This window comes from Rutilus rutilus, assembly GCF_951802725.1.
Source record: "Rutilus rutilus genome assembly, chromosome: 18".
Taxonomy (NCBI): domain Eukaryota; kingdom Metazoa; phylum Chordata; class Actinopteri; order Cypriniformes; family Leuciscidae; genus Rutilus; species Rutilus rutilus.
In genome coordinates this window covers 26,129,102-26,337,291 of record NC_140231.1, presented here as the reverse complement: position 1 = coordinate 26,337,291, position 208,190 = coordinate 26,129,102, and the positions used below count along the sequence as shown (strand labels likewise).

At 37.6% G+C, this 208,190-nt stretch overlaps 10 protein-coding genes and 1 long non-coding RNA gene across 65 annotated transcripts; 9 read left to right on the top strand and 2 right to left on the bottom strand.

The window, feature by feature from the left end:
* The first annotated feature begins 2,212 nt into the window (after positions 1-2,212).
* Positions 2,213-24,098, top strand: LOC311276686 (bile salt-activated lipase-like). 2 transcript variants are annotated; one of them, XM_084386525.1, is made up of 11 exons: positions 2,213-2,277; positions 18,378-18,525; positions 18,655-18,774; positions 19,132-19,329; positions 20,329-20,459; positions 20,764-20,871; positions 21,196-21,310; positions 21,626-21,812; positions 22,817-23,020; positions 23,108-23,305; positions 23,833-24,098. In XM_084386525.1, exons 1-11 carry the CDS (start codon positions 2,215-2,217, stop codon positions 24,014-24,016), a joined length of 1,656 nt encoding a protein of 551 aa, XP_084242651.1. In that variant the 5' UTR covers positions 2,213-2,214; the 3' UTR covers positions 24,017-24,098. The 2 variants fall into 2 exon arrangements, with proteins under 2 accessions (XP_084242651.1, XP_084242650.1); XM_084386524.1 differs by lacking the exon at positions 2,213-2,277 and adding an exon at positions 14,435-14,560.
* Positions 24,089-27,869, bottom strand: LOC311276687 (uncharacterized protein). The gene is made up of 4 exons (XM_084386526.1): positions 27,817-27,869; positions 26,939-27,106; positions 26,442-26,820; positions 24,089-26,138 (listed from the first exon to the last, which is right to left on the bottom strand). Exons 2-4 carry the CDS (start codon positions 27,104-27,106, stop codon positions 25,042-25,044), a joined length of 1,644 nt encoding a protein of 547 aa, XP_084242652.1. The 5' UTR covers positions 27,817-27,869; the 3' UTR covers positions 24,089-25,041.
* Positions 27,870-42,197: 14,328 nt separating this feature from the next.
* On the top strand, positions 42,198-59,776 carry LOC311277537 (cholesterol 7-desaturase nvd). The gene is made up of 7 exons (XM_084387857.1): positions 42,198-42,984; positions 48,748-48,936; positions 52,073-52,251; positions 52,334-52,459; positions 53,411-53,530; positions 54,626-54,802; positions 59,391-59,776. The coding sequence occupies exons 1-7, from the start codon at positions 42,555-42,557 to the stop codon at positions 59,550-59,552; spliced, it is 1,383 nt and encodes a 460-aa protein (XP_084243983.1). The 5' UTR covers positions 42,198-42,554; the 3' UTR covers positions 59,553-59,776.
* Positions 59,777-67,705: 7,929 nt separating this feature from the next.
* grin1a (glutamate receptor, ionotropic, N-methyl D-aspartate 1a) lies at positions 67,706-92,711 on the top strand. Of its 6 annotated transcripts, XM_084387562.1 has the most exons (23): positions 67,706-68,373; positions 70,944-71,078; positions 71,849-72,025; positions 74,771-74,833; positions 75,618-75,715; positions 76,809-76,930; positions 78,700-78,874; positions 79,129-79,273; positions 79,481-79,567; positions 79,649-79,784; positions 80,625-80,752; positions 80,857-81,021; positions 81,221-81,339; positions 81,787-81,899; positions 81,992-82,140; positions 82,217-82,374; positions 82,823-82,984; positions 83,234-83,343; positions 83,677-83,822; positions 84,165-84,221; positions 86,368-86,394; positions 86,810-86,920; positions 90,607-92,711. In XM_084387562.1, exons 1-23 carry the CDS (start codon positions 68,125-68,127, stop codon positions 90,673-90,675), a joined length of 2,901 nt encoding a protein of 966 aa, XP_084243688.1. In that variant the 5' UTR covers positions 67,706-68,124; the 3' UTR covers positions 90,676-92,711. The 6 variants fall into 6 exon arrangements, with proteins under 6 accessions (XP_084243688.1, XP_084243683.1, XP_084243685.1 ...); XM_084387557.1 differs by lacking the exon at positions 84,165-84,221 and having other exon boundaries at positions 90,607-92,710; XM_084387559.1 differs by lacking the exons at positions 84,165-84,221; positions 86,810-86,920 and having other exon boundaries at positions 90,607-92,708.
* Positions 92,712-92,804: 93 nt separating this feature from the next.
* On the top strand, positions 92,805-94,691 carry LOC311277291. Its single transcript, XR_014625200.1, has 2 exons — positions 92,805-92,997; positions 93,981-94,691. It is a non-coding gene; the product is annotated as an uncharacterized lncRNA (long non-coding RNA).
* Positions 94,692-95,579: 888 nt separating this feature from the next.
* Positions 95,580-102,413, top strand: entpd2b (ectonucleoside triphosphate diphosphohydrolase 2b). Its single transcript, XM_084386400.1, has 9 exons — positions 95,580-95,739; positions 96,521-96,638; positions 96,873-97,023; positions 98,705-98,864; positions 99,062-99,289; positions 99,435-99,698; positions 99,767-99,886; positions 101,316-101,450; positions 101,638-102,413. The coding sequence occupies exons 1-9, from the start codon at positions 95,623-95,625 to the stop codon at positions 101,845-101,847; spliced, it is 1,503 nt and encodes a 500-aa protein (XP_084242526.1). The 5' UTR covers positions 95,580-95,622; the 3' UTR covers positions 101,848-102,413.
* Positions 102,414-102,876: 463 nt separating this feature from the next.
* On the top strand, positions 102,877-109,680 carry zmat1 (zinc finger matrin-type 1). Its single transcript, XM_084387300.1, has 7 exons — positions 102,877-103,172; positions 104,751-104,857; positions 104,942-105,028; positions 105,128-105,260; positions 105,356-105,616; positions 106,424-106,514; positions 107,060-109,680. The coding sequence occupies exons 1-7, from the start codon at positions 103,043-103,045 to the stop codon at positions 108,033-108,035; spliced, it is 1,785 nt and encodes a 594-aa protein (XP_084243426.1). The 5' UTR covers positions 102,877-103,042; the 3' UTR covers positions 108,036-109,680.
* Positions 109,681-112,772: 3,092 nt separating this feature from the next.
* cd8b (cd8 beta) lies at positions 112,773-117,271 on the top strand. Its single transcript, XM_084387301.1, has 6 exons — positions 112,773-112,930; positions 114,463-114,843; positions 115,413-115,508; positions 115,598-115,684; positions 115,927-115,960; positions 116,313-117,271. Exons 1-6 carry the CDS (start codon positions 112,885-112,887, stop codon positions 116,329-116,331), a joined length of 663 nt encoding a protein of 220 aa, XP_084243427.1. The 5' UTR covers positions 112,773-112,884; the 3' UTR covers positions 116,332-117,271.
* A 4,731-nt stretch (positions 117,272-122,002) lies between these two features.
* Positions 122,003-127,018, top strand: cd8a (CD8a molecule). The gene is made up of 7 exons (XM_084387972.1): positions 122,003-122,154; positions 123,898-124,071; positions 124,579-124,893; positions 125,333-125,434; positions 125,533-125,634; positions 126,050-126,089; positions 126,436-127,018. The coding sequence occupies exons 2-7, from the start codon at positions 123,999-124,001 to the stop codon at positions 126,485-126,487; spliced, it is 684 nt and encodes a 227-aa protein (XP_084244098.1). The 5' UTR covers positions 122,003-122,154; positions 123,898-123,998; the 3' UTR covers positions 126,488-127,018.
* A 2,935-nt stretch (positions 127,019-129,953) lies between these two features.
* cast (calpastatin) lies at positions 129,954-182,114 on the bottom strand. Of its 49 annotated transcripts, none has more exons than XM_084386301.1 (33): positions 182,006-182,114; positions 164,737-164,793; positions 146,973-147,035; positions 145,780-145,938; positions 145,297-145,425; positions 144,802-144,924; positions 143,648-143,692; positions 143,453-143,548; positions 142,694-142,774; positions 141,665-141,715; positions 140,234-140,317; positions 139,547-139,612; positions 139,357-139,470; positions 139,120-139,227; positions 138,636-138,752; positions 138,358-138,456; positions 138,213-138,263; positions 137,865-137,915; positions 137,674-137,724; positions 137,251-137,325; positions 136,501-136,557; positions 136,235-136,321; positions 136,014-136,130; positions 135,766-135,879; positions 135,018-135,134; positions 134,824-134,928; positions 134,236-134,328; positions 134,097-134,150; positions 133,331-133,456; positions 133,153-133,236; positions 132,524-132,556; positions 132,063-132,168; positions 129,954-131,435 (listed from the first exon to the last, which is right to left on the bottom strand). In XM_084386301.1, exons 1-32 carry the CDS (start codon positions 182,069-182,071, stop codon positions 132,070-132,072), a joined length of 2,772 nt encoding a protein of 923 aa, XP_084242427.1. In that variant the 5' UTR covers positions 182,072-182,114; the 3' UTR covers positions 129,954-131,435; positions 132,063-132,069. The 49 variants fall into 49 exon arrangements, with proteins under 49 accessions (XP_084242427.1, XP_084242438.1, XP_084242460.1 ...); XM_084386312.1 differs by lacking the exon at positions 182,006-182,114 and adding an exon at positions 169,152-169,292; XM_084386334.1 differs by lacking the exon at positions 182,006-182,114 and adding an exon at positions 165,424-165,732.
* A 3,339-nt stretch (positions 182,115-185,453) lies between these two features.
* Positions 185,454-203,314, top strand: pcsk1 (proprotein convertase subtilisin/kexin type 1). Its single transcript, XM_084387010.1, has 14 exons — positions 185,454-185,801; positions 186,467-186,571; positions 186,805-186,930; positions 191,628-191,774; positions 193,691-193,767; positions 196,758-196,846; positions 197,143-197,315; positions 197,506-197,718; positions 198,068-198,168; positions 198,590-198,823; positions 200,128-200,285; positions 200,367-200,500; positions 200,598-200,759; positions 201,536-203,314. The coding sequence occupies exons 1-14, from the start codon at positions 185,628-185,630 to the stop codon at positions 201,938-201,940; spliced, it is 2,298 nt and encodes a 765-aa protein (XP_084243136.1). The 5' UTR covers positions 185,454-185,627; the 3' UTR covers positions 201,941-203,314.
* Positions 203,315-208,190: the final 4,876 nt, after the last annotated feature.

Here is a 208,190-nt window from a genome sequence, read left to right as displayed (position 1 = left end):
GTTGTCATAGCCAAGTAAAAAACACATTATATTTATTTTTAGTTGTTATTTTTAACCTTTAATAACTATACCAGCTGACAGGGCTCTCTGTATGTTTATAGCATTAGGTGAGATTTTTTTTTTTTTCTTGAGAAAAATTAATGATCTACTGTATATTTATCCAAATTAATTGATATTGAATCAAGATCGGAATCAAATCACAAGATTTGAATTAAAATTGTGAAATTGGTGTCAAGCAATAATAAAACCAGTAGCCTACCAGTCATTGTACCATGTAAATATTGTAACAAGTTGTCAATAAACTTAACAAAATTCTGTTACCAGTTTATACAAAGCATATGTTGCATCATGCTTAAATGTCCCTGTTTGTCTGGACAGACTGTTCAAAATATCTTATTTTCATGAGCATACAAATGTTCTTATTTATAGTTCCATTTATTTTATACTATTGTACTATTGAGGCAATAACAAGTTTGCAGTAATGCAAAGATGTCATTATGTAATTTAGTAAAAAATATTATTTTAATTTGAAAACACTGTGCATTTAGTTGTTGTCGCTAGTTTGAGTACACATTTCAGCGTTATCAGTAATCTGTGTCTGCATTTTCCGTGAGAACCAAGCAAGCTGACTCATGAAATCGTTTGTTTATCGTAATCACATATCGCAATCGCAATATTGACCTCAATAATCGCAATATGACATTTTCCCCAAATCATGCAGCCCTAAAAGCAAGTGAAACTGATTCGCAATCACTTATGCTTCCTAACTGGACAAATTTAAGTGACTTACTGTGACAATTAAGTGTTCCCTTCATTTTTTGGAGCAGTATATAGCGCTATATAAATAGAGGTTTGAAGCAAAAGCACCAATAAAGTACCATTAATGTAGTCCATGCAACTTGTGTACTATTTTCAAGTCTTTTAAATTCATACAATGGATTTGAATGAGAAACAGACTGAAATTCAAGTTAACTTTTTTTAGGTGAGCTATTCATATAATGTTGTTATGTGCATGGATTATAAATTTGCATGCAAATTTTCCTGCAAAATTGGGGTTCAAAGTGAGGTTCACTTGTAATGGCAATTCCTATGAATCCAAAGTTGAGTTTCATTGTCACGCTTAATATCTCCCTCAATTTACAAGTGTGTCTCTGGATGCAACAAATTTATCCCACATACTCCAGCTTAGGGTTGGCTCTGAATCCAAAGTTGAGTTCATTAAAGGTTTCATTGTCACGCTTAATATCTCCCTCAATTTACAAGTTTGTAAACCCTTGACTCCAGTCTGTGTCCTGAGACAGGGTCATGAACAATGCATACACACACACACGCACACACAAACGTTGGGATTCCATGTTTTATCGGGACTTTCCATAGACATTGGGTGCCTCATTTATTAAATTTACATATGCACAGATTTGATTTGTGTCATGATTTCCACACACATGTTAATCAGCACAAACGTTTTCAACATTAATAATAATAAGAAATGTTTTTTGAGCAGCAAATCTGCATTTTATAATGATTTCTAAAGGGTCATGTGACATTGAAGTAATGATGCTGAAAATTCAGCTTTGTATCACAGCAGTAATTGGCCTTTATAATATAAATATATATATATATATATATATATAAACATTTACATTGTAATAATATTTTACAATATTTATTTTGTAATTTTTGATTAAATAAATGCAGCGTTTTTTTCCAAGAGACTGCTTTCAAACATCAACATTTAAAGAAACATACTGACCCTAAAGGTGTTTTTTTTTTTTTTTTTTGCCAACATTTTAAGGTGCATTTATACAGAAAGTAAATTTAAAAAATAAATCAACGCTGAGAAATGTCCAATATAGAGAAAATTAATGTGACAACTAGCCCGTATTGTATGCAGAAATTTTGGCAGATGGTGAATAGATTGGTTTATTGCTTTGGTTGACAAAAGTCTTTGCCATTATTCTGCAAGGTGGCACAAATGTTTTATCATTCATAAATATTTCTCTATGATGGAAAAAGAAATGTGTTTCCGTGAGAGTTTAACACAACTGCACACATGTTGTCCAGTCACTAGATAGACGGTGTAATCTAGTATATTTTGGGGTAAGATATGGCTTTGGAACAACTGGGAACAGAGATATATTGGCTTTTGAGTTTTGAGTTTATAAAAGCGGACAGAATTCCCTTCAGTGCCACACTTGCAGCCACTATCTGATGATGGCGATGCTGGGAGTTTTCATCTCTGTTGCCCTCATCCTGGGGACAGCAAATGCAGCTTCTGTAAGTTATGATATGCTAAAATCTTATTATGCTCAACAGTTCCTTATGTTTATGTATTTGGTAAGGAATAATTGACGACGAATTGAGGTGGTAATGCGGTTACACCTCGGGTGTGCATTATTTTAGCGGGAAACGCTCTTGTGTGTATAGGACTAATTTCTTACGCATCTGATCTAATCGCAAACCTCCGTTGCTAATTCCAAAACGTCATTTTAGCGCTAGTAACAGAGACTTCAGACACTTGCAGTAATGAGAGAGAGAGAGAGAGAGAGAGAGCGAGAGCGTAGTCTTTTTGAATTACCTGAATCTGCGTCTCAATGTTCGTCAACAGTGTTCGGCAACAGCGTCTCTACTCCCAAGAACAGCTCCGTTAATAGACTAAGTTACATCGCTAGTAATTAAACACCATGTTACTTTTAAGTTGCCGACAGCACGTTTATCCTAAGGCCGTGTGTCCACCAAAGCGTTATTAGCCAGCTGAAAACGCTAGGCGCTCTGCTAAAAACGCTCAGCTGTGGGCGCTTGAGAGCGTTTTGGCAGCGCAGCGTTTTTTCAGTTGAGACCGAGACACTTTGCTTGTTATGATACGGAATATCCGCGAAAGTCTTACTAGTATCTCATTTCACACATATTTTGTTTCTGTGTTGATTCTATATTAAAATGTCAATACAATGTAATGTATTTTATCTGGCTCTTGATTTTATTCCGTTATATGCTTGTTGTTGTCATCTGTTGACGTTGTACAAGCAGAATCATGTGGCGGACGCGGTTGGTCGGTATGGTATTAGTCCCGCCCCTCCTCCACTGTGATTGGACGGTTGGGTAAAAAGTGACAGTGATGAGCGCTGCGTTTTACCAAAAGTTGAACATTCTTCAACTCTCGGCGACCAGTAAAAAACGCCGAACGCTCAGCGCTTCAGCGTGAAAAAGACGCTCATGGCGTTTTAAAAACGCGGCGCTACCATTGAAAACAATTGAAAAAACACGCCAGCCGCGAGTAAAAACGCTTTGGTGGACACACGGCCTAACGAGGCGCTGAGCGTCTTTTTCACGCTGAAGCGCTGAGCGTTCGGCGTTTTTTACTGGTCGCCGAGAGTTGAAGAATGTTCAACTTTTGGTAAAACGCAGCGCTCATCACTGTCACTTTTTACCCAACCGTCCAATCACAGTGGAGGAGGGGCGGGACTAAAACCACACCGACCAACCGCGTCCGCCCGCCACATGATTCTGCTTGTACAACGTCAACAGATGACAACAACAAGCATAATAACGGAACAAAATCAAGAGCCAGATAAAATACATTACATTGTATTGACATTTTAATATAGAATCAACACAGAAACAAAATATGTGTGAAATGAGATACTAGTAAGACTTTCGCGGATATTCCGTATCATAACAAGCAAAGTGTCTCGGTCTCAACCGTCTCAACTGAAAAAACGCTGCGCTGCCAAAACGCTCTCAAGCGCACACAGCTGAGCGTTTTTAGCAGAGCGCCTAGCGTTTTCAGCTGGCTAAAAACGCTTTGGTGGACACGCGGCCTTACTGTATGTGTGCGCTTTTGAGTGGGAGAGAGAGCGGGAGAAAGATAGCAGAGACATTCTCTGAAGATAGTAAGTATGCGCTTCCCATAACGTTGAATAATAATTATAATTTTTTGTTTAAACATGGAAATCATTTTTTGTTTTTTATCCTATTGTTTACTATATTTTTTTGCTTGCTCAGTGTCATTGTGGGATTTGGTTATTTTACTGTTGTAGGCTGCAAGGACCTTTTGAAATAACTGAAATCATTTGGCGAAGTGATTATGGAACTGTAATGCGGTCAAGACCTGCCTGGAACTACTTTAGCCTTGCGTTTCCCTAAAAATTGCACACCTTAGAACAGCCCCGTAGTATAATTTAGTTTAATTATAAAGTTATTATGAAGTATTATATTAATAAAGAAGAAATAATCAAGCCTGTTAATTAAGATTGTATCTATTTTAACTTTAATATGTATAGCCCCATAAGAGGACATGATAAAAAAAAAACGTTTACTTTTCCCAGAGAAATTCTGCATTTGCAATGCAGTTTCGCAAAATATAAAAGAAGAAGAAGAAAAAAGTACAGCTAAAGGAATATACTTTCCAAATAAATAAAAATATATATATTTGGGACCAAAAATGTATGCACCTCTTGATGGAAAGAACATCACAACATTTATTTCCATCAAGAGGAGCATAAATTTTTGGTCAAGATCATGTAATGACAGTGCAAGAGTCCAGCACTCTGTAAAGTCTCATCCAGCACATCCCAAAGACTATCAATAAATGTACGGTCTGGACTCAGAGGTGCCAATTCATGTGTGAAAATGATTCTTCATGCTCCCTCTCAACCAGTCTTTCAAATATTGATCCTGATGAATCTTGACATTGTTATTCTGGAGTATGGCCTTGATGTGTCTTCCTACATTGTTGTTTAAAGGTGCTCTAACCGATGTTGGGTGACGTCACTTCTTGTTGACGTTCGAAGTATTGTCAAACAAAACGGAGGCAAGCTCCTCCTCATCCCATCCCCTCCCCCTCCCTTCCGTGCTTCCTGAAACAAGCTTTTCCGATGTAAATTTGGGACTTCGCGTTCCTTCTCCTTTTCCTTCTTCTTTGCTATTTGTTCATCGGAACGTCATCTCTTTGGTCGTGTGTCGGCCATATAAAAATTCAAGAGAACATAATTCTAATGTTAGTCGTTGTCTAGGACATCTCTCCTCTAGCTAACTTCCCTCTTCATGCTTCTCTCTCCTCCACTCCCCACACCCCCCTTCATGTGCACGCGCACTAACCGCCCAACCCCCACCCCCAAATCCTTCTTGTCGGTTATTGGCTGGAACACTTGTTTGTTGTGTTTCGTGGTGCAGGTTGGCCCAGTTTGTTTTTGTTGCCGTTTGTGGAGCCTGGGCTGTCTACAGAGACCGCGTTTTATTACAGTGTGTTCAGGGGACAGGCAGCTAGCGGATAGTGAGGAGATGTTTGCTGTATGTGACAAAAAATGTTTCAGCCTAAAAAACACGTCACATCGCTTAGAGCACCTTTAAGAAATGAAAAGCTACACACTCCATAATAATCACTGCAATAAAATCCATAGACTCTTAAGCATTTTCCTATTTCAATCTGAACTGCGACTCTTTTTTTTTTTTTTTTTTTTTTGGGCCGGGCTGTATATTATTACAATTTAAAAAAACTGTTTTATATTTTAATATATTTTAAAATGTAATTTATTCCTGTGATGGCAAAGCATCATTTTCAGCATCATTACTCCAGTCTTCAGTGTCACATGATTTGTCAGAGATCATTATAATATTCTTAATTTGCTGCTCAACTTGATACATTTTTTTATTATTATCAGTGTTTTACTGTATGGGAATATACGCATTTAAAAATGTAGTTTTGTTTTCTAAGGCAACTGGCCTTTCAACAAAGGGACAAACCGATGTGTCCTATGCAGAAAAACTGCACCTGTCTAGTCGTGTCATGGGGCTTTTGATAATCCAAACAACGGCATAATAAAATTAAAAAACTGCTTTTGATTTATAACAGGGCAGATGTCAGGGCTCTCTCGATTTCCCTGTCTCAAGCTAGAGGACAAGACGCTGGTGTCGCAACTTATCAGGAGTACACAGTCAATTGGGGTAGTAACCCTAGTGATACGGATATTAAGAAAACAGTTGTGGACATTGAGACGGACTACATCTTCCTGGTGCCAACCCAAGCGGCCCTGTACCTCCACACTGACCATGCCAAGTAAGCTGACTTCATCTTCTTATTTACTGAACTCTAAAGTGTGAACTGAATAGTAGAAACCTTAAAACAACCTTTTTTCTCCATTAGAACTGCACAAACCTACTCCTACCTGTTCACCGAGCCCTCTCGCATGCCCATCTTTCCACTCTGGATGGGTGCCGATCACGCTGACGACCTGCAGTATGTGTTTGGGAAGCCGTTCGAGACTCCTTTGGGCTACTTTCCTCGCCATCGTGACGTCTCCAAATACATGATTGCGTACTGGACCAATTTTGCTCAAACTGGGTAGATAAACATAAAAATACTTACAATATTAAAATACTTCATCTTATTCTACTTTAATGTGTAGAGGCAACTATAATAATTAAATTATATCAGTGCAGTCAATCGATTAAAAAAAATAACTAGATTAATCACACATTCTCTCTGATTAATCATGATTAAAAACACTTAAGTTTTATACGTTTTTAATATATTTTATTATGTAGCCTAGTAAATTCACAGTTAATCTCCAAATTAATGTAGAAATAACAAAGACAGTGTATTTTAAATACTTGTTTAATGGCATCCATTAATGAATGAAGGCCAGTATCACTGATACTAATACTGCTACTGATGTCTCAATGAAATTGACTTGTGGAAACCATGGAAATGAATGAGAAGTGCCTTAAACTGAATCATACCTGTCTCACAATTGTCCGTGACTTCTCTCATAAAACAGCATTTTTTTCAGTGTAAACTCTAAAAATAGATAAATCCAAAACAAATGTTTAAGATCAAACATGTTGAAGATTAGCAGATGAGCTGTCGATTCATTAAATGATATGCTATTTCCTCTCAAGAGTGGTTTATTCAGCGTTGTGAAGCCTCTCCTCCATTGACATCCATTAAAAACAGCCTTGTCTCCTTCCCTCTGTACCGGAGCCTTAGCAGTCGCTTTTCCCGGCTAAAAGGCCTTGCTTAGCTGGTTCAGGTATGTTTAATTATGGTTGGTGCTGAACTCTGCATGATGTGGCCCTCCAGGAAAGGTTTGATACCCTTGCACCACATTAATACAGTTATCTAGCAATATTGTCTGTTCCTCTGGCATGGTCACATAACCCATAACACTGCAATAACACCATTAGATAGAACAAACATTGGTGCTATCTTGAATTAGGCAGGATTTCACAGGAAAACCACAACCAACTGGAACAAAACATGGAGAAAGAATATATACAGTGTATATAATGCATGTATAGGCAGAAAACCTGAGCTGATATTGTTTAACAAGCAGATAATGGAGCTGTAAACCATAAAAGGGTTACAAACGTAAAATGAAATATTCAATTTAAACAATCTTTATTTATATACATTCTATAATTTGTTAAGAACAGAATTATGTCACAACAGTCAATGGACACCAAAATCATCAACACACTGAGGGCTGGATTCAAAATCACACCAAAAATCTATGTAAAAAACGTCTCGGTTACGTATGAGACGTGTCGTCGGGGGAGTTCCCTGACGAATTGGGATGGGCGCTGCGGAAGCCCAGCCTGCCTGAGGAAGGCCTGGAATACACATATGTACTAACCCATTGGGGTAGTAAAACATATGGGAGTCCCTGAGGTAGTCCCAATCCGAGGGAAGTGGGAGCGTACTCAACAGGGACGACAGAACGAGTCTGTCAAGGGGAAGACACGGCTGAACTGCACGTGGCATCATGGGTCACCGTAGAGACCACTGGAAAAAACACCCAGTCTACTAGCAACTCCTACTAGAGGTAGCAGACCTGGCGCCAGGCGGTCCGCCACGCCTGGCACCGGAGGGGTGATGGAGGAACTCACGAGGCTCACCGACGTAGGGCGCCAACGGAGCAAAAGACGCACGTATCCGGCCGAGGCGCGGAGTGGCGTAGCAAGCCGACACAACCTATTCCCTCGCACCACTGGCCATAGCGAGTACTTGAGAGGAAGCAGGTTCTACACGTAGAAAACCTAGCGAACGTGTTAGGTGTCGCCCAGCCCGCAGCTCTACAGATGTCTGTCAGCGAGGCGCCTTGAGCCAAAGCCCAGGAAGCGGCAACACCTCTAGTAGAGTGAGGCTCACCCAGAGACTCATACGCTCGGGTGATAGCATCCACTAACCAGTGGGCTAACCTCTGCTTGGAGACAGCCTTCCCCTTCTGCTGGCCTCCATAACAGACAAAGAGCTGATCTGAAGTTCTGAAGCTTTGCGTTCTGTCAATATAAACCCGCAGAGCGTGGACGGGACAGAGAAAAGCTAGGGCTGGGTCTGCCTCCTCCTGGGGCAGCGCTTGCAGGTTCACTACCTGATCCGCGAAGGGAGTGGTAGGAACCTTGGGCACATATCCGAGCCGGGGTCTCAATACAACATTAGAAAGGCCCGGCCCGAACTCTAGGCACAATTCGTCGACCGAAAAAGCCTGCAGATCCCCGACCCTCTTGAAAGAAGCCAATGCCAACAGGAGCGCTGTCTTAATGGACAGGATATTCAACTCAACTGTTGACAAGGGCTCAAAGGGGAAGAGCTCTAAGAACCAGAGCTAGGTCCCAAGAGGGTACAGAGTGCAAAACACAAGGTGAATTTAACCTCCTAGCACCCTTAAGGAATCTGATGATCAGGTTGTGCTTCCCCAAAGACTTATCTTCTACTGCATCGTGATGCGCTGCTATTGCAGCGACATACACTTTGAGGGTGGAGGGAGACAGCCTTCGCTCCAACCCACCTTGCAGGAAGGAAAGCACGACTCTGATCGGGCAAGTTCGGGGGCCCTCCTGACGGGAGGAACACCATTCGACAAACAGGTTCCACTTCAACGCATAGAGGCGCCTTGTAGAGGTGGCTCTAGCGGAAGTGATGGCGTCTACCACTGCCTGTGGCAGGCCATCTAGAACCTCCGCGTCCCATCCAGGGACCAGACATGGAGTTTCCAGAGGTCTGGACGCGGGTGCCATAGAGTGCCCCGTCTCTGAGAAGGAGGTCCTTCCTCAGAGGAATCGGCCAAGGAGGGGCTGTCGCGAGGAGCATGAGTTCCGTGAACCAAGTCCTGGTGGGCCAATACGGCACCACCAGAAGGACCTGCTCCTCGTCCTCCCTGACCTTGCACAGGGTCTGTGCAAGAAGGCTCACTGGGGGAAACGCATACTTGCGTAGGTCCCGAGGCCAGCTGTGAGCCAGGGCGTCCGTGCCGAGGGTCCCCTCGGTCAGGGAGTAAAACCACTGGCAATTCGTGTCTGGAAAGGAGAACAGGTCTACCTGTGCGACTCCGAAGACCCTCCAAATCAGCTGGACCGTCTGGGGATGGAGATGCCATTCTCCTGGCAGGGGAGGCAACTGTGAGAGCTCGTCTGCCACACGGTTGAGCTCCCCCTGGAACATGAACAGCATGAAGGGACCTCAGTGACCCTAATCACTGTAATGTTGAAGTGACATCCACCGTCGCGTACCCCCCATCAGGTCCCCCACTAGCTGTCAGTGGAAGAGAAACTGTCGTTCCCACACTCAGCGCGCTACGCGGGCATTTAAATTTAAAAATGTCATCATGAAGCGCTCATACCTTTCAGGATTTTCCAAAAGACAGAGAAAGAAAGAAGAAGAGGAAAAACGCCAAAGAGACAGTGGCAAGTAAACCATTATTATCTCCAAATACAACTGTCTGACGTATTTTCACATCTCTGCGAATGAAGGCAAAAGCTAGAGAAGTGTTGTCACGGCTGTCTGCCCGCGGTCACAGTAAAAACTTTGTCAATTCCAAACAAAATGAGCTGGTCCTATGACTCCCATGCAGTTAGGTCCAAACAAAATAATCCATCAAGTCCGGTTACATTTTAGGTGTACGCAGGCTATCAATTTCCGTTGGTGGTGTTTCTATTCCACCTGGAGAAAAATGCCCCTTTCCTTCGCGTTTGTCCTTCTATTCTTCTCCATCAACACTTTGTACCGTACGCAACAGGTAGGCCCTTGCACACTGAGTCCGAAATTCGCAATCCGAAATTTTCGGATAAATACGACCTCACGTTATGTCAATCACGCTTGCACACTGTCTCCGAAACTTTCGTACGTCAAAAAAAAAAAAAAAACCCGGTCTGCGTTTTTCGTGTCCGTAGCAAGCATTTTGAATGGTGTTTTGACAATTTAGAGCCACCGAATCACGAATATTCATGAATACGAAAAAAATGCATGCGAAAATTTCAGACACAGTGTGCAAGGACCTGTAGTTTTGCGTATGACGTTGCTGTTTGTGGCATTATGGGAAGTGAAGTTCTTTTCCTGTAAAGTAAATATCGAATCCTCCACACTTCACTTTCATGATACGCTATGAGAATAACAATAAACGTATGGCTATTCACCAAATGTATTTTTTGTTGTTGTTGTTGTTGTTGTTTTTTGCTTTATTAGGTGCTTTGCTTAAATTTCTGTCTGTGCCAATTGATAATTCATGACTCTTAAAATGCACCAGAATACAAGAAATCCCATCTGAATTTTAAACATTTTCCTGAGGGAGGACTTGGGACCTCACTTCACTCTTTTGCCTAGGGCCCCAAAATATCTTGAAACGGCCCTGCATATGCCCCAGGAGCCTCTGAAATTGTTTCAGTGGAACCGCTGTCCTGCCTCGAAAGGACCTGAGGCAGGTGAGCACTGACTGGACGCGCTCCTCCTTGAGGCGCGCAGTCCAGGCGACCGAGTCCAGTTCTATACCGAGATAAGAGATCCTCTGCACGGGGTAGAGTTTGCTCTTATCCCAGCTGACCTGAAACCCCAACCGACTGAGGTGCCGAAGCACCATGTCCCTGTGATCGCACAACACCTCGCGACAAGATAGTTGAGAATGCGAACGCCTTATTCTCTCCTGGGAACAATGGCCGCCTCCATGACTTTCGTGAAGACACGGGGCGACAGGGCCAGCCGGAAGGGTAGGACTTCGTACTGACATGCTCGACCCTCAAACGCAAACCGTAGAAACGGTCTGTGTCGAGGAAAAATCGAGACGTGAAAGTATGCGTCCTTCAGGTCAATCGCTGCAAACCAATCCTGGGGACGGATGCATTCGAAAATGCGCTTCTGCGTGAGCATTTTGAACGGGAGTTTGTGCAGGGCCCGATTCAAAACTCGCAGTTCCAGGATTGGCTGTAACCCACCGCCTTCCTTGGGTACAATGAAGTAGGGGCTGTAAAACCCAAACCTCATCTCGGCAGGAGGGACCGGCTCGATCGCGTCCTTCGCCAGCAGAACATCGATCTCTTCCCACAAGACAGGGGCCCCCACTGACCACACACGGGTGAAGTGGACGCCCCTGAACTTGGGAGGCCGGCGTGCAAACTGAATTGCATAGCCGAACCGGATGGTGCGGATGAGCCATCGGGACGGACCCAGAAGCGCTAGCCAGACTTCCAGATACCGTCTCAACAAACCCACCCGAACCACCGGCGTACCCACGTAGGGGCAGCGAGGTGGAAGACAGAGTCTTACTGGTCTGCCAGACTCGACCGTGAGGGGAAACGAGGAGCGAGGCCCGGGGGCGTCGAGTCCTGGTTTCCACCTCCTCACCCAGCGAGAGACGAGAGTGACAAGGCCGTAGCCCTCACTGTCATCTGAGCACTGGGGCCCGTGAGTGACTCAGAGGAAGTGGATTGCTCAAACTTTGGGTACCACTGACTGGATGACCAGCGGCGGAACAGAAATTAAATTCTCCACCCGGCCCTCCCCTGGGGGAAGGAGTGGTGATGACACGCACTCCTGAAGAGCAGACATCACATCCTCCGGGTCGCTCCTCTCAGGGTCGTTTCCCTTCCGTTTGCTGGGGGGAAACGAACTCCGAGCGGGCTGGTTTTGAGGCGCTTCTGGACCACTAGTGTGGACATCGTCTGACCGAGGGCCAGCGCTGTGACTAATCACGGTCAGTCACTAAGCGCAGCTCCACCCCGAATCAGAACTACCAACGTGCACTGAATGTGCAGGGGTAGTGAGAGAGGAAAAACTTCTGCAGATTTAGGCATGTTTGGCTTGCCATATTGGCACCATGCTTCCGATGCTCCATAATGTCCCAGAGATGCTCAATTGGATTTAGGTCTGGGGAATGTGACGGCCAGCCAATGGCATCAATGCCTTCGTCATCTAAAAACTGCCTACACACTCTAGCCACATGAGGCCGGGCATTATCATGCACCAGGAGAAACCCAGGGCCCACTGCACCAGCATAAGGTCTGACAATGGCTCTGAGGATTTCATCCCTGTACCTAACAGTGGCAAGGGAGCCATTGGCTAGTACGTGGTCCCCAGACCATTACTGACCCATCGCCAAACCGGTCTCCCGGTATCTCCTCCATGCTCTTGAAACTGTGCTGGGAGACACACCAAACCTCCTTGCGACGGCACATATGGATGTGCAATCCTGGAGGAGCAGGACTGCCTGTGCAACCTGATTGGGTTGAAGGTAATGCCTTATGCTACAGACAGGGACAAGGACCCTAACAAAACTAAAGACAAATCAGTCAGGAAGAATAAGGAGAGAGCAATGGTCTATGGCCACCATCTGTAAAATCATTAACTTTTGAGGGGTTGTCTTGCTGTTGCCTCTCCGGTGCACCTGTTGTCACTTTTCATTTGCACCAAAGCAAGTGAAACTGATTCGCAATCACTTATGCTTCTTAACTGGACAAATTAATATCCCTGAAGTTTAAGTGACTTACTGTGACAATTACGTGTTCCCTTCATTTTTTGGAGCAGTATATAGCGCTACATAAAGAGGTTTGAAGCAAAAGCACCAATAAAGTACCATTAATGTAGTCCATGCAACTTGTGTACTATTTTCAAGTCTTTTAAATTCATACAATGGCTTTTTATGAGAAACAGACTGAAATTCAAGTTAACTTTTTTTAGGTGAGCTATTCGTATAATGTTATGTGGTGCATGGATTATAAATTTGCATGCAAATTTTCCAGCAAAATTGGCGTTCAAAGTGAGGTTCACTTGTAATGGCAATGCCTATGAATCCAAAGTTGAGTTTCATTGTCAGGCTTAATATCTCCCTCAATTTACAAGTGTGTCTCTGGATGCAACAAATTTATCCCACATACTCCAGCTTAGGGTTGGCACAGGTCGATAAACCTTTAAGCTTTGCAGGCTGTTAAAATCATGCTGAGGTTTCAGTCTTTAGAAATGTGTTGCGATTGATCTCTGTGGGACATAAAGACATACAGTCTTTAATCCTTTAGTGTCCTACTACAAACCTCAGAGGGCGTAAACCCTTGACTCCAGTCTGTGTCCTGAGACAGGGTCATGAACAATGCACACACTCATAAGCTTTAACACGCACGCACACACAAACGTTGGGTTTCCATGTATTATCGGGACTTTCCATAGACATGGGGGGCCTCATTTATTAAATGTATGTATGCACAGATTTGATCGTACGCCAAAAGCCACATCAACGTCTTTGATGTGAAAAAGTGCTTAGCACCACGTCAGGGTCTAAGCAGACGTACACACTTTTCCTTGTGGCAGAGAGTCGGAGTACTGCAGGTATTTGGAAATCTGAGCCATTCTTGCCACTCGCCATTCACAAGTAAAGCATTTGGATGTTGACTGGTGCTCTTTTATATGTAAACAAATGCTGTTCTTTTTCATCAAAAAGTTCACAAACATGTTTATCAGCACGACCGTTTTTTCTTTTATCATGATTTCCACAAACATGTTTATCAGCACGACCGTTTTCAACGTTGATAATAATAAGAAATGTTTTTTTGAGCAGCAAATCAGCATATTAGAATGATTTATAAAGGGTCGTTTGACACTGAAGTAATGATGCTGAAAATTCAGCTTTGTATCACAGCAGTAAATGGCCTTTATAATATATATTAACATTTACATTGTAATAATATTTTATAATATTTATTTTTGTAACTTTTGATTACATAAATGCAGCATTTATTCCAAGAGACTGCTTTCAAAAACATTTAAAGAATCATACTGACCCTAAACTGTTTTTTTTTGTAGCCAACATTTTAAGGTGTGTTGAAACAGAAAGTAAATTTCAAAACTAAATCAACCCTGAGAAATGTTCAATATAGAGAAAATGAATGTGACAACCAGCCAGTATTGTATGCAAAAAAATTGGCAGATGGTGAATAGATTTGTTTATTGCTTTGGTTGACAAAAGTATTTGCCATTATTCTTCAATGTGGCACAAATGTTTTATCATTCATAAATATGAATTTCTCTATAATGAAAAAAAAAAAAAAACGTGTTTCCGTGAGAGTTTAACACAACTGCACACATGTTGTCCAGTCACTAAATAGACGGTGTAATCTAGTATATTTTGGGGTAAGATATGGCTTTGGAACACCTGGGAAGAGAGATATGATTTGCGTTTGAGTTTATAAAAGCGGACAGAATTCCCTTCAGTGCCACACTTGCAGCCACTATCTGATGATGATGGCGATGCTGGGAGTTTTCATCTCTGTTGCCCTTATCCTGGGGACAGCAAATGCAGCTTCTGTAAGTTATGATATGCTTAAATCTTATTATGCTTAACAGTTCATTATGCTTATGTATTAGGTAAGGAATAATCGATGATGAATTGAGGTGGTAATGCGGCTACACCTCGGGTGTACAGGGCTGGACTGGGACAAAAAAACTCCTATTCCTTAAACCCACTAATGCCATGTAATGAGTGAGTAGGAATGAGTAAGAGTTAACAGATGAAATAACTACTAATTGTAAAATACAATTGAACTATACTCCACAGTGATGAATCCTAAAACAAGCTATGAGCTGCATTGGCATAGCAATATCAGTGTTTCCCACAGGATTTTTGGTAAATCTGTGGTGAGTGGACCTCTGTCCCTCTAGGGGGGTTTGGGGGCATGCTCCCCCGTAAGTAGATTTTGTGCTTTTTAATGTTAAATTCATCAATCTGGTGCACTTTTATGAGCTCCAACCTATATTCAGTGTGCAAATTGAACAAAGAAAAACTGTCAAAACCATGACAGTAATAGCCATATGTTGTAAAACCAAATGCACTGAAAAATAAAATAAACTTTCATAATTAGATTTGTACTCACTTCTATACTTGAAAGAGATAAACACATGATCTTTTATTTTTGACGGAAACTGCATCGAGCTTTTATTTTGGCGGAAAACATGGTTTACAAACGCGTCTCATTACAATTCTAGTAAAATGCGTAATCGTCAAATATGCAGATGTAGAAATAATGCGTAACTGGGTAATGGGTTCCTACACTCATAGCCTAAGTGTTCTAAAGTAGCCTAGTTCTGCTTACTGCAGTTCTCTACACTCACTCATTTCTCTCCTTATCCTCCTCACTATCCCCAGCAGCCACTTGAAGGGCCTGTTTCCTTGCGTTCCTTTTTTGACTATTTTGACAAATACACACTCGCTCAGAGCCCAGAGGGCGAGGTGCTTAAAGATGTGATTGAACCAGCCCAGTGTTAATCAAGAAAAGAACCAATGGGCCGCTGATCTACGTGTTTCGTATGGGGCGTTTGTTTGCCGTTTGTAAAGCGGCTCATGCTAAAAATAACAGAAACATTTTGTCACATTTAGCTTCAAACAATGTTTAAAAAACTGGTATGAATTTTTCACGGTCACTTTTTAGCACATTTACAACAATATTTGTCAACTTAGAGATATTTTAAATAGTTAAATCTAAATATTAAATGTTACACCTAAATGTTAAATGTTAAATCTAAATGTTAAGTCTAAATATTAAATCTAAATGTTAAATCTAAATCTAAATGTAAAATGTTAAATCTAAATCTAAATCTAAATGTTAAATCTAAATCTAAATGTTGAATCTAAATGTTAAATGTTAAATCTAAATCTAAATCTAAATGTTGAATCTAAATGTTTCGAGTGAAACTAAATATTTAACTAATATGCAAATTCAGAATGCCGGTAACCGGAAGTGCCAAAATAAAAGCTCGAGGAGGTCAGTGTGTGTTTATACGCTGATTTCACGCAGCCGCCATTTTGAAATCGAAAGTGAGGCTCCGGTGGGAAAAACCCCGGAAGTAAAGATAAACAACAATGCCTTTGGACTACCAACCTGAAGCTGCTGCCGCGATTTACACTTTTGGATGTTAATATCCAATATAGGATATGTATATAGTTCATTCCTGCTTCTTTTTTTACTTTCTGAATTATATAAAAAAAATATTTTATTTATAAATGAATTTCACTGTATATAGTCTAAAGTATGAAAGAAATGTATGTACAGTTTTAGAATTGACACAACATCGTTAAACACAACAATACGCCATCGCATTCACGACTCTCCTGTGATTAAAGGCGACACTTCCGGTTTTCTTCCCACCGGAGCCTCGCTTTCGATTTCAAAATAACGGCTGCGTGAAATCAGCGTATAGCATGGTTTATAGTGTCAAAATAATGAATAAAAACCATCTCATCCGAGGAAATGGACTCTTGGACATGGATTATCGTGACAATAACTACCTAAAATAATAATCACGTTTTGAGAAACTGTAGAGTTTCGTGATGACAGAGTGATGACATAACATTCAGTCAAAGTGAGCCCCCTCGTGGCTGGCTATTATGGCTACAGGTCATAAGTCCCGCACTTTTTATAAAAAAAGTGACACTAGCCTAGCCTACTCTTCAAATACAGTTTCCGCATTTTTGTTTTTTTGTTTTTTGCGTATTAGTTAAATAATATAGTTTCACCCGAAACATTTAGATTCAACATTTAGATTCAACATTTAGATTTAGATTTAACATTTAGATTTAACATTTAGATTTAGATTTAGATTTAGCATTTACATTTAGCATTTAGGTGTAACATTTAATATTTAGATTTAACAATTTAAAATATCTCTAAGTTGACAAATATTGTTGTAAATGTGCTAAAAAGTGACCGTCAAAAATTCATACCAGTTTTTTAAACATTGTTTGAAGCTAAATGTGACAAAATGTTGCTTTTATTTTGAGATATCAAACTTTTTTTTCTTTTTTTTTTTCTTAAAGTGCCCGTCCTGCCCGATGGCCAGCCTGGGTGTGCATTATTTTAGCGGGAAACGCTCTCGTGTGTAGTACTAACTTCTTACGCAAATCCCAAACCTCCGTTGCTAATTTCCAAAACGTCATTTTAACGCTAGTAACAGAGACTTCAGACACTTAATAATGCAGTTATGAGAGAGAGAGCGTAGTAGTCTAGTCTTTTTGAATTACCTGAATCTGTGTCACAATGTTCGGCAGCAGAAACACCATGTTGCTTTTAAGTTGTTAAACTATTTTACTGATAAAATCGTCAAAGCAGCGCTGACAACACGTTTATCAGCGAGTGTGTATCCTTACTGTATGTGTGTGCTTTTGAGTGGGAGAGAGAGCGGGAGAAAGATAGTAAGTATGCGCTTCCCGTAACGTTACATAATAAAACGTAATACATTTTTTGTCGCAAAAAAACAAAAACAAAAAAACATGGAAATATTTTTTTTTTATCCTATTGTTTACTATATTTATTTGCTTGGTCAGTGTCATTGTGGGATTTGGTTATTTTGCTGTTGTAGGCTGTAAGGACCTTTTGAAATAACTGAAACCATTTGGCGAAGTGATTATAGAACTGTAATGCGGTCAAGACCTGCCTGGAACTACTTTAGCCTTGCGTTTCCCTAAAAATTGCACATCTTAGAACAGCCCCGTAGTATAATTTACTTTAATTATGAAGTTATTATTTATAAAGTATTATATTAATAAAGAAGAAATAATCAAGTCTGTTAATTAAGATTGTATCTATTTTAACTTTAATATGTAGACATGATAGAAAACGTTTACTTTTCCCAGAGAAATTCTGCATTTGCAATGCAGTTTCGCAAACAAACGCAACAGTTTTAGTAGAGAACAACAAAAAAGCACTGAAATATAATTTTTCCTTCCATCTCATATATTTTCCCCATTATCAATTACAATTAAAATAGATATAATTTTAATTAATTGACTTGATTATTTGTTCTTTAGCAATATACCTTTGCATTATTAATACATTAAGCTTAACGAATAAGCGTACATAAACATAATGAAGCGTAAGCATAATAATATGTTAAACATAAATATAACTCTTAAGCACAATATAATGTAACTCAATATTATTAACAATTAAAAAATATATGATCCTATCACATTTATTTTAACTTGATGTTTTAAATAAAAATCTAAACCTGATACTATAGAAAAGTATTTTGTATTTTATGGTTTTCCTGCAAAAAGAATTACATACAATGGAGCTAAAATGCTCAAAATACTATGCTGCAATTTCTAACCAAATTTAATTGTGAACAGCTGGGATCTGTGTACACGGAGGGAGGGATGGTACAGGGAAAGAGTGCTAGTGTTGGACTCTTCCGATATATGGACGTGTTCAAGGGAATTCCTTTCGCTGCTCCACCTGGCAGATTGGCGAAGCCGGTTCCTCACCCAGGCTGGGATGGTGTGTATCCCTGTCTGTCGTGCAAGCTTGTCTAGACCTTTTTAGGCACTGGTTATTAGGCCTAGCTAGGGTCTAAAATGAGTGAGTGAGTGTATTAACAGTGTACTCTTGCTGACTCTACCTGCACAGGCGTCCTGAAAGCCACTGAGTACGGAAATAGGTGTATGCAGCTCAATATTCTCGGTAAAGAAGTCTTGGGTGCTGAGGACTGTCTCTACCTGAACATCTGGGTCCCTCACGGAAGTTCCGGTAAAGCAAACCTGTTCTAATTCACAAGACAACAAAATTATGTTAAAGGGATTGTTTACCAAAAAAATTAAAATGCTGTGATCATTTACTCACCCTCATGTCATTCCAAACTTGTATGACTTGCCCAAAACATTTTTGTCCATATAAGTCAATGGGGTCCAATGTTGTTTTGACAGTGTTTGATGGGAACATTTTTACAGAATTTAAATTTTTGATGAAGTAGAGAACAACATTTTGACAAATATGTAGTAGTCATATTTGAGTGAACTAGTCGTTTAAGAATAACATTTTAAGTTACAAATATATAGTCAAATGTATAAATTTATCCTGTCTGGCTTGAAACCAAATTTTTTGCAGTGTCTACCAATTTGCCTGTTATGGTGTGGATCTATGGTGGTGGCTTCCTGATGGGTGGTGGGATGGGTGCAAACTTCTTGAACAACTACCTTTATGATGGACAGGAGATTGCAGACAGAGGAAATGTTATCGTGGTGACGTTCAACTACCGTGTCGGAGCCCTCGGATTCCTCAGCAGTGGAGATGCTGACGCACCTGGTAAATTTCATTTGAGTATAAGTCATACAAATATGATACATCACGGTAGGGAAAAAAAAAAGCAGCCTAAAGGGGAACAAATTCCCTAAGGGTAAAAAAAACTATTTCAATGCTTTTGCAAGCGAACGCAAATTTTTTGGGGGAACAAATTATTATTATTTTTACTTTATGCAGGTGCAAACATTTTTTGGAAAGAATGCAAAAGCACTGATATATAATTATATATATATAGGCTATATATATGATCATTTTATCAAGCTTGTATGTTTATGTTCAGTTGTTTCACTTTAATGGCAATGAAAATAACCTATTAATTGTCATTAAAGTGAAATTACTGAACCTAAATATACAAGCTTGATAAAAATGCTCATTTTAGAAGAAAATTTCAGATGGCACTTAGAGGCTTTTACATCTGAAGTCTTCTTCATATATATATATATATATATATATATATATATATATAAACTGATCCAGGATAACAATATATTTTTCCAAGCAGCAAAGGCTAGGATGTCAAATAATCGTCTAGCAAATCTTTTTGGCAAAAGTATATTTGGAAGACCTAAAATCAAAGGCAAGCAGTCCAACTGTAACTCTACTCCAAACATTCGACTCATATATTGAACAATTTTTGACCAGTAAATCCTAATTACAGAACAATCCCAAATGCAATGAATATGGTGTCCCACTTCCACCTTTTTAGACATAATGCAGAATTGCTTGGGTCAGATTTACTTCTAAGGAACGGTGTGATGTGCATTCTATGTGCAATCCTGAGCTGAATAGATCTAGCCCTGTTGCAGAGAGATCTTATTCGCCTGACTCCAGACCTGCTCCCAATCCTCCTCTGTTACAGTCAATTGTAACTCACCCTACCATAATCTTAGGAGGTCTTACGTGTTCGCCACTTCATATAAGCAAAGGCCGTTATAAAAGCAAGAGATCTGCTTACAATTGATTGTGATCTTGATGATGATCTGAGCATGTCCTGGTCGATAGGAAACTATGGCCTGTGGGATCAGCACGCCGCTATCGCTTGGGTACACAGGAACATCAGAGCTTTCGGTGGCAATCCCAACAACATCACTCTCTTTGGCGAGTCAGCAGGTGGAGCCAGCGTAAACTTCCAGGTGCTACATAAAAAAACAAAAAAACTAAAAAACAATATTCTGCTTGCAGGCTTATGTATTACATTTTAATGAGTGTGTGTACATGTGCTGATCTGGCTATGTTTGCTAGGACGAGGTAATTTTACAGAATTTCTTCACAATATTGCAAACTGTTGAAGTAGCCCTCATAAATTGGCTAGATAATGTAATCTAATGGCAACAGATTTGCGTGAGGGCTTGGTTTATTATCGGTATGAAAACCATAATAGGTCCTCGGTAATAAAGGTTGAAGGTTCTAAGGTCTGTTGTGTCCCATCCTGCACAGATTATTTCCCCTAAAAACAAGGGCCTGGTCCGCAGAGCTATCTCACAGAGTGGTGTTGCTCTCTGTCCTTGGGCCGTCAACAGAAATCCACGACAATCTGCTGAGCAGGTGAGCATCGTCTTGAATGATGAATGTCCCACATTGCTGAATACTGTTATAAAACAGACCGAGTGCATTGTGCACAGTACTAGCATTTGATATACAGTGGTCCCAAAATCCTCAGGGGTTTGTATACTCTCATTCCCAACCTTTTGCGAAACATTTTACTGAACACTTGCCTGTCGCCTGTTCTGTTTCACATAAAGACTGGCATTTCAATTGTTTTTGTCAGTTAATAATTAATGAATAGATATCACAACTTGGTTTATTTCTAAAGGTACAATTATTTCTTCAAAATTATATGGGTAAAAAAAATTGTGTGTGAACCTTTAGATCGCAAAGAAGGTAGGATGTCCCACTGATAGTGGGATGGTGGCTTGTCTGAGGATGACAGATCCAAAGATTGTTACTCTTGCTGGGAATGTGGACTTCAGTACATCTGCTAGTGGTAAGAACATTCAGAGTGGCTGCTTGTGTTTTAGCCCTTTACATGCTTTCTATAGCAATAGTTGAACCAAAATTCAAATTCATTCATCTTTTACTCACATGTCGTTCCAAACCTGCACGACTAGTCGTTCTTTTCTATATGATTACAAAGAATGGGAATACCAGTGAACAAGTCAGTGTATAAAAGTCATGCAGGTTTGGAAAGACATGAAGGTGAGTAAATGATGACATAATAACTATCCCTTTAAAATGGTTAAACTGCTGATTAAAACCACAGTAAATGCAACACAAAGTCAAAAGATCAAATCTTTTCCAGATCCCATTGTGCACAAACTGGCTCTGTCCCCCGTCATCGATGGTGACTTCATCCCCGGCGAGCCTGAAACCCTTTTCCAAAATGCTGCTGACATTGACTACATCGCTGGAGTCAATGACATGGACGGCCACATCTTTGCTACCCTTGACGTCCCCTCTATCAACAATGCTCTGGCGTCCACCCCTGTGTAAGTGTGCTACATCAAAGAGTCATCTGGAATCATTTTGAGAATTTTTAAAGACCCCATAAAACCAGAGACAGAGTTTTGTGGCTTTTGTTTATGTATGTTAGCTTTGAGGCCATCTATATGCTAGTGTACTATTTAAAGTTAAAAGTTGGCAAAAGTAAGCTTTAGCAGACCCATACTGCAATTTTTGTGTGCCCCAATATATTTCAAACATATGCTTAATATCTGAAAAAGAAAAAGAAAAAGAAGAAGAAAAAGTGCAGCTTAAGGAGTATACTTTTCAAATTAAAATAAAGAGTCCAGCACTCTGTAAAGTCTCCTCCAGCACATCCCAAAGACTTTCAATAAATTTAAGGTCTGGACTCAGAGGTGCCAATTCATGTGTGAAAATGATTCTTCATGCTCCCTCTCAACCAGTCTTTCACAATTTGATCCTGATGAATCTTGACATTGTTATCCTGGAGTATGGCCATGATGTGTCTTCCTACATGGTTGTTTAAGAAATGAAAAGCTACACACTCCATAATAATCACTGCAATAATGATCCATAGACTCTTAAGCATTTTCCTATTTCAATCCGAACACTGCGATTTTTGTTTTGTTTTTTTGGGCCGGACAGTATATTATTACAATTTAAAATAACTGTTTTATATTTTAATATATTTTAAAATGTAATTTATTCCTGTGATGGCAAAGCACAATTTTCAGCATCATTACTCCAGTCTTCAGTGTCACATGATTTGTCAGAGATCATTCTAATATTCTTAATTTGCTGCTCAAGATAATTTTTTTATTATTATCAGTGTTTTACTGTATAGGAATATATGCATTTAAAAATGTAAATTTTTGTTTTCTGGAAAACAGCAACTGGCCTTTCAACAAAGAGACAAACCGATGTGTCCTATGCAGAAAAACTGCACCTGTCTAGTCGTGTCATGGGGCTTTTGATAATCCAAACAACGGCATAATAAAAAATAAAAAAAACTGCTTTTGATTTATAACAGGGCAGATGTCAGGGCTCTCTCGATTTCCCTGTCTCAAGCTAGAGGACAAGACGCTGGTGTCGCAACTTATCAGGAGTACACAGTCAATTGGGGTAGTAACCCTAGTGATACGGATATTAAGAAAACAGTTGTGGACATTGAGACGGACTACATCTTCCTGGTGCCAACCCAAGCGGCCCTGTACCTCCACACTGACCATGCCAAGTAAGCTGACTTCATCTTCTTATTTACTGAACTCTAAAGTGTGAACTGAATAGTAGAAACCTTAAAACAACCTTTTTTCTCCATTAGAACTGCACGAACCTACTCCTACCTGTTCACCGAGCCCTCTCGCATGCCCATCTTTCCACTCTGGATGGGTGCTGATCACGCTGACGACCTGCAGTATGTGTTTGGGAAGCCGTTCGAGACTCCTTTGGGCTACTTTCCTCGCCATCGTGACGTCTCCAAATACATGATTGCGTACTGGACCAATTTTGCTCAAACTGGGTATATAAACACAAAAATACTTACAATATTAAAATACTTCATGTTATTCCACTTTAATGTGTAGAGGCAACTATAATAATTGAATTATATCAGTGCAGTCAATCGATTAAAAAAAAAAACTAAATTAATCATTTTTTCTGATTAATCATGATTAAAAACACTTAAGTTTTATACGTTTTTAATATATTTTATAATGTAGTAAATTCACAGTTAATCTCCAAATTAATGTAGAAATAACAAAGAAAGTGTATTTTAAATACTTGTTTAATGGCATCCATTAATGAATGAAGGCCAGTCTCACTGATACTAATACTGTTACTGATGTCTCAATGAAATTGATTTGAATTAAGAAATTGAGCTGAAATAAAATGAGTTGTGTGTGTATATATATATATATATATATATATACACAAACTTTTCTTTTTTTTTTATAACAAAAATATTGCTTAATTGTTTTAGTTAAGTATAATAACCCTTGTGCCACATAATGATGTCTCTAAAAATGTCTCTTTCTCTCTCCCTCACAGTGACCCTAACACTGGTGAGTCCAGTGTTCCTGTAGCCTGGCCCGAGTTCGCCGGCACTGGCCACAAGTACATAGTCATCAACAACAGTATGAACAAGAACAGTGTGAAGCAGATGTTGAGAACTCGCATGGTTTACTACTGGACTACCGTCTTTGCCGGATACCCTTCTGTCCAGAAGAGCTGAGCACTGCTAACCTGACTACAGAATCATTTAGCAGTTAATATCATGCTAAGATTCATGCAATAAACAAAATATATGATGATCAAAACCAGTTTTTCTTTATTTATTTGCCATGACATCAAAAGAATGCTGTTTGGTGCTCCAGTTAGAAGAGAGAAAGTTTTCTAAAGACAACATTTTCTTATCAGTTAACATAATTTCCAAGATTCATAGATAACTCTAGAAATGTTCCACTACATCAGATGTGTCATCCACTACTGGATGGCCACTGTCCTGCAGAGTTTAGCTCCAACCAGCTCCAAAACACCTGCCTGGAAGTTTCTAGTAATCCTGAAGACCTTGATTAGCTGCTTCAGGTGTGTTTAATTAGGGTTGAAGCTGAACAGTGGCCCTCCAGGGCTGCGTTCCAGTCCACTTTTAGACATGCACTTGCGAACTTCCCTAAGCACTTCCCCTTGGGGGAATCCCTGCCGCCATTTTGAAGTGTGTTCCACTTTGTGAAGTGGACGAGGGAAGTTTATATGGACAGACCCTAGACTCCTTGATTTTGACAGAGGGAGCGAGTCTACTCAACATGTACACTTCAGGCAGATAGACCACAATACAACATGATTGTGACATCACAGCACAGCAGATCGTGCTTAACTTAGATTCCAAGTTTTCACACAGGCGCAGTGAGGGAATAAACACTTAGTTTAGGGCAACCGGTTCGTAGCTCTGCTTCAACTGTGTGATATAGTCACGAGGAGTGACCAAAATTTCTGACATGCCAGAAATTAATCCGACCATCCGATTGCCGGTCGGGAGAGGTTCATCGGTTAGGTTAATACACTGCCCAACAAACGACTCACGACAAAGCTGAAAATTGGCCCGACCCGAAAAAGAGTCGCACGAGTCAGAATTCGGCTCAAAATCTGACGAAAATCGCACAGTGAAAGCGCAATGTGACGCTGCCTCCTACTGGCTGAATGTACAGTTTCAGGATGAGCTCAATGAGTCCCTTATCCAGATTTACTGATGAAAAGACACTATGATGATTCAGGAGCAGTTTGTTCTTTAGCGTGTTTCTTCTGGTGGGTCTGAAAACTACCTAAATAAGCGAATCTCTCGTCGCAGATGGAGCAGCGGTAAGGCTTCTCTCCTGTATGAACTCGCTCATGAGTCTTCAGGACGTCCGATCGAGCAAACGTCTTGTCACACTGAGAACACTTGAACGGTCTTTCTCCTGTGTGAATCCTCTGATGCATTGCTAACTGAGTGTGTTGTTTGAAACTCTTCCCACAATCGCTACAGTGATACGGTCTTTCTCCAGTGTGAACTCTCAGATGTGCTCTAAAATGAGCCAGACTAAAGAAGCTCTTCCCGCAGTAGGAGCACAGGTACGGTTTCTCTCCGGTGTGAGTCCTCTCATGGCGAATCAAATTCGTTTTTTGACGGAATCTTTTACAGCAGTGTGAACACTGATATGGTTTCCCCTCAGAATGTATATTCTGGTGTGACTTAAGAGAACTTGAGTTTGTGAAGGTTTTCCCACATTCACTGCACTGGTAAGGCCTCTCTTTGGTGTGAATGCGCACATGCCTCTTCAAATGGGATCCACACATGAATCTTCTATCGCAGTGAGGGCACTTGAACGGCCTTTCACCCGTGTGGATTCGCTTATGAACCTTAAGATTTCCTTTGGTGAGGAAAGACTTGTTGCACTCGCTGCAGTGGAAAGTCTTTTCGCCTGTGTGGATTCTCTTATGACTTGAAAGAACTTGTTTGTTGCTGAAATACTTGTTGCACTCACTGCAGTGGAAAGTCTTTTCGCTGTGTGTCTTTATATGAGCTCTCATGCTAGATGGAGTGGTGAAAAAATCCTTCCCGCACTGTTCGCAGTGAAACTCCTTCTTCACGCTGTGCTCTTTTGAATGAAGTCTCTTCTCTTCTAAGGTAGGGAAGCTGATGTTGCATCTCTTACAGGAGAAGCTTTTCTGTTGTGTGTGTGTTCTCTCATGTCTCGCTAAATGTCCCTGTGAGCTCAATGTTTTCCCACAGGTGACGCAGGAAAAACTCTTGACCTTCAGCTGATCTTTTGATGTCGAGGTTGTTTCTTCATCAGTAGATGAACCTCCATTCACATCTGAAAAGAAAAAAAGGTATTAAAATGTCTAACTTTAAATTAACACAAATAGATGTAATGAATCATGCACTTACCATCATGAAATTCTATAATATCTGCCTATATTTTTCTATAACTTCGAGAGCTTAAAAATTAATCAAGATAAATGTGAAACTGTGATGCAGCTCATGATACAGTGTGTTCAACACATCGGTTCACAGTAACTAATGTCTGCACCTGCTGATTTAGGAACACAACTATATTTTTACACACATTCTGACTATGATTTGCCATAACAATAGATAATAAATGGAAGATACATACCTGAAGGAATAAAATCATCATTGTCATCATTTCGATTATCCTCATCCTCATTTTCTTCATCCTCAACATCATTTCCTTCATCATCATCTTCATCATCATCATCCTCCTCCTCATGGCTCTTTTGTTGTTCCTCTGCTGTGGTTTCTTCTCCTCGTTTCTCTATCAGGTTCCTGCAGTCCTCCAGTTTGACAGAGCACATCTTCATCTGCTGTTCTCCAGCGTTACAGTCAGAGGTTTGATCAGCGGCTCCATGATCCCGAGCGTCAGTATAACACAGTAAAGTGAGGCTGAGCTCTGAGTCCTGTGTGTCTCTGGATCTCCAGACTGAATCCTGAGCTTTTGTCCCATCAGTCACACACACTGAAACCATCTCCAGATCCTGACAAACACATCATAGATCAACACAAATAAAGAACAACCTGTTGATATTAGCCTCATTTCTCAGCAGTTATCTCTAGTGGTTATATTGGTTATTTGTTTGCATCCTTTGCTCAAACCTCTCTGTTGGGTTTGTCTCCTCTTTCTCTCAGCTTTGCCTCCAGTGACACCACCTCTTTCTTCAGCTGACAGATTTCAGAGATGAAATCCTCAATATCCAGCATGGACAGATCAGTTCCTACTGATTTACAGCAGGTCACATCCATCTGCGCTCTCATGGTCAACATCTGAAGACAAACACATCATCATTATTACAAGATGCATTTATCCACATTTATATCAATCTAAGTTGTAATGTGGACTCGTGCATTTTCTGTAAAGCTGCTTTGAAACGATGTGTATTGTGATTGTGAAAAGCACAAGTAAATGTGAATTGAATTATAATGAACTTACACTGATTTAAACTCAAAATGATTAATGATTATGAAGGAGAACAGAGCTACACAGAATAAGAAAATTATTGCAATTTCTGAGAATATTAATACACAGGTAGATATTAATTACAGATATAAAATAAACATATGTTTAGGCGTGTTTATGTTTAAATTCACTATTGCAAATATATCATTACAAAACATTACCAATATCTAAAACTTAAATTTAGCTGCTGGATTTATTATATAATTGTACATGATAATGTGATACTTGTACTCGTTTCTAAGCATCGTTTAAGTGTCCAGCATTTAAAATTGATTGAGAATCAAAACTTTGGTTTTATTACAAATATCACAGTTAAAACACACAGCTGCTGTAGTAAGCAACGGTAAATGTGTTTACAACTACAATTATACTATTATTTATTATTACAAATACCCAGGGTAAACTATGGTTACTGTGGTAAAATAATGGCTAAATCGTTTTTTTTTTATGATAAAAAGCTAAGAAGTAGTTCATTTTAAGCACATTAAAACACTACAAACAGTTAAAAACAACATACCTCAGGCAGGTCTCAGCGCGCCAGGCTTCCTCTTCTTCAGTGCTTTTACCGGCAGACTGAAGAAGAGCGTCACAGCGACTCCTACAGGTTTCAGTAAGAAACGCTAGTCAGTAGATATTGTGTTCACAGCAAACTTTCTACATGTTTCTATATCAAAAACCAGCTTGAATTCCTGTGGTGCAAATGAATGAATCATGTTTATGTTTTCTCTATGGTTAAAGTTAGATTGTTCAATTGATGACCACGATGTAGGCCTAAGTAATTTATTTTTGTAGTTGATTTGTCATGTTCGCGGCACCACTTGATTTCCTAACGTTTCCGTATCGTATTGCATTTCTGTGTCTGAATCAGTTCAGCTGTAACATGAACTGTGGTAAATAACGGTATGACATGGTGGCACAAATGCTCTGAGAAAACACATGAAATTGAAAATTAATAACGTTGTGTGAAAGGAAAATCATGTCTCTTTCTTGATTAAATAATATTTAAAATCCCAATGAAAACCATACAACAATGAAAAAAATGGTGCAATTGCCTTACAATCATCCTTGAGCCACTTTCAACACTAAACACGATTATCAGCGTTATGAAATCCAGGAACACATACACTGTAAAAAATGATTTTTTGGTGAAGTAAATACTACTGAAAAAAAAAAACCAATGTAATTTACATGAAAAAGTTAGTTCAGGCAATAATTAAAAAAACGAGGTAAATTCCATATCAGTAGCCTACTTAATTCAAGCGAGTAGAAATGAAAGCGTAAATATCAACTCAATAAAATTAAGTAAAAATTACTCAACTTTTCTGATACTGGGGTTCCCATCATGCACTGGACCTTGAATAATTAATGAGGTTAATTTTTCACTGGTTTCCAGCTGTATTTACACTGTTTTATCATTGCTTTTTGTTAGTAACTTGCCATTTTGTGACATTTCGAGTAAATTTTCTGCTCAAAATGACACATTCAAACACAAAAACGATCCATCAAATGTTACCGTCATTTATTGTCTACCAAGTATTGAGGTCTTTGCATTCACATAATGCTTAACATCTAACATGCTGTAGTATAAATTATACTTAGATAATCTAAGTAACGCACATACTATAAATGACTGGTATAATTCAATATTATTGTTTGAGTGAAATGTAATGCAAAGGAAATTTCAACTAAATTGATATTAATCAACCTTTTACTAGCCAAGTTAAAATTACTTATTTTCTGTGTTACTTTCACTTAACTAGGTTAAGTAAAGTTTACTTAATTCCATATTCCAAGTAAATTTAACTTAAAGATTTCTAATTAAAGCTACTGATAAATATGTTTAGGTTTTTACTTGGCAAATCTTTGTAAATTTACTAGCATTTTCTGAGTGGAAAAAGTTGCCTAGCTTTTTTCAAGTAAATCCTACTCCAATTTTTTTTTCAGTGTAGATACTATTTTGAGGCTTTTTAATAGGTCAAGTTCAATCAATCTATCAAGTTTAAGATACAATCATTGTTCTATTCTGTCCAACACAACTTCATTTACAGCGTTTGGTTCAATCCATCTCTAATCTCTCAATCCACAAACTCAGTGTGACACTGCCTCCTACTGGCAGAAAGAGCTCAAGTGTACAAGTTTCAGGATGAGCTCAATGAGTCTTTTCTAGATTTACTGATGAAAAGACGGTATGGGGCGGTTTTCTGGAGAGAGATAAAGCCTCGTCTTTAGATGAACAGAAATCTGATTTATCTGTCATGGTTTTAAATAGTCCCAGACTCTTGTCCAGAGTTTAAGATCCTAAGTAATACCATTGTTGAGATTCATACGCTGATTGTTGATAATTGTGTCTGTCACTGTAGGTAAAATTTTTGTGTAACTTATGTTTGTTAAAGTCTTCTAACTGATTGTTATAATATTTCTGGATCTCATGCTGCAGTAACACAGGGTTTGTGCATGAACACAATTGTTATATACAAAAGACATCAGTGAATCAATCAAAAAAGACAAATGATGAAATAAGAGTTAAAGGGATAGTTCACCCAAAAATGAAAATTCTGTCATCGTTTACTCACCCTCAAGTTGTTCCAAACCTGTATGAGTTTCTTTGTTCTGCTTAACACAAAGGAAGATATTTGGAAGAATGTTTGTAACCAAACAGATCTCGGTCCCCATTGACTACCATAGTATATTTTTTTCCTACTATGGAAGTCAATGGGGACCGAGATCTGTTTGATTAAAACATTCTTCCAAATATCTTCCTTTGTGTTAAGCAGAACAAAGAAACTCATACAGGTTTGGAACAACTTGAGGGTGAGTAAACGATGACAGAATTTTCATTTTTGGGTGAACTATCCCTTTAAGAGCCAAAATGGAAACAATTATCACTTACAGTGACTTCAAATGAAACACATTAGAGTTAAACCTCTGTTAATTCTCAATAAGAACTTCTGTAGATGGCGTGTGACAGAAATAAAGTCAGTCTGGTTAGTAATAAGTGAAGCTGGTGTTTGTGGAGCTGTTTAATCCTCCTCTGCTGAGATCTTCACAGATTTAAAGTCTTCTTTTCTCTTCAGTTGATTTCATCTTAGACTGTGTCTGAAGTCAGTTTTAATTCTTGTGTTTCTGCTCGTCTCTTTTTTCTGTTCTATTCTTTCCTTCAGTGATTATTTTTGTTAACAGGCTTATTTAAATAAGCATACGTTCCACATACATTCCATCTACCTTTCCTCGTTTTTAATAAACTCCTGTATTTCACACCCATCTCCCGCTCCCGCTCCCCTACCGTTTTGTTGTTTCTTCCGTGAAACTCCCGTGATTTGTATGGCCCAAACGTTGTTAAATGAATAATCACATCAATATTATTACAAGGTTGTCCAGTTACCAGATCTTGTATGAATCCCATCCTACTCGCGCAATCAACACATCATACAAATTTCAACCCATTTGTGAGCTTGTAATAGCAATTTTTTATCTCACTGGGAAAAACAGCATCACAGGGTTAAGGAACACTCAAAAGGCAAAATTGTAATATTGAAGAAAAGGCTTTATTCTTTGAGGAATCTTTTCGCAACCGCAGCCACCCAGATGTGAAACAGAAAGCCTACTGACATAATAAAACTGAGACATTTTATACAGGTTTCTGACATTCTTGACTCCTCCTTTCCCTAGTCTCTGTAAATTTCCTTAAAGACATCTAGTATGGACTGGTTCTTCATTAACATCTCCCCCCTGTTTATCATTCTCTGATAACCAATAAAATAATAAAAATTCATTTCTATTTTCTAAAATCAATCAAACCCATTTTACTATTGAATCCTTAAGAATAGAATTAATTCAAGTCTTAATTCAAGAACAGTTATACCCTTCATGTATATCAATACTAAGCCCTAATTTGATTCAATCAAATAAAATCGCAAAACTTTTCTTCAACCATTAATTGGTCAACATTTTCTCCAGATATGTTGATCATCTCGTTGCCTCATGGACGTTCCATCTTCACCAATATGACACTTTGTGTGCTGTTGAAATGGTCTTTTTCCAACGTTGGCAGGAGAGGTATGTTCTAGCGCATATCCTTGAGTCATTTACTGTCTACTGTCACCTGCGAATGGAGGCCTTAAGTGATTTTGTTAGTGACCGCGTGTCTTGTCGTCTCTTTGGTGTGACCTGTGAAATTTTCAACCTGAAACATATCACCGGATAATTTCTTGCTCATTGAATAGCACTCAGGGTCCTTGTTCCCCTGAAAAACATTCAACCCATGTTGTTCATGTTAACAAAACAATACAGAATCAGTTCTGTTTGGTTCAATCCATCCTGACATCCTGCAAAATGAAAATTTTAAGTTAGGCATTACACAGGGTTAGGCACTGTTTCTTCACTTTGCTCATGCCATGCGCAAAAGTCTGCATCTTCTGTAAAGAAAAACAAATGTTGAGGTTATTGTCACATAGTTTTCTTTTGTCTGCTGTGCTGCCACATCTGCTCCGGCGTTTCCTGTCAAAACAATTCTTGTTATTAGCACACTTAAAATACAAACAATGCACACAATTAAACCCAATGTCCTCCCAACATTTATCTTCCCACCTGTGCGATGGCTTTCAGCAAATGTGAACCCCTTAGTAAACCAGATCTAGCTGGTTAATACAAATAAAGTTCTTCAAATAAACCCCTCCTGGACTTTACTGTCCTCATATACCGATGAGGTCAAAGCTAGATAATCTCTCAGCCTGCTGTGAAGACAATGGGTTTAGCCCTCCCCCCTGGATTTACTGTTTTCCCACCTGTGAGGCCGAAATGTCTTTGTTTGTGGCCTGAATACAAATTATCCATACTAAAAAGTTCAAAGACTCATCTGACCACTTGTTTTACTGTGCGTTCTCTTGCTCCCGCCATGAGCATATTCATCCTCCTCTTGATGCACAACACCCATCTCGTGCATAAATCTAACATAATAAAATTCTCTTACTTTTATCAGACGCTTTTATCCAAAGCGACTTACATTTCAAGGTACACATTTACATTCTTATCAATTCTTGCTTTCCCTCGGAAATTGAACCCATGACTTTGGCGTTACAAGCGCTAACGCTCTACTGTTTGAGCTATAGAAAACTGCAATATTTGTTCATATTTATTTGGTAACATTTGTTTGGATAAAGTTTGCTAACCCAAACGTTGTCCTTAAGCCAAATTTCTTTTAGACATCTTTCTCTGCCTCTGAAATAAAAATATTACTTAAAACCACAATTTCATCTTCTTATCAAATTGTTTTAAGGCAATGGCCCCTAAACCCTATTGTTTGGTCTCTTAATCAGCTGTCATCTACGAACATTCTCCAGGTCATCAATTGGTCAGGTCAGGTCGTGTACACTTTGTCAACGTCACTACACTTCGTCAACGTCAGTCGAATAACAATCTTCCCCTTTTTACAAAACATAACTGTTAAGGGCTCTCTGGATAATCTGATATTTACTTAGCCTACTGTACGTGTTTGTTGCTGTCAAATTTATAACTTTTTCTCAACACATGACTGACGGCTATCTACGACTTCACAATTCTAATTTATTAATACTTAAACCTGTCCAGAAAGTAATTCAAATCTACTGCACATCATGAATGACCAAAATAATAATTAACAGACAGAGCTCGATGATCAATCAACTTAAAGCTCATCCTGTTCTGTGTTGCCTTCTCATCAGATTGACTCACAATCCTCAGCTTACTTTTCAAATTTGTCATTCGCCTTAACCCATCTATAATGCTAAAACACTCTTTCCAGAGGTTAATGACAAATTTATACACACTATTCAGACAGAATAGTTGTCCTAAACTAACACATACTGTACAAAACATGAATTCACACTCACACTCTTCCCTGACTATGAACCGCTCATATTTCTTATTAATATCTTTTATCTAAAAGGATTCAAATTTTAAATGACATTTTAACCTTACATTTTCCTGTATCTTTTATCTAATGTTTTTATGGCCTCTTAACCAGTTTCAAAGCATGTCTGTTCATTATCCATCTGATTTTAGAAAAGTCAGCTGGATTGTTTTGGTTCATTATCTTATTTTGCTCCAGCTTTCTTTGGCTGACTGATAACAGAAGAACAGACAGAGTACCATCCTCTTCCTCCACTCAAGCAGTCTCTTTCTCTCTCATTATAAGCAAATAATCTTTTCAACAGCCTCCTAGGACTGTAACTAAAATAATCATAGTCAATCCTTAATAGTTCACAAATGTCAAAATACAAATGTTTGACTCAAATTAGAACCGTTACAATAATCTAAAATACATTATGCTATGATCTTTTTTCTAAGGTTATTTTTAGTTTAAATACTCAATTCACCTAACCTTCGTTTTTTCAGAAATTTCTCGACTCATCACAAGCTGTTCTCATCTTTAGCCACCACCATGTCTAATGACCTTCAGGAGTTAAAAACTAGTTCAATATCAAACATTTTTCTTTGCCCATAAGGCAACCAACATCATGTTCCTTATGTCACATCTTTGATCTTCTGTTAAAACAGAACGGTCAAATGTTTAAGGTGACAAGCTATTCGAAGTCCCCGTAATCAAGATGGTTGTTGGTTGTGCTCTGTGATTCTATTTACATATTACTGAGATTGGATGTAATTGTCTCTATATGATAATTAAGCTCTTTTAAGTGAAGGAACATTTTGATATATATATATTGGAGTGGAAGTTGTAGGGAACAGACCCCTCTTTGATGCTCTTGGCCCCAAGTAGCATCACAACCACTCCCTTCTTGTAGGTAACACCTCCCGAACCTGGTGGGCAGGTGCCCCAGTGGCGGCAATAATCCCTGCCTTAGGTTGTTCCCATCTATGGCCATCAGAGAATCTTACCCGTCTTTGAGATCTACGCCTCCTGCACACTGAGTTATGGCTCTACTTCACTTGAGCAAAATTATCATAGTTTGTGGTAATGAAATTTTTTTTTTTTTTTTTTTTTTTAATCGAGGTAATCAAGAACCATCATATCCACTTGGAACATTTAATATTGACATTCAGTGTACTGTTACTTCTGTAGCCGGAGCCATCGGCCCTGTTTTATGGTGGAGGCTAAAATCAGACAAAGAAGCGGTCAAAAATGTCATTTCTATCATTTAAGGTCTGCATTATTATTTTAAAGACTTCTTTAAAATCATTCAGTTTTACTTTTAAAACATTTACAAATTGTCCTCTAAATTTGTCAAATCTGATTTGTTTTAGCTTTTCCACATCTATGAATCTTTTCAACTGAAACACTGTGCTTTACACAGCCTCAGACAACGGCTTTCAGCTGATATTGAATGAGAGAGAGACTCTTGAGGCATCAGGACTGGTACACTGCATTCTCATAAACCTTTAACTTCAGACTTTATCTGCCATCTTTTCTTTAACTGTAGCCCATCTTAAGGCATCTTTTCCATAAATTACATGTATTGTAATTTAGACATTACAAATATCCACTCCGAATGAGTCTCTGTTGCACTGAAACTGTGGCAGTTTCAGTTACAGCACATGCCAGATTTAGATAAGCAAACCTGTTTTGGCCAAATCACATTCTTATCTTTTAAAATCAACATTAACAAGCCTTTGTTTAATCAAATGCCTTTTACACATTTTACATTTAGCAACTGTTAATCCTGTAACACTGCTTCTGTTTATTTTATCTTAAAGAAATAATAATTATTCTAGTTCTTAATAACGTTTCAAATTTCATTTCAATTTTATTTTCAATTACCATAATTTAATACCCGACTTCAATGTTTTCTCTAGGAGTTTATCAATCTGCTTCTATGGTTCATACTAACTTTTGAGGCTGCGCTCTCTGCTTGTCATACATTTTATGATTATCACTATAAATCATTCGTTAGATTTGTCTCTCTATATCATCTAAAACCTTATCAAAGCGTTTCATTCAAAACACAATCATCCTTTTAGTGATCGGTACTTTTAAAATATTTTGCAACTCATTTAGCTCATCTGTAATTTTACGTCAACCGGTACTTTTTATAGTTCTTTTCCTTTCAAAAGGAATTCCTTACACTTAATATCTTTCTTAACAACTTTCAAAAGTTCCATCTATCAACTTTCTTTTCTCCTTCATTTACTTTTACAGTCATACAGTGGGCATTTACAGTCACTGAATGACCCAGCTGACTGCAATAAAACACTCTCTGTTATTCTGCCTTTTATCTTTCTAACATCTCCACCCTACTTTACGCCCCTGAAGCAGAGCGTTCCTATTCAGGAAATGCAAACAGAGCCACTGATAAGTTCTCTGCATTTTCCCCCACTGTCCCAGCTGCAAATTCAATTACAACAGCCGAATCACAATCTTCATCATATTAACACTGATCTACTTTCTAACTCATATTAACACAGACTTTTCTTTAAATTTGTGTTATTTTGGCACTTTCTTTGTTTGGAGCCAATTAAGTTATTGTTTATCTTTCCAATCACAATCAAACTTTTACAAAACATCATCTGCAAATCTCTTCAGAGCATGAGCAGAACTGCTTATAGCATTTGCTCTCTATTATCTCACTATTTATCAGGACTGTTCAGTTACTCTTCATACAGTATTAAAACTTTAACGTGTCATTAATTTCATCAACACTGGTTTTAAAAGCTTATTCTTCTATCAAATGGTTAGTTTGCAGATTCAACATAAATCACAAGATTGTATTATAATTATTCAGTCCTACTTATCTCTACTGTTTCACAGAAAACACAAGATTCTCTAAATCTTCTCAGTCTCTAAATTACACAGACAGCTATCTTAGCCACTTGCACCTTCAACTCTTGTTACAAAAATATGGCAATCTATTCTTCAATACCCTTGTTTTCATAACATTAATACAATAAAGCATTCACATCGTCATTATTGGCAGAACATTAATTTTCATAAGCGACACGGAAAATCTAAATATTCTAAACGGGTTTCACAAAGTTTCTGATTAACTTTAGTCACACGTTTCTGGGGAAATTATCTCCAACCCATAATTTCCTTTATAAAACAATATATTTCCTTAAATGGCTTAATATCAACAAAATATCCAATCTCTGGACATTTTCTAATTTGATATTATCATCAACAACACATACAAAACAAGTATACATTTAACATTCAGAAGCTGGTTTGAACAAGCAAGCGCTGTTGCTGTACTCCCAGCATAGCTGGACCCTTTAGGTTCAAAAGACAATCGTTTTACTTAATGAAACATTCCTTATCCTTATATCATGCCAATCCCTGTTAATCATACTCAACGCCCCATTTCCATCTAAAACTCACCTTTCGTACCATTTCAACTTAATTTGACTTAATCAGGCGTTCATAAATAGTTCCATGAACTCTATCGTTCCCTACATGTCAGTTCCTTCTGCATCTGCTCTTTTATCTTTTATCTGCTTCTTTCCCATCCAACAATTCACTGTCCGTTCACAGGTTTACACTCATGAACAAACTTCAACAACCCTTTCTGACTAGTAACGGATAAGTTAGCATTTCAGAAAACCCTGTAGGCTACCTTTGTACAATCTCATATGCTCATCATTCACAACACTGCTCAAATCATCAGTCATAGCTTTGCTCAAAGTTTCATCAGCCACACATAAAGATCCTTTACACACGTTTAACACACACACAACAACCATTCTGTTTTCCCTCGTTCTTTTCTATTGATTCTTTTACAACATTGAGTCTTATCTTACTCAAGGTTCCCGCCTCGGGGAAATACATTTACATTTACCACCATAATTATTTCTCTTTTAACAGAAAATTGGTGTATAAAAATGATCTACTTTACTGTTAGATGACCCCATTTTGGCTGAGTTCCTCTTTTCTGGATTTCACAATTCGACACGTGTCTTACAGAATCTGTCAAACGTCTTCGACAGACCCGATCTTTTACTCCGAGATCGGACGGACCTCTGCTTGTTTACGTTCCACTCAAAGTTTTCTCACGTGCGCTTATTCGCTCGCTCAATTCTTTTTACTTGATTAATTCAACCTGGTCTTGTAATTACGTTCCACTCAAAGTTCCCCCACGTGCGCTTATTCGCTTGACTCAATTCAATGTGGTAAAACTTCGAGTAGAGCACAATCACCCAGAAACTTCTTTTTTACTTGATTAATTCAACCTGGTCTTGTAATTATGCTCCACTCAAAGTTCCCCCACGTGCGCTTATTCGCTTGACTCAATTCAATGTGGTAAAACTTCGAGTAGAGCACAATCACCCAGAAACTTCTTAATCCTGTTTTAAACTTTCTCTAAGGTTTACATAAATTTCGAGTAGAACGTAATCATCTCAGCAGCTGTGATTTCTCTGAATCACCAGTGGATCCCCTGTCCACTAACGAGCTAAGTGAGGCAGAAACTGGTCTGCTCTGTCAGATCAATTTCTCCCCATAAAATTTGTGATTAACTGACTCACCTCTCGTCTCGTACCAAAAAGCAAAACTCAGCCAACATGGTTCACGTTCACTCACAATTATCAAATTACACTCAACTTCAATAAAACAATTTTGCCGTTTCTTACCCAGAGATGCTTTTCTGTTTTTCCCGCAATCGTCGCGGATTTTTTTTTTTTAATCCTGGTGGGAGTTTTTCTTTCACTGGTCCTGAGTGTGGGGTATTTGCCTCTCTCTCTCGTAATCTGTTGAGTTTCTATCTCAAACCGTCGAGGTATAAGACGGCTGCCTAGTGCTGCCGAGGTTGTGCACTTTCCCGTCAAATCCGTTCTCAGGACCAGGAGAAGAAGCGTCCGCACAGGATCCCACTTCTGACACCAGCTGTAATAGCAATTTTTTATCTCACTGGGAAAAACAGCATCACAGGGTTAAGGAACACTCAAAAGGCAAAATTGTAATATTGAAGAAAAGGCTTTATTCTTTGAGGAATCTTTTCGCAACCGCAGCCACCCAGATGTGAAACAGAAAGCCTACTGACATAATAAAACTGAGACATTTTATACAGGTTTCTGACATTCTTGACTCCTCCTTTCCCTAGTCTCTGTAAATTTCCTTAAAGACATCTAGTATGGACTGGTTCTACCCCCCCCCCCCCCCCCCCCCCTGGGCAGGTTATGCTGTTCTTTGTCCCTGAGAAGCCAAAAGGCCTTTATTTACAATCTTTATCCCTGAGAAGCCAAAAGGCCTTCATTTACAATCTAGATGACCTCCTGCTGTTCTTTATCCCCTAAGGGGATGGCATGGGACCCCTTGTTTATTGTTAAACGACCCCTGTATTCTCCTGGCTGGATCCTTTCTTGTGCTCAGGTGTAAGTTTTTATCACCCTGTCTTCCTGTCCCTTCTTCAGCTGTTAGAAAACCCTCACAGAAATATATATGGTCAGATGCTTTTACACACACTCAATTGAAATCAACAAGTTTAAATGAATGGACACAAGAACAATGAATTTTTCATTAACAAGCTCAACCTGGCAACCTAAAACCCAGTTGCGCCGTCAATAGACGCGGGAAGTTGAACAAGCGTCACTGGTAGAAATGGGAAAAGAAGACTCAACTCCGGCGATCCGCAGCCCTCCGGAGCAGATACGCAGAAACATCTGAATAGAAACATGAATAAGTCTTGTTCATGTTTCTTTTAAATTTTTTGAATATTATGTATTTATTTATGTTAATATCTGCACAATTGATGTGTATTTAACCTGCCTCTGTCATGAAATATAGAACAAAGATGAAACAGATTAAATAAACACAGCTTTAAGATTTTCAGGTAGGTCTCACAGTATTCACGTGCAGATATTGAATAATCAAATGTATTCCGGGATGATTTTTTTGGGGGTATAAATATATTCTGAAGCAATATTCTCATCAGTGTTCTATCAGCTTTTACGTACTTAAATCTGCATTTATATAATATATATACATATAAAAGAGGTTCATGTTACTTCACAGTGCATTAACTAATGTTAACAAATACACATTTTTATATATATATAAAATATATATATATATATATATATATATATACATATAAAAGAGGTTTTGGGGCCTTCATTCACATAGCCTAACAGTAACAGAAGTTTCTAGGGAGCCCTCATAACAAGAGCCTTGTTTAAGAGGCCTTGCATATGCTATGAGACATATATTCAAGCATAAATAAACATTTTGATGGGTTTTCTGAACCCACAGCATTAAACCCCAGAGCCCCCCGGGCCTTATAATGAAATTCACTTGATTATTTGAGCATTTCTTTCAGAAAGTGTTAAAATGCATGACTGTGTTAAAAAACGATTTTTAACATTTTTAAATATAGCCTATGCAGTGTACAATTGGCTATTGTAATGTGATTAATTTTGAAGTCTAAATAATATGTTCACACTGACAATATGCTGATTACACAACAATAATATTTGGATGTAATGTTCAGTTTCTGTGAAAACCTGTTCCAGTTAAGGAGTATACACGTGACGTGTTTTATTAAAGAGTATACACGTGACGTCTTACGTCAGCAGCGTCACTGCTGAGTCGTGAACGCGGATTGACAACAGACCCGGAAGAGAATACAATACTGAATAAAGTCGTAGTTTTTGTTATTTTTGGACCAAAATGTATTTTCGATGCTTCAAAAAATTCTAACTAACCCACTGATGTCACATGGACTACTTTGATGATGTCTTTATTACCTTTCTGGACATGGACAGTATACCGTACATACATTTTCAATGGAGGGACAGAAAGCTCTCGGACTAAATCTAAAATATCTTAAACTGTGTTCCGAAGATGAACGGAGGTCTTACGGGCTTGGAACGACATGAGGGTGAGTCATTAATGACATAATTTTCATTTTTGGGTGAACTAACCCTTTAAGGAGTATACACATGTGATGTATAATATTAAGGAGTATACACATGTGATGTGTAGTAATATTCAGTACCAGTTCACTCCACCCGCTGGAACAGTTTCTTACAGTAACTGAATATTACACAACATCACCTGTTCAGTTTTGTAAACTTTACTCACAGATTTGTGGCCTATCCCTTATTTTAGAAATCTGTTTTTCTGATATTGATTTATTGTGTATTGTTAAGATGAATACAACTGTCTTAACTGAATTTTTCTATGATTTGGCGATGGGGTGTGTAATGTCATGTAGCCTATAGATTACCCAGGTCTCCTGTATTTTGGTACCCAAATTTTGACTGGTGCTTCGCACCATACCTGTCAACACTCCCGTTTTCCCCGGGAGTCTCCTGTATTTCACACCCATCTCCCGCCCCCCTCCCGTTTTGTTATTTCTCCCGGGAAATTCCCGTAATTTGTATGGCCCAAACGTCGTTATATGAATAATCACATCAATATATTATTCCAAGGTTGTACAGTTGCCAGATCTTGTATGAAACCCATCCTACTCGTGCAATCAACACATACAAATTTCAACCCATTTGTGAGCTCAACCTGGCAACCTAAAACCCAGTTGCGCCGTCGATATCTGCGCAGGTAGACGCAGGAAGTTAAATAAGCGTCACTGGTAGAAATGGGAAAAGAAAACTCAGTGGTAAATATTTAACGCAGCATCCGTTTTTTTCTGTCATCCTTTGGCTGGCATTACATTATACATTATCTGTGTGTCTGTATGTCTGTTATTCGCATATCTCTCGAACCGTTAGTCCTATGGATTTCAAACTTGACAGGTGTCTTGCTACGGGCATGAGTAAGTGCAGTGCCAAGTTTGAAGTTTTTGGCAGTGCCAAAAGATATCATTAAATATATATCGTAAAAGAAGCACACACTGGCTTTTGCCACTCTAGCCGCTGGCCACTCCCCCTCTCACACTGCACACAGAGTGAGCACAGCCCAGGACCAGAGACAGAGAGGGTCGAAGAAAGCAGCGGAGCTTAAGTAGCGTTTTCTCGGAGTTCACTGTGTAGCCTGCTCCCTGAATCGTGTAGTTCAATTTTCCACATTTATTGTATGTCATAATGTCAGTATCAGTATTTGCGTTCTACCATGCACAAATAAAAATGTCACTGAACTTTTGCTGTGTAATTGTAACAATGAGCACTCAAATACACAAAACCAACAATTACTAAAAACACACACAAAAACTGATTTTGCACGGGCACTTTGCACTGCTCCCTGAATCGACGCACTTATTCATTTGTGGATGTTAACTGAATCTGTAAGTCAGCTATGCTGTTTACTTCTGAATATTATATTTCATTCTGGTGCGCTTAACGTTATTGCTACTGTGTAATAGTAGGCTAGCCTATGCTATTCACCAACTAAACATATCCTATTCAATGCGTTCACAGTCTCTTTCACGGGCATCATTTGTAGTATTCACAAACTGTTTGCTCAAGCATAACGTTTTCTCGGAGTTCACTGTGTGCTTTCTACCATAAAGTTTTATTAAAGGAGATTTTCAAATAATTATTTTGCCACAATGGCGCCCCCTCCCGTCCGGCGCCCCTATGCACTGCATATCCCGTTTTTGCGCCACTGATCACGTGATGACGTGGTGAATCAGGGACTTGCAAAGGCCCTGGGGCCATTTATCTCCAAGGAAAGCGCAATATGTTATAATCAGTGTCCTTATCAAATTGCAAAATGCTACAATTAAATTAAACATGTATGAAGTGCAGACTTTGCTCACATTATCAGCTCAAGATCCAGTGTTTTCAGAGTGGCTCGGATCACAATTTTTACATTTTAAATCATAAGCGCACTAAAACATACTCCATTGCTCTCTCTAGGCCCATTTTGTTGGATCATTTAGAATTTAGGACCACATTTTTTTTCATTTTAAATCATAAGTGCGCTAAAACATAGGCCTACTCAATTGCTCTCTAGGCCCGTTTTTTTTGGATCATTTAGAATTTAGGCAATGTTTTAAAATTTTGTGTTTAACTTATAGAAAATAGTAATGTTTCCAATACCTTTCACATAAAGAAAACCTGTTCCAGTTAAGGAGTAGGCTATACACATGTGATGTGTAATATTCAGTACCAGTAAACTCCACCCGATTTTTCTATGATTTGACGATGGGGTGTGTAAGATGACATGAAACCGCATATGGTTGAAATTAAACCACCGCCCACCCCCACCCACCGTATCCACGGCGCTCTTGGGGACGCTATACGGACATATGCTGTGTGTGACATTTATAAAAAGCATGCATAAACAAACCCTACCGCTTTCTGTCAGCATAAACAAAAATGGGAAGGGGGGATTATCGAGAGCACTGACTGTCAGAGTGTGACATCGCAGGTATCATGGAGAATTCACGGGCATCAATGATGTTCAAGGTGGCCGCGGTGGTCGCGATCGGTCTCACCGCTATTTTCGTCATGCTCGTCCAAGATCCATCAGACACGCTCTTCGGAGGTGGATACCCAGAACTGTGGCGGAGAACCGGACTAGCCGGAGCCCCTACACGCGCGGCAGCCTGCATCTTCGCAGGCGTGTTCCTCCTCGCGATGGGCTGGTTGTACCGACTGTTATTCGCTCCTCTGGAGCTGCTCCGCGGTGTGGATGAGGTGGGGTACATCGCGGAGGACGGGCGCTCTCGTGCCCAGGCTGCCAACGAGGTGCGGCGGCGACGGAAGACTGGAGAATTACCTCCAGTTTATCCAAACGGCTGGTACCGGGTTTTAGACTCTCACATGCTGGAGAGGGGAGATGTGAAGAGTGTGACAGTGCTAGGTAGGTGTATAACAACCGCCAAAGATGGTCAATGAATCGCAGTTGAGGTAAAAACACTTCACTGGAAATGTCCCACAGTTTTATTTCTCTTTTTTGGACCTGTTAAAGTGTCGTGAGATCACAAACAGTCGCACAGAAGCGATATAAAACGTTACTAAATCAGAACGTGGGGGAAGAACATCATTAAACATCACGGGACACGTAAATGTTGAAATGTACGCATGCGTCACAGAAATTCGTTTTTGCGGAGTGCTTTTTAAAAGTTGATCTACATTTCTTAACTAGTAAGAAACACATTTTTTGATACGCTATCTGTAAATACCTTTCCATAGCTTTGGCGCCCTTTTAACATTAAAAAACGTGTAGGATATGAATTGATGATATCAAGAATTGCCTTTGCTACTAGTAAAAATTCCATTTAATGTCTAGCTCATGAAAATTTTATTGGCGATATCAAAACATCTTGTCCTGGGAATGACCACAAGTCAAAATAGCTTGCCATAATATGCAGGAATACATGTTAGACACTTATTAGGCCTAACAGTTAAAAAATTATTAATGAATTATAGACCGCCATGCAGTGTTTCCCTATGATAATCTACACATTTTCATTCATGTGTCTTCCTTCCAGTACTGGGGGACTAGGGCTAAAATAGCTCTCCATTCACTGTTTTGTAGCCAGATATGTTTTCAGGTCACTTCAAGAAAGTCATTTGTATCCTGATTCCTGACATGATCCTTGAAATCAATAATACAGCTATTTTGTCGCAGACAGTATCCCCATGCCATGCTATTGCACAGAGAAAAAAAACTTTTGGCCAGATCTTTTTACTAGATGGATGAGAGGTTGATTTCATTTTTATGCCACTCATGCAGTTCAGCATAGTGCTAGTATCTCCAAAAAGAAATGTTGATCAAATCTGATTACACACATAATGATACCCTCCATGCACTGCAAATTTATAAATACTTAATATATGGGCAGTTGAAGCAGTGTGCCATACTTATACTTCATCTAAAACTTTTTAAACAGCTAATTTTGTATGATTATTAGAAATGTAATTTTTATGATCTCATAAATTGAGAGACTACATGTAGCCTACCATTTGTACCGGTACTTAATAATAATTTGACACACGGCATGCAGGACTATTTAAATGAAGTGTTAAAAAGGGGAAAGCTTGAAGAAATGGTGACAAGCACAGGACCTAAAATATACCTTATATATGCATATAAATATTAACCTAAAAATAAATATTGTAAATGTATAAATATGGCATAATCAACATTCAAAAGTTGAACCTATTTGGGTGATATTTCACAGGCAGGATGTTGTAAACTGTATGTTGAAGCATTAGATATGCAGCTAATTTCATTTTTTTTGTTTATCATTTTCTGATGGAAAATCAGCAAAGTTATTAAGAACCTTCTGAGAGGTGATCAGGGTTCTGGGTTATGAGAGTGCAAAGTTGCCCCTTATTGACTTCAGACAGGGTTGCGGAAGAAGCATCTGTGAAAATAAATTAATGCACCATCATTTTCATTATGCATCACTATGACAGACTATAACCTCACAGGTCATGACCAGAGTTAAACTCTTCTGTACGTCCAGCACTGTCATTGCAAAGTCTTTGTCTTTTGTTACTCAGCTTGGCTTTTTGTTATGTTTAAGTGTCTGTTGCTTAGCTGAGTTGCTGTAGGATATCCTATCATGTTGCAGAGACCTTTGGCTTTTCAGTGAAAACCAAACAAAACACCTTTGTAGTTTTGTCTTTGGGATACAGAGAAACACTGTTGTGCTTTTTGCAACCTAGAGACTGTCAAACCTGTGATGCCCTTTTCTACTCTTGATTACTATTGTAAAAGCTGGACTGTCACCAGCAAAAATCAGATAAAAGATACTGTAAATGAAACTGCATTGTGTGTCAGACCAAATTTGGTTAACTAATCCTCATTTGAACCTCACTGTCTGTGAGGCACTCTGATTGAACTTTTAAGTACATTTTAAATCATTATGTTTTAAAATGTGCACTTGTATTGTACGTCAAGTCTTAAAAGTATTTTTTTTAAACTGTACTTGCTGATAATATAATATTAATGAAATAAAAATCCACTTAAAGAGAGTACACTTTCCTGACTGTTTAACACACTTAAGTGTATACTAAAAAGTGCTTGCAATAATTCCAAATTAATAATTGACTAACATACTAAAACACATGTAATGTACTTAATTATAACTGTAGTTACATTTAAAGGTAATATATGTAATGAAATGAAATTAAAGTATATTTTAGTTTACCATAAATGCTTGCTAGTACATTCGACACTACACTGTAACCATATTTCCAAAGACCAAAGAAGTAATTATGAAATTACATATAAAGATATACTTAAGTGGGTCATAATAGTTTTTAAAAGTATGCTAAAATGAAGGTGATATCTGGATGGCCCATGTTTGCCAAATGTTAAAGACATCTGTGGTTATATGCTTTCTTGATGCTTTCCTTCTATCACAAACCCACAGACTAAAAAGCAGCAGTGACAGCTAAATTTGGTTTTCTTTAGTGATCTCAAAGGGCACAACATTTAATTGCTGCTGCTCAACTGATACAGCATATTGATGTGCATTTGATAAAACTTTAGTTAAATGGCCTATTGGCTAAACCAGTGGTTCCCAATTCCAGTCCTCGTGACCCACTGCTCTGCACATTTTGTATGTCTCCCTTATTTAACACACCTGAACCAGATCATCAGCTCATTGGGTGAGACTCCATGAACTGAACTGAGTGTGTCAGATAAGAGAGACATACAAAATGTGCAGAGCAGTGGGGTCACGAGGACTGGAATTGGGAACCACTGGGCTAAACGTCCCATAGGAATCATATCAGATAACAGACTCAGCTCAAACACACTGCCCTTGCTCTCTATATAATATACTTATTGGCTATAGGTCTCAGATAACTAATATGCTGCCTCAGCTCAAACATACCACCCTCAGTCTATACAATATACATGATTTTAAAGTCTATGACCTCTTCATATTGACTTGGGCTATTTCTTGTTGTTTTTATTTTCTGTGTTGGACTATACAGAGTATTTTCACACACATTATTGTTACCATTTGCTATTACCAGCCATAATGTATGTTGGTTTCCACTGCCTTTTTCTTTTGTGCAGTTTTGTCATCTGAGTGTAGGAGCTTGTTTTCAGGGGCTCTGCATTGCAGGCAAATAAAACCCCTCAGGTCAGCATAACAGAAAGTGAGTTTTTCGATACTGTCGCTGTAGACCTGAGGAGTGAGAATGACTGTGCAAATCAGGGTAGGGTTGCACTAGCAGTTCGTAACGTAAAGTCTTATAACTACTAGCTAGTTTGTAACTAACGCTGTACTTTATTCCGTTGCACCGTTTGTTCTTAAGGCAGAACGTAGCTAGTAAGTCATAAGTAATACGTAGTCGCATAATATGACGTTTACCCTCGATGATCCAATAGCAGCCTTCAAATACGTGCAGACGTTGTGTTGAAATGCCATGGATTTCAGTTTATCATTCATTCTAACTTCTTTTGCGGTAAACGGTAGAGTGTTTGCTCATCTGCAAAACGTCTATAGGACGTTTCCTGTAAGATGTCAAATAGACGTTTCGAAAATGTCTTTAAGTTGTTTATGATTTAGAATGTATGTAAAACTGACATCTTAAAGACGTCAATCAGATGTTAGTAAACAGCAGATGCTTTCCAGATGAAGTGATCTTTAACAGACATCTTGAAGACATACGTGTGCTATCTAATAAGTCTTTTTATATGTAAATAACATTCAGAAACTGTATTTGAAACAAAATAAGTATTATTATACAAAATATTGATTTAAAATGGAGTTTATTGATTTAAAAATGATTGTATTGCTTCCGCTAAAGAAAATAGTCCGCGGTTAGAATCCTGCATCCATAGCAACGCTCTGTTTTTCATGGCAACGGTGTGTTATACTTAGCAGCGGTCTGTTATCAAGAAATAACAGACCACATTCTACATTAGAATTCAACCAAACCATGTAATAAGGATAAATAAATAAGTACTGATACAAAAAACATAAGAAATGACATTTATTGATTATGACTGATTTTATTTGACATGCACAACACGAACCGATGGGACAGATGCACACAGCTCGCGCTGTTAGGACGGGTTCGTGTCGATGAGCCGCAAGTAATCTGCTCACATAATGTTCTTTCTCTTAAAATGTAAGCGAGTGTAAATGTCAGCATTATTTTATATGTCTATAAAGAATTATAAGTCTGTTAGGTAAAAGAGTTTATTGATGCAGTTCAGTCTGCTATTTTATTCCAACCATTAGGCATCCTTAAATATTTAGTTTATACGTAGAGTTACGCATCAACTAAGTTTAATTGTGCAACACAAAAATATTTAGTAGTACGAAAGTTGTAACTTAGTGCCCTTTTATGTCAAATATAGGCTAAAGGTGATGATACACAGGGCAACTTTTTAAGCAATGTTGCTGGGCAATCTTGCCGAGCGATTGTTGCTTGGGCACTTTCCCATTGAAAATGGGCAATACATTTCTATCTGGATAATTTAGATCGGTCGTGGGCCCTGTGTCTCATCTGGTTGCCTGTTGACGGCAACATTGCCCAGCAACATTGCTCCAAAAGTTGCCCTGTGTATCATCACCTTAAGTTGTACTTACTCACAGCTGGTGCAACCGGCCCCTGGATTTTACAATCTTGAATGTTGCTACGCCTACTCCTGGTTATATAAATCTGCAGCTTGGCAGACAAACAGTAGGCCTAATTATTAACTGACACACTTTACTGTTTGTTTTTAATTAATTATTAACTTTTCCATTTAGCTCATGATATAGGCTGAGACGTATTAGCAAAATCCAGACCAGTGTCACACATGTTCATTGATGTGACATGAAATGTCAATTATTCTGGACAGTTATTATTATACTGCAAACCTCCTCCTCGCTCTGTGTTAGGCCTTTTGGGCATAAACAAGCAGGCCAGGCCCTTTCTAAAAGAAAATTCATTCAGAATGACAGTCTGTGGCAGTTGCCAGTTACCCAATTAAAAGTGCAGTATGCGATTTCTGAAAAACGCAGTTGAAAGTGGATCAAACCGATCACCACAAAAACTTGTAGCCAATCAGCAATAGGGGGTGTGTCCACTCATGATGTGTAGGACATAGAGTGAGCTAGAGGGAGATTTGAAGAAAAGCTTTTTGAGAGATAGATGGCTAAAAGACATTACAGAAGAGAAATGGTCAGGGGAATATCACTGGAAAACGAAGGGTTATGATCAGGCTTGAACCTGCGTTAATATTAGAAAAGCTTTCCAGCGCTGGAGAGTCCTAAACGGGAAGGCGTGAAAACAGACGCCGAGGATGCGTTGTTTTTGCTCCATGTGAGTAACATTGGTTTCTGATGACAAGGAAGAACAAAAAATTAACATACAAGCAAGAGTTTGTACAAGCTATGATAAAGAGACATCTGCTCTTGCATTGTGTGTTCGTGCATTTTGGGGGCGGAGCAATGAAGGCAGGGGTGTGTTTGTTATGGTTGATTTTAAATATCAACTGTGTTCAACAATGATTCTCAGAAATCACTTACTGCACCTTTTACCTGAAGAAGTCTCTTCATTCTTTTTGTGAAAGACCAAAACTTCCCCTTCAATTTATCGTAACCAATTGCGTACCATACAATACTATTTTTACTGTTAAATGACATTTAGTTGTATTTTTCTCCAGGACAGCAGGTGGCGGTGTTCCGTGGGCAGGATGGTAAAGCCTATGTGGTGGATGCTTACTGTCCCCACTTAGGTGCCAACCTGGCTGTGGGGGGGCGAGTCGTAGGGGGCTGCATTGAATGCCCCTTCCACGGGTGGCAGTTCCGTGGGGTCGATGGGAAATGTGTCAAGATTCCATATGCAGATAAAGGTAAGAGATCCGAAAAGAAATTAAGACGCGTTTTTTATGTTCGTGATTTGATGACTGTATCGTTTTTTTGTTGCATATAACTTTGTGTATGAGTGCAAATGATACGTACAAGTTGTTCTTCTTTTTTTAAATACAGAAAAAACAGAATTTTTGTGAAATGATATTACAATTTAAAATAAAGTTTTTCTATTTTCTCTATTTTATTCCTGTGATGGCAAAGCTGAATTTTCACATGAGTCACATGATCCTTCAGAAATCATTCTAATATGCTGATTTGCTGTTCACGAAACATTTGATGTTATTATTTTTGTTGAAAACAGTTGTGCTGCTTAATATTTTTGTGGAAACTGAAATACTTTTTTTTCAAGATTCTTTGATGAATAGAAAGTTCAAAAGCTTTTATTTTAAATAAAAAAAAATTGTAACATTATAAATGTCTTTACTGTCACTTTTGATCGATTTAATACAAAGTTCAGTCATGAATCGCGCAGACTGATTGGTCCTTAAAGTCCCCCTGTAGTCAATAAATGTATCCCTTAAAATTGATCTTTGATCACCAAAATGAAGCATATTTAAAAGTTTTTTTCCATTGAAGATTTTTTCTTCATGCCTTAAAATAGCTTGAATGGAACTTTACACCCTTGCTTTATTTAGTATACTCGGGTTCTTGATTATGCAGATAATCCCCGCCTCCACTCACTCTGAGACAGTGGCAAGTGGAAATACTGGTTTAATTTAGCCATATATGTAAGTGGAAGAGTGCATTATACAAGCTTGTCTACAAGTCGATGTATCATAATGCGTTTTATGTATCGCTGTCTACAATGCCAGACACATGACGGTAATTAATATGATTAGCCTTTGGCTCGACTATGTTATCAAACAGCTAATAATGTGTTGCTAATGTTACACAAACCATGTTCCCGTTCGCTCACTTAGAGTCAGACAGCTGCCTTCTGAAAATCAGCATCCTTAGAAACGCTTTGAACATCATAGAAAGGCATATAGTTCATCATAACGTGGTAATATACATCAAATACATAATTCACCCTCTATATAGCTAAATGTACCTGGTTTTTCATATCAACAGAAAAATATACCAGGATAATCTGGCTTCTCTCAAGACTCCCCTGCTTGACACAGCAGTTAATGACATGCTAGAGCCCGGCAGCATATACGCAATTGGTTACAAGGTAGTTTGTGACGCAAGAAGCACAGGCGATTTCAAAATGTGTTTTTGAGACTGTCTTTACTTCACTGCGGTTTTAAGGAGAAAATACTCAATGGTGTTGACTGATGAATTTGCACATGGTTTGTCTTAAAGCATATTAAAAACTCCACATAGACATATAAACAACATAAAAAAAAAACGTTTCACCACTTAAAGGAGCTGTAAGAAATGTATTTCAATTAATCATAAAATGGCCCTGATATGTCACTAGACATTAAGAAATCATGTTCATTTCAAATACTTATATCACTGACAACAGTAGTCCGGCCAGGATACTGTCATTTAAAAAGTGAAGTAGCAGCCCTCAACTGATGTTGATGTTGTCATCTTGTGTTTTGGCCTGAAGCGCCTCCACCTATCTACCAATCACGAAGTCAGTATTGTTTCGGCATCCGGGTTGCCAGCTCAGCTCTAGTTACCACAGCTGCAGCTACAAACGTTCGTGCTGGATCCTGCAGCCTATCTGGCAACCTCGAGTCAGGGGGGAGGGGGAGGGGATACACCGCTCTACAGTAATTTGAAAGTGATTGCAGTACCAGTTTTGGCCACAATCTTACATACGGCTCCTTTAACTCAATCTGCTTGCAATCACGTCATTCTCTATAGACCCTTTTTGCGCCGACGTCACAATTACGTCATAGCGTTAGCTGGAGGCAAAACAAAGGGAAAACTGGAGGCAGCCAATACAAACCAGCACAGATTCGGGATAAATAAGGAGCTTAAAATGTCATCTTGTTGTGTTGTTGGGTGCCAGAATCGACAGAGTACAGACTCCAATTTAAAATTTTGTCGCATAATGTTTTCTAAAGTATTGTGATTATTTGTGAATCATCTATGATTGTATACATTGTTGTGGATTGATTGTGACTAGACTTTTTGAAGAACCTGGTAAGAAACTGTAATCAAATGCATAAAGTAAAAAAAAAATGATTTGCTGTATCTGGAAGTTTTATTTCTAGAAAATAATCACATCATTAAAATTGCACTGTAATATCACTCTTTACATGGTTGTCTTTTGGCCTTGGCACTGGCTAGGCAGAACTTCGGATCGTACCACACAAGTCATGTACGTGACCATTCAATCAGCAAATAGTTATAGGCATCTAAAGATGTACAGTATATGCCCTCAGTTTCTCTTAATGCTCAGTTTCGGGTAGGTAGGTGTAGAAGTCAGGCCACTCAACCGAAGGTAATCCTGTCAGATCGTCCATCCACCGAGTGAGCGTGTACGGGTCAGCCAAACTGGTTCTGTCCATTAAAGTAAACTTTTGCAAATAACAATCGCGGTCCTGGACACCTTACACATTGAGATAAAATCGGATTTTCTCCAGTCATTGTTAAAAAACAAGCTAACAAAACTTGCTAACTAGCGTTAGTGAAGTGGCCAGAGGAATCGTTCAGCCTCCACCTAAGCTCCGCCCACAAAAAAAGTCACCATGTTTACTAACTGAAAAGGGGTCTATAGGGCACAGCTGATTGGTTCCTGCTGTATCAGTAGCCAATAGGCTTGCTGCTCAACCTTAAAATACTAGTTCAGCATTTCAGATCTAGAGGGTTTCATTCAGAAACCCTCCACCTTCCCCAGCTCCCCCTGTATAGATCTGCTACAGTTAATTCATGTATGCTATATCGTACAGCAGCAGCAGCATGTTTTACTTGCTCACAGCAGCGTGTTGTGTATGTATTGGCAGTAGAACTAGCAATAACCAACAGCAGCAACTATTCCGCCAAGACCAAACATATCAACAATGTCATATCAATTACCATGCCAAACACAACGAGAGTTGTCATGACAGAAATGCATCCTTGCTCAATAAAAGTATACATTTATTTAAAAAATAAAATAAAATCATACTGAGCCTAAAAATTTGTAGTGTATTTGACATTTGTTTGGATTGTTTTTAGTGCCCGAGTTTGCGAAGGTGCGGTGTTGGCCCAGCCGTGAGATCAACGGGCTGGTTCTGGTGTGGTTTCACTGTGACGGGCTCGAGCCCAGCTGGAGAGTGCCAGAACAGAGCGAGATCACCCGCGGGGAATGGGTGTACCGCGGTCGTACCGAACACTTCATTAACGCACACATTGAGGTGAGACAGCATAAGTAATCCATCTCGTATGTAAATAGAGTGTTTGTATCTAACAGTCACTTTTGGTTCTGTCTTTTCTCAGGAGATTCCAGAGAACGCTGCGGACATCGCACACTTGGCTCATTTGCACACTCCAGGTATCGTGAGTGGAGCTGATCTGCGCTATACTAACAGCAAGACCTGGGAGTTTATACGGCATGACTGGAAGGTTTGATTCCTCACACAGACATTGTCAGCAGCAGTGTTATTTTAGCATAACTGAAATACTATTATCAGTTTTGTTAATATTTCTAATTAGATCTTCTAATTGTTTTTTAATACAGTTTTATTTTTAGGTATTTTAGTACTTCAAGTTAAACTAAATGAAAATGAGAAATGTTGCTTTGGCAACTTGTTTCAAGTAATTATTTTTTTTATGGTTTTATTTTTTGTTTAGTTTATGATAAAAACCCTGGTCAAAAGTTTTTATGTCATTATGCAATGGAAAACTAGGGTACGTGGTTGAGTTAAAATGGATAACGCTATCGTAAAACCATAAAAATATAGAATATCTTGTAAGCTCCACTCTTCTGTAAAAAAACAAAAAACACTTCACGTCATGTGTGTTGAGTTTGCTACTTGGTTAAAGGAGCCCTATAACGACACTTTTTTTGCATTTTATATTTATTTAATCCTATGTATAATGCTGTTCAAGATGTCTTTTATCAATAACTGTCCAAATTTAATGAACAGTTTTGTCACTGTACCTTTAAGAAAAAATATGTTAATTATGTAAAGATTGGCTTTGCATGTGAAATAAATCTCTGAGTGGACTGGACCATTTTTATTTAAAAAGCCATTTCTAATTTAATCCTGTTTTCCATTTAATCTTAAAGGGATAGTTCACCCATAAATTAAAATTCTGTCATCATTTACTCGCCCTCAAGTTGTTTTTTCTGTTGAACACAAAAGAAGATGTTTTGAAGAATGTCGGTAACTAGCTATTGACTTCCATAGTATGAAAAAAAAAAAATATGGCTACCGTCAACTGTCTGGTTACCCATATTCTTCAAAATATCTTCTTTTGTGTTCAGCAGAAGAAAGAAACTCATACAGGTTTGGAACATCTTGAGGATCATGTTTTTCCAAACCTTTATGACTTGATTCGTGCATTTTCCAGGTGGAGTGGAAAGCCGAGCCCGAGCCGAACGAGCACTGCTCGCAGATGTTGGTGAAACACGCTCTCACTGTGTTCGGTCGCCACTGGCCTCTTCTTGATTTGGACGTCAAGGCCAGACAGGTAATGACTGAATTGTCATCTAGAGGGCGTGTGTGAGCTGTGCAGACTGAGAGAAACGCCTGGAGACTGACTGATTAGAAGAATGGAGAGCAAGTCATGGATGATCTTGAACACAACAGCAGTGTCTTGATCTCTGTGTTCTGAGGGTAGTTCGCTGCATCTTAAGCAGTTAGGCGAGAGCATACAGAGCATGCTTTTATGGAAATTAAATGTGTGTGTGTGCGTGTGCTCGATGCTGTTCATTTCTGTGGGATGTGTCAGATTTACAAATGAGATGCTTTTGTTGTACAGTGCACTCAATGCAGATTATTTTCTTCATGAATCACGTATTATGGGTTAAATAATTCAGATTCTGTACTGCAAAACATACTAAGCTTTTCTGTCATTTCACAAATGTTTTTTCAAATTTAATTCACAAAAACTGTTACACTTATTACGAATTAATTTTTGCATCTAAGGTTAGATATTTATTAAACAGATGTATATTCATTTATTACTTATTTTATTATTTTATTTAAGTTATTAATATATAATTTTTCATCGTTAATATATGTTTGTTCGTATTACATTAGCTAATGGTAATGTAAATTAAATTAACATTAACCAAAGTTAATTAATGCTCTAAATATATTGTTATTGCAAATTTGGTGCATGAACTAATGTTAAAGTATAGAAGCCTATAGTAAAGTGTAATCAGATTTTTTGTTTGTTTTCGTGTCTATGTAGCAGTCCAAGTCTCAATGCCATAATTTTCCTTCATGGTCAGTTGTGCAACATTTTTCTTTTTGCGTTGTCTGAAAAGGAAAGGTCTTGTCGCCATAGTGACGGTGAATAATCCTGATGGCATGTGTGAAAACAGTTGTAATTCAAGGCTGTTCTTGGATCTTCACTTGAGGGTTGAAGTTAAAAAGACTCTGAATCCTTGAGGGTGGAAAGTGCTATAGGCGTGAGAAGCAAAATCTGTCTGTATTAGGGAAGATTTTGTTATGATTTATGAGAATTAATCTATTTGATCTGGTCTTGCGTAGCTGAGTGCAGCATAGATAAGTCATTTTACTCCCTGGTGATATGAATGATATATTTTGATGTTTGCAGGTGGGTCCAGGTGTGGTTTTCCTGCTCTTTGAACACAGTTTCTTTGGTCGGGGTGTGATCATGCACTGCGTTACCCCAGTCGAGCCGTTACTGCAGTGTGTTTCACACACTATCTTCTACCAGAACAGCATCCCTCCCCTGGTACCAAAGTTCATTCTTCGGGCAGAGTGCATCCAGGTAACATAGACATGAAGTGTCAGCAAAGCAATTGACAACATTGTTACATGTTTAATTACACGTTACAAGTTTTTTTTTTTATATATATATAGATATTTTTTTTTTTACTCTTCTTCTCACCAAGGCTGCATTTATTTGTTATACTGTTGAGTAAAAACAGTAATATTATGAAATATTATTGTAATTTAATGTAACTTTTCTATTCTAATGTATTTTGAAATATAATTTATTCCTATGATAAAATTTTCAGCATCATTACTCCAATCTTCAGTGTCACATGATCCTTTAGAAATCATCCTAATATGCTGATTTGTTGCTCAAGAAACATTTCTTATTATTATAAATGTTTAAAACAGTTGTGCTGTCTAATATGTTTGTGAAAACCATCATTTAATTTTCAGGATTCTTTGATCAATATAAAGTTCAAAAGAACAGCATTTATTTGAAATAAATGCTGATCGTATTTGATTTTTGACTTTATATACACACACATATATACACTGCCCGGCCAAAAAAAAAAAGTTGCTATTTGAATTAGGCAAATGCTTAAAGGGGTAATATAATGCCATTTTTGTACAAGCTAATATGATTCTTTAGGGTCTAAATTAAAAGTCTGTAATATACTTTAATTAAAAATTCTTATTAGTATTGTAAGAAAACACTCATTTTACCTGGTCAAAAACAGCTCTGTTTTCAGCACGCCGTTTAAGTGCATGTGTCTTTAAATGATAATGAGCTTTGCTCACCCCGCCCCTCTTTTCTGTGCGTACACCGTTTGTAACACAATAACCATAACGCGTTGTTCATTATAAACGTGGGATTATGAATTTTATTGAGAACGTCGTACATAGAAAACATGCCGTAATGTACCCTGAGTGTAAACCTTAGCTGCATTCATTGTGAAGCATGCTAGCGATTTGCAAAGATTAATATAAATATTAATATAAAGGTTAATAAAACGTTACACTCACTTCTTCTGGAGGTGCAGCAGGAACACGAATAGTTGGTACCGATCCTTTTTTCAGGAGCAGCTTCTTAGCAAAACCAGCTTTATACTGACCCTCGTTTGTAAAGCAGTCTGGTGTCTGAAATGATTCGCGCAAACTTGAAAGCAGTGACGTTGATCGTGGGGAATATTCCCTTCGAAAACAAAACTCAGCCACTGCGTCTTCAGCGGTTCGGATTTAGGAACATCAAAATGACTGCTGTGTTCCTTATTGCACCCAAGATCAGAACACCACAATCGCTTAGACGCCATTCTGCTCATAGACAGTGCTCCAGCGTATCAACAATGTCCGTGCGATTGACAGCTCGCTCACGAGCGAGGGCGGGTCTGTGTTGAAACGCTGCTGTCAATCAACAATCGTGGGAGGGGCGTCGATTTTGTGATGTCACAAAATCGAACGGTTTGATTTGAGAGATTGGAAAATTTTATGATGGTTGTGTACAGGCACCAAGGTTATTATAGTTTTGCTTTTTTAAATTAGTTTTTATTTTAATATTGTTTTCAATTTTGCTTTAAATTTAAGTTTAGTTTTAGTTCGTTTCATTAATGGTTTTGTTCGTTTTAGTTTAGTTTTTATTTTGCAAACACATTTCTATTTAGTTTTTATTTTATTTAGTTTCAGTTTTAGTTTTAGTAATTATAGTTTGGCAGAGCAAACAGAACACTTCCAGGGTAGACCAAAGCGAGACGCATAATTTCAGCAAAGTTTAATGTTTGCCGAGATTACAGTTAACTCTTGTGCAGACATCGTAATAATAAAAATAAAAATAATGTTTTGAGATTGAACAAAGCACCAAATAAATGGAACTTAAAAGTATACAAGAAAAAAAACGATGAAAAAGTCAGACAAACTAATTCATATTAAAGATGAAATCTTGTTAAACATAGTTTACTTTTTTCAGCTGTACATTGTAGCAGAGTGACACTGGTACATAAAACAAAAAAACAGCTCAATTAATCTGACAACCTGCTGTGAAGCCAATGTGATTAAATAATGAAGTATCTATGCAGTGTGTGAGTGTGTGTGAGTGAGTGTGTACATGTTTTTCTATCCCGGTGGGGACTTAAACCTGAATGCACACACACTTACGGGGACTCGTGTCACTGTGGGGACCTAAATTAAATGTGTGTGTGTGTTGTGTGTGATGGGTAGGTTTAGGGGTTGGTTTAATGTGTGTGTGTGTGTGTGTGTGTGGGTAGGTTTAGGGGTCGGTTAAGTGTGTGTTGTGTTTGATGGGTAGGTTTAGGGGTCGGTTTAGTGTGTGTTGTGTGTGATGGGTAGGTTTAGGGGTCGGTTTAGTGTGTGTTGTGTGTGATGGGTAGGTTTAGGGGTCGGTTTAGTGTGTATTGTGTGTGATGGGTAGGTTTAGGGGTCGGTTTAGTGTGTGTTGTGTGTGATGGGTAGGTTTAGGGGTCGGTTTAGTGTGTATTGTGTGTGATGGGTAGGTTTAGGGGTCGGTTTAGTGTGTGTTGTGTGTGATGGGTAGGTTTAGGGGTCGGTTTAGTGTGTGTGGTTGTGTCTTGTGTGTGTGTGTTGTGTGTGATGGATAGGTTTAGGGGTCGGTTTAGTGTAAGGAGACGGTTTAGTGTAAGGAGACAGAATATACAGTTTGTACAGTACAAAACCATTACGTCTATGGAGAGTTGGAGAGTCCCAACAAAGATAGTGGACCAGAGAGTGTGTGTGTGTGTGTGTCTGTGTGTGTCTGTGTGTGTGTGTGTGTGTGTGTGTGGTGTTCACACACATGTCTCCATGTCACACACATGGACATGTCTCCACATTGTTGATAATATTATTAGCAGAAAACCTTTTGTAAAAACAAAGATAACAACAGCACCTTTCAGCCTGTCAACCTTCATGAAACCTGACATCTCAAACATACAGTAGTAGTACATTACAGGTATTTTTGTGCTTGACGTACTTGTTTTGCTGTTGCACCCGCGTCTCGCAAATGAAAGGACATTCTAAAAACGCCGCGCTCAAGTTAAAAGAAGTTCATTACCTTGAGTTATTTCCTATTCCACTGCCACAGACGCATCCTTTATGAACAGCCGCTTAGGACTAGCGATGTGTTCGACGCTACCGCCCTTCATTGAGCGCGACACAGGACAGCGGTAATAATCGCCTCAGCAACTTCACGCGTGTGAAGCGCAATATAGCCTTCAGGCATTTCCCTAAACAGCCACAGGTCAGATTTTCCACCAAAGTAAAGAGCTTATTAAATACGAAAACGATTATTTATTTTTGCTAAATATTATTTTATTTCAGTTAGTTTTTCAGTAACTGTTGTTAGTTTCGTTTAGTTTTAGTTTTTCATTTATTATGAATTTGTAATTTTATTTCAGTTTACGAAAATGTTTTTTTACCAATAGTTTTAGTCTTAGTTTCAGTTTTCGTTTACGAAAATAACCTTGACAGGCACTGCCAACACACATTTCAGTACAATCAACTTGTAAAAGTGCATGTACCATTATATGACCCCTTTAAGAGTTTATGATCGGATCATTATTGCAGTGATTATTATGTTTCTAGCATCTAATATGTTTGGCAACAGTTCTTCTAACCCTAATTGATGGAGTGTGTAGCTTTTCATTTCTTAAACATGCATGTAGTAAGAGATATCATGGCCATATTCTTGGATGACAATGTCAAGATTCATCAGGCTCAGATTGTGAAATAATGGTTGGGAAAAAGCATGAAGAATCATTTTCACACATGAATTGGCACCTCTGAGTCCAGACCTTAAAGGGTTAGTTTACCCAAAAATGAAAATTCTGTCAGTAATTACTCACCCTCATGTTGTTCCAACCCCGTAAGACCTTCGTTCATCTTCGGAACACAAATTAAGATATTTTTGATTAAATCTGAGAGTTTTCTAACTCCTCCATAGGCTTCTAAGGAACCGAAACTTGCTGGCCCAGAAAATGTATTAAAGACATCGTTAATATAGGTGACGTGCAACACAGACGCGCTACGCTTAAACACTACGCAAAAAGACCCGAGGCCCAGAGAGAAGGAAATGAAAAGTGGAATAAAGTCGTTATTTTTGTTTGTTTTTGTGCACAAAAAGTATTCTCGTCGCTTTATAAACTTAAGATTGAGCCACTGGAGTCACTTGGACTATATTAACGATGTCTTTAATACATTTTTTGGGCCAGCAAGTTTCGGTTCCTTAGAAGCCTATGGAGAAGTTAGACAACTTGAAGATTTAATAAAAAATATCTTAATTTGTTTTCCGAAGATGAACGAAGGTCTTACGGGGTTGGAACAACATGAGGGTGAGTAATTACTGACAGAATTTTCATTTTTGGGTGAACTATCCCTTTAAATTCATTGAAAGTATTTGGGATGTGCTGGAGGAGACTTTACAGAGTGCTGGACTCTTGCACTGTCAATACAAGATCTTGACCCAAAATTGACGCACCTCTTTTCACAATATTTATTTCATGACTTTTTTTTTCTTTGAGCCGGGCAGTGTATATATATATATAATATAAAATAATATGCTGTTTTGTATAGTTACAATATACCTAGCAAAGGATGCGTATGAGATGTCTCAACTCATGGTTTTGCTGTTACAGTTCGAACGAGATGTGATGATCTGGAACAACAAGACGTACATCTCCAAACCTATGCTTGTGAAAGAAGACTCTGCTATTCAGAAACACAGACGCTGGTTCAGTCAGTTCTACAGCAAGAACAGCCCTCAACTGCGTTACCAGCACGACACTCTGGACTTCTGAACATGAACTATGCTTCAACCCAAATGGGTTGCTAAAATGCCAATAATACCAATATTTTTTTAACCGAAGCTGACATTTTGTTGATATTTAAAATATAAAATAAAAATCATTATGCAAAAATTATAATGCATTTCTTTTGCAGTTCTTTTTAACAAAACATTGTTTAAACAAACAACATGTGCAAAGACAATAATAAAGTAAAAGCATAATAAAAGTGCACGTGCATTTGGATATTATACTTTTCTTTTTGTATTCCATATCTTAAAAGTATGAGCTTATAAATATCTGTTCAAGTGTGTTGTGTAAAAATAGGTAACTTGTTTTCCATCGAAAGGACCTTTCCTCCTTGTTGAAGTGCCTCAGGCAATCATCTGACAGTAAATAATAGTTGTGTATTTCTATCTACTGTGCTCCTAAACTTCCTGATTGCAGAATTACACACTACAGCTACTGCAGTCTTGGGATTGGATAACCCAGAATTGCCTTTGTCTTTGTCAGGTCTTGTACACAAACCTGTGCACACTTTGAACATGGATGCAAAAGGAAGTTCCCAGAAGTTCTCTTAGATGTACCTTGAATAATGCATGAGTGTTGCTCTGCCCCCAGATACGTAGATACAACTGTTTCATATTAAACTTTGGCACATAACTCGTCCCATAACTGCAGCACACACTTGGAATAAACAGAACAAAATCATCCACTAGTGTAGATGCTAATATAGTTATCATTACAGTTATATTTATAGTTATCGTTCTTGTGAGCGGGCCTTATTCTAAGGAATCATTCTGTAGGAAATAAATATATAATTATAAATATAATTGTGTGTGTGTGTATATATATATATATATATATACACTATAATTATATACATACACATAATTTTTTATAATTTTAATTTTAGAATAACATAAAAATAGAAAGGTTTTTATTGAATGAGCTTACCATTATGTGATCTATATCATATATCATACAGATGATATTCAACGAAAGCTAAATATTTTATTGAGCTTTGATTTGTTTACTGTGACAGGTCTTGGCTGAAAGCCCTTCTTCAGGTTTCAAGTTTCACCGTAATTAGTTGTTTATTCTCCAAGCTTGTTACTAAAGGCGCCTGCCATTATCCAATAGACCAAAACACACTGTGGAAATTAGTGTCTACCAAATAGCTGCCAAGTAGGTAGTGCAATTACCGGACATGTTGCTATCAATTACCATCAATAATGGTTATCCACTCAAAAGGGACATTGCGGCAGTGCAGTTCCAGTGCAGTTCATCTGATTCCATCCACTGTCGGTCTCGTAACACTAAGAGGCATTAATGAATATGTTTGACCACGCTGACAGACAGGATGTGTCTATGACATGCGCCATATGGTCTTGCCCTGTTAATACATTCTGATTGTCATCTAGATGGAGCGATCATCATTCTGGGTTACTGTCCTAAACATATGCTGGTATGCAGATGTTTCGGCCTGGTCAATTAAGCCTTCTGAACAGCTAATCTCCTGTCGTGCCTGCAGTGTCTTGTGGGTCTGTGTTTAAAGAGCATGCATGGCTGTACAGACCGATCGTTTGCTGAGCCTTTCTGTGAAATTCTGGAAAATGATGACAGACCCTGCAGTGACAGCCTCTAGGGAAGATTATTAGACTTATTTCTGAAGGATAATGTGACAGTGATGACTGGAGTAATGGCTGCTGAAAATTCTGGTTAAAATATATTATATAATAATATATATTATACGGCGGCTTCCCCTCGCAACCTACAGCACTTGAAGGATCTGCTGCTAAATTCTTAGTGCCAGAAACCACAGGACACCGTTAAGGTCTTGTAGAGTCCATGCCTCGGCAGGTCGGCGTTGTTTTGGCAGCAGGCGGAAGGGCCGAAGGCATGTTAGGTGGTCATAATGTTTTAGCTCATCTGTGTGTGTGTGTGTGTGTGTGTGTTATGAATTACAGATTTTTATTTTATTTACTAACTATTTTGTTTGCATTGTCAATGCCTTTTAGTTTCTCTTAGCCTGAGATAATGCATATGCAATGATGTTCTTAAATGCAAATGAGTAAATTGCATATTGCATTACATCCGTGTCCGAAATTTAAACTGGCAATTTGGTTTCTCTTTACAATGGAGGAGCCATTGCAAACAGATACAGCATTTAGGCCAGTAAAATGTAAATTAGACATGATATGTGTTTCTGGAGAACTGATTATGCACATTATTTGCATAACTGCATTAGCCTGAGATGTAATATTCATAGATTTTTAAAATACACTGTACAAGACTACGTAGTTTGGTTCTCAGATCTTTTTCATATATATTCATTTGACCTGGACTGCATAGAGGTTTCACATTAAAAAGACCAGCGGTAATAGAATGCCACTTTTTTTGTTTCTTTATAGACTACATGAGGATATTCCAGGTGCATTGCACAACGCAAGAGGTTTTTAACTTCAGGCAGTGTCTGTGCATGTTGCTTCGAATCACATGCACTTTGGAAGTAGGACAAGTTTTTTTAAAGCGCTGACGCACTGAGGCTCTGACCTTGGGACTGCTGATCTGGCAATAAAGAAGCTGGAGGTAACTCACCTGACATCTGATTTTATATCACCTTCTGTAATGGCTCATGTCCAAGCACTGGCAGATGGTCCTGATGGGGATTCTGAAAGAATGACAAAACTATTCTGTTACCTCTAAATAACCTTCACGATAAAGCAAAAGAGTTTAATAGCGAATGTCCAGTGATGTTGAACACAGATGCAACGGTGGTCTGATTTGATCAGATTTCATCTTCTTTTATTGAACATTTCAATGAACAGATTCCACAGGGAATTCCGTGCATCGAGCCAGAACCAATTCCGACAGATGGAACGATCAGCATGACATATAGAAGAATAAGCCAGGAATCTGATAGCTCGAGACCACCATGTGTGGACAGTATGGCCAGCCTGAGCTCCAAATCCACCGACTGCCCAATTTGCAATGAATCGTACAGCTCCGCGGGCGAGCATCGCGTGGAATTCCTGAACTGTGACCATAAAGAGTGCCAAAAGTGCTGCAGACTCTAGCCGTGTTAAATGCCTCCTATGACGCCAGAAAACCCCTCTTTTACTCTGGGAGACCTATAGAGAAAACTTCATAATTCTCATCTGAGACAGTGCGCTTGTTTTGGACTCCCTTGGAGGCTTGTGCAAACTGACGAATGAGATTCAAGAATGCTGGATAATGCAATTTAACACAGCTGCCTCATTCTTGTTTTCCTTGCCATTCTTGCGATAGCCCTGTTGTTTGCTTTTGCAAACTAGCCTCAGGCCGAGAACTCCAACTGTGAACTAATTTATTGAACTTGACAACAGATGCCACTAAAAAAAAAAATTGAAATAAATGTGAGCGGTGCTTGCCCATGCAAAACCCGTTGCCAAAATGCTAGGGTGTTCTCGGTGGTTGCCAGGGTGTTGCTATGCGGTTGCTAAGGTGTTCTGGACCCTGGATATGACTTTGCTCTCTCCTTCAATATCAGTCTATATTAAATTATATTATTAAGCACATATCATTTTAAAATAAGCACAAGTTTTGATACTCAGGGCTACCCTAAATATGATCAATCAATCAATAAATCTGTTTTCTATTTCAGTATAGTTTCAAATGTAATTTATTCCTGTGATGCAAAGCTGAATTTTGAGCATCATTTCAGTCACATTATCCTTCAAATCAAATCATTCTAATATAGCCTAAATAATACATACAATCACTCTGCACAACCTTGAAACACTTTAAAGTCTTCCCTGTTCCCTTTTATCAATAATTAGGACACGCTTGCATATGGTTTAAAAATAATAAAACGTCTCAAATTCACTGACGGAGCCACATATATCATTGTCTAGATCCTCACAGATGCCTTTTGATATGGATTAAAACAGTCAAAAATAGAGCAGCTATATTGTGCCTCGGTTTAAGAACAGACAGTCCTCTTTCTGGTTTTAAATAGCATATTTTTGGTGTAACATTTGGCTGGTTGAAAGTTCTCTTGGTCTGCGTCCTAGTTTTCTGAAGAAGAGATTGGACATCATTTATAACCATAGCAACCCTCTGAGGTTGGTGCAATGCCACAGTACTTCTGTGTGCATACTTTACCCCACGATGTTCGTCGTCTTGTTTTTTACCCAATCTTTCCTGAAAAACGTAAGATTTACAGGTTGTAGGCAGTGGTGATCGTCTGAGCAAGACATTTTTACTGGTTTCCATCTGCACACAGTCTGTAGAATATTTATGTGAGACATTTTTGCATTTAGGCTGCACATACAATTGCAGTACTACTGCAGACCAAGTCACTATTTATGGCGATAGAAGGACAGAGATGAAAGGGTCAGTCATCAATAATAGATTTACATACCACATACATGAGAAACACATCAGCTCAGCTGGCATCTAGGACACACCAGAACAGCAGCGAAAGGTTTCTTCTTAACCGATATGATAAATAATTCTGGGTTTTTGAAGCAATATACTTAAAAAATGCAATACTGTCATTATTAAGTGGGTCATTATGTAAACAGTAATTTTATCCAACACTTAATTTGCGTTCATACGTTATGCATTATGATGCATGTCATCGCCCCTGTGTTTAATAGCCGCATTAGCAAATACTTTATGCACATTTTGATGAAAAAACATAGTAAATATAATATTATGCTCACGAATTTGAGAAGACATTTAGCTGTGGTCTGCTACTGACATTGCACAAATGTATTTCTATATATTTTTGTCAAAAACAAATATGTTTATTTAAAGAAATATACAGTGCTATGCATAAGTTTAGACACCCATACTAAAGTTGACTAAAAAGAGGAATAAAAAATCATCTTTTGGAAACTAAACTTAATGCCTTAATTTAAAAAATTAGGAAAAATCCAACCTTTAAGGACACCAATTTTCTTTGTGAATGAATAATGTATCGTAAATAAATAAATGTTCTTCCTTAAAATACAGGGTGCATAAGTTTGGACACCCCTATGTTAAATTCCCATAGAGGCAGGCAGATTTTTATTTTTAAAGGCCAGTTATGGATCCAGGATACTATGCATCCTGATAAAGTTCCCTTGGCCTTTGGAATTAAAATAGCCCCACATCATCACATAGCCTTCACCATACCTAGAGATTGGCATGGTTTTATTTCAGTTAGCCTAATAGCTAGTTTGATTTGCATTGAGAGATGATCTTATGGAAAGTACCCCATGCCAATCTCTAGGTATGGTGAAGGCTATGTGATGATGTGGGGCTATTTTAATTCCAAAGGCCAAGGGAACTTTATCAGGATGCATAGTATCCTAAAAAAAATGTTTTTAAAAATACTTAAAAATAAAAATCTGCCTGCCTCTATGGGAATTTAACATAGGGGTGTCCAAACTTATGCACCCTGTATTTTAAGGAAGAACTTTTATTTATTTACGATACATTATTCATTCACAAAGAAATTTGGTGTCCTTAAAGGTTGGATTTTTCCTAATTTTTTAAATTAAGGCATTAAGTTCAGTTTCCAAAAGATGATTTTTTATTCCTCTTTTTAGTCAACTTTAGCATGGGTGTCTAAACTTATGCATAGCACTGTATACAATTTACTGAAACACAGATGTTCCATTTAGTTAAATGCTCAGGATATCATTTGACATAATGTTTTTTTTTTCTACAGGACCTGTTGTGACCCCAGGTTATACATCAACCATTTTACCATCACACACACACACACACGCATACGCACACACATTAGAAGTGTGTCATCTTCTAATTAGTCTTGACAATTCTTTGGTAAATGGTCCGTCTCTATATGTGTGTGTTAGCAGGAGCGCGTCATTATATAACGGCTGCAGTGCAGGCTGGCCCAGCTGTATTGATGTGCAGAGATGTGGGAGTGGGGAGAGGAGGGAGGGAGCAGAACACGACCGAGGCCAGTGAGAACCTTGTCGCTTGGTCAGCCTTTTGTGTGACTCCCAGCAAGCGAGAGACATCCAAGTATTCCAACACCTCAGACTGAGAGGTATAGCACGCGCCAATACAAGCGCGTTCACGGCTAAACTCACTCTTAATCCATTTTAAAAACATAAATGGAATACTAAATATATATATATATATATATTTTATTTCTAAAGATTGTTCTCTGTTAAAGACTAAAATGAGACTTTATAATACAAATGCATAGTAAAAAAAAAAAACCGTGCAGCCCCCCACGCCCCCTGAGGCGCGTGATTCATTATTTAAAGTCGGCGGAATAACTAGATCAATTGTGACCTAATTTACGAATCCCCTCTTCATATAAGACTGTGACATTCACATGTAGTTGGATTAGTTCCCACGGATAATCAAATATTAATAAGGTTTCGATTGCAGGTTCTCTAACACGGGGAAATTAAATCAAATCACAATGAGTGGAGCATGACAAAAATCACAAAACAGATGCGTGTACAAGAAAATCTGTATATTAATAAGTCGACGTTATTGTAGGTGTTTCAATGATTCGTAATGCATGCTTATTGCGCGCTACTGTCATTTCATCTCATTAACACCCTGCGTTGCCAGCGCGTTCAAAATGCCTACATGTGAATACTTTGAAACTTCACACTTCAGGAGAGAGGCTTGTTTCCTTGGTAACCGTTTTTTCCCCTTTTGTCCTTATGAGCCTACCAGTGCATAATGCTGCTCGGCACATGCACCTGCATAGAGAGGGCTACCCTTTTTCCCTGCAAGCAAGCATTACACTTTTTTGTCTGGAGGTTTGACATGCATTAAAACATGCATCTCTGAAAATAAAGCAAAAATAAAGTTTCGCACAGATGCCCTTTGAAAACAGACAGCACTTAAAGCCCGGGATGCTCAGGGAAGCTGGAAGACCTCTCAGACCTGCTACTTTATGTAATTACTTTTAAAGTCTAGGTTTGAGAGACTGAGCGAGTGATTTCATGATTGAAAATGTTGAAATATAGATGCCGTGCTTACATAATTGATCATCGGATCTAAAATACATCTCTGAGCATTGGTGGTAACATTTAGCCATCTTAAATCAGTCTTTTTTGGGTGGGAGTCTATGGTAGAATCTAAAAATATAGGAGCCAAAATGTCAAGGCATCTATGTGTGGGTGCTTTAAAGATACTCATAATACAGTTAAAATGCGTTCTTGCTGAGAGGTTTCTTTGCTGAGCCTTGAAGAACTTTCATTTTTATATCTGGGCCTCTCTTCTAAATATAAAGAGTTCAGATGCAAAAGCCTCTAAATGCCATCTGAAATTTTCTTCTAGAATGATAATTTTTATCAAGCTCGTATATTTAAGGTCAGTAATTTCACTTAAATGGCAATGAAGATTACCTATTAATTGTCATTTAAGTGAAATCACTGAACTTAAATATACGAGCTTGATAAAAATGATCATTCTATAAGAAAATTTCAGATGGCACTTAGAGGCTTTTGCATCTGAACTCTTCATATATACTTTTTTTTGTCTTAAACAGTGTTTTGGTAAAGAATATAAGGGGAAAAAATTAATTCCACATGTTCTAAGTGAGCACATGTATTTTACTTCCTGGATAGCCTAATAAAACAAAAATCATTCATGGTCACAGTTATAACAGTTGCTCAATTGCACCCAATTTAAATGTAATTAGTTTAATTCAATGTAATTTGAAATCTCTAAATGTGAAGAAACCAGTGGGCCTCTGGTTTTTCACATATGTGTGACCATGATTTATATGAGAGCAATTTACAATAATACTAGACCCTTTATTGTATGTACCAAATATGATATCTGTATCAATGAGATGTTTTGCGTGCTTCATTTGATCTTTCAGAGGGGCAAAAAAACAATGTTTCAGCGTTCACATTAAATCAACAGTTGACAACTATTTGTAAGATACAGCAGTAACTCTTATTAGATCCATTCAGTTGTAAAGTAAATGGTCAGAAATGCTATCGGTGGGTTATAAATGGTCGACGCGAGACTGTCAAAACCATATGTTTTTTTAAACCCGTTTATGCTGTTATGAAAACACACAATTCGCATTTACTCCAAATGGAAGAACAATTCTCCCTCTTTTTTAATTTCACGCATGGGCTGTTTGTGACATCGAAGCGTTTTAATTTGAGAACAACGCCAACGCGAGGTGCGGGGGCGCGCGTAAAAGTGCGCGCACAGCTGTCAGCACCAAGGACAGCTCCGCTGCAGAACAACAGCAGCCGACGCGCAAAGAGAAGAGAAGGACGATACGATACGCATCACTGAATTCTGCTGCCAGGCTTCATGTAGTATGTGACTTTCTTGCTCTGCCTGTCTGCAGCCTGACTTCAAGGGGGAATTAAGAAAAAGGCTGCAGTGAATGCCGGTCTCTCAGATGCCATCGCCTAAATGAACTGGGCACCATGAACACATCGCCGCAGTGTGTGTGCATTTCGCAACTGGGATTCTAAAAACTGCCACACTGGACATTGCTTTCAATCTCCTCAACCGAATAGCCCCCACACGAGCCTCCGGCAGCGATAACAGGGGAGGATACTGGGGCTCTCCGTGCGCTCTCCTGGCCCTCCACACGATGCGTCTGCTACTGCTGGCTGCGTTGTTCTCCTGCTCCTGCGTGCGGGGCGGCTGCGAGCCCAAGATTGTGAACATCGGAGCCGTTCTGAGCCAGAAGAGATACGAGCAGGTGTTCAAGGATGCGGTCACCCAGGCGAACCAGGTGTACGGAAGGGATAAATTCAAATTGACCGCAATCTCTGTCACTCACAAAGCCAATGCGATTCAGATGGCGCTGTCTGTGTGTGAGGACCTTATTTCCAGTCAGGTGGGATTTTTTAGCAACATCGTTGCACTGTGGAACTTCCATGTGGCAAGATCTAATCTTAAATGACATGACTGTAAATGTTGCCTGAGGGGTAAACATGTACATGCAATATGCACCCTTCAGAGTGAATTAGTTTATTTAGCTTTCATAAGGTCAGTGTTTTGAAATGCGTGGTATTATCCATTACAAGTAGCATTTTTTAGTTATAGAAAAGTGTAGCATTAAATATGAAAATATGTGCATTAGAAAGAGCTTCAAATATACTGGTGCCAGTTAATAATTTCTAAGCAATTACGGCACTGTAAAAAGAGCAATAAATACCTGCAGGAACACATTCTATCATCTGACCCTTAAAAATGATTGATTATTATATAACATAACTTATATAATTATATAACATATATAATTATATAAATCAGTTGATATGTTAAATAATATTTTTGACTTGAATCAATCAAATTAATTGAAATTAAGCGCATTTTTGGGTTCGATGGAAAAAACGTTTTATATATTTTTAGACAAACATTTTTTACAGCATATGTTGAGAGGGGTTTTGTCATTTTAGAAAAAATTGCTGAAAATATCAGTTGATATCATGCATAAGGATCCAATGCTACATATTTTGACCCTTAAAATAGCTAAAATGTCTTAAAATGTAACCTAACGTAGCACCCTTAAGTCATATTCAATAATATTTTTGACTTGAATAAAACCTGTAAATTCGGATGTTACCACATGAAGCACATTTTTCTAGGTTAGTAAACAAAACATTTCTACAGTGTAGGCATTGACCTGTGGAGAATTGCTTGGGCAGTCGAAACTTGTTTTGGATTGTGGCAGTAGATTGAAGCTGCATAACTCGTTTAGATGTCTAAACAGGACAGCCTGCCAGTTGATGATACACACAGGTCAATAGACTCACGGTGGGAGGAAAGGTTAAAGTGCTGTAGCTGACCCCACAGAGCTTTGATGTCAGAAATGAGTGAGATGACCACACTTATCTCCATCCACACTCATCGCCCAGGGCAGCAGCTGCAAAATAAACTAGGTGACGCATGAAAAATCAATGACTGAGTTTCTATTTTCACAGAGTATTACTGTGCTTGATAAAAATAAAGATGGGGGTGGAGGGGTCAACATGGTATCAGTATCTGCAAAGATGTCTTTGAGGAGGATATACAGCTAATGTTCACTATAAATACACTGTATACGTAAGTTAAATATGAATAAACTGTTAAGATTCAAATATTTTTTAGATATACAAAGATGGATGGATGGATGGATGGATGTATAGATACAAATGGATCAGTTTTGAGGGGTTTTTTTTATAGCATGCTATAGCCTGAGAAGTGTAAGAGGAGAAACCTTCAAGTACTGCAGTAGCAATGTCCTACATGAAGTGTAAATGAGAGACTTTTTTCACTACTGAATAACTACTGTCACACTCGTGGGAGTAATTCAGCCTGATGCGCTGTTTCATTAAAAGCCTGCACACGCAAAAATCACATTAAGCGGTTCTGCTTTAAGTGCTCTCTGGGCCGGTGATGTCATTACAAATGTGCTGAGGTAGGAGTCTATCGTCTATCTCAGGGCTGGATACTGCACTGAACAAAAAACGGGGCTGAACATGAATCACTCCCTCCCGTCCTGTTCGCTCTGCCTTGCTCGCTCTCTCGCTAATATTCACACCAACCTCCCCCGGTCAACCCAATGGGTGTTCGGCACTCAATTATGTACATACCTTCAACAAATCTGGGGCCGTAAGGTTGTGCAGCTTGTTAGCAGAATGTCAGGATAATTGCTGAATTAATTTGGTTGTGTGAGATTGTTTCATGCGAAACTGCTGAATCGCTCAGTCTGTATCGCCTTTGGCTCACTGATGTCTTTGCCCACTCTGAAGAAGAGACATTCTATGACAGATGGAGCCAGTGCCGGAGGGTCTCTCTGGAAATACATAATGTTGCCAAACCTTTAATTCTCGTTGTTTTTCCTTCTCAATACATCATATTATTGCAAAACAAAAATAGCAGTTGCTGTATATTATAATTCTTAATTACTGTTGGTTATTGTTATTTATTGCTGGTCTTATGGTTTATGCAGCCGTTATTTGTGCAAAAACAGTGGCCTTTTTTAGCTGTGCAACATGACGCTCATATTCTGCTCCACTTTATGGATTGTTTAGGTGAAATATATGTGATTGATTGATTGATTGTGTGATTTGGAAATGCAGCATACATTAAGCCCAAGACAAATTTCCCTAAGAGGACAATAAAGTATATTGTATTGTATTGTATTGTATGCTGATGAAAACTAATCAAATGAGGTGTATAACTTTAGTACAATTGGAACAAAGCCTCCCTTTGTATATGACAGGCAAATTCCTCTTCGTCTTTCTTGCTCCAAACAAAGATCCTTCAATCAATCAAATTGTCAATCTGCCTGACTGTGAAGTGATTTATAGATTTACTCAGAGAATGAGCCCAGATCCATGAGTCATACCTATCACTCCGCTGTGATCCAGTCTTGACTGTAAGTTTGTATTGAAACCAGTTCTGTGATTCTGTTTGCAGGTGTACGCCATCCTGGTGAGCCATCCACCACAGTCTAATGACCATCTGACGCCCACGCCGGTCTCCTACACCGCAGGGTTCTACCGCATACCTGTAGTAGGGCTCACCACCAGGATGTCCATTTACTCAGACAAGGTGGGCTGCATTGAGAGAGAATTTGGGTGTTAGAAAAACACTTTTCATACTATCACGAGTTTAATTTGACAAAATTGCAGCTTGATTGGAAATGATGTGCGTTTAAAAAATATTCTGTTCACAAGTGATATTTACATGCCATTCTGTAGATCAGTGATGGGGGTTTCAGTGACTCTTTCTGCAGGATCTTACACCAGCAGGTGGCGAAAAGTGACTTTCGTTATGACTTGGTTTCAGATTTGAAAACACTGATTCATTTAAGAACAAAATAATTGGCTGGCTGCATCCGAAATCACAAAATTCCCTACTATACTATCGGCTAAAAACAGAATATGCCAAGAGTAATATATCCGAATTCACAGTACTGATAAAAAAGTAGGCAAAAAGTATCCGGATGACCTACTTCTTCTGGCGAGATTCTTAAGTGTGCATATGATGGACACTTTACTATCCCATGAGGCCGAGGGAGAGGATTTGTGAATGGCAGTGAAGCGACGCAACTGACGCTGGCAGGTCACATGACAATGACAACATGGCGAATGCATTACGTCAGGATTACATACTACACACATTCATCATACTATATAGAAAATATTATTTTTGGCAGTCGCAAAGTAATTAATACATTTTTCTCTAGAGAGTATGCCATAATTAAAAAATTTTTAACAAAGTGAAAAAATGGCTGTAGTTCTGCAAACCCTTTTGTTATTTTACTAAAATAAAAAGAGGTGTCTCCCACCTTTCTTCTTATCTCTTTATCCTTCTTCCAGAGCATCCATCTCTCGTTCCTGCGTACAGTACCACCATATTCCCACCAGGCACATGTGTGGTTTGACATGATGCGGGAGTTCCGCTGGAATCACATCATTCTAATCGTCAGTGACGACCACGAAGGCAGAGCGGCGCAGAAAAGACTAGAAACTCTTCTGGAGGAGAGAGAGACCAAGGTAAGATCCAGTTCCAGTTCCAGGATTCCCAGTGCGTGCTTGTATGCAGACGTGTGTGTATCAATCGCAAAGGTCTTCTATGTACGTAACTGTTTTACTTTTTTGTCATGTGATCACATCTCTCATGCCATGTTGTAAATGTTGGCTAACATTCTAAAACCAAAAGCGTCAGCCATGTCTAATGTGGTCTGATTTGACTAAACGTGCGTTATTTGCTCATTTCATATTGCTTTCGACCATAGTCAAAAACTCCTGTGTCTATCCACAACAGGAGCAAAATGAAAACCATAACCTGGGGCGTTGCAAAGCATCAGTGACTCTTTACATATTTATGCCATTTGTTTATACACTATATAAACTGGTATTTTTGTAGCCTTGAGCCACAGATATAAGTCTATCATCAGTGTCTCATGAGGTGGTTCAAGCTGTGATTGCTTCATGCAGTGGTGCATTGTGGGAATTTTACTCTTGCAGAGGTTCTGCTCAGTTTCCTTGGGGATGAAAGCTAAATCACCATCCCACATCCCCCCTGCTCGGCGCTGAGGTAATTATTGTTGCCCTCATTGCTGCGAGAGATTATTAACAGTGAAACTATTTAGGTATGGTGCGAATTGAGCTACTTTCCCACAGAGACGTTTCTGGTGCTGGAAGACTGTTGAAATACCACATAACTGCTTTATTCGAATTTCTTCTTCTTATTATCAGAGGCATCATGCTTTTTTTTTTTTTCTTCAAGGGGTCACCAGCTTACTCTTTGTCCTATTAGAGAAAAGACATGAAATATGGGCAGAATGCGTCAGCAGTAACATTTATGTAATGACTAAATATTTAATATAAATATAATTATTCATTTTAAAGCAATTGACCTTACCATGTAAATGGGTGATTTCTGCCACAGCTTTTAAACAAATACCTTTAATGTATTGTGCCATTTTCTACAACCTGAAAACATATAAAAATATTATATGTATTAAAAAAAAAAACATATATATATATTAGGAAGATCTATTTTTAAAATATGCTCTTTTCTTATTCATATTTATGTTCGTAAATTATTAAACTTGATTTGTATTTGTCTTTATTTCTCCTCTTCTATAATATGCTAATTTAAAGCGCAGATGTGCTAAATAAATCAATTTGCCTTGTCTTGCCTAGGTTTTTATCACATTTTGTAGCTGAGTCATTAGTAGGAATGACTCATTGCTATTTATCATGCATGAAAAGCTTCTGCTTTTTGATTTACTTCAATGCAAAATTATGTTTGATTAAGGCTTTGAGAAGATAAAATCACAGTAATTCACGTCATATTTTAGTGGGTCCTTTTCATGTGTGCTGCAGTCGTACACACTGGAATGAATTTACATTTTTATAAGACCATTAAAAAGCTCACCAAGTGTTCCCAGGAAAACATTATTCCGGATATTTAAAAAAATGTACATGTTCTTTTATGCTTCTTTTATTTGGCCATTTATGTTATGCTACTGAAATTTGAAATTGCCTTCTGAATCGACTTATATTAACTTATAGAGTTTCTTTAACCTGCAGCCATTTTGTGGTGCTTGTATAATGTGCTTTTCTATCAGGCTCTCTTTTTTTATTAGAGGTGCAACTCCATTTTAGAATTCAGAACATCATTCGCTCTAAACTTTCAGGAAAAAAAATTGTGGTACGACACTTTGTCACTGGGAGAGTACATTAAAAGATACATCTCTGATATTGATATATGCACCCTTTAGGGTTAGATTAAGCACAATGATGTATCATTGATACAAGAAACTAAGCATTTTTCTAACCGTGTATTTTTAATCGTACTTCTGACCTCTTTTCTAATTTATGTGCAAAATTGTAGCTCCAGATATCATTTTTCTTCATGTTTGTAATCATAATCTTTATTGAGAATGCAATAACTTGCTCTGAAATCGTGAAATGTCAGCTATTCCTCTAAAGTTACTTACGCCGCTTGAGTTACTGGATAATAACCAAATAGCTGAAGTTTTAGCAACACCAATTCGCAAAATATTTATACCATAATCACTTTTAATAGTTATAGAGAGACACTGTGTATTCACATTTCTAATTTCCTTTGAGGTGCCATAATGAGCAAATGCCACGACACACATATAGGTCATGCATAATTTCAGGAGCTTGAAAGGCGAATCGCATGAGAGCACATCAGGCCTATCGCGGGATTCGGGCAGTGTTGTGTGTCTATGCAGGGGAGGTTTATTTATATCACTGCAAAATGGCACCGTTTGAGCCAGGGTTTCCCCCCCCGAGACCACTGCCCTCAAAAAAATACAGCAACTCAAGATGGTGCAGGAGAAAAAGGTCATCTTAGTGAGCTTCTGCAATCATACAGCACTCAGAAATATCTACATTATTATTGAGCCATTTGTTAACTTGGCAGCCTGTCACAGTAGTCTGTCATCTTAATTGAATTTAAAGTAACGTCACATGAATAATTCGGTAGGCATTCACACACTGCTGCAAGCAGTTGATCTGGATTGATGGAAACGCACCACTTGGTTCCTTAAGTTTGTAACGTTGTTGCAATTTGCCATTTCTTGGTTTAGGTCTACGATCTTGTCACACGGTATATGATGTTTTTTGCAAGTCCCAGTGTTAGGGATTCAAATTTGGAGCAGAAAAGTGAAAATTTGTTGGTTGCTTTACTGCCCACCATTTTCAACTGTTTATAATATTCTTCTGTGTCTGCATATTTTCTCTGTGCACATTACTCATCAGAATAAAAAAAGGAACTATGAAAACCAAGACCAACTGTCCTATGACAACAAGAGAGGACCTAAGGTATATTTGCATGGTCAATGCACGCCGCCCTCCAAAATCTCTAAACGTAGCTACTAGAAACAGCCCAACCAATCACCGGCCAACCCAGAAATGCCCTTCTCTTGGTAGCACGTGTTTCTTGTTACGTTGAGAAGTTACTTTTCCCTTTTTTATGATTTAAATGAAGAATGGATTTCTTTTGAACGATTATTATTTCCGTTTAAAAAAAATTAAAACGCTCCGCTTCTTTCATTACCATTTTTTCCTTCTTAATAAAGGATGATGCATGACTCAGAAAAAAAAAAGCAAAAAAAAAAAGCAATTCCATTCCTTTGTGGAGATCCGATAGTTTGGGACTCAACACTCTCTCAGATTCTACTTCCTATTGCAGCATCCCCTCGTTGCTCTTTTTTTCTCAACTCTTTTTCTTTGGGGAAATGACGTCCTCTCACCTGTCACTCCCCTTTCCACCTGGTTTTAGTTTCCGGTTGCATCGGTCTCACTCCCCGAAACCTCTAACATGCACGTCCTTTCTCTGAAGCCTTGATAACCCTCAGTTTGCATGCGACAATGCCGAAGTTTTTTTTTTTTTTTTTTTAAGCTTTTTTATTCTTTTATTTTTCATTTTGAAGCAGTTTTCCTGGAACTCTATAATTTCCCCCCTTTTCAGTCCCTCTTCCCAAAAAAAAAAAAAAAAAAAAAAAAACCAGAAACAATCAAACCAACCAAAAGTGCTAAATGAGGCAGCATGGTTCAGTTATGGAAGTAAATAGCCTCTTTGACTGATTGTGTACCCCAATCTCAGGCCGAGAAAGTGCTTCAGTTCAACCAAGAGACTAACTTAACTGCTCTGCTCCTGGAGGCCAAAGAGCTGGAGGCTCGAGTGATCATTCTCTCAGCCAGGTAAGAGGTTTACCGCATGATGTTATCTCAGCAGCCCGCCAAAATCTCTGCAGCTCGCTCTTCACTGTATAAATACCTGCAAAAGAGTAATGAATCAGAATGAGTCATCCACATATTTATTATTCTTTTCACCCTGCTGAATAGACCAGCATATGTTTTGGCTGCTTGTGTTTCTAAAGGGAACGTTCAAGGTTCGATACAAGAAAAGTTAAATCAGTGTACAGAATTTGTGGCTTGATGTTTATTACCACAAAAGTAAGTTCCAATGGTTTCTCCTTTTCTTAACCTCTACCCTTTTTGTGTCAAGTTATATTCAATTTTACAACTTCATTGTATGGTGTTTATAGTTAACTAAAATTATTAAAAACATTTTTGTTCATTGAAATAAAGCTAAAAGAAAAGAAAATATAAATATGAGATGGAAAAACTAAATGAAAATTAGAAATGGCAACTAAACTGAAATAGGTTTAAGTTGAAACACTAAAATTACTAACTGGGAATAAATAAAAAGCTGATTTAAAATTAAATGAAATAAACATGAATATGAAAACTGAAACCAAAAATAAAAGCTAATATGTATATACAGTAAATAATACTAAAATAACACTGCTTTTCTGCTATGAGAATATATTGCCTAAAACCCTAAAATGGCCTACTTATGGCTCAAATAATACAAGATTTAATAGATGAGTTCATGTACAAGTAAGAGCTTTTATAAAATTAGGAGGAGTACTAACAAATTGGCCCATTTACTTCCATTGTCTGTGCCTCACTCTATCTTTGATTTTTTCAAATCAACATGCCACAAATACTTGTACTGAACCTAACTAGCTTAACTAGCAAGACTTTATCAGAAAATCCATGTCGGCGACAGGTTTTGCAGGTGCACAGCTTTGCTATGCTGGCCCACCAGCAAGACCAGCACAAAAACAGTTCTACCCAGCTGGTCTTTTCAGCAGGGTATAGGCCTTCGAAAACTTTGAAATAAATAATACTGAAAAGTCAAAAACAATGGGTTTACAAAGCAATTTCATACTTCAGTGAGCTTCTCATATTTCTGTCAGCGGTTGTAAACCTGTCTATCTGCCTTTAGTGAGGAAGATGCAGCCGCCGTGTACAAAACAGCGCGCTTCCTGAACATGACAGGCTCAGGCTATGTATGGCTGGTCGGGGAGCGTGAGATGTCCGGTAAAGCTTTGAGCGAGGCCCCTGATGGTACGTACTGTACACCCACCTCAGTATAACTGAGACAGAAGCAGAGGAAAAGAAGCCATTTGTCTCAGCTGTTCTTTTAACTTTGACTAGAGAGGTTTTATTGATGAAGCGAGTTGTGAATGTTAGTGTGTGTACGTGTGTTTGTATATAAAGTAACCGTTTAAACATTTAAGCACTTTATGTGTTTAAAGGTTTTAAACGAGTCACTTTAGTTTACACCATAACGGATGCGTTCTCTGGTTCACATGTACTCATGGTGACCTCTAGAGGTTTAATTAAGAAGTTACCAAAAGTATGTTATTGTCATTAAGTGTGTTTTTTGGGGTTTTTTTTTTTGCTGAAATTGAAAATGTGTGGTTTTATCATGTTTATTATATTAATAGTCTGGCTTTCGTGAATTTATAAAGGGTGTTTTTCCAACCCTCCCTTTGACGTGTTTCTGGTATTGGTAAGCTATAAATGGCCTTTTATGTCCCAGGCACTGCACAAGTAATGTTTTTTTAACCCTCTGGTGCTCTTCTGACATTTTTTAGCGGGCATGTTTTTTTATATATATATATCCTTTATCGGAATGGTACGAAACTTGGTAAAGGTTTTGGCATTTGCTAGTGAACACACACACAAAAAAAATCATAGACATGATTCGAAAAGGTTAAATTGTCCTGAAATAAATAGTCACACTTGTACTCCTCGCGATCAAAAATGCCCGAAATGTATGGAAAACGAACAAAACTTCTGGTATTGCGCCCAAACAAAACCTTACTGAAAGCTTATTTTTTGAGATATTAGCTTTTTAGAGTAAATGTGTTTTGAGAAAAGACGTATTTCATATAAAAATGTACAATAGTATTTTTGTGCATTTTTCATAACAATAAATGTAAAATTCTATAACTTTTTTAAGTTCACTTTTTAATACTCTTTTCATTTCAACAATAATCTGCCATGTGTCGTCTTTTCAAAAAAAGACCAAACTTAAGTCTGTGCTCAAAAACATTCAAGATTTATGATTTATGACAGTTTAAGTCGGAATAAAAAGTGAACAAATGGATAATAACTACAGCATAAATAAAACGTAATACCATAAAATTCCCTAAAAATACAAAATAAAAAAACATTATCAAACTAAAACATAGTACATTCATTTAATAAAAAATAAAAAAAAGATCTGTAATTTTTGACCGCCACACGAAGAGCACCAGTTCACACTACTGTCGTTGTTTCTCCCAATACACTTGCTCACCTTTTACCCTGGCAGTGTTTTTCTTGTCTTTGTCCACACTTAAACACTTGTTGAGTCTTCACAGTAAACTTTTGGAGATCTCTTACAGAACTGGATCTTTCAAACCCTGCTCCAACTACAAAAACTCAGCTGAAGTTGGATTTAAATATGAAGTATACCTTAATTCTGATATATTTCATCAATCACTGTGTGTTAGTGTCTCACTAATTGGACAGGACCATTTGGGAGTAGGTGGCGCTAGTGGGCTTAGTTCAGTAAATCCAACCTCAAGGGTCAAAGCTTGCATTTTGGGCAAAATGTCTCAAGTAACATACCTGTGAAGGACAAAACTATTCATTTTACATGCTGACTCTAATTGGCTTAATCTACCAGTGGAAAAAATTTGACAAAACATGATATGACATTTGATTTAAGAGTAATTTACCCATGCTGGCTCAAAGGGCGACCCTATGGGTTTTTTGCATTGGAAAGGGTTCATAAATGTCAAGGGTGAACAGCTCACTGCTTCATTTTTGACGTCAACACATAGGGCTGATTGGCCTCCAGCTCATCAACGGCAAGAATGAGTCGGCACACATCAGCGATGCCGTTGCCGTCGTAGCCCAGTCAATCCAAGAGCTCTTTGAGAAAGAGAACATCACAGAACCTCCAAGGGGCTGCGTGGGCAATACCAACATCTGGAAGACAGGGCCACTCTTTAAAAGGTCAGTTCTACTAAAGATCATGCATGCAGCTGACCTGTTTATTTGATTTTCTAGGATTTGTTATTATTTTCCTCGATGTCCGGCTTGAGGGAGCATCCGCCTCATTCTTTGATGGGTTTTGACAACCACAGGCAGATGTTCAATGTGATCTAATGCGCTGTCACATCACATGATATTTCATCTATGCAATTTTTCATGTATCACATCCATATACAAAAAGTTACTCACATGTCAATTCTGGCTGCACTCCACAGGGTATTGATGTCTTCTAAGTACCCAGAGGGCCTAACAGGACGCGTTGAGTTCAATGACGACGGAGACAGAAAATACGCTCATTACAGCATTCTCAACTACCAGAAGAGCAGACTGATTCAAGTCGGCATTTACAATGGAACACAAGTACAAGTCTTCTTTCACAGTGTTTAATTTATAATTTAATGACATGGGTCCTGAATCATGCATTAGTTCCTGTGAGACATACACAAAACTGTGTGTGGCACTTTTGGAATCTATATATAGGCAAATTATTTTAGATTAGAGGACTGAACAAAGATTATGATTATGACAATAAACCTGTTAATTATCAACTATAACTATCTTCATTAGGTGGTGATGAATAAGCAGAGGAAGATCATTTGGCCTGGAGGTGAAACAGAGAGACCGAGAGGATTCCAGATGTCTACTCGATTAAAGGTACGGAGTTCACTTTGTTTATCAAAAACGTGCAAAAAATCTTTTGGGAAAACTGAACAAAATCGCATCCATCTTTTGCAGATAGTGACCATTCATCAGGAACCCTTTGTGTATGTGAAGCCAACTACGCTGGAAGGGACCTGCAAGGAAGAGTACACACCTAATGGAGTCTTAATTAAAAAGGTGATCTGCACTGGACCAAATGAGACCATCCCAGGTAACCCATCAGGGACGTTTATATTGTCACTGTGCTTTTCTACATCCGCCGTCTGGAGATACATACTGTACATACATACATATATATGCAGCAGGTATTTATATATGTATGAATGTAGCAAGTGTGACTTGACTGTGGGCATGTGAGTTTGTGTGAAAGTCTGTTTTAAAGCCGATTTTGAGTGTGTGTGTGTGTGTGTGTGTGTGTGCGTGCGTGCGTGCGTGTGTGTGTGTGTGTGTGTGTGTGTGTGTGTATTTTACATTGTGAGTGTGTGACTATTTCTGCTTGATGCAAAATGTGTGTGCATGTGCTGGATGTTTGCAAACTATGTTTGTGTGTTGCTTGGGCTTCCATCGTAGCATTCTGCTTTGCGTATAGTGCAAGCTGTGGGTATGCCTTGTGTTGTAGTCTAGATAAGCTACAGGTAAAGTGTGAAAGTCAGTATGGAAGGATTGTACTTCTTTTAGATGCTCCCATCTGGCTATTGAGTCATTCTGACCACAAGAGTTGCGGCTACTTCACTTTAATTCAGCCAGTACCATAGATGAATTGATGAAATTTATTCGCAAAGCTTGTTAATATTTTATTCAGTTATAATTGTAAAACAATCTATGACTGGCTGAGTAGCAGAGCGAAAGCTGTATTTGGAAATGGAATTGATCAGACCTCAATGCTGTCTAACAGTTGAGAGCACTGCTATCTAAAAGAGAAAGACAATCTCTGAATAACTGAGTGCATTCGGGTGAGTGGAGTAAGAGTGGTGGGCTTTCAAAATATAGATTTTCCTCATGTAACTTTGTCAGATGGAATGAAATTTCACTTTCTCTGGTTTGGTTACAGGACGCCCAATTGTTCCCCAATGTTGCTACGGATTTTGCGTCGACCTTCTGATCAAATTGGCAATGACCATGAACTTCACCTATGAAGTACACCTGGTGGCAGATGGAAAATTTGGAACACAGGAAAGAGTAAGTATACTTTCCTATTTTGTCAAGTATAAGCAACCTGATTATCATATGAAAAATTCACACAACAAATAATTTTGCTTTCTATTTATCATTCGGTGGGATAGGTAAATAACAGTAACAAGAAGGAATGGAACGGCATGATGGGTGAGCTCCTGGGTGGCCTTGCTGATATGATTGTTGCTCCCTTGACAATCAACAACGAACGAGCCCAGTACATAGAATTCTCCAAGCCTTTCAAATACCAGGGACTGACTATCCTTGTGAAAAAGGTACGATTAAACTATTCAAACTACCACACTCTAACTGTGTTTTCATTACAGATCGTCAGTATAACACTGTTTAAAATAGCAGCACTGCTAGTCACCACTTGCTAGTCTTGTTACAGTACTGCTGGTACCTACCAGAACAGGTATTGAGTGACTGGAATGTGCTAAATGTATGTAAGTGGCCATGCAATGTGTGTTTCAGGAAATTCCTCGTAGTACACTGGACTCGTTTATGCAGCCATTTCAGAGCACATTGTGGCTACTGGTGGGTCTATCGGTACATGTGGTGGCGGTGATGCTTTACCTACTAGACCGGTTCAGGTACAACAAGACATTGGGTTGAGAGTGTTGCTAGCTGTTCCATGTGTGTTCATAGGGAGTGTTTGTTCTGTCTTTTTAGGTAGTTTGTTTCATTCATTGGGATCATGTAGCACCTTTGTTTCAGGATGTCTCAACAGTACATGAGAGTGCTGAACACGTTTCATTGTTAGTGTCGACCATTGGAGGTGGGGAAGTTTGAGTGGCTGCACTTTGTGAGCCTGTTCTCTTTTCCCTCTCCTTCTGTCTTTTCCTGTCTTCTCTCTGTCTCTTTGCTTTGCTTCCACGGCTCTTATAATTCTCTCAATGGTACTGGCAAGTGCTAAGTGAACCAGAAACCAGAAATTGGTACTCATTAGGATACTGGAAAATTTGGTTCAAGACTACTTATGTGTTTCTTTTACCTATTTTCTTTCTGATCATGTTCACTGTTTCACCTGGTTTTCCCAGCCCATTTGGAAGGTTTAAAGTAAACAGTGAAGAAGAAGAAGAGGATGCCCTCACCTTATCTTCAGCTATGTGGTTTTCCTGGGGTGTCTTGTTGAACTCTGGAATCGGAGAAGGTGTTGTGAAAGTCAAACTTTGCTTCTGGTCATGTGAAATTAAACAAATCAATTTTATTTGACATATGTTTGACTACTTACATGTTGTCCAGGTGCCCCACGAAGCTTTTCAGCAAGAATTTTGGGAATGGTGTGGGCTGGCTTTGCTATGATTATAGTAGCATCTTATACTGCCAACCTGGCTGCCTTCCTGGTGTTGGACCGGCCTGAGGAGCGCATCACCGGCATCAATGACCCAAGGGTATGTTTCTCTAAGCACTTGAAGTACCAAAGTAAAGCTCTCTAAGATGTATACAGTAAGTTTGCATTTTTTCCAGCTAAGGAACCCATCAGACAAGTTCATCTATGCCACAGTAAAGCAGAGTTCGGTGGATATTTACTTCCGGCGACAAGTTGAGCTGAGCACCATGTACCGCCACATGGAGAAGCACAACTATGAGAGCGCCGCTGAAGCCATCCAGGCTGTTCGGGACAAGTGAGTTCCTGCTGGGTAGACACCAGCAGGTCTGGCCTCACAGTCAGTTAATCAGTCACACAGTGTTGAGGGTCCTGGGCCTGTAGGTCTCAGGTATATAAATCAGTGCCAGAACTTGCTGCACTAACCTGTGACCCTGGCCCATATCCCTTCTCACAAGAGGCCCGGCTATGTGCCACACATAACATATATTAACAATAAGCTAAAGAACAACTTTTTCAGGTTTTCAGCAAAAACGTCATTGAGGGAATCCAATGGGGGACAAAGCTCCACTCGTCCGGCATTGGATTTCATTTGCCTATGAGGTTGCAGTCTAGTTTTCTGGTAACACAAGTCGCACAAGAGGGGTGGGTGGGGGCGGGTGCCACGAGTGTGTTGTTTCTCACTGTACTGTTGCACCGTAACCCCCCACCCTTCCCGTCCTCCTCCCTTCCCCCTGCCCCCACAGCAAGCTGCATGCTTTCATCTGGGACTCTGCGGTGCTGGAGTTTGAAGCCTCGCAGAAGTGCGACCTGGTGACCACGGGAGAGCTGTTTTTCCGTTCGGGCTTTGGCATAGGCATGCGCAAGGACAGCCCCTGGAAACAGAATGTGTCCCTGGCTATTCTCAGGTCTGTCCCAGCCGAAGCAGCATATTATATGCTTCTGTATAGTTTTATGTTGTATAAAATCTCATCACTGGACACTTAATCATCTCTCTCTGTGTATTTCCCCTTTTCCATCCCTGCTCTGTATTCTGTGTGCTTGAACATATAAGTGTTTGTTCTAGTGGTTACTTTGTGGGATTTATCGGTACTTTCTCCCAAAAGCAACTTAGTAACTTTAGAACTTCTCTTCCTGCTCTCCACCACCCCTTGCAGTTCCCATGAGAATGGCTTCATGGAGGACCTAGATAAAACCTGGGTGAGATACCAGGAGTGTGACTCAAGGAGCAATGCCCCAGCCACACTCACCTTTGAGAATATGGCAGGTATGGTCCATTTAAGGTACAGAGAAACCTAAAAGAGATTGGACAAAAAAGGTACAGTAGGTAATGTATTGGGGCCTTTTTTTGTCCAATGCTTTTAGTTGTTGTTTTATGCTCACCTATGTTGGTGTTCACATTTGTAACAAACTCATTAACCTTTAACATCCATCCATTTTGCATGGTTTTCAGCAGCAGGCCCTAAGTATATATGGGCAATACATGTAGGATTCCATCACACAGAGGCTCCATCCCCTCCAGCTCCTCTATGGGTTGATTCGAAGAGTACTGTGTCTCTGTTAATCGTCTAACAGTCTCCTTCATCCCTCTCATTCACAGGTGTCTTCATGCTAGTTGCTGGGGGCATTGCAGCAGGGATCTTCCTCATCTTTATCGAAATTGCATACAAGCGCCATAAAGACGCCCGCAGGAAGCAGATGCAGCTAGCCTTTGCGGCCGTCAACGTTTGGAGGAAGAACCTACAGGTAAGGCAACTCTCTCCTACAACACAAGCGGTAAAAAGAAGGGTGAACATGAGGGAATGACCTCCCAACAGACTTTTACATAAGAACAATTTTTTGTACAAGGGCTTTAGTTCTCAAGTTTTTCATACATAACAAATCCTTGGTTGCACTGTTAAACAGATCTATGATGGCACTGTTTGGTGTCGTGACCAAAGGTGGACGATCTTACTTACATTGCGTGTTCCTAGGCTTCTAAAGGGCCAACAAAGAAAAACTTCCCTCTTTCCCATTTTCATGGCTGGTCTAAGATTGTCTAGGCTGCTCTGGTTCAATCAGCCTCCTTCTTCTTATCTGTACCAACAGGACAATAAGGAGAGCTCAGGGAGTCAAGCTGTGGGTGCGGCTGGGACTCCATCTTTAGTATGTAAAACAAGCTGATCCGTCTTGTTGCCACGTCATCCTTGCTAAGCGAATTAGTATATTTAAAATTTGCTGATATGCTTAGTTCATTAAAATATGAAGCTGCTTTCATGGCATGAACCACTTAAATGCTTCAAACCACTTTGCGTATTAAAGTTAGATAAAATAAAAATCCCTGAAGATAATGTAGACTGCAAAATTAATGTGTACAATATTAAAAAGTTAATGTTGATTAAGTAGGCTATCCTATTAGCGTACGTCATCAAGCTATACTAAAGAGAACAGACCGCTATTGAGAAAACAGGACAGAGCACTAATTGTCATCATTAGCAACAGATATCCCAGCCCATACCATTAAATACAGTGCAAGTGTTGACATAAAACATATTATCGAAGCCAATATTTCGAAAGCCTTATCCAGGATAAATCCATGCTATAGTCTAACACAGTCCATTCGAAATGTCTGCTACAAACTCTTGCTCACCTGTGTGTCCTTTGAGGCCAATGTCTTCTAGTGGGAAGTCCTGGGAGGTCTTCCCAGTGAGACTGTGATATTTGGTGAGGGGTGGGCCAGTGAGATGGGGGCTGGGCGGAAGTACATTGAGGCTGTGAGAGCCTCAAGCTGCTTCTTTATTCAGAGTGACAAAAGGTCAGAACTGCTGCAATAGAATAAACAGCAGTGGCAGTGAAAGGTAAGATCACAGTCTCTTGTCTTTGTGAACAGGTCAATTTACTATCAATGTCTGTCATCTGCCTCACACGTATAATCGTCTCTGTATGTACATGCATGTAGGCTCTTATACAGAAAGGTCAAGCGTACATAAACTAGCTAGGACAAACAAAAAAACAAAACATTTTTGGAGCCTAGATGATCTATGCCTGATAAAAGTGAAGGGTTAATATTAAGCTATCACTAAAGTTAGTTTGTATGGATCATTAACAGAGGCGTATTAGAATGGTTTTGTCAGCTAATCCTTTCTGCATAGGAATTTACACAACTTTTTGAAGGAGATATCTTTGAGAGCTTGCGTGTGTAAATGTTATAAATGTTTTGTGTGTGTACTTCAATATGAATGTTCATATCCAAATACCCCATTTGCACTTCTGTGTACTGCACCTTCATACAGGGATCTGCGTGTAACACACACACACTGCACTTCTGAATAACCTGCCCAATTTGCGGTTTTGTCCACTGGGCTGTTCTGTTGTCATCGTAAAAGCACAGAAATTTCAAAAACATGCTGCCCACAATTCAATGGTTAATGGTTGTCTCTTGGAGCAGAGCCCATTCAGAAGTGCACTGCCTTCAGGAAAATGAGAAAACAAAAAGGAAACACTGAAAAAAAAGGACGATATGATACTAAATGAAGCGTGAATGTGCTCTCATGAGATACTATGTCGAGGCTTGCAGCCAGTTATGTGTCTCACTGTGCCGGTGGTCTACATTGGTCCAGCATGCTAATGCACAGACAGTGCTCTGACAACAGCCAAATGGGGCTTTTTGCTGCTTCTTTTTTTTTTCTTAGCGAAAAGCATAAAACTGTTGCAGGAAACACAACAGTGTGTTTCACATTGTTCTTAGACCGCAACGACATAGTGGTAAGTCCCAAAGTGGGAGATTTTTAATTGGTAGCAGGGGTCGAATGATTTTCATTTTAAAGGGCCAAACCAAAGGTGAAGATGATCCTGAGAGTCTTCCATCAGCCAAAGTCAACTGTATGCTTGTCCACATTTTGCTTACTTTACCCATACACTTGCTCCTACCGCCCTCTGCATGAGTCTAAAATGAAATTCACACCGCGCTTCTCCCAACTCTCCGATAACCTGATGCAGTACGTCCCTTATGTGTGGTGTGAATTTCCGTTATACCCTACAAAAAGTATAACGCTAAAAGAGGGTTCTTATAAGTATTCATGTATTGATCTCATATCCTGTGCTCTTTTGCCATTTTATTGGTTGCTGTACTTCCCTATAAGAGTGTTGTTTTGTTGTGTGATATTACAGACTGCTTGGCTTTGATGTCATTATTTCCTCAGCAAGCTCATTTTGCTGCCTTCTGCTTTTGCTTATGGATCTTAAAGTCATATGATCTTTAAAGCAAGTGGATAAATATTTATTTATTTTTCTTTTTTCCTCCCCAATGCAGCCCTCTTCCTCTGTAGAGACTCAGGATGTAAGAATACCTTAATTCGACCTTTTCTTACACAAACACACCCAGTCTTGTGCATTACCTTAGTACCATTTGTAGAGGCCAGAGAGTAGCCGTGTGGGGCACCTTTGTTGGACGGTGGGAGGGAAGGGTCAAAAAGGTCCTAATCTTCTTCTGTGCCTAAAACCATAACCTGTTAACAGCAAGTATTTATGAAACAGCACAAAACAGATGCCAAGGAAGATCATTTGAGAATTTGAAATTCCTGCCACTCTTTGCAACCAAATCTGTTGCATTCTACCAATTCTGACTTCCATTCATATTTATAGATTGTTGGGTTTTTAAGATAGTTTATCAATGGGGAATTAAGGGATCTGGTTTTGGCAGTTGAAAACCAGCCAGAGAACATGAATAATTGTTCTACGTATATTTATTTTAGGATAGGAAAAGTGGTAGAGCAGACAGCGACCCAAAAACGAAACCCTCTTTTAGGTCCATCAGTACCAACCTGGCCTCCAGCATCAAGAGACGTAGGTCCTCCAAAGACACGGTAAGGAGGTTAAGGAATGGCATCTCTTTTTACTCGACCGGTCTCTCTTCCTCTTTCTTCGTCTGTCTTTCTCTCGTCCTATTCTTCCGCTCCTCTCTCTGTATCTACTTTCTTCTGTCTTAAATGACATGTCATGTCTGAAACCAAGAGAGCCGCATTTCTCTCTGGTTATTCCTCCATTCCTGGCGCCACGGCCACGTGTCTGTCAGTCAGTCATCGAGTCACCATCCAGACCCCATCTTTCAGTTAGGATTTAAGAGCATAGCCATCCTTAAGAGTTAAGCTGAAAGGTTTTTAAAACCCAATGATGTCAGAATCAGGAAAAAAGTTCTAACCTAAGAGCTGTTCCAAGAGGAGGGGGCGCTGCACAATTCCTGATGTTTCTGGGCTGCTTCTCTCCCTTTTGCAACCTCTGGATGTGGAAGCGTGTGTTAGTGCGGGTGGACGTGTGTGCCTCTTTTTGGTGGGATGTTGTGCGTATTTGTGTTTCTTGTCCGCAAACCTGCCTGACGTGATTGATATCATGAACAGTCAAATCTTGCAATGTTTGTTTCCCCGACGGCATGCTTTCGTGTTGTGGTGTTTGCTCAGAGCAACCGATGCCATGCGGAATAACGTTTTCATTTTTTTACAGCGGAACTTCCCTTTCAGAGTTTGGAATCATCAATTAACAATTATGATTTTCTTTTGCACAACTGTTTTGTTTAAGGTCCTAACAAAGTTTATTTCAAGGAATGAGAATTTAAAATGAAGATTCTGTCATCATTTACTCACCCTCATGTTTCACCAAATCTGTATGATTTTCTTTCTTCCATGGAACACAAAAGGAGATGTTTAGAGGAATGTCTAAGTTGCTTTTCTCCATTCAATAATAGCAGCTTTAAAAGGGATTAAAAAAACTATTTATGAGCTATATTCCAAGTCTTATAAAATAAGTCACAAGACATGCTAAACTAATGTCGTTTGATATCAATGACATAAAGCCTGGTGTGACGAGCCAAGTTTGAATGTAGGCGTGAATTAAATTTGAGAGCTAGGAAAAACTTTCAGCGAATAATGGCTCAAATTTCAGTCTGATCCTCACACAAGATTTGGAATATAGTGCTAACCACAAAACTATGATAAATGAATCACTACATAATAATTAATATAACTATTTTTTAAATAACTTAAAATAATAAATGAATGTGCTGCCATGGTTAAACCTTTCCAGTTATTGAGACAGTTCTTAACACAATGGATCCTTAAACTATGAATTGGTATTTATACTAAATACTAGACAAAATCTATTTTCTGTTTTTTTTTTTTTTTTTTAGCACTAAATTGCGATTTTTCTCACATTTTGTTTAGGAATTATGTTACATTTTTTTCCCCTTTTGAATGTTTAAGAGAATGGGGAAAGTGGGGTGGGGTGGTGAACGGTGAAGAGAAGGCACAGCAATCCAGGTGAAAAGAGAAAAACAGAGCAACCATCCAGTGTTTAATTCATCCTTTTATTTTTTGATATCAGTGTCGCCTCTCTTATAAGTGGATTTATATGGATTTATAACTGTCGACGTCCCCCACATGATGTACATGCTACACAGCCTCTCTCTTCCTCTGCAAGCATGCAATATATCTGTCGTAGAAGTAGAGACGTGTGTTTTGGTTGCCTTAGTAGAAGTAGTTGCATTTATTTGTGGTAGTGATGATACACACACTTTTTGTCTCTTTTGCTGATTCACTGTCTCTCACCAGGGGGCACTGTGGGCTTGATTTGGAAGTGCCAACAGCAAGCCTTCTGAGTGAACATAACAAGAACTCTCTCATTCTCTCTAAGGCGTGCTAAGGGCATTCTTGATGCAACACCAAGGAAGAAAAAAAAAAAAAATGAAAAAGCCTCCCGGTGTCATCAGAAGTATTGCTGAATACATCTATTCTGCAATACGACAATGATGATTTTGACATTGAGAACCTTTGCCTTAAGATTTAGCTTTTAGAGTTGTTGCATCATATTTTGAGCTTATATGCTTAATTATTGGCAATGCCATAGCAATAAAAAACAGTAAGCTATAAAAGAGGACACATGCTATAATTAGTATGGTACATTTTAAATGCATAATTAATATGCATAACTGTTAATGTAAAAACTTACACCCAAACATTGCATGTGTCCTTGGTTTTTGCAGAACAATTTAGTTGTTTTTTAAAATGTATAGCAATCTGAAAGTCTTCGCTGCTGCTTTTCCATCAATATATGCATTTTTTTTATGTAAATGTATTCCTTAGGTGTGTACATATTATATTTACTTCACATTTAGTCTTGATTAACAGACTGCAAAACGTGTGTCACTTACATCTTAACCAAAAAAAGCTCTCTGTGCCTCAGTTTCACAGTGTGCCACAGCAAGGAACAGAATTAAAAATAAATACGAATTAAATAATACGGTTAGATCAAAACACTTTGCTTAATCAAAATGTCCTTGCAGTTGCAACATGGCAAGCCTCACTGAGAGACATTTTATAGCTTACAAAAATGGAAATTGAAAGCAAAAAATTTTTTGTTGTGGAAATTGCCTTCTGACTGGGCACCTGCATGCCATTGAGTGTTTTGCCAACTCGACACTGCAGATGCCCATGTGAGAAAACAGCTTGTTGCCCTTCTAACACATCTAAGCTTGAGATGAGGAAACAGGAACTGCAACTGAATGAAAATTAAATATATTATAGATAGAAATATACAGTGGCCAAAAAGTATTTAGACATTTAAGCCAAATTTAAATATGTATTAATGTCATTGCACTAGACAACAAAATACTGCATGAAGGCACCTGGTATGTATTCCTGAACAAACTCTTAAGTCAAATATTTCGCTTTTTTAGGTTTTAAATTATAAATGAAACAAATGTAACACTGTTCGAAACAAAGACAAAAAGAATTTGGACAATTTCTGGTTGTCAACAATTGAACCAACTATGTCCAGATAAACTACAACTGTGTTTGTTTACTCCGCTAGGACGTTACTTTGAACGTGAGGGGAACTGATACTATATATCCACTAGAAACCACATTGAGCCAACTGGGTTAAAAGCAATTGTAAAAATAGCTTGGCAAAGGTCATAGGTTGGCATCACTGGTTTGCAGATGTCAGTTGGTTTATATTACAGGTTGTTTATATTATATTTAAATTATGTAATGCAATGCCATTCATATATATTTAACTAGGTATATCGCAAGTGTCCAAATACATTTTGACTTTTGACCTAATACTGCTGATATAAATAAACACAAAGGTTATTAGGTGACCTAAAAACCATCTCACAGCAGAGAACCTGCTTCCTCTTCTTTGAATATTATTCTAAAAACCTCCTAAGGCAGCAGGATAGCTAGAAGAACACTTCTCCCACATTGTTTCAAATTTTTATAAACCTCCTTGGATGGTTATAAAATATTCAAGTGTTGCGTTCAATTGCAAAACATAGCCTTTAAAATGTTTAAAATGGCCTAAAGCCAAAATTTAGCACAATGCATTATGATGGCATCTTAAGCATTCAATAATTGAGTCCTTGTTTCTGATTTGCATGCTACATGCTGCCTTAGGGGTAAAGAAGGAAATATCTTTCTGGGATTTTGGGGAAGATGAAAGGTAACAGTCGCACTAATGCTCTCTATCCTGTGTGTTTTCTACCTTCTCTCTCTTTCTACAGCAATTCCCACCCACAGACATTACGGGCCAACTCAACTTGTCCGACCCGTCTGTCAGCACGGTGGTGTGAGGCAGAGAGAGAGAGGGAGAGTTTAAACATAAAGACATGTTCATTCTTTAGAGAAAGACAAAATGGAACTAGAGAGGAGCGTTGTAGTACCACTCCTCTAGGTTTTGCACAATGGATCCATCACGAACGAGAACTACTGAGCCACTTCACCTTTATGGAGATCCAATGTCGGAACTTGATGGTGGACTGAAAGGAATGGCATGACACTGCAATGCACTGGAACGCTGCCAACACACAGACCATATAAACACATCAACACATTTAGCTTGAAGCTAAACTTAGTATACACTATCATCATCATTCCATCCACCAGAACTTCTTCTCTATAAATTCTTTATGATTATGTAGAAATATTTCTTATTAGTGATTATTCCTATGTTGATTTAGTGGTTTAAGTATTGTACAGTATAATTTAGAGCTAAGAGCAAAACTTTTCATGTCGCAAGGCCGATTCTAAGGCCGCTATTTAATGAATTAACTAGCTGTAGTACGTATAAGATTAATTATATTCATCATATACATATGACTATTTATCTTCTTTAAAACATTTTATTGTTTTACTTGCATTCTGTTCATTGTTTTTTATTCTTTGTCTATATAATCTATAAAGCAAAATGTCAGCCAATCAAGCACATGAACTGTGCTGTTTCAAATATCATTGTCTTTCATTTTAATTCTATCATCCCTTCTGCATGTAATTTGCATGCAAATTTGTCCCTCAAGGATTAGGGACAACAGAAATATTTTGTATACCCCTCCACATATCACAAAAAAGAGATATAATTAACATTTTAGAATGAAGATGTGACTAACTGCACATGCAAACTCTCCTTCAAACTCAACTAGTACAAACAGTTCTTCCTCTTTAAAGTTCTTACGCAGTCGTTCTCAACTTCAGTCTGAAGGGTGCATCAAGGGGCCAAGTTTTTTCATCCAACTAGCACTTGGCATCTCATGCAAAACCATCTCTGTGTGTCATCCCCACCCCACAGACAACCCCAGAGATCTTTTACATGAGAAAACCCCAAGTGTGCCCCTTTATTTTCAACGCTGGTGCTGCAGTTTCGTATACACCTATTGGTTAGATGGCAAAACTGGCCCGTTCCCAAGTTCTGGAGTTGAGAAACATCAACAACAGCTGTACAAATAAGGACAGATTACTGTAAATGTTTACTTATATGACCTATGGAAATTCCCCTGTAAGAGAGATCACTTACCTAGCACTTTAATGTGAATCTGTCAAAAGCTATATGCATATGGAATTATGCAATTTGCCAAATGTTGATTGTAATATTCGTACTTGATATGAAAATGCACATTTGAGAATGTGAAATATGTTATGTGTAACTGTCAGCTGTTTGATTTGAACAAAACACTCATTTTCTAGATTTCATATCAAGAGATTTAGACAGATTTGTTTCTAACTATGTCAAATTCTTCTGGTACATACCGCAGATATCCTCTGTTTACTAACTGCTGACTTTAGGTTTTAGCCTTTTTAAACTGACAGGTGTATGCACAGTATGTTTTTCTCCTTCCTTGGGTCAATGAATGTGGTTTGTTCTCTAGAGGAACAATTATACCTGATTTCAGGGCATGTGAACTTTGAATTCAGCTCATGTTGCCTGGACTGCTAGATTGTCATATGAAAATGTTGATAAGCAAGTGTTTTTATGAGAAACTGTCACACTGTAAATGACACACAACCACAATAAGATAAATTACATCACACATACAACACACACATCCTGTGCATACTTAAATAAATGCTACATATATGTTTCAGTTAATTTTAGATATTTCTTCAAACGAACACATAATGTTTGCATTTTGACAAAAATATTTAGAAATAACATTTCTGTGCCAATAAATTTGTGCCATGTCAGTTTCAGACCACAACTAGCCTAATTGTCTTCTCAATTTTGTGAGCATAATGTGTGTAATATTATATTAACTTTAGAAATATTATCCATTAATGTTTTATATATATCCAGGTATATATATATATATATATATATACATACACGTACGTATACATATATATATAGCCTATGGATGCCATATAGTATTTCAGTAAATAAAGACATATTTCACTATCCATTTCCCAGAAAGTTTAATATTAGCTACTGTCAGTTCTGGAGAGGTGGAGATGCATAAATTAGTCAGACGTCTACGTTATGGGGGTAGTGGTCAAAAAGTGACTTGTTTATCTCGCAATATAAATGTGAAAGTATGATGAAAACGCCCGACAGTCTATTTAAGAGGCGGTATCTATAGCGAGGGGAAGACTGTTCCTCTGCCAAACACTGACGTCTATAACAGGTAAGTTTGCTTTAGTCTTTGCTGTGCACAAATGATAGCTCGATTATTAAAACATGTTCAATCTGTCGAAATGATTTTAAACTGTTTCACACCATCTAGAACACGACGATTTAATTATCATCAACAAAGTGCGCGAGCGTCGTGTCATCTTACCTGTTCTTACGGTGTCTCTTTATTCCACTGACTGAACGTCGGAAGAGATTCTCCTATCCTAAACAAGCCTTTTTCCTCAACTAAAACGGTGTAGGCTCATTCTCTTGCGTAAACAGTGAAAGTGGACAACATAACTGATGGGAAAACAGATAAAAGAATTCCGTTTTAGCTGGTTTAGCGTTGTTTACTTTTTTGTTTTGTTTTTGTTTTTGCTTTCACTCAAGTAACGTTAAAGTTTGCGCCAAATTATGCTGCCAGATACTTCTGTCGTAAAACTACCCCCGCTGTCGTCACTGTCGTAAAATAAGTTAACCGAAAAACAAATTATACAAACAACTTAAAGATTATTAAAGCGTGAACAAAATGCCGTGGTAAATTGTTATGGCTTAAGACTAGATTTATTTCTTAAGAAAATGCGAGTGGCGCTGGTTTGGTTTGTGGAAAACTCTAGTTGCTAGGGGGTTGCCATGGCATTGCTACGTAGTTGCTAAAGGGGTTTGGTATGTTTTAGTGTGTTGCTGTGTAGTTGCTAGGGTGGGTTAGGGGGGCATTTTTTTTTCTGTCCTCATGAGGAAAACGGCTTATAAATCATACCAAGTGATGTTTTTTTTATAATGTAAAAATGCAGGACGTTTTCTGTAATGGGTAGGGTTAGGGTTAGGGCTGAGAAAAATCATGGAAAGTCCCCATAAACATGGAAACCCAAACCGATTACGTCTATAGAATGTCCTCGTAATGATAGGTGTACCAACATGTGTGTGTGGTTGTTATTACTTGCACTATAGGCTGCTTAATTTAACCATATCACTCACTGTATGTTTCTTTTTCAGTCACTGACTGGCAGGTGGTAGTGACAGTTGCTCTGTGGGCAAGAGGCTTTTTCTTTCTGTGATGATGGGTGACAGAGAAGCATGCTTGTTTTTACCTGTTGCTTCCGCTGGGACCTGGATTAAACACTTTCTGTCCACGCCTAAACACTCACTGGAGGAAGCGTCCCACAGTGACCACTGGTCATCGCACCCATTTTACACCAGAAAGAGACTTGTGGTGGTGGCCCTTCTGGTCGTTTTGGCCTTGGTTGTCATGTTGCTGCTTCTACTGCTCAATTATTATTGCATTGTGATCTGGCGCCTGTGTCAAGAGGAGGAGTTTGTTGCCCCAATATTTCAAAACACTACACCAGAGCTGGAAAAGCAGGACTGAGAAGTTACATGTTTTCTTGTTTTAGTATTTGGTGCATTTATGCATTATGTTGCTGTTTTGTTTGTTTGAGCAACTGAAGTAACAGTTTCCAGTGTGAGAATTGTGTGTGCATTAAGGAAATTATTCACACATTCAGGTTACTTAGTTCCTGAATTTTTAGTTTTGTATTTGTTTAAATGGCATCCTAAGGTTTGTCATTACATGGTCTTGAAAATGATGCCTATTAAAATGTGCCAAGTCACTGTATTTATCCATCTTTTTCAAATTGTTAATCTTCATCAAGTGGCGCTTGAAATGTAGTTAAATACTGTACATAAAATGGTTCTTGTTTAAACTTTGTGCCGACTGCTTGTGAATCTTTAAACTTGAATGTTTCATGAGAAATGTTTTCAATTCTCCTTACAAGCTAATGCAAACTCAAATCATAATACCACTCAGTACATGATTTGATTGTATTGTAAACACTAAAGCAAAAACAAAACCTTTGCCATATTTTTTACATCTTGTTCTATTTAAGATCAGGTTGTTTGGGCAGACTTAATTTAGTCATTCTATTTTGTCATGAAATAACATAACTGCTCAAGCATGCTCAAGTGCAAAATATTTCACTAAAATGTAGATGATGTCACACATTTCTTCATCCTCCCTCTTCAACACCAAACAGGAAATTCTTACCACACGTAGAGTAGTACATTGTGGATACAAAGTAGGCTTGTTAATGCAAAGTGCCTCTGCTCTTGGCAGGAATTGTCCTATTCAGAGCATGCTTTCTATGTCCGCTTTTGAATAGAGGCAGTGGGCACTGAATGAAGAGAACCCTTGTAAATAAATCTGTTCTCTGTCACATTAGTCCTACTGCATAATGACTCAGACTCAGGATTCTAGTCAGATGCACCAGTGAACACACCATTAGAAGTCACAAACAGATGATACCAAAGATAATTTAGGAATGTTTGGAACACTCCCTCATTCATTCACAAAAGATATAAAATAAAATAAAAATTTGATTTATTATTAGTGCAGGACATGTTCTGCTTCCACTCAATTTGTTCAATTAATAATTTTACTTAACTTAATTAAGATACAATAATGAATAATAAATATTAATTGTAAATTAAGTATCTATCTAGATTGAAACTGTCACTGACTGTTTCTATTAGTGGGGCTGGTAGAGAAGTTTGTACTTTTTTGAAGGAGCAGGGGTGGGTGGAGGAGTTGCCCTTTCTCCTTCACTATCCGAATTGCACCAGGCAGACCCCAACTTTACTGATGGATAAACTGTTTGTTAAGTTTGTTGCCTCAGGAACGTTCCTTCTGTTTGGAATCGTGTCTATTCTACTCCTAACTGTACCTATACATGAACTGAGAGAGCAGCCGCAGTACATGGTTAGTATAATTACTTATAAATTCTTGACAATTAAAAATGTCTTTCTTTCTTCCTTCTGCTAACTTGCATTTTTATGCAGGTTATCTTGATTAGAGGGAGGCATGATTTTGGCATATGGCACAAAGAGAAATTGTGGTGTTTTTGAAATATTATGTTTTGAGCACACGCTAATATGCTGTTCCAGTTGTATAATGGGTAATTTATCTCTCAAAGTAGTTCTGAGTAGTACTTTACCTGTATATGATTTCACATTCACCCTCGGATACTTAGTAATTCATATCCAATCTCATATAGACAACAACCTGTCTGTAGACAACAACATAAAATCTGAAAGACAGATCCTAAACCACAAGTACAAATCTGAAATTATAACCAGATACTTAGTCAGTTTTGAGGCCATGGGGAGGTCACCTTCACAAGGTAAACGTTGAGAAAAGTCATTTTGTTTCTTGTGAACCCTGGAACAAATAAAGATGCAGACTCAGAACAGTTTGTTATATCAGATTCTTCTGGGAATTGCATCTCCAAGAGTGTGTCATCGGTCACCAGGTGCATGTAAACCCCTGGGAGCTGTGGGTAAATAACTGTGTGTGACAGGTCACAGAAACACATTTTGTACAAATACTTATGTTATTGTACTGGAAAATATGCTGGCTTTCGCAGAATATAGTGGTTTCTGCGAATAAATCACTGTCAGAACATCTGTTATGACAATACATTAATCACGTACTAAAAAGCAAACTTTTTTTTGTCTCTCTCTCTCTCTCTCTCCCATTGCAGTATGGGATTGTGCTGGACGCTGGCTCCTCACATACTGCCTTGTACACCTACAGATGGCCAGCGGACAAGTTAAATGGCACAGGCGTGGTCGCCCAGCACAGCGAGTGTCATGTTAAAGGTCAAAAGACTTACTGAAATTCTTCAAATGTACAGGCAGATAAATGGCGAAGATATATGACATACAGATAAACATCTAAAGCAAAAAAAAACACCTTAAGCATGTTCAGAATCAAAACTAGATTTTCCATATATATTTTAGGGGCATATGAAACTATTTCACTCTGTGAATAGTAATACTAGTTAAATAGTAAGTAAATAAATACTGTATGTGTTTTGTGTTCCTTTGGCGCAGGAGGAGGAATCTCTGCTTATGCTGGTCATTGGGGCGCAGCGGGCCGCAGCCTTGAAGCATGCTTGAAGCAGGCCATGCAGGACATTCCCCCAGATAGACATCACCGCACCCCTGTGTATTTGGGAGCCACTGCTGGTATGAGACTTCTGAGGTGAGTGTGTTTTTCTTCTTACACATGAAGTTTTGAACGTTTTTATGCATACATAAAAAGAAAGATTATTAAAACATAGGCTAACATAGGCCTATTCATACTAAAAGCCAAAAAACTGTTCATAGAGACTTTAAATATGGCACTATTTGAGGGAACAGCCATTTGAGTGTCCAAAACCATTGAGGACGTTATTGAGTGCACTTATTCAATCTCACGTTCAATCCCATTATTGGAACTGTGTTCTAGAAATAAATTTGATATTGATATTTACATTTAGTCATTTTTACATTTAGTCATTTAGCAGACGCTTTTATCCAAAGCGACTTACAAATTAGGACTAAAATTAAGCGAGTCATCATGAAGAGGCAAAAAACAACAACAACGCAAGAAGTGCTCAGAATACGAGGTTCAGGCATTATTCAGAGTAGCATAAGCCCGATAAGTGAGGTTTAAAGGAATATTTTTTTTTTATTATTTTTTTTTATGAAGGTAAGTGTTCACGGAAGGGATGGGTTTTCAGCTGTTTTTTGAATGTTGTCAGGGATTCTGCATTCCGGATGAGGGTGGGGAGAGTGTTCCACCAGCATGGAACTGTGAATGAGAATGTTCTGGAAAGTGATTTTGTGGCTTTCTGTGATGGAACCACGAGACGTCGTTCGTTGATCGATCGTAGGTGTCTGGTAGGGATGATATGAGGGTATGGGGCGATTTCGGACACAACCAATATCTGATTAACGTGAATGTGGTGGCAAACAATTTTCTATTACTGAATAAGAGACAAACATGTATCAATTGTCGGTAACACTTTAGAATACTGTTCCTTCATTAATGAATAATTACACAGGAACAATAGAGTAACGCATTATTAACATTCTAGTAACTACTATTAACTAACAAGAAACTCTGATTAACAAATTAGTAAGTAATAGCGCTCAGATGAATGTAGTAGTTCATTATTAGCTAATCAGAAACTACTATTTTTTTCATACCGCCCAGAGAACTACTATCTACAGGTTCATAATTAACATGAATAATGCATAATTTATAATAAAAGGTAATGGTAACCCACTAGTAATGACTCAAGTATTACAACATCATTCTAAAGGAACTACTAATTATTTGGATCAGTATTCTAAAGTGAAAAACATGATAACTACCTACTATCAAAAACCTTACAAAAGCCTTAAAACTTACAATGACTTTAGTCAATATTAGGTATTTATCATGGTTTTCACTTTAGAATACTGATCCAAATTATTATTAGTTCCTTTATAGTAACACTTGATTAATTACTAATGAGTTACCATTACCTTATTATATATTATGCATTATTAATATTAATTATGAACCTGTATATAGTAGTTCTTAGTAGTCTTCAGTGAGGTATGAAAAATAGTGGTTACTGATTAGCTAATAGTGAACTACCACATTCACTGAACGCTATGACTTACTAATTCGTTAATCAGAGTTTCTTGTTAGTTAATAGTAGTTACTACAATGTTAATAGTGCATTACTCATTTGTTCCTGTGTAGTTATTCATTAATGAAGGAACAGTATTCTAAAGTGTTACCCAATTGTCTTTAAAGATTATTAAATACATTTATTTGTGGTCTGCCAGAATGACTTTTTTTTTTCATCCTCCAGATACATTTAATTTTCACTGTCTTTTACTTTCTCCAGAATTACCAGTCCAGACAAAGCATTTAAGGTTCTTCAAGAAGTCAAAGAGAAAATCAAATCTTTTCCATTTAGCTTTCGAGGAGCAGTCATTTTGAGTGGTCAAGAAGAGGGGGTTTACGGTTGGATCACTGTGAACTACCTCCTTGAAAACTTCATAAAGGTACTTCCATTCTGTTAGAGTATGATCTTTTCTCGTCAGTGAGAGTCAATAATTATACTTAAGCTTTGTTGCTTCTTTTCAAAACAGAGTTCTAAATATTAAGCCAGTGTTTTGATTTTTGGTTACCAGTTTCTCAACTGCTTGGGCCATCTAGTGGCCGTTTTCTGTCTTTGTTTGCTCATTTCCACACTATGTAGTATGGCTATGTGGGCCGGTGGCTTAACCCTGGCAGAAAAACAGTCGGAGCGCTGGATTTAGGTGGGGCGTCCACACAGATCACCTTTGAGACCCCAGAGAAAGTTGAAAACGAAAGAAACCACATGACCTTGCGTCTCTACGGGCAAGAGTATTCCCTCTACACACATAGTTACCTGTGCTATGGTAAAGAAGAGGCTCTGCGCATGATCCTGGCCTACCTGGTTACAGTATGATGCATCACAAATCAAATGATACTGCAATATATGTGTTATGTAGACACTATTTATTTTTATTGGTCATAAACAAACTTCTTTTTGTCCTGTGAGGAAATAACATCACAGTTAACACTCATCTAGTATGTCTTAATTTCAGTCGCAGGGTAGCAACGTGTATCACCCCTGCTACCCGTCTGACTTCACTGATGTCTTCAAGCTGGAGGAAGTGTTTGACTCGCCTTGTGCAGCGTCAAGGAGACCCAAAACTTACGACCCTCATTCGTGGATCAGAGTGCAAGGCACCGGGGACTACCAAAGCTGCCTTGGCAACACTTCTGAAATATTTTCCTTCCACTCCTGCCCCTTTTCTCAGTGTTCCTTTAATGGAGTTTTCCAGCCCAACATCAGTGGGGGCTTCATGGTGAGGGGCCCAGAAATGGTCATATGAGTTTAATAGAATAGCATCTTATGCATTTCTCTTTCTTTCAGGCCTTCTCCGCCTATTTCTTCACTCACCGTTATCTCCAGCAAAGTACAGGGATAAAGATCAGCACCTCTGCTCAGCTAGAGGAGGCTACGCAGGCTGTGTGTAATATGACCATAGAAGAGGTATAATATGTGAGTGTGTGTGCATATGTGTGAGAATAGCACCATTTGCCAATAAATCAAATCAATCTCATGATATGTCCATGTCACCTCAAATTGAAAATGACAATTAAAGGGTTAGTTCACCCAAAAATGAAAATTCTGTCAGTAATTACTCACCCTCATGTTGTTCCAACCGCGTAAGACCTTCGTTCATCTTCGGAACACAAATTAAGATATTTTTGATGAAATCTGAGCCATGTTTCACTCCTCCATAGGCTTCCAGTGTGACCGAAACTTGCTGGCCCAGAAAAGTTATTAAAGAGATCGTTAATATAGTCCAAGTGACTCCAGTGGCTCAATCTTAAGTATATCAAGCGACGAGAATACTTTTTGTGCGCAAAAACAAACAAAAATAACGACTTTATTCCACTATTCATTTCCTTCTCTCTGGACCTCTAGTTGGTTCGCGTAGTGTTTTTGCGCAGCGCGTCTGTGTTACACGTCACCACGTAGGCTCACTATTGGCCGACGCCGGTCATGTGTGTGTTGCGTGATGACGTGCAACACAGACGCGCACCGCAAAAACACTACGAGGCCCAGAGAGAAGGAAATGAAAAGTGGAATAAAGTCGTTATTTTTGTTTGTTTTTGCGCACAAAAAGTATTCTCGTCGCATGATAAACTTAATGTAGTGCCACTGTAGTTACTTGGACTATTTTAACGATGTTTTAATAACTATTCTGGGCCGGTGAGTTTCGGTCACACTGGAAGCCTATGGAGGAGTCAAAATTCTGTCAGATTTCATCAAAAATATCTTAATTTGTGTTCCGAAGATGAACGAAAGACTTACATGGTTGGAACAACATGAGGGTGAGTAATTACTGACAGAATTTTCATTTTTGGGTGAACTAACCCTTTAAGCACATTTTCACCCAAATCAAATTGCATCTGGATATAGTTGGTTAGTTAGATGGTTAGTTGTTTTATAATTTGATGTACAATTTTTTACTAAAAAATACTAATTAAAAATGTAATATCTATCAGCATAAATTAAAACCAGTACAACAAATACTACCATTATGTATGAAACATGATGTACCTTTCCATTTAAATAATATATCATTAGTTTTTCATGCATTGTACAGTAGAAATAAGAATGAGGTTACTGTAATTTGCATTACAGAAAATTACAATAATGGCAATAATGAAAATAATGGCAATGAAAGAGATCTTGATAGGCCTATATATATGAGAAAGAGATTTCAGGGTGAAATATTAAATGGATATTTTCTAGACAGTTTTTATGAATTTGACAAACATATAACTTGCTAGTAGTAAAAAGTTGAGGTACTGCTCATAAAAATGTGTGTCTGCTTGTGAGAAATACACAGCCGCATTGCATATCTGAAGTCCTAAATCTAATTCATATCAATATCTCCTGTTCATTATAGATGACCAAGAAAGCCCCCGACTTGAAAAAATACCTGAAGGATTATTGTGCACTTGCAGTGTATATACAAGTGCTAATGCTTAAGGGTTATAGCTTTGATGAACATTCGTTCCAAAATGTTGCTTTCCAGAAAAAGGTGAGTTTATCAACATGGTGATACAGTATATACGTGTACATAACAGAACCAGTTTAACTTCTGAAGTGGGCAAGACAAACCATTTTTCCAGTTTGCTGCTGATTAAAATGCTAAATTTGACAATTATGTGAATGTGGAGTATGCAAACCCCCCAAACCAAACTTTCAATCTCTACTATATGTTTCAGGCAGGTGAGGCCTCTGTGGGCTGGGCTCTGGGTTATATACTCAGTGTGAGCAGTCTTCTTCCAGAGGAACCTGTGGGGATTAGGAAGGGCTTGTGTCCTGCGGCATGGATCGGTTTGTTGATTCTCCTAACCGTCCTCCTCACTGCCACCGTCTGTTACATGGCTCTCCTAGTGATCCGGAAGAAAAGGAGGAATGGAGGTGTCTCATAGCACACTCTTATGCCATACAGTTATTTTCTGTGTTTCGTTTCTTTGCTTGGACAGACTCGTCTTCAAATACGCTCCACAAAACTTATTTTTACATGAGTAATGCATTCCTATAAACGGTCAGTGACAATATTGCATCTAATTGAACAGAAAGACTTTTTTTTTTTTTTTACTGACAAATGGTTACTGAAAGATATGATTTATGTGCTGCATCAAACCATATGAAAGTAATTTGGAATTCAGTTCATGAGACAAGGAATTAATAATACTAAATGGTATAATATGACAGTCCTTCACTACTATGGTATATCATTTGATACCATCACTGTATTGTACCTTCACAGTTTTATAAGTAACATTGTCACTATTTTAACAGATTTCAGTTGACTTCTTAGTCTTTTTTTTTTCTTGTGTTATACACTAATCAACTTTATTCAAGGAATTATATGTATTTTCTATGAGAACTGTCTCCAGTGTCTTCAGTGATCCAGAACTGTAGTTATTCGTCTCTGTTTTTGCCCAGTTCATATTTGTCTTCAGTTAATGTATTAGAAATGCATGGCATTTCACCTGTTTCTCAGACTGAAGAAATAAATCATAATGTTAATAATTCACCAACCTGAATTCATTTCAGATGCAGGTTTCTGATATGCCAAATAAGTTGTTTTGTTTTTTAAACTATATTTTACTCTTTAGCCTACTATATTTTAACTGTTTACCAGATACTAAGTTAGGCTACAGTTTAACCGGTTAGCCAACACAGAAATAGAAATGAAGCAAAATGATGTTGATTCTGACACTGTTTAAATGAGATCCCATTTTACTGTATTATTATTTTACAGTATAGTAATCATATCTGAATGTTTTTTATTTTAGCAGAAAATACCATTGACTATATTGCATACTTCATATAAGATATAGTACATCATGATATATTTGGTTTATTTAATAATACAAAGGTTATATTTGATGATAGGGAAGCTATTTAATCTCGAATAACATAAAAACACCAGATGGTGGCAGTAAGCATCTGCTCAATTCAATGGCTGGCACGTAAAGAAACGCGATCATGATCATCATTCTGCGCATGCGCATTGCGCACATCATCTCCCTTCATATCCTAGACATTACCATGTAGAGCTCTCTGGCATTTTAGCTAAATTTGCTTCAGTTTTGATTTATTTCCAGGTTTAAAGAAATGTCCGAGCTTGAAGCTAGTGTATCGTGTTCTCCGCAGTGTGCGGAAACTGACAATATCAAAAATACAGACGATATCAATCCAGAAACAGTACAAAACACTAACACCAATATTTCTCAGGTTGAAGAAGGTGAGTCTATCAGTTGAAACCCTTCAAAAACTTAAAAAATGCAGTCATATGGAGTTTATTTGCATCGAATGTTTGTGTTTGAGTTGTTTGAGATGGATTCATGGGTGGTAATAAAGCTTAGCGAGCCAACAAGCTAGGCTAGGCTAAATATTAACACCCATGATTATTCACCTTAAACAACCACCACAAAAATCACTTTTTTTTAACAACAATCTTTTGTGTTTAAGTAGTGCATCGGCTGAAAATACACGATACGACACAAAACGTGGGTTTAATGAAACAAAACATCGTGTAGATCGGTTAATTCGACGATTAAACCACATTCTAGCCAGATAGCTAACGTTAATGTATTTTTAGCCTAAACCATTCCTTATTCTTGAAAATAACAGCTGGTTTGCGCAAATCTAAAACGTTTTAGTGCATTTTCAGCTTTTTTATTATTATTTATATTTCTAACTAATTTGTAATTTTATTTAAATTAAAAAATAGTATTTGTATCAAAAATGCGTCTTTTCTATGAGACAGCAGTACAAACAAATGAACATGAATAAATCCAAATCTATTTTTTTTTTTATTCAATTTTATTACGTGTAACATTTTGTGACTAAATTGTTTGAACTGAGAGTTCAACGACACATTCAGGGAACAAACTGCCCTGTCGAGTGAATTGAAATCACCATTTTATGCAAATAATGGACGTAGAATTCATGTAAGTTTGACATGAACATCACTCTTTCATTTAGAGATATGCATTCATTAAAATATTGGCAAAAGAAATCACAGCATGCCGTAATTGTCTATTTAGTGACGCACAATATAATTTATTATAATTTTTGAAATCAGTGAAATTTTAATAATTTAGTTTTTACATTATAATGTGATGACTAGATTCAGTTTTAACATTTAAAACTATTGGCCTTTAACTGTGTTTGTGTGTTTTTAATAATTTAAAAAAATTATATCGGTCATTTATCAGTCATTAATCAGTCAAGCATAGCATGAAAATAACTATAGGTGCATTCTTAATTCTGTTATTTATTTATTTTTAACATATAGACTAGTTCCACTAGTTTTGCACCACATGAACTGTATATACTATTACTAGTATGTTTTGCTTGCACACATTGGGCCTCATTCATGAAATATGAGCAGAACGAATTTCTCTGTAAATCGTCCATAATACCATTCTTGTGTGAATTGTCACGGTCAGATCAGTCCAACAGTTTATGTGAGCATTAATTCATGAACAGAATTCATTCTGCTCATGCTCGTCATTTGTTTAATCAATTTTGATAAATAATGATAACAAGATATAATTATATTTCTAAGAGACACAGTACAGTACTCTCCATTTCTTGTTGACTAGTATTACTGAATGCCTCACTTTGAATCTAAAATCTATTTCTAATCATAAATGTCATGCCCCATGAAAATCTGATTTGTAAAAATGTGCTAATGAGATCCCGTCTACACAAACCACATCACTCATGCTACCTTGCACAAAAATATTTTCAAGTAATTTCAATCCTTAAAGCCACTCTGTTTAAATATGTACATTATTGTCTGATTTTCCTGCAGGGTCTCAAAGTGACAGTGATCTTCTCAAAGGCCTGTTGACGGATAACTTCTGTCATGTGTGTGAAGCAACCCTGATTCACGAGTCCCAGAGAGTTTCTCATTATGAGGTTTGTGAAATCAAGTTTTTCTGTTTCAAGTTTATCTCAAAAGGGCTGCAGTCATATTTCTAACACTGCTTTCTATGCTACCAGGGGAAAAAGCATGCACAAAGAGTCAGGATGTACCTGAACAACAAAGCTAAAATGAACATGACGAGCCAAGACTCTGGAGGCCTATTGGTATGTAACAGATCATACAGAATATGCATGTATTGCTTTTAAGTGTTGTGTTAGCATGCTTTAGCCTAATTCTTCATATTTTGTTCTTTTTTGTTACAGAGAGGTCTGTCTGCTGAGAAGTTCTGTGAGCTGTGCAGCATGGTGTTCAGCTCCCCCACCGTGGCCAAGTCACATTATGAGGGCAAAGTTCATGCCAAGAACATGAGAAAAACCAATCCCCCACCTCCTGGAGGTGAGTCAAATTCAGACTGGGATCTGTTGAGTTTGGATCTTCACCAATGTGGGCAAAACCTCTCATAAATGCCTTTCAAATGATTCTACTTTCAGTGCCCGTCCTGGAATCCACATCTCCAGTTGCCCTCCCATCAGTGAATGCCGTACAAAACCCGATCAGTCAGGAGCAGAGCGATACTTCTGGTTCGGCCGATCAAGAGGTTGACCTCGATGACCCCAACAAATACTGTGCGCTGTGCAGCGCTTCCTTCAACAACCCTCTGGTTGCCCAGCAGCACTACAGCGGCCGGAAGCATCAGCGGAACCAGGCCCGAATTGAGATGCTGGACCAGATGGGGGAACAGTCAGAACATGGTATACATTAATATACATCTGCATCTACCAAATTAGTTTATTAATATTACAATTATTTAATGTTTTGATTTAAAAATATTTGTAATAGTGTTTTTTAATTATTTAATTTTAAATAAACTTCTTTAAATTAATTAATTAAAATGTATTAAAACTATTTCAATTAAATGCATTTTTAATCCGTCTCTTTTGTCCACTTTCGAACACTTCTGTCCTGATTTCTTCGAGGGGAGGGTAAATTTATGTTGTTTTCATTTATTTCGATCTAATGGACAAAATAAGCTCACAAAATGTACATATGAACATGCAGAAAGACGATGGAAAAACATACGGAGAGAGGCAGCTTTCGTTTCGAGTGCATGTTAGAAATCAGGCATGGTGAGAGAACACTGTGCTTGGTACGTTTTTCGTCTTCAAACCAAACTTGGGTCTCAAGCAGACAAAGTTTAAATCCTGTCTCGCTAGCATGCTTCCCATAATGTTTACACATTAAGTCAGTAGGCGGAGAGAAGCCGGTCTTTTGTGTCTGTTCAAATCCGTTTTCAACTAACTCTGGAAGTTGTCGAAAGTGGGCAAGCTCAGAACATTTTACACCCCTTTTACACCTGTATTTAGTGTTGTACACTTGTGATCTGATTGACCAAAACAGGTCATATTGTATGTAATCCATTAATGTAAACAGAAATGTTGTAGTCAGTTCACTTATTATTAAAGATTCAAGTTTTGAGGATTTACATTTGATATTTGCTTTATTTCCTTGTTATTAAACCTTCTTTCTCATACTTTTATGTTTCCTCTCACACACTACAGTGAGCTCCCTGACTTGCCCGATTTGCTGTCTGGCGCTCAGCTCAATAGAGATGTACCAGGCACACATGCAGGGAAACAAACACTTCACCAAGTGAGTGACGTCACTTTCATTAGTTATTTCATTTGATGCCATATTTTGTTGTAGCCACTAGGGTTTGGATCTTGGTTTAGAAGACTTGAACTTTAGCTTTCATTTGCGAAAGGTCGATATATCGGCTAGGCCAATTAGTCAGCCAATATTTGACATTTTTACGTAATCGATGATATAACCATGGATTCTTCATGAATGAACTTCCAAGTGAACATTGTCTGCTTTCAAATAATTCAATTCATCTTATTTACTTTCTAAAAGTGCCTTCATCGATAAAATGCTGCCATAGATTTTAATGTTCTATTTAAATATGTAGGATTAGTAAAATAAAATGCGTTGCAAATGAACAAATTTCCTGTTGACTTTTTAAAAAAATAGTCACATATATATTGCTATTACTTCTGCATTTTACTTATTTGCGTACGCTATTGGAAAACCCGTATTGGTTGATTAATAGTTTACATGCAAATATTTTAATCCTAATCTGCTTGTTATCAGCCATCTGAATCAGTGGAACTGACTTTGTAATTCATCTTGGTCCTTAGAGAGAAGAAAGTTATGGATCTATGCAAATCTCAGAAGAAAGTGTATGACTCCTTCCAGGATGAGCTGGCTGACTACATCCAGGTGCAGAAGGCCCGGGGACTGGAGCCCAAAGCAGGGCCCGGCACTTTGGGACAAGCAAGCAATGTTCTGGATGAAAGTACAACGGAAGGTCCACTAAAAGGAGAAGAAATGCCTCATCCTGGCCAGTTGATGCCATGTTTTCCACCTCCTGGTTTTCCTCGACCTCACTGGCCCCCACAATTCCAGTCTCAGGGCCCTCAGTTTGGCTTTGGGGTGAGAGGCCCTGTCCCACACTATCGGCCTGGATATATGCCACAATCCCGTCCTCCATTCATACCCGGTCAACTATATAAAAAAGGGAGGAGCCCTGAGTCATTTAGCTCCTCCTCTTTCTCAGGTTCCTCCTCCTATAATAGCAGCAGTAGTGACAGCAGCAGCAGTGACGACAGCAGAGAGAGGAGGAGACGGAAGAGGAAGATGAGAAAGCGAGGGAAGAGCAGAAGAGATCAAGAGGATGGGTCTGATACGGAAAGGAGAGGGAGGGAAGGAGAAGCGGAACGGGGTGAAAGGAAAAAGAGGCTGAAGGGAGACAGGAGAGGAAGTGTAGAAAGAGAAGAGGATAGGAATAAGAAATGGAAGGAGAGAAGAAAAAGAGACAGAAGCTCTAGCGAAGACGAGGAAAGCAGAAGTAAAAGAAGACCAAGCAAGAAAAGTAGGAGGCACGGGGATGGACAGCATGCAAAGAGACAAAAAGAAGAGAACCTCTTGGAGAAACAAGAGGTTGTGGTGCAAAATGAGGAAGCACAGGGAAGAGTGGAGGAAAGGACAGAAACAAAAGACGGCAAACAAAAACACAAAAAAGAGAAGAAAAAAGGAAAAGAGAAGATGAATCAAGAAGACAACAGGACAGAGGAGGAAAGGCTCTGGGATGAAACTATTCTTGGTGTTTTTTAAAGACTGTCCGATGATGGTTTGACAGTATTGTTGTAATAAAACTGCACGGGACCTCAGAAGAGCGCTAAAATCTACTGGACCCATCTCACAATTTATGCTCTCCGAAGAACTCTTAAGGCCTTTCTTTCATACAGAAAATCATCTGCTCTCAATTCCTTTTTAAGGAATCAAAAATAAAAAAATTGTCATTTACTCACCCTCATTTCATTTCAAACCCATATGACTTTGTGTTTTTCTATGGAACACAAAAGTAAATGTTTTGAAGAATGTTCATGCTGCATTTTCCAATGCTATGAATGTGAATGGAAGCTGTCAATCTCTAAAAATATCAAAAATATGTAGTCAATACAACTTAATGCACTGTTTGTGATGTATAGATCAAAATTTATGTTGATATTCACTGAAAATATTGTCGTCTCCAGTTCCACATATTCAAACTGCTATTCATCTTGCTGTGACACTTAAGGACCTTACAACGTTTGTCAAATACAAAGCTATAACATGACACCAAAAGACTTCATATTGCAAAAAATTTTTTGTCATTTGTAGAGCTTGACAGCATCCATCCACTTTCACAGCGTGGAAAAGAGCAGTGTAAACATTATCCTAAACCTCTCCTTTTGAGTTCCACAGAATAAAGGAAGTCATACAAGTTTGGAATGACATGAGGGTGAGAAAATGATCATTCTAGGATGAACTATTCCTTGAAATGCTCAGGACTACAGACTATATAGGATGTCTCTAGAGCTGCACTCTTCTGTTGGAGAAATCAGTAGAAATGGTATACTTTGTGCTGTGATGCAAAAACACACTACATGAGCCATCCACCCGTGTATCCTTCAACTTGCTTCATGCTTTGATCAAATAAACCCCTCCCGCTGTTTATGTCAGCATAGATTTAGTATTTATTGTTTTTTTTCTAAAGATCTCATACATGAAGATATCCTTATGCTCATGACTTAATTGAAGCATTTCCACTTTTAGCCTCAAGGGGGTGCTGATTGCCAGCATGTACACTGGATCTGGAACTGCTAGAAACGCCGTTCAAACCCTGACTCCGTGTTCAAGAAAGACGTCAATAATGAACGGCGAGAATTATATGAAGAGTTATCTGAATAGAGGTCAGATTTGCACATCATAAACATTTCCCTGTATCAGGAGAGCTCAAACTGCAATCCTTTGTTTCATTTCTGTGCGCGTGAAACAGTAAGGTAACATCAGCCTCATTCGATGCAGCAGCATACAGGAATATTTTTTTGTTTGCAGGTCTAACAGGTGCAGGAGTTAAATGAGGACACGATTGCTACTCTGTTGACCTCTTTCTTGCATAGAGCTGCATTTCCCTTTTTGAGAGTTCGAACTATTATCACAATCAAGAAATCATGCGTATCTGATTTCCAATGGTTTCATTAAACAATTCTCAGCTCAATTCTTGGTTTTAGAGAACTTTCTGACTTCTCATGGAACATATTTATTGTGGGGAAAACGATTGTAAATGAGTTCATCACACTCGCATGTGAAATGGGAGGATTCAGTCAAAAATGACAATTCTGTAATTTACTAACCCTCATGTCGTTCAAAATGCGTATGCGAATTGGGATTTGGGCTGGTAAGATCCAAAATTACAATAAAACGCATCATGAAATTATCATAAAAGACTTGTGTGCTATATCCCGTGTCTTTTGAAACTATACAAAATTTTTATTTTTTTGGAGTCATGAACAGACCAAAATTCATAATTCAGTGAAAATGCCTTCTGTCTGCACCTATTCAAAGATTCAACGTGAAATTTGACATTAATGAAAGTAACCAATCATCAATGAGGCCTGCATGACACTTTCTGTTTCCCAATTTTGATAGAGTTTGAATATGCATAAGCACAAATGAGGTCATAAGTGATGTTTAATATAATTTGATTGGTTTCTGAATGATCATGTGACACTGAAGACTGGAGTAATGATGCTGAAAATTCAGCTTTGCCAACATAGGAATAAATTACACTTTAAAACAGTTATTTGAAATTGCGAATATATTTCACAACATTACTGTTTTACTGTTTTTTTTTTTTTTTATCAAATGCACCCTTGGTGAGTAGAAGAGACTTCTTTCAAAAACATACAAAGAATCTTAATTAACCACACTTAAGACTTGTAGTGTACATGGAACGACATGATTGTGAGTTGACAGAATTTTCATTTTTGTGTGAACTATCACTTTAATTTGCATCTAGGATGAATTCTAATGTTTGTAATTCTAATGATCGTGTTTTGATCTTCAAATGCACTTTAATGCATATTAAATTGTGGATCTAACACCTGTTCATTCTCACGCAGTTTTTTGTACTTCAGAACTTTATGAACTTTTTTCCTAAGCCTTTGTAACCACAGAGTTGAAAGCCCTCCGTCGACAGTCGCACTGAAGCGTTCTCTCGAGCCCCCTGAGATCTCCTGTTTTCAAAGAATCGTGCGGTTCGACTCCCTGTGTCTTAGTCGTAGCCTCGACCTCCGAGGCGTGTGCGTCTCCCACATCCTCCCCTCTTCACGACCCCTCCACGGGCCCATGAGCCCCTTCAGCCCTCCTCAAGAGACGAGGGCCAATGAGCGAGATCTCAAAACTCCCACACAAGCCCCCCACTGAGCTTCAGGCTCCAGAGGCCCACACACTCAAAGACTTCATTAGTGCAGTTTATCTAGAACGCGGAGTGGAAAACCAGCATGTTGGCTTGTTCAATGAATTGATAAATGTTGTGCTTCAAAAAGTTGGCGCAAAAGTTTAACTGCGAGCTCGGCCTGCAGTTTTGTTCTTCGGGTTTTTTAGTGTTACTGACGTGAGTGTAAATTTGGTGCGAAATAATCAACAAATTTTGATTTATTTATGAAGTATTATGAACTAAATGCGTATGTCCAACCTAGAGGCCTTGGAATAAACTGTGATCTGCTCTATCGCTATGTATATCGCAATCGCAGTGTAAAAGTTGTTTTACTCTGTGTGAAAAAGCACGCATATTTAATTTGAGCAAGTTTATCAGGGTTTATTTGTTTTGTTAGTTTGACCTAACTATTAATTACAGCCAATATCATTCAATTTAATATTTTCATTACTATACCAGTATTAAAATTTGTATCCATTTAACTCATAAAAGTATTCAAAAAATTATTTAGTTCATCAATACTTTTATCCATTTTCTTGATTTTCTTCAGTAAATAAATTCAAAGTCGTTTAAAAAAGTTTTGGTTATATAAGAAGATATCTCCAAGCCATAACATGATTAACAAAAGTTTATCATAAACAGTTTGCGTGAAGCTATGAAAATGTTTTCTTATTTATTATTTCTTTGAATTATTTTCTGAAAATGTATATCTATTCAAGCTGTGAGGGGAAGATATTTTAGATTTTTTTTAATATGATTTAATTTAAATATATATATATATATATATATATATATATATATAAGTGATTATATAATAATAATTTAATATAAAAATATTTAGAAAGTGTAGAAATTCAGTGTAATTCCTATAACATGTTTGTTAAAATATGGAAAATAATTGTTTAAACAATTAATTAAATGACATTTTTAACAATTAACTTGACTATACATGTAGTTATACAGTTTACAGGCTATATAAGGAATAAAGATATGTCAAACATTTTGGACACATTTCAGTCATCTTTCCCTTATTCCATCTTAGTCCAGGATATATAGTGTCACACACTTTTACTAGTGACACTTTTCCCATACTATCAGAAATGGGAAATGTATGTAGTAGCCTATACTCTATCAACACTTTGCCATGCTGCAATATTGTTGGTTATATGCTTCCATCTGTACTTTTTCAGTTTTAATGTGAACATTGATTCATTCATTAAGAGATTTAATAGGTTGTTTGTTCATTAATCCAGCATTAGCAGTATGTTGAGTTGGATCTGTGATTAATTTCAGGCATGTCTGATATTCATCACAAGAGTTTTTATATATTTTTTTATATTATGTGTTTGTGTTGATTTGATGCGGTTCCAGCTGTGGTGCTCTGCGGACAGATGCAGGTGTTTCTCAGGTCACACACCTGCGTTTGGCTTAAAGATCATTTTAGAGAAGGCTTGTCTGCGCGTTCTGTTTCAGAGAAGAGGATAGCTTATTATTTTAGCATTCACTGGAACTATTTAAGTAATAGAATGACCTGTGGGTTTTATCACATTTTTGTAAATATGTGAGTTTGGAGAAGTTGAAGATCATTTCGATTATGAGTTCATGTAAACTCTTGCATGTTGTTTAGATTTTAACTACGCCAGTTTAAATCCTCGAACTTCTCTAACAACGTGTCTGTTAAAAGTTAGTTGATGCACGAGAGTGAACGATCTAGAACCTCTGAAATCATCTAATTTTTGTCAGGACGCAGTCAAAATAGATGTTATGTCTTCACAATGTGTTGAAATGACATACCATCACATAAATATTAAACTTCACTATATCATATCATAATTGCATCATCATTTATTTTTTTTGCAACAGTGCATTAGCAAAATCAATCTAAGCGCTGGCACGTTGCACACTGACTGAAAGAAAATTTTGTACTTTAGAAAACCGTTTAATGCTTTTGCATTGTGCAATTGTGCAGTAGCTGCTATTGTTAACGAAACTTAAAATATGTGTTTTTCTGAAAAGTCTCCTGAGTTTTCCTTGATGTTTTATGTGTATGTGTGTTTCCTCTGACTCATTCTCTGATAGGCTTTCAGTAATTGGTTCATTGGCCCCACACACTGCAGGCCCTCCTTTCAGTGTGACACATGAAGAACAGAAAGGAAAACACAGACACACAGTTGACAGCTCACACACGAACGCCCAAGGATGACCCTCTCTTGCATGTGCTGTTATGTGTTCGTGTGGATGGCAGGTAAGAACTTTTCTTTGCATTATATTTAAGAGCCGTCAAATTCTATAATGGGACCGGACCTAAAACTTACGTGCTACAGTAATATGAGCTTAGCGTAAAAGCAGAATGCACGAGTCGAAGATATTTTATTTGAAATCTGATTTAGAATTGTTGTGACATTCTGCAAAAGATGGTATTCTTAAAGAATATTTTATAATATCTTTGTGATGACCTCAGTGGTTCGCTTTAGGCCGAAAGGTGTTTTGCAAACGAAGGCAATTTACAAATTTCTTGCGTTTGAAAATATTTGGATTTGATACAAATGTTTCTATGTTTAACTCTTGATTTTGGTTGTCCACTTTAGACATTCATTCTACTAAATATAAGTAACTTTGCAACTACATGTCAACTAACTCTCATTAGAGTATAAGTAGACTGTTAGGGTTAGTAGAATAAGTTGACTAATGTAGTTAGTAAAATGTCTGTTGGAAGAGCATCAAAATAAAGTGTTAGCAGATATTAAGCAGACAATCTACTAATACTAGCGACGTAGTTGCAAAGTTAATTATAGTTAGTAGAATGTCTCAAGTGGACTATGAAAAAAAAAAGTCGGTAGTGTTTTCAAGCCAGATAATCCACTGTAACTCTCAAACACTCAGGTATATGTAGAACACATTGTTCATTTGCATCTAGTATATGTTTAAATGTAGTAATAGTCAGTGTTAACCAATAATTTGAAATCCGATTCACTAAAGACTCTCAACCTATTTTGCTTTTTGTACTAAACTGAATATTGTATATTGCGTGAATGGATTTTTGTTCCATTCTCTGACATAAATTATGATGTTTTTTTTCTGCTGTTACTGTATGAATCTATGCCCACATATGTGCCATTTTCCCTCAGGCACTGATAAGAGAGGAAAACTGTTTTGCAAGAGAATATAGACAACATAAATCGCTTATACACCCAAGAGATCTGTCTATTCAGGTTTCCATTCTTACATAACAAGGAAATTGACTTGTGTTTCTAGTTCTCTAGTCTATCGTAAAAATGTCTTTTCAGCCTTTTGTTTTATTTTTCAGTTTCTAATTCTTCTTTTACTGGTATACTTTCGACACAGAAAATTGTTACATTAAAATATCTGACTTTACGCTACATCATTGACTATCATTGTCCTTTGAATAGGTACCATCTAACATTTCATGAAGCTAAACGCAAAAATCAAAACGTGCATAACGAACAAACCAGGACTTAAGAGCCACAGTAATATGAGCTTAGCATAAGGAAGTCTGCAGAAGTCGAGTAAAAAGTATAACTGCTGTTATATATTTTATTTTGAATACTGAATTTGAAATTTTGTAATGAAAATTTCAGATGGCACTTAGAGGCTTTTGCATCTGAACTCTTCATATATATATATATGTCCTTTGAATAGGTACAAATCCAGACACTTAAAACTGAATGTGGCTAAACTACGTAGTTAAACCTTAAATTCAAAATGTCCATAACGGACAAAGCAGGACTCATGATTTCTCCTTTGTTTCTCCTTAAGCGGTCGTTCTGCCCTCCTTCCAAGCTACTTCGAATGTTTTCTACTCCAAAATCAATGGCACGCAAAGTCTGAACTGTGAATGTCCAGATCATACCTGCCAGGAGGTGTTTTGGTACCGGTACCTTGAGAGTACGAAGACTCTTCAGTTTCTGATGTATGCCAACAGCGCCAACAGTGAGAAACATGGAAAGAACATCGCAGCCTCTAAGTTAAAGAGCACCTCGTTCACCGTAAAGGACGCGTCCACCAGAAGGAACGTGTCCTCCGTGGTCATCTACACCCTGCGCATCATGGATCTACAAGAAGACGACGCCGGCTTCTATTCCTGCATGTTTAAAACTAAGAGTTTTGTTCCTGCTGGATATTACATTATGCCTGGAGGTATGGGCAGTGCTCTCCTTCTCTGTTTTGGTCCCCTACCCTGGTTTTTTCTTGTTGTCGATAGTTCCAGAATGGCAATTTTAGGCTGAAGAAAGTCAAGAAGACCAAAGCAATGAAACTTAGATACTACATTTACAGAGTCATCTTAGTAAAATCACACCAGCATTGAGGTTTCCATCCCTGAAGTGAGGACATCTTCACCTGGCATGAAGGTGGAGATGTTTCCAAATCTTCAGTCTTTATCCTCTTTCATGGTGCTCTAAGAACAGATCATGTAGCTTCAAATAAATGACTGATGTGACTCATGTGAGACGTGGTAGGGGAGATTCAAACAGCCTGAGAATCCCAGAGTTCTGTTCAAGCAGACATGACTTGTCTGGGATCTTCTGGTCTGGAAAGTTCATGACCTGACATGTTGACTTAGTAGTTATCTCTTCATATTCAGAATTATAACTCTCACCCATTTCATTGGGCATTAAAAGGTCAGATTTTTTTCTTCTGAATCAGTGTCCACAATGGAGGCAAAAACTGTTTGTTATGTCTTGATATTCTTTTTTCTTTGTTCTCAGTGAATCCTCCAACAGTTCACCCGCCAACAGCCAAGACCCAGAAACCTGTCAAGGTTAACAAACCCTGTTTTTGCAACAACAAAAACTCACCTAAAGGTGCGGACAAAGGCATGCTGTTAGATGCTGCTGATTTCTTGCTGTTTTATACTGTTTAGTTTGATTGGTTTCTTTGTATTGTGTTGCAGGCTGTTCACATTTGGTGCTTTGGCCGGGAATTGGTGCTCTTTTGCTTTTGGCCATTACACTTGCAGGCACACTTTACTACTTCAGTCGTGAGTACACACACACACACACACACATAGTACTATTTCCATATCCTTTTCCATATGACAAATCTCCCCATGTAGATGTCCATTGAGAAAGTTTCTGAAGCACTTAATGTACTCCACAGTGCTTATAGTTCAGGAACAGTTTAAACAGTTATTGTATTAAAATGTGTAAAGAATTTAATTCAGATTGGGATTTTATATAACATTTGTGTGAATGTCTCTTTTTTTTTACATTGAAACAACAGGTCTACCTAAGAAATGCAGACATCGATTCACCAAGTAAGTTGAGGAGAGATTTCAGTGTGTTTTTTTTATTTAAATCAAACCATTTATTTAATGAATGTTATTTCTAGGATTAAAACATCCCTTAAATTATCTTTTTGTCTTTCAAGCGTGAAAATAAGCAACTAAACAGGAATGTCATAGTTGTGGGTTAACGTTGATTTGCGACACTCGCGCCTCGCATCAGAGTCCTTACATGTGTGTTTGCATTGCCTGTGTCTTGACAGCCTTATTATTAGGCTCATTGAAATTTTGATAAACACTTACAATTTGTTTAACTGTATCTGCCAATATCATGAGCTTTTTAAGCTTTTTTAAAATAACTTTTATCATGTTATTTTCTCCATAGGACAAATCCGTTGCGATGAGAACAGACTCTTCATCTCCAAACAAAAACTATCTACAATTTGATAAAACACATTACATACCTACACTTTATAATAAGGTTTTATTAGTTAATATTACCTAACAAAGACAAACACTTCTAAAGCATTTATTAATCTGAGTGCATGTTAATTTCAACATTCACTAATACATTATGAAAAATCTAAAGTTGTCTGTTAATATTATTTAATTGACCTGAGCTAACATGAACTACTTATGTTAACAAATATGAATAAATACTGTAACAAAATGTATTGCTAATTTTTAGTGCATATTAGTTATTGCATTAACCAATGTTAACTAATAAGACCTTATTGTAAAGTAACCTGTGTATAAAACTAGTGTGTGTGTGTGTGAGAATAAAAATAATTGCTTAAAGGGATAGTTCACCCAAAAATGAATTCTGTCATCATTTACTCACCCTCAAGTTGTTCCAAACCTGTATAAATGTGTTTGTTCTGCTGAACAAAAACGAAGATATTTCCCCACTGTATGGGGAAGTCAACAGGGCCCATCAACTGTTACAACAGTTACAAACATTCTTCAAAATATCTTTGTTTGTGTTCAGCAGAACAAACACATTTATACAGGTTTGGAACAAGTAAATGATGACAGAATTTTAATTTAAGGGTGAACTATCCCTTTAAATTTACTCACAGTTCAGTGTCTCATTGGACATTATTCAACCAACAGTCCACTTCGTGAATTAGATTCATTGTCTGGCTTGACTGAATTAAACCAGAGCTGAACGCACCACCAGGATCACCCTAAACCTGGACTAAACCCACGTTTTTATCAAGCTTTGACAACACAGCATGTTTAATTTGCGATTGAATGTACAGTTTTCTGATTTCTTCATGCTTTAAATGTTATGCTCATTAAATCGTTTGTATTAATTGTTAAATTAAACTCATGTTTTCTCTCAAATGTGGGTGTATTATTGAGTGTTTCTGCAGCTTATTTTTCTGTGATGACACATGTTTGTATGGTGTCCCCCTGTCTTACATATCTGAGGGTGTGTTGGTTTATGTGTTTGGGTGTTATCAAGTTTCCCTCTGAGGGTGTGTGCTCCCTTTATGAAACTATACCGAATGATATTGCCCGGTGTCTGATCGCAGCAAGGATTAGCTTGAAATATTTGTTATGTATCTATAGACTACCTAAGAGTAAATGCACATGTTGATCGTTAATGATGAACTACACTACACCTGTGGTTACTATATAGGACACCTGTGTGAATTTGTGGACTCGTCCACTAAAACTCGCAAAAACACCAGTAAAAAAGCTGGTAAATGACCAACAACAATTCAAATACAAAACAAATTTGGACATGTAACATTTCAAATCAAAAGGACTATTTAAGGAGGAAACGAATACAATCCAAAACTAAATAAAAGGTCTGTGTCAAATAAACAAAATGTGGGTATGAGAGAAGCTGTACTGTCATTCAATTTGAAAATGCAGCTGTTCTTCCTGATACTTTGAGGCAAATGAACAAACCCCTTCCTGTGCAAAAAGACAGAACGTTATCTCTGTCGCATCGCTCGTTCAGCTTTGAGCTCCTCAGCGCTACACTAAAACAAAACCACCACAGAGAGACCACAGACCTTGCCGCATGGAGAGCGTCACAGACTCTCAAACACAAGACCTCCATTACTCTGTTTAGCTCTACAGACTCTGAACTGTTAAAGCAATGTTTATTCATTTTGATAGGCTTTCAATCATTTAGATGAGTGCAAAAATAGAAAAACATGATTTTTTTTTTTTTTTTGTGGGGGAAGGAAACATTTTTCTTCATTTCTTTATTGATTGTAGAAAAAACATGTTAAACCATGTTACATTAAAAATGTTAAAACAATACATATACCTACATCTAGCGTTATTTATTTCAATACAAAAAAGTGCACAAAACTACATTTGGCAAATGATTTATTAGAGTAGGGTCATCTTAAGTGTACAGTTCTTTAAAGCAAAAAAAAAAAAAAAAAAAAAAGCACATTACTCGCAGAAAATATCAGGTATAAGCTGTAAAAATACATTTAATATCAATAAAGTGGGTATTCGAAAATGAATAAAATACATGTCATACTTGAGGGGTAGCTTTCCTTAAACTTCTAATGTTCTGAAAAAAGAACTGAAGTTCTTATCCTTTGTTGCGTCTTGATACGTTTCTTTGTGATCTTTGTCTTTACCGATGAGCATCTGCACACATGAACATGAAATAAAACCATTTGTATTTAAAGCCTTTTGAAAAATTACCCAATTACCCATTGTAGATCTTTATGTTACACTGTGTGCAAAATCTACCATTTTTAATTACCATGTGCGTTCATCTTTGTTCTGTGTCTCAAGACGAAACCATTGAAAGGGACGCAAGACCAGTTCATTGAAATGACAGCATATAATGAATTACATACATAGAATATCACATTCTTAACCCTCAATGACAAGTGAATATATCATTTAAAAATATTAAATCTAAACACAATACTAGATTCATTAACATCTAAAATACAATTCCATCGCTTTGTATTTGAGATTTCATTGCATTCATTTCAATTGTAATTTAAACTATAAATATAATACTTTTATAAATTGTATTATATATATTTTAACAGAATAAATGTATGTATGTCAATGTCACTTTATTTATAAAGCACTATTTAAAACAACAACTGTTTACCAATGTGCTGTACATAGCATAGACATAAACACAATAAAAACAATTAACTGACAATAAAACAGATAACATGACACTGTATCATCGATTAAAAGCTATTTCAAACAAATAAGCCTTCAGTTTAAAATTTCCTACAGTTTATATGTGTACATATATATACTGTATATATACGCTAAAACAGTAAAACAGAACAGATGCATGCTTACAAGCTTATATTATTTTATCAGCATGTGCTATAATATTAGTAAAATACAATCACACAAAAAAATGTTTAGCCTATAGTAATCTGTCACTTTATGAATGTTAAGAGAAACGAGATAATAATGGACATTGAAAAACCCTGTCATGAATGCAATTGCGAATGTGTATAGATTCATTAAAAATGTTCTAATCTACAATTACATCACTTTGTATTTGAGATTTCATTGCATTAATTTCAATGGTAATATTGCATATACTATACATATAATACTTTCATAAATTGTATTTATATATCATTTATGAAAGTATTATACTTTATATATATATATACACACACACACACACACATACATATACAGTATATATATATATATATATATATATATATATATATATATATATATATATATATATATATATATATATATACATACACATACATACATATACATATATATACATATATAACTACAATTACATCACTTTGTATTTGGGATTTCATTGCATTAATTTCAATGGTAATATTGCATATACTATACATATAATACTTTCATAAATTGTATTTATATATAATTTATGAAAGTATTATATATATATGAAGAGTTCAGATGCAAAAGCCTCTAAGTGCCATCTGAAATTTTCTTCTAGAATGACCATTTTTATCAAGCTCGTATATTTAAGTTCAGTAATTTCACTCAGATGGCAATGAAGATTACCTATTAATTGTCATTAAAGTGAAAATACTGAACTTAAATATACAAGCTTGATAAAAATGGTCATTCTAGAAGAAAATTTCAGATGGCACTTAGAGGCTTTTGCATCTGAACTCTTCATATATATATATATATATGCTAAAACAGCTTGTTTTATTTTATCAGCCTGTGCAACAAGTAAAATACAATCACACAATCAAATTTTTAGAGAAACAAGAGGTAATAATGGAGGACATTAAAAAATGCATTTGTGAATGTGTATCAAGTGCAGCTGGCGTTCAGAAACTATTATTAGTTACTAATAAATATACTAAATCACCCCATAAAAAGCAACATATAACATTTCTAAAAAAGAAATGCACTTGTACTTTGATATGCTGGATGGGCTTTGATAATATCTGCTAACTGGGTTTTGATTAGATGAGAGGAACATTAAATATAATAATTTTAAAGTTAATTTAGAAATTACTATCATTTAAGCACATTCAGGATTTCTGAGACCCCAATAAAGTCTCAACATGAAGGTATACAACCATCACCAAGAAAGCAGAATTATACTTACACCAGGTTGTGATCTGTAACTGATCCCTCCCTCTGAGCTTCAGATGAATGGATGCAGTGTTTGAATGAAGAGAATCCTAACGCTGTAATTACTGCAGTGACTGAAAGTCTGTTTTTACTGATCACTCTCTAAACTGAGCTGTCTGAGGTGGGCTGCTGTCTAACTGCATGTAATAATTATGTTGTGGTGTGTGTGAGGATGAGTTGGCCCTCTTCCTCCAAGGAATCCCCAGGCAAGCCCCATCCCCCCTCATCCCCACCTCGGTCTCTGAGCTGTGTTTTGGGTCTGAGACCCACGTCTCTGATCTCAGGTTCTTTTGGTGAGTCAGACAGGGATCCCCAGGTAAGAAATCAGTGGATGATGAGAAATTACCCAAACTGAGAGAGTGACTCAAAACTACATGGGGGGGCCATGGAAACTGAGGGTGGACCGCCTGTCAGAAACTGTATCTCTGTCTGACTGGAGGTCTTCCTGAACACCCACCGGCAAGATATGAAAAACAGACGTCCCCTTTATGAAGGATCAACGCTGTATGTGAGATTTACTGTACAGTCATAAGGTCCCTGCATTTGTTTTTGATTAGAGAAGTGTTCAAATGTGTTTTTCTTCATTTTTACAGTAGTAATGTATTATATATAATACACATATTATATATAATATATAATATATATATATATACACATACATATTATATATAATACACATAATATATAATACACACATCATATATATGTGAAATATTATGTGTATATTTCTTCGAGTGCCATCTAAAATTTTCTTCTAGAATGATCATTTTTATCAAGCTTGTATATTTAAGGTCAGTAATTTCACTTAAATGACAATTAATAGGTAATTTTCACTGCCATTTAAGTGAAATTACGGAACTTAAATATATGAGCTTGATAAAAAATATAATTCAAGAAAATTTCAAATGGCACTTAGAGGCTTTTGCATCTGAACTCTATATATATAGCCTACTGTAAGCCTAAAGAAACAATTGCAAAAAATAAATGATAATAATTGTAATATATATATATATATATATAATTATTTTATCATTATATTATTTAAATTATTATCAGGGTTTTTTTGAGCAATTGTTTATAGGTAACTTTCTAATGTTGCAAACACACTAGCTAATGTTAACAACTACAACAACAACAACAACAACAACAGCAATAATAACAATAACAATAATAAGAAGTATTATATACAGTATATAACACTTATATAACACTTAGGCTACATTTGATAAAATAACAATAATTTTGCAACAATTTTTTTTTTATTTTTTTTTTTATAGAATGTGTATACCTAACTGGGTCTTCAACAGATTTGTTTTTGTTGATAATGTCGTAAACTCATATTTCCACTATCCAAGTACATGGCCAATATAAATGTTACGTTAATTTCCAGGACAGGAGACGTAAATGTACCTACATTACGTCAGACCGTGTTGCGACATAAGAAAGAAAGGGGGCGCTGTTGTTAGTGATGTAACCGTGTGTGGGCAGCATCCCCTTCACAATCATATTAGAGACTCTCTGTACGCCTACAGAACAGAGGTGGTCTGAAGCTGTCGTACAAAACAATTTAACATCTTTCCACTCTTCTTGGGAAACGTTATATTCTGATACCGTCATGACGTCAGGTGATATGCAGACCTGTTTTGTTTTTTCCTCACCGAGATAAGATAGCATAAATACACTTTTTTAAGCGAAACATTTCACAAAATGGAGATTTGAAATCACAAAGTGTCTCAAATGAAAACAAAAAGTGTCGTGTTGCGTTCTGGTCCTCAAATGTTAGAGGAACATGTTGATAGTTGACGAACTACACATGTGGTAGGCTAGCACCTGTGTGAACCTGAGGAGAACAGCCTACCTTGACACCCAATTAATTAAAACACTGGTTCAGAAAAGCGGTTGTGGACAGTAACTATAATTGCTTAAATGTCTACATTCTTTCAAGTTGAGTCAGACACACCAGTAGTGGCTAAAAATAAACATGGTTCCTCGATCAGTATAGCCTACTTTTTACCTTTAATAGGCTACTTAGCCTACATTAACAATTAAATAATTTCGTACATCTTAAGTAAAATTGGAAATGAGTAGGCCTGCTTAAATATAGGCTACTGGAGTAATATTTGATTAGGAAAGGCTATATATCTAGGGTAGGCCTATCCTACCTTAGCTCAAGAGTCAAGTACTAGGCCTACTTGATTTGAGTATAGCCTAACGTTACTTCGTCTGCAGAAAAGTGAGGTTAAGATGCATTCTTTTTGGGTTATCCATGCATTAATACCTGTTTAGCTTTTAAATTCTGCATTGGTAGGCTACTGCATTTGTTAAAGTATATCATGACTACGATTAAGACGTGTGTGAGTGAATGAAAGTGAAAGAAATGGAAACTGTCTTTGAAAGTGAGCGTGAGAATATTCCCTTCATTTAATTGTGCATAAATAGATCTTAGAAACGTAAACGAACAAAACATTCCGTGCACATCTGTAATAGCCTTTGTACACCCTAACGACAAATGTTCTAAGCTGGATGAACGTTAGGGGTCCAGAGTTGCAGACAGTACAGCCCCACTCAGAGGAGCGCGTCACATGCGGTTTGACGCGCGATCAAAGAGCTGCGCGCGCCGGTGCATGTGCTCGTGCTGCTGCTAGTGCATAGACCCCCCTTCAGGTGCACGCTGCACCACTGCACTGCACTGACAATACGTCAAGCCACTTAAAAAACAACCACCACCTGTTTTATAGACCAAATTTTAACAATGATCCACATCGATCCAAAAAGAAATGTACATACAAAAAAATTCTACATAAACCATTCTGACAGAATTCGACCTAATCATGTAATGATGAGAGATGTTCATAACTTTAGCCTTACTTGTCCTACATGGTATACTCTTTATTTTTTATTTTTTGCACAATTAAAATTTCAAATATTGCTGTTTCTTGTATTGTTTTATGGTTCCCATAATTGTTTTACAGTTTAAATTGTGATTAATACCTTATAAGGCATTGTGACAACTTACCCCAAAGAGTGTGACAGCATCCCCCAATAGCTGCTGTGTATACAGTATATACAGAAACTAAAAGTAGTGCAATTATTATAAACCTTATCTTTACTACATGGAGTGTACACAGAAATTTGACTGTGCATACTCTACATATTTCTATGCTGTTTACTTACCATTCAGTCATTTTATTTTTGTTTCTGGGACAGTCATTTTACACCTTTAAACGTTATTATATATATATATATATATATATATATATATATATATATATATATATGTGTGTGTGTGTGTGTGTGTGTATGTATATATAATGCCTCAATTTGTAGCAACAAAACAAATAGTAACTTTATTTTCTTTACTTTTGCAGTACAGTTGAAAACCAAGACATTGAGGGTTTGGGAGGGGCGGACGAGGAGATTTTGTTTCATTCTTTCGGTAGTTTTGTTCCTGTCGTTACAGAAGAACTGAATGTCTGTGCTGAGAATTGAAAAAATGTATCAAATATACATTGGATTTTGTGTGAGTTTGTCTCTCTTCTATGGTGAGTTAAACATTTTCTCTTAAATTGCAATTACATTATATGAAATAAGATATAAAAGATATAAAAGTGTACAGGATGGACAGATTGTTTACGATTTTGATTAGACCAAATATAATTTGCCTGTTGTTTTTACGTACAGCCGTTAGACAGTCATTTAAACTGTAAATAATCATTTTTATTTAACATTCAGCCTAACTACCTCAGCACAGAAACAGCATGGAAATGATGATACAACACATAAATGATGATATATATATATATATATATATATATATATATATATATATTTGTATTGGCTTGCTTAAAAGTATAAAAAGCTACATACAAGTTACTTTCAGTTAATTCAATGGTGAAACAAGTTCATTTTATTTTCACACCACTAAATGCAGAGAAATTCAGTTGCACATGACTTTTAATGTGACCATATGAATAAAAAACATTTCTTTTTAAATCAGTTTTAGATGGTATTGTTCACACATGCATCTTAACACATCTCTTTGTCTCCAGGAGTCTCTGCAGAAATCTACAAAGAAGGAGCGCAGGTTCGAGTTAATTGTGACGCTAAACAGTCCGGCACCTTGACATTCTGGTTTCGCATAAACAGTGCAGGTGCAGACTTTTTATTCACTTTTAAAAATACGGACATAAAGGATAAAGCCGTACAAAAGGAAAAATACAATATCGTCCTAGACCAAAGTGGTAAGGCATATTTGGACATTAAATCGTTCGAGAAAAAGACAGACAGTGGTGTTTACACATGTGCAGCCATGAACAGCAATAAACTCTTCTTTGGAGGGCTGACTGAAATTAAAGGAGAACCAGGTGGGTATCTGACTGTTAAACATTAACATTTTCAGGTTAAATCAGAAACACTGATCACATCTGATTTTTCAAAAGGGTCATGCGATATATGAGCACTGCAAAAATAATTTCATTAAAAAAAATCCTGAACATCCTTAAAACAAGATCAAGTTAATTGAGAAGCAAAACTACATATATGAATCATTTGTTTTGAATCAATTGTAATTTGTCTACATTTAATTTTGGTACCTTATTTACAAATTAATTTGTCCTGTTTTTAGCATAGATTTAACAACAACAAAGAGGGATATGCTTAAAATGGGGGGGGGGGGGGGGGGGGGGGGGGGGGGGGGGGGGGGGGGGGGGGGGGGGGGGGGGGGGGGGGACTTGCCAGTGGAAATATAAAATTACATTAAAGAATAATATCATTGGATCATATTTGCTAATATTTCTGTTTCAGATCCAACAACCCAACCTCCAAAACCAGCAAAGCCGACCTTAGTGACTACAACAGAATCTACAACAAAATCTACAACATCACCGTGTTCGTGCCGAAAACCAGGTTTGTTGTGCTATATATATTATATTATGGTAATTGAAAAATAAATCTTTGTATTATAAGACAGCGTTGTAATGATTAGGAGGTGTATTTGTTCACAGGGAAGCCTGGTTTCATCTGTGAGATTTGGATATTGTCTTCTCTCGCCTCTGGCTGTGCTCTTCTCCTCATTCTGCTGATCGTCACAATTTTGTACTGCAACCGTAAGTCAAATCCACACCTTTTAAATTATTCAAAGTGCTGTGGATGATGTTCTTATTTACATATTAGTATTTTTTTTATGGTTATGGATCAAGTTTTGGAACATATAAGTTATCGCACACTTGACTTGAGCACAGACATTTAAAACATATCCACAATTATGCTAATAATACCCTACATGTGTAAGTCCATTTTTCAATGGTGAGAAACAATAACTATGCATGCAAATGATTTTCAAAACTGTAAGGACATGTAAGAACAATTACACTATTCTTAATCTATAAAAACACTACCAAAGATGTATTTACACTTAAAAATAAGTTATATTTTATAATAATATTTTATATTATAAAACATGTTTTCATGATTTTTTGACTGATTAAGTTTTAGCATGTTTTATAATTATTTCTTCTCTAGGTTTAAGAACAAGACGATGTCCCCACCATTACAAAAGACAGTAAGTCACAATGACACAAATGATCATTAAATGGATAGTTCACCCAAAAATCACCCTCGCCCTCAAGTTGTTTTAACCCTGTATGAGTTTCTTTCTTCTGCTGAACACAAAAGAAGATATTTTGAAGAATGTCGGTAGCCAGACAGTTGACGGACCCCACTGACTTCCATTGTCCCATAAGTCAATGGGTGCCGTCAACTGTCTGGTTACTTCAAAATATCTTCTTTTGTGTTCAGCAGAAGAGAGAAACTCATACAGGTTTGGAACAACTTGAGGGCGAGTACTTTTTTTTTTCCCCTTTAATTCAATACAGTTTCTATTCAATATCTCAATTTGTAATTTTCAGACCTCAACCCAGACACGTCGGCCATGCTAAACTGCCCAACAACCACTTCTAGCTCCAGTGAAGAAGCAGGAAAGTTTTCGTTGGTTCGGTTTTCTTCTCATTAAGTACATTTAAATACGGTTTCCTCCTTCATTATTATTCAGTCTCTAGAACGTTAAATCTTAATCTTTCAAAATGAAAATGTTTCTGAAATGAAAATTTCTGTTTCAATGAATTTAGGTGATTTTTATAGTTATGTCTTTGTATCTGTTTCTGTCACTGACAATAATCAGATCTTTTCTTTGTGTGTTTGTTGATAGTCTTAATCTGTTCCTGGTGAAATGTTTATGTTTTGCTTCAATGTAGGCTTGTTAATTTGGGCTTATTATGTGCAAAAGTTGTATAATTGTAACCTGTTTAAAAGAGATTTTGGCAGAGATTTCTGCCATCTGCTGGCTGTAAGTGATATGAATCTCAGATGCAGTCTCGTACATTTTTTACCGAGCAACTCAGCTTTACAGAACAAATTGCTTTCCTACTGATGTCTGTTTCTACATTTAATTTTAAATCAATTGAAAATAAAAAAGGCTCTTGGATGAAGTAATAGGCCTGTATCATGCATTCATCCTAGTGACATGAAGAATTTAAAATGAACAATTTCAGCATAAATAACACAGGAGGTGACAGCACAAACAGTCAGTAGTCACAAGCTGCCCAGAAACTGGTGTCGTTAATCTGTAAATACAGTGCAGGTTTGATCACAACATTATGATTTTAAAGTTTTACTACTTTCTTTGTAAACAACAGACACTCAAAGATAATGTCGGAGTCTGGTAACACTTTAGTTTAGGGTAAAATTCTCACTATTAACTAGTTGCTTATTAACATGCATATTACTAGGATATTGGCTTTTTATTAGTAGGCTTCTTATTAAGCACATATTAATGCCTTATTCTGCATGACCATATTCTACATCAGTTAATCCCAATACCTAAACTTAACAACTTCCTTACTAACCATTAATAAACAGTAATTAGGAGCTATTGAGGCAAAAGTCGTATTAATATAGTTAATAGTGAGAATTGGATCCTAATCTTGTGACCCAGGGTTCTTATTTAGTTCATCTTTACTTGCATGAAGATTTTAAGAACAAAACAAACTAAAAAACGATTGTATTAATAACACAATGACGTCTTTGAACTCTTTAGGAAGGCCTGCCTGGATCCGTTCAACATTTCATGAGCAGAAAGAAACGTTTTTGTTAAACAATGCTTTGTTTAAAGGTCGCATTTCAGTTTCAGTCATGAACTATGGATGCTAGTTAGACATTTGATGTTAAGCAAAACGGTAATTTTGCGGCAGCCCTTAAACCAACACAACTGAGTTAAAGTGAAAGTGAAAGATTCTGACTTTTACCGCATGTAATGCAACACCTGTGATCGTATTAGGGGTTCTGAAAAGTAAGTGTAAAACCTTGAGCTTAAGCTAAACGATTCTCATCTAACTTCATGAATCAAATGGAAAAAAACTTTAACATTGCAACAGGACATTTTCCTAAGTGAATAAGGCCTTAAGGTCCAATGAGCTCCCTTTAATGGTATCATGTTAGTATTTTAGACCATAAGTTTAAAAAAATCTATCTATCTATCTATCTATCTATCTATCTATCTATCTATCTATCTATCTATCTATCTATCTATCTATCGTTGAAGTTTGTTTACTTTTTCTCAGTTGTTCACTGATTTTAGTAAGACTGTCGTCCAGTTGTCGCCACCTATTGGCGTAAATATGCAATATCAATGAATGATTTTTTTCCAGAGTTACTTTGCTAATTCACAATTCCCACCACTAGCATAGCTTGCCAAAAGTAATATTTAGTAAAGGTGTGAGTCTGGAAGCTCAAGGATGCAATTATTAGGCTACTTAACTAAAACAGCATGCAAAACAATTCCCAAATTTGTTTGTTTTTCCCCCCAGTGCTTTATTAGGAAACACAAACCATAGACTAGGCTAATATTAAAAGAAAAACACCATATAAAAACGATTTTTTTTTTTTTACAAGCCTGTACTAGTTTTGCATTGCTGAAAGTGGAGCGTCTCACGTCATGACGAATTTTAGATGAACGCGCTTGATCAATCTATGGTTCTTTTTGATATGTTTTGTAAATCTGACCGTCTCATCAGCATCATTCTCCACAATAACCCGTGGCGACTATTTCGACGATTATTGAGCTGATATCTGTTTAAATAGTTGTGTGGTGGAATCTGAACACAAGAACTCAACATGCCTTGTGTTCATTATAAGTTTCCAAGTAAACTCACCCACGAGTACCAGTAAAATGTATAAAAATGTGGGACCAAAAATTATTCATACACTTTGACCTGACTATGTTTTGCTGAAGTGTTTTTTCTTTAATTGCTAATGTGACCTTTTTACACCACAGACTGAACAAAATTAAGCATTGCTTGGTAATTGGTTGACCTAAATTGGTATTATCTAATTGTGTAATTAAATTTAACAGCGGGCAGATATTCAACCTAATTCATTTGTGAGACAGTCTAACAGAAGAATGGCCAAAACCAGTGAAATATCAACTGATTTGATAACTCTTCTTAAAAAAGATACAAGTTCTTGTCAAATTTTATTACCATTTTCTAAACTATAGCGAATAAACTGTGATAATGTGAGAAATGTTGAAGATTTCTGAATAAATTTTGGTTGGACTATGTTTATATATTGTATATATTTTATAAATGGAATAAAGGTTATAGAAACAATAGCAAATAATGATCGATTTATTAAAGAAGTGTTACCACTGGGATACATGGAGATACTCTGAAGGATAAACTTGACTTTCAGTCTCCATGTTCCAACTGGGCAGTTTCCCTGAGTACCACACACACACACACACACACACACACACATGCATGTTTACTTATCTATCTTTGGGGAGATTGCACTTCTATTGTTTTATATACAGATACTGTAGTTATAAATAGCGTTACATAACCCTTACCCAGTGGCGTCAAATCACTAAAAGTCAAAGTATGGCAAGTTCTGATGACGTCATCCAATCTAACAATGTCACGTAACAATATAAATTCAATTAAATTACATGCAGAACGACAGATGAGAAAAAGACAAAGCTGTAGTAAACATTAACCAACAGCATCATCACATGGCTATGGAAAAAACTATAAAAAAGTCAGCTCTTCCCTTACGATTATACAAAAAAAGTCAAGAAATTACATCTCATATATTGGTGGTCTAAAAATAAGCACTAAAATTCACAGTAGAAAACGTTGATCAGTTGTTTTAAGAAGCTTAAAACACTGCCATACATCGCCATCATTGGTGCACTTTTATCTTTGTAGTTTATTTACTTCTTCACACCTTATTTTCAGTGACCGTTTCTGGCACAGTTTACACAAAAATGAAAATTCAATAGTCTAATTATTTACTCACCTTGATGTTGTTTTAAAGCTTTATTACTCCTACCTTATGTTTTTAGAACACAAATAAATAGATTTAAAAAATGTCTCGCTTGACATTGCCCATTTATTGGCAGAGAATGGTGACTTACATCAAATTTATTTCAAGAGGATGCAAAGGTGTCATAAAATAAACCCATTCAACTCGTTCCGTAGGCTATATTCCAAATGTTCTGAAGGTATACAATGGTTTGAGAAACAAACCAAAAATTGAATGATTGCCCAAAATAGCCCAATGGGTGAGTGACCTTTAACCAGTGGAAAAACCCTGAAAACGTCACATTGTCCTTCTATAGGGTGTAAATACATTGCAGGTTTGATCACAACATACATAAAGATGGACTAAATCAGTTCTAATGAAAGCAAACACCATCAACACACCCAAAAACAATGTATCTGAGCCCCCATCATCATTATATCTTTATGTGCATGAAGACTTTAAGAACAGAACAGAACATTCCAAACTAACAAAACCAACAAAAAGGGCTTATGTTTTTTATTAGTTTTATTTTTTAAGAGTAAAAATCCCTTCTTGAAAATACCATCCTGCCACAATTAATAGTACACAACATCTTTGAACTCTCTAGAAAAACCTGTCTGGATCTGTTGAAGATTGTATGAGCAAAGACACAGTTGGGTTTAAAAGTCATATTTTAGTTTCTACTGTCAGTTATGGAAGCTATTTGAGCATTTTAAAGGGTCAAAAAGCGAGTCTTGATGTTAAGCAAAATGGCAATGTTGTGGTTGCCCTTAAACCAACACAACTGAGTTGAGTGAAAGACTCCGCAACACCTGCGAATTTATTAGTGGCTCTAAAAATACAGTTCTTATTTGACCCCCGATATCAAGCGGAAAAAAACTTTAACAGTGAAACATGAAATTGTCCAAATTATTTCCCAAGGCTTTTGTGATGACAACAGGCCAATGGATCATTTAGTGTTCGCAAAATAATTGTACAGTTATTTTCGAGAGCATCCTTGTAAGTGCACTTGAGGAAACAAACTAGAGAGAAAAAAACACCTCCCACACAAACCTTTTTTAGACTCATCATAATCATAATCTGCAATTCCTCACAGGAATCCCTGTACTGTAAACGATGAATTCATAACCAACTAGCGCCTCAATAGATCCTCAAACAGCAATAGACGGTCATGTCAGTGAACCGGAAGACTGTAGAGACCCCCAGTTAAAGATGGAAAAAATAAAAATTGTATATGGTATAATATTTTTACTGTGGGAAAAATTATATCACAACACCACACCAAAAATAGATGACCGAAAGTAGAACAATACATGCGATTTCTGTACATACATGTTCTATCAGTCACAAGGAGACAAAAGATCATTCGATTTATTTTTGCTTTGCTTTAGGAGAAGAGAGGAGGCTCTAAAAAATACACGTTTAAGTGTCTCTGTGCAGTTATATATTTTTTTCATTTTATTCCGTGTCCACCATAAAATATATTTCTTGTCCGAGCAGCTCCCTTTAATGGTTTCTTGTGTTAGGGATGAGGAGACGCAGCATAAATCTGAGAAATAAATCGCATGAATAAAGTAAAAACAGTTAAAAACAGAAAATAATATAAAAAAATTATGTAATATAATTCAAAAGTGTGGGGTTGGTAAGATGTCAACCAAGGCTGCATTTATTTGATCGAAAATACAGTAAAAAAAACATAATATTGTGAAATATTAACTGTGTTCTTTTTTAATATATTTTAAAACTTAATTTATTCCTGTGATGGAATTATCAGCATCATTACTCCAGTCTTCAGTGTCACATGATCCTTCAGAAATCATTCTAATATGCTAATTTGCTGCTCAAGAAACATTTCTTATTATTATCATAAAACAGTTATATGCGTAATATTATTTGTGGAAACCAAACCGCAATATATATATTTTTCAGGATTCTCTGATGAATTGAAAGTTCAAAAGAACAGCATTTATTTGAAATGGAATCTTTTCTGACATTATAAATGAATTTCCTGTGACGTCTGATCAATTTAATGCACCCTTGCTGAATAAAAATATTAATTTCTCAAAAAAAAAAAAAAAAATCTTACTGACCCCATACAGTAATACCCTTTGAACAGTAGTGTAAATATAATATAAAAACCTTAATTAAATTCAAAGAAGTTTGTAAAGACACTGACCTGCAATCTATCTGTTTCCACCCTTCGTGGAAGATGAAGGCACCACATCTGAGCTCACTTTACCGGGCAGCTGATCCATGGCTGAAGAATCTTCTACTGACTGTTTCTGGGACACAAAATCAGAATTTTAAGTATGCAAACCAAGCATGCAAACATTTCAAGCATATGGTTGGTGGCTTTGTGGCATAACAGCACTACATGTGTGCAAATGAAATAATCAAGTGATCCTCAGCGGTTTGTAAACGCAAAGCCTTTGAGTAGGCCAGCCACAGTGTTCAAACAATGCAAACCTGCCAGATGTTTGGATGAATATGCAAATATACAGCCATGTGATCGCGTTTCAGCTGATGGAATGGTGACCGAATGGGATTTTTAGCTTGTGTTTCTCCATGCTGCCGTTCATGAGCCAAAGCTAATGTATAAGAACTAAATTCATGCATTTCAATTCATAAAGAACCTACCTTTGGCTTAGACTTTGGTTTGACCCCCTTTGCCTGTAATCAGATATAAACTGGCTTGAACCAGTATAAAGGGTCTGGAGGGAAAGCCTGGTGCTCATACAGTATATAGCATGCACAGATTTTTCCTACTTTTAATTTTCTCCCGCTACATATTTTTTCAGAGGAAGATTGGGGAAATCAAACATTATTTTTCTGAAAGAACAGAATGTCCAGAATATGTGAAAAAAGTGATGATCAGCATCCAGATAAAGGACCCTTTTCACATTTCTGGGGTTGTCAGAAGCAGAAGTCATCATAGTTTGAATAAGAGATGACAGCAAATATAATATTTGAATTCCCATGTGCTCCAATAGCAAAAGAAAATATCCATGACTTTTCCAAAAAGAGGGAAAAATATAGAGACTGATCAGAGAAGTCAGAAAAGAGAAAGATGTCAAATTTGCCATCACTGCCTCAGAAACACCCGGCATTCATTTGGGTTTTGTCATTTACTGTCAAGATAATGTGACACAATGTATAGCACTATAAATGTATATTAAATGTTTTAAAAATTAAAATACGTGGAAATGCATCATCACGGTCCGTGAAAAGTGTCCATAATGACAATTGACCTGTGGCCTGATTCTTACCTTTGGTTTGCTGTCTTTGGCTTTGGGGTCGGTCAGGTTGGGAATCAATTTGCCTGCCAGCTGATCCATAACTGGACCTGATGCCTGTAAACAAAGACAATAGAAATAATCAAACATGGTACTTTTGTAAAGAATTTAGAGGGATGTTTAGTTATCTATGCAGGTTTGTTTGTGGTACCTTATGGGTTGGCGGTGTTGGTTCAGGGGTGAAGTGTTGGGCATCAGGTGCAGAGGGCTTTATGGTCGGTACTGTAGAAAAATCACTAGACAGCATGTCAAGGGCCGTTGTGTCATCGATTGATGTCTGAGAGATGGACAGAAAAACATATTGTAGTTACTGTTTATTGAAGTTGTATATATTAGAGATGCATGGTTAATCGTTAAAAGATTGCGATCTCAAATTAAACACCCATGTGATCTTATTCCTAAATGGCAATGATTCGACTATATCTATTAAACCTTTGAAAAGTACGATCACAGTGGAACATTCAAATCTGCATTGGCGCTGCCACTGAGCCAGAGAGAGCAGTTCATGAAACAGCTTCACAAACAAAAAAAGTATTTTCAGCCACACGGTATCATTATTTCTGTCTTACAATAATTATAATTCAAATGATCACTGTACTGGGATAAAAGTTTATAGTTCGGATCAAAAGAGAGCAAATCACCTTTTGAAAGTAACATGACGCTTCAAAAAAGATTGTATCAATTACATTGTTATGCCAGTAGATGGCAACAAGTGACTGTTAAAAAATGTATTTGTTCATTTCATTTAAAAATGCAGATTCATCCAGTAATGAACAAGTGAACCTTCCTGCAAAGCTACCTGAAAAACTATGCGCAAGTGTACCTGGACAAAAGCCGTTTGAAACGCAATTTTAACATGCCTAAGACTTTTGCACAGTACTGTATATATCCTATACACTCAGTGATTCATAAAGTACCTGCTTTGGTTTGACGTCTTTTGGCTTTGCGGCTTCAAATGCCTGTGGAGAAGACTGAAGAACAAGTGGAAAATTTGTCACATTTTAAGTTTTAATACATAATAGTTAGTTTGAAACATAATAGAGAAGCAAAAGTCACCTTGTGGCCTTCCTCTCTGAACCTATGATCTGGTGGAAGGGTGTCGTCTCTCTCACCTTGTTTACTCACTTTCTCCTCCTTTATATCCTTTTCCTGTGGTGGGAAGAGAAAAAGCAATACTGTCATAATATAGTTTACATGATCATTTAAGAAGCCTGTGAAAAGACACACTACTGTTCAAAAGTCAGGGGTCAGTAAGATAATCTTCAGCCAAGTGGGATACTACGGAAGGATATGCAGAGCGGCAGGCACCACACAATGCCAGGAAACACAAGTTTTGGTGTATCATCTTGCATTGATCTCTTTAACAAATAAACATGTTTTTTGGGGGGGAATTGAAGAGGAAGTTGGGGTGCTGTTATGGTTTTGTTTTCATAGTGCATCAAACTCTTATCATCAAAAGATCAAGGATCAAGGTCCTACAATCGGTTGTTGTAGTTTTATGGTGACGGCATTTTTCAATTACAAAAATTAATAGTGCTGGTCATGTAATCACATCTGATTTGGAGTGAGTCGGCCTTGATTCTGCTTGGTGCAGAGTTGTGTGTATGGAAAGTGGAAAGACACAGTTATTAAAAAGTGTGTTACCTTAACGATGTCTTTAGGCGGGACAGGGGCAGGCTCGGGGGCTGCTTTTATGTCTCCCAGAGTGTCTGAGAGGGCATCCAAAGCTGATGAGGTACTTTCTGACAACTGCACCAAAAAGTAGAAGAGAAAATCAGTATAAAAGGAAAGTATAAACATATATAACATGTGAAAATATGGATAAACTAGAAATGTACCTGTCTGTCAGTGTGTGGGGGGCCAGAGACAGCAGACTGAACTTTAGATGCAGAAGAAGGAGCGACAAAATCACCAGCAAGAGCATCTAAAGCAAAATCTGAAGCAGAACCTGAAGGCTAAAGAACAGAATGAGAAGAGAGATGAGAGAGGTTTAAATAAACATTGCTAATGAGATTAAACATACAGTACACTACCATTCAAAAGTTTGGGGTCAGTTAGATTTCTTTCTTTTTTTCTGTTTATAAATTGATACTTTAATTCCGCAAGAATGCATTTAATTGATCAAAAGTGACAGTAAAGACATTTATAATGTTACAAAAGAGTACCGTTTCAAATAAATGCTGTTCTATTCACGGTTGTATTATGGTTTCCACAAAAATATTAAGCAGCACAACTGCTTTCAACATTAATAATCATAATAAGAAATGTTTTTTGAGCAGTAAATCACATTAGAATGATTTCTGAAGGATCATGTGACACTGAAGACTGAAAATTCAGCTTTGCCAACACAGGAATAAAACATTATTTTAAATTGTAATAATATTTCACAATATTACTTTTACTGTATTTTTGATCAAATAAATGCAGCCTTGGTGAGCACAAGACACTTCTTTCAAAAAAAAAGATTAAAAAAATCTTACCAACCCCAGACATTTAATATCATTGCTATGTAGGAGAAACAATTAAGACATCAAATACATCACAGTTGTTTGTTTCCTACTGTATGTGGATGTTCACGAGTCTCACCTTAACAGGAGTCTTAGAGGAAGAACAAACAGGGGTCTTGGCAGCAGATGGGACAGTGGGGGTGGTAAAATCACCAGACAGAATATCCAGAGCTTCAGTAGTGTCTAGAGAAGGCTGGGACGGAAGAAAGCATCCACCAATCAAATCACAAGAACAGTGACCAATCATCACACATCCATGAGACACAACACATATAACAACAATAAGATCAATGTCACTTAATGCTAATAACTGTGACAGCATATTACCTCTTTCGCAGGAGGGGGATATTTATTGAGCTCCTCCTCTGAGAATCTGTAATCTGGTGGGAGTGTGTCTTCTCTCTCCCCGAAACGAACACCCTTCTCGGATGTCACGTCCTTCTCCTGCTCAAAAAACATTCAATTATTGAAAAAGTACAAAGAAATGTAGCAATGATATCTAAATTTGTAAAAGACAATAAAAATCAAAGAAGAGTCGTGACTCTTACATGAACAATGTCCCCAGGTTTGAGTTCGGGATGTTTTTTTGGTGGTTCTGGGGCACCCAGTGTGTCGCCCAGAGCACTGAAAGGGTCCTGCGCATATGAGAGAGCAGGAGAGAAATAGAGAGAGCCACATAAAAATCTACAGGGTCCAGAAAGCTGAATGTCAGTTCTAATATTAAAACAATATATACTACTGATATGACCAATTTAATTTCATATATTTCCATGACTTATGTGAATACATCATAAACGTCAAGGATTTGCAATACCTCGTCTGTCAGTGGTTTTTGCGGAGGGCCTGGAGGGACAGGAGCAGCCGAAGAAACCTACGGCATACAAGAATATAATATAATATAATATAATATAATATAATATAATATAATATAATATAATATAATATAATATAATAAAATAGGGAACAAAACAAATATTTATTATCTTATGAGTGAAAACAAATACTGGAAATACTGGACAGAGCACAATAATAGTTGAGATTTGAATCGAGCATGTTTCCATCCACCAGTATTTTTATGCTAAAAAATCTGGAGGAAAATGCCAAGATGTGCATAAATAAAAAAAATGTGCATAAAAAAAACGTATGTGCTCAATTGAGGCGAATCATTTCTTTTATCCAATAAGACGACATTTACCGAATAAATCCCTCGATGCGCAACTACAGACTCAAGTGTCTTTCCCTCAACAAAGGATGTGATTGGATAACTGGACTAACCAGTGGACCAGTTTCACTGCACAGCATCTCAAATGTTGCTTTGGTCACTGAGTTTGTCACTAAAAAGGTTGGGTATAATGACCACCCAGAACTTACACGAGTGTGTTACCCGATTGCAGCATCTTTCATTTTTTATAACAGATCATTTGAGGCAACTTCCCAGGAAGTTGAGATTTTGTTCTCTTGAACACATGGGATGGAAACGCTGCTTTATTCGCAAATGTTTTAAATGTTTAAAGTTAAATTCACAACTTTGGACAGAAACAAAGCTATTGGCATTTGATGGTACCTTAGAAGCAGACTTTGCAGGAGCCACGAAATCACCAGCCAGAGCATCCAGTGCTGATAATTCATCCACTTTATGCTAAAAGAAGATTAGAAAGACAGAAAGCAAGCAGGTTAATATGCGCAAGACAAACACGAACACTAACTTATTTGCATTATTACAAAGCATCCTGTCATCAAATGTATTTCTATTATGTACGCTGTACTGTACTATTGACCATTTTCCAAATTCTGCCAATTTCATACATAGCTGTGCTAGTATCATGTCTTTCATCTCACTCCTCGGTCACTTCCTTATCCAATAATAAAGCAATTTCAAATCAAATCAATATTTCATGTCAATTTCTTGGGCAAGTAGCAGTGTAAAAAGTGGTATAATGTACAGTCATCATCATATCAAAATAAACACTGACAGTAAAAGGCCTACCTTGGGAACGTCTTTAGTCTTCTCAGGAACCGCAGCAGGCTTCTTTGTTTCCTGATTTTAAAAAAGACCAGTGGTTAAAGAACTATTTGAATGCTTAAACCTATATAATGCAATACTATTTGTTACTGTTATGTTAACATAAAATAATCACACACAAGGAATGAACAAAAGGCTAAAAGCAACTTTCCTACCTTGGGAACGTCTTTACTCTTCTCAGGAACCGCAGCAGGCTTCTTTGTTTCCTGATTCGGAAAATGACCAGTGGTTAAACAACTGTTTGAATGATAACTAATGTTAAGTTTTTATGAACTATCAGCTTTTTTTGAGGAGCAACAGAGGCTTTAACAACACGTGTGGGGATATTGCGTTACTCGTTATTATTTTTTAATAACAAAAATGTATATTTTTGGCAAATGTAAAGGCCCTTTCACACCAAAAGTGAAACGAATAAGCCTCGGGCTGAAGGAAATGCATTACCCCAACACTGCATGTGACTACAAATGTCTTAAAACAACACAGCACAGAAACAGCTTTCCTACCTTGGGAGGATCTTTAGTCTTCTCAGGAACCGCATCAGGTTTCTTCTTTTCCTGATTAAACAAATTAATAATGTTTAACTACTCAAGTGTACATTATAAGCATTACATAATGTAATATTGTACTTAAATGATTATAAATTATTACCTGTGCAGGAGGAACAGAGGCCTTAACAACAGGTGCTGCCGCAGGGGTCGTGAAACCTTCGGAAAGCATGTCTAGTGCATCATCTGTGTTCAGTGAGGGCTAAGAGAGAGATCCACCAATCAGAACACAGCATCCAGTGACAATAGCCAATCACAACACACAATTAATACAACCCATCTCTCCTCACATAAGTAAACATTCTCAATGATGTAGAGTATTAAATAAGAATAAGAGAAGACAGATTCGAAATCTTTTGTAGATTGTATTCAATGTCTGACCTCTTTTATAGGAGGGGGATATTTCTTGAGCTCTTCCTCTGAGAATCTGTAAGCTGGTGGGAGTGAGTCGTCTCTCTCCCCGACACGAACGCCCTTCTCGGATGTCAGTTTCTTCTCCTGCTCAAAAACATGCAGATGATTAAAAAAAATATACAGAAAACGAGTACTTCTATACAGGGTTACTATTGAAGAACTTAAACTAAATGGTGTCTTGGCAATAGACTAAAATAAATTTAAGTTGAAACACAAAAACTATTAACTGGAAATATATAAAACCTAAAACTGAAAAAAAAAAAAATTATGAAAAAAAAAGCACATAATGAAATTAAGCACATAATCTAAAATTAAGATAAAAAAAAATTAATAATATAATAAAAGCTAAACTATAAAACAATTACAAAACAAAAATACTCTATATTAATGCTTTAATAAAAATAATTAAATAATCTAATAAGAATTCTGAAAGAATAAACAGAACTGTTACATCAACTATCTGCCCAGGTTTGAGTTCAGGCAATTTTTTGGGTGGTTCTGGAGCACCCAGTGTGTCGCCCAAAGCGCTGAGAGCGTCCAGCGACATGGAGCTGTCTGACTAAAATAGAAAATGGACACAATTTCAATTTATTTAAAAAAAAAAAATAATACATTGACTTTTTTTCAAATCCTTAAAATATGCAATGAACATTATTTTATTAAAGTATTGGGCTGAACTTGACTTTACCTCATCTGTCTTTGGTTTAGAGGATTGTGTGTGGATATCTAGTTTGGCTTTCTTGTCAGCCGGTGGAGCAGATGACTTGGTTACAGTAGCAGGTTGAGATGTCGCCGGTTGTTTCTGCTCAAGGAGACAGAGACATGCTTAGCTTTTAGACATGCTAATGTTATTGTCGCAGTGTTTTAAATGCTGTTACCTGCTGATAGGGTGGAGGGGGAGCAGAGTTCTTCCAAATTTCGCTTGCTCCTATTGTTTCAGTTTTCTGAAAAACAGCCAATAAATATCAAACAAGTCAAGACTAGTATGCATATACAACTGAATGATCTGATATGACTTAAGCCATGGATTTAATAATATGATTTAATAATATAACAGGCTAATATTCTTAAAAATAATCCTTATTATTATGTTTATTTAGTTATTAAAATAATTAAAATTAATAATATGTTAAAAACAAAAAATAGCAAATATTTTCTATGCGCAACTATTTTCACAATGGTGCTAGTGTACACAGAAAATGATCAAATAAGATATAATTGAGGAAGATATTTTTTATTTTTTTTACTTAATATTAATTTGAACAATTGTTTTAATAATAACTAAATACTAACAATAATAATACAAAATTTTATTATTCATAATATTAAGCTATTATCATAATAATTACAGTTAAGTAGTTACAAATAGAAAATAGCTCATATTTTCCATGTAGTATTTTTTTAAAAATGTCATTTTTAAGACAATAAAAATAAAACTGGCTTTATATTTTAATTGAAATAAAATTCCCTCACAAGGGGATTATCGTAACTGAGGGTCTTGTCTGGCATGAAAAACTTTGAAAACCCATGACATGACTTGAATGTTGTCAAGATAGGCTACTCACCACATCTGTCTTCTTAGGAGCAGGTGGAGCTGAAGACACAAACCCAACTGAGAGGGACTCCAGCGCATCGTCTGTGCTCATAGGCTTTCGGAAAAAACAAGCACACGTAAATGAAAAAAGACAAAACAGAATTGTGCACAAAATGTCAAAAATAATATATTGATAATGTAATTCTAGAAAAGACCATTAGAGGGAGCCCCAAGCTAAATTTCGGGGGAATAACAAACAGCATGTGTCATGACAGGAAAAGTACAGGCACACCCTCTGCATACCAAGAGCTCAACATTAACAACACACTGCGTTCACACACTAACTTATAAAACAACCAGCAGCTGGATAATCTGAGGGAAAAGCTGTACAAAATGGTGAGACGTGATAATTATATTCGGAGAACTGAAGGGTGGGCGATGGGCGTTAACAAAACAACTTGGCATAATGGCATATCTTTATATCATTTTGCCATATGGTATAATAAGTGAAATGCAGCACAGGTTATGTGTGTGTGTGGTAAAGCTGATTGAGCAACAATGTGCTGAAAGTGAATGAGTGATGAATTTGTGTTTGGTTCTGTTTGCTAGCCAACACCCTTAAATCAAGCTAAATATTTGGCACTAAAATACAGACAGAGAAAGAGACAGAGTCAGTGAGATAGAAAGAACAAAGGTAAGACATAGGTGAATATCAGTGGGACAGGGACAATAACAGTGAGACATGTCATAGACAATATGACTGGGTGTAACATGGGCCTCATTCAGTAACCGTGCATATTGCGTCACGTGTATATGTTTTCATGCAGAAATCATGATTATGAAATAAGTTCATTGAAATGATTCAGCTGCACAGCTGAAATGCATATCAAACGATTCTTTGATAATTATATACATTTTAAAAGTAATATATAGTTTTTGTAAAATATAAAGTTTTTGTAAAAATGTAAATGTTTTTACTGTCTCTTTTAATTGATTTCATGCATTCTTTTCTTGCTGAAAAAAAGAAGAAGTATAATTTCCTTAAAAAAAAAAACTTTTTTGAACAGTAGTATATATACATACATATATATACACATGTATAAGCCCCTATATGTACATGGTTTGTGTGTATATTATGCCAATTACTTACTGTCATTTTTAATTTTCCAAATTAATCGGCATTATATTGAAGGTAAGAACACAAAACATATGTTGATGCTAATTTTCTCAATAAAAGGCAACTTGCGCATTTTTTGTGCATTAGGCTCAAAGACAGAAAGAATGGGACAATAACAGTGTGACAGCAATAGCAATAATGTTGTGCTAGGATAGGAAGTAGGCAAGTAAACACTGGAGACTTCAAACCAGTGTTAACTAGAAGAATGGAAGTCACATGATAAGAAAAGAGCTAAAAACAACAGCTTGAACACACTGACAGTTAAAGCCTCCGCAACTCTCCTACCTTGGGAACATCTTTAGGCTTCTCAGGAACTCCAGTAGGTTTTTTCTTTTCCTGAATATATAAATTAACACCGGTTAGACTCAAAACCCACTGAAAAAAGACTGAAAGACATGCTCCTCTAAAAACAAATGCTTTGGATTAGACAGTCAGAAGCATACTAAAAACATACTCTAAACATCAGTGAGATATAATAAAAAAAGCAGGACTGATGGAGGTATTATAAAAAGGGAAACAAATCAGGAATGTGGGGAGAGAGAAGGAATGATTGTTTAAAGGAACAGTTCACTCAAAAAAAACAATCGAATGGCTTAAAAAGATAGTTCACCCAAAGGTGAAAATTCTGTCATCATTCACTCATCCTCATACTCCAAATCCATAAGACTTTGGTTCATCTTCAGAACACAAATGAAGATATTTGTCATAAACAATCGAGCATCCGCAAAAAGAACCAATGAGATTTGGTTCTTGAAGAGTCAAGACATAAATGTTTATTTGATCAATGTTTTTGTGAATAAAAGCCTAAATTAAATCTGTTCATCAGATAAAGCGATCAAGTTTATTCAGAAGACTTGGATTAAATTGCTCAATTCGTTTGGATTTATTTAACAATCTCTTTATAAATGTTTTGTACTGACAGAGTTTCGGGGGAATAGACTTTCAATGGAGGGACAGAAATCTCTTCCAAAGATGAACAAAAAGTCATATTGGTTTGGAACAACATGAGAATGAGTAATTGAGTGAACTATACCTTTAAGAAGATGTGGAATAAGTCTTTCTTTAGGCTACTTTTATTATGCTTTTTGGTGCCTTTCTGTTCATTTTGAAGCTTGAAAGCCTCAGTCCCCATTAATTGTAAGTGTATAAAAAAAAAGGTTTTCAAAATCCTCATTTTGTGTTCAGTGGAAGAAAGAAAATCATCCAGGTTTGAAATAACATTTCATTTTTGGATGAACTATCCCTTTAACTACGGATAAGATGAAAGAAACAGAAAAAGAAAGAGGTTAAGAATATGCATGATCGCCAACTGACCATGTCTTCCTTTCTGTATCCGGGCGGAAGTGTGTCATCTCTCACACCACATAAATCAGCTGTCTCTGGTTTTACACTTAGCTGAGACATGCAACACACTCCATTAGAAAACACACATATAGCAAATATACAGGTTGTTAAACAATCAGCATTCACAAACACGTGCTAAAATAATTGCTTAAAGGGTTAATTCCCCCCAAAATGAAAATTCTGTCATCAATTACTCACCCTATTGTCTTTCTAAACCCATAAGACTTTCGTTTTAATCTTCGGAACACAAATTAAAAAATATTAAATGAAAATCTGAGTGATTTCTGGCCCTCCAGTAAATGTCTACCGGTATTCACCCAAAACTCTGATGCTTGAAAACATTCATAAAGAGATTGTGAAAGAAATCCATATGAATCAAGCAGTTTAATCCAAGTCTTCTGAAGAGACACGATCACTTTATATGTTCATCATATAAAGTGATCGAGTCTCTTCAGAAGCCTTGGATTTAACCACTCGATTCATATGGATTTCTTTTACATTCTCTTTATGAACGTTTTCAAGAGTAAGAATTTTGGGTGAATAGACTTTCACTGGAGGGCCAGAAATTGTTTAGATTTCATTTAAAATATTTTAATTTGTGTTCCGAAGATGAGCAAAGGTCTTATGGGTTTGGAACGACATGAGAGTGAGTAACTGATGACAGAATTGGATAACTTTCCCTTTAAGTTTTAAATAGACATCAGTCAAATATCTACACCCATGCATTACCTCTTTGACCTCTGGTCCAGTGTATGTTGGGACTTTAGGAGCAAGAGGTTCTGATGAAGGTAAAGTGCCAGACAGGGCATCAAACGGATCTACTTCCTACACACACACAAAAAATAAGACACTTTTTTAAGACACAGAATCTCTGATGACCACACAACAAAAAGCCACAAAGATAAACTTAGCATGTATACTAACCTCCGTACTGACTTTAGCTCCTGGAGGACCCACTTCCACTTGCACCTGCAGCCCAAAGCAAAATTATTATTCTCCATACTGACATACCTAGACTGGCTCCAGTACTGAAACATTCCAAGGTATTATTCAATAAATTCCCAAGACATCCATGTAAGATGACCATATGTTTCTCACCAAACTGTTGTATTAAATTGACATGCTGTGGAGTGATATTGTATATTCCATAGTATATATGATCATTTAAAATGGGGAAAAAAGTAGTTATTACATTTTTTATAGAACCTACAGTAAAAGAAATGGTGACCAGTCACAGAAGCTAAAATATACACTTTCTCTACTCGTACCAATTTCAGCCAAAAATCTTGGGGAAAAAAATGCCTAAAATAGAAACACTGAATCATTTTCATAGATGTCTTTCCATTATACAGTTACTGTTAAAAGGTTTGGGGTCAGTAAGATTTTTTTATAAGAAATATTTGTTTTTTAGCAAGGTCACATTAAATTGAAGTTTAAAGTGACAGTAAAGACAGATTTCTATTTCAAATAAATAAACGTTCTATTCACTAAAACGGCATCATAGTTTTCACCAAAATATAAAGCAGCACAACTTTAACCATTGATGAAAATAAATGTTTCTTGAGCAGAAAATCAGCATATTCGAATGATATCTAATATGATTTCTAAATTTTCTTAATGGACTCATTTTAAATTTGAATAATATTCCACAATATTAATGATTTTACGGGATTTTTGATCCAATACAAGCAGCCTCGTTGAGCATAAGAGACTTCTTTCAAAAACAATTCAATTATCTTACTGACCTCAAACTTTTAAATGGTAGTGTACACGTGCTCTATTTCGACCAGCGTGAGTGGCTTTACATCCTGAAGTTATGTTCAGTGATGCTTTGAAATACATTAACATGAGTTTATGCATGGACCTGAACTTAGGTGGTAGTCGTTAATCATTTAAAAAAAATATATAAAAATAATTGATTCCCCTAATAGCCCTTTTAAATTCCATTAAGAAATGCTGGTTGCTTCTTTTCAAGCACAAATCTCTTTGCACTTTTAGCATGAGAATTGGAGGTTAAAATAAGAATGTTGATGTAATTTTGATGCACTCCCGATGATCCTCTGTCATTCCATAAGTACCTTTTGGGCGCTTGTTTGCTTTTGGGCGCTTGTTTGCTTTTGGGCACCAGCAGTGGCTGAGGGCTTCCCAACAGCCGGATCCACTTTAGCAGGTCCCGGTTTGGATGAAGGAACGGTTGTACTCTATCAGAAGAATGCGCGCCACATATTCCGAGTATTAATACCAACTTTCACATGATGATAATAAATTAAATAAAGCAATTGTGCAGCCAAAGCAAATCCAGAGAGGGAAAGAACAGAAAGATAAGACCTCTTGTCATATCTTTTCAGGAGTGCAATGATGCAACTCCTTATACATTTGTGTGAAAGATGAACACCATGGTGATCGGAGAATGAGACATTGCTAAGGAGGGACTATCCATCCAAAGAGAATTCTTGAAGTAAAAGCAGCAATAAATGATGTGCAGAAGAGGAATGGTGTGCAGAAGGCATGTTGATGAAGTCTTGTTTGCAGAAGAATAAGGAGACTCCAATGAATGATGTGCATTGGTGTACCTGGGCCTTGTCTTTCACAGGGTCTGTGGACTTCACTCCTGTTCCACCTGTCGTTCCAGCAGGCCCAGTAGCGGAGCTCGCAGTTGGGACTTTAGCCGAAGACGCAGGTGTGGATTTAGAGACTGTGGCCTGCAATCAGCATGCCGGAGTGAGATACTCATTATGCACTTTTAAATATGAAGATGAGATGATGTTTCTCGAGGCGGCACCCAGAAAGTCATGAATGTGGTCAGCGTTGAGACCCAAAGAACAGACAAAAAGCACCATCTCCATTAGACAGAGACATTTGAGCAACAAATGGTCCTAAAGATGTTTTCCAGAAACAACCCAAAAGTGTGTTAGTATTCACCAAAAATGTTAACCAAGAATGAAAGCAAGATTGATTAGGATAGAAAGGATTAGGTGTTTAAGAAAAAGAGGAAGCGTGAGGAAGGTGTGAACAAGCCCAAAGTCCAATAAATCCAGTAGACGGATGGTGTCTACCTGTGGCGTGACTTGAGAAGTTCCTTTCTGAGTGGCGGTAGAGCCTCCACCGCCTGCAGCTCCCACAGTAGATGGAGCTACTGTAGAAACTGCTGGGGTTGCAGGGCTGGTGCCGGGTTTAACAGCTGCAGATGCAGTAGAGGATTGCAAAGGTCCTTTCTACAATGCAGATGTTAGAATGTCAAACATATATCATGTTTAGGGTGTCACACACACATAACTTTTTGGGTTATTCCACGTTTTATTGACGGAAACTATTCGGGAGAGAGGCATTGGGATCAGGACAGATTCAAACCTATGCCTCCTGCATGAGCACCACAACTCATGCACTAGGTATCAATCAACTAGTCTTGCTAGTAATCTTTGTTTTCAATCTGAGTTTCTTGTTAGCCAGGGGATTTGGGGATGAGCGATACCTATAACAATCTAAAACAACCTATAACAATCACACAAACAGCAGTTCCAAGTAAATTAAAATTAAACTCCAGCTGTAACTAGACTCAGGAAAGTGAGTCATAGGATAGACGCCTCTCATGGGAGACACCATGTCCTGCCACAACCAAATATCCCAAGCAGAAACATGCTCTGTCCAAAGGCAACAAATAACCACAAGAAAAATTAAAACATTTAAAACAACCAAAAAGTCTCAAAATCAACCAACAAAGTTCTCTGTCTAGACAAACAAAGGAGTGTATAAAGACTTCTTCATATTTGTATCTCTATGCAGTGATTATTTTCGGCCCTCTTGTAGCTTTTAATGTTGGCGCTTGTTAAATCAAACACATAGCAACCTAGCAACAGCCACCCACAACACCCTAGTATTGTGGTGGAGACTTTTGTACTTGCAAGTAGCCTTAATTTGTTCATCAGAAAAAGCTTGTTACACAGTGTCTACATTTCAACTGAAAGGAATAGCAATAAACACTTTATCTGAATAGGTGGAAGACTTTTCCCAGCTCTCTATTCAGCAATGACACCACACCTCTTAAAAACACAGTACTGCACTGTCCCTAACAGAACATTACAGATACCTGCATACTTCAAAGGAGTAAAAAGCAGACGACTACCAACATCCAGTGTAGATGCCATGGGTTGATAAAGTTGTAGAGTGGAGTGTAGTCTTTCCATCAGACAAATGAATGAGCTAATGTGAATACATGGAGTAAATGACTGAAAAGGATGAAGATTTTTACCTCATATTGTGCAGGTTTCGCTGAGGAGACCTGAGATGTTGGGGTGGGTGTGACGTGCTGAGACTGCAATGAGAAGAGAGACAGAAAGAGGACAGTTGAGGATCTGAGAAAAGGAAATGCATTTACTTTATTAATGCTGCATGCATAAGTGCACTGCACTATTGATCTCATTACTTGCCCTGACCTCGATACATTAAAAACAGCCAGAATCACATGCAAATCAAGAGTTTAGCGCAAAATATAAGGTCATGCTGAATCAGAGAGAAGAGAAACCCAGTGAACACATTATCAAACACACTTAAATATGTGTGCATTATTTCAAATGCGGGCAAAAAAGTACCAAATGCAAACTGCAAGGTGCATTTCAAATCAGATGCAGCATTATAATCCATCATTATTAGATAAATCAAAAACTCTGAAGCAATAACAATCCTAACTGATCTTTAATGTAAAGTTCAGTAGCTCTACCGGTTCACAGATTGGATCTTGAATAAGGGCTTTTTATACCAAACACGACTATTAACCACCAAACCACCACCCACAGCAATCACTTCTAGCCATTCATTGTATGTGGTCCTCTAAACCTTTAAATTAACCTTTAAACACAGATGTGCCATTTATTTATTACAGTGACAGTTTCTCAAGGGTAAAATGGTAACAGCTGATGGATTGCTTTTCTTTTGGCCTTTACATGTTCTATGTTTACAAACCTTCTAGGAAGAGAAATAAAAGGAGCACCCAACATGCAGATTCACTGCTTCGATGTTCCTTAAAGTCTTCTAACAAGCTCAGCAGGTTTTAGGTTATGTACTGAAAGAGGGTGGCTTGTTGATGATGAAATACAAAGAAAGAACCAGAGATGAGGATACAGTCAAACATCAGTGTTGTTCATGTGATTAAAGCTCTTCCATGTAAATCTGAGGTTTTTGTCCTCAGTGACCTCGGCAAGTGATTAGTGACAGGACATTTCGTCTATCACTAAATTTCTTTTTATAGAATGTTGCACCAAATAATCTTACCCACTGTGAAATCTCATTGGTCCTAAATCAAATTCCACATAACTCTAAATTAAACAGATCTTATGATTGTGTCACATTGTCCTACATGACCTACTTGACTCACATTAAAACATGCTCCATGGTTGTCATGAGGAAGCTTTTAAAAAGATTTTAAAAGATCATTTCTTTCTAACTTTTTAAAGTTCTTTAATTTATTGGATGTATTAGTTAAGGAATAAATACTGTATATATTTTTTTATAATAATAATAATAATAATATAAAATAATAATAATTATTATTATTATTCATGTTGCTAATGCTTAATTAAATCCAATTACTTTTTATATTATTTCAATATCATTATTATTATTCATAATAATAATAATAATAATAATAATAATAATAATGTTCAAATCATTTTAAATAATAATAATAATAATAATAATAAAAGCATCAAGCATTATACAGTCTTACTTTATAAAGTTCAGTTTATGGATTTAATTATCAAACAATAAATAAAAATATATAATTATATTATAATTACAATGCAAAATATTATTATCATTATATAATTATAATAATATGTTCATAATTATTATATTAATTATTATAATAAATTATGTTGTTGTAAATATTTTTTTATTTGACCCTGATATGCAAGATGAAGGACAGAAAATGATGGGAAAAGAGGAGAAATGAATAAGAAAATGAAACGAGCCAGGCACAAACTCTCAACCAGAACAGTACCACATATCAGAGCATATGCGCTAACCACTAGGCCGCCACTTCTACCACATCTTATATGAAAAAAGGGCTCACGGGATTGTCAGGGAGTTTTGAAGCTAAAGTTAGAGCCATTGTGCTGAAATTTGACTGTCAAATATTTGCCCCCAAATAAGATGTCTTTAGTGTACATCAACACTCAGGCTACATTTACATTACATGATTCAAGTGACCCAATTCCAATTTTGTCCTCCCATGTGGCACAGATCGGATATGACCCACGAATGTGTAAGGAGGAAAAAAGCACATGCACAGGCCTCACTCATATGTGGAAATAAATCTAATATGAATCGGATATGTAAGCTTACAGATCGGATATTCCCCAGACAATGCGAGTTGTGCGTAATTTAATCGACCGCGGCGAATGACATCAACTCAGGTGGGCACCAACCAAGATCACATGACTCTTTTGCCCAGTGGCAAAATGGAGGACGAAGGCTCAACCCCATGTTTTGCTGACCTTTAAAGATGTTGTGTAAAGCAAAAGCTTGTTTTAACATTTCATCTGCGTCCATTGCAAATCGCACCGTTTTTTTACTTAGCTTTTCCGGGTCACCACGTCTACCTTTAGTTGTTTCGCCACGTTTATAGTGCAAATGCAGATATCGGGTAAGAGTCGCTTTTTGGGCATCAAGACCTGCAGTGTAAAAGTAGCCTCAGTGTTCTTTCCCTGTGCCACTAAATAAAGATACATGAGCAACAATACGAAAAACCACTAATTCTTATCAGATGGACAAAACTCTTGAAAGCATAGCAGAGCACATTTGGAAATACTTGGCTGATAACCTAATAACCCAACCCATTTAATAACAATACAACAGAAAAAAAGGTGGAAACCCATAAGACAACTATAGTGTGAGTACAGTTTTGAATGAGCATGGGTGTAGAGCTAAACGTTGCGTGCAAGAAACCACCTAGATACGTGGCTTTTAGTCCGGTAAACACTATGCACTCTCAGCAATAAAAAACACAAAAGCATTATGGGTAAACATATGGGTAAACACAGGGGAGGTACTATTTAATAGGACACTGTGTGTGTGCAGAAGAACCAAAATAAATTTGATGCTGACTCACTGCACTTAAAAACAGAACTAAACATTGCACAGATCTTAATATAACCACAACAGATGATTATGACTTTTTCTTTTAAATGCTGTGATAATTCAAATTGTCTGGGGTAGGTTTTGCTGTTGTCATTGTCATAAACACACCCCAAAAAAGCACACATGACTCAGTCCAGTCCAGTTAAATGATGAACTCACATTGTCATCTCAATTTCATGATGGTCAAAATTCCTGATGGACAATCTAACTTTCACACATGGATCCTTCACACAACAATGTGTGTGTGCATCCAGCAGCACAGTCTAAGTCTGATAACTTCTCCCAGAAACCACAGCACATAAGCAAGCATTAGCCAATGTGGCAAAGAAAGCAACACGGGTTAGGTAGAAACTACGCAACGGTTGGTCCTCTCCAACCTGTTTTAGCCTCCGAGCCACTGCCCTCTTCTAACACAATCCTATTGAAGAAGCATATTTGGTGGAGTCGCACATTGAATCTGTAGACACACCCTTATAGCATAACAATTGTTGATTTGTAAATATAAGTAAGCTGCGTTAGCATTTTCTTACGTCCCAATAACTCCCTCAACTGCACTATTGAACAGGAAAAACCTTCAGTCTATAGGTATTTTGCAGTAGTTTCCCCATGGAATGATTCTATCCTTTAACAAAACTCATGATTAATGCATGTCTCCACCCAAATTACCACAATAATACAGTTATATACCCTCTGTGACAACATTTCTGTATTTTGACAACACAACAGTAATGACGATATGTTAGCACTGATTTTTTAAGAATGGGCAGGTTTTACTGGTATAATGAGAGGTTCAGTAGCGCACTGATTAGCATGACAAGTGGGCAGATTGTATTTCAAGACTAACTAGTAAAGTGACTGCAGTCAATTCTGGGACTAAAGAAGTGATTTATACAAATATGATGAATAATGCAAGACTTGTGACGGCTAATGACTAAAATGTTAGCTTTCATATTAGAAATGGCATAGCATAATTATGAGGTGACATCCTAATTTTGGAAAATGTCTTCAAGGGCCAGATTTACTAAGCAGGGCAAATTAGCGTGAGAATGTAATACCCAAAAAAATGGCAATGGGAGTGGAAAGTTCAGCACATGATCTACTGACGACATGCAAATTAAAGCTACACTGTGTAATTTTTTAAGTTGATTCTTAGCAAAAAACACTTTGTTCTTTCAAAATGATATGTGCTTGTTAATGTGTAATTACTTCTACCAACTAATCAAGTATTCTCGTAAGCGTAGAATCTGCCATTTAGAATACATACGAGCGAGTCGCTCGAATGGCGGCAGCCATGTTGCGCCTCCATCTTGAAAATACATTAGCCAAAGAGGGACATTCCTGGAAATTCAAGCTTCGCCTTTCGCGTTTTGACACATGGCTGACGAATGCGAGGGGGAGATTACTCGCGACTGCCGGCAGATTTGAAATAATACGGCCACCGTAGGAGTTAAAAAGCCCTCGGAATGGGAGGGGCTAGAAAGTAATATTCAGTTGGTAGTCATAAACAATTTCACCACTAGATGGGAGAAAATCCTACACAGTGTAGCTTTAAAGAATGCAGACGCGGCCGGATCATTTCCATAATGACCGACGCAATCTACCAAGAGCAGCGCGAATTAGCGTCTGGTTTAAGACATGCTTTTTTGGGGTGTTAAATAATGGCGCAAATACCTGTAAATTGACTAGTGCAAACCTTAGTAAATCACCTTGCATTATTAATTTAAATACTCTCCACATAAATTTTGCATCTGAAAGGGAAACTCCAGCAAATGCATATGAAATAAGGTCAGCCTCATAAATAACCCTGTGTCCATGCCTTTTCAGTGCTAATTTTTCACTGCATGTCTTCAGTAAATCTTGACAGTAGCTTTAACGGCAACTCCAAAAGATGGTTTGCTCTGACGCAAGCTGTTAGTAAATCTGGCCACAAGTTGCTACTTGTAAGCAGTCAAGTATGTACTAAATGGCCAGCAGCAAGGTATAGGCTATACATATTCATGAATGGTATACTATAGCAAAACTGAAGAAAAAGTCAATGCAAATGGTTTGTTTAACCTGTTTTGTAGATGGCGTAACTGTGTTCTTGTGAGCCTGGCCATTGGGCTACTTCTTTTGGGATGACCTGGCAACCCTGACCAGAGTAAACTTAGTAAGTCTATGCTAGATTTGATCTGGCTGTCACCTTTAACCAGAATCTGTAACCAACCAAACAGGGTGTAGCATGCTTGTTGTAGGCCTATTATGAAATGAATTAATTATCCAGCAATGCTTCCAGACATGAAATATTACCTCTTGCCTTGAGCACAAGTCAAAATGGAAGGTTACAAAATATGAAAATGGCATACTGATGTCATAAACATCTCAATGTGACAGATAGGCTGTCGTTCTGACTAGAGCAACTTTGTTTATGACAAACTTAAAGCCTTCTAAACTGTAAACCAACACGGTTAACAAAACCAACGTAACCAACTTAACCAGAGCCTGAAACAAACCAGCTTTTAATACAATTTCCTTCTAGTTTGGATAAAGTAAAATCTGTTCAGATATATAGCAAGAAATAAACCGAGCCCTTTTAAATCTATCAGACGACAATGAAACAAGCGCAGTCACTTTCGTGCCAAACGAATGGTAATAGTTTCCAAGAACTGCAGCGCAGTTGGCACAATCTTCAGCTATAGACAGGTACAGTGGCAGGAAACCACTGACAGAAATGCAAGAGCTGTAGATACGTACCATTTGTAACAAAACCAAGGGTGTCCTGTTTCCTTTTCGTCTGTAATCCAGTCTAAAAGAGAGTTACTTCAAATTCACTCGGTGTGATATATACAAAATATATCCCTCATGCACACATACACGCATATACTAACAGAAACACGCCCCAGCAGTGAATCCAGAAGACTCAAACTCCTCCCACTCCAGCATTTCAACAGCTGAAGCCACCCCGTCTAACTCATATGTTACGCTTTAGAAGCGCTCTGATTGGTCGAGAGAGGAAGAGGTCTGCCTATCTGCACAGCAAGCCAGGAAAATAAACACAAGACTGTTTTCATACAACTAAGGAAGTTGGAGTTGGGGGTGGTGGTTGTGGGTTTCAAAGATAGACCGACTGCAGTGGTCTGAAGGGGTCTGGTTCAGTTTGGACTGATAAGCAGTTTTCTGTAGAGGCCGGTGAAGAAAAAGACACAGTGCAGGGCTGCAGGCACAAACCTCCCAGTCCATGCCTGTCAGGCAGGGTGTGTCTGTCCAGTACACTCACTGCTCTGGAATCTCAACAGCACAACCTACCATCAGCCCAGAGAAAGAGAGAAAAGCATCACATGCACGTCAACCCGCCACACCCGGAACATGAAAGTAGAAGAGAGAGAGAGAGAGAGAAAGAGAGAAAATGAATTGATGCACAGCAGAAAGTCAAAGGCAGAGAACAGAAAACAACTGGGTGAGTCATGAGCCCTGCTTTAAACGGAAGCTCGGACTTGGTGCAGAATTGGTGGCAGTGCTTATGTAAGAGGAACACAGCGTAGTTACGTAGCCACTCCGCGCCCTCAAATGCCCACCTACTGGTAAAACAAAAGGCAATTCTGGTTTGTTTATTCAGACAGGATGCCATTTTGATTACAAAAGCCAAACAGAGCAAAACTCAGTCAACATTTATGGTGTAAGAGCGCCATCTGGTGCACATATTAAACCTCAAAAGTTGATCACTGTGATACTATGAAACAAATTTATTGCTCAGGGCTGAAGTTAAAAAAGCACATAGATTTGACTGAGCAATTAGCAGAAGAGAGAAAGACTTGAAAACAACAAAATAATTGGATGAGTGCAAGTAAACGCACTTACATAAACACACACACACACACACACTTCAATCACTTAATATGCAAATAATTATTCTTGATAAAGCTAATTAAGCTAGAGTAGCCTATGTTGCTTGTTTTGAGGGTAATTTTACTAGACAGGAAGCACAGTAAGAATAATGTAAAATAAAATGTAATAATAATGTATATATTTAAATATATATAATTATATACATATATATAAACTTTTTTCATTTAAATTATTACATTATTATTACATTTATTTTACACTATTCTAACTGTTTACTTATTATTATCAATGTTGAATATTGTTGAGATACTTAATATTTTTGAGGAAATTGTGATAAATATTTTTCAGGATTATTTGATAAACAGAAATGTCAAAAGAGCAGCATTTTTTTTTTTTAAATGGAACTTGTAAATGTCTTTACTTTTACTTTACATCAATGTGTCCTTTCTAAATAAAAGTATTAATTTCTGAACCAAAACTTTTGAATGGTAGTGTATATTGCCTAATATATATATATATACACAAAGTATAATATAATATAATATAATATAATATATACACACAGTATAACATAATATATACAGTATTATATTCTATTATATATATATACATACATACATACATACACACATATATATATACACACATATATATATATATATATATATATATATATATATATATATAGTATACACACACACACACACACACACACACACACACACACACACACACATAGCTACATACATTAAAAAAAAAAAAAAAACCTTAACTTGCTAGATGATACAGTTAGACAGGAAATTGGAGGGAGAGGCCAGAGACGGGACGGTCTTGAAATTGCATTTCCAACGGTACGACAGATGTGCCATGTGCATTTGTATGCAGTACAACAGTCATGCCCAAAAATCACGGTATTACTATGGTATTACCCCTGTATATGATGTACATTTTGTACAACTTGCTTACACAATCTCACAGAAAGCTTTCATCCATGTGAAAAAGCTCACACATCGGTGGCAGCAAAAATCAGTCAGAGTGGGTGCAGCTGGGCGGAGATTTTGAGATGCACATCGCACTTCTCACGAAACACAACACACTCCGAAATACACCAAAATTTCTATATTTGTTGTCATGTGCATGCTGGAATGTAGTTGCATTCCACAGACCCACTTCTGAGGCGAGGGACCTTTGAATGAAGCCAAATAAGGAAAACAGGAAAGAACCACTAGCCAGATACAACAGATACTGCAGTGCTTGAGTTAATATCTACCCCAGACAAAACACCTAAAACAACCAAGTCGGATTTCGTTACCGTCCATCTGATTAAAGTCGACACAAATTGTCATTTCCAACTCATATTACTTCCATAAATGATGATTCCCAAGTGAATGATCTGGAAATATTTTTTTAAGATCATGAAACACATAAAGCAGAACAAGAGAGTGACTAAACAGGAGTGTTGCATAGCAAGTCTTATCCTGAGTTTGTCATCAGAACTGATCACCACCCACATGTAGAGGTCGAGAGGTGACGTGATAATGAATCTCAGAAGGCCAAAGAATGACTCTCAGTGTCTATGTAAATGCAATTCAAGTTCTGCAGACTCAGAACTGACAATCTCTATGGAAAACATTCGAAAACAAACCAGGCTCTGTAAACGCTGTACACAACTCGAGGGCGGTCTAATAAAACACTGCTCTGTTTGTTTGGGCAGTCCTTGAGTTCTAATATACAGCTAAATCTGTAGCTGAAGAAAGTTATCCTTTAGCATTCCCATTCATCTCAATGGAAATTAAAACATTATTTCCATTTTAATTCCTGTGTTTTTATTCAGAGCCAGAAGAACCAAACCAATTATAGATGTTAGAGACCTCATAAAAGTGTGTTTTTCCGTCCTGTGATGACATTTTCAATTGAAACAGGGTGGGAGGCCCATTTCATACCCCTTAAAAATAGCCAATGGTCTTTACTTTACATCAAAAGACAGATTTGTGGTGTATCAGCATAATAGTTAATTTTGTCAAATTCTAAGTGAAAACTAGCAAATAGAAAGCTTCAAACCTTATGGCCCTTGTCTGACAGACTAAAAGCCACACAACTCCCATTTTGATTTCATGAGGTCTTTAAGATACAGGTAATGCATTTCCTTTCACTTAAAGGAGAACTCCGGACAATTTTAACATTGAGCTCATTTTTTTGTACATTTGGAGTGCTGTCAGTACAGAGAACAATGACAAAAATCGGTGTTGCCTACACCGTGTTATCCTCTTTTTAAAATTTGCACCCTGTTGACTTCAATGGGGCAAGTTTTAAACCTGCTTTTAGGCTCTTAACATCCTTGATGTGATGTTTATTCAGCCAGCGCACATACCTGTATTTACATCCTGTTTTCGGTCGAAGTCCACAGTAGTCGATTGTCGAGTTCACGCGCGTGATCCTACGCGCGTGAACTCGACAATCGACTACTGTGGACTTCGACCGAAAACAGGATGTAAATACAGGTATGTGCGCTGGCTGAATAAACATAATTTTTTATATATTTCTTTCACATCTACTGCAGTTAGATTCACCCGCGTTCACCCCGAAGGAATCACTCACATGACCTGTGCACTTGTAATGACACATCAAGGATGTTAAGAGCCTAAAAGCAGGTTTAAAACTTGCCCCATTGAAGTCAACAGGGTGCAAATTTTAAAAAGAGGATAACACGGTGTAGGAAACACCGATTTTTGTCGTTGTTCTCTGAACTGACAGCACTCCAAATGTACAAAAAAATTAGCTCAATGTTAAAATTGACCGGAGTTCTCCTTTAAGACTTTCCATTTGTGGTCCGAGAAAATGTACACAGAGAAGTTTCATGTCATAATCGCAGTAGTTTTTGGACAAACGGCAGCAAAGTAGTCAACAAATTACATCATCTGACAAGCATGCATACACATGCATATAAACACAAGGTGTGGCACTGATGAAGAAATAACCCTCAGGTGCGACATGATAGAGTCAGCATATTATTATACATTGTTTGCCTGTAACAAACAAAATAATCAAATAAAACATAACATTACAAATCTCACTTAGGTAGCCAAATGCCCTGTGAGGGCCACTTTCAGGCGAATATACTCCCCTAAAGTAATTTCAAAACACCAAATCTGACAAATATCGCTGTAGCTGTCTCTTTCAGCTTTTCACACACTCCACTTCTCTAAAAAGTAAGAGTATTACTGACTTTAAAACCAGCTGAAGGAACTCCTGAGTCCTGACGTTGTGTGCTGCAACAGTGTCTATATTTAGTAGTTTGTTCAACGTGGTTTGTTGACTGAGTTTCTGCCCAAGAGTCAGTGGGCATCTTAAGCCAGTTTGCTGTCTGCCTTCATGAATAAAGGCTGTATAGTAACAAAATCTTAAACTCTGTTCCAAAATCTAGTGAGCTGAGCGGCCTTGTTGTCTACGGCCTACATAGGCAGCTGTTACTTAGGAAGCAATGTGCCACACAAATGGTGTAAAGACTGACAGAGATTGAGTTGACATTAGTATGTTACGTATACAAAAAATACACAATTAGAGAAAAAAATTGTCTATTGTACTATATTCTGGAATTTGCTTTGTTAGGGTTTGCTAAATCTCCACAAATGAAACTTTGCCAAAATTAGTTATCTTATAAGGCAGCATAACCCACTCTGACACGCATATGATGCCTTAAAATGTTGCCTAGGGAGGATTTGGTGAAAAGTAAAAAACAGAGCTCTTGTTGCACAAGTGTGCATAACTCATGATGACATCATCTTTGCACAATGATTAGGCAATGAACAGTCGTTTTTTGATTCAGCATCTGATCATGCTCAGAACGTGTGAGATCCCCATGTGGACCCAAGGGCATTCAAACATTGAACCTTCCAGGCATGATGTTAGGTTAACAGCTGACAAATCTGACAGTCCATCTCTGAGACAACCTGGGGTACAAAAATACCATCTCGTGCTTTAAATACCCAATATTAGCTGCTGAGTCTGCAAATAAACCTACATATATGCATGTGTGCACACCCATACATGCAGATATAGGAATAGTTGCGTGCTATTGGAACCACATGCAGTTGGAACACGTTCCTCTAGGCTAGCTGTTCAGATCAATAGTGCACCGCTAACTGAGCGGGAAAACCCCCCCACTGTAGATCAATACACTGTTACAATACACTGAACTCACTTGACAACAGAATTAAATTTGCTTAAAATACCCCAACACAAAAAAGTGTTGCAACTGTATTTTTAGCCCTAAGGTTAGCCTTAATTTGAGATTTTCTATTCACACTAATCATTAAATCACATTTATATTAAAATTCTATATTATTTTGTCAAAATAAATTAAAAATGAAACATTACCAACTATAAATCATTTTAAATGTTACCAGCAAATTTAGGCTAAAGAGATTTGCTATATAACACATCTAACCATGTTATTAAATTATTAGTGTTTTTAGAAATTTAAGTTAAGATGACAAGGTAAAAAAAATTAATGTTAAATGTAAAATGTAAAAATAGGGGAAATGAGCATAACCAATTAAATATTCAATTTCATCATACAGTGTATACATATCCAATAAAAATCTGTAATGTCAGCAACCAAAATGGTTCTGATAATGTGTCTCTAGATAAAACTACATTTGGTAACATGAACTATATGATAAATATACTCATGTGATGAAGCCTTCTTTGATTAATCTGTGAACAAATACCAAGACTTGCTTTGAACCTTTCGAAGGGCTCCAATTCGTGTGACATCGTTCTCAATTGTTTACCAGTATCTCTGTCAAATTCTGAAATTTCAGAATTCGGACCCAAAAAAAAAAAAAAAATCTGAAATTTCAAATTCTGAAATCAAATTTCAGTTGATAAATTATATGTTAGATATTAGCTTATATAAGTCTTTTCAAATAAAATAAATACTTTAAAATTATATTATTATTATCATTATAAGTTGTGAGACATTCAAAATAATGATCAGAAATATGTTCTGGCAATATTCAAAAATCAATCAAAATAAATTCGTTTTATAGTTCATTAAGATCAATCAATATGACAAAATTAGGTTAAAAAAGAATAAACCGGGTAACCTGGTCCCTTTTGAACATTCTGTTGACTATAAGTAACTTTGCAACTACATGTCAACAACTTATTCTAACCATAACCCTACCAGTCTACTAATACTCTCCTAACACTCGAATGAGAGTTAGTAGACATGTAGGTGCAACGTTACTTATAGTCAACAGAATGTGTTAAAGGGACCATCAAAACAAAGTGAAACGCAACTATTTAACTTTTTTTTGTTAAATTTTAAAATATCTGTATGTAAATAAACAATGCACATTCTTCACAGTGAAAGTGAGCGAGTGTCTTCCTTCAGGCCATTAACCTTAGCTGATGCTGAACCAGGCTGGCATGTTGCACTGTGGGAATGTGCAGCACTTGGATACAAGCCTATTGGCCAACATCTATCAGAGAGCTCTGCTCATGCTCAAAACAACACAGCTACCCATGACGTCTGTGTAACACCAGTTTTAGGTTGCAGGAAGCAAACTAGTGACATTAGTGTCATAACTGACATAGAAGGAAAATGAATAGGCTAAAATATCAGATGCAAAAGTCAGAACCAAAGACAGCAATATACCACAGGTATTATGAATTAATTGTAAGACAGTATTATTGCAAATTCTGCAAAAAACATATCACTAATAGTCAAATGAATCACAGTGAAACACACCCAGACAGGCTTTCAATGAACAACTACTGCGCATTGCAACATGGATTTATCGTAATATTGCCAGTAAAACAGATAACAGACACTGAAAAGTCCTAGGTGGAACTGCAGCTTTATTTCAGTGCTAAAAGTCCCTATAGTTACACTTTTTCTAACACATTTCCTGGCATTCCCCACACATTCCAGCACTCCTCCTCCCTCAGAGGGTTGCTGTGGGAACAAACTCAAGACCTCCTCCTGACCAGAGCACGGAACAAAAACTCAGGCAAAGTTTAAAAGCACACGATCAAATCCTCACGATGTCAAGTTTTAGTCAAGTCACTGCACCTCAAAAACACACTTAAGCAAACCCATGCACGCACTGTACTCTCTGAGACCTCAATGTGATTATATCCAGTAAGTTGCACCTGTTGCTCTACAGCGACATCCTGCAGGCCCGGTTCGTCCCGTGTGCCGCGGATCCAGCTGATGATCTGGCCCATGTCTACGTCTCTGTGGCTCTGCTGTGTCTGCTGTGCTGTCTGAGCTACAGCATGTTCCAGGCACAGGGAGCAGGGGGAGGGACTAGGGGGAGTGGTCAGGGTCAAAGGAGGTGTGGCTAGGGCACTTACTGGAGGCAGGCTCAAAAGGAGGGAGGGAAGGAGGAATGGCTAAATATGGAAGCACATGGAATGTGTACCGCCTGACTGAGATGTCAGATACACTTTTAAGGCAAGACACTGAACAGGAATAGGGTAAAAAATTATTCCCCAGTTGACTGATTCCATTAAGAATTGCAGACAGTTTTCTGTATAACAAGCTTTCTGAAATGCAAATATTATAAATAAATGTAAATATGTAAATGATGCATAACCTAATTAAAAATGCACTCATTTGCATACATTCCCAGAACAAAAAAATATGACATTGGATAAAGCCGGGTTCAAATTTCTTTTTTCATTTTGTTGACATATAAGAGTCAAAGGTTTTTTAGAGGGGATTTTTAAATCTCTTTTTGTGACAAAAAAAAAAAACTTTTAAAGAATGAAATGTATACAATCAGAAAAAAAAAAAAAAACTTTAATAAAAACCTCTATAAAAACCTTCAGAATAGAAGTAGGAAAAAAAAACTATAAAGTTTGGCGTGTATAAGTGCTACTGATTTCTGGCCCAGTGCTTGAAAAAAAGGCTTTTAAAGGTATGTATTGTATTTAAAAATCAACAGACGCAAATAGATAAAGTGCATAAAAATGTTGTTTGTCTACTAGTCTGACACGTTAAAAACATGAAAAGCCAAATAGCACAAAATCTCAAAAATGACAAAAAATGTTTTTGCCTGTAGTGACTTGCCTTAAAGCAGGGCGTATGTTTGCATGTTCACACGGTATGATCCAAAGGTAAATGTTTATGGCTATTTTTATGGTGCATTTGAAAGATGTGCATACAGACACTAAATTACCTGAACCAACAAATGAAACAAAGTACAAACTAATTGGAGAGGTCCAAGGTCATCTGACTTATAATAGTGTCAGGGACTATATGTAACAAAAAGTGAGAGTATGAAGGCAAGAGTCAGGGCCAGACTTCCTGTGCTTTAGTCAGTGGGTCTGCTGCCAAGTGAAACTAAGCTAAAGCATGCAAGCCAAACAATTCCCTAAAAATACTCCTAATCAGCATGAGTAACCAGCAAGAAGTCCCATTTCAAGGGAAGGACGTGTGATATCTTTACACTGAGTGTTTAGCAAGAGCTTCCCAATCATCAGTTCACTGAATAATGTTTCAAATGTGCAGAGCTGAAATCAGGGACTTGCACTTACGAAATATTCGCCTCAAGTGCCTAAACACCGTGTGCTGCTAGTATCCACCCCAAATGATGAGAACAAAGCATGCCTGTTCAGTGAAATGGGCCTGGGTGTGAACATCCATAATGTCCAACTGACATCTCAAGCTCAATCAGATATGGATATGCAGGCATGCGTGTTAGACAACTGAAGACAACCAAACTGTGTCAAAGAGCTTTAAAGTTTCTTTATGAGAAATTGGCTTACCTACAAACTTTATTTGGAGTTAATTCATTGCCTGAAAGTCATTAAATAATCTTTCAGAAACTTGTGCAATCAATGTTAAGTATAGCAGAGTAGAATCAGATTTGCCATGTTAAAAAGTGTTATTTTCACTTAATAATTTCAATTGAATTGACTAAAAACAACAAAACTTCATCCTTGTAGCATTACTGAGATTGGGCAGGTGATTTTTTAGTTCCCAGTTGAAAAGAGGACGTCATAAAACAAGGTTTTAATGTTGCTTCAATGAAAGAGGCAATTCTAATCTTCCATTTTATGTGTATTATTATATTATATGATCTGAGAATAATTTCATATCAAGTATGTAATCTTTTCTTTTGCAAATCTTTTCCCCTCCTACCTTATTGCTTAATTTTACGAGAAATCAATCCTCTCAATTCTCACCACCTGACTGCATATGCTGACTTGCATTCCTGGAGGCTTCATTTCAACATATGAACAGCGGCCCACTGAAACGCTTAGCATCAATCCGCAGCATGATGTCCGATTGAGAAAGAAGTCCAAAGGAACCTGATATTATACACTCACATGGCTAATTATTTCCAGAGAGCTTCTTCGAAATACAAAAACGATGCAATAGATAATAGTCCCACAGAGGGCAAAATATACTAAATTCAAATCTAAATTAAGAGGTCAATCTGTTTCAACATGAAACCTAAATCTCTTTCACATTCATAGGTATTGACAGAGCCTGAAATGTAAAGCTTTTAAATATATATATATACAAGTTGTTTTTTTAAAGAAATTAATACTTTTATTCAGCAAGGATGCATTCAATTGATCAAAAGTCACAGTAAGAATCAGTAACATTTATAATGCTTCAAAAGATTTCCATTTATTTCTATTGATAATAATAATAATAATAAGCGAGGTTATCACTACAATCAGCGACCCAACCCAGCAAGCCCATCTCTTCAATACCACCGTACTACCAGCATTACTATATGGGAGTGAGACATGGTCTCTAACTATTTTTTTTACAGAAACTGTAACTGGAAGAGCAATGGAGCGAAGAATGCTAAAAGTCATGCAAAAAGATAAGATCACAAATCAATTTTTGCGGGGGATGTCAAGGTTGAAAGATGTGATCATGGAGGATGGATGATGCATGTCTCGAATAGAGGATGATCGATGGACGCTGAAAGGGACAACGTGGTACCCCTATGAGATAAAGCGACCACTTGGACGCCCGCCAACTCGATGCTCAGATTCCCGAAAGAGTTTTGTCAAAACCTGGATGCGAACAGCCAGAGACAGACGCAGATGGGAGAAATGCTATGACCTGCATCATCCACCGGAGTACAGGCCGAATAAAGAATAACAAATTAAGCATCAAATCAGCATATTAGAATGATTTCTGAAGGATCATGTGACACTGAAAACTGGAGTAATGATTCTGAAAATTCAGCTTTGCCATCACAGGAATAAATTACAATTTAAAATATAGTAAAATAGAAAACAGTTATTTTAAATTGGAATAATATTTCACAACATTATTATTTTCATTGAACATTTTTTTTAAATAAATGCTGCCTTGGTGAGCAGAAAACTTTTGAATGGTAGAAAAAAAAAAAAAAAAAAGAAACTAAAGCAACGACGTCCACACTTGAATAACTCAATACATAAAGGAAAAAGTGGAGTCTCAACCTTTCGCAGAGGAACATCCTGCATTTGTGCACAAACGTGCACACACACACAAACACACGATTTTTGTAAAACAAAAGGTTCGACACACCCACATACCTTCCTGTAACATTCAGAAGCACTTAGGCTCAAGCTTTGTGAGATTGTGAACATTAACTGACATTAACACCTGAAGGCAGAAGACGACTAATTATCATTAATGGTTTAAGCTGTCTCTGAAATCTCTGAACCACAGACATGTTTATGCATGAGATTATCTAGCATCCATAATGTCAGACACTTTGCAGACACACCTGAGCATTTCTTCTGCGGACTAACTGAGCGAGTTAAACCAGCTGTGTTATCTTGAGAAAACTCAGTGATACATGTTTAAGCTTTTTTTTATTTATCCTCCTAAAATCTCCCTGTAATCATAATATACTAGCTTACATTATGCCTTATGAGTTTAGTGGGCCCTGGCGTTGCCATTCCGGTGCCCGGTGTGTGTCACTGTAACTGGAGCTCCTGATGAGTTTTAGGATATATATATAGTAACAAAATGTCCCTGTGAACATTTCACGACACTGTCACTGGACTCTGACACATTGCAGCCCAGCAAACAAGCAAACAAGTGCATTCTAGCTATACAAAATCAATATATTTAATGCACTGCACATTCATAAATGCATTCCACTGTTGTTTCTGTGGGTTCGGCTCTCTGAAGTAGATGGGAGTAATGTGTCATAAAGGAATGCTGTTGTACATTTACTGGGCTGGATGTGCAAACATGGCAGAGCTGGGTTATAAAACATTCATGGCTTTGGAGAATTACAGTTTATATCTGTGACACACAAGCCTGATTGGGAGCAATAACTCAGCTAGACTGCAAGGCTTTGACTCGCAAGGACTATTACAGTCCACAAGAGGGTGTCAATGCTCCACTAGAAGCCAAAGCATGAAAAGTATATACTTGATCAATGAACTATGCCAGTTTCTTAAATGTATAATTCACCCAAAAATGAACAGTCTGTCATTAATTACTCACCCTCATGTCGTTCCAAACACTAAAGACTTTCATTAATCTTCAGAGCACAAAAAAAAAAAACGTTTTGATGAAATCTGAGCGCTTTCTGCACCATCCACACACAGCTACGCAACTACCACTTTAACGCTTCAAAAAGTCATAATGGAAAATCCATATGAATTGTGCAGTTTAGTGCACATTTTCTGGAGAGACTCAATCACTTTATACACTTTTTGGGTGAATTATCCCTTTAAGTACAAAAATTGCGTTAGTATAGCAATTTAAATTGGAATGAATTTCCATGACTTTTCCAGCCATTCATTGTTACTGGATACAGATACAAAGCCAATGAAATATTATACAATGAGAATACCTATTAAACTAATTTTACTGTAGAAATTAACTTGACTTTCTTGATTTTGCTAATTTGCATCACTTTCATTGCCTCGAAAACAGACTTCTAAAAAATCTGATATTTCCAGGTTTTCCATGCCCGTGGGAACCCTGTAGCATATTTGATATTAGCATATTCTAATGTGAATTATAATTTCAAAACAACACATTAAACGTAAAACCGTAAATGATGGCTTACCTGGAATCTTGAGGTCTGAGGAACACAGGCTTGTGTTTGCAAGGAAGTGTCACCTTTCTAGAAAGAAATGAAGACAGACAGAAAGAAAAGTGATTTAGCGCCCTGCCAAAAATTACAATAACCTAAGGGTTTAACATGTCACTACACCCAAAATGATGAATAAACAACCCTACTGAGAAATATAACCCTTCAGAACAGTCAGAAGCATCAACTGCATGAGAAAATATTTTTGGCACACTAGATTTTTTCCATTTCTGTAATTTCTCCTTGAAATTTACATTATATTTAAATACTTATGCTACATTATAACATAAATTACAGTTATAGTTACTTACAGTTAGGTTTATTTTTTCACTGTACGCCATGGCATTCTTTGAGGAACTTTTTACAATTGCAATGCGACTCAACTCCATAACAGGAAACTTTATAATCCATGCAAACACTTTAAAATCGAATTACAGAGGGCTATATCAGACAACGCCCTACTTCTTATAGTAACACATTGTTTTGTTTTTTTGTGTGTTTTTTTTGTAAGTGAGCCTGTGTGTACAAGTACAACGGTCAACCTAATCCTGATGTGTTTACATTTGTCAGCTCTTTTGTCAAACTCCTTTGACTACCCGAGTTGTTTTATATTGGTTTATAAAGTTTTCTTTGCAGTTCAAAGCATGACGCGGATCTACTTACGATGCTCGCCCAATACGCAGCGTACGCCATGGCTCAATTCGCGTCGCTTTAAATGTTAAAAAAGGTCTCCCAATGTCTTCCTCGAGTAACGTCCGCCAGCCTCTTTCATTCAAGTGAGGTGTGCTGCAGTCTCGCTCTCAGATAAAAGCCACTCCCGTGAATGTCTGTGCTGGGTACCAGAACACCACTGATAATTACAGCAAATAATGATCGGGGCGGTTTTTCTTGGTTTCTAGATGTGGCGTAATCTTTTGCATTTCATTTTGCTAAGCTTAATTTGCATTGCGCATTCAAAAATTACAGATAGTCAAAGAACACAAGCATTCTTTTCTATTGCGCAACTCCGGTTACAGACACTTTAATTGCGAGTCTTAAAGTCCCCATGAAATCAAAATTGAAAGTTTTTGGCTTTCAGTATGAATATGTTAGCCTTGCTGTTATCTATAAGCTAGTGTGCTCCAATTTGCATTTAGAAGATATAAGCATCTAAAACTTCATAGTCTCCGCCAATATGGATCAATGATTTTGATGACATCACTCTGCACTCTTCTCATCAGATTTTCTGTCCAATCAAATGCTCTCTAGAATCTAAAGCGCCCTTACATTAAAAATAGCTGTGGCTGAAATCGGTCACTTGTTCAACATTAAAGGGTTAGTTCACCCAAAAATGAAAATGATGTCATTAATGACTCACCCTCATGTTGTTCCAAGCCCGTAAGACCACCGTTCATCTTCAGAACACAGTTTAAGATATTTTAGATTTAGTCCGAGAGCTTTCTGTCCCTCCATTGAAAATGTATACGGTATACTGTCCATGTCCAGAAAGGTAATAAAGACATCATCAAAGTAGTCCATGTGACATCAGTGGGCTAGTTAGAATTTTTTGAAGCATCGAAAATACATTTTGGTCCAAAAATAACAAAAACTACGACTTTATTCAGCATTGTATTCTCTTCCGGGTCTGTTGTCAATCCGCGTTCACGACTCAGCAGTGACGCTGCTGACGTAAGACGCTGCTGACGTGTTATCTGGTGCGCCCGAGCTTCGTTTACAGTCTGAGGGAGACGCACGCTGTATTCAAGCTATTCTACATTGTTTGTATTTTGGTATTGCTATATTTTTTTAAATGGTGCGTAAGTGTGCATGTCAGCAGCGTCACTGCGGAGTCGTGAACGCGGATTGACAACAGACCCGGAAGAGAATACAATGCTGAATAAAGTCGTAGTTTTTGTTATTTTTGGACCAAAATGTATTTTCGATGCTTCAAAAAATTCTTACTAACCCACTGATGTCACATGGACTACTTTGATGATGTCTTTATTACCTTTCTGGACATGGACAGTATACCGTACATACATTTTCAATGGAGGGACAGAAAGCTCTCGGACTAAATCTAAAATATCTTAAACTGTGTTCCGAAGATGAACGGAGGTCTTACGGGCTTGGAACGACATGAGGGTGAGTCATTAATGACATCATTTTCATTTTTGGGTGAACTAACCCTTTTACTATTTTCTACATGGTGAATGGCACATAGTGCACTATATAGGGGATAGGGAACGATTCAGACAGTGTAAATATGCTTTCCATTGGGGCGAATGAAGTCTGGTTTCACATTAGTGTCACGCGAAACGCAGCAGCGCGCACACAGTCTGCTCCGGTCCAGCTACACGATAGAGCATATGCGAGTCGACGCAGACCAGAAAACATATCAGGCTCATTTGAATTCTGCACAGAATACTATTATTTTAAAGCGATATGGAAGAGATTAGAAGGAGAAACGGTTAGGAGGAAACTGCGGCTTTACCGACTTCAATGGCTCTGGCCGAGCTGTGATATAAACTAAACTATTGGCTATTTAAAAAAGGGGAGGAACTGTTTGATATTTCCCGCCCTGTCTTCCTGTTACAGTGGAAATTATGTCAACAGATTGAATAATGCTGCTCATTTCAAGGCACTTCAGTGGGCATTTAAAGGGATACTCCACTTTTTTGGGAAATAGGCTCATTTTACAACTCCCCCAGAGTTAAACAGTTGAGTTTTACCGTTTTCGAATCCATTCAGCCGAACTCTGGGTCTGGCGGTACCACTTTTAGCATAGCTTAGCATAGATCATTGAATCAGACATGACCATTAGCATCTCTCTCAAAAAAATGACCAAAGAGTTTCGATATTTTTCCTATTTAAAACTTGACTCTTCTGTAGTTACATCGTGTAGCCTACTAAGACCGACGGAAAATGAAAGGTTGCGATTTTCTAGGCTGATATGGCTAGGAACTATACTCTAATTCCTGCGTAATAATCAAGAAACTTTGCTGCCGTACCATGAGTCCAGCAGGCGTAATGATATGACGCAGTCAGGACTGCGAACCACTCTTGGTTAATTTCAAATCGGAAATGTTTAATAATTTACTATGGAGCCCCGCACATAACATGCGGTTCGGTGATGTGTTTAGATTCACACTAAAAAGAACCTGATCATAAGAGTCATTAATTTGAGAATCGGAGCGTACAATGATCTCATACTTCCGAAATTGCATAAGTTCCTTCCCTACTATATAATAGGTGAAAAACCAAAAGAAGTATACACAAAATACACTGCACTATACTATCCCATGAGGCCACGGGAGATGATTTGTGAATGGCCATGAAGCGATGCAACTGACACTGGTAGGTCACATAATGACAACATGGCGAAATTTAACATTAGTTCGTCCAGATTAGCCTACAGCGTACTTTTTAGCGGTCGTTAAGTAACTTGACGTTACTTATTCAAAATAAGTACCTACTCAAAAGAGTAGGCCTAACGTTATATGATTTCGGACGCAACCTGACTCGTTGTCTTGCTGGCCTTATCATGGCGCACACGAAGGTAACGTTACCTCACGAAACTGATTTCGGACAGGCTTTTGAGTCAGGATAAGAATGCTCTACAGCAAAAATGTAATGACTACAATAGTAACTTCTCGCTAGAGATTAAATCAAACGTGGAAAAAGTTGGTCAAAAACGTACATTTTTACACACAAACTGACCACCAAACGCAACTTTCATCTTTTTTTTTCTTTTTCTTTTAGCTCAACGAATGGAAAGCACAGGATAGTGGAATATTAAAGGCAGCGAACCGAGCAAAGGATACATCTGCTGCTTTAAAAAAAAAATCGATCAAAATGTATCTCCTCCGGAGGCAGCAGCCTATGTTTTGGTTCACTGAAAGAATCGGCTCATAAGAATCATTCGTTCGGAGTCAGATTACACTGGTTACGCTGAATTAATTGATTCACTAAAGAGAACCGGCTCCTTAAGAGTAAATCGTTCGTCATCCGTTCTGGAAACGGTCTGCGCAGCTCTATTTATTTTTAACGCTGTAGAAAAGTGTAAACAGAATAGCAGAGCAGCATAATCAATGTAAACTTTAGTTCGGTTGTTTGTGAATGCACGCTCGAGAACGATTAATAAACCTAAAATCATTTTTAAAACAAAGTTTAAAGGGAAATCGGTTAAGAAGAAGAGCAGTTCCCAAACCTAAACCATTCCCTTTAACTTCAGGTCAAAAAAAATTATTAATATGTATTTAATATGGCTAAATCAATCTGATTAAATATTAGATTAGGCTACACCAAGAAAGGTACGTTTTAAGAAATAACCCAATGCACAATTTACATTTTAACTTTCTACAAAGTGTTACAGAACACAAGGCAGTGTAAATTGTCTGGGGGAAAAAACATACCTTGTCATTTTTCTTACGACCATGAGTTCTCTTTCTGCGCGGCATGTCTAAGGAATAAGATCACTGACTTTAAAAGCACAACACAGTTTTGTTTTCAACAGAGGTGTACTTGTGGCACAGTGTTTGCTCCTCCTGTGGACTGTTAACGTAGTAATCCGTGCCAGAGGCTTAAAGGAGGAATGAGTTAAATAAATCAGAGTGTTTGTGCAACTTTCAGAGTGTCAGTATGAATTTGCTTTTGTTTTGAGGCTATATTGTGTGGCTTTTGTGTGCATGACTGCTTTTTCTTCAAACAGTATCTGACTTTATTGGAACTATCGACTTATTTTAGATGTTTTTACTATTATTATTTATTTATTTTAATGTACTGCGTATGTTCTATGTTTTGCTGAGGCAAACAGTGCCACGCCCCCTCAAACGCTTCTTCTCTCTCTTGTCCTTCCTTTCTTAAAGGGGACCTATTATGCAAAATTCACTTTAGGTGTTTAAAAACAGATATGTGTCCACAGTGCGTGTAAACAACCAGCCTATAATGGTAGAAATCCACCCACTCCTTCTTTTATAATCCCCAAATCATAAACAGTCTTCAAACTAGAGGTTCCAGAAGCCTCCCCATGACTGGTAATGATATGCTCTATGCATTGACGTCACCTTCCCGCCGGAGCCACGCCCCCTCAGCGAGACTGAGTGGCAAAAGAGCTGCTGCGTGACTGGATTTAATAGGGGAAACTGCGAAAACGCGAGTAAAACAAACGATTATCAGTAAAGGTTGGACTTGATGTTCCTTACATACCAAAGATCCAGTGATACAAGGATATCGACATGCTGCCAGGAATCGTGTTTCCTGACATTTATATGTGCCTGATTTCGATGCTGGGGAAATAGGCTACATAAAGCAAATTTGCCTGTGAACGCTTTATATAAATACAAGGTAGGTAAATATAAAGGTACTATACGGTTATCCGGACCACATGTGATGACCTACCCCAACCCCGCCCCTAAACCTACCCGTCACTGGGGTTACGACCAACCAAGAGCGGATGTGGTCACGTGTGGTCAGGTGTGGTCCGGATAACCGTATAGTACCAATATAAATATAGGTAGGTCTAAATCTGGGTGATCACTTATATCAATGTTATATATAGCCTATCATCATATCGTCCAGCCTTAAAACTTGTATAGTTTTTGTTTGTGTTTATTTAAAAACATCCTATTATGCAGAATATAAGATGGTAAATATTTAACTGATGAATTGTCAAAACAATAACAATGCAATATATAGGGTATGATTCCCCCCCCCCCCCCCCCAAATTCAGCATATTGACAAAAAAAGATTACTGCATTGCAAATCCACATTTCGCTGCCTGGATTCCAGGGGTTTCTGTGAATTGCAGGGATCCATTTGCTTCTCTTTTCTGTAGCTTTCGGCAGTCTTTAAAAATACACCTCAGATTTCTTGTCAAATCTATATGTTGTCCATCTCAAAGCTCTTTCCCATTTTAGGTGTGTTTTGTGTGTTTTTCGTGGAATTCACTCTGAAAATCAATGCTGCCACTCAGTGGGCATAACCGCAGTCAATACGGCCGACTGTGACGTCACGTGCATACCCTCTATGAGCATAGATACCTCCCTGAGTGAACCACAGCAAATTTGTAGCTGTATCTCACAGCTGGAGATGTACAGTGTCTGAGCCACAAATAAAACATTACAAATGTTCTGCTATTGGATGTACCAATGAACATAAGAGTCTCCATAGACTCCCTGCACTGATCCACCGAGAACACTGGGTTGAATTTCATTTCTGAGAGAAATGTGCCAAAGAAAGTTGCTAAAGTGTTATAGGCCTATATTTCCACAAATCTTTTTACACCTGCTGCTTTACAAACGAGGGTCAGTTCAACGCTGGATTTGCACAAAAGCTGTTTCTGAAAGATTTTTAGATTAACAGGTAGTCGATGAGTTGAATCAACTCCACAACAACTAGCCTACATATATTTATCCGCTAACCATTCAGAAACATCCAGATGCATTCTAAAAGTTGTAACCTCTTCATCACTGTCCGACTCCGGTTTGAACATGTAAGGCTGAACACCACTTCTTAAAATTTCTGACATTTTGCCTGCATGTTTTACAGCAGGAGCTGTAAAGGCCCCGCCCCCTTCTGGAAAGCAGCAGCTCATTTGCATTTAAAAGGACACACACAAAAACGACATGTTTTTTGACAAGCTATAATAAATTATATGAGGTATTTTGAGCTGAAACTTCACAGACACATTCTGGGGACACCAGAGAATTATATTACATTTTGTGAAAAGGGGCATAATAGATCCCTTTGAAGGTATAGTTCATCCCACCGTCATCATTTACTCACCCTCAAAAACAATGAGACATTTTTGTCTTTCATGGAATGCAAAGGAGAAATTCTGAAGAACTGCACTCCATGCAAGTAAAATGAATGTGAGCTAAAAACATTTTCTCTATATTCTGATATGAAATAGGCTAATAGCTTTATGTGAGGAACACGGCCCTATATCAAAAGTTTTTGGAATGAAATGTTTTCTCTGTTTGTCTTTCTTCCTGGTTATTGCTTTTCTTAGACACACACAAGAAAAAAGAGAAACCCAGCCACTATCCCCTCCTGTGTGAAAGAGGCTCTGTGTTTCTCACCAGAAAAACAACAGATATTGCAGGAAATGCTCTTGAAAGATCTCCTGCCAGCATTCTTGAGCAGCACCATTTGATGTCGAACACGCCTTATATCTTGCTCGGAGCTGAAAGAAAGCTGCTGGTGACTCACACAGGTGTTTTTCTCTTGTTTTCACTTAAAATAGTTTCCCTGCTTCAGTTCAGTACCTGTGACAAAATGACTGATCTATGCTACAATTTAATCTTCTTTGCCTTTAAGCTTAAGCCCAAAGTGACAGCAATAGATTGTTACTCAAAGCTATCTATCAGTAAACGGCGTGGTGAGGCATATTAAGATCAACAAAGTTTCTGGTACTGCATGACTCGTCATGTCGTGTTCTTTCGCAAGACAGTTTTGTTCATAAACCGCTAGACCACCGAAAGTTACATAGTGTACCTTTTAATTATGATTTGAATGAAAAAAATGTTATTAACTCTTTGTTTATGGTAATTCATTGGCTTAAACAAATTATCATTAGGCTAATAAATAACGTTCTTTATGCAGTTCAGTTCACATGCAGGCTACAGCTGTAGGCCTATTTGGGTTCAATACTACCCTCTGTTGGCGCAGATCATTTTTTAACTGACCCTTATAAAAATGACAGTGGTTATGGTTGATGTACTACAAAATCATAACCATTTAAAATGGAAAGTCCTTCAGGAAGTGAAATAAGATTTCAGAATTTTTCTAATTAGTTATATATTAGTTAATTAGTTAATACAGTTAATTTTGTTTGTTTGACCGGACTGTGATTACCAAAAAAATTCTTAACGGTAATATAATAACTAGCTAATATAAAAAATTAATTATATATATATATATATATATATATATATATATATATATATATATATGTGTGTGTATATATATATATATATATTTACACTGCTCAAAAAAATTAAGGGAACACTTAAACAACACAATGTAACTCCAAGTCAATCACACTTCTGTGAAATTAAACTGTCCACTTAGGAAGCAACACTGATTGACAATCAATTTCACATGCTGTTGTGCGAATGGAATAGACGACCGGTGGAAATTATAGGCAATTAGCAAGACACCCCCAATAAAGGAGTGGTTCTGCAGGTGGTGACCACAGACCACTTCTCAGTTCCTATGCTTTCTGGCTGATGTTTTGGTCACTTTTGAATGCTGGCGGTGCTTTCACTCTAGTGGTAGCATGAGACGGAGTCTACAACCCACACAAGTGGCTCAGGTAGTGCAGCTCATCCAGGATGGCACATCAATGCGAGCTGTGGCAAGAAGGTTTGCTGTGTCTGTCAGCATAGTGTCCAGAGCATGGAGGCGCTACCAGGAGACAGGCCAGTACATCAGGAGACGTGGAGGAGGCCGTAGGAGGGCAACAACCCAGCAGCAGGACCGCTACCTCCGCCTTTTTGCAAGGAGGAGCAGGAGGAACACTGCCAGAGCCCTGCAAAATGACCTCCAGTAGGCCACAAATGTGCATGTGTCTGCTCAAACGGTCAGAAACAGACTCCATGAGGGTGGTATGAGGGCCCGACGTCCACAGGTGGGGGTTGTGCTTACAGCCCAACACCGTGCAGGACGTTTGGCATTTGCCAGAGAACACCAAGATTGGCAAATTCGCCACTGGCATCCTGTGCTCTTCACAGATGAAAGCAGGCAGCAGAACGTTGTCCATGGCGTCTCCAGACTCTGTCACGTCTGTCACATGTGCTCAGTGTGAACCTGCTTTCATCTGTGAAGAGCACAGGGCGCCAGTGGCGAATTTGCCAATCTTGGTGTTCTCTGGCAAATGCCAAACGTCCTGCACGGTGTTGGGCTGTAAGCACAACCCCCACCTGTGGACGTCGGGCCCTCATACCACCCTCATGGAGTCTGTTTCTGACCGTTTGAGCAGACACATGCACATTTGTGGCCTACTGAAGGTCATTTTGCAGGGCTCTGGCAGTGTTCCTCCTGCTCCTCCTTGCAAAAAGGCGGAGGTAGCGGTCCTGCTGCTGGGTTGTTGCCCTCCTACGGCTTCCTCCACGTCTCCTGATGTACTGGCCTGTCTCCTGGTAGCGCCTCCATGCTCTGGACACTATCCTGACAGACACAGCAAACCTTCTTGCCACAGCTCGCATTGATGTGCCATCCTGGATGAGCTGCACTACCTGAGCCACTTGTGTGGGTTGTAGACTCCATCTCATGCTACCACTAGAGTGAAAGCACCGCCAGCATTCAAAAGTGACCAAAACATCAGCCAGAAAGCATAGGAACTGAGAAGTGGTCTGTGGTCACCACCTGCAGAACCACTCCTTTATTGGGGGTGTCTTGCTAATTGCCTATAATTTCCACCGGTCGTCTATTCCATTCGCACAACAGCATGTGAAATTGATTGTCAATCAGTGTTGCTTCCTAAGTGGACAGTTTGATTTCACAGAAGTGTGATTGACTTGGAGTTACATTGTGTTGTTTAAGTGTTCCCTTAATTTTTTTGAGCAGTGTATTTATATATATAATTAATGTTAACGTCCCCCTATAGTCAATCATTTTATCCTTTAAAACTCATCTGGGATCACCAAATTACATTTTACGTTTTTTTCCTTGAAAAAATGTCTTCATGCCTTAAAATAGCTTGAATGTAACTCTACACCCTTGCCTCATTTAGTATACACGGTTCTATGAATATGCAAATTAGCCCCGCCTCCACTCACTCACACCAGCTCAGAGATCCACTCGTTGATGATCACACGTTGATTGACATGTGATTGGTTACAAGGTAGTTTGTGACATCAGAAACACCAGCGATTTCAAACCACGATTTTAAGACTATCTTTGGTTCACTGCAGTTTTAAAGGGCTGGTATAATGCCCCTTTTTGCAAGATATAAAATAAAATAAGAATGTGTATGTGAAGTTTTAGCTCAAAATATCCCATAGATATTTTTATATAGCGTGTTAAAATTGTCCCTTTTTGAGGGTGAGCAAAACCGCGTTGTTTTGTGTGTGTCCCTTTAAATGGAAATGAGCTGCTGCTCCCGGCACAGGGGGCGGAGCTTCAAGAGCTTGTGTGTTAGCAAATCCTATTACCTCTTCTCAACATGGACTCATGCCCTTGCGTATTCCTGGAGGCAGGGTTTATGTAAATTCTAGGGTCAGTGATGTCACTAACCCGATAGGATATTTGTGTAGTCCCTTCCAGCTGTTTGTTGTAGTCCTTAAAAAAAGATTTTTTTAAAAGCAAAAATCTCCCTTTGCTTTGAATTTCGAGCATCGTAACATTACACATTAACTAAAGTTAAAAAAGTGAAATCATAATCAACCACCCCTTTAAGGAGAAAATACTCAGCAATGGTGTTGACTTATGAATTTGCACATGGTTTGTCTTAAAGCATATTAAAAACACCATATAGACATTTAAATGTTTACCACATGGGGACTTTAGGCCACATAATGAACAACAGTTGCCATGAAAATCCAGCAGGTGGCGTGCTTTTTTTACTTCTCAGAGAGTTTTCTACCTTGCAAACTGATGTCATAAAATATATACTACCACTGACATTTACTATTTATAGTGATCAGATCGTTAATTTAATACAAAATCCCCAATAATAATTATAAAATTCAAATAAATAAATAACCAAATGATAAATACTTCAAAATATATATTCAAAAATATATTATAAATATATTATGCATGATTTACACATACACAATTTGTATGGACTGTATTTATATAACAAAATAGTACAATAATTGCGTACAAAAGTATTGTTTACTGGATAAATCATTTCTTTAAAGAGGCCATCTGTCTAATGATTTAAGATTGTGTGCATGAGGCAGGTTGTGTCATGATCAATTATTCTGTCCACTTCTGCCACCTTTTTATTTACATCATCATCCTCTATCGGTTTTCATTTCCCAGCAGTCTATAAAGTAATCAGTAATGGCAGCAGCCAGGAAGGCAGTGTGACTCATTCTACTCTGAACACCCTGAAGTAGAGAAGTGAAGCACATCCACACTCAGATCTGCTATACAGCAAGTGTCCAGAGTGGAGCCATCATGTTTGCAGGAACCTTAAAACGCTAGATAATTACAGGCACCCTGTGACAGTGATAACATTCAACCACACAAAGGCACTAGCGGCCTAACCGCCGTCCGTTTGGATGAGTGTGTGTCTTTATCTGTGTGTGGTTAAAGGTCCTCCACCTCAGATAAGACAGAAGGGACACAATCATTTAAATGGGGCCGCTGGCTCGTCTCTCTTTAAATCGTTCCTTCTCAAGGCACCACTGTAGTATCTATTGACCTCTAGTTCATGAAATCAGCTGTTTGTTTTGTGTCCATGCTAGTGGCTGGGAGTATTGATTTACTAAAGCCAATTAGATGAACAAGTCTTTCATTCTGCAGAATCCTATAGCAGCTTGTCTTTACCAATAACATTTACGTGACTTACATGTACTTAAATGTCTTCACAATCACAACCAGGAAAATGCTGTTTCATTTATTTAAATGACAAGGAACGTTGAGCTATTTTATTATTTGCAATCTGTAATTTACATATCAAATTGACTGACAAATTTGAAGTGTTGTTATTGTTAAAACTAAAAATAATTTTTGTTTGAATATATTTGTAAAAAAAAAAAAAAAAAAAATCTAATAAAAATCTTATATATATATATATATATGAAAGCAACTTTATGAACAACCAAAACAAACTTTAGAAATGCTGCCTTGAAATTTCTAAAATGACAAAACTAAAACTGAAATAAAAATAAAAATAAAATAAAATCATATCATACATAAAGTTACAAAAAAAAAAACCTAATTAAAAATCTTAGTCAATGCTAAATAAATAAAGCTAAAATCCTAGGGTATTTCTCCTGGCATTTTAAGGCAATTACCATGAAGTGTAATGGACATTAAATAATTAATGTCGTGTTTTAGGGGGGTGTATTTAATGCCCACTGGATGTGGCAATAGTCGTCAGGAAGAGTACAAATGATTTAGACTCGTCATTGTGGTGTAAGTGAGTCTTTGTAGTTTTATAGGCATTACAGGAAAAACATTCGCTCATTGTTAAAATCTGCTTGTCATTCTCCAATATTAAAATCGAGAGACCAAATGGTCTTTTCATTCCTGAAAGAATCACAGGTTACAAAGGTTAAAAGTCAAACTAAAGGTCTCCCAAGTTATCATAAAATATTTGATTGACTTTTCAGGTAAAACACAGCAAAACTGTCAAAGTTTCTGTTACAAAAAAATGTGTTTGTACTATAATTTTGCAAAATAGGTTAGTGGAGAGTATATGTAAACATTTTCCCTACTTTTACTCTGTCATGCTCATGGGAAGAGTGTCACTTTCCACTCTCCTTGTTTTGAAAGGTCATGGATGACGTTCTCGGCTGCAGGAGCAATTAGCCTTTAGGTTAACAGACTCGTGTGATGGTTTGAGATATAGAAATATCTCAGATGTTCAGGTGACCTTCTGTCAGCACAGCAGATAAGAAGAGCCCTCACAAAAACTGGAAAAACTAGTCTAGAGCACCATTTCTTTCTGAGAGGAAATGAGATGCTGCCATTTTTTTCTTTAGCAATGCTTGTTTTGACGGTGGCAACATGCCTTTTCCAGCATAATGAGCACCACATTGTTTTAGACGGCCTGTCAGTTAAACAATTCAGTGTCAAAATAAGCAGCTCAATTCTTAAAACAGCAACATTTAGTGCACAGCTCATCCTGCAGTGATAGCAATGTCTTTGTAACAATGCTAGCAACTGCATGTTCTGGAAATGTGGCAGCTACTTATATACAATGTAAAAATGTAAATAAAAACATAAAATATAGATTTTATTTAATTTTAGTTACATTTTTTTAAGTTTTAAAGTCATCATGAAATCAAATAATTTTTATGGAATATTGCCGCATTATTATAAATGATTTATCTGTGATTTATTATTATTATTATTTTTTATTAAGGTACCCTCGTAATGTTTAATCAAAATATCTTCCCCTCCCTCTTGCAGCGACATTTCTTTTCTGATGAGGGACATGATGATGATGATGCAGGACAACCTGTCACTCACATGACATCACAGCAATAGCAAGCCACACCCATCCAATCAATTTGGACAAAAGTCCCGCCCTACATTTTTATCTCATTCGAGAAGCTGTTTCACTTGGAAATATGTCACAAATGGGAAGAATGTAATGTGCATATAAAGTATTATTTAAATAATAATAAAAGAATAAAAATAAAATAAATGTATACAATTTTGTAAAAAGAAATGGTCAACAGCCAGAAAGCCGTAAAATATTTTGTGCCAAATATTGAAGGAATCGATAGATTAAAAAAAATGACTTTGGTGCACAAGCTCATAAACATATCAAAGTTCAACACTGAGAGGAGGACGTTTTGTTTTACGACACTGATGTAAAAAAAAATTGGTTTTGCATTTGGCCTTTCTATGTGTGAGCTCCTTTCCTCGCTCTAAAAATTAATTCAGGGGACCTGTTACCACTATTATTCATTGATTTAATTCAACCTTTTATATTGCAAACATTATTTTGAGTTTTGTTGACGTAGCAATGGTGATCATTGCATTAACTTAATATTGTGTGTAATTTAAACTCAAATTTCTGCATTAATTGTTTTTTGTAAAAATGTAAGGTTTAGTAACTTAATTTTTCTTGATAACTTCGGAAATTGGGCAGTAGATTTCTAGTTCCCAGCATGCTTTGCATAAGGAGAATAAATGTTGAAATTAAGTGTTATTTTGTTTGTTTTTAGGGAAGGGAACGACCTGTTAGTGTTTAATACTGCTATGTTTGACTTTTAAAAGAGTTTCTGTAATGTTAAAGTTTTGGTTACCGTTGTGCTAAAGAGTAGATGACATAAAGGTAATCACTACATTGACTCTTTCAGCATTGACTGTGCTAATGCCAGTGACATAATATTTACATGTTCGTTAAATCCACACGATAACTAAGTCACATTTAGCATGTGCTATGATATGCGTATTTTAACTAAAATAGATCAAATTAATTGTTTCCAGGGCTACAACTCAAATAGTTGGAGTGAGTTAATTTTTTATTTTAATTTTTTTTGAGTAGTCAACTTAAAAATTTGTGTTCATGCTTCAAATTAAGTTCCTTTAACCCTTAAACACATACCTCCGGCCTTTAGTGACCCGGGATGTCATTCACTACCCTCCTTCTCATAATTAATTTTAAGTTAGACATCAATCCTCTTAGTATTCCTCAATCAATTCATTATAAACAATATATAAAAAAAAAAAATCATTTTTAGAATTGCATTTTTTGTAAAAATTGTATAGGGTCACTAATGACCCGAGGTGTGTAACAGTGTAAGTATATTTTTTCTGCACAACAAGAATCGAATCTTTGACTAACTGCAATTCACCTTTATTCCACAAGGTGGCAATGTTTGATGCACAATGATGAAGTGACGTTTCACTTATAGTTACCGCAGGCAGAAAACAAAAGAATAGGAAGTATCATCAGCAGAACTTGAAACGGCTCAGTGATTTGCAGAGCAAGTACTGAACGCAATCAAATTTCACTGTCACTTGATGGTGGATCTGGTGAAGAATCTATCCGCGATCAAAATCTAGATTTTTTTTAAAGATGTTGAAACTGATAGTTTTGAGAATATGTCTGAGATCGTAAATATGAGCCAGATGCTGAATGTACTGAAATGAGCTCTGATGACGACAGTGATGATGAACATCTGCTCAAACCGAACCCTCCCAAGCTCCAAAAGGTAACAAAATATGATTTATTTTATTCTTCTGTAATTGTTACTCTAATATCAGAAGAGTTTTATATCATCGCGACAGGTAGAGATCCATCCGTGTTAGAAATAGATCCGTGTCGCTAAAGACCCGAATATGTAATAATGATTGACGAAACATTCATGCATTTAAGGGTTAACTCAATGTAGTTTGTTGGTTGAACACAATTTCATTAGAAGTTGTCATAACTACAAAAAATGGATGCAAACTGTTCAACACTAATTTGTCAGTTTTCTCTGGTCTTTTTAATTTTTTCTCATATTCTGTCTATGCATTCACATAAACATTGCATGTTTCTTTTAATTGGCTACTTTGGTCATTATTTGCCATAGAAACGAGCAGTTTATACTCAACCTTAGGGAGCCTTGTGAGCTGCTGCCTCTCTCTCTCTCCCTCTCTCTAGAAACTCCCAGGCTACTAAACAGAAACACAATTACCGGCGCAGGACACACCAGGCTATTACAGATATATCAACAATGGGGGATGTTGTGAAACACTGTTTTTCAGGATGTTGAATCACTGCACTTTATAGCAAAAAAACATCAGTACACTCATGTACAGACAATAAAGTGTGAAGTCCATATCGGCAAGTGACACGTTGATAATTTGTCCCAAGCTGTGGGCTTCACAGGTAAATTGTGCAGTTTTTCTCCTTCATGTTTTATGCAAAATAGATATCCAATGCTGTCATCGTGTGCGATAAACCCGGCTGCAGCTGGCCATATGATCAGATTAATTTCCTTCAATATTTGTGTCACTGATATGACACTGAGCACTGACAGCAAGATAGCGAAGAGAGATGGCGAAGAAGGAGAGAAAGGTTTCCATGACAACTACACATCCTAGACAAATGACACAGTTTGAGGACAAGAGTAGGCGATAAGAAAAGAATCTGTGCATGCATGTGAGGAGGAAGAAAAAGAAAGAGAGAGCGAAGATTAGAATACATGGTCTGAGTCAGAAAATCATTGACTGCTGGCAAGAACTGCTGTTTTATGAACCGTTTTATATGGTTAGTCATTACATCAAAGTAAAATAGTAATTATTAAAGGGATAGTTCACCCAAAAATGAAAATTCTGTCGTCATTTACTCACCCTCAATTGTATGAATTTCTTTCTTCTGTCAAATATCTGAAGATAATATCTGAACTATTCCTTTAAAAAGAAACCAAAAATTGATGCTCCTCTTGATGGAAAGAACATCACAACATTTATTTCAATCAAGAGGTGTATCAGTTTTTGGTCAAGATCTTGTATTGACAATGCACTCTGTAAAGTCTCCTCCAGCACATCCCAAAGACTTTCAATGAATTTAAGATGTGGACTCAGGGGTGCCAATTCATGTTTGAAAATGATTCTTCATGCTATTTCCATTATTTCACAATCTGAGCCTGATGAATCTTGACATTGTCATCCTGGAATATGGCCATGATTTGTCTTCCTACATGGTTGTTTAAGAAATGAAAAGCTACACACTCCATCATTTAGGGTTAGAAGAACTGTTGCCCAACATATAACATGCTAGAAACATAATAATCACTGCAATAATGATCTAATCATAGACCCATAAGCATTTGCCTATTTACTTAAAATTTTAAGTTTCATTTCCTATAGAAACAAGGACCAAAGCCACCTTTTTTTCCGCATCAAAAATACACGGCCAGTCCGTTAAAGTGTTACACATTTAAAACACAAAAAAACGCAAAAATCCTTGAAATTCTTTCGGCCAATACTTCCAAACAGCGCTCAAGTATGGCTCCAATACCTTTGGAATCTTACATGTCTTAAAACCGTATAAGATATTCCTTAGATTTCGATTTAGACAATTTCCTCATTTTTAACAGCCAGACGGTAAGATACTGTTTCTCCTTCTCCTCCTTCCTATCCTGAATCCCTCTAGCTAAAACAGCACTTGTATGAACATATAAGGATGAGTGGCTTTAAAGCTAACATCAAGTAAATTATACAAAGAAAACTTCAAGGAAAATACACAAGGACAACTTCGAGTAAATGCAGTACAGTAAACTCTATACAGGATAACTTCAAGTATAATATACTACACTGCACATAAAACAGAAATAAGCTGAGAATAATAATAATACAAATTGACAGCATGTTGAATTTGCTCTTACATTTCCCATGTAGCTTTTACTATACTTTACTGTTTTTATAGTTTGTAGTACAGTTTGTAGAACCCTATAGCTACATTTTTTGTGGTGGTTTTCGTCACTGGTTTTCCTTTCTGTGGTGATTAAGGCTTATTGACGTAAAACTTTCCAATCAAAAGATGATTACCGATAGGTCAAGCGGACTGCACAATCCATCCCTCTTTCGCGCTTTCATCAATTAATTTTACACATAATTCATCTGCAGCAGTTTAAACACTCACACACACACTGTTTACACAGCCATCATGGCCTCCATGACGTCTTCTGGTCTGATTCAGAGTGTCCATTGCTCCATCAGACCTTTCATTTCCTGTTGTTTCACCCCATCCCCCTCCGCAGATCTTGGTTTTACCCCGCTATATGCTTATTGTTCATCCACCATTTGACGTACCGCGTCTCTTAATGACAAACTCCCAGCTGTTACGGTGCAGCTTAGATGAGGTGGCAGTAATCAGACGCGAGAGATTATCTCAATTGGCTGATCTGGTTTTTCCACATTTGACGTGTTAGTGTGCATGTTTGATCAGTGAAGCCTTTTAATTACACAGTAAATTAACAGGAAAAAGGAGCGTTTCGCGTGACTGAGTACTTTCGACACTAAGAAAATCTTTTGAGTTCCCGCCAAAGTTGATGCAGTAAAGACAGATGGCGTAGTGGCCAATAGTCTTACGTGAGGTCTCTATTTTCTGTCCAACTTTCCAAACGCTTTTTTAAAGAATATAAACATGCATGTCACTCATGAACCTTTCTATACTCTTCCTCATCTATTTCCAGGTGCAAAGTCTAACGTGTTTGGTGTTTAATGCAAACAGGTGTTGCTAGGTGGACGTGGATGAGTGAAGCTGCCTCAGCAAATGGACTGTTTGCTCAATTGCGCATCTGATAGGCATACTCTGAGAACAGACCTGCTGATTTATTTTCATACAATTTCTGGCTCTTTGTTAGCATTCCCATTCATCTCAGTGACAGTTGCTTGGTTGTTGCATGACACTACAAGAACACGCACAGTCCCAAGCCTCAATAGACCAAAAGGAAAAAAAAGATGAAAATGAAACCCATTTATTGGGAGATGTTTGACAAGATGTTACAGATTTTAGAAGTATGTGTTCCATGAGAATCACAAACCCCAAACCCATAATATTAACATACTGTACAACATTCATATTTAACTATACCACACACATAATAACTGTTTATGCAAAACAAAGAGATTTTTGTTTCCACTCTCCAAACAAAGAAGTTTTATGGAATAGTATTTTGATTATAGGTAAGTTAATAGGCTAACACAAATTAAATGTTAAAGTTGCTCCATAGGCCTATTTCTAAAGCTGCTGAAAAAAAGGAATCCCTTCTTTGCCGCCATGTTGCACATCAACAGGCTCCTTCCAGCGTCACAAATCTGTGTTTTGGGCATCACCAACAACTTGAAAACACTTCTTAGTCATTCGTGCGCTCGGAACGCATAAATATTTGACTTCACTTGAGGCCGCATAAACCATGGAGCCAAGTAATGTTAAATTTACCCGGAAATGCTTTAGTAGCCTGGACTCGGGTAGGCAAACCGGTAAAAAGCTGAGGAATAAGGATTATGTTAGTGTACACCAACTCTCTGTCTGCCTTTTATAAAGTGAAACGTTCTTAATAATGGCTATTTTTAAAGTTATAAGTTAATATAAAGTCATATTTTAAAGTTGCCTTGTCCTGTTTGTTTATTTCGAATTCACAGGCAATTCTACAGAAGTCAAGGAAACTAAATACAGCTGTCACCGATATACACCTGGATAACACAATCTATTCAGAGATACTAAGAGCAAAAGTGTAGGCGGGAGCACTCTAGTGACATGCACAGCTTCATAAACTACGTACAACAAATGGACATGTGGCATAAAACAAAAGATGTTGAGATCAATAGAGACCGTTGTCTGTCTCAACATGCTCAAAGTGCACGGTTCCAGCCTCTCTCTCTTTAATACAAGCACTTATCTTAGCATGACACTGCGCCTCGTGTTCATCTACTGGACTGAGCTTCGACAGATCACTCTGTCTGGGTCATTGTGACATTGAATAAATCTGTGAGATTATTCATGAGGGCTTGTTGCCTTCTTCTTCACGGTCTTCTTGGTATTCATACACAGGGCTTTTAAAATTCTATTTGTGAAAATCTAGAGCCTGAATTCCTAACAGCAGCCATGTTCATATGTGCATGACATTTCATAACAATTTCTGTTGATATGTCATATACTGTCCATAATGCTTAAAATATTTATATTTTCATGTTTACAACATCTTATGTTACCCCCCCCCCCCCCCCCCATAAGAAATGTATATTTCTTACCTGTTATTATTGATGTTTTTCAGTTAAGTGACTTCTAGTATTTCGATGATGTCATTGAGTTTATTTCACATTATATTTCTTCAGTATTTATTTTAAAATATTAATATTTGGAAAGTAGCCTATTAGTCTGCCAAAGCAAGATCAGTGGGAAACCAACATGAAGGAAGCCATTTTGTTGTCACGTGAGAAGAAAACCTTAGAGGACCAAATATAACAGTCTCAATGTCAGTAAGTGTTTTAGAAATATTACATATTTGGAATTTTTTTCTGAAAAAGCATTGTTCAGGTCAAACGAGTAACTCTTGATAATCATTATTTAATTATCATTGTTTTAATCCTGTTAAGGTGTGTAAACTCGTCAAAATATAATGTCATAAGTTTTTTTTTTTTTTTTTTGAAAATGGTATAAATGCTTTTGAAAAATCTTATTATTTTTTATGCATTAATTGCATATGTGTTTCATTGCTTTATTTTAAACCAAACTAGTAATTTTACTTTCCTTTTTTATTTTTTCTATTTTCTGAGAAGCTTTTAAAAGATTTCTTGAAAGGTCCTGTCTTTGATGCATCTATCTATCTGTCTGTCTATCTATCTATCTATGTGTCGATAGATAGATAGATAGATAGATAGATAGATAGATAGATAGATAGATAGATAGATAGATAGATAGATAGACAGGGGTGTGTGAGTGTGTGACAGCCTACCTTAAATATATACAAATGTATTTACAAAACATGTGTTTAACATGTTGCCAGATGTCTGTATGGGAATGCATATCATTGGTGTTTAATATGGATATATGTTTTGCACACGCAGCTCGTGTAGTGGAGCTGTTCAGCGCTGCGGTGCTGAAACGTCCTCATGACGCAGACGGTTACGTCAACTATTTAACAATTAGCCTACTGAACAGCCGTTCCCTTCTTATTTATCATTATAAGTTATATCCTTAAATTAGGATATATCTTCTAGTCTATTAGGCTACTGAGATATTAATTTGAACAGATGTAAACTATTCAACGAGATCTAGCCCAGAACCTCCTACATGAGGGTTTCGCGAACATATGAGAGCAGTATTGCCCGTGTAATTATTTTAACAAAAGCTTCAATTCCTGCTCAATTTCTAAGCGTAATAAGCGTCGTCGGCTATTTATAGAGAAGCATTCCCCTCTGCTTCCATGCGCAATTCACCCCCGCCCGACTCCCCCCGGGACCGGAGCATCCTACCCCAGGTAGAAATTGACGTCAGAGCGGTTCGTAATTTGACGTGTAAACATCCCTTCCCCTTCTACGACTCTCTCATTGGTGGCTTTCCATGCGCGTTCAATTACTCGCTCACACTGCATCAGAATTAAGAAGAGAATCTAGCGTTATCCAAGGAAGGCTTTTGTAGCTGGGCTGATATTTCTTGTTTACATAGTCTGTATTTATTTGTTAACTTATTTCTATTTAATAGTTTTGCATTCGTCGTGATCACCCAGATCATTTATAAGTGTTGTAATTGATTTGAAATGGAAGAAAGATGTCGTCCAATGTTGCTGTGCAGTGTTCTTGCTCTGTTCTGTGCGCTGGTGTCCTCCGCTGTGGACAGACAGTATCTGAACGAATGGGCGGTGGAGATTCCAGGAGGAGCCCACAATGCGCGATCCATCGCCGACGAGCTCGGATACAAATTAGTCCGACAGGTAAGTCACACCAAACACTGTGTTTTCCAGGGTAAAACACTTGCCTCACACACATCTGTACCTGTATCAGTGTGGCATGCAATTGTATATTCCCAATATGTTGTGTAATGCATTTATTCATAGCAACACTGTTGCTTTGCCGGATCATATTTGATCTGTTATGTCGATATGAATGTGCATTAGAAAAACGTGTTTAATCAGTTGCCAGAACATTTGCTTAACCATTAAACACTGAAGCATCTGCTGGGTGATGGTTGAATGTGCTTTGCAACTAGGATGCTTATTATTTTTGTATAATCTCCATATCTGAATTGATCTTGATTGTTTTTCGTTAAGCATTTAATGCAACAATGCAAATTGTAGATAGCAATACAATATTTCATGCAATTTCTACATTTGCTATAATTCAGACATGCCACAGTGTCAGCCTATATAATTAAAAATTCACCTGTTGTGTCAGTAGTTCTCTTTGAAGGAGGTTTTATACATGAAAAGAAACCCAAGTAAGCTGCATTTTTAGACCTATTAATAATTCTATTTTTTGTGAAGTAGCTTCAGGCCGACTAGACCAGACAGATGGGAACTGCGTCATTATGACCAGGCTTAATTTAGCTCTAAATATTAACCGTTCTCTTCAGTCAATTCTCTCTTTTGTTTGTCTGCAGATTGGGGCGCTGGAAAACCATTATTTATTCAAGCGGCACAGTCACCCTAGCAGGACCAAAAGAAGTGCGGATCATATCACCAAACGTCTGTCGGAAGATGACAGGGTATGAGACTTTTCGAAAGCCCTTGCACTGTTTCTTTCTATGCACAGTACATGATAAGATAAACTCATCTGAGATATCAATAAAAATGAAGTACGGAGGCTTATGTCATGTATTATATTCACAAAGAACAAATCAGTCCTATTCATAACAGTTTGAATGTGCTTTTGATGTAGGAGATGAAAAATAAATGTTTTGGACTTGGTTCTGAATGGCACCTGTGGCTTCTCCTTTAGGTGTCTTGGGCCGAACAGCAGTATGAGAAACGAAGGGCCAAACGTGCCCCGCTGGGGACAGAATGTAAGGACTGTTCGGTGGACAAACTCTTCGACGACCCCATGTGGAACCAACAGTGGTATCTGGTGAGTCTCGCCATCTTCATTTTCCTTTGTCAAAAGCGCTGTTTGAATTTCTTTTGCTCTGCAACATTTTCAGGCAATGATTCCAGAGCTATTTTTCTCATTCATTTTCCTCATTTTAAAGTTCTAAACCTTGATGTACGTCACTAAAATTATTTGGTGTAGGATTTATTCCAAAGATGTACAAAAAATGGCAAATATCCATTGAATTAAACATCATTTAGTATTTTCTTGTAAAACGGACTGTAATCTTTCATTTACAACTTGGAAAAAGCATTTTTTTATAGTGTCCACCTCTTTTATGAGAGAATGAACGATTCATCCCATGAAGCATTGTGAATGATGTAATCAAATTAGAAACAATAAAAGTATTCACTATAAGCCATTGATTATAAGTAATATATAAATATATAGATTAGTGCTTTAAAAAAATAACCACGATTAATTGCATCTAACATAAAAGTTTGTATTCATACGTGTGTACTGTATATAACTATATATATATTATACATAATATATATGTGTGTTTGTGTATAGTATATACAGTATATAAATTATATTTATTAGTGCTTTCAAATCGATTATTTGCAAGTAATTGCATCTAACAAAAGTTTATATATATATGTATATGTGTGTGTGTGTGTGTATGCTTTGTATGTTAGTTTGTATATTTACATGTATGTAAGTAACTTTTATGTTAGATGCGATTAATCACGATTAATCGTTTTGACAGCACTAATATATATTATATTTGTATAAATAGTTTGAGAAGGTAGGGAAACTCACTCGATTACATTATTCGCAGTGTTTCATAGGAGTGGGTGGCCAGTGCTAAGGTGTTTTCTCTAATTCTCATTTCCATGGTAACAGCATGTAAGTCATTCGGTAGAAGTTGAAATCACACTAACTTGTCTACTTGTGTTACATATCATTGCTTAAAAACCTCAGATCACAGTTTGACTTGAAATGTTCACGTGTTCTCGATAAAAAAAAGAACAATTTCCAATAGTAGAACCGACTTAACCGACCGGAACCCATTAATATCACCAACAGCTTTGTTGTAAAAGCCATTGTAACAATCCTTTTTGGTGAATTACATTTCCTGTCTGTTGGCTTTCAGTACGGGGTCAGTTGTCCCTCTGGACTCGAGCACTATGTGTGGTTTGAAGCCCAGTGTTTTTAAGCTTTCAGAGCTCATAGTATGGCTAAATAAAAATTAGATGGTAAAGGAGAACGCTTCTTAATCCCAAACAACAGAAGAGTCAATCACACATTAGTACCAATTTACTGAAACACAATGGATTGATGGGTTTATCTTATGGAAGCCAAGCTCTTAATGCCAGAGAATGGCTTCCGTACAGTCACAGATGGGAAGGATTCAGCTGGCTCTAATATGGATCACAGCTCATGGTTTATATAGCAAGTCACTCTAATAAAATTGAAAACAGCCATTTGCATTTCCGACTGAGGGATTAATTTTTTGGACAAACATTTTACTCTAAAACGCAATTTAGCGGTGGCATGAACCAGCAGTGACCTTTTGTTCTTTTTGCTTCAACAAGTTTCTAAACCTCTTCATTCCTGTGTCGAGCCTGTTTGCGCGAGCGCCGCCACCTCTTAACCTAATTGCTCATGAAGTTCCTGCCCAGTTTATTTTAAACAGTGCCTATCACTAAATTTAGCTCATTAGCTGATGTCAACCTCTTCGTTTATTCTGAATCAACTCATGAGACTAACAAGATGAAAGATGCAAAGTGAAAAATTGAGTTATCCCATTCATTGGATTTTAAACAGTAATGTATGAACCTTTTGAAGCAGACCTACCATGGGCTCAAAGGTTGTGAAGTGATGGTATAAGCTACTGTAGAAACCACAACTCTGTGATTTTTACTATTAATAAAGATTAATTGCTGAATTCTGCGCAACCGATACACGTAAATTGTGCCAAAAGTGCTTAGAAGTGACCTCTCACTCCCATGAAGCATTGACATAGCTGTTTCCCTACTATTTGAATTATTTTGAGTTTTTAGCAATATGTGATTAAAATGCAAAAATATTGTTATACAGTATATATTTCATTTTCTTGACTATATTCATATATTTACATTATGCATTGTTTCTGATTAAATCATGTCGTTTGCAAAGCTTCAAGGAATGCATAGTTTATTAGCTAATAGTTTTAGCTAGTCGCTTTTGTCGTGTTTCTTCTTGTTGTCTTTGCTTAAGTTTGTAATGCTTTGATTCATCTCAGATGTTGGTTTGGTTTGGCTTCTAACCCTTTTTAATGCAGAATCTTTTGAAATCCCTATGGAGAGAATGATCAGAAAAAAAAATGCTTCAGAAACCAAGGCTGCTGAAAAGTGGGCGGTCTCCTTGTGCTCCATTGGTCAATTTGAGTGATGATGCAGTGAAGGCAAGTGGTTAAAAGGGGACAGAAAGAATGACGTTCAATCTAAGGAGATGAAAGGATAGATAGAAAGGAAGGATATGGATTTATGGAGGAGAAAGACGACTCTGAGAATAGATTACATTTCACCCGAGAGGACTGCTGATAATTCAATTAAAGAGATGACTCATATCATATCTTTTTTTCTCTGTATTGAAAACACTGTGTGGTTCTATTTGTATTGCATCTGTGTACATGGAACATTTTTAGACGTAGCACTGTGTTTGACTGCGTCTCTTTTGAGGCACTGATCAAGCTAGAGTGTTTATGCAGTTACCGATATCTGAGACGCCTAGTAAAAGTTCTTGACTCACTTAAAGGTGCTATGTAGGTTGTAGATGAGTGACGTGGGGCTTACAGCTTTCCTGAGGTTATGTTGGTGCTATGTGGCAGAGCCGTCATGTGTGGCGGGTCGTTCCTTTCACTCCCCCTTCCCCCTCCTGTCAGCTATGAGTCATGCTTCATGGTAGAGTTACTGCAGCGTCTATGCATAATTCGTGAGCAGATCATAGACCTCTTTCTTCCTCTCTGTCCTTTATTCTATCACTATTATGCTTCAAGAAGCTTCGGTACATAACTATATATACTATACATATAGCTGTGTTTTGAATAAAGTGACAAGATTTTTTTAATGAACGAATCAGTTTCATTATTTTCCATGTGAGTGTTTTGTGAAGCACTTTTAATAGCTTTTTCCAGCTTCCAAAGAGCAATTCTAGGAAAATAGCCTAGGCTGTGTGGGACAAGCATACGGAGTGAATACACCCTTTCCTAATGAAGTAGGTGTTTTAAATCTGCACAGATTTAACTAGATATCTGCATTGTGAGCAAACAGAATAGACTGGAATTTGTTGTTTTTGGATTAACTGAATAGATGAGGCATTATTGAAGCTTGTAGTTTAGGCCATAAAAAAAAAATGCTTTGGTAAATCATAAAAGTGAGATGCTAAGGCATAATTATTTAATTATTTGCATAAAGTCAAAATTAAGAGAAAAGTCATTGACATAAAAAGCTGAATTTCTCTGTCGTAATTATGATATATGCCATAGCCTACGTATGATCTCATAATTTCAACTTTGTATCTAATAACGTGTACATAATATTCACATAACATCTTACATAATAATCTTTTTATGTGATAATTTTGACTTTATATCTCATAATTTCAACCTTATCTCAAATTCGGACATGGGATAGTTATGACATGAAAGCATACATTTTATTCTTATTACTTGTATGAATCACTCTCTATATGTCGTGGGCTGTGTCTAAAATCGCCCCCTATACCCTTAAATGGGGCACTATTTGAGGGGACAGCCATTTGTAGTGTCGGAAACCACAGTGGACGTTATCAAGTGCACTCATTCGATCCCACTATGCACCGCAATAACGAGTGTACAACCGATGTACGCTCAACCATAGATAAATATATACAAATCTATGCGCAGCTGAATCCATTTTTCAAACCGCTGGTCCAATGTAGCTACAGCGTGATATCATACAGGTAGAAATTCCTTTTAACTTTATTATTAAGTTGATTGATTAAGGGTTATACATGCTAGTTTCAATGACAGAGTTCAAGATCAATCTTTTCATCTTACTAATGGAGCTGCCAGTTTGCTAAGTTTGCTAAGCCCTTCCAGCGCACTCAGTGTCCGAATTCACTCACTCGTTTTCATTCACTCCTTCAAGTGAACTATATTAGTGGAGTAATGTAGGGAATAGTGAATGAGGGTATAGGGGGCGATTTCGTCGTGATCTACAGAAAGAGTCACTGAGTGAATCGGTGAACTAATCTGATTCATTTTATTGAATAGAATCAAAAGATTCAATCAATCCAAATCCTAATAATCCTAACTGGATGGCAAACTCTGCTAATACATTTGACACTACTCCGGTTAACTGCATTTTATATACTAGCTGCTTAGACTGTATTTCCCAACACTGCGCAGAAGCTCTCTGATATTTAATTATCGGTCAATAAGAAAAAATCCCCTCATGGTCTAGTATGGACTGAAAATACTCTCCACAAACTAAAAGGTCAGCATGGGCGATTATATCGCCGGCTTTCATTTTCAAGCAAACAGCTTTTGTTGGAAGGGTCAGTGGATGTGTCATACAAAGAGGCTTTTGTGTTTGTGAAGAGGTTGAGAGTACCTCAGAATGTTGAGTGGTACTCATGTATATGACGCTGAATTACTCACATATTCACTCAGCACACTTAAACTGTCTTTCCTCATCCTCCCCTATCAGCAAGACACCCGGACGTCTTCATCCCTCCCCAAATTGGATCTACACGTGATCCCGGTCTGGAAGAAGGGTATCACAGGCAAAGGAGTGGTCATCACCGTGCTAGATGACGGCCTGGAGTGGAACCACACCGACATATACCCTAACTACGTGAGTGTGTCGTCGTGCAACGCCTACTCGACTACCATCCGTAAACCTCTGCGCTGTAGTTTCCATGCCAACGGCTACCCCTTCAACCGTGCGGAGGATTATCCATAGTGACACCTACCACGACACGAGCAAAGCCATTTGATAAGGACTTCCAGTACAGAAGGCCACAAACAAAAATCTCACTCGCTCATTCAAAGCTATTTAAAAATTCAGTCTGAATGTGTGCCAATTACATAAGACTGCAGTGAGCCCAGCATCCCTTTTTTTTTTTGCAATAGAGACGACTCATAAATCACAGGATAATATCAAACATCTGTCTCCTATTAGGATTTGAGTACATAGTAGCATCAGCCGTCGCTCTGCTGTTGGCTTGTTTACAAACAGCAGTCTCACAAAAGGAAAACCCTATAAGAGACCCGTATGTGTCTGATGCTGGCAAGTGTGGCAATGACCGCTTAATGCAGACTCGTGCGCGCACACGAAATAAACATAGAAAATTAGTTAATAATGCCTTTTAGTTTTATTTGCATAAACTTGTACATCAAATTCAAAGTGTTTTACAGGTCACTTAAAAAAAAGCATATAAATATAATAAACAAATATAAATAAAGTAGGTAGTAACAACCAACAGAGTAAATATAAAACTATAACATTTTATGTAAATATATGCATCTGTTAACACTGTCACATGAACTCATAGGTTGCTGCATTCACGCCATGCTGAAATTTCCATAATTATGAAGTTTTCTGACAACGTATTCTGTTTGGCTAGCCTGGCTAACGTCAGACCAAGTCTCATTTGAGACTTGGTCTGGGAACCACGTGTTCATTTTCTCGTATTTGAGGCGTGGTTTACGAATGCCCAGAGCCATTTATTGGGCGCTATGAATGTCTATCAAATGCGCCTGTACGTAGCTCATAACCAATCGCTTCAATTATACCAGATGACGTATGTAGAGTGACAGAAATTCATCGAGGAAAAAGACGATGGGTCAAAGATTTATTTGTGCACGATGGCGTTTAGCGAATATTACCGTTTGTGCAAGATAAACATGAGGGTAGAAGGAAATGTCAAGTCTGATGCCATGTTGGAATCATAGATATAAACAAACTGCTTCGGTGTCGTCATCGTCTTGGCTGCTCCCTCCCCGTTCTGTGATTGGTTCCCTTTTTCAGGGGAAAATCTGGTCCATGGTGTCCAGACTGCCTAGCAGCGTGAATAAAATCGCGCTGCGAGCAAGGCAGTATGGGGAAACCCAGGCTACTGTTTGGCAGCATTTATCCCAAACTACAACGTTTTGGGCCAGTTCACACAACACACGTTTTTTGCTTTTAAAAGCATGAAATGCAGGGTAGTGTAAAAAACAGTCCCTAAAAGGTCACTAAGACATGTTTTTTTTGTTTTTTTTGTTGAACTTATCTAACTTGAGCGCTGTGTTTTTAGAACATTGTGTCATGCGCGAGATGCTGTAAAAGAGGCAAGCGCACCTGTCAAAGACGTCCATTGTAGCGAATGAAAAACTATGGAAAAACAGCGCCGTTGACTACAAAAACGTGTGGAATTACTTTTTTGTTTATGAGACATTTGGCATAAATGTAGTGCTTTCAAATCGATTAATTGCAATTAATCACATCTAACATAAACTTTGTAAATATGTGTATGTGTGTGTATATATATATATATATATATATATGAAATTTTGTTAGATGCGATTAATTGCGATTAATCGATTGACAGCACTAGTAAATAATGTACTAGTAAAACTCTTTGCAATTCAGTGTAATTAGAAACAGTAAGAGTAGTTTCTCTCTTCCTATAAAACATCTGTCTGCACTACACTACTGATAGCCTATTTGTGCTAGAAAAAAATGTCTGCAATCATTGAAACCCTAATTGTCTGCTCTCCTCGATGTAGGATCCTGCTGCTAGCTATGATTTTAACGACAACGATCCTGATCCCTTCCCCAGATACGACTCCACCAATGAAAACAAGTGAGTGAATGAATCCTATACTCTTTAATATCTCCAGATGAATGGACAGAAAACCTCAAGAGATTTTAGGATCATAACTGCTGATCCAAACTTAAAAAACACAAGGACAGATTTCCAAAGTTCCTTTCAATTATCTTTAGCAACGCATACATGCAGCGATAAGGAAACTGATGACTGGAAAATGTTATAAGCCTTGGACTGTCATAGTTGTTTTCTGCCCTCTTTAAAGAGATTTGCAGATTTATTTAACATCATACTAAATCTGTTCGGGGGGAATTAGACCAAGCTGGCATTGCTTTCCATCTTTAAGCTGCTATGAAAGAGAACCGACAGTGTCAGTAGGTCTGATCTGAGAAGGTCTGTTCTCCATCAGGGAATGAGTGTAATCCATTCCAATGGTACACACATCACTTGAGCTGTCTTACATAAGAGGATCAGAATCCATGCACATCTATTACTTGTAATCAAAGTGCATACGTGCATAAGCAAAATTATTTAGATTTTAAATTTTTTTTTTATTAATTGTTTAATTTAATCAAATTAATCCCATATTACAATACTACATATCTGTTCCAGAGGAAAGGATAAATAGATTACAAAAATGACAAAGTATTATACTGTTATACACACACACAAGCACGCACATATATATATATATGTACACTATTTATATTTGTACACTACACATATTTGTTTTTTGCTTTATGTACAAATGCAGATTAGTGTCTCACATCATCAGTGCTTCAGGGAACATGTCAAATTGAAGTATTTTACATTTGCATACAGGTCAGAGAGCATATGTAATTGCAGTAATTTCATGTTGTGTTATTTAATAATTAAATCAATGTGATAAATTGACAGTCCTAGTGAAAATGAAGCTTTGAAACAGAAATAAGTGGTCATAAAAATAGAAACACTCATTATTCTTCATCCATGTGGTTATGTGTCTATGTCAGTGAATGACTCATACTGTGCAGCTAGTTTTTTGTTTTGCTCACGCACACACACACAAACACTCATAACACTTATAAAGGCACATGCAAGCTCGTTCAACCTCTCGCCCGCCCATATCAACATATTCTTTTGTCAACTCAAGGTGCTTTGCTATGATTGTCTGTACCGTGTTAAATGCATCAAATGCATTGGTGTTTCAGATGATGGTTATTACGAAAAAGGGAAACAAATAATCATTAACAGTTTTCAAGAGAAAACATTTTCGCAAATTACTATCAACAGTTATCCATTGTTAGTCTAATCTTTGACATCAGCCACTGAGTACTATTTTCCTTCTTTATTATCACAAATATTATTGGTGATTGCTAAAACTAGCATCATCATTAATATTGCTAACACTCAGGATAAGGCATATGAACCTAGCATCATCATTAATATTGATACCCATATTAATACCCATAGTGGATGATATTATGTCTCAAATCATATGGTTTGTTAAGAAAAGATTGTTTTTATAAGAGACTGGATTTTTCATTTTCACTTGGCAGACAATTAAATGGTTAGAAACATCTCATAAACTATATCCTGTGTTTTGGACCAGTAAGCAACCCCTTAGCAACCACCCAAAAATACCTACCAACCACCAAACACATAGCAACCACCCAGAACACATTAGCAACCACCTAGCAACAATCCAGAACACCTTAGCAACCACCTAGCAACTATCCAGAACACTAGCAACCATCTCTTGGCGTATTCCTTATGTCCGAAGACCAGTGAGAAGGATTTTGTCTAAGGCGACAAGCTCTCAATTGGCTACAAAGACTCAACTGACTTGCAGACTTTAGAGCAGATGGGACAGGGAAAGGTCGGGTCGCTGTCGTTGGGTACTTGGGCAGGCAATTCTTTCTTTCGTTTACGCTTCGCTTGGCAGTTTTCGCTCTGTGTTCTTCAAATTCCCTGGCAGCCTTCAATGTGATGTTTCACACTTAGATCTATCAGATGCCAGTATCTCCCAGTCTTGAGGGTTAATATCAGCTTGTATCAACTGTTGCTTCAGCTGGTCCTTATAGCGCTTGCGTGGGGCTCCTCGATTTCACTTGCCCTGGCAAAGTTCCCCATAGAACACTGCTTTTGGCAGCCTCTCATCATCCATGCGTAACACATGTCCTGCCCAGCGAACCTGACACAGTAGCAGCATATTCTCAACGGAAGATTATGGAAACTCAGTGGCAAGACTTCAAGACAAATAGAGAAGTTCTGGAAGAAGCGGGCTTGCCAAGAACAGCGACACTGTTGATGAAAGCGCTCAAGCAAGGCAGATGTGCTTTCTGTACAGGACCCATGATTCAGAACCACACAGCAGAGTGCACAAGCAGGCGCAATGAGCGGTTCTGCCAGGCACATTTTTGGAGGAGGCCAAAGAAGCAGGCTTTGGCGAGTCGTGGTCCACGTCCTGGGATATTGTTGCATCATTTTAAATGATGCATCCCAAATAGGTGAATTGGTCCACTGCGTTCAGAGGATGGCCATTGATGTTGATCTTGGGTAGATTATAGGTGTCTTTTGTAGGGTTCTGGTACATAACTTCAGTTTTCTTCAAGCTGAGAGTCAGACCAAATTCAGCAACCATCTAGCAACCATCCAGAATACCCTAGAAACCACCTAGCAACCAGCCAGAATCCTCTAACAACTACCTAGCAACCATTTATCAACCACCAAAACACACTACTGTCATGCAACCACCCAGAACACAATAACAACCATATAGAAACCACACAAAACAACCTAGAAACCACAGAGCAACCAGCCAGAACACCCTAGCAACCACCTAACAACTATAAGAACACCAAAGCATGTAGTAATGCCCTAAAAACCACTAAGACCTTAGCAACCACACACCAGTCCACTATGTAACCATGTTTGCAAATCTGTGTTGGTGCACACATTTAGATATAATGGGTTTTGAACATGCCAGCTATATTAAATTTGAATGGAACTGAATTGTAACTCTATTCTCTGTTGTATGCCCTCAGGCATGGTACCAGATGTGCTGGAGAGATTGCCATGCAAGCAGACAACAACAAATGTGGCGTCGGAGTGGCCTTTAACTCGAAAGTGGGAGGTGTGTGTTGTCAAAATGTGTTTGTCCACTTTTGGTATCTTTTTTTTAACCAGTCAGGTGTTTGTATTCAGCAACAATGAGATGACAATATGATTATATAACAGCACTGACCTGTACAACCAGTCATACAAATACAAAATCCACCTGTCCATGTCCCCTTGGACATATAAGCGTTAGTGAGTCATAACATTACAGCAGCACATTTAATCGTCACAATTCAAACACAATGAACAATTGTACAGTAGATTGTTTTGACCTCTCCATGAAGGGTAATCTTTTGTGCTTTCCATCTGCAGGAATACGAATGCTGGATGGAATCGTGACAGATGCCATTGAAGCCAGTTCGATTGGCTTTAACCCTGACCACGTGGACATCTACAGTGCTAGCTGGGGCCCTAACGATGACGGGAAGACTGTGGAGGGGCCCGGGCGTCTGGCCCAGAAAGCTTTTGAGTATGGTATCCAGAAGGTGAGAAGTGTGGGAATTGGTTTTACTAAAACTACCATCCTAGCAACCACCAGAACACACTAGCAACCACCTATCAAACATTCAGAACACCCTAGCAACCACCCAGCTAATGCATTGTGATTATGGCATGGATATCTTAGCACAAACCTGTTATAATCTAATAATCTCTAAATAATTGTTTTCACTCCAGGGGCGTGGTGGGAAGGGCTCCATTTTCGTCTGGGCGTCTGGTAACGGTGGGCGTCAGGGCGACAACTGCGATTGTGATGGATACACAGACAGTCTCTACACAATCTCCATCAGCAGTGCGTCTCAGCAGGGTTTGTCTCCGTGGTACGCTGAGAAATGCTCCTCTACGCTTGCCACAGCCTACAGCAGCGGAGACTACACGGACCAGAGAATAGTGAGTCTTCGCTTATACATTTTCTTGCTCTTATGATCGTAATTATTATATTGCTTTTGGTTTTCCTTGTGTCAAATAACTTGATTTCTCTTTGGAGATCAATAAAAACTAGTGCTGCAGCACTGTCAATTAGTGCTGCTCACATAAAAGTTCAAGTTTAAAATATATGTGTTTATATATTATAAGTATAAATATATATATATTATATATATTATAATTGATTAATCGATTTGCAGCACTAAATAAAAATAGATTGACAGTTTTGAGTCTTTTTTGGTTGGTGTGTTTGCTTCTTCTCTATTGGGTTTTGTTATGTTGCCATTTAATCTTTTATCTGGTTGTCTTGCAGACTAGTGCCGATTTGCACAATGAATGCACAGAGACACACACTGGCACGTCTGCATCTGCCCCATTGGCTGCTGGGATATTTGCACTGGCTTTGGAGCAAAAGTATGTCAAACATCTTGCATTTTGTATGTTATATTGTTTGTAGGATTTCATTGGATTTACATCAGTTTTCAGAGTTCATTATTTTTACAAGAAGCGATTTTAAGTATTTGAATAGCATATAAAATGTCCACCCATTCGGATTAAACACTTTTTAAATAAATTTAATGTCATGCATGAATAAAAAGTTTAGGAAAACAGGTAAGATTTCTGCACAAAAAAAAATCATGTAATAGTTTATTACTCACTATTTGCGTATTTTATTTTATTTATTTAAATAATCATACTTTCGAAATGCAATTGATGGGAATAAGCATAAAATGGATGCAAATTTTATTTGCAATTCAAATAAAAAAATGTAATCTTAAGTTTGAGTGCGCATTTCAATAAAAATGTGCATCTATTCTCTTGCTCTCCACCCTAGTCCTGATCTGACCTGGAGAGACCTTCAGCACTTGGTGGTTTGGACGTCTGAGTTTGACCCCCTGGCCAATAACCCAGGCTGGAAAAGGAACGGAGCTGGATTGATGGTCAACAGTCGGTTTGGGTTTGGCCTCCTGAACGCCAAAGCTCTGGTGGACCTGGCTGATCCCAAAGTCTGGAAGCATGTTCCGGAGAAGAAACAGTGCATCGTCAGAGATGAGACGTTCCAACCAAGGTAGAGTTTAATGAGTTTGCTTCCAGATGTTAGGCGCAGAAAATTCAGCTTTTTTCAGCAGAGACAAGGCAGTGGTGTTGCACCTCACGCATGGAAGACAAAGCTAGCCTGATCTCCTGCCATCTGCTACTGCGCTCAGCTATGGCAATTCATTAATAGACACATTAATGCAGTAGATTCCGTGTGTGTGTGTGCGTGTGCATTTGCGCCCATCTGTTGGTTCTTTACAACGGCTTTTGTAATTCCTACAGAAGGATTTAATAGGAAGATATATTTTGAGAACTTAGAACTGGAATCCATTCCGGTTTTTACTCAATAACCAGAGTGGGTTTTTTTTCCTCCTACATTTACGTCATAAAAACTCTTGAGATTGTGAAGCTTTAGTGTTCAGACAAAGCTCATCTAGAAAAACTGCACCTGAACAGATGTTTCATCTTCCTGGAACTGAATTTCCCTATAACCGGATGTCCTAATGTAAATGTCACGACACACATCATAATGTTGTTTATAGAATGCCACGCAATCACACACAGCACAAGCTGCCAGCTGCGAAGCACTTGGCATTTTTGGTATTTGCTACACCTTATTTAAAACACTGTAGAATGAGAGTCCATCCATTCATCCATCCATCCACCCACCCATCCCATCCCTATCCATCCGCCGTTGGTTTACCATTTGGTACACATTATCACCATGGCTCTTGTTTGATGCAAATTCTGTGCTTTTCAATGTAATCTGCAGGGATTATAGTGCATTTCACTGATGCATATCTGTCTATGGAACAGTTGGCAGAAAAATCCCTTCAATAATGTTGAAACTCCGTGATCGAAGCTGATGATAAAAGCACGTTTTAGCATCCTTTCTAAATTCATCATGTGAAAAAAATGGCTACAGGCTAGATAGAGACATTATACACATAAATATATATATTTTTTTTCAAATGTTTTTGAAATGAGTTTTATGCTCACTGAGAATGCATTTATTTGATTAAAAAAAACACCAATATTGTGACATATTACATTTTTAAATACATTTTATTCTTAAAAAATATTTTAAAATGAAATTTATTCCTGTGAAGGCAAAGCTAAATTTTCAGCATCATTACTCCAGTCTTCAGTGTCACATGATCCTTCAGAAATCATTCTAATATGCTGATTTGCTGCTCAAAGTACACTAGTATTCCACTCCCTACATTGCCCGTGTGTTCCCTTTGAATCTTGTCGTCGCTTAAGCCATGCTTTGCCTGACGAGCTACATATTTGCAAAAAAATATGTTTAACTTGTTTAACTTTTTTTGTATACAGACCATTGAAGGCTGCAGGAGAGATATCCATCGAGATCCCCACTAAGTCCTGCGCAGGACAGGCGAATTCTGTGGTGTCCTTGGAGCATGTGCAGGTGGAGGTCAGCATTGAGTACACACGGAGAGGAGACCTCCACATCACGTTGACATCTCCGTCAGGTGAGACATATATACACAATGAAACACTAGCACGTGCACATTTGGGAATGAGAACACTGATTGTTGGGTTTGTCCCATTAGGTACTACCACAGTCCTGCTGGCGGAGAGAGAGAGGGACACATCATCCAACGGTTTCCGAAACTGGGCCTTCATGTCCGTGCACTCCTGGGGAGAGAATCCCACCGGCACTTGGACCCTGAAGATTACTGATACGGTACATATCAGCATCTCCGCAAACAAATATCAAATGCACATGGAGCGTCTGCTAATCACAATCCATTTCCCTCTCTCTCTCTCTCTCTTGCTAACAGTCAGGACGGATGGAGAATGAGGGTCAGATTCTTACCTGGAAGTTGATTTTGCACGGGACATCTGAGAAGCCTGACCACATGAAGATGGCGAGGGTGTACCTGCCCTACAACGCTGTACAAAACGATCGCAGAGGAGTGGAACCGATGGAAGACATGATCAAGGTCAGAACGGGAGCAAAACTTTAGAAGATGCAGAGAAGAATGTTTATTGAAATTTAGGTTCTTTGACATATTAACAATATATCTATACTGACCCTAGTGAAAAAAATCGATTTTATTTCATACTAAGTATACTACAAATGCATTAACATATTTACTGACATACTGTAATGCTTGAGGGTTACTGATATAAATATTATATTTAAACTTTATTTGGAGTACTTCTGTATTGCACAATGCACATTTCTTAATATTAAGCCTAAAATGTGTTTTAATATCACTCTTAGTAAGGATAGAATGATCTCTGTATAAGGTCAGCCTTTAAATTCAAGATATTTAAAGTGTACCTAAAGTATACTTGTAATAGTTCCACTTTAGCACAATCAGATATACTTGAATATATCTTTAGTTGGACTTCAGCACTATTTCCGTGCATAAAGTACAAAATTAATTGTTCCAATTTAGCAGATTTTAAGTATTTCTGTTTAGTATACCAAATGTACAAATGCAGGGTATTTATATTAAGTACATGTAAATGTATTTGTAGCGTACTTAGCATAAAATAAATTTATTTCAAATATATTTTGGTATATTTATTTTTCACTAGGGGAGTGTTAACAATTCATACACTCTCTGGCCAAACATCGAACTTCAAAAATGGCATTAGTTGTGGATGCATGCTTCTGTTGTTATTTGCATGCGTCTGATGGACCTGTTGGAAAGAAGTGGTATGCAATTCCTCCAGTCTTAACTCAATCTCCTATCCCTCTGACCGGCAGGAACCTCCGACTCCGGCTCACAAACCTGAAATTTCAAGTCCGGTGGATCCAGACTCACTTCCTTCCACTGCCTCCTTCAGTGTCCCAGAGGAAAATCCAGCTGTTGCTCCCGGCCCCATCTCTGCCAATCTGGCCCTGCTGCGTCTCCTCCAGTCGGCCTTCAACAGGCAGATGCCGGCGGTTCCTCCGCACGTTCTGGCGGCTCCTCCCAAGACCTTTCAGCGCGAAAGGATCCCACCGCAGAAGCTGTACCAGGCCCTCGACCAGCTGAACCGCTTCAGGGGCTCCGAGAACGGCCTGTTCAGTGACTACAGCGACAACTTCTACAGAGCCCAACCGTACAGGCACAGAGACGACCGGCTGCTTCAGGCGCTGTTTGACATGCTCGGAGACGACCAGCAATGAGACAAGAGGGACGGAAAATGAAGGACAGGAAGAGTAGGTAAAAGAAGCCGGATGCCCTGCTGAAAAGACCAGCTTAAGGCCCCAATATACTTTTTCATTCTTCGCTGTGGGGGTAAAAAGAAGTTCGAGATACCTTTGCAGCGCTATACTGTTAGCAAACATCCCGACACCAGGAAGTTCACTGTTTTGAACTGGCCTGATTTTGTTTGAAATGACATCACAGCAGTTCGTTCTTCATTTCGCTTGAAGTATATCGGGGCCTTTAGGATTCCAAGCAACATAGCCATGGTTGTTCACCAGCAAAAACTGGATCGGGAAGGTTTTGTTAGTGAAGGTCTTGGTATTTAAGTTGAGCAAGTTATGCATTGCAACTTATATAAATGCAGCTGGTGAACCTGACAAGCTAGGCTTTTCAGCAGGGCGAATGGGCAAGATAGGAAGTAAAATGGTACATAGAGGAACTTAACGGGGATGAAATGAGATACATAGAGGAACATGGCATATTGTTCTCTTCCAGACAAGCTTGTTTTTATCTGCACATGTAGTTATCAAGTATAAGCATTCTAAGGCCTGTGTCTGTCAGTGTGAGTGTTTGTATATCTGTGGTGAACAGCCAGCTGTATTTATCTCTCAGTTTTGAACCAGGTTGCTACGATATAAAACCAATGACAGGACCAATCATGGCGTCTCTTGCCATTTGCCCTCTTGATGATTTTTCTCATGTTGCCTTCACTGCCACCAACTTTTGCATGCTATGAAAACGTTTACATTAGGATCTTATGAGAATATTCTATTATAAAGATGATGATTGTAAATTGTAAAGATTTGGGAAATTCTCATTCTTCGCAGAATCAGTCCTTAAAGTTAACACGAAATCTAAACTGACCCGATTTACTCAATGCACGTTCTTGTGCACCATTTGTGAGTGCAAGCTATTCCAAGTAGATCAATGTTTGTCTTAATACTTTAACAAAATATAACGACTTGCCTTTTTGACTGAAGTCACAAATTTCTCTTTCAATCCGTCCCTGGTTCTTTTCTGAAATAAAACACCCACTTTTCACAGGTCAAATTGATAGCTTTTTTTAATTATTTAAATACTGTTGTTTTTCTAGAGCAGGGTTTCTCAATCAGGGTTTATGGACCTCTAGGGTGATTAATGATGGAACTACAGGGAGTCTGTGAGACTGTGATAGAAAACTTTTTCCTGTAAACATATTTTATCTGTAAACAAAAGATATATACTCACTCTTTTATTCTAAATTGGGTGGATGATAGAAGCATCGTGACCATTCAAAATGATTAAATTCATAATTAAAGCTAATAATTATGTATTGAAGGAGATCAGTGTTTGTCTAAAATACTGAAATTTGCAAAAAATTATTATTAATTTATTATTATCAATTATTATTATTAAATTATTATCGTTATCTAAAACAAAAACAAAAAAATTTACTTGAAAAAATAAACGTTTGATAAACTAAATTAACTAAAATTATAAATAAACATTTATAAAAACTAAATAGACATATTTTTTAAAAACGAATAAAAATAACAAAACAACAAAATGACTAAAACTTTAAGTAAATTTAAAGTGAAAACAAAATATAAAAAGAAAATGTAATGCAAAACATTAACAAAAACTATAACTATTTCATATATAATTTAATATATAATTGAGGTCATATAGGTGGTTTAGCAGACAGAAAAGTTTGGGAAACCTTGTTTTAGATTAAAAGACATCAGTAACACCTGGTTCTACTACTGAGTGTTTATAGATCACTGTAACACTTAAGATGACAACATTAGAGAACTATCATTCAGTAAACTGTACAGTACCGAGGACATGTACCTGTGGGACACCTTGAAGCCTAAATTTCTCTGCCCTTTTTTGCACAAATGTTACCATGTACCTCTCCCCTGCTCTCTCTAGAAACATCAGCTTTATAAATTATCTCTAAATAGTTAAATTATGGTTTTAGAACTCATGGAAAAGTGATCCCAAGCAACTGAGTACGTATCAACTGGTTTTGTATTTTAAAGTTCATAAAACAAAGATAAAGTTTTATTTTTCTAAGAGTTCATAGTAGTTTATGAGTACACAAAGTAATATCTATATAGAACCCTAATATATTAAATCACTATTTACCTCATAAGCCTAAATCGCAATTCCTACCTGTCTCTTATGAGTATATGTTGTTGTACCTTTAGCCTGAATGTCTCTGGACTTATTTCCAATAAACTTTATCCAGCTGTTGTGATGATGCTCTGAAAGGGATAGTCTGTGATTTGCATTTGTAAAACAGGCTTGAATGTTCCTGCTCTATTCTATTTTTGCATAACCTAGTGCAAATGTTAATCATTTTAAGTTAACTATGTTAAGTTACCTTTTAAGTTGAATGCAAAAGTAATTCAGAAACCACAGTTTTGTTTTTATTTTTTAAAGATATAATCTGAAATTGTTGGAAATGCCAGTTTGTCAAAAAGAAATGATTTAATAAATGTTTGTCATGGTTCAGCACATCATTTTTATTATTTTTATTTTTCAGAGTGGAGGAAATTATCAATTGTACAGTAGCCTATATTTAAAAATAGCCAGGCCAGGTTTGGTGGCTGTAACTGTAGCCTGATCTTCTGATCCAAGAGAATGTGTTAAGGTGACAAAAAAAAAAAAAAAAACACACACACATCTTGTAATTTTGGGTTTGTGTTTATACCAATTTACGCTTCTGTCCAAAGTTGTTTACAAAATATATAGTTTAATGTATATCGATATGAAATGACTTTTATCATAATAAACTGAACAGTAATATTGCAAGCAAATTTCTTGTATATGCATTGTGTAAGACTCACTCAATAATCATTCTTAATTTTTAACGTTCAAATACCATGATGCATTTGTATGGATGCATGTTGGATTGCAGAAGAGCTTTCTTTCAATGACACCTCCACACATGTGGAGAAAGAGAGTAAATACATTTCCTGCTTCACTTCATTAATAATTTAAACATCTCTGGTTTGTGAGAGCTTTAACAGCTATTCCTCATGCATGTCGAAAGTAGCCTAACATACCTCAATAAACTGTAAACTGGCCAATATATTCTTGCTGAAGGACATTGCATAAAATCAGTAGCTAAATTAGCGAGTCACAACCTGAACTGTTCTTGTGATCATAACAAAGATTAAAACGTCAAATCAATGAAACGAACACTGGCTTAATCAAGCAAGTTTTTTTGTATTTGCTTTGATGGGCTGATAGAATTGGCTTAGTTTTTGATTCAATATTCCCACTGCATGTTTTAATAAAGACTTACGTGTTTGATATTTCATAAAGAAACATTGCGCCATCTTGTGACACAAAATGCACACTAAACAGCAAAGTTCAGGGCTGGAAACGCATTATTTGGTGTCACTCATCGGGTCACCCTTTTGCCTCTGCTGATAGATGTCTGCAAATAGCATCTTTCCCTCTAGATAGCGCAACATTTGTTTGTTTTTTAACAGGAATGAATACGAGGCTGTGAGGGAGTGCGTTCAATGGATTTTACTGTCGTTTAACATCCGGTTGTTTAGCTGACGAAACTTGTGAGTTGTGAAAATTACGTGAAATAAGACATTTATACAGTGCGTGTCATTGTAAAGACTGTAGGCCTACGTCTATCCCCCACAGCCTCATTTTCATCTGCGTTAGAGCAACCATTGACTTCCATAGTAGGGAAAAAAAAAAATACTATGGAAGCAATGGCTACCGTCAACTGTCTGGTTACCAACATTCTTAAAAAATATCTTCTTTTGTGTTCAGCATAAGAAAGAAACTCATACAGGTTTGGAACAACATGAGGGTGAGTAAATTATGTCAGATTGGGTGAACTCCCTTTAAAGTTTATTTCCACTGAAACAGGAAGACGGGGTGGAACATATCGAACAGCTCCTCCCCCTTTTAAAAATAGCCAATTGTGTTTCATTTATATCACAGCTCGGACAGAGCTGTTGAGATCGGTAAAGCCGCAGTTTCCTGCATAATTAAGGGTGTCCACTTTTGAGTGACAGGTGGATTCCCGCTGCTGTGGTCATTAGTCATCATTAGCCATTTGTCTGTTGTCTGTTAGCCGTCATGTTACCTCAGCTCATTGCCTGACTGTAAAAATAAATAAATCCGGGAGTGACGCGCTGCCAAGATGGCGACGGTCGGCCACGCCCACTTTAGGCTTCAAAAGCGGTCTTCAGAAACCTACTGGTGACGTCACGGACACTACGTCCATTTTTTTTTTTACAGTCTATGGTTTTTACCCTTTAGACGGGAACGCGACGGTGGAGCGTTTTTAAGATTTCCCCTCTGGAGGGTGGTTTCACTTTTTTGCGTTTTTAAGCCCCAAAAACGCCGTCGCCGTCTAAACGAAAGGCACATCTGATAAAATATTTTTACGGTTTCACCCGCGAGCGTTCTCGTGTAAACAGGGTCTTAGATTCTGAGCATTTGATTTGACAGAAAATCTGATGAGAAGAAGTGCAGAATGATTTCATTAAAATCATTCATCCATATTGGCAGAAGTGAGAGACTAAATGCGGACTTTGTCATTGTTTTGGAGCACACTATCTTATAGATGACAGGTTAACATATTCATACTAAGCCAAAAAACTTCAGGTTTGATTTCATGGGGACTTTAAATTCAATAAGGCATCTAATCTGACTAAGGTCTGTATGGACTGAACATTTTTTGTAAGCAACATATAAATCCCAAATATTTCATCATATTGCAATGTATAAATTCCAAATAGTTCAGTTATATTATAGTATATTTTAGGCCTAGTAGTTTTGCTAGCCACAATTTGTTTTTGGAGGGTAAATAATATAAAATAGATTTACATTTTTATTTTTGTATTTTCCCCCTTCATCTGGCTTCACGCATTCTGGACCTCCTTTTTGAATGTATGCAATTGCACTCCAAATTACATCCTTTACCTTTAACAAGCTTAAAATGTGTTGCACCAAAATGTACCTATGAAACAGGAGTTGTGGAATTATACAGGGTGGGCCATTTATATGGATACACCGTAATAACATGGGAATGGTTGGTGATATTAAAGTCCTGTTTGTGGCACATTATATGTCACCACCCATCTAGAGGAGTTTGCCCCCTCACATATACTAATGTGCCACAAACAGGACTTTAATATCACCAACCATTCCCATGTTATTACGGTGTATCCATATAAATGGCCCACCCTGTACATTACATTAGCATATAGCACTTTTTAAAGATTCTGTTAAGAAACAGGTTACAATTTCGTGTCTTTTAGACTCTCTTTATTTCTCTCATTCTCTTTTGCTCCTCGCTAGAATCAACTGTCCTCCAAGAGTTTATTCTGCCCGGATTCCTTCCAAATCTGGCTGCTTTGGACGAGAGCCAGAGAAACAGATTCCACCAGTCAGATGATGAGAAAGAAGCAGAGATATTTTGTGAGAGAACCAGCAGAGAGGACATAAAATAAAGAACAGGAAAAGTAGAGTTAAGAACCTGAAAATGAAAAGAAAACATTAGGATAAAACTGATGGAACAGGTGCAAATAGAAGAGACTTGGTGGGGATGAGAAATAAGAGGGTATGAAGGAGGGAGGGGGTCTCTCTCTCTCTCTCTCTCTCTGTAAATCTCATCTTCTGCTTTGCATTCACGAGGAAGCATTTTGCATTTTTCTGGAATCATCAGAATGTTGTGATATTCCATCCAGCCTGAGGTGACGTGAAAGGTGTTTGGAAGTTATGAAAATGTGCTGAGATTGGCTTCGCAAGATTATGCAGCTCCACAACAACAGTATGCAGGGGAGATTATGGCCTCACACAGACAAACATACACTGGATATTTCAATAACCAGTGGACTTTCTGCAAAAATTCAAGAACGATTTTGTTAGCACTTGAGGCAACTAAAACGATTACCATGCTACATGAAAGATATCTCAAATCGTGTGGAAAGGTGTGCTTTTGGACATTTCAGTGAGTGAAAAATATGCATAGATTTGAAGAATGTACCACCATATTATACAGATGGGCCAGTATTTTATTTTAAAAAAGAGACCTGCCTCTGTTTTGAAACATGAGACCGGCCACGCCATCTGTGTCTGTAGGGAGATAAGGCTCAAACATTAGTGTTTTCATGTGATAAGAACCATTGCAGCTGGTGCCACTTGTATTCCCAGATGATGGTCAAACATTAACAGGGCTTGCCGTTTCAAGGCCTTTAAAACGCCGGA

What these genes read in the sequence shown, in the direction of transcription:
- LOC311276686 (XM_084386524.1), top strand. Translation starts at nt 14,492, where the DNA reads ATGATGATGGCGATGCTGGGAGTTTTCATCTCTGTTGCCCTTATCCTG. An exon ending in GGACAGCAAATGCAGCTTCT is followed by an intron (nt 14,561 to 18,377) that starts GTAAGTTATGAT and finishes AATTGTGAACAG; the next exon opens with CTGGGATCTGTGTACACGGA. An exon ending in GAGCCAGCGTAAACTTCCAG is followed by an intron (nt 20,460 to 20,763) that starts GTGCTACATAAA and finishes CATCCTGCACAG; the next exon opens with ATTATTTCCCCTAAAAACAA.
- LOC311276687 (XM_084386526.1), bottom strand. Translation starts at nt 27,106, where the DNA reads ATGTTGACCATGAGAGCGCAGATGGATGTGACCTGCTGTAAATCAGTA. An exon ending in GAGACAAACCCAACAGAGAG is followed by an intron (nt 26,821 to 26,938) that starts GTTTGAGCAAAG and finishes TGTGTTTGTCAG; the next exon opens with GATCTGGAGATGGTTTCAGT. An exon ending in TGATGATTTTATTCCTTCAG is followed by an intron (nt 26,139 to 26,441) that starts GTATGTATCTTC and finishes TTTTCTTTTCAG; the next exon opens with ATGTGAATGGAGGTTCATCT.
- LOC311277537 (XM_084387857.1), top strand. Translation starts at nt 42,555, where the DNA reads ATGGAGAATTCACGGGCATCAATGATGTTCAAGGTGGCCGCGGTGGTC. An exon ending in TCATTAACGCACACATTGAG is followed by an intron (nt 52,252 to 52,333) that starts GTGAGACAGCAT and finishes GTCTTTTCTCAG; the next exon opens with GAGATTCCAGAGAACGCTGC. An exon ending in TTCGGGCAGAGTGCATCCAG is followed by an intron (nt 54,803 to 59,390) that starts GTAACATAGACA and finishes TTGCTGTTACAG; the next exon opens with TTCGAACGAGATGTGATGAT.
- grin1a (XM_084387562.1), top strand. Translation starts at nt 68,125, where the DNA reads ATGCGTCTGCTACTGCTGGCTGCGTTGTTCTCCTGCTCCTGCGTGCGG. An exon ending in ACCAAATGAGACCATCCCAG is followed by an intron (nt 79,785 to 80,624) that starts GTAACCCATCAG and finishes GTTTGGTTACAG; the next exon opens with GACGCCCAATTGTTCCCCAA. An exon ending in TTTGGAGGAAGAACCTACAG is followed by an intron (nt 83,823 to 84,164) that starts GTAAGGCAACTC and finishes CTGTACCAACAG; the next exon opens with GACAATAAGGAGAGCTCAGG.
- entpd2b (XM_084386400.1), top strand. Translation starts at nt 95,623, where the DNA reads ATGGATAAACTGTTTGTTAAGTTTGTTGCCTCAGGAACGTTCCTTCTG. An exon ending in GAGAGCAGCCGCAGTACATG is followed by an intron (nt 95,740 to 96,520) that starts GTTAGTATAATT and finishes CTCCCATTGCAG; the next exon opens with TATGGGATTGTGCTGGACGC. An exon ending in TCCTGGCCTACCTGGTTACA is followed by an intron (nt 99,290 to 99,434) that starts GTATGATGCATC and finishes TCTTAATTTCAG; the next exon opens with TCGCAGGGTAGCAACGTGTA.
- zmat1 (XM_084387300.1), top strand. Translation starts at nt 103,043, where the DNA reads ATGTCCGAGCTTGAAGCTAGTGTATCGTGTTCTCCGCAGTGTGCGGAA. An exon ending in CAATCCCCCACCTCCTGGAG is followed by an intron (nt 105,261 to 105,355) that starts GTGAGTCAAATT and finishes TTCTACTTTCAG; the next exon opens with TGCCCGTCCTGGAATCCACA. An exon ending in GGGGGAACAGTCAGAACATG is followed by an intron (nt 105,617 to 106,423) that starts GTATACATTAAT and finishes CACACACTACAG; the next exon opens with TGAGCTCCCTGACTTGCCCG.
- cd8b (XM_084387301.1), top strand. Translation starts at nt 112,885, where the DNA reads ATGACCCTCTCTTGCATGTGCTGTTATGTGTTCGTGTGGATGGCAG. An exon ending in TGTGTTCGTGTGGATGGCAG is followed by an intron (nt 112,931 to 114,462) that starts GTAAGAACTTTT and finishes TTTCTCCTTAAG; the next exon opens with CGGTCGTTCTGCCCTCCTTC. An exon ending in ATATTACATTATGCCTGGAG is followed by an intron (nt 114,844 to 115,412) that starts GTATGGGCAGTG and finishes CTTTGTTCTCAG; the next exon opens with TGAATCCTCCAACAGTTCAC.
- cd8a (XM_084387972.1), top strand. Translation starts at nt 123,999, where the DNA reads ATGTCTGTGCTGAGAATTGAAAAAATGTATCAAATATACATTGGATTT. An exon ending in TGAAATTAAAGGAGAACCAG is followed by an intron (nt 124,894 to 125,332) that starts GTGGGTATCTGA and finishes TTTCTGTTTCAG; the next exon opens with ATCCAACAACCCAACCTCCA. An exon ending in CCCCACCATTACAAAAGACA is followed by an intron (nt 126,090 to 126,435) that starts GTAAGTCACAAT and finishes TGTAATTTTCAG; the next exon opens with ACCTCAACCCAGACACGTCG.
- cast (XM_084386301.1), bottom strand. Translation starts at nt 182,071, where the DNA reads ATGGACACTCTGAATCAGACCAGAAGACGTCATGGAGGCCATGATGGC. An exon ending in CTTCTCAAGTCACGCCACAG is followed by an intron (nt 145,426 to 145,779) that starts GTAGACACCATC and finishes TGCTGATTGCAG; the next exon opens with GCCACAGTCTCTAAATCCAC. An exon ending in ATCCCCCTCCTGCGAAAGAG is followed by an intron (nt 135,880 to 136,013) that starts GTAATATGCTGT and finishes CTTCCGTCCCAG; the next exon opens with CCTTCTCTAGACACTACTGA.
- pcsk1 (XM_084387010.1), top strand. Translation starts at nt 185,628, where the DNA reads ATGGAAGAAAGATGTCGTCCAATGTTGCTGTGCAGTGTTCTTGCTCTG. An exon ending in TTGAGTATGGTATCCAGAAG is followed by an intron (nt 197,316 to 197,505) that starts GTGAGAAGTGTG and finishes TTTTCACTCCAG; the next exon opens with GGGCGTGGTGGGAAGGGCTC. An exon ending in CACGTTGACATCTCCGTCAG is followed by an intron (nt 200,286 to 200,366) that starts GTGAGACATATA and finishes TTGTCCCATTAG; the next exon opens with GTACTACCACAGTCCTGCTG.